This window comes from Oncorhynchus mykiss, chromosome 12, assembly GCF_013265735.2.
Source record: "Oncorhynchus mykiss isolate Arlee chromosome 12, USDA_OmykA_1.1, whole genome shotgun sequence".
Taxonomy (NCBI): domain Eukaryota; kingdom Metazoa; phylum Chordata; class Actinopteri; order Salmoniformes; family Salmonidae; genus Oncorhynchus; species Oncorhynchus mykiss.
Genome location: NC_048576.1, coordinates 44,615,258 through 44,849,548, shown reverse-complemented (window position 1 = coordinate 44,849,548; position 234,291 = coordinate 44,615,258). Strand labels below are relative to the sequence as shown.

Below are 234,291 nucleotides of genomic sequence, written 5' to 3'. Positions count from 1 at the left end.
GATGCAGAATTCCTAGCTGCAGACTAGTAATCAATATCAAAGACTTGTTCTTACTCTGTCGGTATCGATAGTCTAAGAGTTTGACCACGTGGTATGGTTAAAACGATTCAGCAATGGTCTACACCTTTAGCCCTCTCGTAATTGAGGTAAGCTTGGTCTGCTGATAATTTCTCAAAGTTGGGTTTTATTCAGAATGGCAGAAGAGGGCTGTCCCAGGATGTCTGATCCTAACTGGGCTCAGGGGCGGTCCTCTGATTTAGTTCAAATCAAAAGGGAATTGTATTTTTCTTCATTCAACACTTCACATAATCAAATTACACAATTATACAAACAGTATCATACTCACTCATTCATCTTATGCAACAATTAGATGTAAACCTCATATCTGAGGCTATTATATAAACAGCGTTATGGTAATGTGTCCACACCGTCTCTCTTGAGCTTCCCAAGTTGTGCCAAACAGACCAGTTCATAGCTGGATTCTTCACTGATCTTTTACACTTTCTCTGGAACATGAAATTTGTTCATACCTCAACTTCTGTGAGGTGGAAGGATTTCCTATGTCTCTATGAAAAACTATTCTCTATAACTGTGTGTCCATGAGGTCTTCTCAGGAATTTACGACCTCTGACCACAGCAGTCTGGTTGTAGAAGCAGAGAGCGGGGGATGGTGCTCGCTGTACTCAAAGACGGCAACGTCATGAGAACAGTGACTGCAGGAACATCAAGTCCCTCACCAATGCTTTTCTCTGCTTTGTGTATTAGGCCTCTTGGTCAATTATGTTCAGTGACATTCTTCTGAGAGTGAGGAATCATTTGTGAAGGAGAGTTCTGGGAAAGTGTGTATGTGAGATACGAAAAATGCTCATGTGTAAATATGAAATGTCAGACTACAAATTGCAAGGATAGATCACTTTGGGGTCATATGTTAACAAAATGTGTAATTTATCCTAATAAACCAAAAATTTGTTTCAATTGAGAATTAGGCAGGTCTGATGCAGAAAAAGAAAGAAAATGATTGCCAACTTCACTCATTTGTTATTTTTTTAAAGTAGTGTGAATGCCAATGTCATCCTCCCCACTTTCATGTTGCCAATGCGGTCTGTCTCTCATACAGCCAGTGGCGACCCATCATTCAGGGAAAGGGGGATACCTAGTGTCGTAACGTTGGATGTGAGTAATGTGACGACTGCTGTTCATCGAATGGTTAACTGTTTATAATTACGTGATTAAATGAATCAGGTAATTATTAACTCAGTAACCTGGGGCACCATGAGAAAGTGTGGTTTTATTGAGTATCTATTTCCCAAATTAACTAAAAGAATATCAGAATATCGATTTTACTACCGTCGCTAATTAATAAATTCCCTCTACAGTCTCATTGTGAACGTCGCATAATCCAGGAATCTGCACAAACCCGAGTTTCACGATATAATGATGTAATTACGTGTCGAAGGTCTCCGATGGGGTATTTCCTCATGGACAGAGTTCCAACTTCTCCTTTGATGGTGACACTTTGTTGTTGCCGGGTGTAACGTTCTGATTGTCCACACAATGTCCGTGTCCTTTCTCTTAGCGTTCTGTTTCCTCGCAGCCATATAGGTGGTTCCAGCGTGGGATTGAAAGCAGTGTAGACACACAATTCCTTGGAGAGTGGTAACCGGGTGGTCCTGCCTGAATTCACCCTCTTAGACACAGCTACTTACTTATATAGCATAGATTGTTAAAAGGTTCCTTTGTCTTCTTCAACCTCATGTTGCGTTTTGGGGTTTACAACTAAATCGGACCTTGGCTGCAGCTCGTGGTCCCTAGTCATAATGTTTACTCTTAACTTAAATGTTTTATACTCTTGGGTCAGAAAAGTGCGTTTCCGCCTTTAGGGCAAGTTATCTGGGCATAGCTAGTTACGAGGCAAGGCTGGATTTGACTCAAATCCAATTTAGACAACTAACTTCACATTTCATCTTGACAAAAACATTCTCTTTGATCTGAACATTTTCCACACAACGTACATTACGCAAACATCAGGTACATATTGCGAAAAAGTTACGATGTTTTTGTTATAATGGTTGTCATTGAATTTTTAATAACATAACAAAAATGACATTCATTTTAATATTGCATCTATCGTCATTACTACCATTTTGGCTGACGAAACATATTGTCCCGAAGTCCATTTATTGCATGTTACTATTGTGAGGTAGGTTTGCCATAGGCCCATCATACATGCCATTCCTCCACAGTAAGAGGACAAAGGGATTTTTTCTGCTGCTTTAAGATTTACAATGGGTGTGATGTGTCATAAAAAGAGAGAAAGATATGTCTCTTGTAGGAGTGTGATCCACGGTAACCTGACCCAAACAGGCCAGTCATGACACAAGTCAGTTGTACAACTGAATGCATGAAATGTGTCTTCCGCATTTAACCCAACCCCTCTGAATCAGTGAGGGGGCTGCCTTAATTGACATCCACGTCTTCGGCACCCAGGGAACAGTGGGTTAACTGCCTTGCTCAGGGGCAGAACGTCAGATTTGACCTTGTCAGCTCAGGGAATCAATCCAGCAACCATTCGGTTACTGGCCCAACACTCTAACCACCAGGCTACCTGCCGGTATGTTTTTATATATGTTTTTTTTTTTGGGGGGGGGGGGGGGGGGGGGTTTGCCTGTTTTCCATATTATTTTGGCACTAACACGTGTCACATACCAGTTTGCAAACAATGTAAAAAATGATTTAATAAAGCCTCTGTACAAACATGGCCTCTTTTTTGCTTTCTTGAGTAAGGCAGCTCCAAAATGTGGGGTTTTCAACCTAGCTCCGTGCTTTCTGTGGTGGTAGGGCAGCCAGAGGAAAAAACGGAGCATAGGGGTTGGTAATGTTCTCTAATTGTGCCGTGATTGGCTCAGTTTTCTGTTACTCATGTGGACACAAATAATAAATATTCAACATTGGCCATGCTATCAATCCAGCATGATTTCTGCCGCACTTCAAAACAACTGCTAACTCAGAACTGGGAAATCTGACTTCCGTGAGTTCAAGACAACTGGGAACTCAGAAAAAAAATGAGCTCCGAATGGGAAAATACGTTTTGAACGGTTGTCCACCTCGGAAATGTAAGTTCGGAACTCAAGCCTCTTTATTGAGCTACGACCTGAAGATCACTGGCGCCATCATGAATCAACTGGGAATATTCCGAGTTCCCAGTTGTCTTGAAAGCACCATCAAATCAGAGAATGCCAGACTTTGATGACATAGTTTGATGACAATTTGCACCTCCTTCCTGTTCAAGTGAGTACAGCACAACAAGGTGAGTCCAAACATTTATTGTATGCTGCTGCATAAATTATGTAATATGCTAGGGAGATATGTATACTGTCGCTAAAAAAGTAATAAGAAGTATATGTTGTGTAGTAAGCTGTTAGTAGCCCATGTGCCTCACCCTAATAATTTGGTCTATTTTCCCCCCTTAATTTAGCCTACTGTTCTGAATTGGTTTTAGAGAAATGTAATTATTGAAAATTACAAGGGCTATGTCCTGGGAATGTATTGTCTGCTTATATGCCCCCTTTATTTATGCTACGATTCTGACTTGGTGTACAGGGGGTTGTAAGTAACAAAATAAATTCCTAGGACATAGATATCTCTGATATGGGAAGAAAGCTTAAATTATTGTTCATCTAACTGCACTGTCCAATTTACAGTAGCTTTTACAGTGAAAGAATACCATGCTATTGTTTGAGGAGAGTGCACAATTAACTTAAATGTATTAATAAACCAATTAGGCACATTTGGGCAGTCTTGATACAACATTTTGAACAGACATGCAATGGTTCATTGGATCGGTCTAAAACTTTGCACATACACGGCTGCCATCTAGTGGCCAAAATCTAAATTACCCATCTGTGACTAAGCTTTAACTTCCTGACCGATGTCTTGAGATGTTGCTTCAATATATCCACACAATTTTCCTACCTCATGATGCCATCTATTTTGCAAAGTGCACCAGTCACTCCTGCAGCAAAGCACCCCCACAACATGATGCTGCCACCCCCACGCTTCACGGTTGGGATGGTGTCCTTCGGCTTGCAAGCATCCCCCTTGTTCCTCCAAACATAACGATGGTCATTATGGCCAAACAGTTCTATTTTTGTTTCATCAGACCAGAGGACATTTCTCCAAAAAGTATAATCTTTGTCCCCATGTGAAGTAGCAAACCGTAGTCAGTCTTTTTTATGGCGGTTTTGGACCAGTGGCTTCTTCCTTGCTGAGCAGCATTTCAGGTTATGTCGATCTAGGACTCGTTTTACTGTGGATATAAATACTTTTGTAACCATTTCCTCCAACATCTTCACAAGGTCTTTTGCTGTTGTTCTGGGATTGATTTGCACTTTTCACACCAAAGTACGTTCATCTCTAGGAGACAGAATGCGTCTCCATCCTGAGCGGTATGACGGCTGCGTGGTCCTGTGGTGTTCATATTTGCGTACTATTGTTTGTACAGATGAACGTGGTACCTTCAGGCATTTGGAAATTGCTCCCAAGGATGAACCAGACGTGTGGAGGTCTACAATTTTTTTCTGAGTTCTTGGCTAATTTCTTTTGATTTTCCCATGATGTCAAGCAAAGAGGCACAGAGTTTGAAGGTAGGCCTTGAAATACATCCACAGGTACACCTCCAATTGACCTAAATGATGTCAATTAGCTTATCAGAAGTTTCTAAAGTCATGACATCATTTTCTGGAATTTTCCAAACTGTTTAAAGGCACAGTCAACTTAGTGTATGTAAACTTCCAACCCACTGAACTTGTGACAGTGAATTATAAGTGAAATAATCTGTCTGTAAACAATGGTTGGAAAAATTACTTGTGTCATGCACAAAGTAGATGTCCTAACTGACTTGCCAAAACTATAGTTTGTTAACAAGAAATTTGTGGAGTGGTTGAAAAACGAGTTAATGACTTCAACTGTATATATTGAACTTCCATCCTCTGAGGCAAGAATACGTGCCAAAATTACAGTTAAAATCATTGGCCAGTATGAAGAATTAAGAAAAACCACATGTCCAAATCCCTAACGCCATCCATGGCTAATTTAGCTTGCTACAACATAACGAGATGCAACAATTAAAAAAAATTCTGTCAATGATGTTTGGTTTTGATGTGATGTGATTGGTGTGAAGCCAAATCCAAACTGGAATCCCTTGACACTTTCTTTGATGCGCCAGGACTATTTACAGTTTAGCTCGCTCAGTTTAGCTCAATGCTGATTGTTTTTTTTGTGTTTTTTATTTTTATGTATCAAGGGAGGCTAAATGCTCACTGGCTTCCTTTGCATTCAATGCTACTGGCGGCAACAATATCATTTTCTTTTTTACCGTGAAAAGATAAATGATTGTATATGTTTTTTTTGTTGGCAAATGTTTTGGGGAAGCCTGGCTTCCCTTGGCATCCATGAAAACACGTCACTAGTGGCGACGGGACCAACCGTTGTTTGTAGGGTAGGATGTTTGAAGCTTACACGAAGAAGCATTTACTCTGATCAGTTCGGCAAGGTGTCACCCATTCTTTGGAGACTGAAGCTCCACCTGTAACAAGAACAAATTGTTCCAATGATAACCAAGCAATCAAATCGAGGGAGGGGGGGGGGGGGGGGGGGGGGTTGCTCGCACTACAGATGGCTATATCGGTCTGCTAATACGAGTCTAGTAAAGGCCCAGTACACTACTTTTGTGAAGAAATAAATAATGAAATATTTTTTTTATTTCTTATTATTCTGATTTTTCAGTGGGTGCTGCTTCACCCTTATCACCCCTACTTGCCTGTGACCTGCCCTGTCTGGAACTGCGAGGAACAGCATAGCCTACATTTTTACCATGACAAAGACCAAAGCCAGTGGGAGTACCGTTGAGGACAGTGGTGTCTCTCTATAACAGGTGAAGAATCTTTTAAATTAACAAAAATTGTTGGTTCAAATCATTCCCTAAGTTCTTGACCTCAGCTGAATCTGGTAATGAATGGTGTGGCTGTTGAACAAGTTCAAGAGACTAAACTACTTGGTGCTACCTTAGATTGTAAACTGTCATGGTCAAAACATATAGATTCAATGGTTGTAAAGATGGGGAGAGGTCTGTCAGGAATAAAGAGATGCTCTGCTTTCTTGACACCACATTCCAAAAAGCAAGTTCTGCAGGCTCTAGTTTCATCTTATCTTAATTATTGTCCAGTCAAATGGTCAAGTGCTGCAAAGAAACCTAGTTAAGCTACAGCTGGCCCAGAAAAGAGAGGCACATCTTGCTCTTCATTGGAATCAGAGAGCTAATATGAATACTATGCATGCCAGTCTCTCTTGGCTAAGAATTGAGGACAGACTGGCTGCATCACTTCTTGTTTTTATTAAAAAAAAACAATTTGTTTGAATAGTCAACTTACACACAGCACTGACACACACTTACCCCACCAGACATGCCACCAGGGATCTTTTCACACAAAAATTCAAGGGAATGTACAGTATTATACAGAGCCATGAGTGCATGGAATTCGCTTTCATCTTATATAGCACAAGTAAACAAAAAACACCTCAAGGCACAACGCTTCTCCCTCATGTGACCTACTTGTTGTGTGTATGTACTGAAATGTATGTGTAACTGATAGATGTGCACACACGCAAACGACATGTTGATGTTTGTAAATGTATGTAAAGTATTTTGTCTGTAATGTCTATTTCGTTTCGTGTCGGACCACAGCAAGACTTGCTGTCACCATTGGTGTCGACTCATGGGGATCCTAATAAATAAAATAAAAAATGTGTAGAGTCCAGTCCTATACAACCAAGTAGCTCTAAACAGCACTTAGCCTGTGAAGATCAGTGCACAGGAGTTCTCACGTCCGGCAGGGCAGAACCATTGATGACATGCCAGTGTTACATGACATTCCATACATTGAGCCACTACCAACAGCAGAGATGCTCCCCTTTCCCTATAGAGGATAGCTAAATTGCAAAATAATGTTTGACACAAGAAAATGTTGTTTAGCAAACAGCCACATTAAGGCTGGAATATCATTTTTTTTGGGCTGCCAGACCAAATTCACATAGAAATATGAGTTATAAATCTGTCATTCTCATTGAAAGCAAGTCTAAGAAGTGGTAGATCTGTTCTATGTGCACTATTTTTGGTTTTGCGTCTTTTACTTTCGGTTTTGAACACAAGCTTCAAAACAGATGAAAATACAATATTTTTGCATACTGAAGAGATACTTTACAGCGGTTTAGATGGTACAATGATTCTCTACAAATTGCTTGCTTTGTCACAAAATCAAATTTGGCATACTATTAGAATTTTAGCAACCAGGAAATGGCAGAGCAATTTCTGCATATTGCACCTTTAAGATATTTGTTGTAATGGTGTTGATATTTCCCGCCTTGACCGCAGAGGGCGCACTTGTTAATTGTAATGGCCTTTACTGTCGCTCCTTTGCTCCGAGTCCACTCATATCCAAACATATAGCTGTGAACAGCATGATGAGAAGGTCAGAGGTCCCTCTCCCCTCACCTTATTCAATGGGTTTTGAGAAGGAGGCGAGAGGACGTGAGGAATGAAGGAATGCAATTGTGATTCTCCCCTTGTTTCCTCACCTCCCTCTCAAAGCACATTGGGGGAGAAGAGGGAAGGTTCCACCCCTTCGGGCTCCAATGCACTTTCAAGGAGAGGCAAGGAGTGGAGGAAACAAGGACAGTGTAAGCAAGAATGTGACATAGTTTTCACACATAAACAGACCTGGCTACTAGGCATGACAAAGAAACATGCAGTGTCCATGTTTCATTTGACATTTTGAATGACGTGTAGATGTTTTGTTGTTGCTCAGAGTTATTGTCTCATTGTGCCTATCTAGACACTTATTCCTGTAACTTAACATGTGAAGCTGCAGGAAAACCATATCAAACCATTTTTAAAATGTGACTCTGGTGTCACACATTGGGTCCTTTATTTATAGAAAGACCCATGTAAGCCCTGATAGATTTGGATATCTCAGTGCACTTCCTTCAATATGCAATGTGACACAAGACAACATATTGTTTATCAGACTGTCCTAGTGGGTCTAAAAATGCCTCAGACTATTTGTAAACATGCATTTACAATGCTCCATCTGGATCTGATAGTTGAAGTGAATTAATTTATATTAACTTTGGATGAAGGCTAGACATGCGGCCAGCATGATGAGGGAATCAATATGCCGCCAGGGACGAGTGATACTTAAGTGGCAAACGTCAACTGGGCAAGGAGCCAACAGTCTTGTGCTTGACTAAGCTGGGAGATGAGCTATCCCCAGCAAATTGAAATGCAACAGACAGTGATGATTGGTCCGAGTATCCGGGGTCCACCCCTTGCATCGATTTGCGCAAATAATTCTACAGTTACCAGCTCAGCAACAATTAATTCTAAAATAAGCCATCGAAATGAACAACAATTCCCACACAGAAATGCGATGTGCCATGCTCATAGCCTGAAATTAACAGGGGTATGACATTCCTCACCCTTGCTAATAAGAACAGAGGAAGAGACGTGATGCTAAGCTGATGGCGTAACATTATGACACTACCCTATAAATACCTGCTATGCTGAAGAGTGAGATAGGAAGCGATGTGAATTATGAGTTGACAAAATGAATAAAAAGATCCATTCAGACCAGCCTTACAGATCAAATTTTCATAACTAGATTACACTATAAATGGGTCTAGTTTTAGCCCGTGGGTGATTTGATTTGGCCCCCCAAGTTCTGAGCAAAAAAAAACATGTTTTTATAAAAAACTTATTTTTTTATGGTTGTAAATAAAAGAATGTAAAAACACCAACAAATTAGCTCCAAGTGATTTTCATTTTGGAGATTTGTTCCAAACTATTCCCATGCATATTAGAGAGATATACAGTGCCTTGCAAAAGTATTCATCCCCTTGGGGGTTTCCTAATTTGTTGCATTACAACATGTGAAAAACGGATTTTTACTTCTATTTCAGTAAACTAAAAATACACAAAATAGTCCAAATTGGTGAAGTGAAATGAAAAAAATAACTGAACTGAAAAGTGGTGCGTGCATATTTTTTCACCCCCTTTGCTATGAAGCCCCTAAATAAGATCTGGTGCAACCAATTACCTTCAGAAGTCACATAATTAGTTAAATAAAGTCCACCTGTGTGCAATCTATTTTCTCACATGATCTGTCACATGATCTCAGGAAATATACACCTGTTCTGAAAGGCCCCAGAGTCTGCAACACCACTAAACAAAGGGTACCACCAAGCAAGCGGCACCAGGAAGACCAAGGTCGTCTCCAAACAGGTCAGAGACAAAGTTGTGTAGAAGTACAGATCAGGGTTGGGTTCTAAAAATAATATCAGAAACTTTGAACATCCCACGGAGCACCATTAAATCGTATATAAAAAATGGAAAGAATATGGCACCACAATAAACCTGCCAAGAAATGGCCGCCCACCAAAACTTACGGACCAGGCAAGGAGGGAATTAATCAGAGAGGCAACAAAGAGACCAAACATAACCCTGAAGGAGCTGAAAAGCTCCACAGCAGAGCTTGGAGTATCTGTCCATAGAACCACTTTAATCAGTACACTCCACAGAGCTGGGCTTTATGGGAGAGTGGCAGGAAAAAAGCAATTGCTTAAAGAAAAGAATAAGCAAACACGTTTGGTGTTCGCCAAAAGGCATGTGGGAGACTCCCCAAACATATCGAAGAAGGTACTCTGGTCAGATAAGACTAAAATGGAGCTTTTGGGCCATCAAGGAAAACGCTATGTCTGGCGCAAACCCAACACCTCTCATCACCCCGAGAACAACATCCCCACGGTGAAGCATGGTGGTGGCAGTATCATGCTGTGGGGATGTTTTTCATCGGCAGGGACTGGGAAACTGGTCAGAATTGAAGGAAGGATGGATGGTGCTAAATACAGGGAAATACTTGAGGGAAACCTGTTTCAGTCTTCCAGAGATTTGAGACTGGGACAGAGGTTCACCTTCCAGCAGGACGATGACCCTAAGCATACTGCTAAAGCAGCACTCGAGTGGTTTAAGGGGAAACATTTAAATGTCTTGGAATGGCCTAGTCAAAGCCTAGACCTCAATCCAATTGAGAATCTGTGGTATGACTTAAAGATCGCTGTACACCAGTGGAACCGATCCAACTTGAAGGAGCTGGAGAAGTTTTGCCTTGAAGAATGGGCAAAAATCCCAGTGGCTAGATGTGCCAAGATTATAGAGACATACCCCAAGAGACCTGCAGTTGTAATTGCTGCAAAAGGTGGCTTGGGGACTTGGGGAAGTGAATAGTTATGCACGCTAAATTTTTCTGTTTTTTTGTCTTATTTCTGGTTTGTTTCACAAGAAAAAATATTTTGCATCTTCAAAGCGGTGTACATCAAATGATACCAACCCCCCAAAAAATCTATTTTAATTCCAGGTTGTAAGGCAACAAAATAGGAAAAATGCCAAGGGGGATGAATACTTTCGCAAGCCACTGTATGTGATTGTATACAAATGTAAGCAAGGTTTGAAAGGCTTATGTTTTAGTCAAATATATCCGTTTGGACTTCTTGCGTTAATTTTTAGTCTACAAATGATATGAATGTGAGAAGAACTAGCCTACTGAGATGTCAACCTTCAGCCTTTGCTGTTCCCCCCCCATCTCAGGGGTCATATTTCAGGGTCTGTTTTCAGCCCAATCATGGCATTCTTCATCCAGTTCCCCTGCAGTGGACACACCTTCCTGGAATACGCTTTTGTCTACTGGCTGGGACCAGTCATAGGTGCTATTTTGGCCTACTGTTTGTAGGAAAATGGTAGCCTGGTCTTCATTTTACCTCACTTCGTCATACTTTAAATTACGTGAAGTGAAAGAGAATGTGAGCTATCGCGAGATCAGTCTGGTTCCACTAGGATAAAGAAATGGTAGCCTGGTTCCAGATTGGTTTGTGCTGCATAGCCAACGGCATGACAATCTTGGACCAGGCTAGAATTATTTTTTTAGGGGGGGTAAGATAATTGAGTTTCACCCTTCCCTGGGGCTCAGGACAGGGTTGGTCTATAGAGAAAAACTTGCTCCTAAGTGGACCCTGTCTAATCTCTCTCTGTATTTACAGGCAGGGCAATGTGCATCCTGCTCTTTGACAAAGTCATCCCACTCCTGTCTGGGAAAAGCACAATGGGCCTTGACATCCCTGTTGTCCAGAAGAAAAATGTTCAGTAACACAGATACCTGAGATTGTGGCTTTGGCCCTCTTTCTATGTGGGTTCTGGGGCGGCCATTAGTTTTTGGTCATAGTATGGTCCCCTTAGCCTGACTAGGTCTAAGGGCTTTCACAAATACTAAGTCTTAACATTGTGAGAATTTTACTCACCCAAAAAAACTAGTAAGGGGCACCAATATGAAAAATCTATATCTTATCTATTGAATTCTTGATATTGGTGCCCACCATTTAAAAAAACAAACGCAAACCAAACCCAGCATTCTGTCTGTGCTAAGGACTACATGTCGCCCATGCAATTGAAACAGTTTCTACAAATGTTTTAATATTGACGCCCTAAAACGTGCCATAGTATTAGTTATTTCCAGTGGTTGAAAACAATTTAGGACAATAACGCAAATTAATGTACCTCATGGAAGCTTTTGATATGGGACTGTGTGCTGTAAATGTTCATTATGAGTGGTTTTGTGAATGATTGTGTCCTATCAAAGCTTTTAATATGGGAAAAGTGTCCCTGGACTTTTCCTCACTACGCAAAAGCATTCATTTTAGTCACTAAAATAACCTTTTCCAAAGCTGTCATGAGCACATGAACTCAAATGAACCTTGTACTCTGGATGACTACAGCATTGGCACACCATGTTGTTGCAGTATGAACTGAGATTAACCTTCAGTTACTACATCAATACAACATACTCAAGATGACTGGCGGGACTGAGCAGACTTGAAAGGAAGACCAGACATGTCCCTTATGCCATCAGTCATTGATACAGTGCCTTGCGAAAGTATTCGGCCCCCTTGAACTTTGCGACCTTTTGCCACATTTCAGGCTTCAAACAAAGATATAAAACAATTTTTTTGTGAAGAATCAACAACAAGTGGGACACAAAGTGGAGTGGAACGACATTTATTGGATATTTCAAACTTTAACAAATCAAAAACTGAAAAATTGGGCGTGCAAAATTATTCAGCCCCCTTAAGTTAATACTTTGTAGCGCCACCTTTTGCTGTGATTACAGCTGTAAGTCGCTTGGGGTATGTCTATTAGTTTTGCACATCGAGAGACTGAAATTTTTTCCCGTTCCTCCTTGCAAAACAGCTCGAGCTCAGTGAGGTTGGATGGAGAGCATTTGTGAACAGCAGTTTTCAGTTCTTTCCAAAGATTCTCGATTGGATTCAGGTCTGGGCTTTGACTTGGCCATTCTAACACCTGGATATGTTTATTTTTGAACCATTCCATTGTAGATTTTGCTTTATGTTTTGGATCATTGTCTTGTTGGAAGACAAATCTCCGTCCCAGTCTCAGGTCTTTTGCAGACTCCATCAGGTTTTCTTCCAGAATGGTCCTGTATTTGGCTCCATCCATCTTCCCATCAATTTTAACCATCTTCCCTGTCCCTGCTGAAGACAAGCAGGCCCAAACCATGATGCTGCCACCACCATGTTTGACAGTGGGGATGGTGTGTTCAGCTGTGTTGCTTTTACACCAAACATAACGTTTTGCATTGTTGCCAAAAAGTTCAATTTTGGTTTCATCTGACCAGAGCACCTTCTTCCACATGTTTGGTGTGTCTCCCAGGTGGCTTGTGGCAAACTTTAAACAACACTTTTTATGGATAACTTTAAGAAATGGCTTTCTTCTTGCCACTCTTCCATAAAGGCCAGATTTGTGCAATATACAACTGATTGTTGTCCTATGGACAGAGTCTCCCACCTCAGCTGTAGATCTCTGCAGTTCATCCAGAGTGATCATGTATGAGCTGAAAGTTTAGAGGGACGGCCAGGTCTTGGTAGATTTGCAGTGGTCTGATACTCCTTCCATTTCAATATTATCGCTTGCACAGCTTGGGAAATCTTTTTGTATCCAAATCCGGCTTTAAACTTCTTCACAACAGTATCTCGGACCTGCCTGGTGTGTTCCTTGTTCTTCATGATGCTCTCTGCGCTTTTGACGGACCTCTGAGACTATCACAGTGCAGGTGCATTTATACGGAGACTTGATTACACACAGGTGGATTGTATTTATCATCATTAGTCATTTAGGTCAACATTGGATCATTCAGAGATCCTCACTGAACTTCTGGAGAGAGTTTGCTGCACTGAAAGTAAAGGGGCTGAATAATTTTGCACGCCCAATTTTTCAGTTTTTGATTTGTTAAAAAAGTTTGAAATATCCAATAAATGTCGTTCCACTTCATGATTGTGTCCTACTTGTTGTTGATTCTTCACAAAAAAATACAGTTTTATATCTTTATGTTTGAAGCCTGAAATGTGGCAAAAGGTCGCAAAGTTCAAGGGGGCCGAATACTTTCGCAAGGCACTGTACATACCTCAATAAGGCAGTGTGACATACTGTTCCTTAAAGTAAAAATAATTATCTCTCTGTGAAGCAAATTTGGAGCCAGGCGTTTGCAGCACCCGAAAAGGTTCTGTACCATATGATGGAGTACCATAGTCTTTGCTTGTGTGCTGGTTTTGGCAGTGCTTCAACTGTCCAGTTTAAGTTGCCATAGGCAGAGGGGAAGAGGCGAAGTGAGGTTTTACTCCGCCCAACATGTGTCCGTGAACATAAGCCCACAAAGTGAGGAATGTTTGTATGGAGGTCAATGAGTGTCAAATTTGGTCATCAAAAATGTCATTGCTGGGCCTCCCGAGTGCCGCAGTAGTCTAAGGCACTGCATCGCAGTGCTAGCTGTGCCACCAGAGATTCTGGGTTCGAGCCCTGGCTCTGTCGCAGCCGGCTGCGGCCGGGAGGTGCATGGGGCGACGCACAACTGGCCCAGTGTTGTCCGGGATAGGGAGGGTTTGGCCAGCAAGGATATCCTTGTCTCATCGCGCACTAGCGACTCCTGTGGCGGACCAAGCAGTGCACACTGACCAGGTCGCCAGGTGTACGGTGTTTCCTCTGACACATTGGTGTTGCTGGCTTCCGGGTTGGATGTGCGTTGTGTCAAGAAGCAGTGCGGCTAGGTTGAGTTGTGTTTCAGAGGACACATGGCTGTCAACCTTCACCTCTCCCGAGTCTGTATGGGAGTTGCAGCGACGAGACGACTGTAACTACTACCAATTGGGGAGAAAAAAAAGGGGTAAAAAAAAATATATATAAAATTGCTAATTTGCTATATCAGGCTTATTTGATCTAATTTTTGTAATGGTTAGGTTTTTATTAATGCACTGTTGTGTCAAGTGGATGCATGTTGCCGCATATGTGGACGCATGTGGTATTTCAGCAACTTTGAAAGAAAGGGATTTATATATCAGTTGTGCCTGTTGTCAGAGCTAGAGGACTCATCATGGATATAACCAGTTTTAGCATGTACATTGCCATTGAGGGCTTCCACCATTTTAAAGTAGTCAACTGGGTTGGGATTCCTATGAGTTGGGAGCAATCAGCCAATGAATAAGAAAATTGAAACTTTAAAATGGAGGTAGCCTCAATGGCGTTGCACATGCTGTCACAGATGCTATAAGGCACAACGATGAGTCTATCTCTATTGCCTGTTCTTCATATGCATATCTGCTCTCTCATTGGCTAGAATGGTCCCACCTGATCTCGAATGGTCCTAACTGATCACGCCACCTCACGCCTGCCTTCCATTTTTGAGGACATGTATTTCCATTGTTAGAGCAGTCACTCGAATATCTTTGCAATAGGTAAACGTTCGCTTTTGCTTTTTGACAAAAGAGCAAGCTCAATGTATAGTCAGACCCTGGCATTACCTCACTGCAGTTATACAACAGTGACTGTGTATGGAATGGCATCATATTCCCTATATAGTGCACTGCCCTATGGATCCTGGTCAAAAGTAGTGCACTATACAGTGAATAGGGTGCCATTTCCGACAGACATGCCTCCAGACTTAAATCACTACTCAACTTCTATCTTGTAAATAACAGTTCTATAATGTTGATTCTGTAAGGAATTGCATGGTGTTGTTTGTCTGGCAGCACCTCAGTAGCTTCTCAGGCCAAAAACTAGTATTCAATTTGTTAATGATACATTGGGATTGGTTTTGTTTTATTCTTTAAGACGGAGCGTGGTGATTGTTTTATATAGTTCAAAAAAATTGTTCAAGCTGCCTCAATTTTCAGTGTTCTGCCCTATTAAGATGGGTGAATGGTACGTTGAATGAATCTACAGAACACATTTCTGCTTGTAGGTACAGTCATTTGAGACAAATATACCTTTGATGCTTTAGCTGCACAGAAGCTTATATTAAGTTAAAGAATTGAATTCATGTTCAAAATTTTGAAAATAAACATTCCATGTGAAGAGTTGGCCATTCAATGTAAATGTTTTGCAATTTAATCAAATTATTTGAAATATAGAGAATAGCTCAGAAAACAACATCGCAATATTCCCACATAGCACATATTCGTAACACCCAAAAGGAATAATGGGAATGGGAAAATACAAATGTTTAACCTCTACTGGGCAATTCTTCCACCAGAAAAAATTTAACATGTTAGCCTATAATCAGTATTAGTCTCTGGGGGAGGCGGTAAACTGTGTATGGATTGTCCGTCCAGTACAGTTGGCCTTACAGATCCCATCTCCATAATTAAGCATGATTAACTAAATAAACACAGGAAAACATCCTTCACTGTAGAACTTGCTAGCTCAAACTCTGGTCCTAAAGATGACTAAACAGTGTTTAAACTGTTCACTTTTGTGAGGTGCGAGTCAGAGTCCTTTTGGTGCCTTTTGGAAAAATCCAAGCGGGCTGTCTTGCCTTTTACTGAGGAGTGACTTCCGTCTGGCCACTCTACCATTAAGACCTGATGGGTGGAGTGCTGCAGAGATGGTTGTCCTTCTGGAAAGTTTTCCCATCTCCACACAGAAACTCGGGAACTCTGTTAGAGTGACCATCGGGTTCTTGGTCACCTCCCTGACCAATGCCCTTCTCCCCCGACTGCTCGGTTTGGCCGGCCGGCCGGCTGGCTCTAACAACAGTCTTGGTGGTTCCAAACTTCTTCCATTTAAGAATGATGGAGGTCACTGTGTTCTTGGGGACCTTCAATGCTGCAGACATTTTTTGGTACCCTTCCCCAGATCTATGCCTAGACACAATCCTGTCTCGGAGAACTACGGACAATTCCTCTGACCTCATGGCTTGTTTTTTTGCTCTGATATGCACTGTCAACTGTGGGAGGTTATATAGAAAGGTGTGTACATTTCCAAATCATGTACAATCAATTGAATTTACCACAGGATTGACTTGTCATTTCAATAGGCATAGTCTACATACTAAAATCTGGGCAGTAGCCCAGACAATGTGTAGTAGGCAAGAGGTAAACTCAACGATTTAGTTTGCTTAGCTCAAATTAACAGACATTTATTCAATATGAATAGCAAGGTGATTGAGGTAAGAAGTGCTTGTGTTGCCCAATAGCCTGCTGGAATAGGCTACTGAGGATGGGGTTGTAATTTCAATCACTGAATTAAATATGAATAATATGTAGATATGCTTGTCAACAACAGCCAGTGTTTATTTTGTAGTTTTACCTGTATCTGTCGCGCACTGACCTTAGAAAGCCTTTTTATTTCTCTATTTGGTTAGGTCAGGGTGTGATTTGGGTGGGCATTCTAGTTTGTATATTTCTTTGTTGGCCGGGTATGGTTCCCAATCAGAGGCAGCTGTTTATCGTTGTCTCTGATTGGGGATCATACTTAGGAAGCCCTTTTTCCCCACATTCAGTTGTGGGATCTGGTCTTTGTTTGTTGCATGTTTTTGCACTACGAAGCTTTACGTTCATTGTGTTGTTTATTTTTTATTTTTGGAGGAACATTAATAAAGAAAATGTACTCCTACCACGTTGCACCTTGGTCTGGTCATTCTACAAATGAGGAGCGTAACAGTATCCTAATCTGACTAATGTTACCGGCAATCTAATGCGTTCTAACAATTGATTGGCAATTGCGATAGAGCTTTGTTAATTTATAATTTAATCAACTAAACATACCATTAATATTATTTACATAAAAACTACAATAAACTGAATTTATAGGCTATTTATTACATTGGTTTGCCAGCTCCAGGTAGGCTACACAAGTGGCACATTGATTTGTAATGACTCCAGTGATATCATCATTTCAACATGTTTATTGTATAAAATTGGTAGCCTACAATGGCGTATACATTAATAGGCTACTTGATTCTCCACATTTGTCAGATTCATTGAGGACTTTTCCTCATAAAAAGAACCAGCGCGGGAAATCCATAACTTCCATATCAAATTTCCACACGGGCAGCCCCAGAGAGCCAAGAACTGAGCATGCATAAAGTAATTTGCTTGACACCATTTTCTTTAAGCAAAGTCAACATTAGAATGCAGTTTAAACCACCACTGAGCAAATTTATGTAATGCACTATAGTGTGCCCAAAGTCATTTTCCAGTACTCTGTCTCCATTAATATTGATGTTCATATTTTCTAGCATATTAATGTTTTATGGAGAAAAAAAAAGAAAAAAAAAAAAAAGTTGGAAATAGTTGCCTCCATAATGACAATCTAAGTAGCCTACCTACAACTGATCTAAATTTGTCACCATGTGCGCACGCTGCTGCCTCTCGCTAACGTGACTCAGTCAATAGCTGTATTTCTCTTTTAACACATATATTTATTTTATTTAACCTTTATTTAACTAGGCAAGTCAGTTAAGGACAAATTCTTATTTACAATGACGGCCTACCAAAAGGCCTCCTGCGAGGAAGGGGGCTGGGATTAAAAATAAATAAAAATATAGGACAAAACACACATCACGACAAGAGAGACAACACACAACATAGCAAGTCAGCAACACATGACAACACAGCATGGTAGCAACACAACATGACGACAACATGGTAGCAAATCAACATGGCAGCAGCACAACATGGTAGCAGCACAAAACATGGTACAAACATTATTGGGCACAGAGAACAGCACAAAAGGCAAGAAGGTAGAGACAACAATACATCATGCAAAGCAGCCACAACTGTCAGTAAGTGTCCACGATTGAGTCTTTGAATGAAGAGATTGAGATAAAACTGTCCAGTTTGAGTGTTTGTTGCAGCTCGTTCCAGTCTCTAGCTGCAGCGAACTGAAAAGATGAGCGACCCAGGGATGTGTATACCTGGTATAACTAAATAACTGTAACTCTAAATAACTGTAAATCAGTTTACATCTAAATGTTGTAAAACATATGATTAAATACAAAACTATGTGAAAAGAAAGCAAGGTTATTTTAGCCTTCTAAATGAGATAATTGTTGTATAAAGTTTTACCCAGTCAGTAACCACGCCCACATGAGCACAGACGTTATGCCAACAGGATGGAATGCCCCTTTTTCCAGAGTGCATTAAAAGGACTGCTAACAAAATTTACATTAGACCAGAAAGTGTGGAGTGGGGCTACATGTTGAAATGGTTAAAACTACAACAGCAGTATACGTGCAGCCCGAGCTGAATATGTTTAAATGGTTGCAATTTAAATAGAGACCAGCGTGACCGACAGTGTGAGCTGAATGTTTACGAAATGGTTAGAAACTCTCAACACGAGTGAAGATGATAAAGACTACATCGGAACATTCAGTCTGCAGTTCTTTAAGTACAATAGTCTAGTAAACTCAGCCGAGGACAGCTGTGTACCTTTGGACCCAGTCTAACGAACACTGAGGACATTGTGACCTCTGGTGGACAACCAGAGACTTACATAAGCCAGAGACTTACATCAAACTACTCACCATAGATGGACAAGTGGTTTCAACAGAGAGAAGACAAAGGCATACAAGCGTAAATATATGTGTTGCATTTCTTTTCAAATCAGCGGTTGTTCATGTACGAAGTACTCATTTTTCATAAGCATAGCTTCCACATGTATGTACCAGCCCACTCTCTTCATCTTACCCCTCCCCTTCCATTGGGTAACAAGCCATCATATCGGGTTAGTCCACTAGGGACTTGTGATTGTATTATGTTAGTAATCAATTCAACATATACCGTGTGTGTGTTTATGTTTTTCTGTGTGGTTATTTAGTTAGTAAATAAATAAGCCAATTAGTGTATTGCTGAATCATTTAGACTAGGGTTCATGCAGATATCCAAGAATTTTGCAACGTTCAGAATGAGAATGATATAAGGTAATAATGATTAATGGATGACTGGTACGATAACGATATATTCTGAAATGTGACGACCCTCCCACTCTGTCTGCCAAATTCTCTCTTTGCTCGTTTTCCTTAACTTCTTGATGCACCCATCCCGTTAGCGGGATCATTTGTCAACCACCGCTGAATTGCAGAGCGCCAAATTCAAATTAAATTACTAAAAATATGACATTTTCATGAAATCACAAGTGCAATATAGCAAAACACAGCTTAGCTTGTTGTTAATCCACCTGGTGGGTCAAATTTCAATAAAGCTTTTTGGCGAAAGCATACCAAGCGTTTATGTAAGCACATCTCGCTCAGTAGACAGAATATTACAAACAGCTAGCAGCCAAGTAAATTGGTCACGAAAGTCAGAAAAGCAATAAATTAAATCGCTTACCTTTGATGATCTTCGGATGTTTGCACTCATGAGACTCCCAGTTACACAATAAATGTTCCTTTTGTTCCATAAAGATGATTTTTTAAAATCCAAAATACCTCAATTTGGTTGGCGCGTTATGTTCAGAAATCCACAGGCTCGAGCGGTCACGACATCGCAGACGAAAATTCCAAATAGTATCCGAAATGTTCGTAGAAACATTTCAAACGTTTTTTTATAATCAATCCTCAGGTTGTTTTTACAATATATAATCGATAATATATCAACCGGGAATGTAGCTTTTTCAATAGAGAGAGAAAATGGCTGCACCAAGCTGTTGCGCATACAAAACGCTGCTGGCACCCAGCCATATGATCTTTCTCGCTCATTTTTCAAAATAAAAGCCTGAAACTATGTCTAAAGACTGTTCACGCCATGGGGAATCTGGTTGATATCCCTTTAAATGGAGTGAAGGCATGGAACATGGAGCTTTCAAAATAGAAGCCACTTCCTAGTTTGATTTCTCAGGTTTTTGCCTGCAATATCAGTTCTGTTATACTCAAGGACAATATTTTGACAGTTTTGGAAACTTTAGAGTGTTCTATCCTAATCTGACAATTATATGCATATTCTAGATTCTGAGCCTGAGAAATAGGCAGTTTAATTTGGGTATGTTTTTCATCCAAACATCAAAATACTGCCCCCTACACTCAAGAGGTTTTTAATAGGGTGTCGGTGAGTGGAGCCGGGAGGGTCATCAGCGAAATGGGACACACCTGGGCTCGTCTGTTTTTGTTTGCGTTGGCACCTTTCAACACCCCTCATTATCACATTTATGCATGCAACCACTCACTTACACTAATGATTACTGACTACACACACACACCATTGTTAATTGTATTTAGTTTACTTTAGTTAATAAATATTTTTTTTAAGAGCCGATTTGGACATATTTGTATAAAAGACTGAACATACGGAGTTCCATGTATATTTGTGTAAATATATTAATGTACATGATGAAATATTAGGTACCTTTATGATTTATATTTACCTAATTGAGATATATTCATTTGTTAGTGTAATTCAGTGTTTGGAGAATCATTTATTTGTTAGATATAAGAAGAATAAACATTTTTGTTGCACCATATCCCTGGATGTCATTGAATGTTTGGCCGTTAGGAAACCTTGAGTATGGACTGTATGCGTACCAAACAACCCCGCTTCAGGCTTGGGCAGTAGCTTTGGTAAAGAGGAAAGGAAGCCACTACATATTTTGTTATTCCTTATCTACATGTCGTCTCCCTTTTTGTTACGGGCTTCGAGCCGGTTCGTGACCGATATATTCCTGAGTTAATTCGGGAAACGGTAACTCATTAACTTTCCGTGGTGCCCCAAGTTACAATGAGTTAATTGTTACATGATTAATTTAATCACTTAATAATTAAACATAGTTCATTGATTTGAAAAAATAGCCGTCATCGCATTAATGGACAGTCACGTCATGACACCGGGGAGGGGCCAGCTGAGTATAAGACGGTCATCTGCATATAAATGAATGAGAGACCTTCCTACTACATGAGCTATGTTGTTGATGTAAATTGAGAAGAGTGTGGGGCCTAGGATCGAGCCTTGGGGTAGTCCCTTGGTGAAAGGCAGTGGCTGAGACAGCAGATGTTCTGACTTAATACAGTGCACTCTTTGAGAGAGGTAGTTAGCAAACCAGGCCAAAGACCCCTCAGAGACACCAATACTCCTTAGCCGGCCCACAAGAATGAAATGGTCTACCGTATAAAAAGCATTGGCCAGGTCCATAAAAATAGCAGAACAACATTGCTTAGAATCAAGGGTAATGGTGACATTGAGGACCTTTAAGGTTGCAGTGACACATCCATAACCTGAGTGTCAACCAGATTGCATACCAGAGACAATACTGTAGACTTCAAGGCAGTCAGTTGAATATTGCCAAGTTTTTTCAACACTTTTGATGCAGGGCAAAATAGAAATAGGCCTATAGTTCAAAATTGCGCCGGAAGAAATGGCAGCAGTTTTACGGACGCCCAACCAATTGTGCTATTATGTGTTTTTTTCGCTTAATTTGTAACATAATGTTTCCGCAACAGTATCTTACGGCAAAAAAAGAGCTTCTGGATATCAGGACAGCGATCACTCACCTCAGATTAGACAAGGATTTTTTCTTCAACAAACAAGACGCACAAGACATTCTCCAAACACCCGGCAGGGCTGACATCCACGTTTTTTGCAAGAGGAAGTGACGCAGGTACAGAGGACAAAAAGCCAGATGCTTGCTCAGGACCCGAAAAATGTGAGTGTGAAAGCTGCCGTTACCATCAATACTACTCGCCAACGTGCAATCATTGGACAATAAACTAGACGAGGTACGATCACGAATATCCTACCAGCGGGACATCAAAAACTGTAATGTTCCTCAGCACGAGGGGGGGGGGGGGGGGGGGGGGGTGGTCTGTGAATATTTGTAAACAAAATCTATTTGTGCACAAAATCTAAGGAAGTCTCTAGATATTGCTCGCCTGAAGTAGAGTATATTGTGATACATTGCAGGCCATACTACTTGCCTAGAGAGTTCCAGCTATACTTTTCGTGGCTGTTTATTTACCACCACAGACAGATGCTGGCACTACGACCGCACTCAGTCAGCTGTCAGCTCACCCAGAGGCGGCGCTCCTAGTGGCCAGGTGACTGTGTGATCACGTAGCCGACATGAGTAAGGCTGCGGGGCCAGACGGATTACCAGGACGTGTGCTCTGGGCATGTGCTGACCAACTGGCAGGTGTCTTCAATGACATTTTCAACATGTCCCTGTCCCCGATTAAGTCTGTAATACCAACATGCTTCAAGCAGACCACCATAGTCCCTGTGCCCAAGAACACAAAGGCAACCTGCCTAAATTACTACAGACCCGTAGCCCTCACGTCCGTAGCCATGAAGTGCTTTGAAAGGTTGGTAATGGCTCACATCAACACCATTATCCCCGAAACCCTAGACCCAATCCAATTTGCATACCGCCCAAACAGATCCACAGATGATGCAATCGCTATTGCACTCCACACTGCCCTTTCCCACCTGGACAAAAGGAACACTTATGTGAGAATAATATTCATTGACTACAGCTCAGCGTTCAACACCATAGTACCCTCAAAGCTCATCACTAAGCTAAGGATCCTGGGACTAAACACCTCCCTGTGCAAATGGATGGGGCACCCCCAGGTGGTGAGGGTAGGTAGCAACACATCTGCCATTCTGATCCTCAACACTGGAGCTCCCCAGGGGTGCGTGTTTCAGTCCCCTCCTGTACTTCCTGTTCACCCACGACTGCATGGCCAGGCACGACTCCAACACCATCATTAAGTTTGCTGATGACACAACAGTGGTAGGCCTGATCACTGACAACGACGAGACAGCCTATAGGGAGGAAGTCAGAGACCTGGCCGGGTGGTGCCAGAATAACAACCTATCCCTCAACGTAACCAAGACAAAGGAGATTATTGTGGACTACAGGAAAAGGAGGGCCGAGCACGCCCCCATTCTCATCGACGGGGCTGTAGTGGAGCAGGTTGAGAGCTTCAAGTTCCTTGGTGTCCACATCAACAACAAACTAGAATGTCCCAAACACACACACCAAGACAGTCGTGAAGAGGGCACGACAAAGCCTATTCCCCCTCAGGAAACTAAAAAAATTTGGCATGGGTCCTGAGATCCTCAAAAGGTTCTACAGCTGCAACATTGGTTGCATCACTGCCTGGTACGGCAACTGCTCGGCCTCTGACCGCAAGGTACTACAGACGGTAGTGCGTAAGGCCCAGTACATCACTGGGGCTAAGTTGCCTGCCATCCAGGACCTCTACACCAGGCGGTGTCAGAGGAAGGCCCTAAAAATGGTCGAAAACCCCAGCCACCCCAGTCAGACTGTTCTCTCCACTACCGCATGGCAAGCGGTAACCAGAGTGCCAAATCTAGGACAAAAAGGCTTTCAACAGTTTTACCCCCAAGCCATAAGACTCCTGAACAGGTAATCAAATGGCTACCCAGACTATTTGCATTCTGTGCCCCCCCCAACCCCTCTTTTTACACTACTGCTACTCTCTGTTCATCATATATGCAGTCATTTTAACCATATCTACATGTACATACTACCTCAATCAGCCTGACTAACCGGTGTCTGTATGTAGCCTCGCTAATTTTATAGCCTCGCTACTGTATATTGCCTGTCTTTATACTGTTTTATTTCTTCACCTATGGAAGAAGAGGGGCAGGGGAAAAAGAGCTATTGGGGCTAGTCACATTAGAAGGGGTGGGAGATAAGGACATTTTGGATGGGCAAGGAGGCATGGCTGAGTCAAATAGGAATCCTGACTTGATTAAGTGGTGATTAAATAGCTCAGCCATGTGCTTCTTGTCAGTAACAACCACATCAACATTAAGGGACATGGGCAGCTGTGAGGAGGGTTTATTCTCCAGATCTTTAACTGTTTTGTTGAACTTCTTTGCGTTAGACCCAAAGAGAGAGAACTGCTCCTTAAAGTAACTAACTTTGGCCTTCTAGATAGCCTGCGTGCACTTATTTCTCATTTGCCTGAATGAGAGCCAGTCAGTCCAAGTGTGCCGAGCCTTTTGCCTGATGGAATTCTTGAGGTGGAGTAACTCAGCAAGATCATTTGTCGAACCAGGGGCTGAACCTGTTTTAATTCTAATTTTCTTTATGGGGGCGTGTTTGGTAACAAAACAAAAAAGGTCTAAGCGTCTTCGACAGAGGGGTTCAAGCTGATTCTATACCATTTTACATTTCATGAAGGAAGGCTTGCTCATTAAAGTTTTTTTAGCAAGCATCTATGACAAATCAGGACAGGTCGTTTCACTGAGCAGCCATTACAAACACAGGCTGTAAAACAGTGATCACTAAGGTCACTACAGAAAACACCAGACTGGTACCTATCAGGATTATTTGTGAAGATAACATTGAGGAGAGTAGCCTTTTCTGGGTTGGAGTCATACCTTGTGGGATTGGTAATAATCTGAGAAAGATTTAGGGAGTCCCATTGCTTTAGGAGTTGGTCAGGGTGTTTAAGCATATCCCAGTTTAGGTCACCTAGCAGGATAAATTCAGACTTAGTCTAAGGGGCCAGGAGAGAACTTAGGGCAGGTAGGGTACAGGCTGGTGCTAATGGAGAAAAATAGCACCCAGCAACATCAAAGAGCTAATTGAAAGTGTAATGCTTAAATCTAGCAAATCAAATTGTTATGGGACAGACTTGATGGAGACAACCAAGCACTGAATGAGATCCTAGGTAAAGATTGCGATTTCCCAACCTTTGGAAGATCTGTCTTGCCGAAAAAGGTTATAACCAGAAAGGTAACATCAGTATTCAAAACACTTCCTTAACTACGTCTCAGTAATGACGAACACATCTGGATTGGAGCTGTGAACCTTGTTGGGGAATAATCAGAATTAGTTGGTAACAAAGGTAAGATGTTTTATATTCATCATATGTTTGTAAGTTACTCCTCATCAGAATGTTTATTTTTGTATAATACTGTGGCGGGGTTTGCAGTTATCTGGTCTCTGTCAAGACTAAGTTATTTGGGCCGGAGAGAGGTCAAGCGTGTGTATCTCTTGGCTCCACAATGTCTGTGTGCCAGTCAATGTGTCTCTGTGATCTTGTCAAGATAGGATGGATTTGATATATGCCTGTTGATATGGAGGATCGGTTTATGGTTCTGAGTTTGAGAAAATAACATAGTTTAGGAGACAAAGCTGAACGATAAATTATGCCAATGCTGTCTGGCTATGTGTGTCTTTGCTATACAGGATCTCAGTTGCAATGTGTAAGGGACTCTCAGAGAATTAATTTATAGACACTGAATTGATCTGAGAGTCACAGGGTTGTGATGGAGCTCATATAATTAAAAATGGACTTTGTGATAACTCACTTGTGTGAGGTTTGCTCTCATCATTTGGTAAATACAGGACATTTCCACGACAACCTACAACCTAGTTAAAAAAAAACATTAAACAAAGAGTAATTATTTTCAAATAAACCAAATGTGCCTTATCACACAGTAGGCCTAAATACTTCCTAACGATATCACAACTTAAATATAGCCTACTTACTCCTCAATCGGATCAAGGACATCTTGGTCATTATTTTCATTGTTTCTAAGGAAACTATCTGGGGCAGACACTCTCGAAAATCGGGTCTGCCGCTTGTAAAAAAACAAACAAATAAGATGTCTGTGTCGCCGCCAAGCTCTCAAATACCGTGCCCGTCCCGCACTCTATGAACAGTCACTGCTATCCTGATTCCTTGGGAAGTCACTACCCTGAACCCTACACTATAACCCTTAACAGTAAACTTAACCATTTTATATTTATACTTAATTGAGGTAGGGACATCAAGGATTCCGAATAGCAGACACTGAAAGCCATGGACACAACTCTTATTGGTTGTCTGGTGTAGGCTACTGGGAACTGGAAACACAGTCTGTGATTGGCTAACAACATTTAGATCTGTATACAGCGAGATAAGATAAGGGAAAGACAGATTACCTATTAGACTGGACATATTTTCAATGCAATTAGCGATAACAGGAAATACACAAGCCTAAGGCTACACTATAGCTCAAGGTGGCTACTTCGGAATGTTGTCTTGCACGGACAAAAACGGTACGTTTCTAACATTTATGGTTGCGATTTAATTAATATAAACTATGACTTTCATTAACACGCAAACGTTAGTATGACATGTTAGTTACCCGCAGACGTTAGTAAGGCTTTGGTGTCATGTCAGTCAGGTGTTCAATGGTAGACGACAGCCACGCGGTGGTACGGTTGCCTAGGCTTAATTCTGGCATGTTTCACCCCCCATACACAGCCCTCCCGCCCTTCCCACCACTCACTCAGCAACAGCCTGCCTCACAGTCAGCAGGTCACAGTGAAATAAATATTTAAGACAAATGCCATGGCTGCCGCGGTGTAACTTTCAAAGTAGCCTAATTTTCAGGAAAACAGCAAACATGGTAACACTGAGCACATTCACGAATTTGTTTGTAAACAATTAACAGGCTAGTTAACTACCACATGTTCTTGTCAAACTGTCAACAGAGTAGCTAGCAAGCAACAAGATACGCCAAATACAGACACCAGTCTAAAACTGGTGGTAAATGTATCATATTTGACCATACAGACAAGTCACATGGCCAGGAATCAGATTTGCAGGTGGTTTGAAATGTGACGCGAAATTCCACGCGCTTTTTGGCTGCAGGAAAAAGAACAGATTCAAATATGCAAATAAATAGGATTTGAGTTACTTCAAAATGCCAATGTGAACACGGCTTTAACACAGCCTTCTAGTCCTACCTCGCCTTACCTTCCAAACCAGTTTCTGCAGTTGACAGTGTAGCCAAATTGAGGTTACCTGGACGGGCATCCCATTTATCCTCTGAGCACTGCAATTGGTGGGTTATAAACAAAAAACTATACTGAACATTTACAACTAGGGGTGCTCTTGAGCCGAAAAGGATCCCCTAAATAGACATAAAAAAGTACTTGACAGACATTTGATAGAAAGGGGCACACATCTCCACACCCATTCGAAAAAAGAGACTGAATATGACTTAAGATATCAATATATAATTTGTAAATAAACCATACAGCCAACACGAGTCAACATTTCTGAAAAAAAAAAGAAATTAAACTTCCATGAATGCATCTTTAAGGACATCCCTCACCACTTTTTCCAGAGGTTTATGTGGATACGCCTGCATTAGTCATAAAGCTAATAATTTCACATTTATTTGAACAATATTTCACACCACTCCCTTTCGCCGAAAGAAAACAAGTACGCCTACCATACCAGGTAAAAACCTTTTTATTATGACAAATGTACAAGATCGTATTCATGAAAGAAAATACAGGACAGTTAACAAAAAGGTCTTGAAGAGGAACAGAAAACATAGGCAACCACTCGAGGGGCTTATATTTATACCCCGGACCTGTAGTGGCATCCTCAATCCTCCATATCTACCCGTAATAGACAATAATGAACAAACACTATTGAATCATTGGCACCAACCCCCAGGCAGAGGACAACCTGTAGTGGCTGACTGACACTGCCCCTCCCAACTACTGTCTTTCTACCATTGATTTAAAAAATGCCCACTAACTATGTCAAACTCATGCATACAGCTAAGAAACGTCATATCTTGGGAACATCATACCAGAAATCGTAAATTTCTTCATCCCAAAACAATGGTAAACCAACCCTAGTATTTTTTTGTCAAATTCCCACAATTTAACTGCCAGTAGAAGCAGTCCAACTAATCTTGTGGTAACTGTAGTCAATATTACCATGTTAGTTGAGTGCATTGCAGGCAGCACAGAAATAGCATTTTGCCTTGGAAATCATCCTTTACTTCAAACTGTATCAAACATTGTGATCAACCAAAAATAATAAGATGAGTTTACCATCAGTGAAGAACACATGCCAAAACTATTTTACAAAACACAAATGTACAAAATAGGCCTAATTTCTTAATTGGAGCGCATTTATCTTGAACTGTTCCTAGGATTCTGACGAGGGTCTTCTTTATTGGGGCACAACGGAAAACAAAAACAAGCGTTTCTTATTGGACAAGTTCAGTTCGTATCTCCCCAATTCACCACATTTTCTTCCATTTTGTGCCTACTGAACACAACCCAGCAGTCCTCCCAGGTATTGTCCATGCCTCCAATGGTTGGTTTATGCTCTCCTGTCCAGTAGCAGGACTCAATGAACACTGCTGAGCAAAGGAATTTAGAGGTCTGTGGTTATTGAACCTCGCAAATCCGTAGGGCGGTCGGCGCATAGGTCTGCACATAACAAAATTATATCCAACAAAACATGCCAGGTCTCCGATTAATTCATTACGAAACAGTTGTGCCAATATCACAACTCCTCTACAAGGAAAACAATTATAAAGAGACAGAATTGTAAAAAATTGCCAAATAGTTTTTTCAATTATAAAAAAAAAATGCCTCTAAATATCTAGGCCTATTACAGTAAAAACTACACACAGACACGTCAATTTAGTTCCTACTGAGGTTTCTCTATACCATTTTCCAAACAAAGATCAATCCAGCATGCCTTTAATTCATAATCCTCTTGATTTGAGGTGAGGGCCTGTATTCACAGTCTCAGAAAAGTAGTGCTAATATAGGATCAGTTTTACCTTGTAGATAATAATGAAGAAGATATGGACAGCACTCCTATACGGGCCCAGAAAGTCAGTGATTTAAAAACTGACCTCAAAATGTAACCTTAAAACCAAAATGAGCTCATATTTCAGAACAGACAAAAGGGTAGGCTTTCTGAGATCAGAGAGAGGTTTATTTAGTTGATTCAGTAAGATGTAGAGGGGAGACTAGAGCAAGCGTAGTGTTCTCTACAATCAACACTGCACACTGGTGGTGGCAGAGGGTTACGAAAAGACCAGGGAAGAAAGACAAAAATAATTACTTCAAAATAGTCTGATGAACAACAACAGGTAGTAATCAGTAAGTACATCTAGTTTCCAGGTTTTGAACCTACACACAGTATTGACTAGAAGGTACATAGGAAACATTATGCCACTTGATGGTTTGCTAGGGAGGAAAACAATACACGTGAAGGAGGGTTTGATATAGAAAGAAAAACATTATAAAAATGCAACGCAAGATAATGGTTAAAATGCTGACATGGTTATACTAAAGTCTCATGATTTGATGGACAAAGAAAATAGGCAGAGTTTTCTGTAAATACTCAGTGATTTCACACATAACAAATCCCTTTAAATATTAGCATATTAAAACATTTGTCTAAAACATGGACATTTAATCCATTTATAGTGTTGGCAGCACACACTTTAAAATAATATTTATATATGTATACAGTATACAAAAACTAAACTAGGGTTTTTAGAAACAGGTGCATGCGCACACATTAGATGTGAGAAGACCAGGATTGGTCTACTCTAGTTGGTCACATTATATACAATCAAACTTTTATTTAAAAAGGAAAGTCTTGTAAATGTGGTGGTGAACAGATTTGAATGTTGACTAAATGACACCTGTCATTTGGCATGATGCACTGAGGAGCTGCCTTGATATTGTTTCGTATCAATAATGAATTAATTAAACAGTCAATACCACTTCATGAAAACATTTGATTAAAAACAAACAAACAGGATATACAGTTGAAGTTGGAAGTTTTACATACCCTTTGTCAAATACATTTAAACTCAGTTTCACAATTCCTGACATTTAATCCTAGTAAAAATTCCTTGTCTTAGGTCAATTAGGATCACCACTTTATATTAAGAATGTGAAATGTCAGAATAATAGTAGAGAGAAAGATTTGTTTCAGCTTTTATTTCTTTCATCACATTCCCAGTGGGTCAGAAGTTTACATACACTCAATTAGTATTTGGTAGCATTGCCTTTAAATGGTTTAACTTGGGTCAAACGTGTCAGGTAGCCTTCCACAAGCTTCCCACAATAAGTTAGGTGAATGTTGGCCCACTCCTCCTGACGGAGCTGGTGTAACTGAGTCAGGTTGGTAGGCCTCCTTGCTCACACACACACACACCTTTCCAGTTCTGCCCACAATGTTTTTATAGGCTTGATGTCAGGGCTTTGTGATGGCCACTCCAATACCTTGACAATGTTGTCCTTAAGACATTTTGCCTCAACTTTGGAAGTATGCTTGGGGTCACTGTCCATTTGGAAGACACATTTGCAACCAAGCTTTAACTTCCTGACTGAGGTCTTGAGATGCTGCATCAATATATCCACATAATTTTCCTCCTCATGATGCCATCTATTTTGTGAAGTTCACCAGTCCCTCCTGCAGCAAAGAACACCCACAACATGATGCTCCCACCCCTGTGCTTCACGGTTGGGATGGTGTTCTTCGGCTTGCAAGCATCCCCCTTTTTCCTCCAAACATAACAATGGTCATTATGGCCAAACAGTTCTATTTTTGTTTCATCAGACCAGAGGACATTTCTCCAAAAAGTGCGATCTTTGTCCCCATGTGAAGTAGCAAACCGTAGTCTGTCTTTTTTATGGTGGTTTTGGAGCAGTGGCTTCTTCCTTGCTGAGCGGCCTTTCAGGCTATGTCGATATAGGACTCATTTTACTGTGGATATAGATACTTTTGTACCGGTTCCCTCCAGCATCTTCACAGGGTCCTTTGCTGTTGTTCTGGGATTGATTTGCACTTTTCGCACCAAAGTACGTTCATCCCAAGGAGACAGAACGTGTGTTCTTCTTGAGCGGTATGACGGCTGCGTGGTCCCATGGTGTTCATACTTGTGTACTATTGTTTGTACAGTTGAACGTGGAACCTTCAGGCGTTTGGAAATTGCTCTCAAGGATGAACCAGACTTGTGGAGGTCTACAAACATTTTTTCTGAGGTCTTGGCTGATTTATTTTGATTTTCCCATGATATCAAGCAAAGAGGCACTGAGTTTGAAGGTAGGCCTTGAAATACATCCACAGGTACACCTCCAATTGACTCAAATGTCGTCAATTAGCCTATCAGAAGCTTCTAAAGCCATGTCATCGTTTTCTGGAATTTTCCAAGCTGTTTAAAGGCACAGTCAACTTAGTGTATGTAAACTTCTGACCCACTGGAATTGTGATACAGTGAATAAGTGAAATAATCTGTCTAAACAATTGTGGGAAAAATGACTTACGTCATGCACAAAGTAGATGTCCTAACAGACTTGCCAAAACTATAGTTTGTTAACAAAACATTTGTGGAGTGGTTGAAAAATGAGTTTTAAATGACTCACGGAACCCAAACCGGCTGTGCGCGTGCGCCATCGGGCGTAAATGTATTTTGTACACCCACACACCAAATGCTATCACGACACGCAGGTTAAAATATCAAAACCAACTCTGAAACAATTACATTAATTTGGATACAGGTCGAAAAGCATTAAACATTTATGTCAATTTAGCTAGCTAGCTTGCATTTGCTAGCTAATTTGTCCTATTTAGCTAGCTTGCTGTTGCTAGCTAATTTGTCCTGGGATATAAACATAGTTATTTTACCTGAAATGCACAAGGTCCTCTACTCCTCCAATTAATCCACACGTAAAACAGTCAACCAAATCATTTCTAGTCATCTCTCCTCCTTCCAGGCCTTTCCTTCTCTTGATGTTATATTGCGATTGGCAACTTTCATAAATCAGATGCATTAACGACACTGACCTCATTTGTCAGTCAGTTACCTACGTGGGTATAACCAATTAGGAGAACCCACGTGGGTACCTGCTTATATAAACCAATGAGATGGGAGAAGCAGGACTTGCAGTGCGATCTGTTGGCACGAGCGAGCAGTTTGGGTGCAAAAATTGAAAAACAGATTTCTAAATATATTTTGCAGCGCACGCGACACGAGCGGTGTAATCAGCCTGTTAGTGTATGTAAACTTCCAACTTCAACTCTACGTGACAGTAGAACGTTACAATACTTTGGGTAAAAACAATTGAACAAATCTGTGACACATACTCTTTTGGAGATTGTAATTACAAGAAAGTATGGGAATGGTTGTGGGTTCTGGTCACTCAATCTGTCTATTAAAAAAAGCTGTTTCTAGCATGATGGTTCTGTGTCCGGTTTTCTCAAGGGAAACTCTGTTGCGCTCATGCTTTTCATCCAATGCTTGTTATATATGGTGTTAAGGTGGGTGGGAAATCTGTTTAAGGGTTTAGTCAAACAACTGACTAATAGAATTTAACACACCAAAACAAATAAATTGTTTGAGGATTAAAATGTAGAATTCAAATATAAAAAAAGTGAAAGACATTGATATTAAATGTTTGGGGAAAAGAGTGGGGGATAAAAACAATGATTGGTTTCCAGCAGCTGATCCACAAAACTAACGTACATTTAAGTTGTAAATGGAAGCAGTTTGACCCCTTACCTCTGCCATTTTCTATTCTCATATACAAATTTAGAAATCTTACAAGAGGTATACAGACTAAACAATACAAATCTACGAGAATGGCTTACCAATAAAAAAAAAAAGAATTCGGTCAGCCATTCTCGTGACTTTTGTCGCGGTTGAGCACCCCTCCATTCCTTTGTTTGCTGAAGCTTAGGCCCACCTGAGCTAAAACACATCTACTTCCTACAAACAATTAATTATATCCTACAATAAGACATCCTCTTTCCCAAGCAGGAACACTGAGGAGCTTCTCATGGGTCGTGTTCATTAAGTCACAACAGAAAACAAAAATGAGTGTTTATTGGACAAGTCTAGTTAGTCCCTCCCAGTTTCTGTCTGCTTTCTTCCGTTTGGGGCCTAATGAACAAAACCATGAAGTTGAGAGATGGATTCTTTGTATGGTGGGGTCATGTGGGGTAGTGGACATACCCCTGAGTAGGAAACCCTGGAAGTTGGCTGGAGAAACAGGTAGGTTCATTTGTAGTCAAGTATCTGACCCGCATGTCCATCGGTGACGGAGTACAGAGGATAAGACAAAGCTAATTCACGTACCACAAAACAACCTTTAGAGTTAGTGCTCTCAATGACTGTACAATCCAACTGCGAGAGGTGCGAAGAGTGAAGAGAATTAACTTCTCCCCGTAAGGCATCCAGTTCATATGGATGGATGGGGCCACACTGAGGAGGGGACAAGGAGGATGAATTGAAAAAAACAACAAAAAAACACAAGAGGAGAGGACAGGAATAAACGGTGGACGACTTCAGTGGAGAAAAAAACAATATAAAAAAAATACAATACTACAGAAATGAACAAACGTACAACTTTGTTTTACAACACATCACTATTGCAGACAAAGTCCACTAGGTCTGTGACCCCCAGCAGGTCATCTTCATCATCGTCCTGTGGCGCCAACTCCAGTCCGTTGGGGGCTATGGTGACAGCTGTGGCTCCAGGTTTTTGGGGCCCAATGTGAGCCAGGCCCTCCAGGGCCTTGATGGGACTCTGTCCGTTGGTAGGGGGGTGCAGTTCCACCAGGTTGTAGTCCAATGGGCTGGCTCCCTTCCCCAGCACCCCCCCTTCCTCCTCTTCCTTTGTTTCTTCCTTCTCCTCCTCCTTGTCAGAGTCGTCCGAGTCGATGCGGTTCACACGCTTGCGGACCGGACGCTCTCCCTCCGATGATTCATCGGAATCGTCATCGTCCTCCTCGGAGGCTCGCCTCCGTTTTAGCGAGAGGCGTCTGCGGCGCTGCTGGGACTCTTCCTCAGACGAGTCAGCTCTCCTCTTCAACCTAGTCCTCTCCCTCTTGCCGTCGTCCGAGCCTCTGGAGGAGCTTGCTGAAAGAGCAAGGCATGAAACGGTGGACGTTAGGTAAAACCATATTGTTAATATCAGTTAAAGTAATGGCCAGTGAGGACTTGCTTAAGAATCTAATTCATTTGACTTACAGACACACTACAGAAAACATACGCTAATAGCAGTGGCAGTGAAGCAAAGAGTGCGTGTCTAGAAAAAAAAGTCTGGCTGACCTTCGCTGTCGGAGCTGGCGAGGCGCCTCCGCGGTTTGACTTTGTCCCGGTTGGTGCCGGCCTTTGAGCCATCGGAGTCACCGGACGACTCGCAGTAGTTGACCTGCCTCTTTGTATGACTACGGCGGGATCGGCGTTGGCTACAGTCCAGGTCGCTGTCGCTGAACTCGCTGGAACCCTCTGACACTAGTTAAAAAGGTCAGCAAAGAGAGAGAGCCAGTCAACACAGAGAGCCACGTCACATGGCCACCAACACATACAGTGCCTTGCGAAAGTATTCGGCCCCCTTGAACTTTGCGACCTTTTGCCACATTTCAGGCTTCAAACATGAAGAATCAACAACAAGTGGGACACAATCATGAAGTGGAACGACATTTATTGGATATTTCAAACTTTTTTAACAAATCAAAAACTGAAAAATTGGGCGTGCAAAATTATTCAGCCCCCTTAAGTTAATACTTTGTAGCGCCACCTTTTGCTGCGATTACAGCTGTAAGACGCTTGGGGTATGTCTCTATCAGTTTTGCACATCGAGAGACTGACATTTTTTCCCATTCCTCCTTGCAAAACAGCTCGAGCTCAGTGAGGTTGGATGGAGAGCATTTGTGAACAGCAGTTTTCAGTTCTTTCCACAGATTCTCGATTGGATTCAGGTCTGGACTTTGACTTGGCCATTCTAACACCTGGATATGTTTATTTTTGAACCATTCCATTGTAGATTTTGCTTTATGTTTTGGATCATTGTCTTGTTGGAAGACAAATCTCCGTCCCAGTCTCAGGTCTTTTGCAGACTCCATCAGGTTTTCTTCCAGAATGGTCCTGTATTTGGCTCCATCCATCTTCCCATCAATTTTAACCATCTTCCCTGTCCCTGCTGAAGACAAGCAGGCCCAAACCATGATGCTGCCACCACCATGTTTGACAGTGGGGATGGTGTGTTCAGCTGTGTTGCTTTTACGCCAAACATAACGTTTTGCATTGTTGCCAAAAAGTTCAATTTTGGTTTCATCTGACCAGAGCACCTTCTTCCACATGTTTGGTGTGTCTCCCAGGTGGCTTGTGGCAAACTTTAAACGACACTTTTGATGGATATCTTTAAGAAATGGCTTTCTTCTTGCCACTCTTCCATAAAGGCCAGATTTGTGCAATATACGACTGATTGTTGTCCTATGGACAGAGTCTCCCACCTCAGCTGTAGATCTCTGCAGTTCATCCAGAGTGATCATGGGCCTCTTGGCTGCATCTCTGATCAGTCTTCTCCTTGTATGAGCTGAAAGTTTAGAGGGACGGCCAGGTCTTGGTAGATTTGCAGTGGTCTGATACAGCACTTTGAGATGTCAGCTGATGTACGAAGGGCTATATAAATAAATTTGATTTGATTTGATACTCCTTCCATTTCAATATTATCGCTTGCACAGTGCTCCTTGGGATGTTTAAAGCTTGGGAAATCTTTTTGTATCCAAATCCGGCTTTAAACTTCTTCACAACAGTATCTCGGACCTGCCTGGTGTGTTCCTTGTTCTTCATGATGCTCTCTGCGCTTTTAACGGACCTCTGAGACTATCACAGTGCAGGTGCATTTATACGGAGACTTGATTACACACAGGTGGATTGTATTTATCATCATTAGTCATTTAGGTCAACATTGGATCATTCAGAGATCCTCACTGAACTTCTGGAGAGAGTTTGCTGCACTGAAAGTAAAGGGGCTGAATAATTTTGCACGCCCAATTTTTCAGTTTTTGATTTGTTAAAAGTTTGAAATATCCAATAAATGTCGTTCCACTTCATGATTGTGTCCCACTTGTTGTTGATTCTTCACAAAAAAATACAGTTTTATATCTTTATGTTTGAAGCCTGAAATGTGGCAAAAGGTTCAAGGGGGCCGAATAATTTCGCAAGGCACTGTACTTATTGGTCTTTAAAAGGAGAATTACAAAATCAATACTTAATGTCATATGTTTTCAGACCATAAGATTTTTATAATATCAAGATGGATCCATGTCCCACCCAAGCAGCTGTCTAACCACTGTAACGAAGGCCTAAAGCACAAATTAGCTTAAAACATAATCGCCACAAAGGACCTTTTCAAATTATTTTGGGTTGTGGCATAAAGCAGAATCCACAAAACAGTTGGCCTGGAACTTGTCTCAGGAAAAGACCACTTTTGAGATCTGAAAACATCTAACAAAGTGTAATTCTGGAGAGTGATGTCCCTTCAAACAGCAAAGAGGAATTGACGACACCAACGTACTAATTTCGTCCTCATCTTCATCACTCGTCTCCTCCTCTTCATCGTCTGAGTACCCTCTCGCTCTGAGGCGCCTTCGCGGCCGAGTGCTCCTTTGACATTTGGCCGGCCTCCTTGTCCTGGCAGTTCTGCGTCGCGTGCTGCCGAAGTCACTGTCGTCATTAGAGTCGACTGCCACTTCGCTCTCTGCGTCGCTCTTGTCTGACGCCACAAACTCCTCTTCCTCCGTACTACGCATAAAAGTGTGCAGGGGGAGAGAAGAAAATGATAAATTATTTCAACACCCCTTTGTGTCACACCTTTCTGGCTGTAATAGCTGTCAATAAAGTGGTACCTTGGGTTGTGTTCATTATGGCACCCAACAGAAAACATTTTTAAAAAGTGAACGTAGTCACTCCGTGTTTCAGTCTGTCGTCTTCCATTTGGTGCCTTATGAACACAACCCTGTCGTCCTTGTCCTGACTTATGCACCCCTACCTCCCACCCACCTGATGACCCTACCTGTCACTGAGACGAAACTCGTCCTCGCTCTCCTCCTCCTCCACAGTGCTGTCGCTGTCCAGGTCGTTGAGACGCCGGCGCTTCTTCCTGCGCTGGCCGGCGTTGGGCCGTGGCGGGCGTCCATTCTCCTTGCCCTCACCAACCTCGCCTGCTGCCAGGATGGTGGACATGTCCTTCCCTCTGCTATGGCCTGTGATGTTGGCCATGTCCTTTCCCCGACCAGCTCCTGTAGAGGGCAGCATACGTCAACATTTAGACAATCCAACAGGCACACATTAACCCCCTAGAGTCAATTGACAAACCGGTGCATCAATCAAAGTTACATAACAAAAGAATTCCCATCAAAATCTGTCAATTTAAGCTAGAGATCGTACTTCCGCATCTGGGTGAAAGGTAGCAGAGCTAGAGAGGTGTTTGTCAGACCATGAGACATCCCGAAACTATTCTATGGAAAGGAGAGACTCATGAACACGATGGTGTTCTTTGTTTTGCTCTACGACTCCCACACGTGTCACGCAGCACGTCAACGTAACCGGTACAGTTTATTTTTCTAAAGAATGGGAGTGTGAAAGTAGTTTTGTGCCTACCCCCCCACATAAAAGGGGTTAAATGTGCTAAAATAAATAGCTATTCCATCCAGAGTAATGATTGCTGATAATGGGCCTCTGTACGCCTATGTAGATATTCCATTACAAATCAGCCGTTTCCAGCTACAATAGTTATTTACAACATTAACAATGTCTACACTGTATCTCAGATCAATTTTGTTATTTTAAATGACAAAACAATTGCTTTTCTTTCAAAAACAAGTGACCCCACACTTTTGAACGGTAGTGTATTTTTCTATACCTAAAGGGGTCCTAAAATTCAAAATAGTTAAATTATACATAGTATGACAATCTTAAACCAATTCCAAATGTCAGCTTAGCACCCCCCCCCCCCCTCCCCCAATGTCTTAGACTAAAGAATGAAAGATTGTTTGCAGGCGACATGAGTTAAAAAGGCTCTCAGGCTGTGTTTCATTCAGGGTAGATGTTCCCTCCTTTGCCCTCGTTCACGCTCCTTGACAGATCTAAAATGAAACGCAGCCTCAGACTTGACTCTTCATAACCCTTCTTAAAGCTTGAACAATGCACAATTACCAGGGGGCGCACAGGTGAAATGCTGCAGCCAGAAGTCATTTCAGAACAAAACTAAGAGACATTGAATTAAATTCATAATTCTGTGACTTTGTTGCCAGATTCCATAATGTCCAACTGTACCTCCACCATCAGCCTCTCTGATGTCTTCTTCAATTGCCTCCTCGATAGCCTCATCAAATTCATCAAACCTGCAAACAAGATGTCGAAATTATTCAGGGATTTAACAGCCACCATACTGAAACAATAAAGACCAACCACACACACACCACAGACTTTTCTAATAACCCTGAGTTTAGTAGACTTCATACCTGTAACTTATGCTTTTCTTTGCCCTTGTCGACCTTCGACCCCAGCTCTTGCTTTTCTCTTTCTTCTCTTTCTTCTCCTTCTTCACTTCTTCCTCCCTTTCTTCCTCCTTTTCTTCCTCTACCTCCAACTGAAATGAGAGCAGGCAACGTGTCAGTACACTATAGGAAGCAATCAGTCTAGGCTGGGCAGTGAACAGTGTGACAGACCATTTTACAAGGACGTCCAACACAAACACTGAATTCTGGATGTTTTGCAATGGACTTTCATGATGGTATATAACCATAACAACCAAATGCTACTTACAGAGGGAGTGATGATGTTTTCGACACTTATTCCAACATAAACCAAACGTTCTTTTCTGGAGGGAAAAAATACAATTTTATTTAAAACAACTTATGATAGAATAAACAAGTAAAAAACAGTTTTCCCATTATCAGAGGCCCACTGCCATTGTACAACAAGAAATGTCAAGCAATGTAAGCTCCATTAAATGTTTGAGATCGATACACAGATCAGGGTGATTGTACCTATTCCATTGTCGAACCAATGCAATTCAGTGTAGAATTGCATCGATTGTGGACTGAGCCTCATGTTCTTTAATAAGAACCACCCAACTAAATGTATTTATCTTCCTGTTGTCATTTGCTGTTTTACACCAAGGGTCATGTTTCAGAGGTTCTCACCTTCGCTCAGCGCGATCCCTCTTTTTCAGGGCAGCATCGAGATTAGCAAGCTGCTCCTCAAGCTTGTCACAGAGTAGCTTCTGCAGGGGGTCACCAGGAGATGGGTAAGAATGACAGAACACCACACATACACTCCCCTACATATTTATTTGGACAGTGAATCTAAACCTTTTAATTTGGCTCTATACTCCAGCATTTTGGGTTTTAAAAGCGACAGTACAGAATGCCACCTTTAATTTGAGTTTATTTTCATACATACAGTGCCTTCAGAAAGTATTCATACCCCTCGACTTATTCCACATTTTGTTGTGTTGTAGCCTGAATTCAAAAGGGATTAAATTATTAATTTTCCCCCTCACCCATCTACACACACACAATACCCCAATAATGACAGAGCGAAAACATGTTGAGATTTTTTTTTTTGCACATTTATTGAAAATCAAATACAGAAATCTATTTTACATAAGTATTCACATCCCTGAGTCAACTGTTTGTAGAAGCACCTTTTGACAGCGATTACAGCAGTGAGTCTTTCTGGTTAAGTCAAAGACGTTTTCACTCCTGGATTGTGCAACATTTGCCCATAATTCTTTTCAAAATTCTTCAAGGTTGTTGATCATTGCTAGACAACCATTTTTCAGGTCTGGTATATATATTCAAGTAGATTTAAGTCAAAAATATTCTTCTTGGTAAACAACTCTAGTGTAGATTTGGCCTTGTGTTTTAGATTATTGTCCTGCTGAAAGGTGAATTTGTCTTCCAGTGTCTGGTGGAAAGCAGCCTGAACCAGGGTTTCCCCTAGGATTTTGCCTGTGCTTATCTCCATTAAATTTTTATCCTGAAAAAGTCCCCTGTCCTCCCATACCCATGATGCAGCCACCACTATGCTTGAAAATATGGTACTCAGCAGTGTGTTGTATTGGATTTGCCCCAAACATAACATTTTGTATCCAGGACAAAAAGATAATTGCTTGGTCACATTTTTAGCAGTATTACTTTAGTGTCTGTCTGCAAACAGGACACGTTCTTTGGAATATTTTTTATTCTGTTCAGGCGTCTTTCTTTTCACTCTCAATTATGTAAGTATTGTGGAGTAACTGCAATGTTGTTGATCCATCCTCAGTTATCCTATCACAGCAACTGTTTTAAAAAGTCACCATTGGTCTCATGATAAAATTGTGGAGTAATCCCTGAGCGGTTTCCTTCCTCTCCGGCAACTGAGTTAGGAAGGACACCTGTATCTTTGTAGTGACCTGGTGTATTGATACGCCATCCAAAGTGTAATTCATAACTTCACCATGCTCAAAGGGATATTCAATGTGTGCTTTCTATTTTATTTTGACCATCTACCAATAGGTGCCCTTCTTTGCAAGGCATTGTAAACCGTCCCTGGTGTTTGTTGCTGAATCTGTGTTTGAAAGTCACTGCTTAACTGAGGTACCTTACAGATAATTGTATGTGTGGGGTACAGAGATGAGCTAGTCATAAACAAATAATTTTAAACATTATTATTGCACACAGAGTGAGTCCATGTAACTTATTATTTGACTAAAGCATAACAGAAGAACATTTTGAAAAAGTCAAGGGGTGTGAATACTTTTAGGCATTATCTGTTTTACCATTTAGAAATTAAAGCACTTTATTGATCTAATCCCCCAATTTGAAGATGTCCTAAGTATTTGGACAAATTCACTGATAGTGTATAACATTTATTCAAAAGTTGAGTATTTGGTCCCATATTCCTAACACGCAATGTTGACATCAAGTGACTACATACTTGTTGGATGCAATTTCAGCTTGTTTTGGTTTGTTTTGTCATTCACAAGTCACTTTTATTGTAAATAAGAATAGAATATGTTTCTGAACACATCTACATTAATGTGGATGCTACCATGATTACGGATAATCACGAATGAATCGTGAATAATGATGAGTGAGAAAGTTAGATGCACAAAGATCAGGGCCCCAAAACATGCTAACCTCTCACCATTACCAATAACGTGAGCATTTTTTAGGGGTATGATATTTATGCCTCTAACTTTGTCACTCATCATTATTCACCATTGGTAATGGTGAGAGGTTAGCACATTTTGGGGCCATGATCTTTGTGCATCTGTAACTTTCTCATTCATCATTATTCACAATTCATTGATGATTATCCGTAATCATGGCAACATCCACATTAATGTAGAAATGTTCAGAAATATATTTTATTCTTATTTACAATAAAAATGACATGACAATCTCAGAAAAAGGCTGTGTCGTTATCTTCGCACGGGGAGTGCTAGAGTATTGAAAACAGGGGTGCCATCTTTGAGATTTTTTTTTATTTATTACTTGGTAAAAAATTAATTTATAATCTCTCCCAATTTTGGGGAGCATACAATATACTGTAGCGCAGTATTTTTATTATTTATTTTATACAGTATTTTCTTGCTCATATTTATCAAGGGTGCCAGTAATTATGGACCGGACTGCAAGCATGAAAATACCCTCAAATAAAAGGTGACATTCTGTACTGTCGCCTCATAAAAATTTGATCTCAAATGGAAAAGGCTGGAGTAGAGGCAAATTAAAAGTATTAGCTTCACTGTCCAAATAAATATGTAGGGGAGTGCATAATTAAGCCATTAGTTCAAAACATAGTGATGTGGCTAGCATCCAAACTGTAGTGTGAGTACCGATTGTTTAGCATCTGGATGTTACTTACATGTTGGCAGGGTGAACAGAACCACTCCCCATCTGGGATGATCATGAGAGGGGGTCTGAGGCAGGCCGTGTGGTAGCCACTGTCACACGAGTCACATAGCAAGATCTGTGGAGGAAACACGGAGAGGGATTAGCTGGAACACATTATATGGTAGTCTTATCTGTCAGTGGAGATAAATATTATGAATATACAGTGCCTTGAGAAAGTATTCGGCCCCCTTGAACTTTGCGACCTTTTGCAACATTTCAGGCTTCAAACATAAAGATATAAAACTGTATTTTTTTGTGAAGAATCAACAACAAGTGGGACACAATCATGAAGTGGAACGACATTTATTGGATATTTCAAACTTTTTTAACAAATCAAAAACTGAAAAATTGAGCGTGCAAAATTATTCAGCCCCTTTACTTTCAGTGCAGCAAACTCTCTCCAGAAGTTCAGTGAGGATCTCTGAATGATCCAATGTTGACCTAAATGACTAATGATGATAAATACAATCCACCTGTGTGTAATCAAGTCTCTGTATAAATGCACCTGCACTGTGATAGTCTCAGAGGTCCGTTAAAAGCACAGAGAGCATCATGAAGAACAAGGAACACACCAGGCAGGTCCGAGATACTGTTGTGAAGAAGTTTAAAGCCGGATTTGGATACAAAAAGATTTCCCAAGCTTTAAACATCCCAAGGAGCACTGTGCAAGCGATAATATTGAAATGGAAGGAGTATCAGACCACTGCAAATCTACCAAGACCTGGCCACCCCTCTAAACTTTCAGCTCATACAAGGAGAAGACTGATCAGAGATGCAGCCAAGAGGCCCATGATCACTCTGGATGAACTGCAGAGATCTACAGCTGAGGTGGGAGACTCTGTCCATAGGACAACAATCAGTCGTATATTGCACAAATCTGGCCTTTATGGAAGAGTGGCAAGAAGAAAGCCATTTCTTAAAGATATCCATCAAAAGTGTCGTTTAAAGTTTGCCACAAGCCACCTGGGAGACACACCAAACATGTGGAAGAAGGTGTTCTGGTCAGATGAAAACAAAATTGAACTTTTTGGCAACAATGCAAAACGTTATGTTTGGCGTAAAAGCAACACAGCTCATCAGCCTGAACACACCATCCCCACTGTCAAACATGGTGGTGGCAGCATCATGGTTTGGGCCTGCTTTTCTTCAGCAGGGACAGGGAAGATGGTTAAAATTGATGGGAAGATGGATGGAGCCAAATACAGGACCATTCTGGAAGAAAACCTGATGGAGTCTGCGAAAGACCTGAGACTGGGACGGAGATTTGTCTTCCAACAAGACAATGATCCAAAACATAAAGCAAAATCTACAATGAAATGGTTCAAAAATAAACATATCCAGGTGTTAGAATAGCCAAGTCAAAGTCCAGACCTGAATCCAGCAAAAGGTGGCGCTACAAAGTATTAACTTAAGGGGGCCGAATACTTTCGCAAGGCACTGTAGTACATTTTTTTATATTTTTTTTTATTCAACCTTTATTTAACTAGGCAAATCAGTTCAGAACAAATTCTTATTTACAATGATGGCCTACACCGGCCAAACTCGGGCGGCGCTTGGGCCAATTGTGCGCCGCCCTATGAGACTGTGATACAGCCTAGTATAACCATGATTACAGCCCACCAGGGTTGGGGTCAATTCCATTTCAATTAAATGCTTTTCAATGAGGACCCACCAGCTCGGGATGGTTGGGGAGGCCGCAGTGTTTGCAGGGGTCTTCGTTAGGAGGGAGGTCATCATCCGAGGAGGTGTCAGAGTCGTCGCTGTGCCTTTCTCTGTTCCGGTTCCTCCACCTCCTCTTGCCCTTCTCCACCTTAAAGCTCTCATCACTGTCATCCTCCTCACTCTCCTCTTCGCTTGATTCGCTTTCATTGTCATCACCAGAACCATTCTTTTTGCGCCGACGTGTTCGAGTGTTGGACCACCGGGTCTTTCTCCTCCGTCGCCCCTGAAAACAAAAGACCTCACCTCATTTTTGGATTTCATGAGGCTAATGTAGCACAGCATACGCACAAGTTACTGAAGGCTGACACTGTGGATCCCTGATTTAAAAGATACTGTTGATCCAAAAACATGCATTCACAATCCACCTGTAATATGAATGTAGAAATATCTGCAGTTACTGAAAGAACTTACCTTAGATTTGGACTGTCCATCTTGATCAACCTTTTCTCTCGGTTTCCTCTGAACCGTTTCCTCCTCCTCGTCCTCTTCCTCCTCAGGGGGCGTGGTCTCTTTTTTCTCCAGCCTCCTGTCCTGGAACTCCACCCCCTTAGGGGTTGGCCTGCAAATCCTAGGTGACCTCCTCAGGGATCTCCCAGTCTCACCAGTATCGGACCCCGAGTCCCTCTCCGTTCTCTGGAGCTCAGCTCTCCTTCGATGAGTAATTCCCCGTATTTTCAGGCGAATCCCCTCCTCTTGAATCTCTGATGTTGTTCCTGCATCCTTTTTTTCATCCTCTTTATTCTCAGACCCTTTACTTGCTTTTGCCTCACCCAGTTTCTCTGCTGCAGTTGAGTTATCTTTCTCAGCACCATCATCCTCCTTTTGGTCGTTTTTCTTAGCCTGATCATCTTCCTTCTCATCCTCTTTAGGGCATCCCTGTGTTGTGGCATCTTCCTTGATTACTTTGACCTGGCTTTTGTCTGTCTCACCTTCAGCATCAGTGAGAGATGATGCCTTCTTGCTGGTAGCCTGTTTTTCTGATGGTGCATTACAGTCCATGCGGTTTGAGTCTTTGATAGGCTCGCTCTCAGAATTCTCTCCACTTTTAACAGACTTCTTTGTCCAGCCTTTATCGGCATGTCCCCTAATAATTACATTGTCATCTGTTGACTTTTCCGAACTTATTTCCATAGGCTCTTCCTGTTTCCTCCCCACTGGGACAGACTCTTTGAGAGAAGGCAATTGCTTAGAATCCTCAAAGGCGACATGTTTCTCTCCTTTTGCTGCAGCTGGCATTATGTCTGCCAGTTTCTCAGTTTCTTTAGAGGCATCTGGTTTCTGTCCTTCACAGATTGTGAAATCTTCAATCTTTTTAGAAGCAGTCTCTGTGTTAAGGGTAGCCGATTTCTCCGCTTCTTCAGGAGTAGCCAATATCTCCGTGTCTTCAGGGATAGGTGTAGCTGATTTAGCTGAATTCTCAGCGTCTGTAGGGGTAGCAGATTTCCCAGCATTTTCAGCCGATTTAGGCAATTTCTCCGCGTCTTTAGGCGTAGCCAATTTCTCTGCTTCTTTAGGCGTAGCCAATTTCTCCGCTTCTTTAGGCGTAGCCAATTTCTCCGCTTCTTTAGGCGTAGCCAATTTCTCCGCTTCTTTAGGCGTAGCCAATTTCTCCGCTTCTTTAGGCGTAGCCAATTTCTCCGCTTCTTTAGGCGTAGCCAATTTCTCCGCTTCTTTAGGCGTAGCCAATTTCTCTGCTTCTTTAGGCGTAGCCAATTTCTCCGCTTCTTTAGGCGTAGCCCATTTCTCCGCTTCTTTAGGCGTAGCCAATTTCTCCGCTTCTTTAGGCGTAGCCAATTTCTCCGCTTCTTTAGGCGTAGCCAATTTCTCCGCTTCTTTAGGCGTAGCCAATTTCTCCGCTTCTTTAGGCGTAGCCAATTTCTCCGCTTCTTTAGGCGTAGCCAATTTCTCCGCGTCTTTAGGCGTAGCCAATTTCTCAGCTTCTTTAGGCGTAGTCAATTTCTCAGAGTCTTTAGGCGTAGCCATTTTCTCTGCGTCTTTAGGCGTAGCCAATTTCTCCGCGTCTTTAGGCGTAGCCAATTTCTCCGCGTCTTTAGGCGTAGCCATTTTCTCCGCGTCTTTAGGCGTAGCCATTTTCTCCGCGTCTTTAGGCGTAGCCATTTTCTCTGCGTCTTTAGGCGTAGCCAGTTTAGCAGATTTCTCTGCGTATTTAGGCATTGTCGATTTCAACGTGTCTTTAGGGATACCCCATTTCTCTACCTTTTTGGGTCCTTCCAGTTGGGATTGGTTTGATTTCTCAAAGATGTCTGCCATCTCCATGTCTTTAGGGCCAGATTGTGTCTCAGTCACTGCTGCAACAGCTCTCGTCTCATCTTTACAGATGGCTGTTTTCTTAGAGTTTTTCTCCAGGACGTTTTTTTTCTTCACCTCAGGGGCAACATTTGTATTTGTGCTTACAGCACTGACAGCAGGTTTCTCCTTGGTGAGAGCTGACATAATGTCTTTAGGGGTATCACATTTCTCTGTATGTTTAGATGCCTCTGGTTTCACTGTCATTTTAATGACCAACGATTTATTAGTCTCTTTAGTGCTCTCCAGTTTCTCTGCTTCTTTATTGGGAACTGGTTTGTCTGCCTTTTTAAGTAATGAGGACGTATTGGTCTCTTTAGAGCTGGCCAGGTTCTTGGCATCTTTACTCTTTTCTGAAATCTCTGTCTTTTTAATGACAGAAGATGTTTTGATATCGTTAGAACCATCACATTTCTCTGTGCTCTCTTTATTAGATGGATTCTCTGTATTTTTTATGACTGCTGGCGACTCAGGGCGTTTTGAGCTTTCTGGTTTATCTGTAATGGGATCAGGTCTCTCGGCTTGTTTAGTGATGACTGATGTTTCTGGGTTTTTAGGGTTCAACAACTTTTCTGTGGCTTTTATGATGGATGTTTTTTCCATCTCTTTCACTACAGAAAGGGGACAACTGTCTTTAGGGACAACTGTTTCCTTAAAGGCAGACAAATTTACCTCTTGAAATGCAATGGATGAATCTGTTCCTTTAGTTTCATCTGGTTTCTTACTAGATAAAGGGTTTTTATCTGTTTCTATTGATGTGGATGTCTTGTGTTCTGTACGACGCACTTTCACATCCCACTTGGATACCTTGACTTTTTGTTCCTCTTTAAGATCAGAGGACTTTTCCGGTGTGCTTGTCGCATCCTTAGATGAAGTCAATGGCTTTGTCAGAGGGGATGAAGATTTAGCCTCTTTTAGGGATGATTTTTTCAGTGCTTCAGTGCTTTCCTTCTCTGCCTTTGGGGCTGGAACAGTTTTCTGTAGGTTAGTTTCATCGGCCATGGCCACCTCCATGGGCTCCTCAGCATTGCTTGCCTTCTCCCCTTCCTTTTTGTCCATGTCCAGGGACAGATTTGTTTTCTCTTTTTCACTAGCTTCTGCTGCTTCACATTCTTCCCTAGCAACAGCTTTTGTTTGCTGTTCTTTGCTATCAGCAGATTCTCTCTGTATTCCCATCTCTTTAGGAGATTCTCTCATTCCCTTATTGACACTTTTTTCTGTGACAGGCTGAGCATCACCATTCACTTGATCACTTTTAGTCTCCATCGTCCCCACCAGGGCAACAGAGACCTCTTTACTTGTCTCCTCAACTTTAGGAGCGTCTTTGACAGGAGCAACAGATGGGTTACGCACAATGATTCTACTGCCACCGCCACTACTATTATCAAAATCTTCACTAAGTTTCATCTCTCTCTTTTTCAAGGGGATTTTGGCCTGCTGGTCATTCTTCATCACCCTTTGGAGTTCCTCTGCAGTCTTCCTCTTGGCTTCCTCAGTCTGTTCTGTCTGTGGCGTCACACAATGTTTCTCTGCAAGAGGCTCTGTAGCACTTGTGCCTGTGCTCTCCTTGGATTCTGACACCTCCATCAGCTCTTCTTTGATGGCCTGGGTGTTAATGGTGGCCTTGTCATCCACCATTGGCTTCTCGGATTGTCTTGTTGACTCTGACTCGACTTGGTTGTCTTTGAGGCCATTCGATGGGGATTTGGCATCTGATTCGTCCAGCTTTGATTCCTCTTTTGGGGATTTTCTTTCTGTATTCTCTGTTTTTGGGGATACTAAAGATGCTGTATACTTGGAGAGTTTGTCCTCTTCATCCCCAGAGGTATCCTCTGTCTTTTTAATTTCCCCTAATGGACAAAGGTATTATAAATAGAAAATACAAGTACAACATTTATAACTGCATCTGTCAGTGAAATACATGGATAAAATAGGATAAAATAGATCCAAGGCAAATGACTGAACTCGTGCAATATCATAAATATGTCTGAGTAAACAGCAAAAAACAGATGGCATATGACATTGACATAACAAGCCTTGTCCATATAACTTTACCTTCTCCGCCAGTCTTCTTGTTCTCATCTTCCTCCTCTCCTTCTTTCTTTGTCAACAGTGCTGGGTCGATTTGAGTCTTCAGCTGTGCCAGGATCTCAGCCAAGCTGTTTCTGTCTCTACATAGAGATGGATAATTCAATTCAATCTTTCCAGTTTGGCAGACAGACATTCTCAGAAGTCTTGTGGTAAAATGACATATGAACCAAGTAATCTATAATCCACATGGAATACAAGACTTGACATTTAGGCTCTGCAGTACAACAGTATGCCTCTTTCACCCCCTAAAGCCCCCCCCCCCCCAAAAAAAAAGTGCCATAGTACCTGACAATGCACTTCCAGGAGGACCCGTCCAGGTCGTCCTGCTCCTCCACATAGACCCTCACATTGTTATCCTGGTCAAGTTGGAACCAGTACATTAGGCCATCCTTGTCCTTGCCAATGGGATGGAGCCGCATCTTATCAGGATCCTCCTCATTAATTGCAGTCTTGAACTTGACATTGTCATCAAACTGGCACTCACATAAGTGCTGGACAGAGAAATAAAAAGTATGAGAAAGGTTTCCTTTGGCAAAAACAAAAATCCGATGTTAGTAGGGCTGCAAGATATGGACAATTTTTTTAAATGGAATATTGCGATATGACTAGCAACACAACACACTTGAGTGAACTGAACAAGGTCTGTGCCGCCACCACCACTGGTAACCACTATTTTCAGAGAATTAACTTTTGTATCACACATAAAATATGTAGATCTATTTAGGTGAAAAGCGGGGTCCTTTTTACCACCTGCATCTTGTTTGGAAATATATGTTGAAATGTTTGCATGCAGAACTAGCCTAATTATAGCTACAGTGCATTCGGAATGTATTCAAGCCTTTGATCTTTTCTACATTTTGTTACGTTACAGCCTGTTACGTTAATTGTTTTTTTTCACCTCAATCTACACCCGATGACAAAGAAAAAATATTTATTTTTATTTAGCAAAAATAAATACAAAAACAGAAATACCACATTTACATAAGTATTCAACAAAGTACTGAGTAAAAGGTATGAAGAACTTTTGGTAGCGAATACAGCCTTGAGTCGTTTTGGGCATGACACTACAAGCTTGACATACCTGTATTTGTGGAGTTTCTCACATTCTTCTCTGCAGATCCTGCCAAGCTCTGTCAGGTTGGATGGGGAGTGTTGCAGCACAGCTATTTTCAGGTCTCTCCAGAGATGTTTAATCGGGTTGAAGTCCGGGCTCTGGCTGGGTCACTCAAAGACATTCAGACTTGTCAAGAAGCCACTCCTGCTATGTCTTGGCTGTGTGCTTAAGGTCGTTGTCTTGTTGGAAGGTGAACCTTCACCCCAGTCCGAGGTCCTGAGCAGAGCAGGTTTTCATCAAGGATCTCTGTACTTTGCTCCATTCATCTTTCTACAATCCTGACTAGTCTCCCAGTCCCTGCCACTGAAAAACATCCCCACAGCATGATGCTGCCACCACGCTTCAACCGTAGGGATGGTGCCAGGTTTCCTCCAGACACTTGGTAATCAGGCCAAAGAGCTCAATCTTGGTTTCATCAGACCAGAGAATCTAGTTTCTCATGGTCTGAGAGTCCTTCAGATGCCCTTTTTTTATGCTTCCGTCTGGCCACTCCACCATAAAGTCCTGATTGGTGGAATGCTGCAGAGATGGTTGTCCTTCTGGAAGGAAGGTTCTTCCATCTCCACAGAGGAACTCTGGAGCTCTGTCAGAGTGACCATCGGGTTCTCGGTCACCTCCCTGAACAAGGCCCTTCTCTCCCGATTACCTAGTTTGGCCAGCTCTAGGAAGAGTATTGGTGTTCCCAAAATTCTTCCATTTAAGAATGATGGAGGCTACTGTGTTCTTGGGATCCTTCAATGCTGCAGACATTTTTGGTACCCTTCCCAGATCTTTGCCTCGACACAATCCTGTCTCGGAGCTTTACAGACAATTCCTTCGACCTCATAGCTTGTTTTTGTCTCTGACATGCACTGTAAACTGTGGGACCTTGTGCAGACAGGTGTGTGCCTTTCCAAATCATGTCCACTCAATTGAATTTACCACAGGTGGACTCCAATCAAGTTGTAGAAACATGTCAAGGATGATCAAGTAAAAAGGATGCACCTGAGCTCAATTTCGAGTCTTGTAAAAAAGGGTCTGAATACTTATGAAAATAATGTATGTTTTTAATACAAATGTAATACATTTGAAAAAACATTCTAGAAACCTGTTTTCACTTTGACATTATGGGGTATTTTGTGTAGCTAAAAAAAAATATTTTTTTTTAGAATAAGGCTGTAATGTAACAAAATGTGGAAAAGGTCAAGGGGTCTGAATACTTTCCGAATGCACAGTATATGGCAAACTCTTGCAATATAACGGACATGTCAATATTGAGATTTTGATAGAAAATAAACAGTGCATCCCTAGAGGTTAGGCCTACTAATTACAAAGACTGGCCACTTACTTTGAGGATTCCAGTCTTACACTCCACAGACATGTCTTTGTATCCTTTATTTTCAAGTTCCCATGCCCAGGTACTGTTGAACTCATGGCACACCTGTAAGGAAACACATTCCATCAGCCATTGGTTAACCTCTACAATATACAGAATCATCTTTCAGAACGCCCAGTTATGCTGATGCCTGTATTTTTATTCAAATTAAATAGATTGATAGTTGAATCAAATCAAACTTTGTCACATGCACCGAATACAACAAGTGCAGAGATTACAAGCCCTTAACCAACAGTGCAGTTCAAGAAGTGTTAAGAAAATATTTACCAAATAAACTAAAGTAAAAAATAATAAAAAGTAACAAAATAATAATACGAGGCTATATACAGGGGGTACTGGTACTGAGTCAGTGTGCAGGGGTACAGCTTAATCATCTATAAAGTTAAGCCTAACTGTGTCGGAGTGTGCAGAAAAATGACCAGCCTTGTTGAGCTCTATTTACCTTCACAATGTACTTCTCCCATCTGTCTGCGGACACCGACTTGCCAATCTTCCTCAGCAACTTCACATGAAGGTCCACCAAGAGCTTTGGAACTGAGGGGAGAGGTGGGATAAATGGCACAATTTCTCAACAACACATCACATTCAGATATTGTATAGGTAAGGGCAGTTGTTTTTAGTGTTTTTGTTTTGTGTGACCGGTATATCCAGCATTATCCACTAGGTTTGCTGCAGGTAGAAAATCCTAGAAAATGTCATTTAATTGACTCAAGCGGTCTCCAATCAATCAATCAATCGTCTGGTTGCCCATGAGTGTTTTGGTCCCAAACAATCAAAATCATGTTATTTTCTTCAAGGTTGACAATATTTGGATGAATCCAGTTCAAAGTAAAGTGCCCAAGAATGAAAAGTGACTGCAGCTCTTAAAAATAAAAGATCAGGTTTGAACATAAAGTTACCGGTCCCCTCCCCCAGTGTCCAAAGCTTAGATATAGGAGGCAGGCATTATCAAGGATTTACTTCCGGCTTTGGTAGCATCTTATCTTTACTAATTGAAATATGTACCGCCTAAAAACAGTCATCACATATATACACCTTGCTTTGGTTTTGTTTACAGACCAAGCTACTAGTGTAAGACCAAAGATACTGGTATTTTTTAACATTTATTTTTACCTGTATTTAACTAGGCAAGTCAGTTAAGAACAAATTCTTATTTTCAATGACGGCCTGTTCAAGGGCAGAACGACAGATTTGTACCTTGTCAGCTTGGGGGTTAACTGACTTGCAACCTTTCGGTTACTAGTCCAACGCTCTAACCACTAGGCTACCCTGCCGCCCCGGTAACCTTTCATCTGTGGTGTGACTTAGCTAGCAAGCCAACAGTCATTTCACTTTCCATCACCTTTTGTCTTTCCACTATCATCAAGCAGTAATGATAGGCATTTTAGAGAATTCAACATCTGTCTGCACAGCTTCTCAGGCAACCACCGCAACAGGAATGCCGTGGTACAAAATCAGCTTTCCCAAAGGCAAAGGGGGGGGGGTATGCTGTGAAGCCTGTGCAGAAAGACCCAACATAGTTATTCATTTCAAATCTGCATCAATTGAGCATACCAACATTTCCAAATACAAACATTGAGAAGTTTAAAAAAAAGTGCACAACCAAATATTGCATATTTCAAATTGAGTACTTCAAAAATACATTATCGAATGAGTAGACCACTACAACAGTAACTCAGAACATTAAATAAAAGGAAATTAAATATACTACCCATTTAACAAACATTTCTCTTTTCAAAAACATTACAGGCTACGTGGACAGGCTCCTGGATCTCCTCTTCAATGAGGTCACCCTTGATCCATCGTCGGAAGCTGTGCGGGTTGTCCATCTCAGGACTCGTCTGCCCAGTGTGAGAACCCTGACAAGGACGCCATAGCTGGATTTGTATCCCGTTTCAACCTTGGGGGTGACTGAAGCCAAGTGGCTGACTGAAGCATACTTGATTAAAGCAAGGTACATGGTTCCCCTTCCTCACTTGATCAATCTCTGTAATTGGTTGCATTTCCTAAAGACTAAGTAATTAACTTTTACGTAATATGATAAATCACATTTTGTTACTTTGTCATTTTTTTCAAGCATTCAGATGAGAGATGAGTTTTAAAAATGGTAAGAATCAACAGGTCCTGCACACTGCATGGCAGCCAGGTGCCTATATTAGGCTTATGGCTGTAAGAAAAAAAAGTCATGTTGTGTGTTCATGTTGATCAATATTTTGGCTATGCTGGCCAATTGTAAATGATCAAATAAAGGTCTGATCGAGCCTCCCGGGTGGCGCAGTGGTTAAGGGCGCTGTACTGCAGCGCCAGCTGTGCCATCAGAGTTCCTGGGTTCGGCCGCGACCGGGAGGTCCGTGGGGCGACGCACAATTGGCCTAGCGTCGCCCGGGTTAGGGAGGGCTTGGTCGGTAGGGGTGTCCTTGTCTCATCGCGCACCAGCGACTCCTGTGGCGGGCTGGGCGCAGTGTGCGCTAACCAAGGTGGCCAGGTGCACGGTGTTTCCTCCGGCGCATTGGTGCGGCTGGCTTCCGGGTTGGATGCGTGCTGTGTTAAGAAGCAGTGCGGCTTGGTTGGGTTGTGTATCGGAGGACGCATGACTTTCAACCTTCGTCTCTCCCGAGCCCGTACGAGAGTTGTAGCGATGAGACAAGATAGTAGCTACTACAACAATTGGATACCACGAAATTGGGGAGAAAAAGGGGTAAAAATTAAATAAATAAAAAATAAATTAAAATAAAGGTCTGATCAATACACACAATTCTGAACATATGGCCATTTGTAAAATGCTAATGCAGCAGCACCAATCAATTGTCCAGTACACTTATTGTATGCTGTTTTTGTGTACATTCATATCAAAGCGTCTAAGGTGACTGAGACTTTACTAATTATTGTGAAGTGTATCAGTGAACTAACTGTATTCTGTAATTAGTTACAAAACAACAATAATGCAATTGTGTATTGCGGTTTGTCTGATATCCAACAGTCTATGATCCACCCTGCTGAACATGAGAGCATTTTGCAGAAAAAAAAAAATGGGTTGAGGCATACTATTTAGGGTAAGAATGACATGTGGTCCATCGTTTACCTTGTCGTCAATGACATGTGGCCCATTGTTTACATTGTTACCTGGCAACGACCACAAGGGCATTTCAAAGAGCTTTCAGTCAAGGCCAGCTCATTAACATAAGCTCAGCCTGCTCTTTCAGGCTTTCTGATAGTTAGAGAGAAAAGGTACGATAAATTCAGAGCATTTTAATAACGTAAAAATAATATGGGTGACGTTTTGATAATTCAAAGGCTATTTTTACTTGAAGATGTTTGGTGCAGTATGCATTTTAATAATGTAAAAATACTATGGGTGATGTTTTGATCAAAGGCTATTTTTACTTGAAGATGTTTGGTGCAGTATGCATTTTAAATGTAAAAATACTATGGGTGATGTTTTGATCAAAAGGCTATTTTTACTTAAAGATGTTTGGTGCAGTATTTCTCTAGTGAAAAAAATGTAATAAAAACTAGTCGTCTGTCATTGAATGACAACCCACATTTCAAGAATCCCTAATGTTGATCAATCACCGACGAAGGGGCGTAGGCTTCGGCTACCGAACTTCAACAAGCCCTCAAGATTTTTGTTTTGCTCGAACAGCCGAAAAAAAGAAGAAAACCCCCCCGCTGAACACCAAAACAAACTTAATAAAATGTTGTCATAGTATAAGGCGGAGCCCTACTAATTATTTGACAGAGAATACCATTTGAAGATCAGTGATTATAAACCTCACTTTGCTCAAGCTGATCCTCTCCAACAGACTTGGGTAAATGGGTAAATTAGGGGCAGTTTACATGGGCACAGTATTGTGGGTGGTAGCTCATATCCCTCTTAAGTTCTTATTTGGGATAAGCTGTTTACATACACCTTTGATATCCTGCTCATGAGTATCCCTGTATCCATGAATAAACAGAATATTTAAGTTCATATGGGTTAAATGTAATAGTAACTGAAATACGGACACTGACTAGCTAATATAATATTAACTCCTGCAGAATGATGCAATTCTTGCAGTGAAATTACACAACAAATGTTCATTTTGTCTCGGGAACAGGAGTTAAGAAATATTACATTTCTTTAAGCATTTCTTGAGAAAATGTGAACGCACGTGTAATCTTTGACACTTATGGTGCATTCAGATCTCTTCCCCTTTTCATTACTTTACAGGCATATTATACAATTATTTCCCTCAATCTACACACAATACCCATAATGACAAAGCAAAAACAGGTTTACAAATAAGACAACAGATATACCTTATTTACATAAGTATTCAGACCCTTTGCTATGAGACTCGAAACTGAGCATAGGTGCAACCTGTTTCCATTGATCATCCTTGAGATGTTTCAACTACTTGGAGTCCACCTGTGGAAAATTCAAATGATTGGACATGACTTGGAAAGGCACACACCTGTCTATAAAAAAAGGTCAAAGTTGACAGTGCATATCAGAGAAAAAAAAAATGAAGCCATGAGGTTGAAGGAATTGAGACAGGATTGTGTTGAGGCACAGATCTGGGGAAGGGTACTAAAAATGTCTGCAGCATTGAAGGTCCCCAAGAACACAGTGGCCTCCATTCTTAAAATGGAAGAAGTTTGGAACCACCAAGACTCCTCCTAGAGCTGGCCGCCTGGGCAAACTGAGCAATCGGGGGAGGTGACCAAGAACCCGATGGTCACTCTGACAGAGCTCTAGAGTTCTTCTGTGGAGATGGGATAACGTTCCAGAAGGAAAACCATCTCTACTCCACCAATCAGGTCTTTATGGTGGAGTAGCCAGACGGAAGCCACTCCTTAGTAAAAGGCACATGACAGTCCGCTTAGAGTTTGCTAAAAGGCACCTAAAGGACCGAAATACCATAAGAAACTAGATCCTCTGGTCTGATGAAACCAATATTGAACTCTTTGGCCTGAATGCAAAGCATCACATCTGGAGGAAACCTGGCACCATTCCTACGGTGAAGCATGGTGCTGGCAGCAATATGCTGTGAAGAATTTTTCAGCGGCAGAGACTTAGTGACTAGTCAGGATCGATGGAAAGATGAACGGAGCAAAGTACAGAGAGATGCTTGATGAAAACCTGCTCCAGAGTGCACAGGACCTCAGACTGGGGCGAAGGTTAACCATCCAACAGGACAACAACACTAAGCACACAGCCAAGACAATATAGGAGTGGCTTCGGGATAAGTCTCTGAATGTCCTTGAGTGGACCAGCCAGAGCACGGACTTGAACCAGATTGTACATCTCTGGAGAGACCTGAAAATAGCTATGCAGCAACGCTCCCCATCCAACCTGACAGAGTTTGAGAGGATTTGCAGAGAAGAATGAGAGAAACTCCCCAAATACAGGTGTGCCAAGCTTGCAGCGTCATACCCAAAGAGACCCGAGGCTGTAATCACTGCCAAAGGGGCTTCAACAAAGTACAGAGTAAAGAGTCTCAATACTTATATGTGATCAGTTTTTTGCTTTGAATAAATTTGCAAAAATGTCTAAAAACAGTTTATTATTTCTCATTATGTGTGTGTAGATTGATGAGGGGGGGGAAACTATTTTATCAATTTTAGAATAAGTTTGTAACGTAACAATGTGGAAAAAGTGATGGGGGCTGAATACTTTCCGAATGCACTGTACGCAAGCAGACAGCATTTCAACCACATAAAATATGCCTCCAAGACGAACGTGTTCACTCGTTTTCTCAGCTTTCATTTCTTAAAACCGGTCAAACTGATGACATTTGGACATTTTGCACAGGACCAAACTTCCCACTGTTTCGAGTTATTAGGTTCTCTCCCCGGTCCCTAAACGGAACATACAACTTTACCAGTGGTAACTAGCCTACTTATGCATTCATTCTATCGATGTTTGACATTATTCTATTCTGGTGAGCACTAATGTAGCCTTCTGGGGCAAACAGGATCTGACGCGATTGTTAAGCCAACACACTGACCGTTACGCCAAGAGGTTTGGATTACTTGGCATAATGGTTAAGGTGTTGGCTTGACAGTTGCGTCAGAAGTGGGATGCCGCCAGTAAGGCCAATGAAGAGGTGGGTAAAAACGAGGGACTTGATATAGAGAAACGTGAAGAAGCAATCTTAAGCCAACACATAGTGAGACCTGGTCGGGGCTACCCAGAGTTCGCTACAACATAATTCCATGGTCAGACTCTCCCCTTGAACTGCCCTTAATTTATCAATTTCTGTAGAATCTACAAATAGTATTCCCTGCCAAATAATAGGCTTTGTGCAATGAACGTCTGGCACTGCAGGATTTGAGTCCCTGGCGGTGTAGTGTGTTACTGATGGTAGGCTTTGAAACTTTGGTCCCAGCTCTCTGCAGGTCATTCACTAGGTGTGTTCTGGGATTTTTGCTCACCGCTCTTGTGATCATTTTGACCCCACGGGGTGAGATCTTGCATGGAGCCCCAGATTGAGGGAGATTATCAGTGGTCTTGTATGTCTTCCATTTCCTAATAATTGCTCCCACAGTGGATTTCTTCAAACCAAGCTGCTTACCGATTGCACATTCAGTCTTCCCAGCCTGGTGCAGGTCTACAATTTTGTTTCTGGTGTCCTTTGACAGCTCTTTGGTCTTGGCCATAGTGGAGTTTGGAGTGTGACTGTTTGAGGTTGTGGACAGGTGTATTTTATACTGATAAGTTCAAACAGGTGCCATTAATACAGGTAACAAGTGGAGGACAGAGGAGCCTCTTAAAGAAGAAGTTACAGGTCTGTGAGAGCCAGAAATCTTGCTTGTTTGTAGGTGACCAAATACTTATTTTCCACCATAATTTACAAATAAATTCATTAAAAATCCTACAATGTGATTTTCTGGATTTTTTTTCTCATTTTGTCTGTCATAGTTGAAGTGTACACCTATGATGAAAATTACAGGCCTCTCATCTTTTTAAAGTGGGAGAACTTCCACAATTGGTGGCTGACTAAATACTTTTTTGCCCCACTGTATGCGTTTGGGTAAAATTAACATTTTGTTTATTTCTATAAAATACTGAAAACATTTCTCCCAATGAAGGTAGGTAGGTGCTTTACTGTTAACCTACAAAGCATTACATGGGCTTGCTCCTATCCATCTCTCTGATTTGGTCCTGCCGTACATACCTACACGTACGCTACGGTCACAAGACGCAGGCCTCCTAATTGTCCCTAGAATTTCTAAGCAAACAGCTGGAGGCAGGGCTTTCTCCTATAGAGCCCCATTTTTATGGAACGGTCTGCCTACCCATGTCAGAGACGCAAACTCGGTCTCAACCTTCAAGTCTCTACTGAAGACTCATCTCTTCAGTGGGTCATATGATTGAGTGTAGTCTGGCCCAGGAGTGGGAAGGTGAACGGAAAGGCTCTGGAGCAAAGAACCGCCCTTGCTGTCTCTGCCTGGCCGGTTCCCCTCTTTCCACTGGGATTCTCTGCCTCTAACCCTATTACAGGGGCTGAGTCACTGGCTTACTGGGACTCTCACATGCCGTCCCTGGAGGGGGTGCGTCACCTGAGTGGGTTGATTCACTGATGTGGTCATCCTGTCTGGGTTGGCGCCCCCCCCCCCCGGGTTGTGCCGTGGCGGAGGTCTTTGTGGGCTATACTCAGCCTTGTCTCAGGATGGTAAGTTGGTGGTTGAAGATATCCCTCTAGTGGTGTGGGGGTTGTGCTTTGGCAAAGTGGGTGGGGTTATATCCTTCCTGTTTGGCCCTGTCCGGGGGTGTCCTCGGATGGGGCCACAGTGTCTCCTGACCCATCCTGTCTCAGCCTCCAGTATTTATGCTGCAGTAGTTTATGTGTCGGGGGGCTAGGGTCAGTTTGTTATATCTGGAGTACTTCTTCTGTCCTATTCGGTGTCCTGTGTGAATCTAAGTGTGCGTTCTCTAATTCTCTCCTTCTCTCTTTCTTTCTTTCTCTCTCTCGGAGGACCTGAGCCCTAGGACCATGCCCCAGGACTACCTGACATGATGACTCCTTGCTGTCCCCAGTCCACCTGGCCGTGCTGCTGCTCCAGTTTCAACTGTTCTGCCTTATTATTATTATTCGACCATGCTGGTCATTTATGAACATTTGAACATCTTGGCTATGTTCTGTTATAATCTCCACCCGGCACAGCCAGAAGAGGACTGGCCATCCCACATATGCTCTCTCTAATTCTCTCTTTCTTTCTCTCTCTCTCTCGGAGGACCTGAGCCCTAGGACCATGCCCCAGGAATACCTGACATGATGACTCCTTGCTGTCCCCAGTCCACCTGGCCGTGCTGCTGCTCCAGTTTCAACTGTTCTGCCTTATTATTATTATTATTATTCGACCATTCTGGTCATTTATGAACATTTGAACATCTTGGCCATTATAATCTCCACCCGGCACAGCCAGAAGAGGACTGGCCACCCCACATAGCCTGGTTCCTCTCTAGGTTTCTTCCTAGGTTTTGGCCTTTCTAGGGAGTTTTTCCTAGCCACCGTGCTTCTACACCTGCATTGCTTGCTGTTTGGGGTTTTAGGCTGGGTTTCTGTACAGCACTTTGAGATATCAGCTGATGTACGAAGGGCTATATAAATACATTTGATTTGATGAAAGTAGTCATTGAAAATCAGGGTTATTCTACCAAATATTTATTTCTGAACTCTTCCTTCATAAATCATTAGTATTGTGTTTAAAAATGAATATCAACTTATTTTCTACGCATTATTCAAGGTCTGACAATAATGCATATTTTTTGTTAGTTTGACCAGTTGTCATTTTCTGCAAATAAATGCTCTAAATGACAATACTTTTATTTGGAATTTGGGAAAAATGTTTTCAGTAGTTTATAGAAAATAAACAAGAAAAACATTGTTGTACCCAAACACATACCTATAAATAGTAACCAGAGAAACGGATCATTTTTCAGTGGTTTACAACGTAGGTGCACAGGTTGAGAGAAACATTTGAGTAATCAAGGTGACAGACAGTGACCCATTTAAAATTGCCTTGCATACATCTAGCTGATTAGTCCAAGAGTTTCTATTGGACAAATTCAGGTGTGTTTATACCCGTTTAAGAAACATTTTTCAACGGACGAATTAGTACACCCCTGATCACATGCAAACACTGTTTACTTACATAGCAGCCACATATAAACAGCATGATCACTATGCTCGTTGTATTCCTTCTCACATCTATGCGCTCTCACCTTTTCCCTATGCTTGGGGACTTCAGTGCACAACACATCAGTTGTCTGTGACCAGGCAAAATAAAAATAAGACTTTCCAAGCCAAACCTTCATATCATAATTGCTGCACACAGCCTACATTGTCATCACCATATTAGAGAACATCATAGTCAACATAGCTACTTGACCTGACATGTTAGTAAACCCGCTACAAGCAAGCCATTTAGCAGTTACACCGGCAGACCCGGTGACAATAAATTAATAAAACAAAAAAAGGTTATCTTAACTTGAAAGAGTTCCAGTGTTAGACATCTATAGACAGCTAGCTAACATGGCATCCCTCTCTGAGCCGGGTGTTTGAGTAGGCTAAACTAGCTAGCTGCATTCGCTAGCTAAATAAGATAAATTTAGCTAGATCTCTCCCTCGCGCTTCTCCTTCATTTTTCAATAAATTCATTTGTTCAAAACTGTTAAACTATTGTCTCGCTCAGAGTCAACTACTCACCAGTTTTGATGAACTACGGTGCTAGCTAGCTGTAGCTTATGCACATTCTCTGATCCTTTGATGGGGTGGACAACAGTTCAGGCTGCAAGAGCTCTGATAGGTTGGAGGACGTCCTCTGGAAGTTGTCATAATTACTGTGTAAGTCTATTGAAGGGGGAAGGAACCATGAGCCTACTCGGTTTTGGATTAAAATGTACCCAGAGGACAGACGGAAACTAGCTGTCCTCCAGCAACACCATGGTGCTAACCTACAGAGTGTTATTAAGGTTATTGTCAGGGAAGCAAACTGGTGACACTGTTTTTTTTTTACACTGAAACCTGCAAACAAACCTCTGCTAATTAAACAACAAAATATTATGATCTACATGATCATTCTGTGTAAAAAATAAATAAATACGGGAGGTTAAAGTGAACCTAACTGCTAAAAAATGTTAAGAAAGCAATCCAATGTTATTTGTTGCCTAGACTTCACTGCGAATGACACTCCAGTCTTGAGAAAAAACAATACACCAATATTGCAGTTACCATGACAGCCTTTATTATAGAAATATTGCACTTGGGGAAAAAAGTAGAAATAGAATGAAACAAAACAGGCATTCCATATTTGCTCTATTATAGTGGCCACTACAGTAGACGTCGATCAAGTGCACAAGGCTACATGTGTGCAGAAATAACGTTGAGTATAAAAAAGAGAGTATCACCTCACTCACACACAAAAGTGTTACTGTCAAGTTCAACACAACAAAAGCAATGTCTTTGGGCTACACATTATTACATTACACATTCTGCCTGTGGACATCTATTCTACATTGTGCCAGCAGAGCATGATACCCTTTGTTGGCATAATTGGCAGAGTACACCTGGCATACCCCTTTTAATCCACTGTACTGAAAAAGTGAGAAAGAGGGAAGGTTTGTAGTGTTCCTTTCAACTCTATAGTGGCATCCAGCTTAAGCCAGGTCCAGCTACACGTCATCCCCGCATCCACTTGCTTAAACTTTTGCGTGTAGGGGGCAGTATTCTTGTTTTTGGCTAAAATAAACATACCCATTTGAAACTGCCTATTTCTCAGCCCCAGAAACTAGAATATGCATATAATTGTCATATTAGGATAGAAAACACTCCAAAGTTTCCAAAACTGTAAAAATATTGTCTGAGTATAACAGAACTGATATTGCAGGCGAAAACCTGAGGAAAATCCAATCAGGAAGTGCCTCTTATTTTGAAACCTCTCGTTCCTATGCATGCCTATCCTCCATTTAAAGGGATATCAACCAGATTCCTTTTTCTATGGCTTCCCTAAGGTGTCAACAGTCTTTAGACATAGTTTCAGGCTTTTATTTTGAAAAAATGAGCGTGAAAGATCACATTGCGTAAGTGGATAGGTGGGGGCTCTCAGAGTGAGTTTTGCGCTACAGAGTAAAGCGGCCATTGTTTCTCCCGGTGTTATTGAAAAACCTACAGACCCGTTTGATATTTATTGAATATATATTTTAAAAACAACCTGAGGATTGATTATAAAAAACGTTTGATATGTTTCTGTGGACATTATGGATATTATTTGGAATATACGTCTGCGTTGTCGTGGCCGCTCTTTCCTGTGGATTTCTGAACATAACGCGACAAACAAACGGAGGTATTTTGGGTATAAAAATAATCTTTATGGAACAAAAGGAACATTTGTTGTGTAACGAAGTCTCGTGAGTGAAAACATCTGAAGATCAAAAGGTAAACGATTAATTTGATTATTTTCTGATTTTCGTGACCTAGCAAGCAATGCCTCATTTTCACCTAATTCTCTCATTCTGAAAATTAACCACATACTTTTGAAAAAAAAACAGAAGTTCACTGATAGTAGTTAGTTTGTTAGCTAGTTAACATTTCACAGATTGCCAGGGTCCAGTAAGCACCTAACGCGTTATAACTTGAGGAACGGCAAGGAGTCATATACCAGTTAATACTATAGCGAATTGGTTAGGTTACTAATGTTACCTCAACTGATGTTGTAACGTTAGCTGTCTGCCTTCATTAGCCAGCTAATTTTTACACCATAAACTCAATTACTTGATCAGTGAAGTTGGCTAATGTTGTTCAACATTTCTCTGGCTAACTAACGGAGAATTCGATCCAGCTAGCAAGATACTTAACAATGCTTGTTCCACCACACTTTCTCCCTCATCTCAAACTTTCCAAATGCCAGTTGTTTTTCGGTTACAGCTCATGAAGTATGCACCATAACCTTCTCGCCCCGGTCTCCGTGGGCAGGCTTCTCACCGAACTCTTTGTTATTGTTCAGGGGACAAGCTGCTGTAACTGGAAAACGGACTTTACACTCTCCCGCTGTCTTTCCAAAGCGCGCGGTGATGCAGAAATTGGCAAATTGGTTGTCTCTTCAGTCGGGTGCTGCATTCTGTTATATGAACGATTGTCTGAGCCTTGGATACAGCCAGTAGTGATCCAAGCGCCCCACCAAACTTTTCTCATCGGATCTACACGAATGACATAGGCCACCTATTTTAGATTCAAAACTGAGACATTTTGCCAAAAGGTGACTAGGTTTGCATCCCTGTAATGTAGACCTTCATAGTAAAACAGTATGTTTTAAAACATTATTTGGTGCCCTGAATATACACTGCTCAAAAAAATGAAGGGAACACTAAAATAACACATAACGCATGCTCCTGATGAGGTGGCGGATGGTCTCCTGAGGGATCTCCTCCCAGACCTGGACTAAAGCATCCGCCAACTCCTGGACAGTCTGTGGTGCAACGTGGTGTTGGTGGATGGAGCGAGACATGATGTCTAGGATGTGCTCAATTGGATTCAGGTCTGGGGAACGGGCGGGCCAGTCCATAGCATCAATGCCTTCCTCTTGCAGGAACTGCTGACACACTCAAGCCACATGAGGTCTAGCATTGTCTTGCATTAGGAGGAACCCAGGGCCAACCGCACCAGCATATGGTCTCACAAGGGGTCTGAGGATCTCATCTCGGTACCTAATGGCAGTCAGGCTACCTCTGGCGAGCACATGGAGGGCTGTGCGGCCCCCCCAAAGAAATGCCACCCCACACCATGACTGACCCACCGCCAAACCGGTCATGCTGGAGGATTTTGCAGGCAGCAGAAAGTTCTACACGGCGTCTCCAGACTGTCACGTCTGTCACATGTGCTCAGTGTGAACCTGCTTTCATCTGTGAAGAGCACAGGGCGCCAGTGGGGAATTTGCCAATCTTGGTGTTTTCTGGCAAATGCCAAACGGTTGGGCTGTAAGCCCAACCCCCACCTGTGGACGTCAGGCCCTCATACCACCCTCATGGAGTCTGTTTCTGACCGTTTGAGCAGACACATGCACATTTGTGGCCTGCTGGAGGTCATTTTGCAGGGCTCTGGCAGTGCTTCTCCGGCTCCTCTTTGCACAAAGGCGGAGGTAGCGGTCCTGCTGCTGGGTTGTTGCCCTCCTACGGCCTCCTCCACGTCTCCTGATGTACTGGCCTGTCTCCTGGTTGCACCTCCATGCTCTGGACACTATGCTGACAGACACAGCAAACCTTCTTGCCACAGCTCGCATTGATGTTCCATCCTGGATGAGCTGCACTACCTGAGTCACTTGTGTGGGTTGTAGACTCCGTCTCATGCTACCACTAGAGTGAAAGCACCGCCAGTATTCAAGTGACCAAAACATCAGCCAGGAAGCATAGGAACTGAGAAGCATAGGAACTGTCACAGGAACTGTTATCACCTGCAGAACCAGTCCTTTATTGGGGGTATCTTGCTAATTGCCTATAATTTCCACCTGTTGTCTATTCCATTTGCACAACAGCATGTGCAATTTATTGTCAATCAGTGTTGTTTCCTAAGTGGACAGTTTGATTTCACAGAAGTGTGATTGACTTGGAGTTACATTGTGTTGTTTAAGTGTTCCCTTTATTTTTTTGAGCAGTGTATTTAGTATTGTTTTATCTAAAAAAGGATAACCATTTTTATTCTCTACAGGCTTCCTTTTTTCACTCTGTCATTTAAACTAAACAAAAATATAAATATGCAACAATTTCAAAGATTTTACTTAGTTACAGTTCACATAAGGACATCGGGGCTGAATTAATTCATTTCAATTGACTGAACTATGAATTTCACGACTGGGAATACAGATATGCATCGGTTGGTCACAGATACCAAAAACAAAAAAAAAGGTAGGGGTGTGGATCAGAAAACCACCATTTGCCACATGCAGCACGACATCATCTCAGAGTTGATCAGGCTGTTGATTGTGGCCTGTGGAATGTTGTCCCACTCCTCTTCAATGGCTGTGCGAAGTTGATGGATATTGGCGGGAACTGGAACATGCTGTCGTACATGTTGATCCAGAGCATCCCAAACGCGCTCAATTGGTGAGACGTCTGGTGAGTATGCAGGCCATGGAAGAACTGGGACATTTTCAGCTTGCAGGAATTGTGTTCAGATCCGTGCGAAATTGGGCTGTGCATTATCATGCTGAAACATTAGGTGATTGAGGTGAATGAATGGCAAGACAATGGGCCTCAGGATCTCGGCACTGTTTCTTTGCACATTCAAATTTCCATCAATAAAATGCAATTAATGTTAGTTGTCCATAGCTTATGCCTGCCCATACCATAACAGAGTGCCCCATGGTGGGGTTTACAATATTGACATCAGCAATAATATATACATATATATACACAGTGCCTTGCGAAAGTATTCGGCCCCCTTGAACTTTGCGACCTTTTGCCACATTTCAGGCTTCAAACATAAAAAACTATTTTTTTGTGAAGAATCAACAACAAGTGGGACACAATCATGAAGTGGAACGACATTTATTGGATATTTCAAACTTTTTTTAACAAATCAAAAACTGAAAAATTGGGCGTGCAAAATTATTCAGCCCCCTTAAGTTAATACTTTGTAGCGCCACCTTTTGCTGCGATTACAGCTGTAAGTCGCTTGGGGTATGTCTCTATCAGTTTTGCACATCGAGAGACTGACATTTTTTCCCATTCCTCCTTGCAAAACAGCTTGAGCTCAGTGAGGTTGAATGGAGAGCATTTGTGAACAGCAGTTTTCACAGTTTCCACAGATTCTCGATTGGATTCAGGTCTGGACTTTGACTTGGCCATTCTAACACCTGGATATGTTTATTTTTGAACCATTCCATTGTAGATTTTGCTTTATGTTTTGGATCATTGTCTTGTTGGAAGACAAATCTCCGTCCCAGTCTCAGGTCTTTTGCAGACTCCATCAGGTTTTCTTCCAGAATGGTCCTGTATTTGGCTCCATCCATCTTCCCATCAATTTTAACCATCTTCCCTGTCCCTGCTGAAGAAAAGCAGGCCCAAACCATGATGCTGCCACCACCATGTTTGACAGTGGGGATGGTGTGTTCAGCTGTGTTGCTTTTACGCCAAACATAACGTTTTGCATTGTTGCCAAAAAGTTCAATTTTGGTTTCATCTGACCAGAGCACCTTCTTCCACATGTTTGGTGTGTCTCCCAGGTGGCTTGTGGCAAACTTTAACCGACACTTTTGATGGATATCTTTAAGAAATGGCTTTCTTCTTGCCACTCTTCCATAAAGGCCAGATTTGTGCAATATACGACTGATTGTTGTCCTATGGACAGCGTCTCCCACCTCAGCTGTAGATCTCTGCAGTTCATCCAGAGTGATCATGGGCCTCTTGGCTGCATCTCTGATCAGTCTTCTCCTTGTATGAGCTGAAAGTTTAGAGGGACGGCCAGGTCTTGGTAGATTTGCAGTGGTCTGATACTCCTTCCATTTCAATATTATCGCTTGCACAGTGCTCCTTGGGATGTTTAAAGCTTGGGAAATCGTTTTGTATCCAAATCCGGCTTTAAACTTCTTCACAACAGTATCTCGGACCTGCCTGGTGTGTTCCTTGTTCTTCATGATGCTCTCTGCGCTTTTAACGGACCTCTGAGACTATCACAGTGCAGGTGCATTTATACGGAGACTTGATTACACACAGGTGGATTGTATTTATCATCATTAGTCATTTAGGTCAACATTGGATCATTCAGAGATCCTCACTGAACTTCTGGAGTGAGTTTGCTGCACTGAAAGTAAAGGGGCTGAATAATTTTGCACGCCCAATTTTTCAGTTTTTGATTTGTTAAAAAAAGTTTGAAATATCCAATAAATGTCGTTCCACTTCATGATTGTGTCCCACTTGTTGTTGATTCTTCACAAAAAAATACAGTTTTATATCTTTATGTTTGAAGCCTGAAATGTGGCAAAAGGTCGCAAAGTTCAAGGGGGCCGAATACTTTCGCAAGGCACTGTATATATATATATACACACACACAGTGGGGAGAACAAGTATTTGATGCACTGCCGATGTTGCAGGTTTTCAGCCATGCCTCCTTGCCCGTCCAACATTTCCTTATCTCCCACCCCTTCTAATGTGACTAGCCCAAACACTCCTCCCTATTTTTCCCCTGCCCCGCTACAAAGTTTCTCCCTGCAGGCGGGCACTGAGTCCGAGGTGCTAAAGGGGAGCCCCTATCAATGCCAAGTCTACAGTGGGGAGAACAAGTATTTGATAACCTGCAAAATCGGCAGTGTTTCCTACTTACAAAGCATGTCTGTACACTTCAACTGTGAGAGACAGAATCTACAACAAAAATCCAGAAAATCACATTGTATGATTTTTAAGTAATTAATTAGCATTTTACTGCATGACATAAGTATTTGATACATCAGAAAAGCAGAACTTAATATTTGGTACAGAAACCTTTCTGTCGATGGGGCTGTCGATGGGCAATAAGGACTTTCAGCTCCCTCCAAATATTTTCTATTGGGTTCAGGTCTGGAGACTGGCTAGACTACTCCAGGACCTTAAGATGCTTCTTACGGAGCCACTCCTTAGTTTCCCTGGCTGTGTGTTTCGGGTCATTGTCATGCTGGAAGATCCAGCCACGACCCATCTTCAATGCTCTTACTGAGAGAAGGAGGTTGTTGGCCAAGATCTCGCGATACATGGCCCCATCCATCCTCCCCTCAATACGGTGCAGTCGTCCCGTCCCTTTTGCAGAAAAGCATCCCCAAAGAATGATGTTTCCACCTCCATGCTTCACGGTTGGGATCGTGTTCTTGGGGTTGTACTCATCCTTCTTCCTCCAAAAACAGCGAGTGGAGTTTAGACCAAAAAGCTCTATTTTTGTCTCATCCGACCACATGATCTTATCCCATTCCTCCTCTGGATCATCCAGATGGTCATTGGCAACCTTCAGACTGGCCTGGACATGCGCCGGCTTGAGCAGGGGGACCTTGCGTGCACTGCAGGATTTTAATCCATGACCACGTAGTGTGTTACTAATGGTTCTTTGAGACTGTGGTCCCAGCTCTCTTCAGGTCATTGACCAGGTCCTGCCGTGTAGTTCTGGGCTGATCCCTCACCTTCCTCATGATCATTGATGCAAGATCTCACCTCGTGGGGCATGGAGCCCCAGACCGAGGGTGATTTACCGTCATCTTGAACTTCTTCCATTTTCTAATAATTGCGCCAACAGTTGTTTCCTTCTCACCAAGCTGCTTGCCTATTGTCCTGTAGCCCATCCCAGCCTTGTTCAGGTCTACAATTTTAAACCTGACGTCCTTACACAGCTCTCTGGTCTTGGCCATTGTGGAGAGGTTGGAGTCTGTTTGATTAAGTGTGTGGACAGGTGTCTTTTATACAGGTAACGAGTTCAAACAGGTGCAATTAATACAAGTAATGAGTGGAGAACAGGATGGCTTCTTAAAGAAAAACGAACAGATCCGTGAGAGACAGAATTCTTACTGGTTGGTAGGTGATCAAATACTTATGTCATGCAATAAAATGCAAATTAATTACTTCATACAATGTGATTTTCTGGATTTTTATTTTAGATTCCATCTCTCACAGTTGAAGTGTACCTACGACAAAAAATTAGACCTCTACCTGCTTTGTAAATACTTCCGGCGCCGACAGAGATGGCCGCCTCGATTCGCGTTCCTAGGAAACTATGCAGTTTTTAGTTTTTTTACGTGTTATTTCTTACATTGGTACCCCAGGTAATCTTAGGTTTCATTACATACAGTCGGGAAGAACTACTGAATATAAGAGCAACGTCAATTCACCATCAGTACGACCAGGAATATGACTTTCACCCAGAACAACGGAATGGATCCCAGCCTGCGACCCAAAACAAAGACGTTGTAAAAGAGGGAAACAAAGCTGTCTTCTGGTCAGGCTCCGGAGACGGGCACATCTTCTCACCAATGTCCAGTCTCTTGACAACAAGGTTGATGAAATCCGAGCAAGGGTAGCATTCCAGAGGGACATCAGAGACTAATGTTCTTTGCTTCACGGAAACATGGCTCACTCGAGACGCTAACGGAATCGGTGCAGCCAGCTGGTTTCTTCACGCATAGCGCCGACAGAAACAAACATCTTTCTGGTAAGAAGAGGGGCGGGGGCGTATGCCTTATGGTTAACGAGACGTGGTGTGGTCACAACAACATACAGTGGGGCAAAAAAAGTATTTAGTATTTAGCCACCAATTGTGCAAGTTCTCCCACTTAAAAAGACGAGGCCTGCAATTTTCATCATAGGTACACTTCAACTATGACAGACAAAATTAGAAAAAAAAAATCCAGAAAAATCACATTGTAGGATTTTTAATGAACTTATTTGCAAATTATGGTGGAAAATAAGTATTTGGTCAATAACAAAAGTTTCTCAATACTTTGTTATATAATTATATACCCTTTGTTGGCAATGACAGAGGTCAAACGTTTTCTGTAAGTCTTCACAAGGTTCTCACACACGGTTGCTGGTATTTTGGCCCATTCCTCCATGCAGATCTCCTCTAGAGCAGAGATGTTTTGAGGCTGTTGCTGGGCAACACGGACTTTCAACTCCCTCCAAATATTTTCGATTGGGTTGAGATCTGGAGACTGGCTAGACTACTCCAGGACCTTGAAATGCTTCTTACGAAGCCACTCCTTCGTTGCCCGGGCGGTGTGTTTGGGATCATTGTCACGCTGAAAGACCCAGCCACGTTTCATCTTCAATGCCCTTGCTGATGGAAGGAGGTTTTCACTCAAAATCTCACGATACATGGCCCCATTCATTCTTTCCTTTACACGGATCAGTCGCCCTGGTCCCTTTGCAGAAAAACAGCCCCAAAGCATGATGTTTCCACGCCCATGCTTCACAGTAGGTATGGTGTTCTTTGGATGCAACTCAATATTCTTTGTCCTCCAAACACGACGAGTTGAGTTTTTACCAAAAAGTTATATTTTGGTTTCATTTGACATTCTCCCAATCTTCTTCTGGATCATCCAAATGCTCTCTAGCAAACTTCAGACGGGCCTGGACATGTACTGGCTTAAGCAGGGGGACACGTCTGGCACTGCAGGATTTGAGTCCCTGGCGGCGTAGTGTGTTACTGATGGTAGGCTTTGTTACTTTGGTCCCAGCTCTCTGCAGGTCATTCACTAGGTCCTCCCGTGTGGTTCTGGGATTTTTGCTCACCGTTCTTGTGATCATTTTGACCCCACGGGGTGAGATCTTGTGTGGAGCCCCAGATCGAGGGAGATTATCAGTGGTCTTGTATGTCTTCCATTTCCTAATAATTGCTCCCACAGTTGATTTCTTCAAACCAAGCTGCTTACCGATTGCACATTCAGTCTTCCCAGCCTGGTGCAGGTCTACAATTTTGTTTCTGGTGTCCTTTGACAGGTCTTTGGTCTTGGCCATAGTGGAGTTTGGAGTGTGACTGTTTGAGGTTGTGGACAGCTGTCTTTTATACTGATAACAAGTTCAAACAGGTGCCATTAATACAGGTAACGAGTGGAGGACAGAGGAGCCTCTTAAAGAAGAAGTTACAGGTCTGTGAGAGCCAGAAATCTTGCTTGTTTGTAGGTGAGCAAATACTTATTTTCCTACATAATTTGCAAATAAATTCATTTAATGTGATTTTCTGGATTTTTTTCCTCATTTTGTCTGTCATAGTTGAAGTGTACCTATGATAAAGATGAGAGGCCTGTAATTTTCAAGTGGGAGAACTTGCACAATTGGTGGCTGACTAAATACTTTTTTGCCCCACTGTATATTTTTAAGGCCCCCACATATGAGGCCCTCACATGTACCACTCGAGGCATAATAAAAAAATACTCATCGGTTTAAGCTTGAGATATGTTCTTTTGCATGGGCTCCGTCTCAATCCATCACATCTGGCAATGTTGACCTTCCACATCTGAGGTGGAAGGCGACCGAGCTACAGCAGTGTTTGTCAGACCAGGAGACATCCAGAATACAGGTCTTCTCACGAAAACATCTGTAGCGTCAGAGCACACTATTATGACCCCTCTATGGAAAGATGAGAACCTCACGAACACGATGTTCTCCATTTTGCTCTACCCCCACAAGAGTCACGGGACTCGTCTGAAGGTAACCTGATAACATACGAAAAATAAATGGAAGTGAACAGGGCATTTCCATGTAAAATATATATGGGTAGTTATACTGTAAAATAACACATTTCAGGTGCTGCTGATAATAGTGCCACCGACACCGAGGCAACGGACATGTGTAGCCCATGTACGGTGCCTATAGAAAGTCTACACCCTCTTGAAGTTTTTTCACATTTGTTGCGTTACAAAATAGGATTTAAATGGATATTCATTTTACAGTCATCGATCTACACAAAATATTCCATAATTTCAAAGTGAAAAGAAAATTATATTATTAAAATGTGATTAATAAAAATGGAATAAAAAGTAGTTGCATAAGTATTCACCCCTTTTGTTTAGGCAAGCATAAGTTAGTTCAGAAGTCGAATTTGGCGAAACAAATCACATAGGTTATACGGATTCACTGTTTGAAATAATTGGTGGTTGACATGATTTTTGAATGACTACACCTTCCTCTGTCCCACATACATACATACATACATACATACATACATACATACATACATACATCTGTAAGGTCCATCAAGTACTAATTTTCAATCACAGATTCAACTACAAAAGACGAGGTGCTTTTTAAAAGCCTCAAAGCAGGGCAGTGATTGGTAGATAGTTAATAAATCAGACATTGAACAGATCTTTAAGCATGGTCAAGTTCATAATTATGCTATGGATGATGTATTGAAACACCCAGACACTTCAAAGATGTAGTTGTCCTTGAGGCCAACTACAGAATTAAATGGCTGTGATGGGAGACAACTGAGGATGGATCAACAACATTGTAGTAACTCCACAATAATTACCTAAATTACAGAGGAGATACAAATACACATAATAAAAATATTCCAAAACATGCATGTGTAAAGTAATACTGGGGAAAAAAACAGCAAAGTTACACACTTCTTGGCATAAATCTAAAGCATTATGTTTGGGTGAATTCCAACACTGATTTTCAAGCATGGTAGTGGCTGTGTCATGGTATAGGTATACTTGACATTGGCAAAGACTGGAAAGTTTTTCAGGAAAAAAAAAAACGGGATGGAGCTAAGCACAGGCAAAATCATGGAGGAAAACCTGCTTCAGTGTGCTTTCCACCAGACACTGGGAGATGAATTCACCTTTCAGCAGGACAATAAACCTACAACACGAAGCCAAGTCTACACTGGAGTTACTTACCAAGAAGACATTGAATGTTCCTGAGTGGCTAAATTAACATTTTGACTTAAATCTGCTTGAAAATCTATGGCATGATTTGAAAATTGCTGTCTAGCCATAATCCAACACCTTGACAGAACGTGAACATTTTTAAAAATAATTATGGGCAAATATTATCTCTGGTGTGGCCACCAGCTGCATTAACCTGTTTGGGATAGGGGGCAGTATTTTCAAGTCTGGATGAAAAGCGTGCCCAAAGTAAACTGCCTGCTACTCAAGCCCAGAAGCTAGGATATGCATATAATTTTTACATTTGGATAGAAAACACTAACGTTTCTAAAACTGTTAAAATAATGTTTGTGAGTATAACATAACTTATTTGGCAGGCAAAACCCCTGAAACCCCCAGAAAAAAAAAACACTTGGTGACTTTTCTATTGATTTGCTATGGGGAACTAGCTTATGAGGCACCTGGTTGCAGTTCCTATGGCTTCCACTAGATGTCAATAGTCTTTAGAAATTGGTTGATGTTTTTCCTTTGAGAAATTAAGAAGTACGGCTGTTCAGAATGAGTGTCAAGCCAAGTGTACTCTTTTGTTTGGTGCGCGCTCCACGTTAATTTTATCCACTATTGAACACAGTATATTCCGTCTTAAATTGTATCGATTATTTACGTTTAGGACACCTAAAGTTGGATTAGGAAAGTTGTTTGAAATGTTTGGACCAAGTTTACAGGTAACTTATTAGATAATTTGTAGTCATGTTGGGCGAGTTGGAACCGGTGTTTTCCTGAATCAAACGCGCCAAATAAATTGACATTTTGGGGATAAAAAAAAAGGATGACTTTATTGAACAAAAGGACCATTTGTGATGTTTCTGGGACATATTGGAGTGCCAACAGAAGATCTTCAAAGGTAAGGCATGAATTACATCGTTATTTCTGACTTTCATGTCACACCTGCTTGGTTGAAATATGATTTTCATGTGTTTGTATGGTGGAGTGCTGTCCTCAGATAATCGCATGGTTTGCTTTCGCCATAAAGCCTTTTTGAAATCTGACACGGTAGCTGGATTAACAAGAAGTTAAGCTTTATTTTGGTGTACTGCACTTGTGCAATTGTCCGCTAGCAGAACGTCTAGCCGTAACAGGTTAACTTCTTTGGGATAGGGGACAACATTTTCAGTTTTGGATGAATAGCGTGCCCAGAATAAAACTGCCTCCTACTCAGTCCCAGATGCTAATATATGCATATTATTATTAGTATTGTATAGAAAACACTGAAGTTTCTAAAACTATTTGAATGATGTCTGTGAGTATAACTGAACTCATATGGCAGGCAAAAATCTGGGGAAAAATCCAAACAGGAAGTGGGAAATCTGAGGCTTGTAGTTTTTGAACTCAGCCCCTATCGAATTCACAGTGGGATATGGGTTATGTTGCACTTCCTAAGGCTTCCACTAGATGTCAACCGTCTTTAGAACGTTGTTTCAGGCTTCTCCTGTGAAGGGGGGCCGGATGGGAGCGGTTTGACTAAGGGGACTGCCAGCAGCCTTGTTCTCAGTCACGTGCATTTCACATGAGAGGTATCTCTCGTTCCATTGCTTTTCTACAGACAATGGAATTCTCCAGTTGGGACATTATTAAACATTTATGATAAAAACATCCTAAAGATTGATTCTATACTTAGTTTGACAAGTTTCTTCGACCTGTAATATAACATTTTGAACTTTGTCCAACTGGACCTTTTGGATTTGTTTACCAAACGCCGTAACAAAAGAAGCTGTTTGGACATGAATGATGGACATTATCGAACAAAACAAACATTTATTGTGGATCTGCGATTCCTGGTGAGTGCATTCTGATGAAGATCATCAAAAGGTAAGTGAATATTTATAATGCTATTTATGACTAATGTTCACTGCGCAACATGGCGGATATTTATTTTGGCTGGTTTGGGCTCTGAGCACCATACTCAAATTATGCTTTTTCCTTCAAGTTTAAAAAAAATCTGACACAGCGGTTGCATTAAGGAGAAGTGTATCAAAAGTTCCATGCATATCTCTTGAATTTTCATCAACATTTGAGTATTTCCGTGAATTCATGTGGCTCTCTGCAATTTCACTGCATGTTTTTGTGTGTGGATTTTTGGGAATTATCTTTGAAAGACAGGGTCCTGAAAAAGGGACGTTTTTTTTTTGTTGCTGAGTTTAGCTAGCAAGCTAGTCAATGTTAGCGTGGGTGCTTGACTGCTGTTATGTCAGAACGCTTGGATCAACCCTACTTTTTGGCCAGAGCATCCAGTGTGCACTCCGAGAGCGAAACACTCAATTTACGAATGGACAATCTGACAACAGTTTATTTACACCCAGTGCAAAATCTTGCACACCAGTAGAGGTCGACCGATTAATCAAACTTGCCGATTAATTAGAGCCGATTTCAAGTAATCGGAAACCTCTAATCTTTATTTAACTAGGCAATTCAGTTAAGAACACATTCTTATTTTCAATGACGGCCTAGGAACGGTGGGTTAACTACCTCGTTCAGGGGCAGAATGACAGATTTTTACCTTGTCAGCTCGGGGGATTCAATCTTGCAACCTTACAGTTAACAAGTCCAATGCTCTAACCACCTGATTACATTGCACTCCACGAGGAGACTGCCTGTTACGCGAATGCAGTAAGCCAAGGTAAGTTTCTAGCTAGCATTAAACTTCTTATAAAAAACAATCACTAGTTAAACTAGTAATATCATCAACAATGTGTAGTTATCTATCCATGCGGTGCGTATCGTTGCTCCAATGTGTACCCAACCATAAACATCAATGCTTTACTTAAAATCAATACACAGAAGTATATATTTTTTAAACCTGCATATTTAGCTAAAAGAAATCCAGGTTAGCAGGCAATATTAAACAGGTGAAATTGTGTCACTTCTCTTGCATTCATTGCACGCAGAGTCAGTGTATATGCAACAGTTTGGCCTACCTAATTTGCCAGAATTGTACGTAATTATGACATAACATTGAAGGTTGTGCAATGTAACAGGAATGTTTAGACTAATGGATGCCACCCGTTAGATAAAATACAGAACGGTTCCGTATATCACTGAAAGAATAAATGCCTTGTTTTCAGGATGATAGTTTCCGTATTCGACCATATTAATGACCGAAGGCACGCATTTCTGTGTATTATTATGTTATAATTAAGTCTATGATTTGATAAGAGCAGTCTGACTTAGCGATGGTAGGCAGCAGCAGGCTCGTAAGCATTCATTCAAACAGCACTTTCGTGAGATTGCCAGCAGCTGTTTATGACTGCAAGCCTATCAACTCCCGAGATTAGGCTGGTGTAACCGATGTGAAATGGTTAGCTAATTAGTGGGGTGCGCTCGAATAGCGTTTCAAACGTCACTCGCTCTGAGACTTGGGAGTGGTTGTTCCCCTTGCTCTGCATGGGTAACGCTACTTCGAGTGTGGCTGTTGTCGTTGTGTTCCTGGTTTGAGCCCAGGTAGGAGCGAGGAGAGGGACGGAAGCTATACAGTTACACTGGCAATATTAAAGTGCCTATAAGAACATCCAATAGTCACAGGTTAATGAAATACAAATGCTATAGAGAGAAATAGTCCTATAATAACTACAACCTAAAAAAACTTCTTCCCTGGGAATATTGAAGATTCATGTTAAAAGGAACCACCAGCTTTCATATGTTCTCATGTTCTGAGCAAGGAACTTAAACGTTAGCTTTCTTACATGGCACATATTGCACTTCCACTTTCTTCTCCAACACTTTGTTTTGGCATTATTTAAACCAGACTGAACATGTTTCATTATTTATTTGAGGATAAATTGATTTTTATTGATGTATTATATTAAGTTAAAATAAGTGTTCATTCAGTATTGTTGTAATTGTCATTATTACAAATAAATTATTATTATTTTTAAAATTGTCCGATTAACCGGAATCTGCTTTTTTGGTCCTCCAATAATCGACGTTGAAAATTCATAATCAGTCGACCTCTACTCCAGATTAAATTTACGAACACACACGTAGTATAAACTAACCTTTAATGTTGAAATCTTTGGTTGTTTAGTACATAGCCGCAGATGGGAAATGTGCCATTTTGTCAAAGGTGAGGTTACAAGTTTATCAACTTTCAATGCAGAATTACTTTCACATTGTTCCTCAACTGAAGTGTATGAGATAGCTAGAAAATGTTGATTCTCTACTTTTATCCAATGTAAAACACCATTTCAAGACCAAATCAAGCCGGTCGGTCACAGGTGTGCAAAGCTGTTCTGAGACCCAAGAAGACTCACAGCTGTAATTGCTGCCAAGGGTGTTTCTACCATGTACTGACTCATGGGGGTGAGTACTTAGCTAATCAAGGTATATACACTGCTCAAAAAAATGAAGGAAACACTTAAACAACATAATGTAACTCCAAGTCAATCACTCTTCTGTGAAATCAAACTGTCAACTTAGGAAGCAACACTGATTGACAATACATTTCACATGCTGTTGTGCAAATGGAATAGACAACAGGTGGAAATTATAGGCAATTAGCAAGACACCCCCAATAAAGGAGTGGTTCTGCAGGTGGTGACCACAGACCACTTCTCAGTTCCTATGCTTCCTGGCTGATGTTTTGGTCACTTTTAAATGCTGGCGGTGCTTTCACTCTAGTGGTAGCATGAGACGGAGTCTACAACACACATAAGTGGCTCAGGTAGTGCAGCTCATCCAGGCAGGCACATCAATGCGAGCTGTGGCAAGAAGGTTTGCTGTGTGTCAGTGTAGTGTCCAGAGCATGGAGGCGCTACCAGGAGACAGGCCAGTACATCAGGAGACGTGGAGGAGGCCGAAGGAGGGCAACAACCCAGCAGCAGGACCGCTACCTCCGCCTTTGTGCAAGGAGGAGCACTGCCAGAGCCCTGCAAAATTACCTCCAGCAGGCCACAAATGTGCATGTGTCTGCTCAAACGGTCAGAAACAGACTCCATGAGGGTGGTATGAGGGCCCGACGTTCACAGGTGGGGATTGTGCTTACAGCCCAACACCGTGCAGGACGTTTGGCATTTGCCAGAGAACACCAAGATTGGCAAATTCCCCACTGGCGCCCTGTGCTCTTCACAGATGAAAGCAGGTTCACACTGAGCACGTGACAGACGTGACAGTCTGGAGACGCCGTGGAGAATGTTCTGCTGCCTGCAACATCCTCCAGCATGACCGGTTTGGCGGTGGGTCAGTCATGGTGTGGGGTGGCATTTCTTTGGGGGGCCGCACCGCCCTCCATGTGCTCACCAGAGGTAGCCTGACTGCCATTAGGTACCGAGATGAGATCTTCAGACCCCTTGTGAGACCATATGCTGGTGCGGTTGGCCCTGGGTTCCCCCTAATGCAAGACAATGCTAGACCTCATGTGGCTGGAATGTGTCAGCAGTTCCTGCAAGAGGAAGGCATTGATGCTATGGACTGGTCCGCCCGTTCCCCAGACCTGAATCCAATTAAGCACATCTGGGACATCATGTCTCGCTCCATCCACCAACGCCACATTGCACCACAGACGGTCCAGTAGTTGGCGGATGCTTTAGTCCAGGTCTGGGAGGAGATCCCTCAGGAGACCATCCGCCACCTCATCAGGAGCATGCCCAGGCGTTGTAGGGAGGTCATACAGGCACGTGGAGGCCACACACACTACAGAGCCTCATTTTGACTTGTTTTAAAGACATTGCATCAAAGTTGGATCAGCCTGTAGTGTGGTTTTCCACTTTAATTCTGAGTGTGACTCCAAATCCAGACCTCGATGGGTTGATAGATTTCATTTCCATTGATATTTTTTGTGTGATTTTGTCAGCACATTCAACTATGTAAAGAAAAGTATTTAATAAGAATATTTAATTCATTCAGATCTAGGATGTGTTATTTTAGTGTTCCCTTTATTGTTTTGAGCAGTGTAGTTTATTTTCTTCATTAATCTTTAAAAAATATATATAGAGAGAATTGTTTTACTTAAGAGTAATGTGTAGATCGTTGACAATAAAATACAATTAAATCCATTTGAATTCCACTTTAACAATAAAATGAAGAAATAGACTTTCTATAGGCACTATCTGATGCGGTCTGCCCAAAAAGATTTTGGCATCAGATACATGGTACAGTTACAGATACAGTAAGACAGAGTGGCGATGTTTCAATCACTCTGATGCTTTCTCCAATGAGATAGTTTCAGTCACTTGTGAATTGAAGGAAAGTTGGCAATTGTTCAGATGCTAGAATTATTTTGGGATTAATGTACTATGGTAACATTTTTTCTCTCAGCAAATAACTTCAAAAAGTGACTGGTTCATGGCACATTAAAAGCTAATACATTTTTACAGTTAAATTACTCTTCCTTATAAATGAAAACAATTGGGGGGGGGGGGGGGGGTGCTCTGCCCAGGACCTCCAAATCACTACTACATCGGACCCAAATATGTTTTTTTATTTGAAGCATCGAAATCATACATTTGTATTTTTATTTTAAACCTAACCATTAAGATTTGTTGACAATTTGGACTTTGTGGCTACTATACAAGCTAATTGGAACTTAATTACTGAACGAGTCCATTGAGCAGGAAGACCAGGTGTGCGCGTGCGCAATACAGCGCGAGCGAACCACAGCAAAAATATTACTTAACGGTAAATACAAATGGACAATTGTCCGTATCACAACATACGTCATAACCCGAAGAACAGGTGTGCCCCATACTTTCAAATGTTAACAGCAATTAATCTTTGTGCAAAAGCTCAAAGCAGTTTCTGTAGGATGTGATATCGTGCAATTCGGTCCATGGCAGATAAAGGCTGGAAAATCCAATCATTTTAAAATCAGCAAATTACACCGAAGTCTTTCAGTCTTTGAAAAGTTCGGAGTTAAACTGTGCAAAAACAAAGTATCTGACTCACCGGGGATCTTTCGTATGAATTTGGGACAGCAAAAATGCATAGAAAACGTTTGGAAAACACACAATAACAACTAGCTAGCTGGGACAAACGACACAGAACACTATGCAATGGTGTGGAGTCGCACGTCCCCCACAGCAGCTCGCGCTTTTCAAACTATACCTGAAGATGTGTCTTGGAGATATCTCTCCAACTGCGGAAATGTGAGCTCCGGTAGATCCAGCAAAGCTCCATAACGCTCTAGAAAAGAGCATATCACGGCGTAGCTTGGGCACAAATCGGAGAAACCCACCGATGGAGCCGAGGCAGCCATCTTTTCCAATGGTGGAGCAGCAGACTCGAAAAGCTCGGAGGACCAATGATTGCCCACAATTCACCGCGAAAAAGAAAATAGCAGCCCAGAGGTCTTTGCGGTAAAAAGTAAAATTACTAATGTAAAGAGTATGCGCGGGGAATGATCCTTCAGTGATAATTTAGGCACTGATGAAGGTGTTAACAGTTTCACATTCTTCCATAGTTAGGCAATTTAGCCCCAAAGAAATACATGGTAAGTCTGCCATACAGTGGCTCGGACGCAGCTGCCATTTTGTAGCTTGAATAACTTCTACAATGTGATACACTGCCTGCCTATTGACAAGTATCAATTCATCCACTTATAACGCCACGAACAATCAATCAGTGGGGATAAAAGTACCGGAGCACCATAGAAAATGGCAAAAAAAAAAATGAAAGTCACCAAGTAAAATACTACTCGAGTTAGTCTAAAAGTATTTGCTTTTAAATATACTTATGTATCAAAAGTAAACGTATAAATAAATTTCAAATACCTTATAAAAAGCACACCAGATGGCATCGTCTTTTTTTTTTTTTTTTTTTACAGATAGCCAGGGGCATGCTCCAACACTCAGGAATAATTGAAAACAAAGTATGTCTTTAGTGAGATAAGGGGCAGTAGGGATGTTATCTTGATAAATGTGTGATTTAGGCAATTTTCCTGACCTGCTAAGCATTCAAAATTCAACGAGTACTTTTGGGTGTCAGGGAAAACGTATGGAGCAAAAAGTACGTTATTTTCTTTAGGAATGTAGTTAAGTAAAAGTTGTCAAAAAATAAATAGTGAAGTACAGATAAAAAAAAAATACTTCGTTTTTTGGGATAACTTATTTGTCCGTTGGATGAGTCTCCACAGCAAAAATATAATTTTGGGAAAACTATAGAATTATAGATTCAAAGCTTAACCACCATGCAAAGCTGTCTTTCACCCAACTAAAACATGATTTTGCTAATGATTTAGAAGTCAATTACACTGGTTTTTCGAATGCAATGAGTGATGGTAAATACTGACACAGGTAATGTAACAAAAGTATGTGGACATCCCTTTAAAATGAGTGGATTCGGCCATTTCAGCCACACCCGTTGCTGACAGGTGTATAAAATCCAGCACAACCACGCACTCTATAGACAGACATTTGCAGTAGAATGGCCTTACTGAACAGTTTAGTGACTTTCAATATGGCAGTCATAGGATGCCTTTCCAACAAGTCAGTTTGTAAAATATCTGCCCTGCCCCCTTCAACTGTAAGTGCTGCTATTGTGAAGTGGAAATGTATAGGAGCAACAAAGGCTCAGCCACAAAGTGGCAGGCCACACAAACTCACAGAACTGAACCGCCAAGTGCTGAAATGCATGAAAATAGTCTGTCCTCAGTTGCAACACTCACTACCGAGTTCGAAACTGCCTCTGGAAGCAACGTCAGCACAAGAACTGTTCGTCGGGAGCTTCCATGGGAGAGCAGCCGCACACAAGCCCAAGATCACCATGCCAAGTTTCGGCTGGAGTGTTATAAAAGTTCACCTCCATTGGACTCTGGAGCAGTGGAAACGAGTTCTCTGGAGTTATGAATCACGCTTCACCATCCGGCAGTCCCGACGGACCAATCTAGGTTTGGTTGATGCCATGAGAACGCTACCCGATCGGAGGCATAATGGTCTGGGGCTGTTTTTTCATGGTTCGGGTTAGGCCCCTTACTTCCAGTGAAGGGAAATCTTAATGCTACAGTATTCATACATACTAGATGATTCTGTGCTTACAACTTCTTGGCAACAGTTTGGGGAAGGCCCTTTCCTGTTGCAGCATGACACAGCTCCCATGCACAAAGCGAGGTCCATACAGAAATGGTTTGTTGAGATCAGTGTGGAAGAACTTGACTGGCCTGCACAGAGCCCTGAACTCAATCCCATCGAACACCTTTGGGATGAATTGGAACGCCGACCGCGAGAAAGGCCTAATTGACCTTACCAACAACGACGAGACAGCCTACAGGGAGGAGGTGAGGGCCCTCGGAGTGTGGTGTCAGGAAAATAACCTCACACTCAACGTCAACAAAACAAAGGAGATGATTGTGGACTTCAGGAAACAGCAGAGGGAACACCCCCCTATCCACATCGATGGAACAGTAGTGGAGAGGGTAGCAAGTTTGAAGTTCCTCGGCATACACATCACAGACAAACTGAATTGGTCCACTCACACAGACAGCATCGTGAAGAAGGCGCAGCAGCGCCTCTTCAACCTCAGGAGGCTGAAGAAATTTGGTTTGTCACCAAAAGCACTCAAACTTCTACAGATGCACAATCGAGAGCATCCTGGCGGGCTGTATCACCGCCTGGTACGGCAACTGCTCCGCCCACAATCGTAAGGCTCTCCAGAGGGTAGTGAGGTCTGCACAACGCATCACCGGGGGCATTGTCGGAACTAGAAGCACAAGCATTTCGCTACACTCGCATTAACATCTGCTAACCATGTGTATGTGACAAATAAAATTTGATTTGACCAACAGTGCCTGACCTCACTAATGCTCTTGTTGCTGAATGGAAGCAAGTCCCCACAGCAATGTTCCAACACCTAGTGGAAAGCCTTCCCAGAAGAGTGAAGGCTGTTGTAGCAGCAAAAGGGGGGACCAACTCCATATTAATACCCATGATTTTGGCATGAGCAGTTGTCCATACTTTGTCATACAAAATGTTCCAGATACATTTTTTTTTTTACATTACTCATGCAATTCACACAGCCACTTGTTAAATTGCTAACTTAACCACCATTATGACAAATTAAGTAAAAGTAACAGTTTGGCAATAGGTTGCAACTACATTCTAGATGCTCTGGGGTGGGTATCAAGATACCCAAAGTGACTTTAAAAGGCAACGGCTCAGTTTTAAAGCAAGCATTGTGTAACTTCCCATAGTGAAAGGCAATTTGGTCAAATCATTTCAAAGAAAACATTTACAGACACTTACTATTTTTAAAATTATTTTTATCAACAATTGAAAAAAGGTATTTGGAGAATTTCCAGATGACTCATGAAGACCTGTTAAATTATTATTTTTTTTAATAGGGAAAATTAGATCAGACATTTTGCTACCTTAACCTTTTTAGCACTCCCTTTAGGCTATGCTAACAAAATGCATAGATTTATGTCAACGGGCGACGTGGTGTCTGAAACCAAGCGTCCCTGCCAGCTGTGGGATGCAGACAGACCGAGATAGTAGGAAACAGGGTTTCTGTGTTCAGGGGGAACGACAAAGCAGCACTGTGCAAGCTGTACTGGAACTTATCCTGCCTTTTTAACACTTCGCTAAACCTGCCTTACACTGGGAAAATTGTGACTCTGGTTTGGGGCTCCCTCATGGTTATGCTGTAGGGACAGGTGTCGCAGGTGCGACGGCAGCGGCCTCCGGCTTGGCTCCCTTCTGCTCTGAGATGGGGGTTGAAGGGACCTGCTCGTCCTTGGGTTCCACGATGCTCACGTGGTCGGGGAGAGGCTTCTTGGGGCCGATCTTACCGCTGGGATCCCAGGGCAGCATGATCTTCACCTTGATCCCCAGCACACCTTTGGACAGGCAGAACAGATTGCACCTCAAATATGACACCATTTCACCACTTATCATTTCTGGTCCTGTTCCATAAGACGACAATTCGTCTTGATTAATGTTGTCACTATACAAACCTTGTACTAACGATACCAGGCCAATTATCACGATACCAAGCAGTATTGCGATACCATAGGGGGAAATCAGCAGCCTAGTGTCCTGTTCACCCCCCACAGACGCGTGTTCCCGGTTTCAGGATTCGTACACACAGTGGCAAGTCAAGTAAGGACTTTCAAGTACTAATATCTATTTTCAAGGACCATCAATTTGTAACAGTTAATATTATGTGATTGTTTCTAGTTGCCACCAGGTGGCAATATATTGCCACAACCTCATGGGGGAAAAACAGTATTCATCACTACCTTACAAGTTCCACTAAATAATACGATGTTTCACTACATGAGTGTTAAGTCAGTACTAATGATTTTGTAATTTGAGTAATGAGGAGCAGAGTTGAGACATGCCTACTGGTGAACACATTTCCTATTCACAATTCCAGCTGAATGACTGTTTTTATTGGGTATTTGGGAATCTACTAATTAATAGTTACAGAAAAACATCTTGCGTCCGACTGCAGCTTTAGTGTTGCTAGTTGGGAAAGAGCGGGTGGCTTGTGTGAGGGGAAAATGGCATGCGAACAGCCACCAGAACAGCAGGGACATGGCTGCCGCTTGATAAAGCAGAATATCGCGGGCGCCCCGCCCTGTAAATAGAGCTATTGGCAACAAAGCTGGAGGTTGTTGCAGAGAAGTGTGGGGTGATTGGGTCCAGTGATGTATGGGGTGGTAAAAAAAGGTGGGTAAACTATACGGAACAAAAATATAAGACGCAACGTGTAAAGTGTTGGTCCAATGTTTTCAGAGCTGAAATTAGAGATCCCAGAAATGTTCCATACCCACAAAAGGTAGGATTAAATCTACATTTGCCTAGCATTTTAGCTATCGATGTGACGTTGCCAGGCAGGTACAGTCAGTTCTGTACCTGCCTGGCTGAGTGGATGGGATGAGCGAGCTCACCTGGCAACCACAGCATGAAACACGTGAGGAAATAAAACTCAGTAGTCTGCCTGGAAATTAATTTGTAAAACAAATACATTTTTCTAATATTTTTCATGAACATATTTGTTCTCTCATTTTAATCCAAGTACTTTTCAAGTAACAACTTGAGAAAATGTCTGATTTAAAGTATTCCAATACTTTAATTTCTGAGTCCCAAATTCAAGCACTCTAAGCACCTTGTGCAAACCCTGCGTTTTCTAAACGTTCTACGTATGTCCTACGCAAAAAGCGGTCAAAGTCACACCTATTCAATACAACACATTCAATTTAACTTCACTGTTCAGTGTATAGTAGAATGGCTGATTTGCTCATATCTGCAAAGGCCTACCTGTGATTTGGTTGGAGGAATATACATGCATAATGAGCTGCATGTCATTGTGGCAGTAAGGGTAAAACACTGCATGAAACGTTCTTTACTCTTCAGTTAACAAAATACCCTCTCCCGCCCTTCCTCACACTCTCCCACAAACACACGCACATTGCTCACAGCTTAAAACATTAGGCACCAAACAGAATTTAAGGAGCAAAAGAAAGATTGATTTTGTATATACAGTGGGGCAAAAAAGTATTTTGTCAGCCACCAATTGTGCAAGTTCTCCCACTTAAAAAGATGAGGCCTGTAATTTTCATCATAGGTACACTTCAACTACGACAGACAAAATGAGAAAAAAAATCCAGAAAATCACATTGTAGTATTTTTAATGAATTTATTTGCAAATGGTGGAAAATAAGTATTTTGTCAATAAAAGTTCCTCAAAACTTTGTTATATACCCTTTGTTGGCAATGACAGAGGTCAAACGTTTTCTGTAAGTCTTCACAAGGTTTTCACACACTGTTGCTGGTATTTTGGCCCATTCCTCCTTGCAGATCTCCTCTAGAGCAGTGATGTTTTGGGGCTGTTGCTGGGCAACACAGACTTTCAACTCCCTCCAAAGATTTTCTATGGGGTTGAGATCTGGAGACTGGCTAGGCCACTCCAGGACCTTGAAATGCTTCTTACGAAGCCACTCCTTCGTTGCCCGGGCAGTGTGTTTGGGATCATTGTCATGCTGAAAGGACCAGCCACGTTTCATCTTCAATGCCCTTGCTGATGGACAGAGGTTTTCACTCAAAATCTCACGATACATGGCCCCATTCATTCTTTCCTTTACACGGATCAGTCGTCCTGGTCCCTTGGCAGAAAAACAGCCCCAAAGCATGATGTTTCCACCCACATGCTTCACAGTAGCTATGGTGTTCTTTGGATGCAACTCAGTATTCTTTGTCCTCCAAACACGACGAGTTGAGTTACCAAAAAGTTATATTTTGGTTTCATCTGACCATATGACATTCTCCCAATCTTCTTCTGGATCATCCAAATGCTCTCTAGCAACTTCAGACAGGCCTGGACATGTACTGGCTTAAGCAGGGGGACACGCCTGGCACTGCAGGATTTGAGTCCCTGGTGGCGTAGTGTGTAGGCTTTGTTACTTTCGTCCCAGCTCTCTGCAGGTCATTCACTAGGTCCCCCCATGTGGTTCTGGGATTTTTGCTCACCGTTCTTGTGATCATTTTGACTCCACGGGGTGAGATCTTGCGTGGAGCCCCAGATCGAGGGAGATTATCAGTGGTCTTGTATGTCTTCCATTTCCTAATAATTGCTCCCACAGTTGATTTCTTCAAACCAAGCTGCTTACCTATTGCAGATTCAGTCTTCCCAGCCTGGTGCAGGTCTACAATTTTGTTTCTGGTGTCCTTTGACAGCTCTTTGGTCTTGGCCATAGTGGAGTTTGGAGTGTGACTGTTTGAGGTTGTTATCAGTATAAAAGACACCTGTCCACAAGTTCAAACAGGTGCCATTAATACAGGTAATGACTGGAGGACAAGAGGAGCCTCTTAAAGAAGAAGTTACAGGTCTGTGAGAGCCAGAAATCTTGCTTGTAGGTGACCAAATACTTATCTTCCACCATAAATTGCGAATAAATTCATTAAAAATCCTACAATGTGATTTTCTGGATTTTTTTCTAATTTTGTCTGTGATTGAAGTGTACCTATGATGAACATTACAGGCCTCATCTTTTTAAGTGGGAGAACTTGCACAATTGGTGGCTGACTAAATACTTTTTTGCCCCACTGTAGTTCAGGCTTACATTAGCCCTATATGAAACCTTCCTTTGAAGCACATCTCATGAGTTTCCTACCCTTTTCTTCCTGTGCTAATCAAATTTGCTGTTAAGTTACCAGGTTGTTAGCTAGCTAGGCAAACTGACTGTTTGCTGTTGGTTGTTATCAAACCAATAATTTGCGACCCAGGATTAGTTTAAAACGGCCTGCTACATGGTTTGTGAAATTAAATATCACGCGAAACCCAATGGAAAGCACTAAAGGCATTTCCGGTAATAAGGGTCATGTTTTTAACCTTTTTGGCTAGAGACGAGCCATTTTCTATGCCTTCTCTGGCACTCAGAGGCTGCATGACAGTGAAATTATAAAATCTATTCAGACTGGCCTGTGCTCTTGGTTATAACAGGTGATGAATTTATACTATGTGTCAACATTGCTTGCTCTGCCTGCTGCTCCAATGTAACAAATCAAGACTCAATGGCGAATGGGGATGCAGACCCTAAGGCAAAATTATATTTTAAAAACTGATGGAGGAATAGATTATTATGAAGAGCAGACAGAGGGCAGCAGGTGAGTGAGGGCTGACGTGTTATGCGCATGAAAGTGATGTGGATATTATTGCACATGAACATACAAGAGACTAGAGCCATGGGCTTGCTCCTACCTATCTTTCTGATTTGGTCCTGCTGTACATACCTACACATACGCTAAGGTCACAAGACGCAGGCCTCCTAATTGTCCCTAGAATTTCTAAGCAAACAGCCGGAGGCAGGGCTTTCTCCTATAGAGCGCTGTTTTTATGGAATGGTCTGCCTACCCAAGTGAGACACAGACTCGGTCTCAACCTTTAAGTCTTTACTAAAGACTCATCTCTTCAGTGGGTCATATGATTGAGTGTAGTCTGACCCAGGAGTGTGAAGGTGAACGGAAAGGCTCTGGAGCAACAAACCGCCCTTGCTGTCTCTGCCTGGCTGGTTCCCCTCTTTCCACTGGGATTCTCTGCCTCTAACCCTATTACAGGGGCTGAGTCACTGGCTTACTGGTGCGCTTTCATGCTGTCCCTAGGAGGGGTGCGTCACTTGAGTGGGTTGAGTCACTGACGTGATCCTCCTGTCTGGGTTGGCGCCCCCCCTTGGGTTGTGCCGTGGCGGAGATCTTTGTGGGCTATACTCGGCCTTGTCTCAGGATGGTAAGTTGGTGGTTGAAGATATCCCTCTAGTGGTGTGGGGGCTGTGCTTTGGCAAAGTGGGTGGGGTTATATTCTTACTGTTTGGCCCTGTCCAGGGGTATCATCGGATGGGGCCACAGTGTCTCCTGACCCCTCGTGTCTCAGCCTCCAGTATTTATGCTGCAGTAGTTTATGTGTCGGGGGACCAGGGTCAGTTTGTTAAATCTGGAGGACTTCTCCTGTCTTATTCGGTGTCCTGTGTGAATTTAAGTATACTCTCTCTAATTCTCTCTCTCGGAGGACCTGAGCACTAGGACCATGCCTCAGGACTACCTGGCATGATGATTCCTTGCTGTCCCCAGTCCACCTGGCCGTGCTGCTGCTCCAGTTTCAACTGTTCTGCCTGCGGCTATGGAATCCTGGCCTGTTCACCGGACGTGCTACCTGTCCCAGATCTGCGGTTTTCAACTCTCTAGAGACAGCAGGAGTGGTAGAGATACTCTTAATGATCGGCTATGAAAAGCCAACTGACATTTACTCCTGAGGTGCTGATTTGCTGCACCCTTCGACAACTACTGTGATTATTATTATTTTACCATGCTGGTCATTTATGAATATTTGAACATCTTGGCCATGTTCTGTTATAATCTCCACCCAGCACAGCCAGAAGAGGACTGGCCACCCCTCATAGCCTGGTTTCTTCCCAGGTTTTGGCTTTTCTAGGGAGTTTTTCCTAGCCAACGTGCTTCTTCACCTGCATTGCATGCTGTTTGAGGTTTTAGGCTGGGTTTCTGTACAGCACTGAGATATCAGCTGATGTACAAAGGGCTCTATAAATAAATTTGATTTAGAGCCTGTTGCTTAAATGAAACAGACTTCATAACATGTTTATAACCGACGCCAGCAGGTTCTTTAAATCGGTAGGGCTGAAAAATGTGGTAGTATCATGAAACGGTACTACGGTATCTTAAAATTTTGGTAACATAAGTATCATGGCATTTTGGTATCGTGATACTACTGTGGTACCGGTATACTGTGCAACACTAGTCTTGACCTGGCCCACTTAATGCCCGATCCACACTATAGGGCCGATCCGAACCATATGGAGATAGCTTGGGTTATTTCTTCTCACTGTGTGCATCCCAATAATATTGCCTTTCTCTTGAAGTGTGCATTCATTGCCTACTTCCAAAAAAAAAGTTTCCACCATGTCTTATAGCAGTCATTTCCTTTCAAATCAGTTAAGGGAAGTAAACAAGCAAGCATTACACACTTTGGGACGAATAAGAGATCATTGGGACATTGCCACATTGGAACTGCTGGAATGGACAGCAACCACGGTGGATGCGTAAAGAGGCCAATCCAGACAGCTTGGGCCTATAGTGTGAATCAGGCATAAAACCCCAGGGTGACCTCACCTTGACGGAGCAGCACATGGCGGACAGCAGTGTCGACGTAGTAGTTAACGGGGTCTCCGCTGTGGATCATGAGGCCATCCACAAACTTCATAGATTTGGCCCTCTGACCCCTGAGCTTTCCAGAGACCACCACCTCGCAACCCTTGGATCCGCTCTCCATGATGAAGCGCAGGACACCATAGCAGGCTCTGCAACACCAAAACAAGCAGAATTAAAACATATATTCTTACAAGTCCCAGGTCTTCAACTCTGCGTGTGTAAAATATTGTAAAAGTTGATTGCGCTCAAACACTGGGATCTTCCAGTTTCAACTAACACCTAAAAGAATAACTGAAGTCACAAGAGGTATGCCATACCACTGCATCACTTCACTATCTTTTCAAGGTTTGACAGGATGGGTATTAAGAATGTCCATTGAAGTACTCATGAAAAATATTAATTTGCATTTTAAAAAGTGAAAAGGGGCGTAAAGCAAAAAGCTTACAGTACACAACTGAAAACAAAAAGGTAACATTTTCACAGCACTTGACATACTCCACAAACATCTTAGAGTTTGAAATGTTGCCAGTGCTTATACATTTTACCCGCTAAATAGTTGCATTAAAAAAATATATAGCAGGGATTTTTTGCCATTGAAATATTTGGCAGGTGCCAGTATAGTTGCATCTCCAAATTTAGAGCAGAGTAAAACATTTTTTTTTTTTTTAATGAACACAACTTCTCAGGATGAAAAACACTTTCAGTGGAAACTTAAAACCCCTAAAACCAGACTGAGCATGTATGAAAGATAAATGGACAATTTAAAAAAAAAATATATATAATCTTTGATAACTAACAATCAACAAAATACAAAACTAGTCAGGGAGAATTGAACATTCCAAAAGCAGTTAATTTAGCAGTATTGATTTAGTTAATTATGTTTGATCAAAAGAACACAGCATTAGCCGTAGAAAAATGCATAGAATTGCAGGACATCTTTAAAAGTGCAACATTTTCTCTCAGCTCCTTTGCAAAATGTGTAGAATTGCAGGAAAATTGCTTTAAAGCTGGAGAGAAAAAAATACTCAATCATTAACACTAACTGACAGTTGTGGCTACTTTGCATGATGTATTATTGTCTTTACCTTCTTGTCCTTGTGCCGTTGTCTGTGCCCAATTATGTTTGTACCATGTTGTGTTGCTGCCATGTTGTAGTCATGTTGTGTTGCTGCTATGCTGTTGTCTTAGGTCTCTCTTTTCATGATGTGTGTTTTGTCCTATATTTTTTTTATTTTAATTTATTTTTAATCCCAGCCCCCACCCCCGCAGGAGGCTTTTTGCCTTTTGGTAGGTTGTAAATAATAATTTGTTCTCAACTGACTTGCCTAGTTAAATAAAAAAGTAACTAATACAAACCTTTAAGTACTAACCATAGTTAGTACGACAAACCACTGGGCAAAAAATCCTCACCTGCGGACAGCCAGACCCCCAAGAAGCTTGTAGCGCAGGGACTCTGCCTGGGCGATGGCGCACAGACCACGAGTAGCAACCTTCTCAGCATACAGCTGATGGCAAGAAAAACAGACAAGGACAGTTATATAACCACACTCACAGTATGTTGTAAACTTTCACAGAGTAGAAAGTGTTTAGGGGACCAGATGACAATGATAGAATTTCTGGTAGTATTTGACAAGGAATGAGCCACAAGCAAATATTAACTTTATAGTCATCCACCACCCCTAAAATATGATACTGAAGCAATGAAAACAAAAAAGTAGAGATCTATCATGCCCATAACATGACAATGGGTGTCTGAAACCAAGCCTCCCTTACCTCAACACTGCCCTCTGGGAAGCCAAACCTCTTCTGCACCACTGCAGTCAGCTCACGGATACGACGCCCCTTCTCGCCAAGAACGTTTTGTGTCCTGGAGAAAGAGTATTTGGTCTGTTGGCACCTCAACAGTTTGAGTCAATTCACTGGCTCGCAACAGCAGTGTTCAGGCATGTAGCTGGACATGCACAACCAACTGTGGATTCATCTTGACAGACTACTTTTGAGGTCAAAACATCTGACAGGCATTGATTTGGACTAGTCCTGTGGTTTTGATCTCCAGGTTTTTGGACTCACCTGGTAGCCAGGATGATGATTTCAGTCCTGGTTGGGGTGACACGAACCTCCACACCGGAGTAGCCATCCTCAGCGAGCTCTCTGGTGAGGAACTCGTTCAGTTCAGCTTTGAAGATGCCATCAGCGACAAACTGTAAAAATATGAAGACAGGAGTGTGAGTGAGGTAATCAGCAAGTAATTTGGCAGGGCCCGTTTGAAATACAGCATCCTGGCTGCTCATTGCAACAATCAGTAGACTTACCAAGGACACGTCTAACCAAAGTAACGATTGGAATGTAACATGTACACTTCGATCACATTAGAAAATACAGTTTAACTCTCCTGGTCGAACCGAGAAAACCCCATCTATCCGGAGGCAACTTATTTTACCGACGCACACATTATCTGGCATCACGGTGACATGTTGTTGTTTTATGGAAAACTGGCATAGTAATATTGTACGAACTAAACTTGCATGGCCAGGAGAATACCCTGCAGGTTGGGGATTGATTGACATTTTGAAGCTGTAGATAAGGTACCAGTGGGTTAGCAAAGTAACTAGTTAGTTAACATTTTTAGAAAACTACACTGGTCAATGAAGAATAGATTTAAACACTACAGTATGGGATCATGTGCGCGTGCTGCCTAGCATGCTAGGTCACCAGCCGTAGCTTTAAATTTTTTTAAAAACTTCGGAAAATTGTACATCTAATCACTGGACATGTTACCGCAGTAACTAACTACTTAACTATAAGGGTGTTTTCTATATATGTGAACTGAAATCTCTAAAACTAAAGAAATCGGTACGAACCTTCCTCTTCTTAGATATTTGCACTGCCATCTTTGGACGTGTCATAGACCGGAAAGACTGTTCCTGCTACCCGGAAATAACCATATGCTATTGTTTTCATTTAAACGCATGCACATTCCCAGATTCCTCACTGCGTTAGATAGAATAGCTGAAATACGTACACAATGTAATTGATCTGGAATGTTATACAATTCTATTTCTGTCAAGTAGTGTACGTTTTAGTTTGTCTGTTTTAGCTCTGTTGTCTTTGGTTTTGCCCCAACACTACACAACAGATTCAAACACAGCTGAAAGTATATATATTTTTAAACAGCAAAGCTAAAACTAACAAACTAAAACGTACACTACTTGACGGAAATAAATATAATGGTATAACATTCCAGATCAATTACAATTTGTACGTATTTAAGCTATTCTACCTAAACACACGCTTAAGGTGTGTTTACTGTGAAAGGAAGACACAAATGTTAGCTAACATGCAGACGTTAGCATGCCACTAGAACAGGAGTGGGCAACTCCAATAAGGCCCTCGGGGACTGGTTTCACACTCGGGGACTGGTTTTCTCCATCCCTAGCAAACACAGCTGATTAATCAAATTGCATTCTAAACTAAAGATCATGATTAGGTGATTATTGGAGTCAGGTGTGTAAACTGTGGCACCAATCAGGCCCTCGAGGATGGAATTGCCCACCCCTGCACAAGAACAAACTCAACAACAACGGAACAAAGTTGGATTGTATTAGCTGGCTAGCAACTGTTGGGTTTGTGTGGTCCAAACCTATTTGCATACTGTCAAGGCAGGGATTCACTAATCAAGGTTTGATCATTTGAATATGTTGTGTAGTGTTGGGGAAAAAACAAAATGCGCACCATTGGTGTCCTGAGGACCGAGTTTGGGAAATATGAGTTAAAATGTTGGGTTGACAGTCACTGGATTAGGGTTCAAGTCCCGGTCGAGGCTACCCCCCGAATGTTCTAGAATATACTTAAATTGGTTTCATTGACCCATTTAACTGCAACATTTTTAGCTACAATTTCTGAGTCTGTTGGAGAGGATCAGCTTGAGCAAAGTGAGGAGTAAAATCACTGATCTACAAATAGTATTCTCTGCCAAATAATAGGCTTTATGTCATTAAGATTTTTGGCCCTCCCAGTTTTATCATTGCAATTTGTAAAAAAAAATATCAATAAAATGGTGTGCTTTCGGGCCATGAGGATGCCTCCGAGCGGTCGGGTAGGCTGTGTGAAGGCAAAGCTTCTGGAAGCCTGGCTGGACTAGCACAGGAGAGTTGAGCATAGTTCAGTGTGTATGTGTTGTTCTTTTTCACCAAGTTGTAAAAGAGAGCATAGCAGAAAGTGGCTACTCTTCAGTTGACTGATGTAGCTGGGAAGGTAACGGCTGTTTAACTTCACAGAAAAAAAACTAAACAAGTGTTTACTTGTAGTGCTGAGTTAGTATTATAACTGACATGTAATGTTGTCTAATGTTTCATCCATTCTCGGCTGAGGTGAATGAATAGGCTACCAGAGTGAGGACAGACACTTTTAGGAATAAACCTGGTGAGTGAAAAACTTAAATAGCCCACCCGATATCTTATGCTGCTGCTATACAACTTTGTATGCATTGATGTTATTTACAAAGTTTTTGGAACAGATTCCTGTTGGAACGTTACACAAATTATACCCACCCCCTCAATCACACTAACGTTAGACCTGAATCAAACAATGAAACCATCAGCCAAACGTTTGAAGATATTCTGACGTTTTTTCAGTGCAATATGAGTTTTATTGGTCAGTATGGCAAATGTAACGTTATTGATCTGTCAGTTTCCCTAACTAAATCCCTACTTTTCACAGTGATACAGTAACAAACAGCTCAAATGTTATAGGTTTCACTGTCATGGTGCACAGTAGAGGTCACTGTCAGGATGCACGGGACAGCAACACTTGCTATGTTTTGCGTAGGCCTATAGGATATAGCTTACCTTTTAGGAGGACGATTTGTTAGCAGAGACAAATAAATGGGTAAATGATACTTCTTAAAAAAGAAAAAGGAGCAACGCTTGCTCACCATAGTAGCCTAACCTGTGTGGCGGATTTAGGTATAGGCGACATGGGCGCACACCCATGGGGCGCCTGCACAAAAAAAATGTGGAATGGTGACATTTGTGTGATTGTTTTTCTATCACTCATTTGCACGTCAAGTCAATGATATCATGTCACCATGTGGGACTGTGGGTCAATTAACCTTGTCGGAGTGGGCACCTTTATTCTAGTTTGTGAGCTAGGCAGGCTACTGCCTGGGACGGTCTCCCACTCAGAAGTACGAGATGGGGCGGGGGCATGTTGACCTCAGGTCTCCCCACTGGAAGGGTGGGTTCGCCCAGGCTGGGTTCGCGCTGAAGGGTGAGTTCGCCCAGGGAGCCATACAAGCTAGAATAACTGTAGGTTAGGCTAAGTGGCGGAAGTCTGAAGTTTACATACACCTTAGCCAAATACATTTAAACTACATTTTTCACCATTCCTGACATGTAATCCTAGTAAGAATTCCCTGTCTTAGGTCACTTAAAATAAAGTGGTGATCCTAAGAATGTGAAACGTCAGAATAATAGTAGAGAGAATTATTTATTTCAGCTTTTATTTCATTCATCACATTCCCAGTGGGTCAGAAGTAGCATTGCCTTTAAATTGTTTAACTTGGGTCAAACGTTTCGGGTAGCCTTCCACAAGCTTCCCACAATAAGTCTGGAGAATTTTGGTCCATTCCTCCTGACAGAGCTGGTGTAACTGAGTCAGGTTTGTAGGCCTCCTTGCTCACACACGCCTTTTCAGTTCTGCCCACAATTTTTTTGATAGGATTGAGGTCAGGGCTTTGTGATGGCCACTCCAATACCTTGACTTTGTTGTCCTTAAGTCATTTTGCCACAACTTTGGAAGTATGCTTGGAGTCATTGTCTATTTGGAAGACGCATTTGCGACCAAGCTTTAACTTCCTGACTGATGTCTTGATGTTGCTTCAATATATCCACATCATTTTCCTACCTTATGCCGCCATCTATTTTGTGAAGTGCACCAGTCCCTCCTGCAGCATAGCACCCCCACAACAAGATGCTGCCACCCCCGTGCTTCATGGTTGGGATGGTGTTCTTCGGCTTGCAAGCATCCCCCACTTTCCTCCACTTTTTTATGGCAGTTTTGGAGCAGTGGCTTCTTCCTTGCAGGGCGGCATTTCAGGTTATGTCGATAAAGGACTCGTTTTACTGTGGATATAGATACTTTTGTACCTGTTTCCTCCAGCATCTTCACAAGGTCCTTTGCTGTTGTTCTGGAATTGATTTGCACTTTCCGCACCAAAGTACGTTCATCTCTAGGAGACAGAATGTGTCTCCTTCCTGAGCGGTAAGACGGCTGCGAGGTCCCATGGTGTTTATACTTGCGTACTATTGTTTGTACAGATGAACGTGGTACCTTCAGACGTTTGGAAATTGCTCCCAAGGATGAACCAGACTTGTGGAGGTCTACAATTTATTTTCTGAGTTCTTGGCTGATTTGTTTTGATTTTCCCATGATGTCAAGCAAAGAGGCACTGAGTTTGAAGGTAGGCCTTGAAATACATCCACAGGAACACCTCCAATTGACTCACATGATGTCAATTAGCCTATCAGAAGTTTCTAAAGTCATGACATGATTTTTTTCCAAGCTGTTTAAAGGCACAGTCAACTTAGGTCAGAAGTTTACAAACACTAATGGAATTGTGATACAATGAATTGTAAGTGAAATAATCTGTCTAAACAATTGTTGGAAAAATTACTTGTGTCATGCAAAGTAGATGTCCTAACCGACTTGCGAAAACTATAGTTTAACAAGAAATTTGTGGAGTGGTTGAAAAACGAGTTTTAATGACTCCAACCTAAGTGTATGTAAACTTCAGACTTCAACTGTATGTGCGTATTGTGCCTTTTCCATGATTACATTTGATTGTACTTCGACTCATGTTGGTTGAGCACCCTCCACCTCTTTCCATTATCAATATTTATATACAGATACTGTAGTAAACTACAGTCTAATTATATTGAAGTTAATTCAATATTCAAATTAACTGCCAAATGCTTCTCCACCCTTGTAGGCAGCCTACTCTGGGTGAGATCCAAACACTTAAGACACACCCTCGTCCACTTAACTTCACCTTATGCCCTTGGGGATATCCCCATCGCCATCTTGGAGGGTTGGCCGAATGATTAGCGAAGCAAAGGAAGTTTGCAATGTAAGCCCCTCAGCCCACGTTTTTAGTCGGCTTTGCGAGTGTACAATTATGTTCACTACGGGGCCTGAAACTCCCCATAATTCAATTCTGGACGATTGTACATCCGCTAAAACCGCAAAAACTTAAAAACAACAGCAATGGAGAAGTCAACATACAAGTGTAAGTAAAAACAAATGCAAATAAGTAGCACATACAAGCTGCCGGTGGCTGAAAACACAATCATCGTGGGATGAACAAGTGATGAATTTCCAGCCAAGGGTGGTCCATTTAAAAATCATTCCTTCTTCCCTCACCCTGCAAGTGTATACTCATCAGACGTGTCCACTTAATTTGAGGGCTGAGGGGATAGGGTGTCTTAAGTGTTTGGACCGCAACCTCTATTTCAATGAGACCACACATGCTAGGCGGCTTAAACTCTCACGCCCAACTAGGAAAGGTAGGCTGAAGTTGAATCAGCGAATTCTGTGTGTATAAATGTGAAATGTGCTTTTAATACAATAGGGAGGACACCAAATATTTTCATCCCACAGTTGTCTTATCGCCCGCTCCAACCTGCAGCATGAAAAATGCAGACCGCAGTAATGATCTTTGTTGGTCCCTCAGGCATCCCGTGGGATTTCAACTCTAGTGCAGTCAGTACACAACACTATGCTCATCACGTCTTAGCAGGATCAGACAGCCAGGGAAGACCAGTCTACGGAGCTCAGGTGAATTTTACAGTATATTAACAATATCAGTGAATGGTACAAAGTAGAGGTCGACCGATGAGTTTTCAAAGCCGATACCGATTATTGGAGGACCAAAAAAAAAGCAGATACCGATTAAACTGACAATTTTTTTATATTTTTTATTTGTAATAATGACAATTCCAACAATACTGAATGAACACTTATTTTAACTTAATATAATACATCAATAAAAATCAATTTGGCCTCAAATAAATAATGAAACGTTCAATTTGGTTTAAATAATGCAAAAACAAAGTGTTGGAGAAGTAAAAGTGCAATATGTGCCATGTAAAAAAGCTAACTTGTTAGTTCCTTGCTCAGAACATGAGAACATATGAAAGTTGGTGGTTCCTTTTAACATGAGACTTCAATATTCTAAGGTAAGAGGTTTTAGGTTGTAGTTAATCTAGGACGGGTGTTCCGCTAGCGGAACCCCACCTCAACATTCCGCTGAAAAGGCAGTGTGCGAAATTCAAAAATATTTTTTATAAATATGTAACTTTCACACATTAACAAGACCAATACAGCAAATGAAAGAAACATCTTGTTAATCTACCCATGGTGTCCGATTTCAAAAATGATTTACAGCGAAAGCACCACATATGATTGTTAGGTCATAGTCAAGTCACAAAAACACAGCCATTTTCCAGCGAAAGAGAGGAGTCACAAAAAGCAGAAATTTAGATCAAATTAATCACTAACCTTTGATGATCTTCATCAGATGACACTCATATGACATCATGTTACACAATACATGTATGTTTTGTTTGATAATGTGCATATTTATATTTTTAAAAATCCCAGTTTACATTGGTGCAGTAATATTTTGATTCCAAAACATCTGGTGATTTTCCCAGAAATACTCATAAAACATTGATAAAAGATGCAAGTGTTTTTCACAGAATTAAAGAGACTGATCCTCTATGCAACCGCTGTGCCAGATTTCAAAAAACCTTTACAAAAAAGCATAATCTGACAACGGTGCTCAGTACCTGCTTATAAACAACTAGACAATTCCGCCATCTTGGAGTCAACATTAGTTCGAAAAAACACTAAATATTCACTTACCTTTGATAATCTTCATCAGAAGGCACTCCCAGGAATCCCAGTTCGACAATAAATGACTCATTTGTTCCATATAGCCCATCATTTAACCACCTGTTGTTAGCATGTTCCGTCCAGTAATCCATCTTCATGGAGGCGGGACCATTTCCTCCATGACAAAAACTCAAAAACTTCCGTTACAGTTTGTAGAAACAAGTCAAAACATGTCTGCAATCAATCTTGAGGATGTTTTTAACAAATATCATTAATAAGGTTCCAACCGGAGAATTTCATTGTCTGCATAAAAGACCTGTAACGAGAGGACACTCTCTCGGGAGCGCGCTTCATGAGACTGAGGCGCCTTGACAGACCACTCACTAAAATGGGTCTCATGAGCCCCTCTTTAATAGTATAATCTTACAACTAGGATGTAAAGACGGTGACATCTAGTGGAAGCCCTGGGAAGTGCAAGCACATCCATATCTATCAAGGATTTAAATTGGCTCTGTTTTGAAATTCGACTTCTCACTTCCTGTTTGGATTTCTTCTTAGGTTCTTGCTTGCCATATGAGTTCTGTTATACTCACAGACATCATTCAAACAGTTGTAGAAACTTCAGTGTTTTCTATCCAATACTAATAATAATATGCATATATTAGCATCTGGGACAGAGTAGCAGGCGGTTCAGTTTGGGCACTCAATTCATCAAAAAGTGACATGCTGCCACTTAACCTAACAGGTTAATATAGTATGTATAGGACTATTTCTCTCTATACCATTTATATGTCATATACTTTTGACAATTGGATGTTCTTATAGGCACTATAGTATTGCCAGTGTAACAGTATAGCTTCCGTCCCTCCTCGCCCCTACCTGGGCTCGAACCAGGAACACATCGACAACAGCCACACTCGAAGCAGCGTTACCCATCGCTCCACAAAAGCCGCGGCCCTTGCAGAGACTCCAAGTCTCAGAGCGAGTGACGTTTGAAACGCTAGTAGAGTGCACCCCGCTAACCATTTCACATCGGGTACACCAGCCGTTAGGCTTGAAGTCATAAACAGCGCTGTGCTTGCAAAGAGCTGCTGGCAAAACGCACTAAAGTGCTGTTTGAATAAATGCTTACGAGCCTGCTGCTGCCTACCATCGCTAAGTCAGACTGCTCTATAACATCATAGACTTAATTACAACATAACACACAGAAATACGAGCCTTTGGTCATTAATATGGTCGAATCCGGAAACTATAATTTCGAACGTTTATTATTTCAGTGAAATACAGAACCGTTCCGTATTGTATCTAACGGGTGGCATCCCTAAGTCTAAATATTATTGTTACATTGCACAACCTTCAATGTCATAATTACGTAAAATTCTGGCAAATTAGTTCACAATGAGGCAGGCGGCCCAAACTGCTGCATATACCCTGACTCTGCATGCAATAAACGCAAGAGAAGTGACACAATTTTACCTGGTTAATATTGCCTGCTAACCTGGATTTTTTTATAGCCAAATATGCAGGTTAAAAAATATATACTTCTATGTATTGATTTTAAGAAAGGCATTGGTGTTTATGGTTAGGTACAGTCGTCCAACGATTGTGTTTTTTTCGCAAATGCGCGTTTGTTAAATCATCCCCCAGCGTTGCATCGATTATATGCAACGCAGGACACGCTAGATAAACTAGTAAGATCATCAACCATGTGTAGTTATTACTAGTGATTGATTGATTGTTTTTTTATAAGATACATTTAATGCTAGCTAGCAACTTACCTTGGCTTCTACTGCATTCGCATAACAGGCTTCCTTGTGGAGTGCAACGAGAGGCAGGTGGTTATTGCGTTGGACTAGTTAACTGTAAGGTTGCAAGATTGGATCCCCCGAGCTGACAAGGTGAAAATCTGTCGTTCTGCCCCTGAACAAGGCAGTTAACCCACCGTTCCTAGGCCGTCATTGAAAATAACAATGTGTTCTTAACTGACTTGCCTAGTAAAATAAAAAGTCAAAATCGACGCCCAAAAATACCGATTTCCGATTGTTATGAAAACTTGAAATCGGCCCTAATTAATCGGTCAACCTCTAGTACAAAGTTCCATCTTGAATTGATGGGTAGAACTACAGTAGCTACAGGACAGCAGCTAAACCTAGTCTGGGATATGAGAGTAATGGTAATTTCAATTATTGAACCATTGATTCTATTCTTGGATAATGTATAAATATACACCAAGATAATTCTTTGTCATGCCTCATTTTAGGAGGATCAGATGGTGACAGGTGTCTCAGCAGGGTTAGGCAGTCAGGGAAGACCAGTCTGTGATGGAGGTGAGGTGAATTTTTGCAGATACAACACTTTATTCTCTTTGTGCAGCAAACACTGGACAAGCCAGATGTTATTTTAAGGCAGTCTGACAAACCTCCAATGTTGATTTCCAAAATGTGGTTGAGAGGCTTTTCCAGATGACACAAAACATATCAAACAAAAATGTGAGGAAGACCTGGTAGAAGCTATTGATGATGATGGATACAGATATATTTCAATGCCCAGTCATGTTCATATCATCTCAGACATAAAGTACTGCAGTTTAAGACCATCAATAGAATGTACTATTTGCCAATGAAACGGAATATCATGCCCTCAGAGATGTAATTCCTCTGCTGGAGGTGTAAAACACAAAAGGGGACATATATTTGCATATGTTATGGTGTTGTGAAGGCTGGCTGAATTCTAGCAAAGAGTATGTTCTTTAATCTCAGTATGTCTAACAATTCTCCCTTCTCCTGTTTTTGTTTGCTTGGAGATGTTGATATTGGAGACTTATCTGTAGAAACTGTATAGCTAAGCATTTATAGCGGCTAAGTAATGCATTGCCATTAATTGGAAGGTTGGTTATCCTCTCACAATGTCACGTTATGTATCACTAGAATTGATTTATTACCAGATTAAGGGTATACTGGGCAACTTTCATAAGGTCTGGATGCCTTATTTTGAATAAAGTATGACTAAAGGAGTCTGTATTGACAACATGCCCAGGGGAGATGCCTATTTAGCCAAACCCAAGCTGCTGGGCTGCTCAGTCCTGGCCACGGTGGTCTGTCGTGCTATGGGTTGTCTGTACATAAGCATAATAATACAGCCTGTATCACATTTGAACACTTCATCCAAAGTGCTTTTACCTTAAGACTTAAACAGGCCTAAAACAGGCAATGCTAGCTTGAAGTGGTTGGTGAACGCATTTGGTCAGTAGTGAATAGATAAATCTCATTTTGTCTTATATTGTATAAGCTAAAAGCTAACATTTTATTTGATTTTGAATCACAGGTAAAATGCTGCAATTACATTTACTTTTATTACTCATCAAGAGAAGGGGAAAGGGAGTTTCTTCAACCAAACCCATCTACAGCCATCTATCCACTCTCCCCCACATCCCTCCATACAAGTGCCATCTGTCAACGTTACGTAAAAAAACCCACTTGAAGCAAATTTAAACATTGAATTAAACTAATTTAATCAAACAGCAGTTGAACAAGAGTGAGCAAAATTTAGAATGAGGGGGTGCCAACAGCAAAGCAACTCCCCTAATGTATCCTGTAGAGAGAAAGAGTATGTGGCAGTTAAGGGATCATGCAAATTCTATGAGAGGTACTCAGTATAAGAACACAAAGTTAACACGTAAATAACTTGATGTGGACAACCATTCACAGGCAAACAATTTGAAACTGTCTAAGAGTCATCTATACAGTGCAGTAGGAAAGTATTCAGATCCCCTGACTTGTTCCACATTTTGTTATGTTACAGCCTTATTCTAAAATTGATTCAATTAAAACATTTCTCATCAATCTACACACAATACCCCATAAAAAGAAAAAGAGAAAACACATTTGTTGAAAATGTTCCAAATCTCTCTCTCTCAAAAAAAAGATACCTTATTTTCATAAGTATTCAGACCCTTTGCTATGAGACTTGAAATTGAGCTCGGGCGCATCCTGTTTCCATTGATCATCCTTGAGATGTTTCTACAACTTGATTGGAGTCAATTCAATTGATTGGACATGACTTGGAAAAGCAAAAACCAAGCCATGAAGTGGAAGGAATTGTCCGTAGAGCACTGAGACAGGATTGTGTCGAGGCACAGATCCGGGGAAGGATACCAAAACATTTCTGCAGCATTGAATGTCCCCAAGAACACAGTGGCCTCCATCAATCTTAAATGGAAGAAGTTTGGAACCACCAAGACTCTTCCTAGAGCAGGCCGTCCGGACAAACTGAGCAATCCGGGGAGAAGGGCCTTGGTCAGGGAGGTGACCGAGGACCCGATGGTCAATCTGACAGAGCTCCAGAGTTCCTCTGTGGAGATGGGAGAACCTTCCAGAAGGACAATCATCTCTGCAGCACTCCACCAATCAGGCCTTTATGGTAGAGTGGCCAGACGGAAGCCACTCCTCAGTAAAAAACGACAGCCCGCTTGGAGTTTGCCAAAAAGCACCGAAAGACAGACCATGAGAAACAAGATTATCTGGTCTGATGAAACTAAGATTGAACTATTTGGCCTAAATGCCAAGCATCACGTAATGTCTGGAGGAAACCTGGCACCATCCCTACGGTGAAGCATGGTGGTGGCAGCATCATGCTGTGGGGATGTTTTTCAGCGGCAGGGACTGGGAGACTAGTCAGGATCGAGAGAAAGATGAACGGAGCAAAGCATAGAGAGATCCTTGATATAAACCTGATCCAGAGCGCTCAGGACCTCAGACTGGGCTGAAGGTTCACCTTCCAACAGGACAACGACCCTAAGCACACAGCCAAGACAACGCAGGAGTGGCTTCGGGACAAGTCTCTGAATGTCCTTGAGTGGCCCAGCCAGAGCCCGGACTTGAACCTGATTGAACATCTCTGGAGAGACCTGAAAATAGCTGTGCAGAAACGCTCCTCATCTAACATGACAGAGCTTGAGAGGATCTGCAGAGAAAAATGGGAGAAACTTCTCAAATACAGATGTGCCAAGCTTGTAGCGAGGATGTAATCGCTGCCAAAGGTACATCAACAAAGTACTGAGTTAAGTATCTGAATACTTATGTAGATGTTCCTGTTAACATTTATCAGAGAGATATGCTGATTTACAGCCATGGGGCCAGGCTTATTGCTTCGCACCAGGGTGTTGTAGGAGACGGTAGTGCAGGACCTTGAGAATATGTCCAATGGATAGCGCTGAATGACTTAACTGTGTGAATGGTCCTGTGGGTGGGAGAGAGAGAGGAGGGAATGGTCAGTAATCAAGTAATATCAGACTGGCTATGTATCATTAATCAGCCCCCCCCCCCCCCCTATACATTCCAAGAAGTAGGCCAATTGTAGTGAGCAGGTAGGATGTTTGAAGTATACCCATAGCAATAAAAAGGCACATTTTAACTTACTGTATCGGCTGATGTAACTACATGAAGTTCATGATTATCTGCTCAGATGCCATACTGTGCCCTTCTCCTGCTGTAACATTCAGGACACACACACACCAACTGCTACTCTATTATCTATGCATAGCCACTTTAATAACTCTACCTACATTTACATATTACCTCGACTGGCTGGTGCCTCCGCACATTGGCTCTGTACCGGTACCCTGTATATAGTCTCCCTACTGTTATTTTACTGCTGCTCTTTCACTACTTGTTACTTTTATTTATTATTCATGTTTTTATAACTGCATTGTTGGTTAGGGGCTTGTAAGTAAGCATTTCACTGTACACCTGTTGTATTTGGCTAATACAAGTTGATATATAGCTTCACTGGATATTGTTGCATGTGTAAGCAGTAGCAAAGTGCCAGATAGTTAAAAGTGACAGATATAACTTAATAATAATGAACAGCAGTTACTAAGCACAGCCAGAAGGTCTAGCTAAATTATCTACAGAAAGAAATGGAGAAATCTCACCTTTCTTCAGCAGGTAGCTCTGGCCGGGCAGCTTAATCTTGTAGCATGTTGAGGTGCTAACTAACTTCCACTTGAACTACTAGTTAGCATGACTATAGCCAGTGATCATGTTGGGCTAGCTAGCCAGCTACTGCAAACCAACTTTGTGCCGATGTAGAGATTGTTCTATTGGCAAGCTATCTTCATGATAAATTAGGCATTTGAGCTAACAACATCATTTTTATCTTCCTGTCACAGAATAAATAATTTGTGCTGTAAACACCCCCCCAAACAACTTGAATATTCTATAAGGGAGTGAGTACTTCCGGGTATGAACAAAACGAAAATCGGAATAGTTTTATTTGTTTTCTGTTATTCCATGCCCATGTTTTGACCCAATAAAGGAGAAAACAAGTCTATTTCCGATTTTCGTTTTTCAAATTCAGAAACGGGCCGTTTTCGTTTTTTTCACGTCGTCTTTTGAATCAATTAACCAATGAATGGTAGATACACAGACCAAACCAGTCTGCCACAATTCTGGTTGTCACTAGTTACCACAGCCACAAAGTCACAAACCACAACTATTTCTACGTTTTATATCTAACCTTAAAATATTAATTAAAACAATTCGATTTTTAGTTTATGATCAAATACAATTTTATGGTCACATACGTGTTTAGCAGATGCTATTGCGGGTGTAGCGAAATGCTTGTGCTTCTAGTTCCGACAGTGCAGCAATATCTAACAATTTCACAACAAATACCTAATACACAAATCTAAGTAAAGGAATGTAATTAAGAATATATAAATACATGGACGAGCAATGTCAGAGCGACAGACTAAGATACAGTAGATAATATAGAATACATTATACATATGTAAACATTAAAGTGACATTATTAAGTGACTAGTGTTTTATTTATTAAAGTGGCCAATGATTTTAAGTCTGTATGTTGGCAGCAGCCTCTGTGCTAGTGAATGCTTATTTAGCAGTCTGATGACCTTGAGATAGAAGCTGTTTTTCAGTCTCTCAGTCCCAGCTTGGATGCACCTGTACTGACCTCGCCTTCTGGATGATAGCGGGGTGAACAGGCAGTGGCTCGGGTGGTTGTCCTTGATGATCTTTTTGTCTTTCCTGTGATATCGGGTGCTGCAGGTGTCCTGGGGGGCAGGTAGTTTGCCCCCGGTGATGCGTTGTGCAGATCGCACCACCCTCTGGAGAGCCCTGTGGTTGTGGGCGGTGCAGTTGCCGTACCAGGCGGTGATACAGCCCGACAAGATGCTCTCGATTGTGCATCTATAAAAGTGTGAGGGTTTTAAGAGACAAGCCACATTTTTTCAGCCTCCTGAGGTTGAAAAGGCGCTGTTGTGCCTTCTTCCCCACACTGTCTGTGTGGATGGACCATTTCAATTTGTACGCTGATGGAACGTACCTTGCCACCTTCTCCACTGCTGTCCCATAGATGTGGATAGCGGGGTGCTCGCTCTGTTGTTTCCTGAAGTCCACAATAATCTCATTTGTTGACGTTGAGTGAAAGTTTATAGCCAATGTTGACTTCGTGTCTGTGGCATCCTAGTGGAAACCCACGATTATTTTGTGAAATGTTGAATAAAACAGAACAAAATGTGATTTCAGCCAATTTTATTCCATATTTATTTTAACAAAAAAAAAATCTTAATCAATTAAATAATTTAGATTTTCTGCTATTGCTGCAGATGCTACATCAGAGTGGGCCGTTTTGTTTCTACCGTATCTCTGAAGATACTGAAAATAAATCAGGAACATAATGACAAAAAACTACTTCATGGTTGTGTCAAAGTATTTCACAACCACATGTATTTTTTCAATATAACAGGGTAAACTTCAAAATAAGTTTGACATTCAAATCTCAAGGAGATCAATGAGAACACAGCAACGTGGCTGACAGATTCCTGATTTCCTATGATCAACAATTTATACGTTTCCGTATGTTTTAATCCTTAATGTAAAATTGCTGCACAGCTATCCATCACAAAGCTCTGTAAACTATTAATATTTAAATGATACAATTAAAAATCATACATCAAATAAAATCAATCATACCTCCCAACGTAAACAAATATATATTTTTTGGCGACATAAATCAAATGCATTTCACAAGGAGAACAATACTCATACCGATATAGATGGAGCAAAAAAAATCAAAGTAGACAAACAATGCAGCAACCACGAGAGAGACCAAGCAGCAATACTGAAAAGAGCATTAACAGAATATCAAAAAAGTGCTTCAGTATTTCAGTCAGTTCACACTTCCTGTAGGGAATTAGAAACTATGGAGATTCTCTTCCGGGAACTTTAAGGCACGTCTGACTCATGGTCTGACCCAGGGACGCACCGCACAACTGCAAATCACCTTGCGATGCTTTCCGTCTTGAACTGCGACCCAGTCTGCATTCCTGACTGAAAAAACTATTCTCACCAGCAACTATTATTGGCTAGTTTACGCCTAGATTAGTATTGATGACAACATAGTTAGATCCTTGTTTTTACAACAAAAAGTAGCACAAAAATAGTCTACATTTACTCATACATACACTATAGACTGCCCCTGGCAATCTTGAAATGTCCCAAGTTTTAACACAAGGAAGTTGTACAAATACATTTAGAAGAGAAGTAAATTTACATGTCAGGGGCAGTTTTGTTCTAGTTTCACAGTGTGACCCAGATTTTGCCCTCAATGGGGCTATTCCTATCTTAAACAATTAAACCCTCCAAAATTGCCACTTTTCCCTTGTTTATGAAATGTTGGAAACACTTTTTAAAGACGTATTTCAGGTACAGGAGTGATACCCGCCTCTACCGTGTTGTCAATTTCCCTGAAATGTGCGGAGACAACATTAACACAATCTACCAAGAACCAAACAGAGATCTGGCTTGGAATTTAGCTGTGTTAAAAAAACAAAACATAGTGACAGATGTACAATCCTCTCACAAAATTAGCAACACTTTGTTGAATAGTAATCCAATGGCGATATCTTGCTCGAACAACAAGGCAAGACCCCCCCCCCCATTGCTCAATGCCCAGTTATGAAGGCGAGGGAGCTAGCCAGAGAGAGACAAAGAGAAAGAGGTTGAGAGAGTAAGAAAACACAGTTAGAATACAGCACAGAGAAAAATAGTTATTGACCAAGGAAAAAGATGGGTAACAGAGAAAAATAATAAAGTGAACTAGAAAATGGGATGTGGGGTTGGAATTTGGAAACAGTGTCAATTGCACAATTATTTGGGTTCTCCGCACCGCACAACATTTCAGCCCTACTGGCTTTGGACTGTGTGGAGGCAGACAAACCAAATTTCGGGCTACCTCATGGAGCCTCTCCGGTGGGGAGTGGGGATAACCCCTGATTGGTTCAGGGGCTCTGGAGCCAATCTGGGGGGGGGTCAGGTCTGATCTGGCTGTGGGTAGCAGCCACGGCGGCGGTGTTACACCAGCGTGATCTCCACTTCCTCCCTCTTCTTCACCTGGCCACGAGGCTGCTGCGGCTTGGGGGGCGGCGGTGCAGCGCGGACCTGTCCATAACATACAAAGGTTATTCCTTTGAGCGCCAAGTGGAACCTCAACGAGTCTTTTCAAACCGGACAAGGGTCAGTATCCATACAGTGTGACTTACAGGTCGAATGGTGCCCCCCGCACCACCATCTGTTGGGTACCTGGGGGGCTGGGTGGAGTTCTGGGCAGGACCTGAAGGTGAGGGGGGCAGACAGAGTCATCATCACCACGTCTTGGCATAGAAATCACTACAGGGTAGTGACATTGTGCCTTAATGAAAACAACCCAGATGTGTCAAATCTCAGAATGAGGACTCTTAAAATCCATGTGGTTGTTTATTACTTGTCCACATCCCTACTTTTTTTACATGGTCTATTTTGTGTGCATTTATTATGATAAATAACATAGCCTGGTCCCAGATCTGGTTGTGCCGTCTTACCAACTCCTATGTTTGTTGTCATGCCATGGACTATAATACAGCACAAAACAGATCTGGGACCAGGCAATGAATGATATGCATTGCAATAATGTTTAAAGTGCAAAATAATAAATAGTCAGCCTTTGAGGAGTGGTTCTTACTTTGCAAGTGGCCTTTGAGTGGTGCGGGCGGTGGCCTATGGTGGCCATTGATGGAGGGGGGGCGGGGTATGGGGGAGGCGCTGGCACTGGAGGGGCTGGACTGGGGCGAGGGCAGAGTGGGGGTCAGGAGGGGGCTGCTTTGACAGGGGCTGCTATGGAACGGGCCCAGAAGGAAGGGACTCTGTGGAGAGCACTCGGAAAGAGGAGCGGGGGACGCCTAGGAAGACAGCGCACACCACAGAATGAAATAAAACAGTAATATATTGATACTGTTATACAGTATCTTTATGACGTATACTGTATGGATGAGAATGTGAGCCGTGAGAACCTTTTTTTCTCCATTCATTCCCTCATTGATTCATGTGTGTAAACAGCATATAGATAGATAGAGGACACAACATTGTATCTGTCCCATTATGGCATCTGTGATAGCATGGGCAGCGCCGTTGAGGCCATCTCCATTTTGTAGTGGTACATTGTTTACCAACTCATAGAAGTAGTAGAAGACAAACTGAAAGGATGCATACTGCCACCTGTAGTGTGTTGTTTGAACAGCTATAAAGCAAAGGTTGGCTCCTGATAAGGAAGGATCATATAATTCCATCCAGGTTCAACAAAATGGTGAAAATCCTCAATGGTGCTGCCCATGCTAAAACAGGCTTTTGGGCACTAGTCCTCTATCCATCTGTATGGTAAACAGCTCCTAGGGTGATTGCATACATGTGTGTACCTGCGGATTGCTGCTGGCCTCTCCTGAGACGTCGCCATTCTCGCTGTCTCCACTGGCACCACCCGCTGCCAGAAGGTCCTCCACAAGCACAGCAGGGAAGACACCCACGGTGCCATTGAACTCGCCCTCCCAGAAACCGTCATCCTCGTAGGTCTCGCGGCTCAGCACACGGATGATGGCGCCCTCAGGGAACGAGAGCTCCTCACCTGTCTGGCCCGCGTAGTCGTACAGGGCCTTGGCGAAGCACACTGAGGGAAAGAGAGAGTAAGAGAGCAGAATGAAGAGAACATTTAAAAAATAAATGGTCACAACATCTCAATGACATTGTTTATTCAATGTGGGGCGAATCCTAACTTTTACTTAAGTCCAATTTCCTTTCATCTCCCACTGACATCAATGCATGACTAAGTGACTTGTCCAAACGTTTCGGCAAAATTCACTGTCTCTCACCACCACTGGAGTCTCCGTTGGCAATAGGTGTGCCCGGCGTGTGCAGCTCTGACTCGGCCAGCTCAGGCTCGGTAGAGTTACTGGAGGAGTGGGAGCGAGCGTCCAGGGCGGCCAGAGACTGGAGCATGCTCATTAGGCTGTTGGACGAGGGCAGCTGCAGGTACTTCTCCGGGACATAGCCCACCTGGCCTGTCTGGTTCCTGGCCTGGAGACAATGTTGGAACACACACACACACAGGGTTATCATCAGTGATAGTAGGGCACACTGCTGCAACATGTTTTGTAATGGAAAATATAACAAAGTTCTTATTGAACAAGTTGAAGTAGTACCTCCCTATTTCACTCTGTTTCAAAAAAGTTCCCTCCCCATTGGACACAACCCCTGATGTGTACAGTAGGAGTATGATATGACTTCAGAGTACCTCTTGCTTTATTCTAGTTAAAACACAAACTGAGGTAGCGCCACTCTTGAAAAGCGCTCTGTACCTTGACCCAGTCCTCCATGTCCCCATCATCGATAACCTCCAGCACCTCCTGTTCCTCGATGGTCAGCTCGTCTGGCTGAGACGCCTGGGAGAGAAGAGAGAGGAAAGAGGTAATGTTTCATTACTGCAAGACTGCCCCAGTCAATTCCGTTAATATATTATAGGTTGGAGCTACGTGCTGCTCACAGGACCTACAGTGGGAAGAACAAGTATTTGATACACAGCCGATTTGGCAGGTTTCCCTACTTACAAAGCATGTAGAGGTCTGTAATTTTTTATCATAGGTACACTTCAACTGTGAGAGACGGAATCTAAAAAACAAAAATCCAGAAAATCACATTGTATGATTTTTAAGTAATTAATTTGCATTTTATTGCATGACATAAGTATTTGATACATCAGAAAAGCAGAACTTAATATTTGGTACAGAAACCTTTATTTGCAATTACAGAGATCATACGTTTCCTGTAGTTCTTGACCAGGTTTACACACACTGCAGCAGGGATTTTGGCCCTCTCCTCCATACAGACCTTCTCCAGATCCTTCATGTTTCGGGGCTGTCGCTGGGCAATACAGACTTTCAGCTCCCTCCAAAGATGTTCTATTGGGTTCAGGTCTGGAGACTGGCTAGGCCACTCCAGGACCTTGAGATGCTTCTTACGGAGCCACTCCTTAGTTTCCCTGGCTGTGTGTTTCGGGTCGTTGTCATGCTGGAAGACGCAGCCACGACCCATCTTCAATGCTCTTACTGAGGGAAGGAGGTTGTTGGCCAAGATCTCGCGATACATGGCCCCATCCAGCCTCCCCTCAATACGGTGCAGTCGTCCTGTCCCCTTTGCAGAAAAGTATTCCCAAAGAATGATGTTTCCACCTCCATGCTTCACGGTTGGGATGGTGTTCTTGGGGTTGTACTTATCCTTCTTCCTCTAAACACGGCGAGTGGAGTTTAGACCAAAAAGCTCTATTTTTGTCTCATCAGACCACATTACCTTCTCCCATTCCTCCTCTGAATCATCCAGATGGTCATTGGCAAACCTCAGACGGCCCTGGACATGCGCTGGCTTGAGCAGGCGGACCCTGCGTGCGCTGCAGGATTTTAATCCATGACGGCGTAGTGTGTTACTAATGGTTTTCTTTGAGACTGTGGTCCCAGCTCTCTTCAGGTCATTGACCAGGTCCTGCCGTGTAGTTCTGGGCTGATCTCTCACCTTCCTCATGATCATTGATGCCCCACGAGGTGAGATATTGCATGGAGCTCCAGACCGAGGGTGATTGACCGTCATCTTGAACTTCTTCCATTTTCTAATAATTGCGCCAACAGTTGTTGCCTTCTCACAAAACTGCTTGCCTATTGTCCTGTAGCCCATCCTAGCCTTGTGCAGGTCTACAATTGTACCCCTGATGTCCTTACACAGCTCTCTGGTCTTGGCCATTGTGGAGAGGTTGGAGTCTGTTTGATTGAGTGTGTGTACAGGTGTCTTTTAAACAGGTAACGAGTGTACTGAAAAACGAACAAGTCTGTGATAGCCGCAATTCTTACTGGTTGGTAGGTGATCAAATACTTATGTCATGCAATAAAATGCAAATTAATTACTTAAAAATCATACAATGTGATTTTCTGGATTTTTGCTTTAGATTCCGTCTCTCACAGTTGAAGTGTACCTATGATAAAAAAATACAGACCTCTACATGCTTTGTAAGTAGGAAAACCTGCAAAATCGGCAGTGTTTCAAATACTTGTTCTCCCCACTGTATATGGTACGAGGTACGGTACCATACTGCACCGCATCCAAGGTGCTGAGTTACTTGCCAGCTTAAAGATAATAGGAAAGCACTGTGTGTGGGGGTACCTTGTATGAGTAGAGCACTTTGCAGGTGAGGGGGTAGTTCCTGAGGGTACTGGAGGGGCTGGAGCTGCTGTCGTCCATCACCTCTCCACTATCTTCATCCTCCTCCCTCTCTAGGTCACCTGTACCCTAAAAACACACACACAGAAAGTTGTAGAGGATCCCTTTGAGCAAGGGAAGCCGCAGAATCTATACTTTCAATCACCTAGTGCAGGAGTGTCAAACTCATTCCATGGAGGGCCTAGTTCCTGCTGTTTTTTTTTGTTTATCCTTTCAATTATGACTTAGACAACCAAGTGAGGGGAGTTCCTTGCTAATTAAAGACCTTCATTGACCAATCAAGTGCAAGAGAGGAGCGAAAACCTGCAGTCACTCGGCCCTCCGTGGAATGAGTTTGAGACGTGACATAGTGAGAAGGTGGTTTGTAGATCAGTGACTGCAAAATTTGTAGCCTTGTTAAATCATCCTGATCTCGCAAGCTCACATGCTGTTAGCTTGGTTTCACAAGGCTAGTCAATCTCAAAACACAAACACAGCACAGGCTAAGCTAGCACCTTAAGGTTGAGAAACAGTGTCTTAAAGACGCACCTCAGCTCCCTTATGGGATTTACCTGAGACCGGCAAATTCCAGTAGGCAGGTATAAAGGGGACAAAATGACAAATCGAGATGCGTTTGTGTGTATGAAATGTTGACTCGTATTTGAATACATAATGTGTGTTTTGTGACTCACGGAGAGTGAAAGATCATGGGCATTTAGGTTGGCCCACCGCTCGTTCTCCAGTTCCTCCATCACCTGGTTCATGGCGCTCTTCAGCCACGTCTCCACTGTGATGCCTGCCTCTCTCAGTAGAGCCAGACGAGCATCTGCCTTCAGCTTCACGGTCTGGAGTTAGTGACATATTATGAATTTCATGCTTATTCCCTCCTAATTCCAGGAATCTACGAACTGGGATTTCTGGAAAACCTGGGACTTTGCAACCCTAGTAATGACTCTGATGCTATAATAAAAAGCTCCATTAGAACTATGTTGGATGTATTCTGCCTTATCCACCAACAGGGGGCATCAGAGGCAAGAGCTGGCCCACTGATAAACAAACCTCAGTAAGGGATCACACACACATGTGAGCACTGGTGGAATCATAACCATGGTCTCCTGCTCAGGAAACCAACGTCTCCTTCTTGGGCCAAGGGTGACAGATTTGAAGCAGCAGGCAGGGCTACCTCATTGCTCTCGAGTGGCGCAGTGGTCTAGCACTGCATCTCAGCGCTAGAGGCGAGACCCTGGTTCGAATCCAGGCTATATCACAACTTGCCGTGATTGGGAGTCCCGTAGGGCGGCACACAATTGGCCCAGTGTTGTCCGGTGTAGGCCGTCATTGTAAATAAGAATTTGTTCTTAACGGACTTGCCTAGTTGAATAAATAAAAAATAAAATCACAATCCTACTAAACTTCACTACACACACGCACAAGTTTACCTCTGCTCTCCGCAGGTTCTCCCTGGCCTCCTCCATCTTGAGCTCTAGCTCGCTGAGGTTCTGCTCCGGAAGCCCCTGTTGGGTCCCATAGTCCTCCAGGGCCTGAAAGGTAACATGTAGAGAACAAACCAATCTTAATGGCTGCGTCTGAAATGGCGCCCTATTCCCTGCATAGTACAGTAGACAAAACCTATGATAAATCTTAAAAGAAACTACACCACCACACAATGAAAAGGAGGAACCAAATCAAAAGCAGGAAATGCTAAAACAATAGGGCCATGAAAATGAGAAACGCTGAAATAATCAAGCAATAAATGGTAGACAACATTACAGTGAATAGAAGAAATTGTAAAACTCTCACAGATAAAGCATGACTCATTTAATATAATTTCAAGTAACGGGGTTGTTAAAGGGCCATGTTACATCCTGGTTTACTGGAAAACACTTGTCAGAGTTTGGCCAAGAACTACCTACATCCGTTATCTTATCACCAAATTTGAACAACAAACCATCAGGCCAGTAGGGCGATGGTTCGAACGTTTCCTAAACGTTATCACTTCCCTTCCCTCTGACACAGTGCAAGCATCATAAAACGGATTAATTATTAGTATTTTATATTGGAAGTGTACTGAAGTTGAACAAATCTGAGCCCGTATTCATAAAGTCATAAAGTCTATGAGTCCATGTAATCTTATCTAAAAGGCAGAAAACTTTTCCTAGATCAGCACTCCTACTCTGAGACACTTTGAATAGGCGATCCCTCGCTCTCGCTTTTGAAAATTTCCATCCCTTTCTCTTTTCCTCCCTCTCTCTCTCTCACCCTCTGACTGTGGATGATGCTCTTGTGTTCTCGTGCCACTCGGGTCGCCCACTTCCGTGCCTCCTTATCCAGACTGTGCTCCTCCACTGTGCCACTCTCCTTCTGCAACTGCCCCACCTAGTGACCAGGGATGATGTATAGGGGAGGGAGAGAGAGAGTTGAATAATAATTGATAATATTCAGCTAAACATATTCAGCATCCGTATCTGTCCGTGCATCTATTAAAATAAGTCAAAAAGACATAATATATGGTACATATAAAACAGACATTCACCTAAATATTTATGGTTGGATATTGGAGCTGGTATTCGTTTGAGGGTGAATGTTGGCAAATATTATGAAATTAGATTTTTGAGGAATGAACTCAAGGCGGCGTAGCAAAAAACATTATTCCACTATTGAGGCAGACGACAAAACAGTGTATGTTTGTGTCGAAAGGAAAACAACCTAGAGGAAAGCACTTCCTCTATGGATGACCTCACAAGAGGAACACAGCCAATCCATGAAAGGCAAGGTCTCTAAATCAGGGATGTAATCAGTACAATGTGAAATGTCTGATATTTGCTCGGGGGTAGGTTGATTCCAATAATATAGGATTAGAAGGCGATCAGAAAAACATAAATTCCAGATTTAAAATGGAATAATCTTGTTCTTATTTCTCTCCACAACTCATCTACAAGGCGTGAAGTCTCAGTCCAGGCCTCTCTGATGTGTAATGTGATATGTTCTGAACACTGAAAAATATAAAGGAATAGAGCTGACACGGTTCTCTAGTCTACATGACCTACAATCATATTCGTTCTACATAATAGACTTATATCAGAACGTTCTGTAACACTAAGTGTTCATTATCCACCAAACAGAAGAAAACGTACTGAAACGGGGAGGGACGTCCCTGGACTTGTCTAATAATCAAAACGCTAATGTTTGTTTCCTAATACAAAATGATTTGAAACATTTTCCATTGCACTCGGTAATGAACAGAGATCACTGGCCATCTGATGGACACGCGCAACAGGACCACAAAGTTTGGTCTCACCTCTCCTCAGGAGGTGTATAGGTCAACTCCTATGACTGATGATGACCCCTGGCATGATTCATGCGCACACATCTGATTAATCTCTAAGCCCTGACAAAATAATAAACACAGTCCAAATGGCTAAATGTATAATTATGAGTACATTCAGCGAGAGAGAGCGAGAGAGCTCTTCGGTCACAATAATATGCGCTTTTATCTATTCTAAAACACAGACACCCCTACCATTTGTATTTCAAATATTTGCACATTGTTAAATCACTGTACACAGCTGATAACATTAGAAATGCCTTTATCTTTCAGAAACCTTGGTGTATGCAATATTTAAATCAAATTTTATTGGTCACACAAATAGTTAGCAGATGTTAATGCGAGTGTAGCGAAATGCTTGTGCTTCTAGTTCCGACAGTGCAGTAATATCTAACAATTCCCCAACAACTACCTAATACACACAAATCTAAAGGGGTGAATGAGAATATGTACATATAAATATTTGGATGAGCGATTGCCGAGTGACATATGAGTAATGTAAGATATGTAAACATTTTTAAAGTGGCATTGTTTGAAGTGACTAGTGATCCATATATTAAAGTGACCAGTGATTGGGTCTCAGTGTAGGCAGCAACCTCTGAGTTAGTGATTGCTGTTTACTGTTCATTTCTAGTTTGTTTTGTTTCTTTACATTTTTATGTTTTGAATTACATGTCAATAAAACCCATTTCAATTACGTCAGTAAAGCCCCTTTGAATTGAGAAAGTGATACCGTGCGAGAAAGAACGAGCCAGAGCAAAAAAGAACAGAAAGCCAGCGAGGGAGAGTGCGAGAGCCAGCGAGGGAGAGAGCGAGAGCCAGCGAGGGAGAGAGCGAGAGCCAGATACGGATACTTCTGTCACATTGTTTAGGGAGAGGAAAGGGGGGGTAGGTTTGAGGGAGGTGGAGGGTGCAACTGCATCACTAAATGTTTTCTTTAGGAACAGGCCACCGCTTGTTTCACTACCAACGGAAAACAACGAGGGTCTTGGAGACAAACACCCTCTGCAGGCGGCAGAGGATGCGGACAAGTGCACTGGCGAGCAGACGGACTGACTGGCAGGCTGGGTCAGTTGAGAACATGTTCCTCTGGGGCTCGCATGCACACCATATACATACACACCATAAACCATACAAACAAACCTGCGTGCAATGAATTGATACGCAAAACAACGCTGGATTCAAAACTTTGAATTTTTCAATTTAAACTACTATACAAAATTCTTGCAATTAATATAATGTTATATATATGGGGGATACAATCTTCCCAGCTCTGCAGATTCTGCTGTGAGGAGGCAGAGTCGTTAGATCATTTATTTTGGTATTGTACATATGTAGCTCGTTTTTGGTCACAGGTCCAGGAATGGATGAAGAATTGCAACATTTGCCTAGAACTAACGCTACAGATAGCAATACTGGGTGATTTGAAAAGCCATAGTCAAATCAATCAATAATATAATTATTTTAGCAAAAATGTTTATTTTTCATTTACAATCTGTAGAAGCTATGAGAATAGGAAGGTTCAATTATTTTGTGAAGCATCACAGCACAGTTGAAAAATATATGGCAAATAGAAATCCGAAATGGATGATGTTGAGAGATAGATGGGAGGGGTTGAATGGAGCTGAAGGGTGGGACTAATAACAAGATAAACATTGTAAAGCATACAGGATCTGTAAAATGTATATAGGTTCGGAACTTTTGTGAAATAGCATAGTTACAAATAGAAATCAAACTGGATGGACATCAGAAATAGAGGAAGGACTAAGAACAAACAAGAGAGAACTATTGTAAAGTAGACTGTGTCTGTAAAATGTGTATAAGATGTAGAAATTGAAGGTAAAAGCAGAAGTGTTTATTAGTTTACTCCAATTGGGGGATCGGCGGTAGGGTTTGCAGGGAATAATAATAAAGGTATATTCTTTAAAAAAAGTATGTCTATATAGGTATGTGTATGTATATATGTGTATATGTATGCATGTGTTTATGGATATATATATATATATTTACAACAAAAAAATACCGGGGATTGGAAATGATGCAGACAATTACATTGGAAGCTAACATTCTTTCCGCAATTTTAAACTGATCCACCCCTTTAAAAAAAAAACCTGCGTGCAACACAAACACACTCACCAAAACACAAGCATTGCATGTAATGGACGTCACTGTCATTTAACAGCTTGCTTCCTCCCTCACAGGTCCACTACTGTGATGGATTTTACAAATCCCAATCCTGTCTCGCAATGCCTTAGCCAGCTACGCCAAAGAAAAGCTAGCAATTCAATGGCATGGGTAGAGGCATTTCAAGTTGAGGAGTGAGCCTACAAATTCAACTTGGTTACACATATGCACAAAGCATGTACGGTAGAGCAGGTTAGCTAGCCTAGCGGTGAAGAAGGACCAGTGGTTCTACAAGAGGGTAGCTTTAGCATAGCTAGTGTGTAGCGTAGCACTAGCCAACACGTTCCATGAGAGAAGTAGCATTAGCGTAGCATTAGCGTAGCACTACTACCCACCGTGTCAGTGTTGATGGGCTGGAAGAGGATGGCTGGGGTACTGTGGAACACTTGGTTCTGCTGTACAAACTGCTGCTGGTGAAAGTCCTGCATCATCTGAAGAGAACACACGAACATACGCAGATGCACACACACATGCAGACACGCACACATAGCCATTTAGTTAACCTCATAATACAGCACAATAGAAGCAACTGATAATCTGAAAGAGGCATAAAGGGATTAGAATAGATAAAACTCATTATCATGACAGAAGAGGCCTATGTCATCGGCGAGTGACCACACTGTTCTTATTTAAGCCAGGGCCATCAAAGGACCACTGACAGTCAGAGCAGAGTGCAGCATGACCTAAAGTCACAGGGGAGCATTCACGGTCACCTCAAGGGTCATAGGAAGATTACCAGAGAGAGGTCAAAACTATACACCCACACACACAGCCTGCTGTGGCGTCACAGTGAAAGAGGAACTATATGAGTCAGCCGGTAGAAATCTGACCCCTCTGTGGGATCTGGCACCTACAGCTCGCTGCCTCCCTGCATTTACACAGTACCAGTCAATAGTTCAGACACAACTACTCATTCCAGGGATTTTTCATTATTTTTACTATTTTCTACATTGCAGAATAATAGCGAAGACATCAAAACAATGACATAACAAATATGGAATCATGCAGTGTTCTTCAAAGTAGCCACCCTTTGCCTTGATGACAGCTCTGCACACTCTTGACATTCTCTCAACCAGCTTCACGAGGTAGTCACCTAGAAAGCATTTCAATTAACAGGTGTGCCTTGTTAAAAGTTCATTTGTGAAATTTCTTTCCTTCTTAATGCGTTTGAGCCAATCAGTTGTGTTGTGACGAGGTGGTATACAGAAGATAGCCCTATTTGGTAAAAGACCAAGTCCAAATTATGGCAAGAACAGCTCAAATAAGCAAAGAGAAACAACAGTCCATCATTACTTCAAAGACATGAAGGTTTGTCAATCCGGAACATTTCAAGAACTTTGAAGGTTTCTTCAAGTGCAGTCGCAAAAACCATCAAGCGTTATGATGAAACTGGCTCTCATGAGGACCGCCACAGGAAAGGAAGACCCAGAGTCACCTCTGTTGCAGAGGATACGTTCATTAGAGTTACCAGCCTCAGAAATTGCAGCCCAAATAAATGCTTCACATAGTTCAAGTAACAGACATCTCAACATCAACTGTTCAGAGAGACTGTGTGAATCAGGTCTTCATGATCAAATTGCTGCAAAGAAACCACTACTAAAGGACACCAATAAGAAGAAGAGACTTGCTTGGGCCAAGAAACACAAGCAATGGACATTGGACCAGTGGAAATCTGTCCTTTGGTCTGATGAGTCCAAAATTGATTTTTTTTGGTTCCAACCGCCATGTCTTTGTGAGACGCAGAGTAGGTGAACGGATGATCTCTGCATGTGTATTTCCCACCATGAAGCATTGCGGAGGAGGTGTGATGGTGCTTTGCTGGTGACACTGTCTGTGATTTATTTAGAATTCAAGGAACACTTAACCAGCATGGCTACCACAGCATTCTGCAGCGATACACCATCCCATCTGGTTGGCGCTTAGTGGGACTATCATTTGTTTTTCAACAGGACAATGACCCAACACACCAACAGTCTGTGTAAGGGCTATTTGATCACTCAACCTCAACCCAATTGAGATGGTTTGGGATGAGTTGGACCACAGAGTGAAGGACAAGCAGCCAACAAGTGCTCAGCATATGGTGGAAACTCCTTCAAGACTGTTGGAAAAACATTCCAGGTGAAGCTGGTTGAGAGAATGCCAAGAGTGTGCAGAGCTGTCATCAAGGCAAAGGTTGACTACTTTGAAGAATCTAAAATATATTTCAATTTGTTTAACACTTTTTTGGTTACTACATGATTCCATATGTGTGATTTCATAGTTTTGATGTCTTTACTATTATTCTACAAGGTAGAAAATATTAAAAATAAAGAAAAACCCTGAATAGGTGTCCAAACTTTTGACTGGTACTGTACGTTCATGCTGGGTTGAGCGGAAACTAACTGTAAACTACAGTCGGGTTACAGAAACACAAGATGACCCCAAGAGCCCAGGACTAAGATCGCTGAGGGGTAACCTAATAGGTAGGAAGACAACAGCCTATTGGGATAAGTAATCTCTAAATCCTTAAAGCTAGATTCCATAGTTGCTACATAAATTTTTGGACTTAAATTATATTATACCCATAGATTTGTCTAGAATATCATTTATAAATGCCTCATGAGCTTTGTTTAATGGTCGTACCCCATCAGAACCCAAAACATAAGCTTGCCTCACTCCACTGGTTGGAAACAACGTAAACAAACACTTGTATAGCCTCAAAACATGGTTAAAGCTATACATTTGATATCATGGAGGGTCAGTCGTTGCACGCATAACTCTCTAGCCCCATCCCTGAGCTTTTTAGCAAAACAGGGGTGGGGAGATGCTTTGTTTTGTTTAAATGAACAATTCTAGCTTTAAAAGAAAAATATGGAACTAAACAATGGTATACATGCTAACTTGACCATCTGGGTTTTGAACCTGGGTCTCTTGCACACTGAGCTAAAGCCTAGGCATTAGCTTGGGGGAGTTAATGCAATCCTTCAGCTTTCAGACAAGGTTCTGATCTAACCACCTGTTACACCGACTTCCCAGCATTCTCTGCATAGAAGAATGCTGGGGAGAAAAAAAAACTCCAATAAAAGCCTGGTTTGTGCTGTATAGCCAATATCATTAGACCATAGGAGTTGGCAAGACAGCACAAACAGATCTTGGTCCAGGCTAGTTCAATGAAGGATAATACCTGGGGCCATTAGTATCAAGCATCCCACAATTCCCCGTTCAAGTTTCATTTCCTATACATTTTTTCATCTAAAAGGCTAAACTGATTCTGGATCAGCGCTCCTTCGAGACACTTGACACACGGCCACTGGGCTAGTTTGCGTGCGCTCACCCCATTGGAGTTCTCCAGGAGGATGTTGAAAGTGTTGTGAACAGCCTGATAGGACTCAAGCTCCATCTGGCACAGAGAGACCAGGTAGTCCTTCACCTGCTCATAGATGCTCCCATCCAGGACCTGAGGAGCGCAGTAAACAGGGAAATAACTTAACTTGTAATTTATCAGTAATGCAGCAATAACCCTCCATCTCACACACTCGCACACTGGTGGTGGCATTCCAGGTAGTCTGTTTTTGCAGTCATGCTAACTATGACACAGCAATCACCTGAGATATGAGGCAACTGCAAAAAAAAGTACCTGGAATGCCCGCATACTTTGTGTGTGCCAACGCCTCACCTTAATGCAGTCGATCAGGTCAGTGTCGTAATAGCGCTGCTGGTGAGCGTTAGCCGCAGCTAGCGTGAGGAGATAGTCGTTCCTGGCATGGGTGGCTTTGGAGTTACACTCACTCCTCTTGGCTTTCAGCTGAAAACATGCACATCAGTAACTTAGTTTGATAGTTGTACTTTTTTTCTCCATTCCCATATGCACTTGAGTTTGTAGTCATGGCCAATTGGCCTTACATAAAATGGATTCATTTAATTCTCTCACCTTTACACTTGCCCTCTGCAGACTGGACCTGGATTGGAAGAGACTCAGTTTGGACCTGGACAGAACAGAGGGAGAGATGGAACATATATGTGAACAGAGTTACACAAGACCAATGATTCCCTATAGTCTTTTACATTGTCACTCCTGTACATTCGTGAGGATTGGATAGGTAGCATTACGGCAATAGCTCCACCTTTCCCTCAGATTTGTTACCCATCTGATCCTCTCAAATCTCCACAGGGCCGTAGGGGTAGGATTTTTTTGTTTGTGTGTGTGCGTGCACGTACTTGGCGTCCTGCTCGGCCTTGTCCCTGACGGCCTGGGCCATGGTCTCTGTCTCCTGATACTTCTTCCTGGTCTTAGCCAGCTCCTTCACCGAGTCCTGCAGCTCTGCCTGCACCAGCATCAGCTGGTCAATACACTGAACAAATAACCAGAGGACATACAGTCAGCTGGTCAGTACACTGGAGAATAGTGCTGAGCGATTAACCAACTTTTCTGGGGGTTTTCTGTTATTAAACAACTAATTGACTGATGTCGGTTCAATTACTTGAATTCCATTTAGACAGACTGCTCAGAGAGGAAGAGGCAAAAGTGAGAGGTCTGCGAAGTCTATTGGCTTAGTTTGGACCTAAGCTTGTCGCCTGCATTCCCGCCTTTGGGACAACAACTCCCATTGTTAGGCGGTAAACGGGAGCATCTCGTCATTATATACAGATCTTTGGACGGATACATTTTACACCTGCTACATTAGGTTAGATACACAGACTGCATAGACCACATGAGAGAGTAATGTACACAACGACAAGAGGGACAGAGACAGTTTGTGAAAGTATGCCTTATCAACTTTGAAGAACTAGTAAAATGATTGTCAGACAGCTCTGCAGCATAATATGCAGTTTGGCAAAATACGAAGACCGTACAGTATGGGGAGCACATAGGTGTTATATGGCCTGGCTGCCTGCTACTGCCTGAGCAGAGATGATTACTTTAAGGAATGAGCAATAATAAAGCCATCAAATAAAAACTAAGTAGCTGAAATATTGCATAGTAATTTCCTATTTTTCTATTGATGTCTACCCAATGTGGACCTGACAGAGACAATGAAATATTATCAATGTTCACTATTTTGGGCTTTGGAATTTCCATTAAAAGCTCTAAAATCAATGTAACGTCATTATCTCATCATGCATTTCATGTTTAAAAAAATAGTCGCAACCAAAAACCGTGATAATTTCTTAAATAATTGAACCGAAACCTAAATAGACCTAAAAAAGCACTAATAGCTCAGCTCTACTGGAGAAACAACCAGACATACAGTCAGCTGGTCAATACACATAGTCAGCTGGCACAGTATGGCTCATGTGGTGAAACATGTCAAATATCCTGACTCATTGCTAATACAGTTACCCGAGCCATGGTTCACTTCCTTCACTCAGACAGTACAGGACTATCAGGGCAATGACTGGCCAATAGCTTCTACCCCCAGACCATGAATAGCCACTAGGCAGCTACCTGCTCCCCCCACCCTGCAATTACATCTGCGTTCCTGTACATGTGACTAACAACATACCTGGACAAGCATGCCTGTTCCACTGGTAGCCATTCTAAGATGTTTGTACTAAGAATAAATATTATATTCCTATTAGGTCAGTCAGGGTGAACAAGAGGGTGCTAGTTGATGGTAGCCAGTGGAACATGGATAGAGATAAATAGAGAGCAAGTGTTGGCCAAAGCCAGACATCCAGTGATCATATGGACAGGGCGGCCATGTGGCCAACTCTTAGCTGATATTGAAGCAAAGCGTCCAGGCTTGGGTATGTTCAGTAGGGTGAAAACGTTTCAAAATGGACTAAAACATGGAGGTAAGGTTTTGCTACAGTGTGCCAAACTGAACATGACCCAGTATATGAAAAGAGCATACCAAGAAAAACATTGTTTGCTGAAGTGTGAAGGCCCACCTGAACTATGACCCAGTATATATTAATACAGTGTCTTGCAAAAGTATTCAGACCCCCTTGGATGTCTTCACTTTTGTTACAAAGTGGGATTAAAATTTATTGAATTGTCTTTTTTTGTTGTCAATTTACACACAAATACTCTGTATTTTCAGTGGAAGAATTATTATTTATTTAAGATAAATTCAGAACTAAAATAGTCGTTGCAGAAGTATTCAGCCATTTTGTTTAGGCAAGCCTACATTTGTTTAGAAGACAAATTTGATATAACAAATCATATAAGTTACATGGACACACTTTTTTAATGACTAACACTTCCTCTGTCCCCCATACATATAACATCTGTAAAGGTCCCTCAGTCAAGTATTGAATTTCAAGCATAGATTAAACTACAAATATCAGGGAGCTTTTCGAAAGCCTCAAAGGGCAGTGATTGGTAAATTGATAACAATAACAAAATCAGACATTGAATCTCTCTTTAAGCATGGTCAAGGTAATAATTATGCTGTGGAGTATGTATTAAACCACAAAGACACAGGGGTCTTACCATGAGGCCATTGGGGATTTTAAGACAGCTACAGAGTTCAATGGCTGTGATGGGAGAAAACAGAGGATGGATCAACAACATTGTAGTCGACTCCACTCTTAATGACAGAGTGAAAATCTATGGCAAGACTTAAATTGCTGTCTAGTCATGATCCCCAATGTTGACAGAGCTTGAAGAATGGTTAAAATAATGGGCAAATATTGCACAATGCAGGTGGGCAAAGCTCTTATAGACTTACCCAGGAAGACTCACAGCTGTAATCAATGCCAAAAAGTGTTTCTAACATGTATTGACCCAGGGAGTTGAATACTTATGCAACGACTATATTTTATAGTTATTTCATTGTTATTATTATATATTTTTTTAAATGTTACTATTTTTCCTTCCACTTTGACATTAGAATATTTTGTGTAGACTGTAGACAAAAAAAAGTACAATTCAATCAATTTGAATCCCACTTTGTAACACAATAAATCCAAGGGGCCTGAATACTTTTGCACAGCCCTGTATATACAGTGCATTCGGAAAGTATTCATACTCCTTGACTTTGGGTCGGCAGGTAGCCTAGTGGTTAGAGTGTTGGGCTTGTAACCGAAAGGTTGCTAAATCGAATCCCTGAGCTGTCAAGGTAAAAATTAGTTGTTCTGCCCCTGAACAAGGCAGTTAACCCATTGTTCCTAGGCCATCATTGTAAATAAGAATTTGTTCGTAACTGACTTGCCTAGTCAAATATGTACACATTTTGTTAGATTCATCAAGGATCTCTGTACTTTGCTCCGTTCATCAGCCCCTCGATCCTGGCTGTTCTCCCAGTCCCTGCTGAAAAACATCCCCCATCGCAATGCTGCCACCACGCTTCACCGTAGGGATGGTGTCAGGTTTCCTCCAGACGTGACGTTTGGCATTCAGGTCAAAGAGTTCAATATTATTTCCATCAGACCAGAGAATCTTGTTTCTCATGGTCAGAGTCCTTTAGGTGCCTTTTCAAATCAACTCAAAATGTATTGGTCACATACACGTGTTTACCAGATGTTATTGCGGGTGTAGCGAAATGCTTGTGATTCTAGCTCAGGCAGTGCAGTAATATCCAACAGTTTCACAACACAACAACAAAAATGCACGTAAATCTAAGTCGGGTTGCAAAGGGTCAGAAACTTCCCGGGAAATTTCCGGAAATTTTCCATAGGAAGTTAAGTCCTGGAATTTTGCATAAATCCATCAAAAAAAGTTAGCTTATAACAGTGAACCTTTTTTTGTGGGATACACAAGGCAATTCTAGGTCTTGTGGCATATTTTGGTTAAACTATCCCCAATTCAATAGAATTGCAACCCTCTGCATGCACAGTACATTCTTCCATCACATGTCCTGCTGATTCTCAAGATCTTGCACACTAATGAGATGCTATTGAGCCCAAACTATACACTTTCTGAGCCGAGGACTACATGCTTTCTGGTAAGTTTTGATTACAATACTGAGTGGAGTGAATATAAACTCAGCAAAAAAATAAACGTCCCTTTTTCAGGACCCTGTCTTTCAAAGATAATTAGTAAAAATCCATATAACTTCACAGATCTTCATTGTAAAGGGTTTAAACACTGTTTCCCATGCTTGTTCAATGAACCATAAACAATTATTGAACATGCACCTGTGGAACGGTCGTTAAGACACTAACAGCTTACAGGCGATAGACAATTAAGGTCACAGTTATGAAAACTTAGAACACTAAAGAGGCCTTTCTACTGACTCTGAAAAACACCAAAAGAAAGATGCCCAGGGTACCTGCTCATCGGCGTGAACGTGCCTCAGGCATAGTACAAGGAGGCATGAGGACTGCAGATGTGGACAGGGCAATAAACTGCAATGTCCGTACTGTGAGACACCTAAGAGAGTGATACAGGGAGACAGGACGGACAGCTGATCGTCCTCGCAGTGGCAGACCACGTGTAACAACACCTGCACAGGTTCGGTACATCCGAACATCACACCTGCGGAACAGGTACAGGATGGCAACAACAACTGCCAGAGTTACAACAGGAATGCACAGTCCCCCCATCAGTGCTCAGACTGTCCGCAATAGGATGAGAGAGGCTGGTCTGAGGGCTTGTAGGCCTGTTGTAAGGCAGGTCCTCACCAGACATCACCGGCAACAACGTTGTCTACGGGCACAAACCCAGCGTCGCTGGACCAGACAGGACTGGCAAAAAGTGCTCTTCACTCTTCACGGTTTTGTCTCACCAGGGGTGATTGTCGGATTCGTGTTTATCGTCGAAGGAATGAGCGTTACACTGAGGCCTGTACTCTGGAGCGGGATCGATTTGAAGGTGGATGGTCCGTCATGGTCTGGGGCGGTGTGTCACAGCAGCATCGGACAGCTTGTTGTCATTGCAGGCAATCTCAATGATGTGTGTGACAGGGAAGACATCCCTCATGTGGTACCCTTTCTGCAGGCTCATCCTGACATGACCCTCCCCACAATTCCAGTGGGTCAGAAGTTTACATACACTAAGTTGACTTTGCCTTTAAACTCAAATCAAATGTATTTATATAGCCCTTCGTACATCAGCTGATATCTCAAAGTGCTGTACAGAAACCCAGCCTAAAACCCCAAACAGCAAGCAATGCAGGTGTAGAAGCACGGTGGCTAGGAAAAACTCCCTAGAAAGGCCAAAACCTAGGAAGAAACCTAGAGAGGAACCAGGCTATGTGGGGTGGCCAGTCGTCTTCTGGCTGTGCCGGATGGAAATTATAACAGAACATGGCCAAGATGTTCAGATGTTCATAAACCGACCAGCATGGTCGAATAATAATAAGGCAGAACAGTTGAAACTGGAGCAGCAGCACAGCCAGGTGGACTGGGGACAACAAGGAGTCATCATGTCAGGTAGTCCTGGGGCATGGTCCTAGGGCTCAGGTCCTCCGAGAGAGAGAAAGAGAGAAGGAGAGAATTAGAGAACGCACACTTAGATTCACACAGGACACCGAATAGGACAGGAGAAGTACTCCAGATATAACAAACTGACCCTAGCCCCCCGACACAAACTACTGCAGCATAAATACTGGAGGCTGAGACAGGAGGGGTCAGCATGACAATGCCACCAGCCACACTGCTCGTTCTCTGCGTGATTTCCTGCAAGACAGGAATGTCGGTGTTCTGCCATGGCCAGCGAAGAGCCCGGATGTCAATCCCATTGAGCACATCGGGGACCTGTTGGATCGGAGGGCGAGGGCTGTGGCCAATCCCCCCAGAAATGTCCGGGAACTTACAGGTGCCTTCGAAGAGTGGGGTAACATCTCACAGCAAGAACGGGCAAATCTGGTGCAGTCCATGAGGAGGAGATGCACTGCAGTACTTAATGCAGCTGGTGGCCACACCAGATACTGACTGTTACTTTTGATTTTGACCCCCCCTTTGTTCAGGGACACATTATTCCATTTCTGTTAGTCACATGTCTGTGGAATTTGTTCAGTTTGTCGGAGTTGTTGAATCTTATGTTCATACAAATATTTACACATGTTAAGTTTGCTGAAAATAAACGCAGTTGACAGCAAGAGGACGTTTATTTTATATGTCACACATGATTGTGTTAACTAGTAAATAGTAGCCTACAGCAAAGTGTGTTTAAATCATTTTTAACTTGTTAACTTCTTGACGCACCCATCCCGTTAGCGGGATCATTTTCATCAACACCTGCTGAATTGCAGTGTGTCAAATTCAAATTAAATAACTAAAAATATTTAATTTCCGTGAAATCACAAGTGCAATTTGGCAAAACACAGCGTAGCTTGTTGTTAATCCACCTGGCGTGTCAGATTTCAATACAGCTTTTCGGCGAAAGCATAACAAGCGTTCATGTAAGAACATCTCTCTCACTAGACAAAATATTGCCAAGTAGATTGGTCACGAAAGTCAGAAAAGCTATAGATTAAATCGCTTACCTTTGATGATCTTCGGATGTTTGCACTCATGAGACTCCCAGTTACACAATAAATGTTCCTTTTGTTCCATAAAGATTATTTTTATATCCAAAATACCTCCATTTGTTTGGCGCATTATGTTCAGAAATCCACAGACTCGAGCGGTCACGACATCGTAGAAGAAAATTCAAATAGTATCCGTAATGTCCACAGAAACATGTCAAAAGTTTTATTATAATCAATCCTCAGGTTGTTTGTAAAATATATAATCAATAATATATCAACCGGGACTGTCGCTTTTTTAATAGGAGAAGGAGAGACAATGGCTGCCCCATTCTGTTGCGCAAGGAAAACTCTGCGAACACCCAGCTATCCACTGACGCGATGTTATCTTTCTCGCTCATTTTTCAAAATAAAAGCCTGAAACTATGTCTAAAGGTTAATATCCCTTTAAATGGAGGCAAGGCATCCAATGGAACAGAGAGCTTTCAGGAAAAACAGCACTTCCTGGTTTGATTTTCCTCAGGTTTTCGCCTGCAATATCAGTTCTGTTATACTCACAGACAATATTTTGACAGTTTTGGAAACTTTAGAGTGTATTCTATCCTAATCTGACAATGATATGCATATTCTAGTGTCTGGGCCTGAGAAATAGGCAGTTTCAAATGGGTATGTTTTTTAGCCAAAAACAAAAATCCTGCTCCCTACACTCAAGAAGTTAACATTTTATGCTAGTTAGTTTTTGCTACCATGTCGGTTTTAGCTTGCTTGAGCCTGCTAATTGAGGAGTGTTAATTCACCCGTTTCCATAAATGTTTATTTTAAAACATTTATCTTACAAAGGAGTTGTTTAATATAACTGTTTAACTATTTATCTGTACATGGAATTGTATGTTTCTTTTTACAAATTTTTTAGAATCTTTACAAGAAAATGGATGCATTTCACTGCAGCTAATGTAGAAAAGCTGTGTACATTTGCAAATACTGTGCCAAGTCATATGTGAAAAATGCAACAAAGATACAAAAATCATTTGGTCAAGTGCCTAAAGTTCCCTCAGCGCTCACAACAAGCAACTTCTGACAAAAGTCCCTCTAAATCTATTCAAGGTGATAATGATGAATCAGACACCCTATTGATAGCAACAGCTCATGGTCCTCCTGGAATCAGAAGTTTTTTTTGACTCAATGGAGGAATGTAGTCAGAGAAATGGTGATGAATGTCTTGCTCGAGCTGTGTATGCAACTGGTTCACTTCTGATGCTCACAGGCAATGTGTATTGAAAGAGATTTCTGAGTAATGTTCACCCAGCATACACCCCTCCAACCAGACATGCTTTATCTACTAATTTGCTGGATACAGAGTTCAACAGAGTTAAAGTGAAGGTCAAGAAAATCATAGAGAAAGCAGACTGTATGTGGACAAGGAATAATGAACTACATTATCTCCACCCCTCAACCAATATTCTACAAGAGCACAGACACAAGGGACAACAGACACACCGGTCTCTACATTGCGTATGAGCTGAAGGCAGTCAATGACCTTGGACCAAAGAAGGTATTTGCACTGGTGACAGACAATGCTGTGAACATGAAGGCTGCTTGGTCTAAAGTGGAGGAGTCCTACCCTCACATCACACCCATTGGCTGTGCTGCTCATGCATTGAATATGCTCCTCAAGGACATCATGGCACTGAAAACAATGGATACACTCTACAAGAGAGCCAAGGAAATTGTTAGTTATGTGAAGGGTCATCACGTTATAGCAGCAATCTACCTCACCAAGCAAAGTGAGAAGAATAAGAGCGCCACATTGAAGCTGCCCAGCAACAGCCATTGTGGTGGTGTTGTCATCATGTTTGACAGTCTCCTGGAGGGGAAAGAGTCTCTCTAAGAAATGGCTATATCAAAGTCTGCCGATATGGTCAGCCCCATCAAGAGGATCCTCCTGGATGATGTATTTTGGGAGAGAGTGGTAAGCAGCCTGAAACTCCTGAAACCTATAGCAGTAGTCATTGCATGGATTGAGAGAGACAATGCCATCCTGTCTGCTTGCAGATGTCAGAGCAGAAATCCGTACTGCCCTGCCCACTTCACTGTTGCTCCAAGTAGAGGAAACTGCAGTTATGAAATACATCAAAAAGCATGAAGACTTCCGCCTGAAGCCCATACACGCCGCAACTTACATGTTAGACCCCAAGTATGCTGGCAAGAGCAACCTGTCTGGTGCAGAGATCAACAAGGCCTATGGTGTCATCATAACTGTGTCTCGCCACCGTGGCCTGGATGAGGGCAAGGTTCTGGGCAGTCTGGCGAACTGGTCCTTGTTTGGGAACACACACACACCAAAGCAAGCAACAGGCTGACCAAAAACAAGGGTTGAAAAATTGTGGTGGTCATCTGGGCAAATGAGGCTTTTTGAGCCCAACAACAAGCCATCCTCAACAAGGTTGGAAAGTGACAGTCAAGATGAGGCCTCAGAGTCTGATGTTCAAGAGGTGGACATTGAGAAGGTCCAGGGAGAAGCTTTAGTTTCTAGACTATCATTTTACATGATGATATGATATGATATAAACGTTTTTGGGAGATGCGATGGATCTTTCAATATTCCCTTTCTTTTGTTGTTCAGTGAAATCATCCCATGTGAAGAGTCAACTCATTTCATTAAAGTTAAATTCGTAACTAAAATGTTTTTTTTTGTTATATTGGAAGGATTTAATAATATATATAAATGTGTCAAAGCGGCATTGGACTAAGATACGGTGGCATAGTATAGAGTACAGTTTCATTTCCTTAAAGTGGCCAGTGACTCCTAATCTATGTCTACAGGCAGCAGCCTCTGATGTACTAGTGATGGCTGTTTAGCAGTCTGATGGCCTTGAGATAGAAGCTGTTTTTCAGTCTCTCTGTCCCAGCTTTGATGCACCTGTACTGACCTCACCTTCTGGATGATAGCGGGGTGAACAGGCAGTGGCTCGGGTGGTTGATGTCCTTGATGATCTTTTTGGCCTTCGTCTCCAGGAGGGTGAGAAGTTTGCCCAGGTAATGCGTTGGGCAGATCGCACCACCCTCTGGAGAGCTTTGCGGTTGTGGGAGGTGCAGTTGCCGTACCAGGGGATGATACAGCCCGACAGGATGCTCTCAATTGTGCATCTGTAAAGGTTTGTGAGGGTTTTAGGTGTAAAGCCACATTTCTTTAGCCTCCTGAGGCCTTTCGGCAAACTCCAAGCGGGTTGGCATGTGCCTTTTACTGAAGAGTGGCTTCCGTCTGGCCACTCTACCATAAAGGCCTGATTGGTGGAGTGCTGCAGAGATGGTTGTCCTTCTGGAAGGTTCTCCCATCTCCACAGAGGAACTCTGGAGCTCTGTCAAGAGTGACCATTGGGTTCATGGTCACCTCCCTGACCAAGGCCCTTCTCCCGATTGCTCAGTTTGGGCAGGCAGACATCTCTAGGAAGAGTCTTAGTGGTTCAAAACTTCTTCCATTTAAGAATGATGGAGGCCACTACAGACAATTCCTTTGACCTCATGGCTTGGTTTTTGCTGTGACATGCACTGTCAACTGTGGGACCTTATATAGACAAGTGTGTACCTTTCTAAATCATGTTCAATCAAATGATTTTACCACAGATGGACTCCAATCAAGTTGAAGAAACATCTCAAGGATGATCAATGGAAACAGGATGCACATGAGCTCAATTTTGAATCTCTAGGGAGTGTTTCCTACCTACCGTGCTTCTACATCTGCATTGCTTGCTGTTTGGGGTTTTAGGCTGGGTTTCTGTATTGCACTTTGTGACATATGCTGATGTAAAAAAGGGCTTTATAAATACATGTGATCATAGCAAAGGGTCTGATTACTTATGTAAATAAGGTATCTGTTTATTTGTAATACATATTGAATCATGTAGAAAACCAGTTTTCACTTGTCATTATGGGGTTTTGTTTGTAGATTGATGGGGAAAATGTTTGATTTAATCCATTTTAGAATAAGGCTGTAAAAAAAAAAGTAAAAGGGGTTTAATACTTTCCAAAATGCACTGTATACACTGGTTTGTATCCAAAGAACAGCAGACTTCTCCTTTAGAAAGCACATATCCTGAAACTGCTTCAGTCATTTCAACTCATCAGCTGTATAAATGGAGACATGCGTCAAATAATCTAAACCATGTGAGAGAGCAAGAGGGCGAGCGAGATTGAGGATAGAGACGGGGTGGGGGGAGTCTAAACTATGGAAAGCTCAGCAGTTTTGTGGTGATTTGCCTTCCATACCTTCCTGAGCTGCTGCTCCTTCTGCAGCCTGGCAGTCTTGGCAGGGTCCGACACTTGGTTCCTGTAGTTCTCACAGGCCGTGATCCTGGTTTGGCTCACATGCACTATGCCCTCCAGGTATGCCTTCCACAATGTGTACATGTTCCTGTGACAACAGACACACAATAGTCAGTGTGAATACTGGTAATATCCCTGATATTTTTTTATGTTCATGGTTGTGACGACACAATACAACAACTGTTGGTTCAGCCAGTTAATCTTTTGCACAAGAACCTTTATTTAAAAGGCAATGACAATTCGGACATGAGAGGACCTGGACTAAAATCAGCACAAAATATCAAAGAGTCTAGCAAAAAATGCCAAATAACAATATGTAGCTTTCAATTATACACACTGATACTGGTAGTACTATTACGGAAGAACACTTGAGAGAATGAGAGAGACATTTCTGACGCTGCTGATACAATAATGGTTCACTCTTTGGCTAGAGGTCTTACCCGTGGTCTGTTGGCTCATCTGATAGGCTGTCCGGCCATTCTCTCTTCAGGTACTGATTGGCAAGCTTGTGTAGAGCCTGGGAGGGAGAGGAAGAGGATCGATGACCTTTAATCTCTGAACTCCAGACCCACTTACTGTGCCCCACTTACTGATCTTACAGTTGAAGTCGGAGGTTTACATACACCTTAGGAAAATACATTTAAACTCAGTTTTCACAATTCCCTCCTGCAGCAAAGCACCCCCACAACATGATGCTGCCACCCCCGTGCTTCACGGTTGGGATGGTGTTCTTTGGCGTGCAAGCCTCCCCCTTTTCCTCCAAACATAACGATGGTCATTATGGCCAAACAGTTCGATTTTTGTTTCATCAGACATTTCTCCAAAAAGTATGATCTTTGTCCCCATGTGCAGTTGAAAACCGTAGTCTGACTTTTTTATGGCAGCTTTGGAGCAGTGGCTTCTTCCTTGCAGGGCGGCATTTCAGGTTATGTCGATAAAGGACTAGTTTTACTGTGGATATAGATACTTTTGTACCTGTTTCCTCCAGCATTTTCACAAGGTCCTTTGCTGTTGTTCTGGAATTGAGTTGCACATTTCGCACCAAAGTACGTTCATCTCTAGGAGACAGAACGCATCTCCTTCCTGAGCGTTAGGACAGCTGCGTGGTTCCATGGTGTTTATACTTGCGTACTATTGTGCGTACTATTGTTTGTACAGATAAACGTGGTACCTTAAGGCATTTGGAAATTGCTGAAATCTGATGTCTTGGCTGATTTAATTTGATTTTCCAATGATGTCAAGTAAAGAGGCACTGAGTTTGAATGTAGGCCTTGAAATATATCCACAGGTACACCTCCAATGAACTCCAATGATGTCAATTAGCCTATCAGAAGATTCTAAAGCCATGACATTTTCTAGAATTTTCCAAGCTGTTTAAAGGCACAGTCAACTTAGTGTATGTAAACTTCTGACCCACTGGAATTGTGATACAATGAATTATAAGTGAAATAATCTGTCTGAAACAATTGTTGGAAAATTGACTTGTGTCATGCACAAAGCAGATGTCCTAACTAACTTGCCAAAACTATAGTTTGATTAACAATTAATTTGTTGAGTGGTTGAAAAACAAGTTTTAATTACTCCAACCTAAGTATGTAAACTTCTGACTTCAACTGTACATACTGAAATGCTCGTTTTTCGCTTTCCATTACAAAACGTTTTGCTACGGTATGCCCTAATGAACACGACACTAAACCGTAATCTGTGTATAGAGCCCTACGAGCCCTGGTCAAAGTAGTGCAGCACAATATAGGGAAGAGATTGCCATTTCAGAAGCAGCCATGGACTCATTCACCTGTACTATGTAGAGCTTTCTGGTTTTCTGTTCTACCTGATAATTAATTATATACACACACACACCTCTTGTACCAGTTTGAAATCAGTCCCTGATTAGAGATGAACAATGAAATGCAGTGCAACTGGCTTCGAGGTCCAGAGTTGAGTTAAACCAGAGCAGCACCCCCGGAAATACCGTGGGACGGCAGTAAGGTTGAGCTTTGAGGAACTGAAATAGCGTTGCAGAGAAAACAAAGAACATACATCTTTACATTTATTTATTTCTGGACTTTAGCATGCGATAGTGATGGGGGGGGGACCCCGCTACAGTTGACAATATATTATATCGTTTTGACAATATCGCAATATTATTTTCACACTAGTTGGCTGTACCGGCACCAAAACTCCAGTATTTTTCATTCATAGCTTGTTCTCCTCTCCATCTTGTTAAATAGGGAGCCAATTTGTTTCTAGCACTTTTATTTCCATGACTAATCAAAACTCATTTTCTCATGGCTCTCTCTTGTTCCTCTGCAACAGACATATGGTCAGCAATATGTTTGGAACATCAAATCACAATAAAATCACAGTATTGAATAGATATCGTAGCGGTGTAACAGTGTTGCTTCAGTCTCTCTCCTCGCCACTACCTGGGCTCGAACCAGGGACCCTCTGCACACAACAATTGACACCCTCGAAGCATCGTTACCTATCGCTCCACAAAAGCCACGGCCCTTGCAGAGCAAGGGAAACAACTACTTCAAGGTTTCAGAGCAAGTGATGTCACCGATTGAAACGCTATTAGCGCGCAGCCCGCTAACTAGCTAGCCATTTCACACCGGTTACATCGGCACCTAAGTATCATGATAATATCGTAACGTAAGGTCTCTCAGAAATTCCCAGCCCTAGTATGCGAGGGGGCATTTGTTCGCAAAAACGTGCACACGCACGCACGCAGGGCTATACAGAGCACATTCTCAGCTGAACAGAAAGACAGGTGATCTAAATTGGGACTTAAAGTTCATGCAGGGCAGTCAGATCCATCTAGCCAACTTCTATGGTCATTGCCATACCAGAACTATTTGAGTTGGCTATACAGCACCAACAGATGGGACCAGGCTAAAGTCAATCCACAAGGGACACACTTTAGGCCCAGTCTCTAGGTTCTGGCGTCAAAGCCCCAAACGGCAGAATCTACCACCACAAACCCAGCCATTGTGGGAGTCACAGAGAGTGCAGCCAGCAGGGTGTGAGGGAAGAGGGGATGGCAGGATGGGGTAAGAACAAGGGACAGAGTGTCATTTCATCACTTACTGTGATTTGAATATCAAATTGGGTCATGGCAGCATGCAGGTGTTAAGAGATGAAAAAGAGAGGGTTAGTGAAGAAGAGCCAGAAGGAGGAGGGGTAGGCTAGAGGAAAAGAAGAGCTTCAGAGTCCACTGTGACCCACTTTGATTTAACAGTCTAACTCTAGTCTCTAATTTGGCGCCAAAAAACAGAGGATGCCATTTAACCTGCACAGGCCCAATAAAGACATCTGCTGCTTGTACCAAGGTCCTGTTCATTACGGCAAACGTTTTGAAACATTTTGCAATGGAAAATTAATTAGTATTCTGTTTGTCTCTTTTCCTCCATTTGATGCCAAAGGCACACAACCTAATAGTTCAGAGACCAAAGTAGAAAAGCCGAGTGAGAAGAATACTGTTGTATTATCACAACTGTCTGTCATTGAAACATATTGGGAAAGTCATATTGATTGCATGTACCGTCAATCCTCATTGCTGAACAACTATACAGTGTGTGCTCTTGGTGTAAGGGAAAGGTGCCCTTAGACGCTGATTCTGAGTCCGTTTTTCATTCTCCCGACTAATGGTCAAAGGGACAATCTGCCGTTCAAACAATAAAGTGGTCACACCCCACCACTGATTTGGTAAACAGCTGATGGTGCCACTCAAATTCATGGGCAGAGTTATGGATGCAAGGACTGACTATCTGTGAGATCTAATTTATATGAGCCTTGTTATGAGCCTATAGTTAAAAAAAATACAAATAAAATACAATGTTTTTACAATTACAATGTTTACAAACGTTGGAGTAAACAAGCGCATGAGGCATTTCTAAGTTATATACCTCAACAAATCAATGGGTAGTGCCGAAGTCTGGTGTAGCGGACCACAAATGCTCCCTGGCGACGAGGGTTCGAGACCCATCTTGGCCACCCTCTGTCTATGACCTCATCTATACATTTCCCGCTGTACTGTGAAAAATATATATATAATCCTTCAAAATATGTTTTACAAAATAATCAAATGGGTATTAACAATATAAAGGTAAAAACAATTATGTAGCAATCACAGAGTGCCACTTTAAGGTTAGGATTGGGTGAGGGGAAGCTGATCCTAGGGGAAACTTCTCACCACCAGAGATTTTTATATAACTAACCCAAGATATACCACAGCCTGTCAATTCCAATGGGAGCAAATTAATCATAGAGCAGGCAAGCAGATCCCAAGCACGTGCTAGTGGGATGCTATTGGCGCGTTCTAGGATGTATTGGCATATTTCCGTTACGGAACGCCTACTCTGAAGTGTGCGTATGCAATAACTACATTCGCTCTTGCGTGCCTAAACAACAACATTTTTGAAAACTTTGGCAAAGGGTAAAGTCTACAAAACTTAGTGCACTCGGTTCTTAACAGATTTTAGTTTTGGGGAAAAACTGAATTGAGATTAAATGTTTTGGCAATGACAGAAATCCATCTCCTCCCACTGGGCTTCCTCTCATCATCATATTTGGTGGAAATGGAAGTGGAAATGCCAACCGGATTCCCCTGAGCAAGGCAGTTAACCCACTGTTCCCCATGCGCCGAAGACGTGGATGTCGATGAAGGCAGCCCCCCCCCCCCCCCCCCCCCGCACCATTGATTCCGAGGGGTTGGGTTAAATTCGGAAGACACAGTTCAATTGAACGCATTCAGTTGTACAACTGACTAGGTATCCCCCTTTCCCTTTAGATGTATACATCCGGTTAAACATCTGCCTCATTGCTCGATCTGTGCCAGTGTGTGTGCTCTTTAGGGAAATCAAAATGGCTATAATCTATAATTACTATAATTACCTATTACGAAAAAAAAAGAAGCCACAAACGCGTTCTAGGTAGACAGGGGGTGTTCGTCAGCTGCCATACCCCATTTGTGTCAAAGTACGATAAGTTGTGCATTCTTTTATGGGTCTTTGGGCACCAATGTTGTACTGGACTGTCAGTTGACTAACTATAGCAGTCTGTTGCTCTGCACAATTCACATCAGCCTCTTTTGTCCTCTTTCATCAATGAACCATTTTTGACCACTGGCCTGCTGTTGGCTGGATGTCCTTTGGGTGGTGGACCATTCTTGATACACACGGGAAACTGTTGAGGGTAATAAACCCAGCAGCGTTGCAGTTCTTGACGCTAGTCTTGGGCGGTATACCGGGGTATAAGGGAAATAGCCACGGGATGGTTTTTCAATACCGCCAAAACAATTTATTTTAAGTTTTTGAATACTTGTAGTTACAATACCTGCAGTCAACTTGTGCAATACACTACGATATAAAGAAGATTGCGTTCATTTCATTTCCCACATCATTTTTCACGATGAAGCTTACTGGTAGCCGCCATTCGCGTGGTGTTTGCTCACTCACTGTTGTGCAGCATGCTCCAGGTGATCTAATTACTTATAACTATTATGTTAACGGTCTAAAATGTACTAAATGTTCTGCAGTTCTGCGTTTTGTTTGCTAATGTAGTAGCTAGTTAGCTATCTAGCTAAGTGGTTAGCTGCTTCCAAAACCAAGCGTCACTTGTTAGCCTAATAGCAGAGAATCCCCTCCTGGATCAAGAGCCTTGATGTCTAATATTTGTTTTTGTGCGTTGTGAGTAGCATTTTTGAGTTACATGTAAAACTTTGTGCTGGGATGTCTGTCCTGCAAATTATTCATTAGCGCACATCGTTGAGAAACATTTTGCAATGAAAAATGAGTTTAGAAAACGTTGCTATCATTTGGTTCCTGGTAAGTACACACACACACACACACACACACACACAGTGACAGGATATCAACAGCAGGGCTGCGTGATGACCTTCAACCTCTACTGGGATGCCAGCACATTGCTGTGATGTCCTAAGTGTCTTGGTAAGAGAGAGAGACATATACAGAGAGACAGAGCGAAGACAGCTAATGTCTGCAAGAGTAGCCTAAGTATATATTCTTTCAATAAGTTTTGTTGGTATAGTCTGGCTAAGTCAATTCTAGTTAAGTGCTGCCCGTCTACATTTAGTAGCATGTTTAATCATTGATTTGAACAACTGAATGCTAAGTACTTGTGGCTGCGAAGTGTTGGGAACATTGACTGGTTTCAGATCAATTTGTGATAGCTTTCTGATAATTGTCAGATGAGTGTTAGAGGGGGTATTTTTCATCTCCTCTGCTAGGCAATCATCAAATAGTTATAGTACTTCAGTTGCCCCTATTTTTTCAGCGGTGGCGTTGTCACCCAAAACAAAGACGTTCTGCAGAGTTCTTCGAGGAAGGAAAGAGCCAAAGGCTTCACGGCACTCTCTCACTTCAGTATCTTATGTAGTTATTTTCAGATTCTCATTTTTCTCTTTTGGAACTTTGTCAAGTATGTGTGTAATTTCTATCCCTGTTCACTCCTCTCAGTATGTTTTACAGATGCTCCCCACCCAGTGGATGCAACCCTTCTAATCTAGTGTACCCTGTGAGCACAACCCATAATTTCCAGACGATGGCTCACCATTCATCGTACTGGGCAATGTCAACCTCCTGGCGCCGACTCATTTCTTTCCACCTCTATTTCCTCTCCTTGCCTTTTTGAACTCACCCTGACCTCCCAGTCACCTACCACTCATAATGCAGGGAATAGTCTTGACCTCATCTTTACTAGGGGCTGTTCGATGACTGATCTCACGGCAACCCCCATCCAGTTCTCTGATCCCTACTTTGTTTTTTTTCCTCTCCCCCTCTCCTCCAACCTTACCCACTCAGCCCCTACCCAGATGGTCATGGTGTCGCAAACTTCGCTCTGTCTCTCCTCCTACCACCCCTCTTCTATCCCATAATCTCTTCCTTCCGCTAAATCGTTCTCCCTCCTGCCTCCTGTTCCTGCCTCCTCGACCCTCCCTTTCCGCCTCTGACTCCCACTGTCCCCTTTCCTCCTAGGCGGCTCAACCCTCCCCTCCTGCTCTGTGGCTGAGTGACTGAGTCGTCACAGAACAGGGCAGCAGGCAGCTGAATGACAATTTGGGAAAACGAAACTCCACAAGGACCTAGCATCCCTCCTCTCTACCTTCTCTTCTGTATCCACTTCTAAAGGTGCTTCCTATCACTCTAAATTCCAAGCCTCTGCCTCCAATCCCCATAAACTCTTTTCCACTTCCCCCCTCCGCAGACAGCTTTGTCAACCACTTTGAAAAAAAAGTTGACAACATCCACTCCTCATTCACTCAGTCTACTGAGTCCAATGGTCCTACTCACCCAGAACTACCCTACGCCTTGACCTCTTTCTCCCCTCTCTCTCCAGATGAAATACTACAACTAGTGATGTCCAGCCACCCGACAACCTGCCCACTGGACCCCATCCCTCTTCCATACTATATCTGGAGATCTACTCCCATTTCTCACCAACTCATCCCTGATTACTGGCTGCGTTCCCTCTGACTTCAAGATTGCCAGCCGCTCCCCATCACAAGAAACCAACACTCGACCCATCACATGTAAAAAACTGCAGACCAGTTTCCCTTCCTTCTTTACTTTCCAAAACATTTGAGCATCAGATCCACCACTCTACCCTCTCAGGGCTGGGCGTCTCAGCCTCTGCACACTCCTGGATTGCATCCTGACTGGCAAGACGCTCCTACCAGGTGGCGCGGAGAGAATCTGTGTCTGTACCACATGCCCTCACTACTGGTCTCCCCCAAGGCTCGGTTCTAGGCCCTCTTTTCTCTATACACCACGTCACTCGGCTCCGTCATATCCGCTTATGGTCTCTCCTATCATTGCTATGCGGATGACACTTAACTACTTTTCTCATTCCCCCCTTCTGACACCTAGGTGGTGACCCGCATCTCTGCGTGCCTAGCAGATATCTCTGCTTGGATGTCAAGCTCAACCTCGGCAAGACGGAGCTGCTCTTCCTGCCCGCTCCTCTTCCGGCCTGCCCGCTCCATGACCTCTCCATCACGGTCAACAATTCCACTGGGTCCCTCTCCCAGAGTGCAAAGAACCTTGGCGTGATCCTGGACAACACACTGTCGTTCTGTTAAAACATAAAAGCAGTGATTCACTCCTGCAAATTGATGTTCTACAATATCAGTAGAGTACAACGTTTCCTCACACATAAAGCTGCGCAGGTTCTATTCCAGGCACTTGTTATATGGGCTCCCCGCTTGTGCCATCAAACCCCCGCTACTTATTCAGAATGCCGCAGCCTGTCTGGTGTTCAACCTTCCCAAGTACTCCCATGCTGCTCCGTATACTCTACTGGCTCCAGCTGAAGCTCGCATTGACTACAAGACCATGGTGCTTGCCTAAAGAACAGCAAGGGGAACTGCTCCTCCCTACCTTCAGGCTATTCTCAAAATCTACATCCAAACCTGAGTACTCCGTTCTGCCACCTCTGGTCTCTTTGCCACCCCACCCCTATGGGAGGTCAGCTCCCGCTCAGCCCTGTCAAAGCTCTTCTGTCCTGGCACCCCAATGATGGAACCAGCTTACTCCTGATGCTAGGACAGCAGAGTCCCGGCACATCTTCCCGAAAACATCTGAAATCCTACCTCTTCAAAGAGTATCTTAAATAATACATCTCTTAATGTGTGTGCATCTATAGCAGCTCACAGGATTGGTTTTAGGGCAGATAGAGACAGGCGGCACAACACAGCTACTAGCACAACAACGCTATTCATGAATAGATAATGTGGTGATGGGAATTGTTCAGTGTCCTTCTTCAGCAGCCTCACAGTGTGTGCACGAAATACTTGGTTTTCTTGTGTGGCACCCTGAATCTTTAGCCGACTAGATAGTGTTGGTTGGAGAGTGGGTGTGAGAAAGTGTCTTGGAGGCACTCTGTCTTGGAGGTGACTCTTGATATATAGAAGACTGTAGTACATATAAATGGCATGTGAGAAAGGATATGAATGAAATCCTCGAAATACACCCCCCCACAAAAGTGTCTGGGTAGTGCCTGGTTGGGGTTACTCCCAAGCCAGAACCCTCTTTTAATCACAGTAATGGTTCACATTCAACACGGGGATGCCACGCCTGAATAGACCAAAGCAGGAGCATAGGGGGGTTTTGAAACAGTACATTTATATTCACAGGAAGCTGTGGCCAAAACAACTCCACAACAAGGAAGTGGGCCACACGAAAACGCCACAACTGAGACAGAAGACTTTAGAGCTGACATACATCACATCGAATGAGGATATTGTGGTCGTCTGATTTAGGGACCACCCACTGTACCGTATGACTAGCAACATTTTCACGAGATTCTACAATGTGAAGTAGGTGCGCACTCAGTTCGCAAATTACGTTCAGGAGGTGCTAAGTACGCTCAGCCAGCAAATGTTTCTGAGCCCTTAGAGTGGTACTCTCAGATAGAGGAGTAATCCATCAGACCACAACTGAGCCCTGATCCTCCCAACGACGCCAACCGTAACTATACCCAAACCTCGTATGGGGGCGCAGTTGGTGTCTTTGTGTGTCATTATTGGAAGATTATTTTTTTGGCGACACAAATAAGACGACAGCAATGCCACAATATAATGTCATCCAGATGCAGAAATGAACACGCCTCCAGAGTGATAGAGAGAGCGAACTAAGGATGGAGAGAGAGAGAGAAGACTCACCTGGGCATAGTCCCTCTCTACAGCGGCTTTCTTCTGACTGAATGTCCTACAAGGAACGAAGGTAGAACAGAATTATATACACCATATAATAATTAACTGGGAAAAGAGACTGAATGGACACTACAAGACTATATGTGTTAAGCAATGCATGGTACATTTTGATTTAAAGCCAATGACATGCTAGGCATCATAACTACATGACCAAGAGTATGGGGACACCTACTCGCCGAACATCTCATTTCAAAATCATGGGCATTAATATGGAGTTCGTTCCCCCTTTGCTGCTATAACAGCCTCCACTCTTCTGGGAAGGCATTCCACTAGATGTGGGAACATTGCTGTGGGGACTTGCTTCCATTCAGCCACAAGAGCATTAGTGAGGTTGAGCACTGATGTTGGGCGATTAGGTCTGGCTCTCAGTCGGCGTTCCAATTAATCCCAAAGGTGTTCGATGGCGTAGAGGTCAGGGCTCTGTGCAGGCCAGTCAAGTTCTTCCACACTGATCTTGACAAACCATTTCTGTACGGACCTCGCTTTGTGCACGGGGGCAGTGTCATGCTGAGTCAGGAATGGGCCTTCCCCAAACTGTTGGCACAAAGTGGGCTTCCGGGTGGCGCAGTTGTCTAAGGCACTGCATCTCAGTAATAGAGGTGTCACTACAGACACCCTTGTTCGAATCCAGGCTGTATCCGGCCATGATTGGGAGTCCCATAGGGCGGCGCACAATTGGCCCAGCGTCGTTCGGGTTTGGCCGGTGTAGGCTGTCATTGTAAATAAGAATTTGTTCTTAACTGACTTGCCTAGTTAAATAAAAAATAAAGCACATAATTGTCTAGAATGTTATTGGCTACTCTAGCGTTACTGGAACTAAGTGGCCTAATCATGAAAAACAACCATCCACCAAACTTTACAGTGGGCACTATGCATTGGGGCAGGTAGCGTACTCCTGGCATCTGCCAAACCCAGATTCGTCTGTTGGAGTCCAATGGCGGTAAGCCATTCAGTTCTTGTGCTGATGTTGCTTCAAGAGGCAGTTTGATACTCTGTAATAAGTGTTGCAACCGAGGACAGATGATTTTTACACGCTTCAGCCCTTGGTGGTCCCGTTCTGTGAGCTTGAGTGGCCTACCACTTTGCGGCTGAGCCGTTGTTGCTCCTAGGCGTTTCCACTTCACAATAACAGCACTTACAGTTGACAGGGGCATCTCTACCAGGTCAGACATTTTATGAACTGACTTGTTGGAAATGTGGCATCCTGTGACGGTGCCAAGTCGAAAGTCACTGAGCTCTTCAGCATGGCCAAGGAGATTGCATGGATGTGTGCTCAATTTCATACACCTGTCAGCAATGGGTGGCTAAAATAGCCAAATCCACTAATTTGAAGGGGTGTCCACATACTTTTGTATATATAGTGTATCAATCCGATTTCTAATGAATGTGATGGCTTGTTATTAAATTGTGACAAATCGTTTGATTGATCAAAATAGTAGAGTGGTGCATATAACTATGCAGTGTAGACGTGCTGTAATATTTTTACTATTTTATTTTTCTATTTCACTGCTTATCGAGGTCATATTCATTAGGGCATGCAACAAAAAACACTTACAACAGAAAACAAAGATTCAAATGCATTATTGGTTAAAATATTCCCTCCCTGTTTCAGTCTGTTTTCTTCCATTTGATGTCTAATGAATAATCCCCAGGGTCCCAGTTGTGATATTGTCTTTACAGTTCCAGGAGTGAGCAGAGTATGGCACAGCTTGTTCTCTCTCACAGTTGGAGAACCACAGCGTCTACTGAGCTATGTCCTTCCCTCCACTCTCACAACAAAAATAATCTGAATTCTTTCAGTAACTGTACTTATTTTTCCTCCCGTTCCAGGGCCACTAGTCCCTCCTTTCTCCCGGTCTCTCTCCCTATTCTAGGCTCTGTTCTATGCAACTGAATCCAGGACTTCCTGACAGGCAAACCCCAGGTGGTGAGGATAGACAACAACACCTCTGCCACACTGACCTACAACACAGGGGCCCCCCAAGGGTGCGTGCTCAGCCCCCTCTTGTACACCCACGACTGTGTGGCCATGCACGACTCCAACACCATCATTAAGTTTGCCAACAACATGAACGTGGTGGGCCTTATCCCCGACGGCAACGGGAGCCTAGAGGAAGGTGGTTAGAGCCCTGGTAGAGTGGTGCCAGGAAAAGCCTCTCCCTCAATGTCAGCAAAACCAAGGAGCTGATCATGAACTTCAGGAAACAGCAGATGCAGTGGACGGGGCTGCAGTGGAGAGGGTCAAAAGCATCAAGTTCCTCAACGTGCACACCAGAGGACCTAAAGGACCTAAAATGGTCCAATCACACCACCACCGTTACAGTGTCTCTTCAACCTCAGGTTACTGAAGAAATGTTGCATGGGCCCTCGGGTCCTCAAGAAGTTCTATAACTGCACAATTGAGAGCATCTTGACCGGCTGGATCACCGCCTGGTACAACAACTGCACTTCCCTCATCTGGAAGGCTCTACAAAAGGTGGTGCATCACTGGGGGCTTCCTGCGTGTTCCCTACCCTACAGCCTCCTTGATTAGAGGACGAGAGCCTCTGAGTTCTAGGGCCACAATCAGACACCCTTGCTCGTGAGTCTTCTTTTCTAGCACACGTTCACTGGGCATTTTATAGTAAATTACAGTGTGTTAATATTTGTCTGAGTGCTCCAGTATACAGCAAAGCCATACTGACACAACAGATCCTTTCCCTCTGCATGGGTCGTGTTCATTAGAGAACATTGATTTAAAATTCTGTGCAATGGAAAACGAAAATGAATTTCTTATTAGAGTCCAGGCAGTCCCTCCTTGTTTCAGTATGTTTGGTACCTAATGAACACATCCCTGCCTCCCTATACTATATCATTGCCTGTCCCTATCAATCTCCCTGTGACATTTTTTAAAATTTTATTCTGGTAACTTAATCGAAATCCCATTTGCAGGATTCCTGATTATTCCATCCTGATCCCAGGAATCTTTGGGAATGATGCCACTCTTATTTTAACACTGAAAGGTATTTTTATCCAACTTCGATTTTCCTCCAAGAGTGACTGGCTGAACATTTCGGGCTTGTTCGATCTCTAGGTATTTTTCTTCTCTCTCTTTGTTATCCTCTATTCCCCCCCCCCCCCCCCCCCCCCCCAACAAACTACTTATGGCAGCCAGAACATCTGGAGTGGAGGCCCTCCTTGCTTTTCACTTCCATCTGTTTAGTGTGGGCGGTGCCACCTCACCCAAGCCAAAGAAAAGAAAGCGAAACCCAAGACTACCGTTACATTCCAAATAAACCCGTAGCCTCCCTGCCAGGGTACTTCATATCATAGACATGTACAAAGATCAGATTGGTATTGCCAATATGGTAATAGTGGCTACCCCCCCATGTAGAATTGTCATTGATTATATCTATCCAAGCCTTTCACAACTACGCAAGTGCCTAGGTAGTAGGGGTTGATTTGGAACTGGGGATAGAGACACATCCTCAATTGCCATCCACCGGCTCCCTCCACCCCCAACTTCCACCCTCCCCTTACTTCAGGTCCTCTAGTAGGTCACACTCTGTCTGGTGTTTGATGTGTAGTCTGCTCATCTGCTCAGCATGAGTATGCTTTAGCTCCTGTGTAACCTTGACCTGAGGGAGAAAAGAAATGTCAGAAGAAATGGAATAGACAACCAAATCCATCTTTTGGTGAAGAAAGCCGTAAACTCCTAAAAAGTGCACTGAATGTCATAAAAGCACAAATACATTATTTTTAACAGTCTCTGTATATCTGCATGTTTCCGGTTGACGCATTAACAGGGGCAAGTCGTTGAATCGATCAGGGTCATGTTCATTAGGGCACACTGTAGCAAAAACAATTGCAACAGAAAACTTAGCATAAAATTTTTAAAATGAAGCCGCTTGCGAGAATGCCAAGAGCATGCAAAGTTGTCATCAAGGCAAAGGGTGCCTGCTTTGAAGAATCTCAATATAAAATATATTTTGATTTGTTTAACAATTTTTTGGTTACTACATGATTCCATGTGTTATTTCTCGAGGTGGACCAATTAAAATTAGGGCTGATTTCAAGTTTTCATAACAAATCGGTAATCGGCCTTTTTGGACACCAATTATGGCCGATCACATTGCATTCCACGAGGAAACTGCGTGGCAGGCTGACCACCTGTTACGCGAGTGCAGCAAGGAGCCAAGGTAAGTTGCTAGCTAGCATTAAACTTATCTTATAAAAAACAACCTTCACATAATCACTAGCTAAGCTAGTAATGTCATCAACTATGTGTAGTTAACTAGCTTGTCCTGCGTTGCATTTAATCAATGTGGTGCCTGTTAATTTATCATCGAATCACAGCCTACTTTGTCAAACGGTGATGATTTAACAAGTACATTTGCAAAAAAAAAGCACTGTAGTTGCACCAATGTACCCAACCATAAACATCAATGCCTTACTTAAAATCAATATACAAGTATATACTTTTAAACCTGCATATTTAGTTAAAATAAATTCATGTTAGCAGGCAATATCAACTAGGGAAATTGTGTCACTTGTCTTGCGTTCAGTGCAAACAGAGTCAGGGTGTATGCAACAGTTTGGGCCGTCTGGCTCGTTGCGAACTAATTTGCCAGAATTTTACATAATTATGACATAACATTGAAGGTTGTGCAATGTAACCGCAATATTTAGACTTAGGGTTGCCACCCGTTTGATAAAATACGGAACGGTTCCATATTTCACTGAAAGAGTAAACGTTTTGTTTTTTAAATTATGGTTTCCGGATTTGACCATATTAATGTCCAAAGGCTCATATTTCTGTGTTTACTATATTATAATTAAGTCTATGATTTGAAATATCAGTCTGACTGAGCGGTGGTAGGCAGCAGCAGGCTCGTAAGCATTCATTCAAACTTTACTGCGTTTGCCAGCCGCTCTTAGCAATGCTTGATCACAGCGCTGTTTATGACTTCAAGCCCATCAACTTCTGAAATTAGGCTGGCAATACTAAAGTGCCTATCAGAACATCCAATAGTCAAAGGTATATGAAATACAAAATGGTATAGAGAGAAATTTCTTTACAGGGAATATTGAACCACCAGATTTCATATGTTCTGAGCAAGGAACTTAAATGTTAGCTTTTGTACATGGCACATATTGCACTTTTACTTTCTTCTCCAACACTTTTTGCATTTTTGCATTATTTAAACCAAATTGAACATGTAGATTTTATGTATTATACTAAGTTATAAAAGTGTTAATTGTTCATTCAGTATTGTTGTAATTGTCATTATTTCAAATATATATATATATAAAAAACCCGGCTGATTAATCTGTCTCATCTTTTTTTGGTCCTCCAATAAATCGGTCGACCTCTAGTTATTTCATAGTTTTGATGTCTTCACTATTATTCGACAATGTAGAAAAAAAGTAAAGCTAAAGAAAAACACTTGAATGAGAAGGTTTCCAAACTTTTGTCATGTACTGTATTTATTTGTGTACACACACACACACACACGTTCAGTTTGGGGTCACTTAGAAATGTCCTTTTTTAAAGAAAAGCTCATTTTTTGTCCATTAAAATAACATCAAATTGATCAGAAATACAGTGTAGACATTGTTAATGTTGTAAATTATTATTGTAGCTGGAGATTTTTCAATAGAATAACTACATAGGCATTCAGAGGCCCATTATCAGCAACCATCACTCCTGTGTTCCAATGGCACGTTGTGTTAGCTAATCCAAGTTTCATTTTAAGAAGCTAATTGATCATTAGAAAACCCTTTGGCAATTATGTTAGCATAGCTGAAAACTGTTGGTCTGATTAAAGAAGCAATAAAACTGGCCTTTAGACTAGTCGAGTATCTGGCGCATCAGCATTTTTGGGTTCGATTACAGGCTCAAAATGGCCAGAAACAAAGACCTTTCTTCTGAAACTCGTCAGTCTATTCTTGTTCTGAGAAATGAAAGCTATTCCATGCGAGAAATTACCAAGAAACTGAAGATCTCGTAAAAGTACTACTCCCTTCACAGAACAGTGCAAACTGGCTCTAACCAGAATAGAAAAAGGAGTGGGAGGCCCCGGTGCACAACGGAGTAAGAGGACAACTACATTAGAGTGTCTAGTTTGAGAAACAGACGCCTCACAAGTCCTCAACTGGCAGCTTCATTAAATAGTACCCGCAAAACACCAGTCTCAACATCAACAGTGAAGAGGTGACTCCGGGATGCTGACTGTTCTTTCGGCTACCGCATGGCAAACAGTACCGGAGCTCCCAGTCTAGGTCCAAAAGGCTCCTTAACAGCTTCTACCCTCAAGCCATAAGACTGCTGAACAGTTAATCAAATGGCTACCCAGACTATTTGCACACTACTGCTACTCGCTCTTTATTATCTATGCATAGTCACGTTACCCCTACCTACATGTACATACTACCTCAACTAACCTGTACCCCACATTGACTCAGTACCAGTACCCCTGTATATAGCCTCATTATTGTGTTACTATATATATATATTTTTTAAAACTTTTTTCAACTATTTTAATGTGTTTTTCACAGTATCTGTTGTAATCGGTGACTAAATTTGATTTGGCAGATGCCAGGAGAATGCTACTTGCCCCAATGCATGGTGCCAACAGTATAGTTTGGTGGAGGAGGAATAATGGTCTGGGGCTGTTTTTCATGGTTCGGGCTAGGCCCCTTAGACCCAGTTTAGGGAAATCTTAACGCTACAGCATACAATCACATTCTAGACCAGTAGTCGCCAACCGGTCGATCACTATCGACTGGTCGATCTTCAAGGCATTCCTAGTCTATCACCAAATATTTCTGTAGAAATTATTTTACACTATTACAAAATGCGCTTCTGAGTAGCCAAGTAGATAGCCCTGCGTTTTATTATTATTAACAGCTCGTCGTGTCGATTTTAATATTAAGGAATATTTAACTTTCTCTGGTCATAGGAACAACATGAATTTGTGCATGAGGCAGACGCGGTGTGACTTGAGTTTCACCATCAGGTGGAAGACGGTGTCCCCTCTCTGGTCAGTCTCACCGGTGGAAAGGAAGGAGAGAGCAGGGACCGTGAGACGCGGATGAGAAAAATATTTTTCAATGATCAACCAACTCGGAATTCCAAGTCGGAAACTTCGGCATCTTTCTAGAGCTCCGACGTTTCGACCTGAAGATCACTGACGTCGTGATTTGACCTTGTTGACCATCAGATGCAGGTACCATCAGTCAAGTAAAATAAAAAAGCTGATTTCAATTCATGCTCCACAGTGCCTCACAAGCGCTAAACCAACTAATCTATTTTGTTATCAAAGCTCGAGTTTTGAAATATAATATGGTCTGATTAACAATATTGGCAGGCCAATCATGTAGCCAATATGCTGTGATAATGTATTAGGCCTACTGCCCAAACATAATTTCTACAAAACTGTTTGTGTGAGGTTAATGTAAAAAATATATCTATATATATATTTTTAAAAAATCTGAGCAGTTGATCTCAGCTTACTTTTTGACTGTGAAAGTGATCTTGACGCAGAAAATGTTGGTGACCACTGTTCTAGACGATTCTGGGCTTCCAACTTTGTGGCAACAGTTTGTGAAAGGCCATTTCCTGTTTCAGCATGACAATGCCCCCGTACACAAAGTGAGGTCCACACAGAAATGGTTTGTCGAGTGGTGTGGAAGAACTTGACTGGCCTGCACAGAGCCCGGACCTCAACCCCATTTAACGCCTTTGGGATGAATTGGCAAACCGACTGAGAGCCAGGCCTAATCGCCCAACATCACCCTATTTTACCTAGATATGATGTGTGTATGTATTGATATGTAGGCTGTGTGTGGCATTTTTAAATGTATGTAGTTCTGTCCTTGTCTGTTAATGTTCTGTATTGTCATGTTCTGTGTGGACCCCAGGAAGAGTAACTGCGGATTTCACAACAGCTTATTGGGATCCTAATAAAATATGAAATACCAGTGCGAAACCTCACTACTGCTCGTGGCTGAATGGAAGCAAGTCCCCACAGCAATGTTCCAACATATAGTGGAAAGCCTTCCCAGAAGAGTGGAGGCTGTTATAGCAGCAAAGGGGGAACCAACTCCATATTAATGCCCATAATTTTGAAATGAGATGTTTGACAAGCAGGTGTCCATATACTTTTGGTCATGTGGTGTATATTAAATTCAGATTTTCCTACTTCCCACAGCTTTGACCTTATGTTATTTTTAGTGCTATATTGAGTACTGCAGTGTTGGGTTTGGAGCATGCAAGAAAGGAATTTCAATGTAATTGTGCACGTGACATTAAAAACTTGAAACTAATGGTCAGGTCGAACACTATTCAATGATCTCACACGAGCATTAGTTGTCTGACTAACACAGCCGATCATTAGGGGAAAATATACTGAGGCTAAAATAAGGCTATATTCAGACAACTACAAAAACAGGTCAAGTGGTTGATCTAATAGAACACGGTGTTTCTATTTCAGGAAATGAATCATCTGTAGCGCTACCACTGACATCTGAATGGCTTTAGCCTATTCCTCAGCAATTAGTATGCTAAAGCTCCCCTGTTTGTGAGAGAAATGTAATCCGTAAACAATCATCAACATAACAATTGGCAAATGTACTGTAACAGTGATAATTCATACTTTACAAAAATAAACACAACATGCAATAATTTCAAAGACTTTACTGAGTTACAGTTCATAAGGAAATAATTTAATTGAAATAAATGAAGTAGGCCCTGATCTATGGATTTCACATGACTGGGCAAGGGCATAGGCCCACCCACTTGTAAGTCAGGCCCACCCAATCAGAATGTTTTTCCCCACAAACAAGCTTTATTACAGACGCAAATACTCCTCAGGGCCCCCTCAGACAATCTCACAGGTGAAGAAGGCAGGGTGACATGTAGTCTGCGGTGGTGAGGCCAGTTGGATATACAGCAAACTTCTCTAAAATGGATGTTGGAAGCGGCTTATGGTAGAGAAATGAACATTCAATTATCTGGCAACAGCTCTGGTGGACATTCCTGCAGTCAGCATGCCAATTGCGCGCTCCCTCAACGTGAGACATCTGTGGCATTGTGTTGTGACTGCACATTTTAGAGTGGCCTTTTAATGTTCCAAGCACAAGATGCACCTGTGTAGTAATCATGCTGTTTAACCAGCTTCTTGATATGCCACACCTGTCAAGTGGATGAAATTCTAACAGGGATGTAAACAAATGTGTGCAAAAAATGAGAGAAATTAGCTTTTTTGTGAATATGAAACATTTCTGGGATATTTAATTTCAGCTCATGAAACCAACACTTGTTGCATTCATATTTTTGTCCAGTATAAAATCAAGTTCTATTTCATTAACAACAACTCGACTCTAAATAATTTGATATAGTTGAACCTCGACTGTAGGAATTCTAACAGAAGTACAATTTATTATCCAAACAGCAACATACTTCTGTGTAATGTTTTTGGAACATGATATATAACAGGATTCCCATATGTTTGTTGCTGTTTTAGTTACCTTTAATCTTTAGAGGTCTAAATTCTGCCATCCAGCACCGCGTTCGCTTGTAACGACTCTCCACTAAGACTGTTACAATGTATGTATATATATTTTTATAGTTTAATCCAAGCAAAGGCTACAATTTGGAACCGTGAGAACATTCGTTTTTTTTATTGAATTGAGTACCATTTTACCCAGGACATTTTAGGCTACTTTGGAACATAATACAAATATTTAAGTTTAGAATATCTAAAACAACTCACTAACCAAAAGGTCGTGTTTGCGTTTGATAAGAACTGACGTTATAACACGTTGTGCCGACCTGGTGGTTGCATATCTTAAAATTGGACAACAACAAAGCGTGCATCTTTCAACAATTAGGCTACATAAGCAACATTCGTCGAAACATTTGCAGAGAAAAGTAAAACCGGGCCAACTCACCTTTCTTGGTGGAGGCTGCATGTTAGAATTTTTACATGGATGTTTTCCCCCCTAACAAATATTGAAGTTAATCCGCAAAAAAACTTTCGATTGTATGTAAATTACAGAATGAGAACCACGCACTGGGTGAATTTAGTCTGGTTCAGGCGGCCATGACGACCCAACTCAACACACCGATGAAGTCCTGTTGAAAATCGACTGCCTCCGGGAACATAAAAGCGAAGTTTGCGATACAGCAGGGTTTCCGGTGGAGGAGAGATGGGGGATGGCGGCACACTGAGGAAGTACATGGGATTTTTCGTGGGGATTGCATTGCTTATTGTTGGGAATTTGAGATGTAGACTCATCGTGGCCATGTCCGCTGCATAAACATGGGGATTCGTTGGAGATGAGGTGAATCATATCTGACCACTGCGTTTAAATCTATGCTGTGGCCCTCAGAAAAACACCTATTTTATAATTTCCCCTCAATTATCTCAGATTAATATAGAGATTTATTCCTACAGATAAGTGACATGTCAAGGCAAAAGTATACAGATTCAACATGGTTGAGTAAAACAATTTCCAAGTTGTTTTGTACAGGCCTACTATTATGATTAAAGGCTATCAGCAGATAGCAGTGCACTGAGTCTGATAAGAGATTCATGGGAGAATGCAATTGCATTGCAATTGTGAACAGGGACAGACTTGGACCAGAAATTGGCCCCGGCTTTTCCTCAAGGCTCCCACACCGGCTCATTCAATAGCATAGCGGCTGTTAGAAATCTGATGTGTAGTGTACATCTTATCCCTTGAACGTTTGCTTTTTTTTTGCAGTTTAGTCAAAACAATCATTTACAAATCAAGAGAGGCCACAACGTTCCTTTATGATGAATTGGCGCAGGACACAAACACGTAAAAGCTGGGCTTTTTGGGAAATATTTTAATAGTTATTGAATGTTCTACATCGTACAGTAAGTATTATACAATTACAAACTTGCCTTGTCACCAGGACCACTATCCGATCCTCATTAGAACAAAATCAGATTTACACTTCATATACACAAGTCTGATGTGGGTCTTTGCTTCAAGAACGTCCCAACCGCATGTTATAAAACGTTCTGCCAGCATTGCTGCAACGTAGTGACAGAACATAGCAAAGACTCTGGGGGCCATTAGTCGGGAAGTAGTTTTAATCTCAAGGTGCTGACTCTTATAAAGTCGGTCTTAAAAATAGACTTTTTTGTGAAGACGAGTATACTTCCCTCTCTCGAAATTAGTGTTCAAATCAAAAGTTTGACAAGGCCGAAGTTCATCGTGACCAAAGGAAACAGAAAAGGCATAGGGATTGTTACTCTTTCATGTTCAACATTGGTGGAGCTGCTTGCTTCTCGACCTCCAGGCAATGAGACACCCAGGGCAGCTCCCAGCTCTTAAAATTGCAGACTGAGTTTGCTACGTTGCAGGGATGTTACACATAACATGAAGTGAACAGCGGTGAAACATACTGTAGCAAAAGGAGTTTTGATCCCCGTTTACAAATCTCATGTCTCAATCCACAATCTCTGGACCCATACCCTTTAGCATTTTTCAATAAACATGAATTGTAGTGTAAGGACTTGACTCCAGGCTAGATTTCAGTCTACAGTATGCCCAGTTAGCACATTCAGTTCCCTAGATTTTTCAGGGAACATCTGTTTATGGTGTCAGTTAGGTTTTGGGAACATTTCTCGTGTTTCAATGCCCTGGGCGTTTGAGGAGAAAGGCCAGCGAGTGGGGACTGTATGCCAGTCGTTTCTGACCAGGTTGCCAGATTGTGCCCCTCCCCACATCTGCTCCACTCATCCTACAGACTTGTGTTCTGAAATGCCCCCTGAAGCCCTAAGAGACAACCCACATCAGCTCAACCATAATGATCTTCTATTTTAAGAATAATAAACATCAATCAATCAACAAAACCTTAAATAACACTTATGGTAAAAAGCTCTTAAATTACATACCAGAAATGAAAAGTGTATCATTCTTTTAATCCTTTTTTTTTTTTTTTTTTTTTTTTTTTAACACAGAGGTTATACTCGTAGTACACATGGTTATTTTGGAGGTTTTGAACCTCCAGATATTTAGCACTCAGCATAGCATTCACATAAATTTGGGCCTGTGCAACTAGTCATATGCCTTGTTCAGTTCTTGCATCACATTACATGTTCTAGTGAATAGCACTACAAAACAATATTTGTCAATGGTCTCAAAAAAAAAGCTGTCTGGTTGTTTGTGTTTCTTTGCTCTAATGCCCCCCCCCCCCCCCCCCCCAAAAAAAAATGTAGCACAATAAATGTACATTTGAGACTTGTTTTCAATGTTCTTGTCCTATTTGGCTTTGTGATATGCTACTGACAGGGGAAAGTGGAGGTTGGGCAACGTTAGCTCTACAGCCTGACCAGTGCAATTTTGGGAGGAAATTCACACAGGACTGCATACATGCTTCACACGCACAGACACACTACACTACACGGGAGGTGAGGGGCTGATACTGATAACTTTCCTCACACAGTCAACACACACATCTATACCCCATTCACTAGTGAATGATACTCTATAAATTGTAATATTTTGGGCGCAGGATACCTTTATGTTATTTTTTTACTGGCGAGGTAACGTGGCATCAAATAAAATAGCATTTTGAATTGTACGTAGTGGTTAACTAATTGTAACAGATTGAAAGAAGCAGTAGCAATTATTCACAACAGATATCTTAAATGTACAGTTGTTTATTGAGACCAAAGAGTACACTATCAAAATGCACTGAACTAAATTAACTCTTAAGAAATCGTAAGATGTCTCTTAAAAGATGAGCTAAGTACCTGTTATTTAGCATAGATTATTACTTTTAGATGTTTGTGCAATACATTTTTTACACACTCACATGATAACTGATATGTGGTCATGACACAGTAAGCTAGTGTTGAACCATAATAACAGAGTATGGAACTCCTCCTCACAACCCAAGCTGAACTCAACCCAAGCTGAACCCTGTTTCCTTGCCAACTCCATTTATAAATTCCAAATGGATTGCTAGCCACTCCTGTGGATCTAGGCGGACTGGGTCAATATACCGTACGCGTTACAGTAAAAGCTTCATCTTGCCTTCTGATTGGCTAGGTAGAAATGTCAGCCATATTGCATTCGCCTATCCCAATCTTCTCAGGTCTGCAGTTGTAGGGACTAGGGAGGGAGTTGAGGCTAGCAGTGTTGGGGTTACTTCCACTAATTCAATTCCCTCTCCCTGTAAATTCCAATAAATACAATTCAAATGCCAGGTCAGTCATTGAATCCAGAGATAATTAAATTCCTCTCAATTCCAATGTTAGGTCAATTCCAATATTTCAATTCATAATTCAATATTATCCCCAAAAATTACAAGTTGAAATGATTCAACACAAATCCTGCAGTCCATTTTTTAAATACTAAGTGCATTAGTTCCATCAACTAACAAATATTCAATTACAATTCCATAAAATTCCAAATATTTTTTTTTATTCAAATTGAATTCAACAAATTCTCTATTTCATAGTGAATTCAAGAATTTAATTGGAATTTTAAATAAAATTGGAATTGAGCCTAAACCTGGGGGCTAGGGTTCGATTTGGAAGTCAACACATGTCCCACACGGACCTCTCCCAACCCAGTGCCCCAGTCATAGGGTTTTTGCCCCACAGACTAAAGGGACATGAAATCATTCAATTTTTTCCTTCCAATTTCCTGTTTCAAAAAAAAAAATCCCTCATACGCATGATTCCCTTCACGATCCTAACTTCCTTCCATGGTGTTTGCCCTGGAAACAATGATGTCCTGGGCCTGTTCTATTAGCTACTCTGAAGGGAGGGAGGGCAGAGGAGGGAGGGCCTAGCAAGGTAGCAGGTTGACCAACATGCAAACAAAATGTTTCCTTTCACTAATTGTATGAGACCTAGGTCCAAAATAAAGTGTTTTTCCACCTGCCATTGTTTAAAAGCATTCACCAGACTGGTGAACTAGTTTCAATTGCATGGACTACTCAGAAACATACACATAGAGACCAGATGACAATTCTCTGGAACACAATTCTCTTGGGACACATCTGTGTTGAGGTCAGTCAGGTTTCTAAAACCTATTCCCTATATAGTGCACTACTTTTGACCAGAGCCCTATATTGGTAAGGAATAGGGGGCCCTGCACCCCTCACTTCTGCCCTCTCCTGGTCACCTGAGGAACTGATGACACTCTGATCAGGGGCTAAATCTCTATTAAACATGTAAACATGACATGGAATCTTTATTGCAAATAACACTTATCTCTAGCCTGTAAGATTTATGGGAGGCATGCAGCACAGGGCTATGGGTATTGATACTTGACCACTAAACAATTGAGATTATTTTCTTCCTTTTCCCCCTTGTACTCCTTTCTCCCTCTTTCAAGTCTGCTGTTCTTATGTGTGTCGGCCAGCTATTGACTTTAAAATCCCTTTTGACTCCTTTGACTTAGCTATCCCTGGTCCTGACAATTTGCCTCACCCCTCAAACTCCATGCACCTTCGTTGATACGACACCAGAACTGGATTCAGTTCACAACATAGCCTGCAAGGTACGAGGGAGACCCTATCCAGTCATCGATCCATCGCATCCTATACCATCTACACTTTTAAAATGTGTGCGATGTCCTATACATCTGTAATGTATATCTGTGAACAAGTGTGTCAGTGCGCACCTTACGCATGCCAACTGAAATACCTAAATGCGAGTGCGTTTGCATGTTCGGCAAGCTTTTATGTGTACAAAAGAACTACAAACGCGCACAGGCGCTCGCTGTCACATCAGTATACCTATATATAATATAGTCATGTATAGATATTTCAATTTCTTACTCTACTCTAGTAGACTTACAAGCTAACTATGTCCACTGAACTTACTGAAAATATCCTCTACATGGTGTGTAACTATTATGGTACTTACGGTATTAGTCTTTCTCCTTGTGCAGGGTTTCCCAAAGTCGGTTCCGGGGTCCCCTCTGGGTGCACATTTAATTTTTTGCCCTAGTACTACACAGCTGATTCAAATAATCAAAGCTTGACGATGAGTTGGTTATTTGAATCAGCTGCGTAGTGCTAGGGCAAAAAAACAAAAATGTGCACCCAACTTGACTGATATAGTGGGTAAAATATTAAAGAAGCCAAGTTAATGCACTGTTGCTACAAGCTGGAAGACGACCCTTATTATCTTGTGCTGGAAGATGATTGTGTGTGAACGTAAACACAAATGAGAAGGCAAATCAAAAAGGGTGAAAGGAAATTGAGGCGTAACACTTGTACGGTGCTCCCCCCCCCCCCCCCCCCCCCCCCCCCCCAAGAATGACTGGAAAATAAACGACCGGTACTCGCCTGAAAAAGTATGATTTTTTCCTACAACATTAGAATTTGGCAGCATACAAAGACGTGTACATTCTCACGGCGAAGGGACTGGCTTTGCGTCAGAACCAGTGTTCAGAACACAAAAATACACACACACACACACACACACACACACACACACACACACACACACACACACACACACACACACACACACACACACACACACACACACACACACACAAACATAAAAAATAAGCACAAATGTATTATAAATGTACCATACTGTTGGTCAGTGTGTGTCTGGATTATAAGAGAGAGTCAAAATCAAAGAAACTAATCCCCAAAAAACTGAGGCTGGTCAAAAATAATAAAAACATGAAAAAGCAGCTTTTCCAAATCACAAAAGAATGCATTAAGTGATCCTTGCACTTTAGTTTTTTGTTCTTGCAGACAGACTTGGTGCTTGTATGCCAGGCCTCCTGCACCAATGTAAGACTTGAGTTATTGTGAGTGATATTGACTCCCGATCTGAGGGGAAAGAGGTACAGAGAGAGATGGAGAGAGGAAGAGAAGTGGAGGGATGGAGAAGAAAAATTTCACACGAACAATGTATTATATACAGTGCATTCGGAAAGTATTTAGACCCCTTGACTTTTTTCACATTTTGTTACGTTACACCCTTATTCTAAAATTGATCAAATAGTTATTTTTTTCTCAATCTACATACAAATACGCCATAATGACAAAGCAAAAACCAGATTGTTGAAATTTTTGCTAATTTATTACAAATAAAACACCGAAATAACATTTTCATAAGTATTCAGACCCTTTAAATAGTACTTTGTTGAAGCACCTTTGGCAGTGATTACGGCCTTGATTCTTCTTCAGTATGACGCTACAAGCTTGGCACGCCTGTATTTTGGAAGTTTCTCCCATTCTTTTCTGCATTTTCTTTCCTCTCAAGCTCTGTCAGGTTGAATGGGGAGCGTCGCTGCAGAGCTATTTTCAGGTCTCTCCAGAGCTGTTTGACCGGGTTTAAGTCATGTCCTGTCCCAGTCTGAGGTCCATGCTTCACCATAGGGATGGTGCCAGGTTTCCTCCAGACGTAATGCTTGGAATTCTGGCCAAAGAGTTCAATCTTGGTTTCATCAGACCAGAGAATCTTGTTCCTCATGGTCTGAGAGTCAGTGTGACATGTGCCTATTACTGAAGAGTGGCTTCCGTCTGGCCACTCTACCATAAAGGCCTGATTGTTGGAGTGCTGCAGAGATGGTTGTCCTTCTGGAAGGTTCTCCCATCTCCACAGAGGAACTGTCCAATCAATGGAATTTACCTCAGGTGGTCTCCAATCAAGTTGTAGAAAGTCTCATAACAAAGGGTCTGAATACTTTGTAAATAAGGTATTTCTGTTCTTTCGTTTTTATTTATTTGCAAACATTTCTAACCTGTTTTTCGTTTGTTATTATGGGGTTTTATTTAATCAATTTTAGAATAAGGCTGTAACAAACTAAATGTGGGAAAAGTATATACAGTGCATTCGGAAAGTATTCCCTTTTCCCACACTTTTTTTTAACGTTACAGTCTTATTCTAAAATGTAATTATTATTTTTTGTTAATCATCCATCTACACACAATATCCCATAATGAGAACGCGAAAACAGGTTTTTTAGAAATGTTTGCAAAAAAAATACAAATAAAGAACAGAAATACCTTAATTACAGTATTTGGACGTTTTGTTATGAGACTCGAAATTGAGCTCAGGTGCATCCTGTTTACATTGATCATCCTTGAGATGTTTCTACAACTTGAATGGAGTCCACCTGTGGTAAATTCAATTGATTGGACATAATATGGAAAGTCACACCTGTCCATATAAGATCCCACAGTTGACAGTGCATGTCAGAGCAAAAACCAAGCCATGAGGTTGAAGGAATAGTCCGTAGAGGGTCGAGACAGGATTGTGTCGAGGCACAAATATGGGGAAGGGTACCGAAACATTTCTGCAGCATTGAAGGTCCAAGAACAGTGACTGGCATCATTCTTAAATGGAAGAAGTTTTGGATCCACCAAGACTCTACCTAGAAATGGTCGTCCGGCCAAACCGAGGAATCGGGGGAGAAGGTCCTTGGTCTGGAAGGTGACGAACAACCCAATAGTCACTCTGACAGACCTCCAGAGTTCCTCTGTGGAGACAGGAGAATCTTCCAGAAGGACAACCATTTCTGCAGCACTCCACCAAATCAGGCCTTTATGGTAGAGTGGCCAGACAGAAGCCACTCCTCAGTAAAAGGCACATGACAATCCGATTGGACATTACCTAAAGGCACCTAAACACTCTCAGTCCATGAGAAACAATATTCTCTGGTCTGACGAAACCGATATTGAACACTTTGGCCTGAATGGCAAGTGTCACGTCTGGAGGAAACCTCGCACCATCTCTACGGTGAAGCATTGTGGTGGCAGCATCATGCTGTGGGGATGTTTTTCAGCGGCAGGGACCGGGAGACTAGTCAGGATTGAGAGAAAGATGAACGAAGCAAAGTACAGAGAGATCCTTGATGAAAACCTCCTCCAGAACACTCAGGACCTCAGACTGGGGTGAAGGTTCACTTTCCAACAGGAAAACAACCTTAAGCACACAGCCAAGACAATGCAGGAGTGGCTTCGGGACAAGTCTCTGGATGACCTTGAGGGGCTCAGCCAGAGCCCGGACTTGAACCCGATCGAACATGTCTAGAGAGACCTGAAAATGGCTATGCAGGGTTCTACCCATCCAACCTGACATAACTTGAGAGGATCTGCAGAGAAGAACAGGTGTGCCAAGCTTGTAAAGTCATACCCAAGAAGACTCGAGGCTTCAACAAAGTACTGAGAAAAGGGTCTGAACAGTTATGTAAATGTGATATATGTGATATACAGTGCCTTGCGAAAGTATTCGGCCCCCTTGAACTTTGCAACCTTTTGCCACATTTCAGGCTTCAAACATAAAGATATAAAACTGTATTTTTTTGTGAAGAATCAACAACAAGTGGGACACAATCATGAAGTGGAACAACATTTATTGGATATTTCAAACTTTTTTAACAAATCAAAAACTGAAAAATTGGGCGTGCAAAATTATTCAGCCCCTTTACTTTCAGTGCAGCAAACTCTCTCCAGAAGTTCAGTGAGGATCTCTGAATGATCCAATGTTGACCTAAATGACTAATGATGATAAATACAATCCACCTGTGTGTAATCAAGTCTCCGTATAAATGCACCTGCACTGTGATAGTCTCAGAGGTCCGTTAAAAGCGCAGAGAGCATCATGAAGAACAAGGAACACACCAGGCAGGTCCGAGACACTGTTGTGAAGAAGTTTAAAGCCGGATTTGGATACAAAAAGATTTCCCAAGCTTTAAACATCCCAAGGAGCACTGTGCAAGCGATAATATTGAAATGGAAGGAGTATCAAATCAAATTTATTTATATAGCCCTTCGTACATCAGCTGACATCTCAAAGTGCTGTATCAGACCACTGCAAATCTACCAAGACCTGGCCGTCCCTCTAAACTTTCAGCTCATACAAGGAGAAGACTGATCAGAGATGCAGCCAAGAGGCCCATGATCACTCTGGATGAACTGCAGAGATCTACAGCTGAGGTGGGAGACTCTGTCCATAGGACAACAATCAGTCGTATATTGCACAAATCTGGCCTTTATGGAAGAGTGGCAAGAAGAAAGCCATTTCTTAAAGTTATCCATAAAAAGTGTTGTTTAAAGTTTGCCACAAGCCACCTGGGAGACACACCAAACATGTGGAAGAAGGTGCTCTGGTCAGATGAAACCAAAATGGAACTTTTTGGCAACAATGCAAAACGTTATGTTTGGCGTAAAAGCAACACAGCTGAACACACCATCCCCACTGTCAAACATGGTGGTGGCAGCATCATGGTTTGGGCCTGCTTTTCTTCAGCAGGGACAGGGAAGATGGTTAAAATTGATGGGAAGATGGATGGAGCCAAATACAGGACCATTCTGGAAGAAAACCTGATGGAGTCTGCAAAAGACCTGAGACTGGGACGGAGATTTGTCTTCCAACAAGACAATGATCCAAAACATAAAGCAAAATCTACAATGGAATGGTTCAAAAATAAACATATCCAGGTGTTAGAATGGCCAAGTCAAAGTCCAGACCTGAATCCAATCGAGAATCTGTGGAAAGAACTGAAAACTGCTGTTCACAAATGCTCTCCATCCAACCTCACTGAGCTCGAGCTGTTTTGCAAGGAGGAAAGGGAAAATGTTTCAGTCTCTCGATGTGCAAAACTGATAGAGACATACCCCAAGCGACTTACAGCTGTAATCGCAGCAAAAGGTGGCGCTACAAAGTATTAACTTAAGGGGGCTGAATAATTTTGCACGCCCAATTTTTCAGTTTTTGACTTGTTTAAAAAGTTTGAAATATCCAATAAATGTCGTTCCACTTCATGATTGTGTCCCACTTGTTGTTGATTCTTCACAAAAAAATACAGTTTTATATCTTTATGTTTGAAGCCTGAAATGTGGCAAAAGGTCGCAAAGTTCAAGGGGGCCGAATACTTTCGCAAGGCACTGTATGTACAGTGGGGCAAAAAAGTATTTAGTCAGCCACCAATTGTGCAAGTTCTCCCACTTAAAAAGATGAGGCCTGTAATTTTCATCATAGGTAAACTTCAACTATGACAGACAAATTAATTTAAAAAAACAGATAATCACATTGTAGGATTTTTAATGAATTTATTTGCAAATTATGGTGGAAAATAAGTATTTGGTCAATAACAAAAGTTGATCTCAATACTTTGTTATATACCCTTTGTTGGCAATGACAGAGGTCAAACGTTTTCTGTAAGTCTTCACAAGGTTTTCACACACTGTTGCTGGTATTTTGGCCCATTCCTCCATGCAGATCTCCTCTAGAGCAGTGATGTTTTGGGGCTGTTGCTGGGCAGCACGGACTTTCAACTCCCTCCAAAGATTTTCTATGGGGTTGAGATCTGGAGACTGGCTAGGCAACTCCAGGACCTTGAAATGCTTCTTACGAAGCCACTCCTTCGTTGCCCGGGCGGTGTGTTTGGGATCATTGTCATGCTGAAAGACCCAGCCAAGTTTCATCTTCAATGCCCTTGCTGATGGAAGGAGGTTTTCACTCAAAATCTCACGATACATGGCCCCATTCATTCTTTCCTTTACACGGATCAGTCGTCCTGGTCCCTTTGCAGAAAAACAGCCCCAAAGCATGATGTTTCCATCCCCATGTTTCACAGTAGGTATGGTGTTCTTTGGATGCAACTCAGCATTCTTTGTCCTCCAAACACGACGAGTTGAGTTTTTACCAAAAAGTTATATTTTGGTTTCATCTGACCATATGACATTCTCCCAATCTTCTTCTGGATCATCCAAATGCTCTCTAGCAAACTTCAGACGGGCCTGGACATGTACTGGCTTAAGCAGGGGGACACGTCTGGCACTGCAGGATTTGTGTCACTGGCGGCGTACTGTATTACTGATGGTAGGCTTTGTTACTTTGGTCCCAGCTCTCTGCAGGTCATTCACTAGGTCCCCCCGTGTGGTTCTGGGATTTTTGCTCACCGTTCTTGTGATCATTTTGACCCCACGGGGTGAGATCTTGCGTGGAGCCCCAGATCGAGGGAGATTATCAGTGGTCTTGTATGTCTTCCATTTCCTAATAATTGCTCTCACAGTTGATTTCTTCAAACCAAGCTGCTTACCTATTGCAGATTCAGTCTTCCCAGCCTGGTGCAGGTCTACCATTTTGTTTCTGGTGTCCTTTGACAGCTCTTTGGTCTTGGCCATAGTGGAGTTTGGAGTGTGACTATTTGAGGTTGTGGACAGGTGTCTTTTATACTGATAACAAGTTCAAACAGGTGCCATTAATACAGGTAACAAGTGGAGGACAGAGGAGCCTCTTAAAGAAGAAGTTACAGGTCTGTGAGAGCCAGGAATCTTGCTTGTTTGTAGGTGACCAAATACTTATTTTCCACCATAATTTGCAAATAAATTCATAAAAAATCCTACAATGTGATGTCATAGTTGAAGTGTACCTGTGATGAAAATTACAGGCCTCTCTCATCTTTTTAAGTGGGAGAACTTGCACAATTGGCGGCTGACTAAATACTTTTTTGCCCCACTGTATATATACACTACACACAGTACATGTAATTTTCAAAGAAAATATCACATTTGTCTTGCAAATCATTTTCCAAAAGCAAATGTAACAATTACTCAAAATTAGAGTTATCATAATAAAAAATGTATACAAAATCTATGCACTTACGCATCAAAGCATCGACCCTTAACTCTCCTAACCATAGACTGGGATAACATTGGGTTATAGGAACAGAAACTTACATGAATGGGGTCCAGTGGGGTCTACCAGTGAGGAGGCACATAGCTATACCCAGGCGTCCCCTGGGGCCGGTACGTTGGCAGGGTGACCGGATGCCCACCGATGTGCTGAGTGGCATGCTGAGGCGTGGTCAGCAGAGTACCTGGGCAGAGAGGGTCAATCAGACATACAGAGGTCACCATGGTAACAATGGACAGACAGTTATCATTAAGGAAACACGCTGGTTGCCGAGTACTGTTATAAAGTTGTTATAAACACAGAGCCTTCACCCCAAACAGAAACATGACTGCAAATTATAGTGTGAACAATTTTTTTGAGTTGTTTGTAGAGTTGAAAATTCAAGTACCTTTCCCAAAATTCCCAGGTTTTTACAGAATTCTTCGTTGTAGTATTTCCTAGTTATTACCTCCTGATTCCACAAATATTCTGGAAAATCTGGGAATTTTGCAACCCTAGTAGTTGAGTGTTGACTTCTTACCAGCAGACATGGCCATGGTTGTGCCGGCTACCATGCCCATGGCCATATGGCCGTTGGAGCGGGGTTGTTGGACGGGGGCAGGGTAGAGGGTGGAGGGGATGCTGTTGGGCTGCACCACTGTTGTGTGGTGGATAACGTGAGGCTGAGCCGCATACATCGGCTGTGTGTAGTACGCACCCTGAGAGAAAGAGAAGAGAAGATAGAAGTGGTTTTTGGAATATTGCCGTGGCAATATTCAATATTGAAGAATGTATGTCATGGCAATAAAGCATCTTGAATTGATCTGAGATAGGGAGCGAGGGGAGAGAGAGAGGAAGATAATACAATAAAGGAGCGAGAGGGTGGGCCAGAGAGAGAGAGGATAGGGAGGAAGAGAAAGAAGTGAGAGAAAAGGAACAAAGGGAGAATTGGCCTATCTTACTTTTATAGCACAGATCATTTTACTCAGCAAGCTAGCAGTCTACTAACAATCCAAAAACAAGTACAGGGAGTAAATCAATCACGTCTTATAGAGGCAGATAGGCGATATTAACAGACAACCAACCCCAATGAATAGAGCCCATGTCAGATCCTTACCTGAGCGTAGAGGTTCTGTTGGGGATAGGCACTTCTGATTGGGTACATGGCCGTCTGGTAGGGGTTAGGGGATGGGGAGTACGGAGGGGGCGCCCCATTGGACTGGCCAGGGGGCACCTTGTAGGGTGTCCCAGCAGTGTATCCTAGATGTGAGAGAAAGCAGAGGGGGGGGGGGGGGGGGGTGCAGAAAGAGAAAGCGAGGGGCAGAAAGACAGAGGGGAAGAAAAGATGGGGTGAGAGACCTAGTTTCAGTTTTCAGATCATTTGTCATTCTCTTGAGATTCAGTGTCTCATTGAAGGAGCAGAACAGTGAGAGCACACGTCTCACTGACTAAATAACACGAAAACATTCTGCCTGCTCCAAAGCGCTGGTTGGGCAACTTTTTTTGTTTTGTGATTACATACTCACAAAACATTGTGATATATGATGGTAATGCCCTCTATTGGCCAACATAATCATACACACACATATACATATATATATTTTATAAATAAAATGCAGCTAAAAAAAAAAACATTGGGCTATAGCGCAAAAACACATGCTACAACTGTACGAATCATGAGAGATAATGTTTTTGGAACCCTGGACAGAGACTACTATAAGTGCCTTTCTGGTGGAGCTTCAGCATGAAACAAGTTTGTGTGCGTCTGTCTGCATGTAACGATGTGCGCTGAGAGTCGGGAAGCAAGTTCAGGGAGTGAGTGATTTAATCAATAAACAAAACACGAATAACGCACAGACACGAAACAGTAACAATAATGCCTGGGGAAGGAACCAAAGGTAGTGGCATATAGAGGGCAGGTAATCAAGGAAGTGATGGAGTCCAGGTGAGTCTGATGATGCGCAGGTGCGCGTAACGATGGTGCACCATAATGAGCAGCCTGGTGACCTAGAGGCCGGGGAGGGAGCACACGTGACACTGCATCTGTGTGGCACGCACATTATGGAGAAAAGTGACAGTCAACTGATGAGAAACACGCTGTTTTACTTTAGTGAGTTAAGTTATAAATCATGGGCTGGATAGAAGCAAAGTCTACTGTCTTCAGAACTGGATAGTAATGACTATTTGCCTCCTCTCTTAGTATTGTTTGTTCAATCTCTTGATCTCTCAGAAATCTGTGATTGAGAATAGCCAATGTGTCACATATACTCCCTCTCCAGCCTCTAGTTCATTAGGCTGCTGATTATCCCGCATACCTGTCACCATCGTCTAGCGCACCAGCGCCTCGTGACACTCACCTAGACTCCATCTCTTTGATTATCTTCCCTATATCTGTCACTACCCTTGGTTCTTTCCTCAGGTGTTATTGACTCTGTTTCATGGCGGTGCGTTGTTTGTGTTTCATGGTTTGTTAATTTATTAAAAACACTCACGCCCTGAACTTGCTTCCTGACTCTCAGCGCATTCCTTATACTATGCCTAGGCCTGTAGACGGGTTGGTTGTTTAGCAACAAATCCAATGTGTGCGCAACTACGGGGCAAAACAGACAGGGCTGGCTTAGATTGACAACATGTAAAATATATGGTCTCCAACCTTTATTTAAATCAAATTAAGTTGCACAATGAGCACCTGATTCTCAAATACTTCATTACAGTTGTTGGATATCTAATTTGAGCCATATTAGCATAGACATGACATCAGTGAAAACAACTCAAAACAATTCATGCTATTAAGAACAAGATGAAACGAGCCACTTTAAATTCCCCACATGGCAGTTTGTCATTGTTGCTAGCTATCTGCTAGCTACACACGGCCTTCTGTCCCATTGATGCTTGCAAATCGTTTCCGTGATGTTCTCAGCTAACCTGTCTATAGACTGACTAATTATTTTTTTATTTTTAAAGTGGCAACTTTAGGACATGGAACTCCGTTAGATTCATTCATTGTTTGATCTGGAGGAAGCCATGGATGCATAAAACGCTGAAGTGTAGAGTAGCCTTGCCCAAAATCATATAAATAGCCTATCGAATGGAGAGAGAATGGAATTTAGGCCTATCCTATGTTTATTAAAAGAGCTAGACACAAGATAGTTAACTTCTTGGTGACAGGGGGCAGTATTTTCACGTCCAGACGAAATGCATGCCCAAATTCAACTGCCCGCTACTCATCCCCAGAAGATAAGATATGCATAGTATTAGTATATTTGGATAGAAAACATTCTGAAGTTTCTAAAACTGTTTGAATCATGTCTGTGAGTATAACAGAACTTATTTAGCAGGCGAAACCCCGAGGACAAACCATTCAGATATATATTTGGGAGGTCACTCTCTTTTCAATGAGTTTTCATTGGGAATCCAGATTTCCAGATTTGCAGTTCCTATCACTTCCACTGGATGTCAACAGTCTTTATAAATTGGTTGAGGTTATTCCTTTATGTAATGAAGAAGTACGGCCATCTTGAACGAGGGTCACTTGAAGTGTACTGTTAGAGGTGCGTGACCAGAAAGCATGCTACAGTTTGTTTTCTTCCTGTATTGAACACAGATCATCCCGTCTTCAATTTTATCGATTATTTACGTTTAAAAAAATACCTAAAGTTGTATTACAAAAGTAGTTTGAAATGTTTTGGCAAAGTTTACAGGTAACTTTTGAGATATTTTGTAGTCACGTTGCACAAGTTGGAACCTGTGTTTTTCTGGATCAAACGCGCCAAATAAATGGACATTTTGGATATATATCGACAGAATTAATCGAACAAAAGGACCATTTGTGATGTTTATGGGACATATTGGAGTGCCAACAAAAGAAGCTCGTCAAAGGTAAGGCATGAATTATATTTTTTTTCTGCGTTTTGTGTCACGCCTGCAGGGTTTGATTAATGGTTCCTCTCTTTGTTTATGGAGGTGCTATCCTCAGATAATAGCATTGTTTGCTTTCACATATCCCAGAGAGGTTAAGGTATTTTCTGCATATGCATTGTTCTTTCGAAGGCCAAACCCACCACCTGTAACTTATTTTGTACATGATGTTGCTGCTACCGTCTCTTATGACCGAAAAGAGCTTCTGAACATCAGAACAGCAATTTACTCACCTCGAATTGGACTAATAATTTTTCTTGAATGAGTCGGACGGGAAGGATATACTCCAAACACCCAAACAGGCCCTCATCCCCGACATTCGCTGGAGAAAAACTGAGATTTCGTGGAAAGAGATTGTGGTGCCTTGTACTGTTAGCTAACGTTCAATCGCTGGAAAATAAATGGGACGAACTGAAAGCACGTATATCCTACCAGCGGGACATTAAAAACCGTAATATCTTATGTTTCACAGAGTCGTGGCTGAAAGCCGACATCAATAACAAACAACTGGCTGGTTATACACTATTGGCAGGATAGAACAGCAGCCTCTGGTAAGACACGGGGCAGGGGCCTGTGCATATTTGTAAACAACAGCTTGTGTACGATATCTAAGAAAGTCTTGAGGTTTTGCTCGTCTGAGGTAGTGTGGTCTACAGCTTATCATGAGATACAGATAAACTCTCTAGGTAGATAGAGTATTTTTCGTAGCTGTCTACATACCACCACAGACCGAAGCTGGCACTAAAACCGCACTCAATGAGCTGTATTCCACCATAAGCAAACAGGAAAATGCTCATCCAGAGGCGGCGCTCCTAGAAGCCGGGGAATTTTAATGCTGGGATATTTAAAATCAGTTTTTACCTCATTTCTAACAGAATGTTAAAAGTGCAACAATAGGGGAAAAAAACTCTAGATCAACTTTACTCCACACACAGAGACGCATGCAAAGCTCTCCCTCGCCCTAATACAGACTACAAAGGGAAGCACAGCCGAGAGCTGGCCAGTGACACGAGCCTACCAGTGGAGCAGGTTGAGAGCTTCAAGTTCCTTGGCATCCACATCAACAACAAACTAACCTGGTCCAAGCTAGTGATGCACCGCTATGACATTATTGGTTGATACCGATATCCAATATTTTCCTTACCAAATAAACACAATACCAATAAAATATATTTTTTAATTTTAGCAGCCATTTAAGCAATCTAGTACAGTTAAATAGAAACACACACACATACACAGCGGTCTAAGACACTACATCTCAGTGCAAGAGGCGTCACTACGGTCACCGGTTCGAATCCAGGCTGTATCACATCCGGCTGTTATTGGGAGTCCCATAGGGGCGGTGCACAATTGGCCCAGCGTCGTCCGGGTTTGGCCAAGGTAGGCCGTCATTTGTAAATAATAATTTGTTCTTAACTGACTTGCCTTGTTAAATAAAGGTTACACACACACCAAAAAGTTATTTTGTTGGCATTTACGTATGTCCCCATTACCAGTAAAACATAATCAAACCTATTTCTTTCACTTACTTGCTGTGCTGTTTCGTTGTTCATTTGTTCAGTCGTTTCATTTTCAACCAGGATTTCTCATACTATGGAACGCTGTTTGGGTCTTTGCGTGTCAAATAAGCTTGTTGACCAATCAGGACCTGAATATGACTGCACGTCACATAATAATTTAATGCGTTCATACAATTTTTACGTAGTTATTACACATTGATTACACTACCACTCGTATTTCAATTATCACAACTATTCATCAATACGTACGCTATGATGCTGGTAAAAGTTGTCTTGCGCACCTACAGTGCTGGTCATAAAAAGCTCATGGGTGAAAACAATGTTCTTCCACAAAAACATAGCAAAACAACAATCTGTTTCAGAAGCTAACTTACCTAACTAAACTCAGGACATCTTCAGGACCCTGTCTTTCAAAGATAATTCGTAAAAATCACAAAACTTCACAGATCTTCATTGTAAAGGGTTTAAACACGGTTTCCCATGATTGTTCAATGAACCATGAACATGCACCTGTGGAACGATCGTTAAGACACTAACAGCTTACAGACGGTAGGCAATTAAAGTCACAGTTATGAAAACTTAGGACACTAAAGAGTCCTTTCTACTGACTCTGAAAAACACCAAAAGAAAGATGCCCAGGGTCCCTGCTCATCTACGTGAACGTGACTTAGGCATGCTACAAGGAGGCATGAGGACTGCAGATGTGGCCAGGGCAATAAATTGCAATGTCCGTACTGTGAGACGCCTAAGACAGAGCTACAAGGAGACAGGACGGACAGCTGACCGTCCTTGCAGTAGCAGACCACGTGTAACAACATGCACAACTCGCCAGTAGGTGTACCAAAACATTCAAGGGCCTTTTTTTTTAATAGGGTTGATCAACTTTCAAAGCAGAATTACTTTCCCCATTGTTCCTCAAATGCAGTGTATGATATATAATTTTCTAGCTCTGAGTCTCTACTTTAATTCAATGTAAAATAAAATCACAATTTGAAATTTTGCTACATAAGAGTGGCGATATCGTCCGCTATCATCCTCAGTCATTTTCCAACCAAGTTGTCAGACCCAGGTGGCCTGTTATTGTTGATAGACAACAACAAAAACTCACCTCTTCGACACTTAGTTTACAGAATTAAAAATGACAATGCCCGTCTTTCATAACTCGGTCAGTTATGAATGGATGTGTACAACGCATTCGAAAAGTATTCAGACCCCTTCCATTTTTCCACATTTTGTTACGTTACAGCTTTGTTTTTAAATCTCAATCTACACATAATAACAAAACGAAAACGAAAACAGGTTAAAACATTTTGCAAATTTATTTTAAAAAATAAACAAATACCTTATTTACATAAGCATTCAGACCCATTGCTGAGACTCGAAATTGAGCTTAGGTGCATCCTGTTTCCATCGATAATGCTTGAGATGTTTCAACAACTTGATTGGAATCCACCTGTGTTAAATTCTATTGATTGGACATGATCTGGAAAGGCACACACCTGTCTATGTAAGGTTCCAAAGTTGACCGTGCATGTCAGAGCAAACACCAAGCCATGAGGTCGAAAGAATTGCCCATTGATCTTCGAGACAGGATTTTGTTAAGGCACAGATCTGGGGACGGGTACCAACAAATGTCTGCAGCATTGAAGGTCCCCGAGAACACAGTGGCCATCATCATTCTTAAATGGAAGAAGTTTGGAACCACTAAGACTCTTCCTAGAGCTGGCTGCCGGGACAAACTGAGAAATTGGGGAGAAGGGCCTTGGTCAGGGAGGTGACCAAGAAGTCGATGGTCACTCTGATAAAGCTCTGGAGTTCTTCTGTGGAGAGGTCAGAAACTTCCAGAAGGACAACCATCTCTGCAGCACTCCACCAATCAGGCCTTTATGGTAGAGTGGCCAGACGGAAGCCACTCCTCAGTAACAGGCACATGACAGCCCTCTTGGAGTTTGCCAAAATGCACCTAAAGGACTCTCAGACCTTGAGAAACAAGATTCTCTGGTCTGATGAAACCAAGATTGAACTCTTTGGCCTGAATGCCAAGCGTCAAGTCTGGAGGAAACCTGGCACCATCCCTACAGTGAAGAATTGTGGTGGCAGCATCATGCTGTGGGGATGTTTTTCAGTGGCAGGGACTGGGAGACTAGTCAGGCTGAGGGAAAGATAAACGGAGCAAAGTACAGAGAGATCCTTGATGAAAACCTGCTTGAGAGCACTCAGGATATCAGACTGGGGTGAAGGTTCACCTTCCAACAGGACAACAACCCTAAGCACAAAGTCAAGACAATGCAAGAGTGGCTTCGGGACAAGTCTCTGAATGTCCTTGAGTGGCCCAGCCAGAGCCCGGACTTGAACCCAAACTGACATCTCTGGAGAGATCTGAAAATAGCTGTGCAGCAACACTCCCCATCCACCCTGATAGAACTTGAGAGGATCTGCAGAGAAGAATGGTAGAACTTGCCCAAATGTCATACACAAGAAGACTCAAGGCTTGAATCACAGCCAAAGGTGCTTCAACAAAGTACTGAGTAAACGGTCTAAATACTTATGTAAATGTGAAAAATATCATTATAAATACATTTGCAAAAAAAACGTAAAAAAACGTTTTTGGTTTGTCATTATGGGATATTGTGTGTAGATTGATGGGGAAAAAAACATTGAATTAGTTTTAGAATAAGGCTGTAACAAAACAAAATGTGGAAAAAGTTAAGGGTTTGTTATTGGCATGTCATGCCTAAGGATTTTAACCTTGCCAATGAAAAACATCTTTAGAGTAGTTGGCAATATCAGTGAGTTTTGTGATAAATGAGCCATCTGATTCAATGAATGATGAAGCAGAGTTTGTACTTTTGGCCAAAATGTAATTTAAGCTTTTTAACTATCATTCTTCTTATCATGCATCTTTGTTTCATAGTAGTTTCTTCTTATTTTTGTTTAGTCACATGATTTCTCAATTTACAGCATGTTAGCTAATCGGCTGTGCACCTAGACTTATTTGCCATTCCTTTTCCCTCATCAATCAACCATACAATGTTTCAATTCCTCATCAATCTACAGGGTTTTAACAGTTTTTACAGTAATTGCCTTAATAGGCGCATGCTTATTAGTAACTGGAATAAGCTATTTATTTCGTTAATGTGTCAACTGCAGCGTCTGGTTGCCCCTCGTTACACACCACAGATCTTCCACGTAGGAATCACTACAACACTTATTATATGACCTCTTATACACTATATTAGGCCCAGCCTTTGAAACTTTGGTTTTCCTAGATATGGCTACTATATAATGATCACTAAATCCAAAGGATTTGGATACTGCTTTAGAGCAGATTTATGCAGCATTAGTGAAGATGTGATCAATACATGTGGATGATTTTATTCCTGTTCTGTTTGTAAATGCCATGGTAGGTTGACTGATCGATAACCTGAACCAGGTTGCAGGCATGGTTACAGTTTGAAGCTTTTTCTTGAGTGAGCAGCCAGTCAATATTTAGATCACCCAGAAAATATACCTCTGTGAATATCACATTTATTATCAAGCCTTTCACACATATTATCCAGATACTAACTGTTAACACTTGGTGGTCTGTAGCAGCTTCCCACCAGAACGGGCTTTAGGTGAGGCAGGTGAACCTGTAGCCCATTACTTCAACAGCATTTGACATGAGATCCTCTCTAAGCTTTACAGGGTTGAGATCTGGTGACTGTGCCGGCCATGGTATATGGCTTACATATTTTTCATGCTCATCAAACCATTCAGTTACCACCCCGTGACCTGTGGATGGGGGCATTGTCAACCCTTGGGGTCATAGCCATGGTAGACAAAATAATGGTCTACCATGACCCTAAGCATGATGGCATGTTAATTGCTTAATTAACTCAGGAACCACACCTGTGTGGAAGCACCTGCTTTCAATATACTTTGAATCCCTCATTTACTCAAGCGTTTCCATTATTTTGTCAGTTACCTTTGGCAAAAATATATAAAATATATCATTATACAATATACATATAAATGAATTAGTCCATTTGTAGTGAAAGCTTATCTAGGCCTAACTTGGAGATACAAGGTGACTACTCATCTTCTACCATTAACCCCTTTCAATGATACAAAATGATGAGGGCTCAAGACATGTAAATGATGTCAACCATGCATATAAGTGTATGAGGTTATCTAGTCGCTGGACCATGGAGTTGGTCATGCAGAACTACACTACCCATGAACACTTTCTGCTGAGTTTCTACCACAGAGGTAGATATAGGACTCGAGCCCAAAAGCCTGTTTTAGCATGGGCAGAGCCACTGAGTACTTTCACGATTTTGAAGTAGTCAACTGGCTGGGACTTCCTATGGGTTAACTTCTTATGGCTGGGGGCAGTATTGAGTAGCTTGGATGAATAAGGTGCCCAGAGTAAACTGTCTGCTCCTCAGTCCCAGTTGCTAATATATGCTTATTATTAGTAGTATTGGATAGAAAACACTGAAGTTTCTAAAACTGTTTGAATGATGTCTGTGAGTATAACCAGAACTCATATGGCAGGCAAAAACCTGAGAAAAAATCCAAACAGGAAGTGGGAAATCTGAGGCTTGTAGGTTTTCAACTCAAGCCCCTATTAAAGATAGTGGGATATTGGTTGTTGTACATCCTAAGGCTTCCACTAGATGTCAACAGTCTTTAGAAACTTGTTTGAGGCTTCTACTGTGAATTGAGGCCGAATGAGAGGGGAATGAGTCAGAGGTCTGGCAGAGAGCCACACGCTGGTCACGCACATTTCACATGAGAGGGAGCTGCGTTCCTTTGCTTTTCTACAGACATAGGAATTCTCCGGTTGGAGCGTTATTGAAGACTTATGATAAAAACATCATAAAGATAGATTCTATACTTAGTTTGAAATGTTTCTACGACCTGTAATATAACTTTTCGTCCGACGTTCGGCTGGATCTGAATGCGCGTTTGGATTTGTGCACTAAACACCCTAACAAAAGAAGCTATTTGGACATAAATGATGGACACTATCGAACAAATCAAACATTTATTGTGGAACTGGGATTCCTGGGAGTGCATTCTGATGAAGATCATCAAAGGTAAGTGAATATTTATAATGTTATTTCTGATTTCTGTTGACTCCAACATGGAGGATATATTTATTTGTTTTATGAGCGCCGTTCTCAGATTATTGCACGGTTTGCTGTTTCCGTAAAGCTTTTTTGAAATCTGACACAGCGGTTGCATTAAGAAGTATATCTCTAATTCCATGTATAACACTTGTATTTTCAGCAACATTTATGATGAGTATTTCTGTAAATTGATGTGGCTCTCTGCCAAATCACCGGATGTTTTTGGAACTACTGAACGTAACGCGCCAATGTAAACTCAGATTTTTTTTAGATAAATATGAACTTTATCAAACAAAACATACATGTATTGTGTAACATGAAGTCCTAGGAGTGTCATCTGATGAAGATTATAAACGGTTAGTGATACATTTTATCTCCATTTGTGCGTTTTGTGACTCCTCTCTTTGGCTGGAAAAAATGGCTGTTTTTCTGTGGCTTGGCTCTGACCTAACAATCGTTTGTGGTGCTTTCGCTGTAAAGCCTATTTGAAATCGGACACTGTGGTGGGATTAACAACAAGATTACCTTTAAAACGGTATAAGATACTTGTATGTTTTAATTTAATTATGAGATTTCTGTTGTTTTGAATTTGGCGCCCTGCACTTTCACTGGCTGTTGTCATATCGATCCCGTTAACGGGATTTCAGCCCTAAGAAGTTTTAAGGAAGGATCACATAATTCCATCCAGGTCCCCCTGAGGCATCAGCCAATGAATTATACTCCATAACTACAGGTGACAAGTAAATTGCCAACCTTGGCTTTATACTTGTTCAAACAACAGACTCTGGATGGCAGTGTGCACCCTTTCAGTTTGTTTGCCAACGCATAGCAGTAAAATAAAAAAGGTCTCAATGGCGTGCTGCCCATGCTGTCACAGACGCCATAATGGGACAGATATAATGATGCATTGTCTATCTTAGTCTATGGTTTCCATAGACTTGAAGCAGAACCAGCGGTATGAATGCCCAAAGTGTTTTTCATCATGAATCTTGTTCAGAAAACAGCTCTGCAGAGTGGTCACTAGCTGGCAAAGCCACAAAATCTGACTTTAAACCTAACCCAAATCACACTGCTAAACCTAATGCCTAACCCTAACCTTAAATTAAAAAACATTATTTTTGCTTTCATGAATTTTTAACAATATATCAAATGTTGACTTTGCAGCTGGCCTTTCTAAGAGGAAATTCCTCAGTTCTTCCCCCAGGACAAGACTCATTACAATAAACCTCAACCTACTGGGTTTGTTCGACATTGCAGCAGACGTGATGCAGTTTTGGTAAATTGTGACCGACTGATCTACAAATAATAATTAGTAGTTATTGTGACGCACGGTAATTTGTATATTTATCAGTCGGTAGTCAACTGCAATGGTGAACATTTCACGTTAGACAACTTAGCGATGACTAACTACACACAGAATGTTAACCAAAACAAATAACACGTAAAAACACCCACAGGCACGCACACACACATAACTGTCCGTTCTGGTGGGTGATAGGACACCACCAAATCCCTTTCATGACTGAAACACACATTACCTATCCAACTGAAACATTGTTTTCCTATATGAGAAGAACGTTTGCTGCAGTAGCCAGCATGCGTGTTATATGATACAGCACAGCACAAAACCAAGCATGATGCCAACACACAGCCCCTTCCCCTAAGATGTCACTTGCCCCTGTGATTTCACTCACTACCTCACATCTTTCTACGGCCTGTCCTACTCCAAACCTTTTCCTAACCCATTTCCCAACAGCTCAAAAACCCAGTCCAGCATTGAATGTACCCTAGCCATGCCAGCGTGTGCAACATGTGTGTACATACATCTGTGTGTGCGTACAAATGTGTGTGTATGTCTGTGTGCATACATATAGGATCTGTGTTTGTGTGTGAGTGTGTAGAGTACATAGGGTCATATTTACTGAAAGCTGCGGCTGAGGCCTGGTACTGGCGGCCCTCTGAGCCCGCGTCCATGGCCAGGTCATAGGAGCCCTCTAGGGCCCCTGCAGCACCGGAGGCCTGGGGCCAGCCCTGCTTCACCAGCAGCACTGTCCCAGACACAGACACAGAGAGATTACACACACACACACACACACACATACAATAGAACACAGAGACACAGAAGACAGACATGGATAGATAGTAATAGAACACACACCACATGCAAATGAACTCACACAAACACTCACATAGAGAATACACACAGAGTAAACAGTACACATACAGTCACTAGAGAAAGTCTACACACCCCTTGCAGTCTTAACATTTTTCTGCCTTGAAATTATTGTTATTTTTAAATGTAACAAATTATAATTTTCCTACCAATCTATAGAACTTACTCTACATTTTCAAAGTGAAAAAAATAAAATAAAATATTTTCTGGTATTTTAGTGGCAGCATCATGTTATTGGTATGTTTGTCATTGGAAGGAAACTGGGGAGTTTGTTAGGATCAAAATAAATATGAAAGGAGTAAACCCCAGATAAAAAGTTAGAGGAAAACCTGCCTCAGTCTTCGGAATACCTAACCCTGGGATTTTTCAGCGGGAAAATTACAAATGTTTACGCCAAAGTCACACCAGAATGGTGTCGAGTGTTCCTCAATGGTCCAGTCTCAGTCCTGACTTTAACCTGTTTGAAAATCAGAGATAATTTGAATGTTGCTGTGAATCAATGACTCCCAACCAAATTTACTGAGCTTGAGCAATTTTGACAAAAACAATGGATATATGTTGACCTAAGAGTTTTGCAAAGTTTGTTGAACCATATTCAAAATGATTCACAGCTGTAATGGCTGCCAAAGGTGCTACCACCAAGTATTAACTCTGGGGTGTGAAGACATACACAATCAATACATCTTTGTTTTATAATTTGTATTAATTAGGAAAATGTTGTATAATTTATATTTAACTTTGAAATGTGGAGTACGTTGTGTACATTGGAAGGAAAACATTTTCAAATACATTTTTAGATTACATTTTAAGGCAGCAAAATGTGAAGACTAGACTTTCACTAGGCACTTTACACACACACACACACACACACACAGAAATAGAGTACATACACAAAGTGTGCACACACAGAGAGTACACATATACAGTAGAATACATAACGTTTCACACAATCAACACACACACTTGGGCTTAGTTTTGGATGTATTTTCTTGTGTTTCATGCCTAGTAAACATGACCCATCCCAGTAAAGGCAGTGCTGCACTGTCGACGACAACATGGCACAGCTGTCACAGCTCTCACTGACCTATTTCACTACACTCTTTGAAGCCCATCAAACCCACTGGAGCTTCAGGAGAAATGCAGTAAAACCACTACACATAACAAATATGGATCACCACCAACCACGACACAAACTACTAGCTACCACAGCTAGGGTTAATTCCATCTCAGTTCAGACAATTCAGGAAGTAAACTGAAATTTCAGGTACAATTTTTTCTCATAGAGAACCATGGATGAAATTTGAATTGAAATGTACTTACTGAATTTAAAAGGAATTGACCCCAACCCTTGTATCTACCTAACCCTTCCCTTTCCATGCACAGGGGTTGAGAGATGCATTACATTGGAACTATATTCATGTGTACTAGCTAACACAAGGAGGTGATAGAGAGACCTGCTTCTAGCCATCTCAATGATAAATAGTATTACAGTATTTATGATAATAAAAAGCCAATTCAACCCCAGGTTATTTCAGTTTCACTAAGTGACAAACATCTCAAGCCATCATCTAACAACAAAGGGCAAACTTAACCAACAACCATACTAAGGCCTACATCTGAAAATCGTTTATCCAAATAAAACAGAAAATAAATTAGGAATTATCTTATTAACAATCTTTTTTGTGGCCATGGCCAACATATATTCCCTATGACTTAACACACAGCGCGCACACACACACACACACTTCGGGAATCTGAACAGAACTTTCTAGAGCACTGTGTGGATGCAATATGAACAAAGCCTCTTTAGCAGCTCTACATAAGAGTACTCAAGGCATTGTGAAGGCTCTGGGGTGAAGTTTCCCATAGGTACAGGTCTTGGATCAGCATCCCCTCACCTAATCTTAACCATTAGTGGGGAAAATGCCAAACTGATCCAAGATCAGTGTCTAGGGGCAAATTCACCTTTTCCTTCCACGTTCTGAGTAGGTGCCAAGATTAGACACATGACAATGTCTAGATCCCATTCCATGAATACTGTGAATATGTGGATTGAGACCTTCTGGCGTTCTGCGGGAGTGCTGTGAGTGATGCACTCAAGAACTGTGCATGCAGGTGTTCTTACCTTTGAATAGCATGCACCAGCAATCTGATTCATGTAGTGTGTGTTCTATTACATGTGTGTATATTCTTACCTGCGGAGATAGAGTGGATTTCTAGTTTGATAAAACAGGCTTGTCTGTGCATACAGTGCCTTGCGAAAGTATTCGCCCCCCTTGAACTTTGCGACCTTTTGCCACATTTCAGGCTTCAAACATAAAGATATAAAACTATTTTTTTGTGAAGAATCAACAACAAGTGGGACACAATCATGAAGTGGAACGACATTTATTGGATATTTCAAACTTTTTAAACAAGTCAAAAACTGAAAAATTGGGCGTGCAAAATTATTATCGCAAGGCACTGTATGTGCATGTCTGTGTGTGCTTGCAAGCATGTCTGTGTGTGCTTGCGTGGATGTTTGTTTCCGCGGATGTGTGTTTCCGTGCATGTTCATGTGTACATGTGTGTTCTTACCTTGGGGATAGCCTGGGCTGCCAGTCTGGTAGAGGTTGGGTGTGTAGGTAGGAGCCTGAGGATAACCTGCAGGATAGCCTGAGGACAGAGAACAGAAGCTATTTAGAACACCATCCACTGAGTGAGTGAGTGTGTGTGTGTGTGTGTGTGTGTGTGTGTGTGTGTGTGTGTGTGTGTGTGTAGCACGCGTGTGAGAGTGTATATGTACGTGAATGCACATTAGTATACAAGTGAATGTGTGTGTTGTGAGATGGAAGGGCAAAGGGAGGACAGCAAAAAGACAGTGTTCCAGAGTGCCTGTGTGGAGGAGAAAAATCAGTTTATTACTCTATGGAGCCTCCATCTCCCCACATCCCTGTCACAGTGATTTACAGCCCTAAACCACCCTCCTGCACCAGATTCATAAAACATATGGATTGGGCAATGTAGTGGATGCAACCCATCCACGTATAATGCTCGAAAGTGGCTCAGTGGTCTAAGGCACTGCATCTCAGCGCTAGAGGCATCACTACAGACCCTGGTTCGATCCCGGGCTGTATCACAACCGACCGTGATCAGGAGTTCCATAGGGCGGTGCACAATTGGCCCAGCGTCGTCAGGGTTAGGGGAAGGTTTGGCCGGAGTAGGCCGTCATTGTAAAATAAGAATTTGTTCTTAACTGACTTGCCTAGGTATATAAAGGTTACATTCAAAATACATACATTAAGAGAGTATTCAGGTCTGTTGGGTTTTTAGAACATGAATTAGAATCTTTCTCTTGGCTTTTTCCACATTTTTTTTTTACATTACAGCCTTATTCTAAAATGGATTCAAATGTTGTTTTTATCATAAGAAAACTATACACAGTACCCCATAATGATAAAGCAATAATTTTTGCAAATGTATTAAAAAAACTGAAATATCACATTTACATAAGTATTCAGACCCTTTTACTCAGTACTTTGTTGAAGCCCCTTTAACAGCGATTACAGTAAAAATACTTATTGGGTATGACGCTACAACATTTTTCATCAAGGATCTCTCTGTACTTTGCTCCGTTCATCTTTCCATCGATTCTGACTGATCTCCCAGTCCCTGCCACTGAAAACATCCTCACAGCATGATGCTGCCACCACCATGCTTCACTGTAGGGAGGGTGCCAGGTTTCCTCCAGACGTGACGCTTGGCATTCAGGCCAACGAGTTCAATCTTGGTTTCATCAGACCAGAGAATCTTGTATCTCATGGTCTGCGAGTCCTTTATTTGCCTCTTGGCAAACTCCAAGAGGGTTATCGTGTGCCTTTTACTGAGAAGTGGCCTCTGTCTGGCCACTCTAGCATAAAGGCATGATTGGTGGAGTGTGCTGCAGAGATGGTTGTCCTTCTGGAAGGTTCTAAACTTCTTCCATTTAAGAATGATGGAGGCCACTCTGTTCTTGGGGACCTTCAATGCTGGGGATGAGCATCTTCAATATGTACCCATTGGTCCTCAGTGCATTTAACTATATGCTATAAGTAAAAGCCTTGGGTAGCGAGTTAAAACCACCCTAAGAATTAGGAAGATGTAAAACTTTCCTTTTTATTCTCTGAATTTTATTCGCCCATATAAAAAAAGTTATATGACCGAGTATACTTTTTTAAATTATTTCTTCGGTGGGGTAATTGGTAGCACCGAGAAAAAAAGAAAAAAAGTTTTATTCTACCTGTAAGATTTATGGGAAGATTTTTCCATTTGAATTAGATTTGCTTTCATATTGTTGAGTAATGGATTAAAGTTCTTTGTATACAGTGCCTTGCGAAAGTATTCAGCCCCCTTGAACTTTGCAACCTTTTGCCACATTTCAGGCTTCAAACAAAGATATACAACTGTATTTTTTTGTGAAGAATCAACAACAAGTGGGACACAATCATGAAGTGGAACGACATTTATTGGATATTTCAAACTTTTTTAACAAATCAAAAACTGAAAGATTGGGCGTGCAAAATTATTCAGCCCCTTTACTTTCAGTGCAGCAAACTCTCTCCAGAAGTTCAGTGAGGATCTCTGAATGATCCAATGTTGACCTAAATGACTAATGATGATAAATACAATCCACCTGTGTGTAATCAAGTCTCCGTATAAATGCACCTGCACTGTGATAGTCTCAGAGCTCCGTTAAAAGCGCAGAGAGCATCATGAAGAACAAGGAACACACCAGGCAGGTCCGAGATACTGTTGTGAAGAAGTTTAAAGCCGGATTTGGATACAAAAAGATTTCCCAAGCTTTAAACATCCCAAGGAGCACTGTGCAAGCGATAATATTGAAATGGAAGGAGTATCAGACCACTGCAAATCTACCAAGACCTGACCGTCCCTCTAAACTTTCAGCTCATACAAGGAGAAGACTGATCAGAGATGCAGCCAAGAGGCCCATGATCACTCTGGATGAACTGCAGAGATCTACAGCTGAGGTGGGAGACTCTGTCCATAGGACAACAATCAGTCGTATATTGCACAAATCTGGCCTTTATGGAAGAGTGGCAAGAAGAAAGCCATTTCTTAAAGATATCCATAAAAAGTGTTGTTTAAAGTTTGTCACAAGCCACCTGGGAGACACACCAAACATGTGGAAGAAGGTGCTCTGGTCAGATGAAACCAAAATTGAACTTTTTGCCAACAATGCAAAACGTTATGTTTGGCGTAAAAGCAACACAGCTCATCACCCTGAACACACCATCCCCACTGTCAAACATGGTGGTGGCAGCATCATGGTTTGGGCCTGCTTTTCTTCAGCAGGGACAGGGAAGATGGTTAAAATTGATGGGAAGATGGATGGAGCCAAATACAGGACCATTCTGGAAGAAAACCTGATGGAGTCTGCAAAGACCTGAGACTGGGACGGAGATTTGTTTTCCAACAAGACAATGATCCAAAACATAAAGCAAAATCTACAATGGAATGGTTCAAAAATAAACATATCCAGGTGTTAGAATGCCCAAGTCAAAGTCCAGACCTGAATCCAATCGAGAATCTGTGGAAAGAACTGAAAACTGCTGTTCACAAATGCTCTCCATCCAACCTCACTGAGCTCGAGCTGTTTTGCAAGGAGGAATGGGAAAAAATGTCAGTCTCTCGATGTGCAAAACTGATAGAGACATACCCCAAGCGACTTACAGCTGTGATCGCAGCAAAAGGTGGCGCTACAAAGTATTAACTTAAGGGGGCTGAATAATTTTGCACGCCCAATTTTTCAGTTTTTGATTTGTTCAAAAAGTTGTAAACATCCAATAAATGTCGTTCCACTTCATGATTGTGTCCCACTTGTTGTTGATTCTTCACAAAAAAATACAGTTTTATATCTTTGTTTGAAGCCTGAAATGTGGCAAAAGGTCGCAAAGTTCAAGGGGGCCGAATACTTTCGCAAGGCACTGTATGTATTCACCCCCTTTGCTATGAAGCCCCTAAAAAGATCTGGTGCAACCAATTACCTTCAGAGGTCACATAACTAGTTAAATAAAGTACATCTGTGTGCAATCTAAGTGTCACATGATCTCAGTATATATATATATATATATATATATATATATATATATATATATATATATATACACACACACACCTATTCTGACCAAGGAGCTCTCCAAACAGGTCAGGGACAAAGTTGTGGAGAAGTACAGAGCAGGGTTGAGCTATAAAAAAAATACCAGAAACTTTGAACATCCCACAGAGCACCATTAAATCCATTATTAAAAAATAGAAAGGTGGGCATTAATCAGAGAGGCAACAAAGAGACCAAAGATAACCCTGAAGAGCTGCAAAGCTCCACAGTGGAGATTGGAGTATCTGTCCATAGGACCACTTTATGCCGTACATTCCATAGAACTGGGATTTACGGAAGAGTGTCAAGAAAAAAAGCCATTGCTTAAAGAAAAAAATAAGCAAAAGGCAGGTGGGAGACTCCCCAAATATATGGAAGAATGAGACTGAAATGTAGCTTTTTGTCAATCAATGGAAATGCTATGTCTGTCGCAAACTCAACACCCCACCATCCCCACAGTGAAGCATGGTGGTGGCAGCATCATGCTGTGTGGATGTTTTCACTGGCAGGGACTGGGAAACTTGTCAGAATTTAAGGAATGATGGATGGCACTAAATACAGGGAAATTCTTGAGGGAAACCTGTTTCAGTCTTCAGGAGATTTGAGACTGGGACGGAGGTTCACCTTCCATCAGGACAATAACCCTAAGCATACTACTAAAGCAACACTTGAGTGGTTTAATGGGAAACATTTAAATGTCTTGGAATGGCCTAGTCAAAGCCTAGACCTCAATCCAATTTAGAATCTGTGGTGTGACTTAAAGATTGCTGTACACCAGTGGAACCCATCCAGCTGGAACAGTTTTGCCTTGAAGAATAGGCATAAATCTCAGTGGCTAGATGTGCCAACCTTATAGAGAAATACCCCAAGAGACTTGCAGCTGTAATTGTTGCAAAATGTGTCTCTACAAAGTATTGACTTTGGGGGGTGAATAGAATAGTTATGCATACTCAAGTTTTCAGTTTGTCTTATTCCTTGTTTGTTTGACAATAAAAACATATTTTTCATCTTCAATCATCTGGGTGTTTAATCAAATGATATAAAGACCCAGAAAAATCCTTTTTAATTCCAGGTTGTAAGGCAACAAAATAGGAAAAATGCCAAGGGGTTGAATACAAAACTGAATTGGTCCACCCACACAGACAGCGTGGTGAAGAAGGCGCAGCAGCGCCTCTTCAACCTCAGGAGGCTGAAGAAATGTGGCTCGTCACCAAGAGCACTCAAACAGATGCACAATCGAGAGCATCCTGTCGGGCTGTATCACCGCCTGGTACGGCAACTGCTCCACCCACAACCGTAAGGCTCTCCAGTGGGTCGTGAGGCACAACGCATCACCGGGGGCAAACTACCTGCCCTCCAGGACACCTACACCACCCGATGTCACAGGAAGGCCATAAAGATCATCAAAGACATCAACCACCCGAGCCATTGCCTGTTCACCCCGCTATCATCCAGAAGGTGAGGTCAGTACAGGTGCATCAAAGCAGGGACCGAGAGACTGAAAAACAGCTTCTATCTCAAGGCCATCAGACTGTTAAACATCACTCATTCATATATCTTTATGTACATATTCTTCATCCATTTCCACTTGTGTGTATAAGGTAGTTGTGAAATTGTTAGGTTAGATTACTCGTTGGTTATTACTGCATTGTCGGAACTAGAAGCACAAGCATTTCGCTACACTCGCATTAACATCCGCTAACCATGTGTATGTGACAAATAAAATGTGATTTGACTTTTGCAAGCCACTGTAACGGACCGCTCACTCTCTCCTGGTTACTTGGATATATATTAATCTATCGGTTTCTTCATATAACCACAATCTTGTCGGTACAAAACGGAGCTACTCTCTCCCAATATGTCCTATCGAATTGAGGCTGTTCTGAGGGCAAAAAGGGGTACAGCTTAATATTAGGAAGGTGTTCCTTAATGTTTTGTACACTGTGAATAGTGCACTATATACTACGCTAGTAATCTAGGCATAGAAGTGTCTTTGGGTTGCATCCCAAATGGCACCCTATGCCCTATATAGTCCATTTCTTTTTACCAGGGCCCATAGGGCTCTGGTCAAAGCTAGTGCACTATATAGGGCATAGAGTGTCATTTGGGATGCATCCAAAGACACTGCAAAGCCTAGATTATAGTATAGTCAAAAAGCAATCAGATGCAAACTAAACTAAAAAGCACACAGCATTTCCCTGTAAATGGAAAATATGGGGTATGGATGATATAGAAGAGGAACATAAAGACAAATATTTACTTGACAGTAGGCGGTCTATAAGGAAAATAAAGGAGTATGGAATGTGGAGAGAATATGGAAGAAAAGGGACAATATTTATTTAAGGTTAGGCAGACATATATTATGAATGTATGCCTTCTCTATGCTATAATGACAGGTGCTATTGATATGACTATGAATTGTGAATTGATTATGAATTGTACTGATCGCATAGCAATCACACTAAAACAAAGTAGCCTATTATTGGAAATAACATAGAATGCAGGAGCAGCCTGTGTGTGTGTCTCAATCCTGAGGCTACACAACACCTACGCAACCTGATCCGACAGCCCACACGCACACACAGTCAGAGCCTCAGTATTTATACACACACACACACACACTAATTAGCCCTCGTATTTATGGAACAGTGTGACTGTGGACTAATTGTGAGCAAAAGAGAATCAGCCAGAGACAATTAGAGCAAGAGAGGTAGAGAGAGAGCAGTAGAAAGAGAGTGACACTGAAAGGGAGGGAGGAACTGAAGGAGGAATGGAATAGAGGGAGGGATCCCTACTGTCAGCAGTATCTGAGAACGACAACTGCACTCCCTTGGTCTGCTGTCCCCAGGGGTGTGTGTACATGTGTGTCTGTGTATGTGTGTGAGCTCCTGCATATGTACCTCCTGCCTCCCTCCACACAGCATCCATAACACAAGCCTACTGCAACCACTGCAAGCGTCTGTCCTTTCTCTTAACTCCCTGATCAGCTGTAACTTAAGGATGAGCAGCAATGCATTGTGGGTAGGAAGAAGCGACTAGAGAAAAAAAAAACATTGAGAGCTGAGGGCACCTTTAAAATAATCTCTCTCTTATGAAAGCCAGTGATGTGGTAACAGCCTGGCCTATGAAGCACAAGCCAAGTAACCAGCCCTGCCCTCCTGAGCCAGTGGAGGAAAACACCACCAGAGAAATCACATTTCTATTTCCACCTTTCCTGCCTTTCCTTTTTTCACCTTTCTTTGGACATACCATGTGAATTATTATTTTGTTGCACAGACAGCTCATTCGATGCATAGACTCATCCGGTGGTGGATGCACTACTTCTACATGCATATGGTTCATACATCCTAATACAGTATGTGACAGAGGCGGTGACATTTGGCTTTCGGTGACAAAACAGCCCATTATGCCAACCAGCCATTAGAGGAGCTTACTAATCATTACCATTCTACCATTCTTACTACAAGGGTTTGTTTTGTAAACAGATCACAATATACCACCACTACACCATTTCCATACATAGGTTTTCCCCTTCAAAAATCTATTGAAGGCACCCAATCATTTTATGACCCACATTAGACTGCTTAATGGGGAAAAGGGGAGGAGGGACTAAGAAACTGCAAAGTTTGTATCAGTGGGGACACCTTCAATGCTGCACTGTCCTTCTAAAACGAAAAACAATTAATCTCCATTGTAAACCCAGTCATGCGGATGACAGGAGAGAAAATGGAAAGCAACTGAAATGAATTAAAGCGCAAAAGAGAGTAAGTCATTTATTTATTTTCAGAAAGAGAGCAGGAAAAGGATATGGAGTGGAGTCAGAAATTGGATACCACGAAATTGGGGAGAAAAAGGGGTAAAAATTCAACAACAACAAAAAAATTAATAAAAAATCTAATAAAAAGAATCTCCTTTGGCAGCGATTACAGCTGTGAGTCTTTCTGGGTAAGTCTGATCCACAATAGCTTTAATAGCTAATAGCTTGTGCAACATTTGCTCATTATTCTTTTCAAAATTCTTCAAGCTCTGTCAAATTGGTTGTTGACTAGACAACCATTTTCAGGTCTTGCCATAGATTTTCTAGCAGATTTAAGTCAAAACTAACTCTGACACTCAGGAACTCCATTGTAGATTTGGCCTTGTGTTTAGGTTATTGTGCTGCTGAAAGGTGGATTCATCTTCCAGTGTCTGGTGGAAAGCAGACTGAACAATGTTTTCCCCTAGGATTTTACCTGTGCTCAGCTCCATTCGGTTTATTTTCTATCCTGAAAAACTCCCCAGTCCTTAACGATTACAAGAACACAATATGGAGAGTGGTACTTAGTAATGTGTTCGTGTTGGATTTGCCCCAAAAGATAACATTTTGTATTACAGACAAAAAAGTGAATTGCTTTGCCACATTTTTTGCAGATGACTTTAGTGCCTTGTTGCAAACAGATGCATGTTTTGGAATATTTTTATTCTGCACAGGCTTCCCGCTTTTCACTCTGTCAATTAGGTTATTATTGTGGAGTAACCACAATCTTGTTGATCCATCCTCAGTTATCCTATTACAACCATTAAACTCTGCAACTATTTTAAAGTCACCATTGGCCTAATGGTAAAATCTCTGAGCGGTTTCCTTCCTCTCAGGCAACTGAGTTAGGAAGGATGCCTGTATCTTTGTACCCATCTGCCAATAGGTGCCCTTCTTTGCAAGGTATTGGAAAAACTCCCTGGTCTTTGTGGTTGAATCTGTTTGAAATTCACTGCTCGACTGAGGGACCTTACAGAAAATTGCATGTGTGGGGTACAGAGATGGGATAGTCATTCAAAAATCGTGTTAAACACTGTTATTGCACACAGAGTCCATGCAACTTATTATGTGACTTGATAAGCACATTTCTACTCCTGAACTTATTTAGGCATGCAATAACATAGGGGTTGACTCAAGACAGTTCAGCATTCATTTGTAATACATTTGTAAACATTTTTAAAAACATAATTCCACTTTGACATTATGGGCTATTGTGTGTAGGCCAATGATAAAAAAATCTCAATTTATTCCATTTTAAATTCAGGCTGTAACGCAACAAAATGTGCCACAACAATACTTGAAAATCAAAGACCAGTGGTGGGTTTGGCATCAAAATGACAATGCATAAGCAGAAAATAACCATATACCTACTGTAAAATATGGTGGTGGATCTTTGATTTTCAAATATTGTGGTGGCCCATGTTATGTTATGGGTATGCTTGTCACCGGAAGGGACTGGGGAGTTTGTCAGGATCAAAAATATGAAAGGCGCTAAGCCCGGGTAAAATGTTGGGGAGAAAACCAGTCATAGTCTGCTGAAAACCTAACCACGTGATACAGTTATATTTTTCAGTGGGACAATTACACACGCTTTCCAAGAGGTATTGCGTGCTCCTTAATGGTCCAGTCTCAGCCCGACTTAAATCCTGCTTGAAAATCAGAGACAAGGTTTGAACATTGTTGTCCGTCAACGATCCCCAAACAAATTTACTGAGAATATGTTACTGTAAGCGTTGTGCAAGATTGGTAGCATCTGTAATGGCTCTCAAAGGTGCTTGGAGACATGCAATCAATACTGGTCTATTTGTTTTGTTATTGTTATTATTATTATTTGCAAGATTTTCTATAATTTGTCTTTCACTTTGAAAATGTGGAGTAGGATGTGTAGATCTGAAGGGAAGAAATCTAATGTATTCCTATTTTGATGCAGCTAAATGTGAAGACTATGCAAAGGGTATGTAGACTTTCATTAGCGACTGTGTCTAGAACGTGAGTTTAATCCCTGACGAAGCATTATTGTTTTTATAGATTGAACGGAAAGCCAATGTGTTCCATTGAGCCCATTTCAGCTATTACTGGTGTGTTTGAGAGGTCATTACAAACGTTTCCGCTGTCGTTACATTAACGGTAAAAAATTTTTTAAAAAAGAATGGCACAAGCCAGAGTGGGAAAGTGTAAAATGAAAGCAATCAATCCAGCGAGATTTAAGTGACAAGTGGATTTTGCACCCCTCAAACACAAGAAATAGGTGGGAGGGGCATGCGCACTCCTACACACATGCATACACACACAGTATTGGTATGGCATTGATGCGGTTATTGCTGATGTTGATTTGGCACTCACCTGCGTATGCTATGTTCTTAGGGTTGCCGTACGGTGTCCCGGGCTGGACAGGACTGTACACAGGATTCATGTTGGAAGATAGTCTACCCTTACTGCAAGGAGAACAGATAGAGAGAGAGACCGAGAGACAGAGCGAGATACAAACATATGGTGAGAAGAAAGTCATGGCATTCAATAATTATTCATTGAGAATATGCATAAGCTCAGAGGTCTCCATCTTGGAAGTGTTCCATAGCCAGCTTAAAGACATCTGACATCTGAAAAACTAAAAGGTACTCCACAAAAACTACCGTTAAACTCACAATATTGTAGCAGGTCTGATTTTGAAAGTTGTTTTTTTTCGATGTTCGTGAGAAGGCAGCAATTTATTTCCGCAGGATAAAAGTAAATCAGGTAGAAAATGCGAAAGCATACAATACAATTGTTGCTAAATAAAAATGAGTAAAATTCAAATATTTCTGTATTGAGTATTATGGTATTTCTGACTGTTTTGAACATCTTCAACAGTCACATAAGAAGACACTAGCACAAACATGACTGACATACTAGGACATTCTTCAACCTGAGCTCATTTGTTTGCAACACTTTTCTCCACCTCTTTCTCAACCTGTTTCCACCACCCATCTCTTTCACACGCATGCAAGAACTGAACCACACGCACACACATACTCTCTGTCTCTCTCGACAGCCATTCATATTTAGCTCGTTCAAGATTTCAAAGAAGGTTCGCGAGAGTACTCGTTCTCTCTCTCTCTCTCACACACACAAGTTTGCAGATGACAACAGTTGCAGGCTTGATTACCAACAATGACGAGACAGCCTATAGGGAGGTGTGTAATGTCAGGAAAAAAACTCGCTCAACATCAACAAAGGAGATGATCATGGACTTCAGGAAACAGCAGAGGGAGCACCCCCCTATCCACATCGACGGGACAGTAGTGGAGAAGTTGGAAAGTTAAGTTCCTCGGCATACACATCACGGACAAACTGAAATGGTCCACCCACACAGACAGCATGGTGAAGAAGGCACAACAACGCCTCTTCAACCTCACAACCTCAGGAGGCTAAAGAAATTTGGCTTGTCACCTAAATCCCTCACAAACTTTTACAGATGCACAATCGAGAGCATCCTGTCGGGCTGTATCACTGCCTGGTACGGCAACTGCACCTCCCTCAACCGCAAGGCTTTCCAGAGGGTGGTGCGGTCTGCACAACGCATCACCGGGGGGCAAACTACCTGCCCTACAGGACACCGACAACACCGACAACACCCAATTACACAGGAAGACAAAAAGATCATCAAGGACAACAACCACCCGAGCCAATGCCTGTTCACCCTGCTATCATCCAGAAGGCAAGGTCAGTTTAATAAATGAGTTTAGAAGGCAAGGCCACTTTAATAAATGGGTTTAATAAAAAGGTATAATGTCACTTTAATAATGTTTACATATCCTACATTACTCATCTCATATGTATATCATCTTTGGGATAGGGGGCAGCATTTTCACTTTTGGATGAATAGCGTGCCCAGAGTGAACTCCTACTCAGTCTCAGATGCTAATATATGCATATTATTAGTAGTATTGGATAGAAAACACTGAAGTTTCTAAAACTATTTGAATGATGTCTGTGAGTATAACAGAACTCATATGGCAGGCAAAGATCTGTGAAAAAATCCAAACAGGAAGTGGGAAATCTGAGGTTTGTAGTTTTTGAACTCACCCCTATCGAATACAGTGGGATATGGGTTATTTTGCACTTCCTAAGGCTTCCACTAGATGTCAACCACATGAGAGCAACCTGCGTTACATGGCTTTTCTACAGACAATGGAATTCTCCGGTTGGAACATTAATGAACTTTTATGATAACATCCTAAAGATTGATTCTATACTTAGTTTGACAAGTTTCTTCGACCTGTAATATAACTTTTTCAACTTTTCGTCCGACTGGATCAGATCACGCTTTTGGATTTGGTTACCAAGCGCCCTAACAAAAGAAGTTATTGGACATAAATGGACATTATCGAACAAAACAGGCATTTATTGTGGAACTGCGATTCCTGGGAGTGCAATCTGATGAAGATCAAAAGGTACAGTGCCTTGCGAAAGTATTCGGCCCCCTTGAACTTTGCGACCTTTTGCCACATTTCAGGCTACAAACATAAAGATATAAAACTGTATTTTTTTGTGAAGAATCAACAACAAGTGGGACACAATCATGAAGTGGAACGACATTTATTGGATATTTCAAACTTTTTTAACAAATCAAAAACTGAAAAATTGGGCGTGCAAAATTATTCAGCCCCCTTAAGTTAATACTTTGTAGCGCCACCTTTTGCTGCGATTACAGCTGTAAGTCGCTTGGGGTATGTCTCTATCAGTTTTGCACATCGAGAGACTGACATTTTTTCCCATTCCTCCTTGCAAAACAGCTCGAGCTCAGTGAGGTTGGATGGAGAGCATTTGTGAACAGCAGTTTTCAGTTCTTTCCACAGATTCTCGATTGGATTCAGGTCTGGACTTTGACTTGGCCATTCTAACACCTGGATATGTTTATTTTTGAACCATTCCATTGTAGATTTTGCTTTATGTTTTGGATCATTGTCTTGTTGGAAGACAAATCTCCGTCCCAGTCTCAGGTCTTTTGCAGACTCCATCAGGTTTTCTTCCAGAATGGTCCTGTATTTGGCTCCATCCATCTTCCCATCAATTTTAACCATCTTCCCTGTCCCTGCTGAAGAAAAGCAGGCCCAAACCATGATGCTGCCACCACCATGTTTGACAGTGGGGATGGTGTGTTCAGCTGTGTTGCTTTTACGCCAAACATAACGTTTTGCATTGTTGCCAAAAAGTTCAATTTTGGTTTCATCTGACCAGAGCACCTTCTTCCACATGTTTGGTGTGTCTCCCAGGTGGCTTGTGGCAAACTTTAAACGACACTTTTTATGGATATCTTTAAGAAATGGCTTTCTTCTTGCCACTCTTCCATAAAGGCCAGATTTGTGCAATATACGACTGATTGTTGTCCTATGGACAGAGTCTCCCACCTCAGCTGTAGATCTCTGCAGTTCATCCAGAGTGATCATGGGCCTCTTGGCTGCATCTCTGATCAGTCTTCTCCTTGTATGAGCTGAAAGTTTAGAGGGACGGCCAGGTCTTGGTAGATTTGCAGTGGTCTGATACTCCTTCCATTTCAATATTATCGCTTGCACAGTGCTCCTTGGGATGTTTAAAGCTTGGGAAATCTTTTTGTATCCAAATCCGGCTTTAAACTTCTTCACAACAGTATCTCGGACCTGCCTGGTGTGTTCCTTGTTCTTCATAATGCTCTCTGCGCTTTTAACGGACCTCTGAGACTATCACAGTGCAGGTGCATTTATACGGAGACTTGATTACACGCAGGTGGATTGTATTTATCATCATTAGTCATTTAGGTCAACATTGGATCATTCAGAGATCCTCACTGAACTTCTGGAGAGAGTTTGCTGCACTGAAAGTAAAGGGGCTGAATAATTTTGCACGCCCAATTGTTCAGTTTTTGATTTGATAAAAAAGTTTGAAATATCCAATAAATGTCGTTCCACTTCATGATTGTGTCCCACTTGTTGTTGATTCTTCACAAAAAAATACAGTTTTATATCTTTATGTTTGAAGCCTGAAATGTGGCAAAAAGTCGCAAAGTTCAAGGGGGCCGAATACTTTCGCAAGGCACTGTAAGTGAATATTTATAATGCTATTTATGAATAATGTTGACTACCCAACATGGCGGAAATTTCTCTGGCTGGTTTGGGCTCTGAGCGCCGTTCTCAGATTATGCTTTTCCCGTAAAGTTTTTTTAAAATCTGACACAGCGGTTGCATTAAGGAGAAGTGTATCTAAAGTTCCATGCATAACACTTGAATTTTCAAGTGTCATCAACATTTATAATGAGTATTTCTGTGAATTCATGTGGCTCTCTGCAATATCACTGAATGTTTTGGAACTACTGAACCTAACACGCCAATGTAAAATAAGATTTTTGGATATAAATATGAACTTTACTTTGTATTGTGTAACATGAAGTCCTATGAGTGTCATCTGATGAAGATCATCAAAGGTTAGTGATTCATTTTATGTCTATTTGTGCTTTTTGTGACTCCTCTCTTTGGCTGGAAAAATGGCTGGGTTTTGGTGGTGACCTAACAATCGTTTGTGGAGCTTTCGCTGTAAAGCATTTTTTTAAATCAGACACTGTGGCTGGATTAACGAGAATTTTATCTTTAAAATGGTACCTAATACTTGTATGTTTGAGAAATTTGATTCATGAGATTTCTGTTGATTTGTATTTGGCGCTAGCGGAATGGGGTTCAAGTCCTAGACAGGATATACGGTAATCATTGCATCTTGCCTGTGCTGCACGGCCATCACTCATCCATATATTTATATGTACATATTCTTATTCCATCCATTTACAATTGTGTGTATAAGGTAGTTGTTGTGAATTAGATATTACTGCACTGTCAAAACTAGAAGCACCCACATTTCGCTATACTCGCATTAACATCTGCTAACCATGTGTATGTGACAAAAAACATTTGATTTGACACACACACACTTCTCTCTTCGTTCTAGGAGGCAGTTAACCGCTAGACTAAGACCATTGGGCAAGTAATTGAAAGGAAGGTCTCTGGTTTGAGTCCCCGAGCTGACTAAGTGAAAAATCTGTCGATGTACCCTTGAGCAAGGCACTTAACCCTAATTGCTCCTGTAAGTCACTCTGGATAAGAGTGTCTGGTTATTGACAAAAATGTATAAAATGTCCTGTTTGTAACCCAACCAGCCAAGAGCCTATCCCCAGTCTAGAGGGTATACCAGGAACAAAAGGACCTCCCACACATTAGAGAGATCTCTCCTAGTGTGTGTGTGTGGAATTGAATCAAAGTTGTCAACAGTACAATGAAATGCTTACTTACAGGCTTTTCCTCAACAATGCAATAATATTAAGTCAGATAAAAAAAAACACGATAATATGTGTGCACACTTGACGTGTGAGAGAAAATGCCTTCCTCAAGGGATTCATGTGACCTTTCACATGGACCCTGTCACCCTTCCACTCACAGCATGGTTGTATTCATTAGTGAACACCGTAGCAAAACATTTAGAAATGTAAAATGAAAACAAGCGTTTCTTATTGGAATAGTTCAGGTAGTCCCCGTTTCTAACATCTGTCCAGAACTTAATCGAGCATCTGACACAAATACACAAGATTTTAGTTCTGAGTGTCTGAGATTACAACCATACATACAAACACATTGAGTCAAGCCGCCAACAAAACAGAAAGCAAGTCTTTGTATAAAAAATCCCATTTAAATCAAGAGATTTTCTTTGCAGTCACTAAATAATCACGATCAAAATTGGAAACACAATTATCAAGAAGTGCAATATTATGGGCGCTCTCTCCTTTTTTGTATATGTCACAAAAAATGTCATACACAAATATTTTTTCCTGATAAAAAAAATGCAAAAAAGAAAAAAAGTCAGTCCCCCATTGCCTAGATCGTTCCCTATATTGTACATGAATAGAGTCATTTAGAATTCTGTCCACTAGTATTTGGGTAGTTGCCATATAGCCAAAACAAAAGTTTTAAAAAAAAAATGTATTCCATAATTAAAGTTTTTTTATACACAGTTGCAATAAACTGTCTAAACATAATGTTGTGGCCATCTTCAATTAATAAAAAAATATATAATTTAAATGAACCATTTCAGGCTTTTAAGCCTTGATTTTGTCCTTTGGTGTGACAATTAATGCTAATATAAAAAGGTTTAATGATTCTCAAATAGACAAAATTATTTTTACTCATTAGCTACTTCTGTTTTTAAATCAGTAATTATATTCTGGAATTTCAGTTGTATAATGAAGATCAAGTAATTTGACAAAAAACTAGATAAAAAGCTATTTGTTTACTTGTGTATTATGATGATGTCACCTGCCTCATGCTTAACATTATTTTTTGTGTTTTGTTCAAGGCAACACTATTTATTGGTGTCACCCCATAGGACATTATGTCACACCGATGGACAATACACAAAAGGCAGTCAGAGTTTAAGGTTAAAACTCTGTCCATAGGACAACAATCAGTCGTATATTGCACAAATCTGGCCTTTACGGAAGAGTGGCAAGAAGAAAGCCATTTCTTAAAGATATCCATAAAAAGTGTTGTTTAAAGTTTGCCACAAGCCACCTGGGAGACACACCAAACATGTGGAAGAAGGTGCTCTGGTCAGATGAAACCAAAATTGAACTTTTTGGCAACAATGCAAAACGTTATGTTTGGCGTAAAAGCAACACAGCTCATCACCCTGAACACTGTCAAACATGGTGGTGGCAGCATCATGGTTTGGGCCTGCTTTTCTTCAGCAGGGAAGATGGTTAAAATTGATGGGAAGATGGATGGAGCCAAATACAGGACCATTCTGGAAGAAAACCTGATGGAGTCTGCTAAAGACCTGAGACTGGGACGGAGATTTGTCTTCCAACAAGACAATGATCCAAAACATTAAGCAAAATCTACAATGGAATGGTTCAAAAATAAACATATCCAGGTGTTAGAATGGCCAAGTCAAAGTCCAGACCTGAATCCAATCGAGAATCTGTGGAAAGAACTGAAAACTGCTGTTCACAAATGCTCTCCATCCAACCTCACTGAGCTCGAGCTGTTTTGCAAGGAGGAATGGGAAAAAATTTCAGTCTCTCGTTGTGCAAAACTGATAGAGACATACCCCAAGCGACTTACAGCTGTAATCGCAGCAAAAGGTGGCGCTACAAAGTATTAACTTAAGGGGGCTGAATAATTTTGCACGCCCAATTTTTCAGTTTTTGATTTGTTAAAAAAGTTTGAAATATCCAATAAATGTCGTTCCACTTCATGATTGTGTCCCACTTGTTGTTGATTCTTCACAAAAAAAATACAGTTTTATATCTTTATGTTTGAAGCCTGAAATGTGGCAAAAGGTCGCAAAGTTCAAGGGGGCCGAATACTTTCGCAAGGCACTGTATATTGAATAGATTTGGGGACTACTGTTTCTTGAAAATGCTTGCGTGTCATAATAACAAGAGTGGGTGAAGGGAATTGTATTCATGTTTTAACTAATTAACTTTGAATTTAAGTTCCACAATCTTACCTGGGACAGTCACACCACTGCTGTGGGATTATTTCAGATCCTCTTTAAAGGGTAGGGTTTCAGATGTTTTTGGGAAGATGGGCAGGGACTCTGCGGTCCTAGCTTGAGGGGGAAGCTGTTTCCACCATTGGGGTGCCAGGACAGAGAAGAGCTTTGACTGGGCTGAGAGGGAGCTGCTCTCCCATAGGGATGGGAGGGCCAAGAGACCTGATGTGGCATAACGGAGTACTCGGGTTTGGAGTGTAGAGTTTGAGCATTGCCTGAAGGTAGAGGGGTAGTTCCTCTTGCTGATTCGTAGGCAAGTACCATGGTCTTATAGTGGACGTGAGCTTCGACTGGAGGCCAGTGGAGTGTGCGGAGGAACAAGGTGACATGGGAGAACATGGGAAGGCTGAACACCAGGCGGGCTGCGGCGTTCAGGATACGTTTCAGGGGTTTGATGGCACAAGCAAGGTGCCAAGCCAACAGCCAGTTGCAGTAGGCCAGACTGGAGATGTAAAGTGTCTGGATTAAGACCTGCGCCGCTTCCTGTGTGAGGTAGGGTTGTACTCTACGGATGTTGTAGAGCATGAACCTGCAGGAGCGAGTCACTGCTCTGATGTTTGTTTAGCAGAGAATGGCAGGCTGTTGCCCGACGTCACGTCAAGGTTCATTGCACTGTGGAGTTGTCAACCGTGATGGAGAGTATTTCCCTGATGCCAATTAAATTAATAGTTTTGCAAAGGGGTGTGAAGATATGCATTCCAGATACAAAGGCAAGAATTTGGGCAAATGTATTAATGCATTTTGATCATTGTTGTTCTACTGTTGATACTTTGGACCTCAGTTCCAAAAAATGCTTTTATGCAATTGAGAAAAATGTAATAACCAAGAAACCGCTGCAGAGACAGAGAGATAGAGCAAAAGGAATGGACAGATAGAGGAGTGAAGAGATGGATGGGTTGTGTATGTGTGTGTGTGTACGCATGCGCTGGGGGAGTTTAAGAGTAATAAACAAATCAATAAGATAAACGATATAAAAAAATAGAGTGAAATACAAAAAGATGACTGACAAACAGAATAAAAAGACATGATCACATGATGGCCAGACAGTGGAGCTGGAAAGGTGGAGGAAGAGAGGTGACAGACAGATGAGATAAGGAGAGATGAGATGAGATGGGATGGGATGCTGGATTGATGCATGGACAAGGTGAGAAGAAAAGGTTGATGAACTGAAGGAGGGGTATATGAAAGAGAGAATATTTACAACTGGTTAGGGAAAGTCCAGGACAGCAGACAAACAGAGAGGTGATAAACCAGACATATACACTCAGGTCCCAAAATATTGGCACCCTTGATAAAGATGAACAAAGAATGTACAATACAGTTGAAGTCGGAAATTTACATACACCTTAGCCAAATACATTTAAACTCAGTTTCACATTTCCTGACATTTAATCCTAGTAAAAATTCCCTGTCTTTGGTCAGTTAGGATCACCACTTTATTTTAAGAACGTGAAATGTCAGAATATTAGTAGAGAGAACGATTTGTTTCAGCTTATATTTCTTTCATCACATTCCCAGTGGGTCAGAAGTTTACATACACTCAAATAGTATTTGGTAAAATTAACTTTAAATTGTTCAACTTGGGTCAAACGTTTCGGGTAGCCATCCACAATTTTCAATAGGATTGAAGTCAGGGCTTTGTGATGGCCAATCCAATACCTTGACTTTGTTGTCCATAAGCCATTTTGCCACAACTTTGGAACTATGCTAGGGATTCATTGTCCATTTGGAAGACCCATTTGCGACAAAGCTTTAACTTCCTGACCGATGTCTTGGGATGTTACTTCAATATATCCACATAATTTTCCTCCCTCATGATGCCATCTATTTTGTGAAGTGCACCAATCTCTCCAGCAGCATACCACCCCCACAACATGATGCGGCCACCCACGTGCTTCACGGTTGGGTTGGTGTTCTTCGGCTTGCAAGCCTCCCCCTTCTCCTCCAAACATAAAGATGGTCATTATGGCCAAACAGTTCTATTTTTGTTTCATCAGACATTTCTCCAAAAAAGTACAATATTTTCCCCCATGTACAGTTGCAAACCGTAGTCTGGATTTTCTATGGTGGTTTTGGAGCAGTGGCTTCTTCCTTGCTGAGCGGTCTATCAGGTTATGTTGATATAGGACTTGTTTTACTGTGGATATAGATACTTCTGTACCGGTTTCCTCCAGGATCTTAACAAGGTCCTTTGCTGTAGTTCTGAGATTGATTTGCACTTCGCACCAAAGTACGTTCATCTCTAGGAGACAGAACACGTCTCCTTCCTGAGCGGTATGACGGCTGAGTGGTCCCATGGTGTCAACGTGTATGTAAACTTCTGACCCACTGGAATTCTGATACAGTGAATTATATGTGAAATAATCTGTCTGTAAACAATTGCTGGAAAAATTACTTGTGTCATGCCCAAAGTAGATGCCAAAACTATCAGTCAGTTAGGACAAGAAATTTGTGGAGTGGTTGAAAAATGACTTTTAATGACTCCAACCTAAGTGTATGTAAACTTCCAACTTCAACTGTATATATTACAAATACTGACCTTTACTGTATGCTCAAAAAAAATTGGAAATATTTTGTACTAAATAAAATTGTTCAGAGATTTTCGCAAGACACTGAGCCTTTTTCTCAAATGTTTTATGAGCTTGGACACACATAGTGATCTTAGACTATTCCTTCATACAGAATCTTTCCAGATCCTTGAAATCCTTCCTCTGCGCCAATGGACTGCCCTATTCAAATTTCAATAGTTGACATTAAGAATGACCCCAGGACCAGTAGAAGCAAAATAGCACCAGAACACCAAAGATCCATGACCAAATACATTTTTATGGGGTTCTTTTCTGCATATGCATCTTTCTTTCGACACAAAACCAACCACTGATGTGCATGGCCAAAGAGCTCTATTTTCATGTCACCTGACCATAGAACCGGTTCCAATCGAAGTGCCAATGCCGTTTAGCAGATTCCAGGCATTTACATTTGTTGGATGACATGTACAGCCTGGCCAAAAGTGTTGAGAATGGAAATTAATGTTTGTGTCACAACGTTGGCTGCTTCAGTGTATTTAGATATTTTTGCCAGATGTTACTATGGAATACTGAAGTATAATTACAAGCATTTCATAAGTGTCAAAGGCTTTTATTGACAATTACATGAAGTTGATGCAAAGAGTCAATATTTGCAGTGTTGACCCTTCCTTTTTCAAGACCTCTGCAATCCGCCCTGGCATGCTGTCAATTAACTTCTGGGCCACACACTGATGGCAGCCCATTCTTGCATAGTCAATGCTTGGAGTTTGTCAGAATTTGTGGATTTTTGTTTGTCCACCCGCCTCATGAGGATTGACCACAAGTTCTCAATGGGATTAAGGTCTGGGGAGTTTCCTGGCCATGGACTCAAAATATCAATGTTTTGTTCCCCGAGCCACTTAGTTATCACTTTTGCCTTATGGCAAGGTGCGCCATCATGCTGGAAAAGGCATTGTTCGTCACCAAACTGTTCCTGGATGGTTGGGAGAAGTTGCTCTTGGAGGATGTGTTGGTACCATTCTTAATTCATGGCTGTGTTCTTAGGCAAAATTGTGAGTGAGCCCACTCCCTTGGCTGAGAATCAACCCCACACATGAATGGTCTCAGGATGCTTTACTGTTGGCATGACACGACACAGGACTGATCGTAGCGCTCACATGGTCTTCTCCGGACAAACTTTTCTCCGGATGCCCCAAACAATCTGAAAGGGGATTCATCAGAGAAAATGACTACCCCAGTCCTCAGCAGTCCAATCCCTGTACCCTTTGCAGAATATCAGTCTGTCCCTGATGTTTTTCTTGGAGAGAAGTGGCTTCTTTGCTGCCCTTCTTGACACCAGGCCATGCTCAAAGTCTTTATCTCACTGTGCGTGCAGATGCTCAGGAATGGCAACAGGCAGGTGTGAGTGCAAGCTCTGTATTGGTGGTGCCCCAATCCCGCAGCTGAATCAACTTTAGGAAATGGTCTTGGCGCTTGCTGGACTTTCTTGGGTACCCTGAAGCCTTCTTCACAACAACTCGAAGTTCTTGATGCTCCGATAAATGATTGATTTAGGTGCAATCTTACTGGCAGCAATCTTACTTGCCTGTGAAGCCCTTTTTGTGCAATTAATGATGACGGCACATGTTTCCTTGCAGGTAACCATGATTGACAGAGGAAGAACAATGATTCCAAGCACCACCCTCCTTTTGAAGCTTCCAGTCTTGTTATTCGAACTCAATCAGCATGACAGAGTAATCTCCAGCCTTGTCCTCGTCAACACTCGCACCTGTGTTAACAAGAGAATCACTGACATGTCCGCTGGTCCATTTGTGGCAGGGCTGAAATGCAGTGGAAATGATTTTGGGGGGATTCAGTTCATTTGCATGGCAAAGAGGGACTTTGAAATTAATCTGATCGCTCTTCATAATATTCTGGAGTATATGAAAATTGCCATCATACAAACTGAGGCAGCAGACTTTGTGAAAATTAATATTTATGTCATTCTCAAAACATTTGGCCATGACTGTAAATAGAGATCTTTAGCCACGCACATCAGTGGTGGGTTTGACATTGAAAGAAAGATACATGCAACCTACCAAGTTAATGCAATATACAGGGAACTCAGAAAGTATTCAGACTCCTTGACTTTTTCCACATTTTGTTACATTACAGCCTTATTCTAAAATGAGGGTTAGGGTTAGGGTTAGGGCTAAGGTACCAAAAAATGTCTGCAGCAATGACGGTCCCCAAGAACACAGTGACCTCCATCATTCTTAAATGGAATAAGTTTGGAACCACCAAGACTCTTCCTAGAGCTGGCCGCCCGGCAAAACTGAGCAATCGGGGGAGAAACCTATGGTCACTCTCACAGAGCTCCAGAGTTCCTCTGTGGAAATGGGGAAACTTTCCAGAAGGACAACCATCTCTGCAGCCTTCCACTAGTCAGGCATTTATGGTAGAGTGGCCAGACGGAAGCCACTCCTCAGTAAAAGGAGCATGAAAGCCTGCTTGCAGTATGCCAAAAGGCACCTAAAGACTCTCAGACCATGAGAAACAAAATGCCTGAATACCAAGCGTCACGTCTAGAGGAAACCTGGCACTATCCCTACGGTGAAGCATGGGGGTGGCAGCATCATGCTGTGAGGATGTTTTCAGCGGCAGGGACGGGGAGACTAGTCAGGATTGAGGGAAAGATGAACAGAGCAAAGTACAGAGAGATCCTTGATGAAAACCTGCTCCAGAGCACTCAGGAAATCAGACTGAGGCGAAGGTTCACCTTCCAACAGAACAACAACCCTAAGCACACAGCCAAGACAATGCAGGAGTGGATTCGGGAGTCTCTGAATGTCCTTGAGTGGCCCAGACAGAGCCCGGACTTGAACCCGATTGAACATTTCTGGAGAGACTTGAAAATAGCTGTGCAGCGACGCTCCCCTTCCAACCTTAGAGCTTGAGAGGATCTGCAGAGAAACTCCGCAAATACAGGTGTTTGTAGCATCATACCCAAGAAAACTCAAGGCTGTAATCGCTGCAAAAGGTGCTTCAACAAAGTACTGAGTAAAGGGTCTGAATACTTATGTAAATGTTATATTTCAGTTTAAAAAATGTATATAAATTTGCAAAAATGTCTAAAAACCTGGTTTTGGTTTGTCATTATGGGGTACTGTGTGTAGATTGATGAGAGAAAAAAAACAATTTAATCAAATTTAGAATAAGACTAAGGTAACAAAATGTTGAAAAAGTCAAGAGGTCTGAATATTTTCCTAATGCACTGTAGCTCAGAATTTGTATAATTTATTTCATACAGTCTTATTTGTTCATCTTTATCAAGGTTGCAAATCATTTTGGACCTGACTGTATACTACATTGGCCATATACTAAACATACGTTGACCATATTTCACAAATATATTTGCCATATTCTACAAATATATTTGTTATATGTTGCACATATACAGTGTACTACACATATAAATCATGCATATTATATAATGTACATATATTACCTAGCTTGAAACATACAATGATTCCCAGGTACAGCACTGCAGGGCTTCCAAGCTGCTACCCACTCACTGCAGTAAGGCTGGCATCTACCTCAGCCTTCCCTAAATAAACTGGTGGGTTCTTGCTGAGAAAAACAGGCTGCTCTGCTACACACAAAAAGCATCAAGACTGTGGGCTCAGAGGATTCATATGACAGCAGAGTGCCAGCGATTGGCTGTCCAAATATACACACACAAAATAGCACGGAGACGCTTGAAATCCCTTATGTTTTTTTCATACATAACTCATGTATGTTTTGTCCATGTATAGGATTATACTTCACTGTATAACAAGGCCTATACTCTGTCCCTGAGTATCAGTTAGAGAGATAGAGGAAGGATCATATATTCACGCAAAACACATGTATGTAGGGTGTCCGGTCAAAAATGCATATATTGACCAATGGGTCGAAAGCAAAATGTTTGTGTGTGTGTATATATATATATATATATATATATATATATATATATATATACAGTATCGGTCAAAAGTCATTCCAGGGTTTTACTTTATTTTTACATTGTAGAATAGTGTAGTCATCAAAACTATGAAATAACACATATGGAATAATGTAGTTACCAAAAAAGTGTTAAACAAATTATTCAAGTAGCCATCCTTTGTCTTGATGACAGCGTTGCACATTCTTGGCATTCTCTCAACCAGCTTCATGAGGGAGTCACCTGGAATGCATTTCAATTAACAGGTGTGCCTTGTTAAAAGTGTATTTGTGCAATTTCTTTCCTTCTTAATGCGTTTTAGCCAATCAGTTGTGTTGTGAAAAGGTAGGGTTGGTATACAGAACATAGCCCTATTTGGTAAAAGAAGTCCATATTATGGCAAGAACACCTAAAATAAGCAAAGAGGAATGACAGTCCATCATGTCTTAAAGTAATGAAGGTCAGTCAATTCAAGAACTTTGAAAATGTCTTCAAGTGCAGATGCAAAAACTCTCATGAGGACTGCCACAGGAAAGGAAGACCCAGAGTTACCTCTGCTGCAGAGGATACGTTCATTAGAGTTAACTACACCGCAGATTGCAGCCCAAATAAATGCTTCAGAGTTCAAGTAACAGACACATCTCAACATCAACTGTTCAGAGGAGACTGCGTGAATCAGGCCTTCGTGGTCAAATTGCTGCAAAGAAACTACTCCTAAAGGACAATAAGAAGAAGAGACTTGTTTGGGCCAAGAAACACAAGCAATGGACATTAGATTATTGGAAATCTGTCCTTTGGTCTGGTCTGACGAGTCCAAATTTTAGATTTTTGGTTCCAACCGCTGTGTCTTTGTGAGACACAGAGTAGGTGAACGGATGATCTCCACATGTGTGGTTCCCACCGTGAAGCAGGGAGGAGGTAGTGTGAGATTGTGCGGGTACTTTGCTGGTGGCACTGCCAGTGATTTATTTAGAATTCAAGGCACACTTAACCAGCATGGCTACCACAGCATTCTGCAGCGATACGCCATCCCATCTGGTTTACGCTAAGTGGGACTATCATTTGTTTTCAACAGGACAATGACCCAACACACCAGGCTGTGTAAGGTCTATTTGACCAAGAAGGAGGGTGAAGGAGTGCTGCATCAGATGGCCTGGCCTCCACAATCACGCGACCTCCACTCAATAGAGATGGTCTGGGATGAGTTGGACCGCAGAGCGAAGGAAATGCAGCCAACAAGTGCTCAGCATATGTGGGAAGTCCTTAAAGACTGTTGGAAAAGCATTCCAGTTGAAGCTGGTTGAGAGAATACCAAGAGTGTGCAAAGCTGTCAAGGCAAAGCGTGGCTAATTTGAAGAATCTAAAATATATTTAGATTTGTTTAAACACTTTTGGTTACTACATGATTCCATATGTGTTAATTCATAGTGTTGATGTCTTCACTATTATTCTGCAATGTAGAAAATAGTGAAAATAAAGAAAAACCCTTGAATGAGTAGGTGTGTCAACTTGTGACTGGTACTGTACATAAAGGTTGGGAAATAAAATAATGTCATAGGCAAAAAATCTCAAACACAGAAAAACAAGTAGCGAACATGTCAGGACATCCATCATCCACCCAAGCTTGTGACCGAGTAAATGCAGAAATAAAATTACAATATATTCAGTTAATTCGGTACCAACTCATTTTTGCATATACTGCAGAAGAGAGAGAAAAAAAAGGTGAAATTATATAACACCATTACATGCTGACCAGACCCGGACGCGTCACATGCGCTAGCATTGCAAAATAAATGTACACATACATGTCATTAAATCATTGCACCCATACTGCTCGCGAGCATCTGCGTAGCTAGGCGCTAAAATACAACTTGGTTCTATTTGTGATGCTCGACACGCTGAAAGTCCTGCCTCTCCCATCTCTTCATTGGTTTTTTGGAGCATATAACCATGTACCATCTCCTCAATGATTTTTAGGAGCATATACCCACATGGGTCATTGAAAGATGAACTGAGGTCCACACTCCAGTCGGTTGTGGTAATGCACCTTAAAGTTGGTTGCGAACCGCCATATAAAGTCCAAAGAAGAAGAAGCCTGAAGGAGGAGAGATGACTAAAAACGAACTCAGTTGACCATTTTATCGGTGGATTAATTGTCGGAGTAGAGGACCTTGTGCGTTTCAGGTGAAATAACAACCCATTGTTTATATCCCAGGACAAATTAACAGCAATATATCCCAGGACAAATTAACAGCAAGCTAGCAAGCTAAATTGCCATAAATATTTAATGCATTTCGACCTGTCCCCAAATTAATATAATTAGTTTGTTGTTTGTTTTGATATTTCAACCTGCTTGTCCTGATCGCGCCTGGTGTGGGTGGACAAAATCAACTTGCACACGCGCTGTCTGGTCAGCATGTTATACTGTAATATATACATACTGTAAGGACTTACGATGTGGTCATCCATTTTGCTAATTTTGTTTTCATCACTTTCAGATATTCATTTGGTGACATGTTTGGAGGTCAGCAAGGTCAAAGTTCGTGAACCTTAACCTCACACCTGTAGCCTATTCAGTGAGGTTAAAATTTTCAGAACGTTGCAGATAGAAGTGTAACGGATAGAGCCAGCACGATTCCCTATTCTACACAATCTATTTCTAGCTCAACGCTCTAACGTATTTCCGTTCCTGAACAGACTCTGGGCCATTTCATCACATTGGTAGGGGAGGATGGGGGGGTTAAAGCATCGAAGTTGTTCTACACTGACCTCTTCAGGTTCTGAGCACTTTCTGGTTGGTACAAGAAACTGAATTGGTCGGTGGGGTGCCCGCCGGCCATTCTCGGGGCAATGCTAGTGTAGGAGCGGAGGAGGAAATGGCAATGCAAATCTGTGAAAATGAACAAAAGAACCATGATTATAACAGAAGCAGAGAAACTGGGAGAGAGGTAGCAGTGAGAGGGTATGACTGTAGCATAAGCAGAGAGATGGAAGGAGAAAGAGACATTGAGGGGGGAAGGAGAGAGAGGGGGGAGACAGAAGGGGTAAAGAGAGAGGTGGAGAAAGAGTGAGGGAGATAGGTCATGATAATTGAACAGAAGAAGCCAAGGTAGGTCACCTCTAAAGTAGAAGCACAGAGCACACATATAGCAGTATGACAGATGCGCAAATGCAAAAAAACTGTGGGTGGAAGGAAACCAAACAAAGCAATATAATTGAATTTAATGATCCATGACACTTGAAAGCCATGCCACCAGAATGTATTTAAGCAATAAGACCCGAGGAGGTGTGGTATATGGCCAATATACCATGACTAAGGGCTGTTAAGCACGACGCAATGCAGAGTGCCTGGATACAGTCCTTAGCCGTGGTATATTGGCCATATACCACAAACACCCAACGTGCCTTACTGCTATTATAAACTGGTTACCAACGTAATTAGAGCAGTAAAAATAAATGTTTACCCATGGTATATGGTCTGATTTACCACATCTGTCAGCCAATCAGTATTCAGGGCTCAAACCACCCTGTTTATAATACTGTGTATTAGAGGTCGACCGATTATGATTTTTCAACGCCAATACCGATTGGAGGACCAGAAAAAGCCGATACCAATTAAAATCGGCCGATTTTTAAATATTTGTAATAATGACAATTACAACAATACTGAATGAACACTTACTTTAACTTAATATAATACATCAATAAAAATCTATTTAGCCTCAAATAAATAAATAAATCATGAACCATGTTCAATTTGGTTTAAATAATGCAAAAACAAATTGTTGGAGAAGTAAAAGTGCAATATGTGCCATGTAAAAGAGCTAACGTTTGAGTTCCTTGCTCAGAACATGAGAACATATGAAAGTTGGTGGTTCCTTTTAACATGAGACTTCAATATGCCAAGGTAAGAGGTTTTCGGTTGTAGTTAATATAGTATTTATGAGACTATTTCTCTCTATACCATTTGTATTTCATTAACCTTTGACTATTGGATGTTCTTATAGGCACTTTAGTATTGCCAGTGTAACAGTATAGCTTCCGTCCCTCTCCTCGCCCGTACCTGGGCTCGAACCAGGAACACATCGACAACAGCCACACTCGAAGCAGCGTTACCCATCGCTCCTCAAAAGCCACGGCCCTCGCAGAGCAAGGGGAATAACTACTCCAAGTCTCAGAGCGAGTGACGTTTGAAACGCTATTAGCGTACACCCCGCTAACTAGCTAGCCATTTCACATCGGTTACACCAGCCATTAAGCTGATAGGCTTGAGGTCATAAACAGCGCTGTGCTTGCGAAGAGCTGCTGGCAAAACGCACGAAAGTGCTGTTTGAATGAATGCTTACGAGCCTGCTGCTGCCTACCATCGCTCAGTCAGACTGCTCTATCAAATCATAGACTTAATTATAACATAACACACAGAAATAGGAGCCTTTGGTCATTAATATGGTAAAATCCAGAAACTATCATTTCGAAAACATTATTATTTCAGTGAAATACGGGACCGTTCCGTATTTTATCTAACGGGTGGCATCCCTAAGTCTAAATCTTCTTGTTACATTGTACATCCTTCAATGTCATGTCATAATTACGTACAATTCTGACAAATTAGTTCGCAATGAGCCAGGCTGCCCAAACTGTTGCATATACCCTGACTCTGCGTGCAATGAAAGCAAGAGAAGTGACACAATTTCACCTGGTTAATATTGCCTGCTAACCTGGATTTCTTTTAGCTAAATATGCAGGTTTAAAAATATATACTTCTGTGTATTGATTTTAAGAAAGGCATTGGTGTTTATGGTTAGATACAGTCGAGCAACGAGTGTGCTTTTTTCGCAAATGCACTTTTGTTAAATCATCCCCCAGCGTTGCATCGATTATATGCAATGCAGGACACGCTAGATAAACTAGTAATATCGTCAACCATGTGTAGTTAACTAGTGATTATGATTGATTGATTGTTTTTTAAAAGATAGGTTTAATGCTAGCTAGCAACTTACCTTGGCTTCTACTGCATTCGCGTAACAGGCAGGCTCCTCGTGGAGTGCAATGAGAGGCAGGTGGTTAGAGAGTTGGACTAGGTAACCGTAAGGTTGCAAGATTGAATCCCAGAACAAGGCAGTAAACCCACCGTTCCTAGGCCGTCATTAAAAATAAGAACGTGTTCTTAACTGACTTGCCTAGTAAAATAAAAGGTGTAAAAAATATTTAAAAATAAAAATAGGCAAATCGGCATCCAAAAATACCAATTTCCGATTGTTATGAAAACTTGAAATTGGCCCTAATTAAATCGGCCATTCTGATTAATCGGTCGACCTCTACTGTGTATACCATACATCTACATAGATCTGATCCCATCCAGGATAATACCTTGATATTTAGCACAGCCAGGATTGAAGGTCAATGTGATGATTTGCACAATTCTGATAGCCTACCTTCAGAAGAACCTCCCAGAATTACTCATTCCTCACCCTATCACCCAGAACCTTCCTGAATTACCCATTCCTCACCCTATCACCCAGCACCATCTATTGCCTTTTATAGTCTCCTTTTAGTAGCACACGCCACTGAGAGCAACACTTTAATAGATGTAGAGGAGAGACGACTGGAGTGTAGAACACTATTGCACACCAAGCTCCGGAACTTTGTAGGAGCGTTGTAGCGTAGCCGTGCATGATTGGAATGCGTTGCAGCCAGGACTACTCTACTCCTGATTGCTGTGGGCTGTCTGTCGCCAGGCCCCATGTATCGAACACAAGAGTGCCTCCAAAAAGGAGATAATTAATTCTTAACTTCTCTCTCCCTGACGGCAAACAAGTGTTTACCAGCCATGGGAAGCACGACAGAAGCTGTTCTAGTTCTCAGACGCTGACACTTGGATCAAGGTAAACAAAATGGCAGAGCGAGAGGGCTCCATAGTTTTTATTTTTGTTGAGGTCCAGTGCTGAATCCTCAACTATAAGTGATGAGAAATTAGTAGAATTGTAAAGTAGAGATTTGTCTCTTTTGACATACCTGGCTGTACCTATGGAGACAAAGCTATGACCCTACAGGTTAAGAGCCGATAGGCATCCTAGGTAGGGCTGTTGTGGTGACCGTATTAACGCCACACCGGCGGTCACAAGTCATGAAGGCTGTCAAATTCCACATTACCATTTAGTCACAGTAATCAAGCTCTGATGCTGCTGCTGGTCATTAGTAGCCTACCAAATCATCATTAGAGTTTCATCATGCAGCCTTACAATGTATTAAAAATCAATACATATAGCCCAACGTTTGTAGAACAAGTTACATGAATAACTCTAAATTAAGCACATAGGAGTACCTATTTATTTGTTAACCGCTCAACACAGAATAGTCGCATGTGCGCACTCCCTCAAATCGTTTGGAGAAAATATATATATATTTTATTCAGCTTTGTTCAATTGTATCCTTCATACTATAAAACAATATAAAATATTCCATGGAATTCTGAACAAATCTTGTCTGATAAATGAACTAGTGTAGCCCAGATGTGCTTTATTGGATTCAGGTCTGGGGAACGGGCGGGCCAGTCCATAACATCAATACCTTCCTCTTGCAGGAACTTCTGACACCCTCCAGCCACATGAGGTCTAGCATTGTCTTGCATTAGGAGGAACCCAGGGCCAACCGCACCAGCATATGGTCTCACAAGGGGTCTGAGGATCTCATCTCGGTACCTAATGGCAGTCAGGCTACCTCTGGCGAGCACATGGAGGGCTGTGCGGACCCCCAAAGAAATGCCACCCCACACCATGACTGACCCACCGCCAAACCGGTCATGCTGGAGGATGTTGCAGGCAGCAGAACGTTCTCCACGGCATCTCCAGACTGTCACATGTGCTCAGTGTGAACCTGCTTTCATCTGTGAAGAGCACAGGGCACCAGTGGCAAATTTGCCAATCTTGGTGTTCTCTGGCAAATGCCAAACGTCCTGCACGGTGTTGGGCTGTAAGCACAACCCCCACCTGTGGACGTCGGGCCCTCATACCACCCTCATGGAATCTGTTTCTGACAGTTTGAGCAGACACATGCACATTTGTGGCCTGCTGGAGGTCAATTTGCAGGGCTCTGGCAGTGCTCCTCCTTGCACAAAGGTCGGAGGTAGCGGTCCTGCTGCTGGGTTGTTGCCCTCCTACGGCCTCCTCCACGTCTCCTGATGTACTGGCCTGTCTCCTGGTAGCGCCTCCATGCTCTGGCCACTACACTGACACACAGCAAACCTTCTTGCCACAGCTCGCATTGATGTTCCATCCTGGATGAGCTGCACTACCTGAGCCACTTGTGTGGGTTGTAGACTCCGTCTCATGCTACCACTAGAGTGAAAGCACCGCCAGCATTCAAAAGTGACCAAAACATCAGCCAGGAAGCATAGGAACTGAGAAGTGGTCTGTGGTCCCCACCTGCAGAACCACTCCTTTATTCCAAACGGTTCTATTTTTGTTTCATCAGACCAGAGGACATTTTCCAAAATACTTATTTTCCACCATAATTTTAAAATAAATTCATTAAAAAATCCTACAATGTGATTTTCAGGATTTTTTTTCTCATTTTGTCTGTCATAGTTGAATTGTACCTATGATGAAAATGACAGGCCTCTGTCATTTTTTAAGTGGGAGAACTTGCACAATTGGTGGCTGACTAAATCATTTTTTGCCCCACTGTATGTCGATATAGAACTCATTTTACTGTGGATATAGATACTTTTGTACCCGTTTCCTCCAGCTTCTTCACAAGGTCCTTTACTGTTGTTCTGGGATTGATTTCCACTTTTCGTACCACAGTACGTTCATCTCTAAGAGACAGAATGCATCTCCTTCCTGAGCGGTATGACAGCTGCGTGGTCCCATGGTGTTTATACTTGCGTACCATTGTTTGTACAGAAGAACGTGGTACCTTCAGGCATTTGGAAATTGCTCAAGAATGAACCAGACTTGTGGAGGTCTACAATTTGTTTTCTGAGGTCTGGGCTGATTTCTTTTGATTTTCCCATGATGTCAAGCAAAGAGTCACTGAGTTTGAAGGTAAGCCTTGAAATACATGCACAGGTACACCTCCAATTGACTCAAATGATGTCAATGAGCCTATCAGAAGCTTCTAAAGCCATAACATCCTTTTCTGGAATTTTCCAAGCTGTTTAAAGGCACAGTCAACTTAGTGTATGTAAACTTCTGACCCACTGGAATTGTGATACAGTGAATTATAAGTGAAATAATCTGTCTGTAAACAATTGTAGGAAAAATGACTTGTGTCATGCACAAAGTAGATGTCCTAACCGACTTGCCAAATCTATAGTTTGTTAACAAGAAATGTGTGGAGTGGTTGAAAAACGAGTTTTAATGACTCCAACCTAAGTGTATGTGAACTTCTGACTTCAACTGTATTTATTCGACTTTTTAAAATGGCTTGGAGGCTGTGTGTGTAAGCAAGGAGATGCTAAATGTGTTTATGTTAAATGGTCAATTACCGTGAGACCGACCGTTATTTGCTTGACAATCACCAGCCGGCAAAATGTTGTGACCGCCACAGCCCTAATCCTATGGGCATTTTACGGAGTCATTGTAGACTCGAACACACACCCTTTGGCAGCCTCCTCGACAGGGTTCAGAGGTACAACATTCCAAAAGAACAACTCCGACATTCCATCATTCCACAGGAGGAAGCCTACGGAACAGCAGCGGAGAATTCTGTACACACATTCCAGCAGATCTCCCCCATAGAAAATAACCCTGTGTCTGTCAGCTCCTCAGCTCTGCATCAAAACACAGCACACAAATGAAGGGAAGGGCTCAAATGAACATGTGGAGGTTAGGTGAAGAGAGGAAGACAGGAAAGGAGTGAACCCATGACGTCAGCGGTAGAGAGGGGTGAGTTTTTTGTGCCTCCTTTACAGCAAAACAGAGCAGTTACAGGAACTGCAGGGCTGTGGAGAGAGAGAGAGAGGATTACGATGCATCCGAAATGGCACCCTATTTCCTATATAGTGCACTAGTTTTTAATAGAGCCCGCATAGAACCCGCCAAGGAATCGCAATTTCTCTCTCTCCTCAATTTTGAGAATAGAAACCATCTCAAGATGGCTCTCCTCCCGGAGAAAATTATTCCTCAGCCAGCAGTCAGCCTTCTCTATTCACTGTGAGCCTGCACGCCTCATAACTTTGAGGTGTGTATGCACACTGAGTATACCAAATATTAGGAAAATCTTCCCAATACTGAGTTGCACCCCCTCATTGGGGCATGGACTCAACCCACAGGGATGCTGGCCCATGTCTCCAATGCTTCCCACAGTTGTGTCAAGTTGGCTGGATATCCTTTGTGTGGTGGACTATTCTTATTTTTATTTTTTTTACCCCCTTTTCTCCCCAATTTCGTGGTATCCAATTGTTTTAGTAGCTACTATCTTGTCTCATCGCTACAACTCCTGTATGGGCTCGGGAGAGACGAAGGTTGAAAGTCATGCGTCCTCCGATGCACAACCCAACCAAGCCGCACTGCTTCTTAACACAGCGCGCATCCAACCCGGAAGCCAACCGCACCAATGTTTCGGAGGAAACACCGTGCACCTGGCAACCTTGGTTAGTGCACACTGCGCTGTGCACACAGGAGCCGCTGGTGCGCGATGAGACAAGGATATCCCTACCGGCCAAGCCCTCCCTAACCCGGACGACGCTAGGCCAATTGTGCGTCGCCCCTAGGACCTCCCGGTCGCGGCCGGTTACAACAGAGTCTGGGCGCGAACCCAGAGTCTCTGGTGGCACAGCTGGCGCTGCAGTACAGTGCCCTTAACCACTGCGCCACCCGGGAGGCCAGTGGTGGATTATTCTTGATACACACAGGAAATGGTTGAGCGTGAAAAATCCAGCTGCGTTGTAGTTCTTGACACAAACCAGTGCGCCTGGCACCTACTACCATACCCCGTTCAAATGCACTTAAATGCTTATGTCTTACCCATTCACCTTCTGAATGGCACACATACACAATCCACATCGCAAGGCTTAAAAATCCTTTAACTTGTCTCCTCTCTTTCATCGACACTGATTGGAGTAGATATAAAAAGTGACATCAATAAGGGATCAGTGTTAGCAGTTGATGTTACTCTTCAATAACACAGACGCCAAAGCAAATCAGGGTGAGAAACATAGGAAATATTCTTACAATAGCTTGCACCTGGATTCACCTGGTCAATCTATGTAAAGGAAAGAGCAGGTGTTTTTAATGTTTTGTATAGTCAGTGAATGTGTGAGAGAGTGTGTGCACTTTGCGTGTGTTAGAGAGAGAGAGAAAGAACTTGTGTGTGTGTGTGTGTGTGTGTGAGTTGCAAATGCAAGTGTTTTTGCCTGCTGTGTGTTTGGGTTGTGCGTGTTCGACAGTATGCGTGTGTGGAGACTTGTTTCAGCGGCCCAGGGCTACCTAAGGTGAGAGAGAGTTCAGATTCCCTCTGACACATCTGTCCCAGAGGACCGAGCAACGAGCCAATCAGCTTCCTACTGCCGGGTCCAATCCTCCTACGGACCTGACCCCTCCCCTTCAATCTGCGATTGAATTTCCCCTAAGTACAGATTAATGATCAGCTCCCCTTCTTCCAATCTTAACTATAACTATTAGCGGATAAAACTTCAAAGCAACTTTACAGCACTGTGCCTTTCACTACAAACAGCCTGGCCACTGGCCAACAACACATTAATTACAATATACTATGTATGTATCCAGATAAAGGACTTGCAGAAACAACCGTTTTAACATGACATGGTGGAACAGGGTAGGCCTTAGTCATTTTTACATTTGACATTTTAGTCATTTAGCAGATGCTCTTATCCAGAGTGACTTACAGTAGTGAGTGCATACATTTTCATACTTTTTTTGTATTGGTCCCCCATGGGAATCGAACCCACAACCCTTGCATGCGCTACCAACTGAGCTACACGAGACATTAAACGATTAGTCATTAAACAATGAGAAATGGTATATCATTAACGAAGAAATCAGCCATTTAGACACATTAAAACAGTAACACGGGAACAAGTGCCTTTCCACAGAGTTTTCATTACATTGGAGCATCGCTACATCTCTGTGGTGTGTTTTGTCTCACTGCCCTCTGGAGCCCGGCAGATCACACAGCAGCACCCTCACAGATGGTGGTAGAGCAGCAGATTCACCTCGCGCAACACAACACTACACTACGCCACAGTGTACACCTGGAACATGTTCTGCAGGCCACAACGAAGTGGAACTGGACCGTTCAGGTAGAAATATGTTATGTAGAACAAACATGCCTCTGACGGGTGGAATAGGGATTCATGTCATTTCTATCTAAAATGTTCCACAATGTTTGCCTATTGAACATGGCTCTGCTGCACTGAAGGATGTCTTCAGGTTCATGACCATGTGGGGCATCATGTTTGATGTGACTTTCAGTCCTGTGGTGAGGACAGCATGAGCCTTTTCACACATAACTACAAATCCCACAATGCCCTGCATTGCCAATGTGTCTGTTCACAGTGTCCAGTGCTAACCCAATGCAGTCATCTCTGAGTTTTCATTACATTTTTACAAGTCATCTCTGTAGATTCGCTTTATGGTAGATGTGAAACAAACCACAAAAAAAGCAGATTGTGACATTGAGACATTAAGCTAGACTCGTCTCAGTGCCTCTGCCCTAGGCCTTGCTGCATGACTCAGTGAGCTTTGGAGATCCCCATCAGCCTCAGGTAAACCAACTAGAAAGACACATACACAGCGTGGAGAGATAAAGTGGGATATAAATAAAACATTTGAAGAAAAAACAGCAAAGAAAAAAATCCTCAACATCCCTGGGGTGTCTTCAAAGACAGAGACAGGGGAATTGTTCAGTTGGTCATAGCCGTGGGCATGTTGGTTCATCACTCTCTCTCGTTCTCCTCTATTGCTCTGCTCAGTCATTATTTTCTCTCACTCCCTCCCTTGTGTTGTTGGTAAAGGCAGGGAGAGCCCAAGGGGTGATTGTGAAGCACATCCATGGTTTGATAAAGCCAGGAGAGGCAGGAGGAGTGTAGTGGGTTATATCACTGCAGATACAGTACTTGGCAATTGAAAACAACATTGAAAGTAGTTGATATACTCCCAAATCTCTATCTAGACCTTCCTGTAAGCTACATCAGTTAACTGTAGTATCTGCAAGTATAAGTAACTGCAAGTGTAGCTACCAGTGCACAGTGAAAGGGATAGATCTGAAATACAGATGCTTGCATTTTTTTACACTAAATCTAAGTCAAAAGAGACAAGTCTATATGGATTCTGGAGGTTTCATCAATCAACATCAACAATATAAAGATGACACTCATGCCAGTCCATCCTGTCCTTCCAGAACAATAAAGGGGTGTTACCAACCCAACACAAGGTGTGCATCCAAAATGGCACCATATTCCCCTAGCCCAAGGGTGCCATTTCAGATGCACCCCTTGTGCCGTCTTATTAACATCCCCTTAAGGCTCCCCATAGGGCTCTAGTCAAACGTAGTGCACTATGTAGGGATAGGGTGCCATTTCAGATGCACAAATGTGGCAAGCCTACACAGGCCTAAATGATGGTTTTAAAGTCCTAAAGCAAAGTGCATTGTCAATAAAGCAACATATTTGGTTTTGTTAACGATTGCTCATCCTGTCTAAAGCAGCAGCAAATGACATCTACATTTTTCTAAATGTGAATTGTTTGGACATGCAACAGGCTATTGGCTAGTGAACTGTTCCTTCAAAATGAAAATCACAACTACAATATTTGTGGTATTATTCTTATTCTCGTTATATTGTAGTGTTATTACAGTATCATTTTTATTATGCATGCTTATATTATGAATATTAGGCGTTTTATTTTTATCACTGAACAGTTTAGATTTGATCATAAGGCCTATTTTTTTACCTTGCACAAAGCACAATTTGCCCACCTAGGCCTATTGTAACTTCATAGCTACTCAAGGGGCTATTTTGCCATCGTACTAGCCTACTTTGCAAAAGCATAATCACCACCGCAAATAGAGAAAAGTAATAAAACATTTCCCTGGCAGCTATTGCACGCATAGGTCTACAACACATCAATGAATGTCAGCTCCTGTCCTATATCAAACTGAAAGATTGACTTGGATTCAGCTGATGTGAGAAAGTGAAATAAATAGTTTTCCCTATCTGTCCTCTCTATCATGTGGACGCGGTCCTGAAATAATTACAGCGCTCAGAAATGTACTTGTTTTTTTTTATGTCACACATTCAACGTCCCGACACCATTTTGAGCAGCACGAACCTTTACCAACAGCCGAAATGTTGCTGCATGAGTAGGAAAAATGTATAGCCGGGACAAGAGGTCGGCAGCAATTCCTTTGCACTCACTCTCGGTCCCTGTCATGTTTTACAATGCATCATTTAGATCCAAAGCCGTTGCAACCGCGATAAGGCTACATTGTTGCACACATCAAGCCGCATTGCTACACACAAACACTATTGTCTTGTTTTCTTTGCCCTTGGATCTATGGCGTGCAACGTGTAGCCTAGTTCATCCATCTGTAATATTTTGAACCATGCATGACCATTACATATTTTATATATGCATAGCAAACCTATATATTTACATTCTCAGGGCACATCTGTCTAAAATATTAGATCACGTTATAATATCAAACTCACCAAATGTCAAAGGGAATTTGTTATCGTGGAGCACCTTGCCTTTAATTATATGCCGAGTTCGGTGTTGTCACTGTTTCCCCTTGATCAGTGCTGGCAGTTTTCTCCAAGGTTTACTTCGGTGGGTTCTCTAAGTAGCGTTTTGGTAACGTCGACATCCACACAAAGTGGGGGGATGGGAATATTGAGAGAGAGCAAAGGAGAGGTATCCGAGTGGCAGTAAAACCACAGAGTTTCTAAACCCAGAGGCGCAACATCGCGATACTTCCGGGAACGCTTGCGAAGCAGACCAAGCAGACCAGGCCGGTGTTTGGGGTTTGTGAAGTAATTTAGATAATTTATTTTCAAACGGACAAGCTTTCGTCAAAAACAACTTTATATTGAAGGAGAGCCTTGATTTGACAGTCTGCATATGCGCAGTTCAGCGCGAGACGACCGTTAGAGCTGATGACTGTTTATGCGCATGATCTTAGCTAGCCAACGTAGTGTTCCATTTATTCCATTCCATTTAATTATCAGGTAGAACTGAAAACCAGTAGGCTAAGACCTCGTAGGCTATATATTGAAAAATCAGTTTCTGTCTTCATATTGTACTGTCTTGGGTAAAACCTTGCAAACACAATGGGAGGAACTTTTTCTTATAGGTGAATGTCAAACAGGGACCAATTCAGAAGTGTCGCTACCAGAGGAGACTGGTGGGAGGAGCTATAGGAGGACGGGCTCATTGTAATGGCTGGAATGGAATGTAAGGGTATCAAACATATGGAAACAACATGTTTGACTCGGTTCCATTTATTCCATTCTATTTAATTATCAGGTAGAACTGAAAACTAGCAGGCTACGGACCTCATAAGAAATATTGGAAATCAAATTGGAGATTTGTGCCAGATGACTTTGCAAAACATGCTTAGCATTCCTGCCTTTTGAGCTCTGTTGTGTTTTCACTATTGCCATGGCAATCATGAGTGATGGACATAATAGCACTATAATATGTTTTGTATGCGGATAACAAACAGTGGGAGTCCCACTTTTTTTTGATAGTTTGACTGAGTTTTATAGAATCAGACAAACATGGCAAGTCAACAGAAAACCAAATTCTAACCTGTTTTTTTTTTTTATATTTAACTAGGCAAGTCACGGCACAACGCCTCTCCCCTATTTGACCTAGATAGTTTGTGTATGTATTGATATGCAGGCTATGTGTGCTTTTAAAAAACAACTTTGATGTAGTTCTGTCCTTGAGCTGTTCTTGTCTGTTGATGTTCTGTATTATGTCATGTTTTATGTTTTGTGTGGACCCCAGGAAGAGTAGCTGCCGCTTTTGCAACAGCTAATAGGGATCCTAATAAAATACCCCAAAATACCAAACTCAACAAAAACTCAAAAGCCTCAGCCCCAGAAAGCTACCAGGAGGTTAAGTAAAGGGACAAAAACATGCAACGGAATTTAGGGCCAAGCTTTACAGTGGCAACTGAAGATAAACACACCAGACAAAGAATCTATTAAGTTACCTTGGCTAGTTTGGTGTAAGGGTTTGATGTGAGGTGAGCTAGCAGCAGGTACAGTTGAAGTCAGAAGTGTACATACACTTAGGTTGTAGTCATTAAAACTCATTTTACAAACAGTCCACAAATTTCTTGTGAAGAAACTATAGTTTTGGCAAATCGGTTAGGACATCTACTTTGTGCACAAGTGATTTTTCCAACAATTGTTTACAGACAGATTATTTCACATATAATTAATTCACAGTATCACAATTCCAATGGGTCAGAAGTTTACATACACTAAGTTGACTGTACCTTTAAACAGCTTGGAAAATTCCAGAAAATTATGCCGTAGCTTTAGAAGCTTCTGATAGGCTAATTAACATCATTTGAGTCAACTGGAGGTGTACCTGTGGATGTATTTCAAGGCCTAGCTTCAATCTCAGTACCTTTTTGCTTGACATCATGGGAAAATCAAAAGAAACAGCCAAGAACTCAGAAAAGATTTGTAGACCTCCATATTTCTGGTTCATCCTTGGGAGCTATTTCCAAATGCCTGAAGGTACCACGTTCACCCGTACAAACAATAGTACGCAAGTATAAACACCATGGGACCACGGAGCCGTCATACCGCTCAAGAAGGAGGCGCGTTATGTCTCCTAGACATATGTACTTTGGTGCGAAAAGTGCAAATCAATCCCAGAACAACAGCAAAGGACCTTGTGAAGATGCTGGAGGGAACAGGTACAAAAGTATCTATATCCGCTCAGCAAGGAAGAAGCCACTGTTCCAAAACTGCCATAAAAAAGCCAAATTATGGTTTGCAACTGCACATGTGGACAAAGATCATACTTTTTGGAGAAATGTCCTCTAGTCTTATGAAACAAAAATAGAACAGTTTGGCCATAATGACCATCGTTATGTTTGGAGGAAAAAGGGGGATGCTTGCAAGCCGAAGAACACCATCCCAACTGTGAAACACGGGGGTGGCAGCATCATGTTGTGGGGGTGCTTTGCTGCAGGAGGGGTTGGTGCACTTCACAAAATAGATGGCATCATGAAGAATGGAAAATGATATGGATATATTGAAGCAACATCTCAAGACATCAGTCAGGAAGTTAAAGCTTGGTCGCAAATGGGTCTTCCAAATGGACAATGACCCCAAGCATACTTCCAAAGTTGTGGCAAAATGGCTTAAGGACAACAAAGTCAAGGTATTGGAGTGGCCATCACAAAGCCCTGACCTCAATCCTACAGAAAATTTGTGGGCAGAACTGAAAAAGCATGTGCGAGCAAGAAGCCTACAAACCTGACTCAGTTACACCAGCTCTGTCAGGAGGAATGGGCCCAAATTCACCCAACTTATTGTGGTTAGCTTGTTGAAGGCTACCCAAAACGATGATGATGAAAGAAATAAAAGCTGAAATAAATCATTCTCTCTACTATTATTCTGACATTTCACATGCTTAAAATAAAGTGGTGATCCTAACTGACCTAAAACAGGGAATTTTGTTACTAGGATTAAATGTCAGGAATTGTGAAAAACGGAGTTTAAATGTATTTGGCTAAGGTGCATGTAACCCTCCTACTTCAACTCTGAGTGTTAATTTGCAGAGAGCACAGTCTTCTGAAATCTATTGACATTTGCAGGCCCTGCAGTCTAATTCTGCTTTTATCACCACAAGTAATGTGATAGGCCTGTGCAGTTTGCAGAATGACTTGACTTGAGCACTCTTTCCTAGAAGCCATATAATTGATTGCTGTCATAATAATGTCATAACAGGTGACAGCTGATAGTTATTTTACAAGTTGGCTGGTGTTTTACCAAGCAAAGTTGGCTGGTGTTTTACCTCAACAATCATCATGATTGTTGAGATAATTGTCAAGACACTAGCTGTCATGAATGTTATTGACATATGATATGCGTTATGTAGCCCCTTTCGACAGAGTGCTTTCCAAACAGCTAGAAGTCAGTGTTATTTCGGGCAGGCCAGTGGATTGGGTTAAAGAGGGTCTGTTATCTTAACAGGACAGGAAGTTGGTGGGCTGTGTCTAAAAACACTTATACTCTAAACATAGGGCTACTGTCACCAACATCTGTACCATTGACCACTGATACAATATCCTACAGAACACACTAGTAGAGAAATGCATTTGGTGGGCTATGATGAATGTTGAGGGACTGTCATGTTATGTAATTTAATGTCATGGAACTCAGTGGGTCACTGCTGACTTTGCTGACCATGATCTTCAATACAATAGTGTGTGGTACTGATAGGGGTAGAAATAGGACCATCTAGTGGCCACAGAGTGTACAGAGAGAAAAAATAGAGTCTAGTTCAAGGTCAAACCCTGAGACAGGGGCTTCAGTTTGGTTTGGCAGGGTATGCTGACATACCCTAGCTCAAGACAAAAAATGTAAAAGTAGGCGACAAAAATGTAGACTAAAATCATTCCACTCTCGATTAAATCGCTCAGAGAGAAGCTGTCAGCCTGCACCCCTTTCTCTCACTTTAAGAAAGCAGAGCGCAGAGACAATGCCAGACAGTTTGCTTTGCTGGTCAGGCGTTTATTGCTTTGAATTTGAACTCAGCCAGCTGTTTTATGCACTGGTTCTTTCACATTGATGTTGGCATAGGTGGCACATCCAATAGGCTAGGAGAAGGTAAGCTTCCCCTAATGTACATTTTATTAAAATGTACCAAAATTAGCTATATCATTTCAAAATTAGCTATATCATTCAAAATACTAGACCAGAGAGCATGATTTGGCCACAGAGAATCATTAGCTTTAGATTGTTTTAAGTGTGCAATTTGGGCAGTGTGTGAAGCATATGGTCTACAAAATAGCTGATTGTTGAGTTGCAGCGGTCAGTGAAAGGCAGTTAAATAAGCCAATTGCAAAATGTTACAATACAATCGTAAGAAAAACAAAGTTTAGAAAGCAAATGGCTATGGCTGAAAAGAGAAGACAAAGAAAATACTCTAATCTGTCCTCCAATTGACACCAGCATAGAGGGATTGAGTTACATTATTATCCTAAATTATGACCTACTCATCACATTAGGAATAATAGCCCATCTTAAATTAGTCTAGTAATGCGATGATAGATGTATGCAATCGTTTATTATAAAGATGCAATTTTATAGTGAAAAAATTGCTTCTCCAAACTTGAAACTCAAGTGCCGCGCCTATGGATATCGGCATTTGAAGTCGACCTTGTTGTGACTTGATAGCTGTATTATGCATCTACACTGAACAAAAATATAAATGCAACATGTAAAGTGTTGGTCCCATGTTTCATTAGCTAAAATAAAATATCCCAGAAATTTTCCATACGGACAAAAAAGCTTATTTCTCTCAAATGTTGTGTACAAATGTATTTACATCCCTGTTAGTGAGCATTTCTCAATTGCCAAGACAATACATCAACCGCATGATCATTTCACAGGTGCACCTTGTGCTGGGGGCACTAAAAGGCCACTCTTAAATGTGCAGTTTTGTAACACAACACAATGCCACAGATGTCTTAAGTTTTGAGAAGTTTTGAGGGAGCTTGCAATTGGCATGCTGACTGCAGGAATGTCCACTAGAGCTGTTGCCAGAGAATGTGAGTGTCACAACTTCCGCCGGAGTCGGTCCCGCTCCTTGTTCGGGCGGTGTTCGGCGGTCGACGTCACCGACCTTCTAGCCATCACTGATCCATTTTTAATTTTCCATTGGTTTTGTCTTGTCTTCCTTCACACCTGGTTCCAATCCCATCAATTACATGTTGTGTATTTAACCCTCTGTTTCCCCTCATGTCCTTGTTGGAGATTGTTTTGTTTGTATGTGATGTTCTATTTAGTGTTGGTGTGCGACGGGTTTTGTACCCACTTTGTTATTTTGTACATTTTGGTTGTTTTGGAGTTTGGTCAGCATTTATTTATTTAACAACTCCGTTTATACCAAGTTTGTTCTCCTGCGCCTGACTTCCCTGCTACCAACACGCACCCCTTACAGAAACTCCAACCCCCTATGGAGTCAGCAGGAGAAGGTACCCCGGTCATGGAGATGAAGGAGCACGTCCAGGAGCATGCGTTAATGCTTTACCATCTGGGCGCCGCCATGGATCGCGTTGTCCAGACAATGGACCGCTGGGAGAGACAGGGAATTCTTCCAGCGCCTCCACCAGCACAACCGGGGTCTATCCTGAGCGCCCCTTTCCCGCCTGAACCCAGTGGGATCTGTCTCTCCATGCCACAGGAGTACGACGGCAGTGCTGCCAACTGCCAGGGTTTCCTCCTCCAACTAAACCTCTATCTGACCACGGTTCACCCAGCTCCATCGGACTGTGAGAGGGTGTCCGCCCTCGTCACGTGCCTCACCGGGAAAGCCCTGGAGTGGGCCAACACCGTGTGGAGAGAGGGAGATGCGGCGTTGGACCATTTTGAGGAATTCACCCGCCGTTTCTGGGCAGTCTTCGACCACACGCCCGAGGGCAGAGCAGCGGGTGAGCGCCTCTACCATCTGAGGCAGGGGATCAGAAGCGCCCAGGAGTTTGCCCTGGAGTTTAGGACCCTGGCGGGATGGAACAACAGGGCCCTGATCGACCACTACCGCTGCAGTCTGCGCGAGGACGTCCGTCGGGAGCTGGCCTGCAGAGACACCACCCTCACTTTCGACCAGCTGGTGGACCTGTCCATCTGGCTTGACAACCTGCTGGCTACTCGCGGACGTCCAGATCGGGGTCTGGTGGTTCCATCCTCCCGCACCCCCACTCTGATAGCCATGGAGCTGGGAGGGGCGGTGCGCAGGGAGACCGGAGGGGGTTTCCGCTTCTGCACCATCTGTGGCCGCAGAGGTCACACTGCTGGTCGGTACCGGGTTGGTTCCTCTGGGAATCGAGGCAGCAGGCAGGGCACTCTGGCGTCACCCCAGTTGAGCTGGCACCATTCTCACCCAGAGTCCTCTGTTGCACATATGTTTGTCTGTCACTTTTCCTGAGTTTTCCCCGCATTCCAAGCATAAGGCGCTCGTAGATTTAGGCGTGGCTGGGAATTTAATTGATAGAGCGTTAGCTCATAGTTAAGGGACCCCCATTGTTCCCGTGGATGTGCCCTTCCCTGTTCACACTTTAGATAGTCAACCATTAGGGGCATGGTGACGCAGGGGAGTCACACAGAGAAAATTAGTATTTTCCTTATTGACTCTCCTGCGTTTCAAGTGGTGCTGGGCCTACCCTGGTTAGCTTGTCATAACCCCACTGTTTCTTGGCCAAAGAGGACTCTCACGGGTGGTCGTGCTCAGGTAGGTGTTTAGGGGGTTCCGTTGGTGCTACTACGGTGGATAGTCCAGACCAGGTGCGCATTCCCCCTGAATATGCCGATTTGGCTCTTGCCTTCTCTAAAAAGAAGACGACTCAATAACCACTTCATCGACGGGGCAATTGTGCGATAGATCTCCTGGTAGACGCTGCACTTCCCAGGAGTCACGTGTATCCACTCTCACAGGCGGAGACAGAGGCTATGGAAACATATGTCTCCGAATCCTTGCGTCAGGGGTACATTCGGTCCTCCACTTCACCCGTCCCCTCGAGTTTATTGGGTCTAAATCAGATCACGGTGAGGTACCGCTCATAGCCACAGAGATATAGTCAATGCACGCTGCGCGCTTCTTCACCAAACTAGATCTCAGGAGCGCATACAATCTGGTGCGTATCCGAGAGGGAGACGAGTGGAAGACGGCTTTCAGTACCACCTCTGGACACTATGAGTACCTCGTCATGCCGTACGGGTTTATGAATGCGCCATCAGTCTTCCAAGCTTTTGTAGACAAGATTTTCAGGGACCTGCACGGGCAGGGTATAGTGGTGTATATTGATGACATTTTGATATACTCCGCTACATGCGCCGAGCATGTGTCCCTGGTGCACAAAGTGCTTGGTCGCTGAGGCGGACAGGGCTTTCAGTCACCTGTAGGCTTTGTTTACCTCGGCTCCCGTGCTGGTCCATCCGGATCCCTCTTTGGCGTTCATAGTGGAGGTGGACGAGTCCGAGGCTGGGATAGGAGCTGTCTCTCAGCGCTCGGGTACGCCACGGAAGCTCCGCCCTTTTGTGACTTCTTCTCAAAGAAGCTCAGCCCGGCGGAGCGAAACTATGACGTGGGGGACCGGGAGTTGTTGGCTGTCGTCAAGGCCCTGAAAGCATGGAGACATTGGCTTGAGGGGGCTAGACACCCCTTTCTCATCTGGACTGACCACCGCAATCTGGAGTACATCCGGGCGGCGAGGAGACTGAATCCCCACCAGGCAAGGTGGGCCGTGTTTTTCACCCATTTTGTGTTTACCCTTTCTTACAGACCATGCTCCCAGAACGTTAAGGCAGACGCATTGTCCCGGCTGTATGACAGAGAGGAGCGGCCCATGGATCCCACTCCCATACTCTCCGCCTCTTGTTTGGTGGAGCCGGTAGTGTGGGAGCTGGACGTGGACATTGAGCGGGCGTCACGTGCAGAGCCCACTCCCCCTCTGTGTTCAGCTGGGCGTCTGTACATTCCGTCTGCAGTCCACGATCGGCTGATCTATTGGGCCCATACGTCACCCTCTGGTCATCCTGGGATTGGTCAAACGGTGCGCTGTCTTAGTGGGAAGTTCGTTATACCAAGTTCGTTCTCCTGCGCCTGACTTTCCTGCCACCAACACGCAGCCCTTACACTGAGGCCCAATGTGAGGCCCATTTTTTAAGGTATCTGTGACCAACATATCTGTATTCCCAGTAATGTGAAATCCATAGTTTAGTGCAAAATGAAAATGTAAAAAATCCCTGACTTAGGTCAGGTAGGATCACCACTTTATTTTAAGAATGTGAAATGTCAGAATAATAGTGGAGAGAATTATTTATTTAAACTTTTATTTAATTCATCACATTCCCAGTAGGTCAGAAGTTAACATACACTCAAGTAGTATTTGGTAGCATTGCCTTTAAATTGTTTAACTTGGGTCAAATATTTTGGGTAGCCTTCCACAAGCTTCCCACAATAAGTTGGATGAATTTTGTCCCATTCCTCCTGACAGAGGTGGTTTTTAACTGAGTCAGGTTTGCAGACCTCCTTGCTCGCACACGCTTTTTCAGTTTTGCCCAGACATTTTCTGTAGGATTGAGGTCAGGGCTTTGTGATGGCCATTCCAATACCTTGACTTTGTTGTCCTTAAGCCATTTTGCCACAACTTTGGAAGTATGCTTGGGGTCATTGTCCATTTGGAGACCCATTTGCGACCAAGCTTTAACTTCCTCACTGATGTCTTGAGATGTTGCTTCAATATATCCAAATAATTTTCCTACCTCATGATGCCATCTATTTTGTGAAGTGGACCAGTCCCTCCTGCAGCAAAGCACCCCCACAACGTGATGCTGCCACCCCCGTGCTTCACGGTTGGGATGGTGTTCTTCGGCTTGCAAGCCTCTCCCTTTTTCCTCCAAACAAAACGATGGTCATTATGGCCAAACAGTTCTATTTTTGTTTCATCAGACCAGAGGACATTTCTCCAAAAAGTATGATCTTTGTCCCCATGTGCAGTTGCAAACCGTAGTCTGGCTTTTTTATGGCGGTTGTGGAGCAGTGTCTTCTTCCTTGCTGAGCGGGCTTTCAAGTTATGTCAATATATACTCGTTTTACTGTGGCTATGGATACTTTTCTACCCGTTTCCTCCAGCATCGTCACAAGGTCCTTTGCTGGGATTGATTTGCAATTTTCGCACCAAAGTACGTTCATCTCTAGGAGACAGAACGCGTCTCCTTCCTTAGCGGTATAACGGCTGCGTGGTCCCATGGTGTTTATACTTGCGTACTATTGTTTGTACACATGAACGTGGTACCTTCAGGCATTTGGAAATTGCTCCCAAGGATGAACCAGACTTGTGGAGATCTATAATTTTTGGAAATCTTGAAATCTTGGCTGATTTCTTTTGATTTTCCCATGATGTCAAGCAAAGAGGCACTGAGTTTGAAGGTAGGCCTTGAAATACATCCACAGGTACACATCCAATTGACTCAAATGATGTCAATTAGCCTATCAGAAGCTTCTAAAGCCATGACATCATTTTCTGGAATTTTCCAAGCTGTCTACCAACATAGACAGGGCTCTAACTCCTCTTGCTCCACAATGAAATAGGGTGCAGGCTAGGCAGAAGGCTGTTAGCCAGCCTGCCAGCTTAGTGGAGTCTGCCACTAGCACAGTCAGTGTAGTCAGCTCAGCAATCCCCATTGAGACCGTGTCTGTGCCTCAACCTGGGTTGGGCAAACCTAAACATGGCTGTTTTCGCCTTAGCAATCTCACCAGGATAAAGAGCTCCTCAATTCCTGTCATTATTGAAAGAGATCGTGATACCTCACATCTCAAAATAGGGCTACTTAATGTTAGATCCCTTACTTCAAAGGCAATTATAGTCAATGAACTAATCACTGATCATAATCTTGATGTGATTGGCCTGACTGAAACATGGCTTAAGCCTGATGAATTTACTGTGTTAAATGAGGCCTCACCTCCTGGTTACACTAGTGACCATATCCCCTGTGCATCCCGCAAAGGCGGAGGTGTTGCTAACATTTACAATAGCAAATTTCAATTTACAAAAAAGAAAATGACGTTTTCGTCTTTTGAGCTTCTAGTCATGAAATCTATGCAGTCTACTCAATCACTTTTTATAGCGACTGTTTACAGGCCTCCTGGGCCATATACAGCATCCTCATTGAATTCCCTGAATTCCTATCGGACCTTGTAGTCATAGCAGATAATGTTCTAATTTTTGGTGACTTTAATATTCACATGGAAAAGTCAACAGACCCACTCCAAAAGGCTTTCGGAGCCATCATCGACTCAGTGGGTTTTGTCCAACATGTCTCTGGACCTACTCACTCTCACAGTCATACTCTGGACCTAGTTTTGTCCCATGGAATAAATGTTGTGGATCTTAATGTTTTTCCTCATAATCCTGGACTATCGGACCACCATTTTATTACGTTTGCAATTGCAACAAATAATCTGCTCAGACCCCAACCAAGGAGCATCAAAAGTCGTGCTATAAATTCACAGACAACACAAATATTCCTTGATGCCCTTCCAGACTCCCTCTGCCTACCCAAGGACGTCAGAGGACAAAATCAGTTAACCACCTAACTGAGGAACTCAATTTAACCTTGCGCAATACCCTAGATGCAGTTGCACCCCTAAAAACTAAAATAATTTCTCATAAGAAACTAGCTCCCTGGCATACAGAAAATACCTGAGCTCTGAAGCAAGCTTCCAGAAAATTGGAACGGAAATGCCGGAAATGCTGAAATGGCGCCACACCAAACTGGAAGTCTTCCGACTAGCTTGGAAAGACAGTACCGTGCAGTATCGAAGAGCCCTTACTGCTGCTCGATCATCCTATTTTTCCAATTTAATTGAGGAAAATAAGAACAATCCTACATTTATTTTTGATACTGTCGCAAAGCTAACTAAAAAGCAGCATTCCCCAAGTGAGGATGGCTTTCACTTCAGCATTAATAAATTCATTAACTTCTTTGAGGAAAAGATCATGATTATTAGAAAGCAAATTACAGACTTCTCTTTAAATCTGCGTTTTCCTTCAAAGCTCAGTTGTCCTGAGTCTGCACAACTCTGCCAGGACCTAGGATCAATAGAGACACTCAAGTGTTTTAGTACTATTTCTCTTGACACAATGATGAAAATAATCATGGCCTCTAAACCTTCAAGCTGCATACTGGACCCTATTCCAACTAAACTACTGAAAGAGCTGCTTCCTGTGCTTGGCCCTCCTATGTTGAACATAATAAACGGCTCTCTGTCCACTGGATGTGTACCAAACTCACTAAAAGTGGCAGTAATAAAGCCTCTCTTGAAAAAGCCAAACCTTGACCCCGAAAATATAAAAAACTATCGGCCTATATCGAATCTTCCAGTCCTCTCAACATTTTTAGAAAAGGCTGTTGCGCAGCAACTCACTGCCTTCCTGAAGACAAACAATGTATACGAAGTGTTTCAGTCTGGTTTTAGACCCCATCACAGCACTGAGACTGCACTTGTGAAGGTGGTAAATTACATTTTAATGGCATCAGACCGAGGCTCTGCATCTGTCCTCGTGCTCCTAGACCTTAGTGCTGCTTTTGATACCATCGATCACCACATTCTTTTGGGGATATTGGAAACCCAAATTAGTCTACACGGACAAGTTCTGGCCTAATTTAGATCTTATCTGTCGGAAAGATATCAGTTTGTCTCTGTGAATGGTTTGTCCTCTGACACATCAACTGTACATTTCGGTGTTCCTCAGGGTTCCGTTTTAGGACCACTATTGTTTTCACTATATATTTTACCTCTTTGGGATGTCATTCGAAAACATAATGTTAACTTTCACTGCTATGCGGATGACACACAGCTGTACATTTCAATGAAACAAGGTGAAGCCCCAAAATTGCCCTCGCTAGAAGCCTGTGTTTCAGACATAAGGAAGTGGATGGCTGCAAACTTTCTACTTTTAAACTCGGACAAAACAGAGGTGCTTGTTCTAGGTCCCAAGAAACAAAGAGATATTCTGTTGAATCTGACAATTAATCTTAATGGTTGTACAGTCGTCTCAAATAAAACTGTGAAGGACCTCGGCATTACTCTGGACCCTGATCTCTCTTTTGACGAACATATCAAGACTGTTTCAAGGACAGCTTTTTTCCGTCTACGTAACATTGCAAAAATCAGAAACTTTCTGTCCAAAAATGATGCAGAAAAATGTATCCATGCTTTTGTTACTTCTAGGTTAGACTACTTCAATGCTCTACATATCAAGACTGTTTCAAGGACAGTTTTTTTCCGTCTATGTAACATTGCAAAAATCAGAAACTTTCTGTCCAAAAATGATGCAGAAAAATTAATCTATGCTTTTGTTACTTCTAGGTTAGACTACTGCAATGCTCTACTTTCCGGCTACCCGGATAAAGCACTAAATAAACTTCAGTTAGTGCTACATACGGCTGCTAGAATCATATTGATCATATTACTCCAGTGCTAGCTTCCCTACACTGGCTTCCTGTCAAGGCAAGGGATGATTTCAAGGTTTTACTGCTAACCTACAAAGCATTACATGGGCTTGCTCCTACCTATCTCTCTGATTTGGTCCTGCCGTACATACCTACACGTATGCTACAGTCACAAGACGCAGGCCTCCGAATTGTCCCTAGAATTTCTAAGCAAACAGCTGGAGGCAGGGCTTTCTCCTATAGAGCTCCATTTTTATGGAATGGTCTGCCTACCCATGTGAGAGACGCAAACTCGGTCTCAACCTTTAAGTCTTTACTGAAGACTCATCTCTTCAGTGGGTCATATGATTGAGTGTAGTCTGGCCCAGGAGTGTGAAGGTGAACGGAAAGGCTCTGGAGCAACGAACCACCCTTGCTGTCTCTGCCTGGCCGGTTCCCCTCTTTCCCCTGGGATTATATGCCTCTAACCCTATTACAGGGGCTGAGTCATTGGCTTACTAGTGCTCTTTCATGCCGTCTCTAGGAGGGGTGCGTTCCTTGAGTGGGTTGAGTCACTGATGTGATCTTCCTGTCTGGGTTGGCGCCCCCCCTTGGGTTGTGGCGGAGATCTTTGTGGGCTATACTCAGCCTTGTCTCAGGATGGTAAATTGGTGGTTGAAGATATCCCTCTAGTGGTGTGGGGGATGTGCTTTGGCAAAGTGGGTGGGGTTATGTCCTTCCTGTTTGGCCCTGTCCGGGGGTATCATCGGATGGGGCCACAGTGTCTCCTGACCCCTCCTGTCACAGCCTCCAGTATTTATGCTGCAGTAGTTTGTGTCGGGGGGCTAAGGTCAGTTTGTTATATCTGGAGTATTTTTCCTGTCCTATCCGGTGTCCTGTGTGAATTTAAGTATGCTCTCTCTAATTCTCTCTTTCTCTCTTTCTTTCTCTCTCTCGGAGGACCTGAGCCCTAGGACCATGCCTCAGGACTACCTGGCATGATGACTCCTTGCTGTCCCCAGTCCACCTGGCCGTGCTGCTGCTCCAGTGTCAACTGTTCTGCCTGCGGCTATGGACCCCTGACCTGTTCACCGAACGTGCTACCTGTCCCAGACCTATTATTTGACCATGCTGGTAATTTATGAACATTTGAACATCTTGGCCATGTTCTGTTATAATCTCCACACGGCACAGCCAGAAGAGGACTGGCCACCCCTCATAGCCTGGTTCCTCTCTAGGTTTCTTCCTAGTTTTTGGCCTTTCTAGGGAGTTTTTCCTAGCCAACGTGCTTCAACACCTGCATTGCTTGCTGTTTGGGGTTTTAGGCTGGGTTTCTGTACAGCACTTTGAGATATCAGCTGATGTATGAAGGGCTATATAAATAAATTTGATTTGAGTTTAAAGGCAAAGTCAACTTAGTGTATGTAAACTTCTGACCCACTGGAATTGTGATTAAGTGAAATAATCTGTAAACAATTGTTGAAAAAAATACTTGTGTCATGCACAAAGTAGATGTCCTAACTGACATGCCACAACTATAGTTTGCTAACAAAAAATTTGTGGAGTGGTTGAAAAATTAGTTTTATTGACTCCAACCTAAGTGTATGTAAACTTCTGATTTCAACTGTATATACAGTACCATGGCATTGTTGAAAACTCGTTTCTGATTAGCTTGAAGGGCATTCTAGAGTGTGCATTATTTAAGTCATAATGCCTATGAAGCCGGTGTTTGGAGGATCTTCTTCAGGCTAGGGTCCTTTTTTCAGAATTTCTGCCTGACTGACGTGCCCAAAGTAAACTGCCTGTTACTCAGGCCCCGAAGCCAGGATATGCATATAATTGGTAGCATTGGATATAAAACACTTTGAAGTTTGTAGAAATTTTAAAATAATGTATTAGACTATAACACAAGTGGTATGGTAGACGAAAATCCAAAGGAAAAGCAACCAGAATTATTTTTTATTTTTTTAGGTCCCAGGCTCTTATAATGGAAAGCTATGAGTCCTATGCAATTCCAGATCCCAGATTGCAATTCTTATGGCTTCCAATAGATGTCAACAGTCTTTGTTCAAGGTTTCAGGCTTATTTCTTCCAAAACAAGGTAGAATTTGGAGTTTTGGTACAGAGTCACAGTGGAAAATCAATCTGTGTGCGCGTGACAAACAGGATGCGCACTTGCTAATTTACCTTTTCTATTGAACATACTTCTTTCCGTATAAAATATTATAGTTTATTTACATTTTGGGGTACCTGAGGATTGTATAGAAACGTAGTTTGACTTGTTTGAACAAAGTTTAGTGGAAGCTTTTTGGATTCCTTTGTCTGCATGTTGAACGAGTGGATTACTGAAATCAATGGCGCCAACTAAACAGACTTTTTGGGATATAAAGAAGGATTTGATCTAACAAAACAACCATTCATGTTGTAGCTGGGACCCTTGGAATTGCATACAGAAGACGATTTTCAAAAGTAAGTGATTATTTAATCGCTATTGGTGATTTTATGAAGCCTGTGCTGGTTGACAAATGTGTTGATGTGGGGCGCCGTCCTCAAACAATCGCATGGTATGCTTTTGCTGTAAAGCCTATTGTAAATCGGACAATGCAGTTAGAATAACAAGAATTTAAGCTTTTAACCGATATAAGATACTTGTATGTTCATAATGTTTAATAATACGATTATTTCTTTGAATTGCGCACCCTCCAATTTCACCGGATGTTGTCGACAGGTGTCCAGCGGACGGGTCCCCTATCCCTATAGGCCCAAGACGAAGGCACTTTTATACAACTGGTTACCAACATATTCAAATAATGATTGACATATTTTCATGAAAAACAAAAAAACTATTTCATCCTTCCACAAGATATAGTCTAGGTCTAATCTAGGTTTGCTACCTAAACCAGCTGATCATTTGTTCTAACGGTTCCATTGCCAGAGACGCATCCCAGTCGTTCAGTCTTTTTGTTCTGTACAGTGCCTTGCGAAAGTACTCGGCCCCCTTGAACTTTACGACCTTTTGCCACATTTCAGGCTTCAAACATAAAGATATAAAACTGTATTTTTTTGTGAAGAATCAACAACAAGTGGGACACAATCATGAAGTGGAACGACATTTATTGGATATTTCAAACTTTTTTAACAAATCAAAAACTGAAAAATTGGGCGTGCAAAATTATTCAGCCCCTTTACTTTCAGTGCAGCAAACTCTCTCCAGAAGTTCAGTGAGGATCTCTGAATGATCCAATGTTGACCTAAATGACTAATGATGATAAATACAATCCACCTGTGTGTAATCAAGTCTCCGTATAAATGCACCTGCACTGTGATAGTCTCAGAGGTCCGTTAAAAGCGCAGAGAGCATCATGAAGAACAAGGAACACACCAGGCAGGTCCGAGATACTGTTGTGAAGAAGTTTAAAGCCGGATTTGGATACAAAAAGATTTCCCAAGCTTTAAACATCCCAAGGAGCACTGTGCAAGCGATAATATTGAAATGGAAGGAGTATCAGACCACTGCAAATCTACCAAGACCTGGCCGTCCCTCTAAACTTTCAGCCCATACAAGGGGAAGACTGATCAGAGATGCAGCCAAGAGGCCCATGATCACTCTGGATGAACTGCAGAGATCTACAGCTGAGGTGGGAGACTCTGTCCATAGGACAACAATCAGTCGCATATTGCACAAATCTGGCCTTTATGGAAGAGTGGCAAGAAGAAAGCCATTTCTTAAAGTTATCCATAAAAAGTGTTGTTTAAAGTTTGCCACAAGCCACCTGGGAGACACACCAAACATGTGGAAGAAGGTGCTCTGGTCAGATGAAACCAAAATTGAACTTTTTGGCAGCAATGCAAAACGTTATGTTTGGCGTAAAAGCAACACAGCTCATCACCCTGAACACACCATCCCCACTGTCAAACATGGTGGTGGCAGCATCATGGTTTGGGCCTGCTTTTCTTCAGCAGGGACAGGGAAGATGGTTAAAATTGATGGGAAGATGGATGGAGCCAAATACAGGACCATTCTGGAAGAAAACCTGATGGAGTCTGCAAAAGACCTGAGACTGGGACAGAGATTTGTCTTCCAACAAGACAATGATCCAAAACATAAAGCAAAATCTACAATGGAATGGTTCAAAAATAAACATATCCAGGTGTTAGAATGGCCAAGTCAAAGTCCAGACCTGAATCCAATCGAGAATCTGTGGAAAGAACTGAAAACTGCTGTTCACAAATGCTCTCCATCCAACCTCACTGAGTTCGAGCTGTTTTGCAAGGAGGAATGAGAAAAAATTTCAGTCTCTCGATGTGCAAAACTGATAGAGACATACCCCAAGCGACTTACAGCTGTAATCGCAGCAAAAGGTGGCGCTACAAAGTATTAACTTAAGGGGGCTGAATAATTTTGCACGCCCAATTTTTCAGTTTTTGATTTGTTAAAAAAGTTTGAAATATCCAATAAATGTCGTTCCACTTCATGATTGTGTCCCACTTGTTGTTGATTCTTCACAAAAAAATACAGTTTTATATCTTTATGTTTGAAGCCTGAAATGTGGCAAAAGGTCGCAAAGTTCAAGGGGGCCGAATACTTTCGCAAGGCACTGTAACTATGGATGTGACCCACTCATTCGTTATAAATGTTCCGTTGCCATACTGGCTGGCAATGTTCTTATCCCTTGCTTGCTAGCTAGCCAACTATGGCTAACGTACAGTCACGTCAAGAAGTGCAGCCAGAATAAAAGCAAAGTAACTGCATTTGCATTTGTTTAAGATGTTTTATAGTAACATTTATTTGGATACATCCATAACAATGAGCGAACGAGACGCGACTTCGCCTGGCGTAGAAAATGTGCTCACTCGTCAGGACACTGTTGTTCAGAGGAGCTAGCCAATAACAAACTAAAGATGGAAAAACAGCAAGCTCTTTGTTTCATTTGACTTTTTTTCAATTTCTTTGGATATATGAAAAAAAAAATGATGCCAGCTGATTCATGATTTCGACTGGCTGAGAAACGCTGCATGCATGTCTGTATTATCCTGATTTGTTCATTACTATAGGACAATTGGAGATCGAATTTGAATATTGAAACAATGTTGCAAATGTTGGAGTGACAGACGGCAAGGTTCATACAATTCTACGCTGTTGAAAACTAAATGTTAGTCTATTAGAAATGTGAGATAATGTCAAGATGCTTTTTATAGTGGATATCAAGTTTATAAATTGCTTGGCTGGGCTGATGAGACAGTGGATTACGCAGTCAGATGGAACAGAGTAAATAGGCATTTTAACGTCATAGATTTAGCCAGTGGTAACTTTTGTCGGCTGGAATGAGGTTTTAACCAATCCGCTAGCGTGTTGTGGAACACACCTTCCTTGTCATTAATTATTTTCCAGAGAACACATAGCTCCTTGTTGATTATCCCTTAAATAATTAATGGCTGAGGAAACTGAATGGCGCTGGAGGAGATGGTTGCCGTTTTAAAGGCTCCTAACCAACTGTGCTATTGTGTGTGTGTGTCGTTTTGTGTTATTTGTAACTTATTTTGTACATAATGTTTCTTCCATTGTCTCTTATGACCGAAAAGAGCTTCTGGATATCAGGACAGTGATTACTAACCCCGTACTGGACAAATATTTTTTCTTTAACGAGTTGGACGTGAAGGATTTACTTCAGACACCCGACAAGGCCAACATCCCCGTCATTCGCATGAGAAAGAGATATCGGCGACGTAGGTTGGGGTGCCTTGTAAGGATCCGACGGCGAGTGGATAATCTGCCTCTACCATCAGTCCTATTAGCCAATGTGCAATCATTGGATAAGAAAATAGACGCACTATGATCACGAATATCCTACCAACAGGACATTAAAAACTGTAATATCTTATGGTTCACCGAGTCGTGGCTGAACGATGACATGGATAAATATAGCTGGCAGGGTTTACGCTGCATCGGCAAGTCGAACAGCTGCCTCCGGTAAGACAAGGGGTGGCGGTCTGTGTATGTTTGTAAACAACAGCTGGTGCTGTTGTTTATCTAATCTAATATTAAGGAAGACTCAAGGTTTTGCTCACCCGAGGAAGAGTATCTCATGATAAGCTGTAGACCACACTATTAACCAAGATAGTTTTCATCTATATTTTTCGTAGCTGTCTATTACTGCCACAAACCGATGCTGGCACTAAGTCCGCACTCAATGAGCTAGATAAGGCTATTAAAAACCAGGAAAACGCTCCTAGTGGCCGGGGACTTTAATGCAGGGAAACTTAAATCAAACAGGAAAACGCTACTAGTGGCCGGGGACTTTAATGCAGGGAACTTAAATCCGTTTTACCTCATTTCTACCAGCATGTTAAATCTGCAACCAGAGGAAAACAAATCCTAGACTACCTTTACTCCATACACAGAGATGCATACAAAGCTCTCCCTCGCCCTCCATTTGGAAAATCTGACCATAATTCTACCCTCCTGATTTCTGCTTACAAGCAAAAACTGAAGCCGGAATCACCATTTACTTGGTAAATAAAGAAGTGGTCAGATGACGCAGATGCTAAGCTACAGGACTGTTTTGCTAGCACAGACTGGAATATGTTCCAGGATTCTTCCGATGGCATTGAGGAGTAGAACACATCAGTCACTGGCTTCATCAATAAGTGCATCAATGACATCGTCCGCACAGTGACAGTACGTACATACCCCAACCAGAAGTCATGGATTACAGGCAACATCCGTACAAAGCTAAGGGGTGGAGCTACCGCTTCCAAGGAGCGGGACTCTAAACCAGACGCTTATAAGAAATCCTGCTATGCCCTCAGACGAACCATCAAACAGGCAAAGCTTCAATACAGGACTAAGATTGAATTGTACTACACTGGCTCCATCGCTCGTCGGATGTTGCAGGGCTTGCAAGCTATTACAGACTATAAAGGGAAGCGCTCCAGTGATACGAGCCTAGCAGACAGGCTAA

At 42.1% G+C, this 234,291-nt stretch overlaps 4 protein-coding genes across 9 annotated transcripts; all 4 read right to left on the bottom strand.

The window, feature by feature from the left end:
• Positions 1-33,052: 33,052 nt before the first annotated feature.
• rsf1b.1 (remodeling and spacing factor 1b, tandem duplicate 1) lies at positions 33,053-79,172 on the bottom strand. Of its 2 annotated transcripts, XM_036937635.1 has the most exons (17): positions 78,950-79,172; positions 50,970-51,061; positions 50,480-50,572; positions 48,324-48,529; positions 48,003-48,118; positions 45,193-47,797; positions 44,052-45,138; positions 43,591-43,863; positions 41,890-41,994; positions 39,180-39,259; positions 38,800-38,854; positions 38,496-38,623; positions 38,308-38,375; positions 37,046-37,271; positions 36,548-36,774; positions 34,294-34,479; positions 33,053-34,101 (listed from the first exon to the last, which is right to left on the bottom strand). In XM_036937635.1, exons 1-17 carry the CDS (start codon positions 79,098-79,100, stop codon positions 33,596-33,598), a joined length of 6,204 nt encoding a protein of 2,067 aa, XP_036793530.1. In that variant the 5' UTR covers positions 79,101-79,172; the 3' UTR covers positions 33,053-33,595. The 2 variants fall into 2 exon arrangements, with proteins under 2 accessions (XP_036793530.1, XP_021479553.2); XM_021623878.2 differs by having other exon boundaries at positions 44,052-47,797; positions 78,950-79,168.
• A 2,908-nt stretch (positions 79,173-82,080) lies between these two features.
• Positions 82,081-91,509, bottom strand: LOC110537664 (40S ribosomal protein S3). Its single transcript, XM_021623877.2, has 6 exons — positions 91,362-91,509; positions 90,571-90,701; positions 90,274-90,367; positions 89,911-90,005; positions 88,462-88,649; positions 82,081-82,673 (listed from the first exon to the last, which is right to left on the bottom strand). The coding sequence occupies exons 1-6, from the start codon at positions 91,404-91,406 to the stop codon at positions 82,474-82,476; spliced, it is 753 nt and encodes a 250-aa protein (XP_021479552.1). The 5' UTR covers positions 91,407-91,509; the 3' UTR covers positions 82,081-82,473.
• A 13,419-nt stretch (positions 91,510-104,928) lies between these two features.
• On the bottom strand, positions 104,929-151,028 carry LOC110537662 (F-BAR and double SH3 domains protein 2). 2 transcript variants are annotated; one of them, XM_021623873.2, is made up of 20 exons: positions 150,796-151,028; positions 144,382-144,479; positions 140,812-140,857; positions 131,570-131,646; positions 131,073-131,217; positions 120,670-120,803; positions 120,383-120,437; positions 120,128-120,256; positions 119,786-119,908; positions 116,808-116,903; positions 113,223-113,339; positions 112,403-112,504; positions 111,656-111,808; positions 110,928-111,053; positions 109,079-109,162; positions 108,593-108,797; positions 108,143-108,390; positions 107,413-107,629; positions 106,955-107,025; positions 104,929-106,853 (listed from the first exon to the last, which is right to left on the bottom strand). In XM_021623873.2, the coding sequence occupies exons 1-20, from the start codon at positions 150,814-150,816 to the stop codon at positions 106,767-106,769; spliced, it is 2,334 nt and encodes a 777-aa protein (XP_021479548.2). In that variant the 5' UTR covers positions 150,817-151,028; the 3' UTR covers positions 104,929-106,766. The 2 variants fall into 2 exon arrangements, with proteins under 2 accessions (XP_021479548.2, XP_036793528.1); XM_036937633.1 differs by lacking the exon at positions 150,796-151,028 and adding an exon at positions 139,078-139,223.
• Positions 151,029-156,340: 5,312 nt separating this feature from the next.
• LOC110537663 (protein FAM168A) lies at positions 156,341-215,272 on the bottom strand. Of its 4 annotated transcripts, XM_036937632.1 has the most exons (10): positions 214,856-215,272; positions 206,184-206,194; positions 203,953-204,073; positions 187,486-187,577; positions 177,791-177,868; positions 174,963-175,088; positions 163,603-163,745; positions 163,027-163,204; positions 162,551-162,690; positions 156,341-156,688 (listed from the first exon to the last, which is right to left on the bottom strand). In XM_036937632.1, the coding sequence occupies exons 3-9, from the start codon at positions 204,021-204,023 to the stop codon at positions 162,572-162,574; spliced, it is 807 nt and encodes a 268-aa protein (XP_036793527.1). In that variant the 5' UTR covers positions 204,024-204,073; positions 206,184-206,194; positions 214,856-215,272; the 3' UTR covers positions 156,341-156,688; positions 162,551-162,571. The 4 variants fall into 4 exon arrangements, with proteins under 4 accessions (XP_036793527.1, XP_021479549.1, XP_021479550.1 ...); XM_021623874.2 differs by lacking the exon at positions 206,184-206,194; XM_021623875.2 differs by lacking the exons at positions 203,953-204,073; positions 206,184-206,194 and having other exon boundaries at positions 214,856-215,267.
• Positions 215,273-234,291: the final 19,019 nt, after the last annotated feature.

Excerpts from the sequence above, each read along its gene's own strand:
- rsf1b.1 (XM_021623878.2), bottom strand. The coding sequence starts at position 79,100 with ATGGCTGCCTCGGCTCCATCGGTGGGTTTCTCCGATTTGTGCCCAAGC. Across the intron at positions 48,119-48,323 it reads TCCTGGAAGTGCATTGTCAG|AGACAGAAACAGCTTGGCTG; the intron begins GTACTATGGCAC and ends ATCTCTATGTAG. Across the intron at positions 38,855-39,179 it reads AGGGATCGCGCTGAGCGAAG|AAAAGAACGTTTGGTTTATG; the intron begins GTGAGAACCTCT and ends TTTTCCCTCCAG.
- LOC110537664 (XM_021623877.2), bottom strand. The coding sequence starts at position 91,406 with ATGACACGTCCAAAGATGGCAGTGCAAATATCTAAGAAGAGGAAG. Across the intron at positions 90,368-90,570 it reads ATCATCATCCTGGCTACCAG|GACACAAAACGTTCTTGGCG; the intron begins GTGAGTCCAAAA and ends CTCTTTCTCCAG. Across the intron at positions 88,650-89,910 it reads GGGGGTCTGGCTGTCCGCAG|AGCCTGCTATGGTGTCCTGC; the intron begins GTGAGGATTTTT and ends TTGGTGTTGCAG.
- LOC110537662 (XM_021623873.2), bottom strand. The coding sequence starts at position 150,816 with ATGCAGCCTCCACCAAGAAAG. Across the intron at positions 120,804-131,072 it reads AGGAGCAGCAGCTCAGGAAG|TGTATTGACCAGCTGATGCT; the intron begins GTATGGAAGGCA and ends TTATTTGTTCAG. Across the intron at positions 107,630-108,142 it reads AGGCCAGCAGCAATCCGCAG|GCGTCCCCCGCTCCTCTTTC; the intron begins GTACACACATGT and ends CTGTCTTCCTAG.
- LOC110537663 (XM_036937632.1), bottom strand. The coding sequence starts at position 204,023 with ATGGCCGGCGGGCACCCCACCGACCAATTCAGTTTCTTGTACCAACCA. Across the intron at positions 187,578-203,952 it reads AGTGCTCAGAACCTGAAGAG|TAAGGGTAGACTATCTTCCA; the intron begins GTCAGTGTAGAA and ends TTCTCCTTGCAG. Across the intron at positions 163,205-163,602 it reads AACAGAACCTCTACGCTCAG|GGTGCGTACTACACACAGCC; the intron begins GTAAGGATCTGA and ends TCTTTCTCTCAG.